Source organism: Gopherus flavomarginatus, chromosome 24, assembly GCF_025201925.1.
Source record: "Gopherus flavomarginatus isolate rGopFla2 chromosome 24, rGopFla2.mat.asm, whole genome shotgun sequence".
NCBI lineage: Eukaryota > Metazoa > Chordata > Testudines > Testudinidae > Gopherus > Gopherus flavomarginatus.
In genome coordinates this window covers 6391518-6678843 of record NC_066640.1, presented here as the reverse complement: position 1 = coordinate 6678843, position 287326 = coordinate 6391518, and the positions used below count along the sequence as shown (strand labels likewise).

The 287326-nt window shown below is 50.0% G+C and overlaps 2 protein-coding genes across 5 annotated transcripts; both read left to right on the top strand.

Annotated features, from left to right (window-relative positions):
• Positions 1 to 108579: 108579 nt before the first annotated feature.
• On the top strand, positions 108580 to 120492 carry LOC127040332 (uncharacterized; the record flags this gene model as incomplete). Its single annotated transcript, XM_050934376.1, has 7 exons — positions 108580 to 108624; positions 110504 to 110590; positions 112192 to 112417; positions 115478 to 115623; positions 117151 to 117267; positions 117725 to 118096; positions 120346 to 120492. Coding segments are annotated over 6 exons (963 nt in total), but the record flags the coding sequence as incomplete, so codon positions are not given.
• Positions 120493 to 164536: 44044 nt separating this feature from the next.
• On the top strand, positions 164537 to 270986 carry LINGO3 (leucine rich repeat and Ig domain containing 3). 4 transcript variants are annotated; one of them, XM_050934356.1, is made up of 3 exons: positions 164537 to 164601; positions 200518 to 200622; positions 268483 to 270986. In XM_050934356.1, the coding sequence occupies exon 3, from the start codon at positions 268517 to 268519 to the stop codon at positions 270332 to 270334; it is 1818 nt and encodes a 605-aa protein (XP_050790313.1). In that variant the 5' UTR covers positions 164537 to 164601; positions 200518 to 200622; positions 268483 to 268516; the 3' UTR covers positions 270335 to 270986. The 4 variants fall into 4 exon arrangements, with proteins under 4 accessions (XP_050790313.1, XP_050790314.1, XP_050790312.1 ...); XM_050934357.1 differs by lacking the exon at positions 164537 to 164601 and adding an exon at positions 167306 to 167339; XM_050934355.1 differs by lacking the exons at positions 164537 to 164601; positions 200518 to 200622 and adding exons at positions 250543 to 250688; positions 261529 to 261608.
• Positions 270987 to 287326: the final 16340 nt, after the last annotated feature.

Here is a 287326-nt window from a genome sequence, read left to right as displayed (position 1 = left end):
CTTCTCAGCAGGTGAACTTGTACCCGTTTCTTTGGATTCAGTTGTTGCACTAGAAGGAAAGAAGTTTAGAGTTGTCTTTGCAGGAATAGTGCTCGTCTCACTAGAGCTAGAAGTTATTCTTGAAGAAGTGGGCATCTCCGCTGTTACGCTAGTGCCTTCAGAGGTACTGGTCTCTGGTAGAGTCGAGGTAATAGAGCTTGATTTTTGCACCATACTCTGGGCTACGGTGCCTGGGCTCCCCTCTGTAGTAGCGGTGAGAGGCGGAAAAGTGGTGGGAAGAGCTGTTTTTCCAGACATCTCTGTGGACCTGCCTGATGGAATTGCAGGAGAGAGAGTTGTGGTTTCTCCTGGTGCATTAGTGGTGCGCAGAGTTTCAGCCGTTGCCTGGGGACGACTGATTCCTAGGAGAACTGTGGATATTTCCCTTTCTATCGAGGTACTTGCTCTGGTAGGCATAGCTGATGTCGTAGTGGTTTCTGCGGTGCTTATAAATGAGTTCTCTGGCTGGCTACTCCCAACACTTAACGTCCTGTCAGTCCGGGAAGTGGTGTGAGACGAGTCTGTCATGGAAGTAGATTTACTTGCAGACTCTTTTGTGGACTCAGATGACGCTGTGGAAGGGAAGGAAAGTATGCCGGTGTCTGCTTCTCTAGTGGTGTCTTCTCCAATTGTCGTCCCACCAGGTGAAGTGGTGTGTGGCTCAGGGGTGGTGCTTTCTGCTGTTGTGAAGGTGTCCCATGGACTTGCAGTAACGGAAGGGTTACTGGAGAGTGGAACGGTTGTGAGAGTTTCTCTACTTGTTAGGGACTCAGATGTTGTGATTTCGGCTTGTCTGGAGGTCTGAGCAACACTCGTCGTCTGAGAAGGTGGCGTTGCTTTTTCCGTCGTGCTCTTAGCTGATGGACTTGAGAGAAAGCGGCCGGTGGTGCTCTCAGTTCCAGCAGTGGTTCCCACTTGAAGTGTAGTATGAAGCGGGGTAGCGCTTTCCGCTATGGAAGTAGGTCCCATTGTGTGCGTAGTGCTGGGTGTCCCAGCAGTTGTACTGCTTGGAATTGTCGATATTTCTGCAGGGAGGGGACTAGTTACAGGGCCAGTGGTGGTTTGAGCAGATAGGGAGCTTCCAACCATCTCTGTGGTTTCCTCCAATGTTTTGGGAAGGGAAGTATTTGGGCTTGTGCCTCTGTGAGTAATACTGGGCACCCTGCTTGTTGTCCCCTCAGCTGCAGTGCTGGTGTGTGGCCCGGCAGGAGATGTCTCGGTTGCTACAGTGCCCGTCTCAGGGAAGGGAGTGCTCCTTTGAGACGTTGGCCTTGATCCAGCTGCCATACTGCTGGCCAGGGCTGAATTGTCTTGTACTGGGCTTGTGGTGACAGAGGCGCTGGTCTTCTGAACAGCTGAACTTGTACCCGTTCCTGTGGATTCAGTTGTTGCACTAGAAGGAAAGAAGTTTGGAGTTGTATTTGCAGAAATAGTGCTCGTCTCACTAGGGCTAGAAGTTATTCTTGAAGAAGTGGGTGTCTCCGCTGTTACGCTAGTGCCTTGAGAGGTACTGGTCTCTGGTAGAGTCGAGGTAGTAGAGCTTGATTTTTGCACCGTACTCTGGGCTACGGTGCCTGGGATCCCCTCTGTAGTAGCTGCGAGAGGCGGAAAAGTGGTGGGGAAAGATGTTCTTCCAGACATCTCTGTGGACCTGCCTGATGGAATTGCAGGAGAGAGAGTTGTGGTTTCTCCTGGTGCATTAGTGGTGCGCAGAGTTTCAGCCGTTGCCTGGGGACGACTGATTCCTAGGAGAACTGTGGATATTTCCCTTTCTATCGAGGTACTTGCTCTGGTAGGCATAGCTGATGTCGTAGTTGTTTCTGCGGTGCTTATAAATGAGTTCTCTGGCTGGCTACTCCCAACACTTAACGTCCTGTCAGTCCGGGAAGTGGTGTGAAATGAGTCTGTCATGGAAGTAGATTTACTTGCAGACTCTTTTGTGGACTCAGATGACGCTGTGGAATGGAAGGAAAGTATGCCGGTGTCTGCTTCTCTAGTGGTGTCTTCTCCAGTTGTCGTCCCACCAGGTGAAGTGGTGTGTGGCTCAGTGGTGGTGCTTTCTGCTGTTGTGAAGGTGTCCCATGGACTTGCAGTAACGGAAGGGTTACTGGAGAGTGGAACGGTTGTGAGAGTTTCTCTACTTGTTAGGGACTCAGATGTTGTGATCTCGGCTTGTCTGGAGGTGTGAGCGACACTAGTCATCTGAGAAGGTGGCGTTGCTTTTTCCGTCGTGCTCTTAGCTGATGGACTTGAGAGAAAGCGGCCGGTGGTGCTCTCAGTTCTAGCAGTGGTTCCCACTTGAAGTGTAGTATGAAGCGGGATAGCGCTTTGAGCTATGGAAGTAGGTCCCATTGTGTGCATAGTGCTGGGTGTCCCAGCAGTTGTACTGCTTGGAATTGTCGATGTTTCTGCAGGGAGAGGACTAGTTACAGGGCCAGTGGTGGTTTGAGCAGATAGGGTGCTTCCAACCATCTCTGTGGTTTCCTCCAATGTTTTGGGAAGGGAAGTATTTGGGCTTGTGACTCTGTGAGTAATACTGGGCACCCTGCTTGTTGTCCCCTCAGCTGCAGTGCTGGTGTGTGGCCCGGCAGGAGATGTCTCGGTTGCTACAGTGCCCGTCTCAGAGAAGGGAGTGCTCCTTTGAGAAGTTAGCCTTGATCCAGCTGCCAAACTGCTGGCCAGGGCTGAATTGTCTTGTACTGGGCTTGTGGTGACAGAGGCGCTGGTCTTCTGAACAGCTGAACTTGTACCCGTTCCTGTGGATTCAGTTGTTGCACTAGAAGGAAAGAAGTTTGGAGTTGTATTTGCAGAAATAGTGCTCGTCTCACTAGGGCTAGAAGTTATTCTTGAAGAAGTGGGCGTCTCCGCTTTTACGCTAGTGCCTTGAGAGGTACTGGTCTCTGGTAGAGTCGAGGTAGTAGAGCTTGATTTTTGCACCGTACTCTGGGCTACGGTGCTTGGGCTCTCCTCTGTAGTAGCCGTGAGAGGCGGAAAAGTGGTGGGGAAAGATGTTCTTCCAGACATCTCTGTGGACCTGCCTGATGGAATTGCGGGAGAGAGAGTTGTGGTTTCTCCTGGTGCTCTAGTGGTGCCCCGAGTTTCAGCCATTGCTTTGGGAATGCTGATTCCTGGGAGAACTGTGAATATTTTCCTTTCTGTTGAGGTACTTGCTCTGGTAGGCTTAGCTGATCCCGTAATACTCTCTGCGGTGCTTACAAATGAGTTCTCTGGCGGGCTGCTCCCAGCACTTAATGTCCTGTCAGTCCAAAAAGTCGTCTGAGACGAGTCTGTCATGGAAGTAGATTTAATTGCAGACTCTTTTGTGGACTCAGATAACCTAGTAGGATGGAAGGAAAGTGTGCTGGTGTCTGCTACTCTAGTGGTGTCTTCTCCAGTTTTCGTCCCACCAGGTGAAGTAGTGTGTGGCGCAGGGGTGGTGCTTTCTGCTGTTGTGAAGCTGTCCCTTGGACTTGCAGTAACGGAAGGGTTACTGGAGAGTGGAATGGTTGTGAAAGTGTCTCTATTTGTTAGGGACTCAAATGTTGTGATCTCGACTTGTCTGGACATCTCAGGGAAACTCGTCATCTGTGAAGGTGGAGTTGCCTTTTCCATCGTGCTATCAGCTGATGGACTTGAGAGAAAGCGGCCGGTGGTGCTCTCAGTTCCAGCAGTGGTTCCCACCTGAAGTGTAGTTTGAAGCAGGGTAGCACTTTCTACTGTAGAAATAGGTCCCATTGTGTGCATTGTACTGGGTGTCCCAGCAGATACGCTGCTTGGAATTGTCGATGTTTCTGCAGGGAGGGGACTAGTTACAGAGCCAATGGTGGTCTCATCAGATAGGAAGCTTCCAGCCATCTCTGCGGTTTCCACCGATGTTCTGGGCAGGGAGGTGTTTGGGCTTGTGGCTCTGCGAGTAGTACTGGCCATTGTGCGTGTTGTCACCTCAGCTGCAGTTCTGGTGTGTGTGCCCGCAGGAGATGTCTCAGTTGCTACAGTGCCTGTCTCAGGGAAGGGAGTGCTCCCTTGAGACGTTGGCCTTGATCCAGCTGCCGAACTGCTGGCTAGGGCTGAAGTGTCTTGGACTGGGCTTGTGGTGAGAGAGGCGCTGGTCTTCTCAACAGGTGAACTTGTACCCGTTCCTGTGGATTCAGTTGTTGCACTAGAAGGAAAGAAGTTTGGAGTTGTGTTTGCAGGAATAGTGCTCGTCTCACTAGGGCTAGAAGTTGCTCTTGAAGAAGTGGGCATCTCCACTGTTCCGCTTGTGACTTCAGAGGTGCTGGTCACTGGTAGAGTAGAGGTAGTAGAGCTTGATTTTTGCATCGTACTCTGGGCTACGGTGCCTGGGCTCCCCACTGTAGTAGCCGCGAGAGGCGGAAAAGTGGTGAGGAAAGATGTTCTTCTGGACATCTCTGTGGACCTGCCTGATGGAATTGCAGGAGAGAGAGTTGTGGTTTCTCCTGGTGCTTTAGTGGTGCCCTGAGTTTCAGCCGTTGCCTGGGGACTATTGATTCCTAGGAGAACTGTGGATATTTCCCTTTCTATCGAGGTACTTGCTCTGGTAGGTATAGCTGATGTCGTAGTGCTCTCTGCGGTGCTTATCAATGAGCTGTGTGGCGGGATACTCCCAACACTTAACGTCCTGTCAGTCCGGGAAGTCGTCTGAGACGAGTCTGTCATGGAAGGAGATTTACCTGCAGACTCTTTTGTGGACTCAGATGACGTAGTGGGATGGAAGGAAAGTGTGCTGGTGTCTGCTACTCTAGTGGTGTCTTCTCCAGTTGTCGTCCCACCAGGTGAACTGGTGTGTGGCACAGGGGTGGTGCTTTCTGCTGTTGTGAAGGTGTCCCTTGGACTTGCAGTAACGGAAGGGTTACTGGAGAGTGGAAAAGTTGTGAGAGTTTCTCTACTTGTGAGTGACTCAGATGTTTTGATCTCTACTTGTCTGGAGGTGTCAGTGACAGTCATCGTCTGAGAAAGTGGCGTTGCCTTTTCCGTCATGTTTTCAGCTGATGGACTTGAGAGAAAGGGTCCGGTGGTGCTCTCGGTTCCAGCAGTGGTTCCCACCTGAAGTGTAATTTGAGGCGGGGTAGCGCTTTCCGCTGCGGAAATAGGTCCCATTGTGTACGTAGTGCTGGGTGTCCCAGCAGTTGCACTGCTTGAAATTGTCGATGTTTCTGCAGGGAAGGGGCTAGTTACAGCGCCAGTGGTGGTCTGAGCAGATAGGGAGCTTCCAGCCGTCTCTGCGATTTCCACCGACGTTCTGGGCAGGGAGGTGTTTGGGCTTGTGCCTCTGTGAGTAATACTGGGCACCGTGCTTGTTGTCCCCGCAGCTGCAGTGCTGGTTTGTGGCCCATCAGGAGATGTCTCGGTTGCTACAGTGCCCGTGTCAGGGAAGGGAGTGCTCCCTTGAGACGCTGGCCTTGATCCAGCTGCCAAACTGCTGGCCAGGGCTGAAGTGTCTTGGACTGGGCTTGTCGTAAGAGAAGCACTGGTCTTCTCAACAGGTGAACTAGTATCCCTTCCTGTGGATTCAGTTGTTGCGCTAGAAGGAAAGAAGTTTGGAGTTGTCTTTGAAGGAATAGTGCTCTTCTCACTAGGGCTAGAAGTTGCAATTGAAGAAGTGGGCATCTCAGCTGTTATGCTCGTGCCTTCAGAGGTACTGGTCTCTGGTAGGGTAGAGGTAGTAGAGCTTGATTTTTGCACCCTACTCTGGGCTACGGTGCCTGGGCTCCCCTCTGTAGTAGCCGCGAGAGGTGAAAAAGTGGTGAGAAGAGATGTTCTTCCGGACATCTCTGTGGACCTTCCTGATGGAATTGCAGGAGAGAGTGTTGTGGTTTCTCCTGGTGCATTAGTGGTGCGCAGAGTTTCAGCCGTTGCCTGGGGACTACTGATCCCTGGGAGAACTGTGGATATTTCCCTTTCTATCGAGGTACTTCCTCTGGTAGGCGTAGCTGATGTCATATTGCTCTCTGCGGTGCTTATAGATGAGAATTCTGGCAGGCTGCTCCCAGCACTTAACGTCCTGTCAGTCCGGGAAGTTGTGTGAGACGAGTCTGTCATGGAAGTAATTTTACTTGCAGACTCTTTTGTGGACTCAGATGACGTAGTGGGATGGAAGGAAAGTATTCTGGTGTCTGCTACTCTAGTGATGGCTTCTCCAGTTTTCATCCCATCGGGTGAACTGGTGTGTGGCACAGCAGTGGTGCTTTCTGCTGTTGTGAAGATGTCCCCTGAACTTGTAGTAACGGAAGCGTTACTGGAGAGTGGAATGGTTGTGAGAGTGTCTCTACTGCCTAGGGACTCAGATGTTGTGACGTCGGCTCGGCTGGAGGTGTGAGCGAGACTCGTCATCTGAGAAGGTGGCTCTGCCTTTTTCGTCATGCTCTCAGCTGATGGACTTGAAATAAAGAGGCCAGTGGTGCTCTCAGTTCCACCAGTCGTGCCCCCCTGAAGTGTAGTATGAAGCGTGTTATCACTTTCCGCTATGGAAGTAGGTCCCATTGTGTGTGTAGTGCTGGGTGTCCCAGCAGTTGCACTACGTGAAATTGTTGATGTTTCTGCAGGGAAGGGGCTAGTTACAACGCTAGTGGTGGTCTCAGTAGACAGGAAGCTTCCAGCCATCTCTGCGGTTTCCACCGATGTTCTGGGCAGGGAGGTGTTTGGTCTTGTGCCTCTGTGAGTAGTACTGGGCACCGTGCTTGTTGTCCCCTCAGCTGCAGTGCTGGTTTGTGTGCCAGCAGGAGATGTCTCGGTTGCTACAATGCCCGTCTCAGGGAAGGGAGTGCTCCTTTGAGACGTTGGCCTTGATCCAGCTGCCAAACTGCTGGTCAGGGGTGAAGTGTCTTGGACTAGGCTTGTGGCGAGAGAAGCGCTGGTCTTCTCAACAGGTGAACTTCTAGCTGTTCCTATGAATTCAGTTGTTTCACTAGAAGGAAAGAAGTTTGGGGTTGTCTTTGCAGGAATAGTGCTCGTCTCACTAGGGCTAGAAGTAGTTCTTGAAGAAGTGGGCGTCTCCGCTGTTACGCTAGTGCCTTCAGAGGTACTGGTCTCTGGTAGAGTCGAGGTAGTAGAGCTTGATTTTTGCACCGTACTCTGGGCTACGGTGCCTGGGATCCCCTCTGTAGTAGCGGTGAGAGGCGGAAAAGTGGTGGGAAGAGATGTTTTTCCAGACAACTCTGTGGACCTGCCTGATGGAATTGCAGGAGAGAGAGTTGTGGTTTCTCCTGGTGCATTAGTGGTGCGCAGAGTTTCAGCCGTTGCCTGGGTACTACTGATTCCTGGGAGAACTGTGGATATTTCCCTTTCTATCGAGGTACTTGCTCTGTTAGGCGTACCTGATGTCGTAGTGGTTTCTGAGGTGCTTATAAATGAGTTTTCTGGCTGGTTTCTCCCAACACTTAACGTCCTGTCAGTCCGGGAAGTGGCGTGAGACGAGTCTGTCATGGAAGTAGATTTACTTGCAGACCTTTTTGTGGACTCAGATGATGCAGTGGAATGGAAGGAAAGTATGCTGGTGTCTGCTACTCTAGTGGTGTCTTCTCCAGTTGTCGTCCCACCGGGTGAATTGGTGTGTGGCGCAGGGGTGGTGCTTTCTGCTGTTGTGAAGGTGTCCCTTGGACTTGCAGTAACGGAAAGGTTACTGGAGAGTGGAACAGTTGTGAGAGTCTCTCTACTTGTTAGTGACTCAGATGTTTTGCTCTCAGCTTGTTTGGACGTCTCAGGGAAACTCGTCATCTGAGAAAGTGGCGTTGCCATTTCCGTCGTCCTCTCAGCTGATGGACTTGAGAAAAAGAGACCAGTAGTGCTCTCAGTTCCAGCAGTGGTGGCCACGTGAAAAGTAGTATGAACTGAGGTTGCGATTTCTGCAGACAAAGTAGGTCTCAATGTGTGCGTAGTGCTGGGTGTCCCACCAGTTGCAGTGCTTGGAATTGTCGATGTTTCTGCAGGTAAGGGGCTAGTTACAGCACCAGTGGTGGTCTCAGCAGATAGGGAGCTTGCAGCCATCTCTGCGGTTTCCACCGATGTTCTGGGCAGGGAAGTGTTTGGGCTTGTGCCTCTGTGAGTAGTACCGAGCACCGTGCTTGTTGTCCCCTCAGCTGCAGTGCTGGTATGTGGCCCATCAGGATATGTCTTGGTTGCTACAGTGCCCATCTCAGGGAAGGGAGTGCTCCCTTGAGACGTTGGCCTTGATCCAGCTGCCGAACTGCTGTCCAGGGCTGAAGTGTCTTGGACTGGGCTTGTGGTGAGAGAAGCGCTGGTCTTCTCAACAGGTGAACTTGTACCCATTCCTGTGGATTCAGTTGTTGCACTAGAAGGAAAGAAGTTTGGGGTTGTCTTTGCAGGAATAGTGCTCGTCTCACTAGGGCTAGAAGTAGTTCTTGAAGAAGTGGGCGTCTCCGCTGTTACGCCTTTGCCTTCAGAGGTACTGGTCTCTGGTAGAGTAGAGGTAGTAGAGCTTGATTTTTGCACCGTACTCTGGGCTACGGTGCCTGGGCTCCCCTCTGTAGTAGCGGTGAGAGGCGGAAAAGTGGTGGGAAGAGATGTTTTTCCAGACAACTCTGTGGACCTGCCTGATGGAATTGCAGGAGAGAGAGTTGTGGTTTCTCCTGGTGCATTAGTGGTACGCAGAGTTTCAGCCGTTGCCTGGGGACTACTGATTCCTGGGAGAACTGTGGATATTTCCCTTTCTATCGAGGTACTTGCACTGGTAGGCGTAGCTGATCCCGTAGTGCTCTCTGCAGTGCTTACAAATGAGTTCTCTGGCTGGCTGCTCCCAACACTTAATGTCCTGTCAGTCCGGGAAGTTGTCTGAGACGAGTCTGTCATGGAAGTAGATTTACCTGCAGACTCTTTTGTGGACTGAGATAATATAGTGGGATGGAAGGAAAGTGTGCTGGTGTCTGCTACTGTAGTGGTGTCTTCTTCAGTTGTCATCCCACCAGGTGAACTGGTGTGTGGCGCAGGGGTTGTGCCTTCTGCGGTTGTGAAGGTGTCCCTTGGACTTCCAGTAACAGAAGGGCTACTGGAGAGTGGAACGGTTGTGAGAGTTTCTCTACTTGTTCGGGACTCAGATGTTGTGATCTCGGCTTGTCTGGTGGTGTGAGCGACACTGGTCGTCTGAGAAGGTGGCGTTGCCTTTTCCGTCGTGCTCTCAGCTGATGGACTTGAGAGAAAGTGGCCTGTGGTGCTCTCAGTTCCAGCAGTGGTGCCCACTGGAAGTGTGCTATGAAGTGGGGTACCACTTTCCGCTGTGGAAGTACGTCCCATTTTGTGCATAGTGCTGGGTATCGCAGCAGTTGTACTGTTTGGAATTGTCGATGTTTCTGCAGGGAGGGGACTAGTTACAGGGCCAGTGGTGGTCTCAGCAGATAGGGAGCTTCCAGCCATCTCTGTGGTTTCCTCCAATGTTTTGGGCAGGGAGGTATTTGGCCTTGTGCCTCTGTGAGTAATACTGGGCACCGTGCTTGTTGTCACCTCAGCTGCAGTGCTGGTGTGTGGCCCATCAGGAGATGTCTCGGTTGCTACAGTGCCCGTCTCAGGGAAGGGAGTGCTCTCTTGAGACGCTGGCCTTGATCCAGCTGCCAAACTGCTGTCCAGGGCTGAAGTGTCTTGGGCTGGGCTTGTGATGAGAGAAGCGCTGGTCTTCTCAACAGGTGAACTTGTACCCATTCCTGTGGATTCAGTTGTTGCACTAGAAGGAAAGAAGTTTTGGATTATCTTTGCAGGAATAGTGCTCGTCTCACTAGGTCTAGAAGTTATTCTTGAAGAAGTGGGCATCTCCGCTGTTACACTAATGGCTTCAGAGGTACTGGTCTCTGGTAGAATAGAGGTAGTAGAGTTTGATTTTTGCACCGTACTCTGGGCTACGGTGCCTGGGCTACCCTCTGTAGTAGCCGCGAGAGGCGGAAAAGTGGTGGGGAAAGATGTTCTTCTGGACATCTCTGTGGACCTGCCTGATTTAATTGCAGGAGAGCCAGCTGTGGTTTCTCTCGTTGCATTGGTGGTGCCCAGAGTTTTAGCCATCGCTTGGGGACTACTGATTCCTGGGAGAACTGTGGATATTTCCCTTTCTGTCGAGGTACCTGCTCTGTTAGGTGTAGCTGATCTCGCAGTGCTCTCTGTGGTGCTTATAAATGAGTTGTGTGGCGGGCTGCTCCTAACACTTAACGTCCTGTCAGTCCAGGAAGTCGTCTGAGACCAGTCTCTCATGGAAGTATATTTACTTACAGACTTTTTCGTGGACTCAGATGAGGTAGTGGGATGGAAGGAAAGTATGCTGATGTCTGCTACTCTAGTGGTGTCTTCTGCAGTTGTCGGCCCACCAGCTGAACTGGTGTGTGGCGCAGGCATGGTGCTTTCTGCTGTTGTGAAGGTGTCCCCTGGACTTGCAGTAACGGAAGGGTTACTGGAGTGTGGAACGGTTGTGAGAGTTTCTCTACTTGTTAGGGACTCAGATGTTGTGATCTCGGCTCGGCTGGAGGTCTCAGCGACACTCGTCGTCTGAGAAGGTGGCGTTGCCTTTTTCGTCATGCCCTCAGCTGATGGACTTGACAGAAAGCGGCTGGTGGTGTTCTCAGTTCCAGCAGTGGTGCGCACCTTAAGTGTATTATGAAGCGGTGTAGCGCTTTGCACTGTGGAAGTAGGTCCCATTGTGTGCGTTGTGCTGGGTATCCCAGCAGTTGTACTGCTTGGAATTGTCGATGTTTCTCCAGGGAGGGGACTAGTTACAGAGCCAGTGGTGGTCTCAGCAGATAGGGAGCTTCCTGCCATCTCTGTGGTTTCCGCCAATGTTCTGGGCAGGGAGGTATTTGGGCTTGTGCCTCTGTGAGTAGTACTACGCACCATGCTTGTTGTCCCCTCAGCTGCAGTGCTAGTGTGTGCCTCATCAGGAGATGTCTCGGTTGCTACAGTGCCCGTCTCAGGGAGGGGAGTGCTCCCTTGAGACGCTGGCCTTGATCCAGCTGCTGAACTGCTGGCCAGGGCTGAAGTTTTTTGAACCGAGCTTGTGGCAAGAGAGGCGCTGGTCTTCTCAGCAGGTGTACTTGTACCCGTTGCTGTGGATTCAGTTATTGCACTAGAAGGAAAGAATTTTGGAGTTGTCTTTACAGCGATTGTGGTCATCTCACTAGGGCTAGAAGTTGCTCTCGAAGAAGTGGGCATCTCCGCTATTACGCTAGTGCCTTCAGAGGTGTTGGTCTCTGGTAGAGTAGAGGTAATAGAGCTTGATTTTAGCACCGTACTCTGTGGAACGGTGCCTTGGCTCCCCTTTGTAGTAGCGGTGAGAGGTGCAAAGGTGATGGGAAGAGATGTTCTTCTGGACCTCTTTTTGTACCTGCCTGATTGAATTGCAGGAGAGACAGTTGCAGTTTCCCCTGGTGAATTAGTGGTGTCCAGAGTGTCGACCGTTTCCTGGGGACTACTGCTTCCTGGGAGAACTGTCGATATTTCCCTTTGTATTGATGTACTTCCTCTGGTAGGAGTAGCTGATGTCGTAGTGCTCTCTGTGGTGCTTACAAAGGAGTTCTCTGGCTGGCTACTCCCAACACTTAACGTCTTGTAATTCTGGGAAGTCGTGTGAGATGTGTCTGTCATGGAAGTAAATTTACTTGCAGACTCTTTTGTGGACTCAGATGAGGTAATGGGATGGAAGGAAAGTGTGCTGGTTTCTGCTACTCTAGTGGTTTCTTCTCCAGTTGTCGTCCCACCAGGTGAGCTGGTGTGTCGTGCAGTGGTGTTGCTTTCTGCTGTTGGTCTTACAGTAACGGAAGGGTTACTGGAGATTGGAATGGTCATGAGAGTGTCTCTACTTGTTAGGGACTCGTATGTTGTGACCTCGGCTCGGCTGGAGGTCTCAGCGACACTCGTCATCTGAGAAGGTGGCGCTACCTTTTTCGTCATGTTCTCAGCTGATGGACTTGAGATAAAGAGGCCGGTGGTGCTCTCAGTTCCAGCTGTGGTTCCCACCCGAAATGTAGTATGAAGCGGGGTAGCGCTTTCCGCTGCGGAAGTAGGTCCCATTGTGTGCGTAGTGCTGGGTGTCCCAGTAGTTGCACTACGTGAAATTGTCGATATTTCTGTAGGGAGGGGACTAGTTACAGAGCCAGTCATGTTCTCAGCAGATAGGGAGCTTCCAGCCATCTCTGTGGTTTCCACCGATGTTCTGGGCAGGGAGGTGTTCGGGCTTGTGCCTCTGTCAGTAGTGGTGCGCCCCGTGCTTGTTGTCCCCTCAGCTGCAGGGCTGGTGTGTGTGCCAGCAGGAGATGTCTCGGTTGCTACAGTGCCCGTCTCAGGGAAGGGAGTGCTCCCTTGAGACTTTGGCCTTGATCCAGCTGCTGAACTGCTGGCCAGGGCTGAAGTGTCTAGGGTTGGACTTGTAGTGAGATAGGCGCTTGTGTTCTCTGCAGTTACACTTGTACCTGTTCTTGTGGATTCTTTTGTGGACTCAGATGACATAGTGGAGTGGAAGAGAAGTGTGCTGGTCTCTGCTATTCTTTTTGTTTCTTCTCTAGTTGTCGTCCCAGCATGCTTGCTGATGTGTGACACAGCAGCTGTGTTTTCTGCAGTTGTGAAGGCATCCTTTGGACTTACAGTACCAGAAGAATAACTAGAGAGTGGGACGGTTGTGACTGAGTCTCTCATTGTCAGGGACTCAGATGTGTTGATCTGAAATTGGCTGGAGGTCTCAGTGACACTCGTCAGCTGAGAATGTGGCATTTCCTTTTCCGAGGTTGTCTCAGCTGATGGACTTGAGAAAGAAAAGGCTGGTGGTGCTCTCAGTTCCATCAGTGGTGCCCACCTTAGGTGTAGTGTCAAGTGGGGGTGGACTTGACTTCTCCATGGTGCTCTGGCCTATGGTGTCTGTACTCCCGAGTGCAATATCTGTGGTAGGGTCAAAAGTGGTGGGAAGGGTTGTATTCTCATTCACTTCTTTGGACATGTCTGTTGTCGCGACACTAGATGCCGTTGTGGCTTCCCCTGTCAAGAAACACAGTTCAGATTTTGTTGTTTCAGCTCTATGATTGGTGGGTAAATCTTAGTCTATAGGATAAAAATATTTGCATGAATTGTAATTTGGAAATATTTTCCCTAAGAACCATGCTGTCACTCAAAGAACTGTGAATAACAAGTACCGTGACCAGCAGGTCTGCTGCATTTTTTCAGCTGGTCAATTTTAGTTTGTACCCTTGTGTTACCTCTGGGAATCTAAAAGATATTTTATCTACCTGTCCATGGTGGTAGAAACCCTAAAGTTGGACCAATAGAAATTCTTTTTGAGTTGGTCAGAACTCCGAGGCCTTGTTCTGAAACTGTTTCTGTTATCAGAACTTTGAAATCCTTGCAAATGCTAACTATACTGATATCTTCTACCTTTTGCTCTCTCCTACTCCTCTGTACACTCATCAAGGCCAGCCATAATTTGATGTCATCATTTTCTAATTATCTGATTGGAGACTCAGACATTCTCATTGAGGTTGTCAAAGCTATCCACGGGATTTAGACTCATAACGTCCTTTGATTTTAATGGAATTTTAACTTCCCCTAGTATTTTTGAAATCTCAGTTTAGATTTACTACAGTGCATTTTATTTTCAGTTTTAAGTGCAAATCCTTCAGGTGTAATTAACATCTTCTTGTGGGCAGATTGACAAATCAGTTGTTTCTGCTTAGCCTTGAGAAACAAAACATTCAGATACCACAACCAGTTCCCTGTTCTATGCAATAAGGACCTGACTCTATGTACAATACTGCATTGTGCAGTACAATGTGTTCATACTTTGGAATCAGCAATAACCTGCATATTTACATGCTTTTTCCCCAAGGGAGGCTGAACGTCCTTTTGTTCACAATAACTTAATTTTAATAAGTGCCTAGAACAGAGGCTGACTGGGCAGCAGACTCTTTGGGTTCTAGTTCCACACAGCTGGAAGAAGCTACTGGCCCAGATCTTTTGCTGGTGTAAATTAGCTTAGCTGCTCTGTAGCCAATGGATCTATGCTAATTTCACTAAACGACATCACCAGTTCTGCTGAAACAGACCCACGTGATAAACTTGGAATACTTTCCTTTAAGAAACCTGGTCATTGTAACACAAATTGAACATGGACAATATGAACTCAATTCATGACTGCTCGGTATTGTCTGTAATTTTAGCTTCTAGTGTTTGTCTTGTGCTGGACTGTATTAGGCCAAGATTATGTGCGTGGTGAATATAGGTAAGATTCTGTTCTTGCTGTATTGCACCTTTAAGCAAACGAGGTTTGCCTGTCTGTATGGGGTTAGGGTTGTGAGACTATTCAAGATGGAGGACCTATCTTCTCACTTTCATTTGTGTAGATCAAGAGAAAGGCCATTGAAGTCAATGGAGTAACTCCAGGTAAAACTGATCAGAGAAAAATGAAACCTTGAATATCCAACAGAATCATTCATGATGACAATTGTTAGGATATAGATATTCAGGCCCATCTGCAAAGGTCTATACCAGGGGTCAGCAACCTTTCAGAAGTGGTGCGCCGAGTCTTCAGTTATTCACTCTGATGTAAGGTTTCACGTGCCGGTAATACATTTTAGCATTTTTAGAAGGTGTCTTTCTATGCGTCTATAATATATAACTAAACTATTGTTGTATGTAAAGTAAATAAGTTTTTAAAATGTTTAAGAAACATCATGTAAAATTAAATTAAAATGCAGAGTACCCTGGACCGGTGGCCAGGACCCGGGCAGTGTGAGTGCCACGGAAAATCAGCTCGAGTGCCACCTTCGGCACATGTGCCATAGGTTGCCTACCCCTGGTCTATATAGGGTGACCAGACAACAAATGTGAAAAATCGGGACAGTGGTGAGGGGTAATAGGAGCCTATATAAGAAAAAGACACAAAAGTCAAGACTGTTCCTATAAAATCGGGACATCTGGTCACCCTAGGTCTATACTTTGAGAATTTAGGTGTATTCTTATCACTTAGCTAGTTATAGAGGTATAAAAGAAAGAATCAAAATCACTTTCTGCCTGTTGAGGGCCTTTTCTCACTGTGACAGTCTAAGGCCCTATTCTTAGGCTAAGTAAGGCCTTTGGCTAAGCAGCAGAGGCAGCCATAAGCTGGGAAGCGAACGGTCACATCCTCAAATCCCAAACTAGTCACAATTAAATAAGGCAATCTGGAGCTGTTAGAAAGGTGGTCCGATCTATCACCTCCAGAGAAAGGGATGTGCCTAAAAGATTTAAAGAAAACTTAGTTTGATAGCATCCTGTTTGGCAAGAACTCACTTTTCAATAGTCGGGGTGTAAAATCCTCATTTCTGTATTGTTCTGTCACTGTAGTCTCTACTTCCCTGTTGTTTGTCTGTATAATCTCTGTCTGGTTCTTTGATTGTTTCTGTCTGCTGTATAATTAATTCTGTTGGGTGTAAACTGTTATATCCATGGGGGCAACAGTTTAGTTAGTCAAAACTGGCTGAGTTATCCCCTAATAATCTCAGTTGCCACAGCAACACAAAATTCAATTACCACGACAACCAAATATACATCATAAACCAATTAAGATGGTGGGATATAATTGGTTAAATAATCATGTTACAATATGTTTAGGATTGGTTAGTTAAATTTCAGTAAATGGTGAAGGTATAGCTAAGCAGAACTCAAGTTTTACTGTATAATCTGCAATCAATCAGAAAGTAAAGTGGGGAGAATGGGAACAGGGACTGGGGATGGGGGAATTGGAATCATTTTTTGCTAAGGGTGGGGGAATGGGAACAGAGACACAGGCAAGGCTCTGTGGTGTCAGAGCTGGGAAGGGAGACACTGAGGAAGGAAACTGGAATCATGCTTGCTGGAAGTTCACCCCAATGAACATCCAATTGTTTGCATCTTCGCACTTTGGATATTGTTGCTCTCTGTTCATGCGAGAAGGACCAGGGAAGTGAGCAGGTGAAGGAATAAGTCCTCTAACAACAATGACTACTCCTTGTACCAGGGAAAGAGAGAGACGATGATCTATGATGTGGCAGGTTGGAGTATTTGCCTAGGATGTGGGAGACCCAATTTCAAGTCGGTGCTCCATGGGTATTTAATTATTCATTGAGAAAGACCCACACCAGAATATCCCATAGCCCAGTGGCTAGGACACTATCCCTTCTCCACCTCAGGCAGAGGGAGAGCTGGACCTAGGTCTCCCACATTTCAGGGACTACTCTAATCACTGAGGCAAAGGTCACAAGGGAGGTGCGCCCTCCTCCGTTCCATTGCATGGTGTAAAAAATGCCCAAAATCGAAACAAAAAATTTCAACTTTTTGTTTCAACCTGAATTGAAATTTTCTAACTTTTCAATTCACTCAAAAAAATTGAAAGTGTTTGGTTTTGGTTTGACCTGAAATTGAATGTTTTTATTTTTTAAATTGAGTTGCCAGAGAATTGAAAAATCCATTATTTGCCCAGATTTGCTCTTAAATTCCAATCCCAGCTCTGCTGCTGACTCAGCAGGTGGTCTGGGGCAGGTCCCTTCACCTTCCTGTGCCTGTTTCCCCATCTGTACAACAGAGCTAATAATCTTTACTTTCTAACCAAGGAGTATAAGGATTAATTAGTTAATGTCTGGAAAATACTTTGAAGACATAAAGTGCTAGTTAAATCGTAAAGATGAGTGGTATCAGCTCCCTAAACACATTGGTTTCTGTATCCTATAGTTCCCAAGCAATATTTGTATTATTAGTGCTTCCAATTACACCACTGATAAACCCTTCTTGAACTTTTATGAATCCTGAGGAAAAATTTCAAAGGCTCCTACATAACTTAGGAGCCTAAATCTCACTAAGGGGCAGATTTTTAAAGATATTTAAGTGTCAAAAGATGCAGCTAGGTGCCTAATGGGATTTTCAAAAGAACCTGGGCACCTAAAATCTGTCCCTCAGCCTTTTTGCAGGTTTTACTCCTCTTCTTTTTCAAAGCCAAAAATCCCAGTGTTCTGTTCTCACACATATAACTTACCCTGACTAACCTTCCTCATTCCTGCCAGCCCCACTCTGTCTCTATTAAAACCACCAGCACCACATGTAACTACCACAGCGTCACTATATTCATTTACCAGTTCCTCAGCACATTTGTTTGTTTGTATGTCATATCCCCTTCCCCTGTTCTTTGTCTGCTTTGTGTCCTTTAGATTGTAAGCACTATTGGCGTAGAGATTGTCTCCTAGCATGTTCATCCAATGCCCAGCACGCTGTGTCCCCAGCCCCGTTTGGAGCCTGTGAGTACAACTATAACAAAGGGATTTGGACACCCAAGTCCCATGAAAATTAATGGAAATTAGACATCCAGACTCACTAAGCAGCTTTGAAAAACAGTCTTAATGTTTACTACAATTAATCCCTACTGCAACATACGCCAAAGTGGGTCTTTTTGTCATTATCTAGAGAGAAAACCTGAAAGATTGATAATGTTGTTTACTAACGAAACACCTGTATTTGTGTTCAATATGGTCATAGAATCACAGAAATGTCGGTCTGGAAAGGACCTCGGGAGGTTATCAAGTTGAGCCCCCTGCACTGAGGCAGGACCAAGTAAACCTAGATCATCCTTTACAGGTATTTGTCCATTTCGTAAAAACCTCCAGTGATGGGGATTTCACAACCTCCCTTGGAAGTCTGGTCCAGAGCTTAACTATCCTTATGAAGTTTTTCCTAACCTAAATCTCCCTTGCTGCAGAGTAAGCCCGTTGCTTCTTGTCCTGCCTTCACTGGACATGGAGAACAATTGATCCGAGTCCTCTTTATAACAGCCTTTAGCATATCTGAAGACAGTTATCAGGTCCCCGCCTCAGTCTTCTGTTCTCAAGGCTAAACATACCCAGTTTTTTCAATTTTTCCTTAGAGGTCAGGTTTTCTAAACCATTTGTCACTTTGTTGCTCTCTGGAATCTCTCCAATTTGTCCACCTCTTTCCAACAGCGTGGTGCCCAGAACTGGACACCGTACTCCAGCTGAGGTTTCACTGGTGCTGAATAGAGTGGGACAGTTACCTCCCGTGTCTTACATACAACCATTCTGGTAATGCACCCCATAATGATATTAGCCTTTTCTGCAACAGCATCACATTGTTGACGTATATTCAGTTTGAGATCCACTATGCCCTCCAGGTCCTTTTCTAGTCAGTTATTCCCTCTTTTAATCCCGCCCTCTGAAGTCCTTGCAATGTCTCCCAGTTTAATTCATTTGCAAAATTTATAAGTGTACTCTCTGCTCCATTATCCAAGTCAATAATGAAGTCACGTCAGTCCTCTTGGTTCCAATGAACCGTAAATAGCAGGAACATATCACACATTACTTGTCACCCACCCACCAGTGAATTGACAGCGTGTCACAAGCCTGAGCCTGTTTCTAGTGACAAGGAACGTCACTGTCAAAACAGAGACATTGCTATATGAGAATCTTTGTTAAGCAAATAGCACATGTCCCAGCCATAAGGCACAGCAAATTCTATGTAAGAGAGAGATTAACAGCGCTGACTAGGACTAGGTACAGTACAGGCAGGTGATGTGCAAGCTTCTTATCCATACAGCTCCCCCAAGCACCGCAAGCCTGATCTGCGGAGCTTTGCTGGTATGCCGTCCCTGAGCCCTCACACAGCTGTCAATGCAGCTGAATGCCGACCTGCTGCACACCTTGCCATTCCTTTACTGACTCTTCCATGCTGTGTCATCAACGTACCTCATTTGTGATAGACAGAAACCCTTATTATTACAATATGAGATTCTCCAGTCATATCTACTGGTGCTTCTAAAAGCTGGCCTGCTGTTCCGATCCTGAGTTCAGTCTAACTCCGACAGTAGGTCACAATCTCAACTTATTAGCAATCCTTGCTATTCCAGTCCCGGACCCTCAGCACAGTTCTGGGTTCTGACCGGCATTATTCATTCCCTTCACCCTATTGTCCTAACCCTGATCTCGGACTGGCTGTCATGCCTAGTTGTGTGGGGGCTTTTGAGATGGGGTGTATGTATGGAGAGAAACCACCACAGTCACCTGGAGGAAGTTTGCAGAAAGGACCATTTGCTGATTTACCCACCTAACATTACACTATGAAATACTACAGGCAGCATTTTATTTGCACGGCTGAAATAGTCCATTTGAATTAAACCATAAGGGGAAAAAACATCTTTCTCTGAACATAAAGCACTGGCAAGGTACAAAAACAAATATTTATGCATCCCATACTAGTGGGTGTTAAAATGAGTGCAACTTGTGCATAGACTAAATAAATGAAAATCATTGGCTACATTAGCAGTATAGCAGACTATTTTATATAAATAGAAAGAATACCTGTTCTAACATGATGAGCAGCTATAAACATAACAATGCAGACATCCCCTATAGTTGGTGCAAAGAGAAAATGCAATAGGAGCAGCATAGCACATTTATTATTTGTATTTCTTATGGATGAGCATGCACACCCGAATCCTGCTTTGATTTCTTGCTCTGAAGAACGTGGTTATCCTTTGTTAGTGAGACATTTCAAAGTTCTGTCCACAGCCCGTTTAGCTTTTCTTTTTTTCCTTCTTTCGTTCTCTCTCTTTCTCTATCTCCCTCTTCCCAATTCCCTGCTATAATAAATGTTCACTAGAAAAATGCCTTTGCTATTTTGCACCTTAATCTAATATCTCTACGTTGCATGCACATTTATAGGAAAATAAATATTCTGAGACTGTGTGAAACATCTCCACACACTCCTCCGTTTGCACTTCATATTCCCAGCCTTCTTAAAAAACCTCTTCCAAACTTTATTATAGACACTTACTTTGTCCTTTCAAAGTTCTATACATTAAAAAAGAAAGACTCAGAACTTCCTACCTGTTCCACATGTGTGGAAATAAAGTGCCAAGATTATAAATATGTCCCGCAGGAAATATTGCACAGAGTGAAGTTTCCAATCCATTTTTGATGCCTGAGATTATTTCTCCTGATGAGCTGCTGCTTCAGTTTCCTTGTAACTCTGCTCCCTCTGAGAGCAGGTTCCAAATGTTGTGGAATTAACTCAGGTAACACAAGCATGTTGTTCTGTTAGCTTAGAGACTGACACACCTTAATGTGCTGCCTAGTGTAATAAGTCTATCTTTACCTGGGCAAGAAGCCTGTGGGCCAAAAGGCTTGATTTGATAATATTACAAAAATGCAGCTGTGCTTATGCATCTGTTCCAAACTTCCTACAGGGCCCAAATCCTATAACTATCATCCTGCTCTTTATTGTGCATGAAAATACCATCAGAGACAACACTGATAAAAGAGCCTGTAGCCCAGCAATAAGTAAAGATGTTTGTTTATTCTGTCTGAAATTCATCCATCAGCACAAGGACCATGGCAAGCCCTCCAGTGCAGCGTAGCCATCATGGTTCTGCAATGAAGGGGCTTAGTGGGTGTGTTGGTTCCACATAACCTTGCACTATGGGGAACGGTAGGCAGGTTGGGTGGGGGACGGGACAGAAGAGTAGCCACTGGGTCCATCACCACACAGACCTAGTGGTCACAACTGCAGGCATATGGGGCATGGAGAGAATTTGGGTTTGGAGAAGGAGCTGCAGAGAGGTGGCTCCACACCCTGTCTTCTGCTTAAGGCCAAACTCCACGTTGTTGCCTCTGAGAAAACCCATTTATTTTGGCTTTGTGCAGATTTGGCAGCCCTGCAAAACCTCACAGTGGTCACTGAAACATGGTGCAATTTAGGGCTGCTCTGGGCCTGGACCTGGAGTTACACAACAGCCCCTGAACAGCGGAAATGCAAGTTGCCTCCACTCTGTCTCTGTACTGGCAGCGCAGCAGGGAATCTGCAGGAATATTCCACTGAACATAGCAACATTTCCAACAGATTTCCAATGCCTTTGCTGTGGATGGAGTGGATTCCGCGCAGCCCTGGGCCAGAATATTTCAAGTGGGACTGAGATACCCATACCGACTAGTCCTGCAGCTTAACTATTGGCTGTCACTCTTGGAAAGGAGGCAATATTATGCAGTAATTTGGCGATGTGCAAAAATGTCTCCTGGGACTAGAATGAGCCCCTCAAACTCATTAGGTAATAAAGAAATACCTTTGATCAAGTACCTTGTACATTGATGAAATGAAATTAAACTGATCTTCCTACTTCCACAGAGCTGATGTTCAAATATTTCAGAATACAGATGGATTCTTACACAGAGATCTCAATAAATATGCTAATCTGGAAAATACCATCTGTGTTTATTTTTATGGATGAAAAATGTTCCTAGTATATTTAACAGAGAATAATATTTGGCACAGGGGGTCAGGTTCTTCCCTCTGTTGAGACCTGATCCCGTGGTACAAAGTGACCATTAGGGCATTATAACAGACCACAGAAGAATCATCCCAGCACAGACCTCCCTGCAGCCCATGGCTAGGACTTCTTTTTGCTCTAGTGATCCCCAGCTGCATAGTCTCGTAGGACCAATGTAACGTATGGCAGTCCTAAAGCTGCTGTAAGTTATAGAATCATAGAATATCAGGATTGGAAAGACCTCAGAAGGTCATCTAGTCCAACCCCCTGCTCAAAGCGGGACCAACCCCAACTAAATCATCCCAGTCAGGGCTTTGTCAAGCTGGGCCTTAAAAACCTCTACAGAAGGAGATTCCACCACCTCCCTAGGGAACCCATTCCAGTGCTTCACCACCCTTCTTGTGAAATAGTGTTTCCTAATATCCAACCTAGACCTCCCCCACTGCAACTTGAGACCATTGCTCCTTGTTCTGTCATCTGCCACCACTGAGAACAGCCGAGCTCCATCCTCTTTGGATCCCCCCTTCAGGTAGGAACCCCCGCTTATGCTAAGGGCTAGCTCAGTGCACTGCTAGTTCAGAATCAACAGAGCACAAAAGGGGCTTAAAACCACCTGGGAAGCCCTTCCTGTATTTGACTCTGCGCTCCTCAGCGTCAGCTGGAAATCTAGCCCAGAATCTGTGCATCAGTCTTGCTTACCTCAAGATTGTCTGTTTCTGTCTGATCCCTGTAAGTATCTATATAGCCTTCTAGTGAGCTCCATGTGGAGCCTACACGGTATGTATAACCTGCTAAATGAAATGAGGTGATGGATTTTCTGTTTCTCTTTCCAGCTGAGTCACTAGAGGCCATCCCACACCTCAGTAAACACACAGGTATAGAGTAACAAGTAACAAAAGAATAATATGAGATTAATTGAAAACTGAGGGATGATTTAAGCAATCTAATGTGCAGGGTGTTCATTCTTCAGAACTTCCTTATATGTACCAAATTAATCTGCGTCGGTCAAAAAAAATAAACCTGCATGGCCACGGGACTTTTTGGAGTTTCACTTTATCACAGCAATCTGACTTTGAGTCAAGGGAGGGGGAAAGAATCTAAGATTGTGCATAGCCTGATACAAAACCAAGGGCCACCGCTCTGGCCAATAGCTCATTAATCCCCAGGAAATGCCCTGCACCAAGGTTGTGACCAAAAGTGAAGACAGCACTAGACCCCATCTCTCCTTGTCTCTCTAGGGCAGTGCATTAAAACCGAGCATCAGCAGCATTTGGATAGCCTCCTTTCCCAAGACCTCAGTAGACTCATAAAAGGAATAGAAGGAATTGACACGTCAGTGGCCATCCACAGTTAGATTAGCTAGGATTCTTATTTTAGAAGTGATGTGAACCCTCACGTTTCAGGGCATACAACAGTCTCTGACTGAAGTAACTAGGAAGAAAACTCCCCTGTGGGCAGGTTGTTCCATAATTGTCCACCTGAGAGTTTCATGCACCTTCCTCTGAAGCAGACAGTCCTGGCCACTGTCCAAGACTCAGGTCTGGCTGCAGTGCGGCAAGTCTTAGGCTCCTGTAGTTAATGACTAGCAATTTTCCTGCCTCATAACCAAGTATGTACATACCTCTGTTGCCTTACTTGGGCAGTCAGGCTCGGGTACCGTTTCTAAGCAGCTTATGTTTCCATTTGCTTTGTTGCCATTTGGGTGAGGCTGGTGAATAGTGCAAGGAGCAGGTGGAGGAAGTCCTGGAGGGGCAGTAGAAGGACACCAGTGGAATCTTCTCCTCCAAGAAAGACGGCTAGTGATGAAGGGTGGGGGAAGTCAGGGCAACTTAAGAAAATGCAAAGGGCAACGTGTGCATTAGATTTTCAAAAAATTCTAAAATTATATCGCAAGGGGTAAAAATAGAAGAGGCCTCATTTTCCACAGCTCTGTTCTCACTGCCATGATTGACGCCAGTACACTGTGAACTTTACCAGGTCAGGAGGTAGTGTTTGCATGGACATTGCCCTAATGAATAATGACAACACCAGGGGGAGGGCAATAGAGAACCAGACCCATAATTGTGAACATGACGGTGTCCCTTTAAGTGAGTTACTTGGTCGGGTTGTTCCCTCTCCGCAACACAGGAGACATAATGGCTTAACATTTACAATGTGGGGCCTGGAAAGTGCCAGCAGTTGTCAATATACAACAGTAATCTATAGGATATTTGTGGTTTGCAGCTGTGGACCATGGGAAAAGGGTCACGTGCTCACACTCTGAGGAATAGCACCTTCCCCCTGTTTTTAACAGCTGGGCTGATGAGTAAGCCTCAAAATATTAATAAGCTTGTCTCTCAAGGGCATCGTTTTCTTTACACCAGTTGGACGTCTCAAGTGCAATTTTAAAGGTATGGGGCCTGCTTCTCGTTTGCACTGAAGTTCATGGACACCACTCTGGAAGCGGAAAGGGATCTTTATGTAAATGAGAATGAGGCTTATATACTGTCAAATGCTTTTAAAATGGTCAGCATGGCATCGATACAGTTCCTTTCCTCCAGGTGTCCTGAAATATTCTTTATAAACATTCATTCATTCTTATATGCCACCTGTGAGGTAGGGCAAATATTAATATCCCCATGGTACACATGAGGAAGCTGATGGCCAGTGAGTTAAAGACCACACAGTAGCAGAGCGGGGTGAGGTGGAAGTGTAACCCCGACAGACCCCAGTCGTCAGTAGGTAGGATCGAACCTGGGAGCTTAGGGCATGAGCCTCATCAGCATAACTAAAAGCCACCTGGCTGATAGTTAAGGTTGGAGAGCAGACTAATTTTCTCTCTCTCTAAGTGGTGTCAGTGCCACTAGATGGGACAGAACACCACACCCAGATGGTGCGTGGGTTACAGAAGCACAACCTGAAATCTCCTGATTCTGAGCTCTCAGCTTTTACTACTACTAAATACCAGCACTCAACAACTCCGTCGTTAGCATCTCCCATATAGCACCTTCCAAGTAGCATTTCTTTCCCTTCTAATTTTAGCCTTTCCCATTTCAGAAACACAGCCTGGTTCTTTCTCAAACACCACGAGCCAGTGTGGCTCTGCTTGGCTGACTTCCTTGTGCATCTTATCGCTGAGGAACCATGCAGATCTCTGCTTAGTTAGTTAAATAGTATTAACTTGCCAGCAGGGGGAAATATGTCCTAGCACTGTACATAGATGGGTAAATTCACCTCTGGGGTAAGGGGTTGTAACTTCTTTCAAGTTAAAGGTGTTGCATCTGCATATGAAAGAGGGAAATTTGACCCCAGAGAGAGAGGGCCAAATACTGACCTCCTATATATGGGCCTGGATGGCCCCCAAAGTAGCAATTTGAATGCACAATGCAGGTGTGTGTAGGGGTGGCATGTAGATTGTCGAGAGGCAATGCAGAGAAATTCCATAGCCCCACTGCCACTCTCTTTCTAGCAGGGCAGAGGGGAAGCTTTGGGGGTGTTAATGAATCTTAGAGGCCCTAGTGAAGGGTTTGTTAAAGGATTTTCCTTAATTTTAGCTAATCCAAGTTTCAGATAATTGGAGTTTACCTGCTCAGTTTGATATTGTTGAAAATGGGGAAATATTAGAAATATGACTATATGCTAGTTACATTTTGATGTGCTGTTTGTTTCTTCAAAGGTATGCTAAAATGCACACTTGATTTTTCCAGTAGTGTAGAATTGTCATATTTTTCTTTAGCTCAGTATCAAAATTAAGGATTGGCTTTTGTGAGGATTTTCTGTTTCACTTTAAGCATGTGCGTAAAACTCACTGAAGCTGAGCCCCGAAAGGCTTCGCTGAATCGGAGCCTTAGCCCTCTCCAGACAAGGATGGTCTTTGTCATTTTTCTGTACAGAGCCCAGCACTGTGGGGCTCGGATATGTGACTGGGGCTCCTCCGTGCTACCATTATACAAATTAATAGCAATAAATATGACTCTTTTAAACTATTCCATTTGAACAGATTTTTTTAAAAAGCAAGAAATACTTTGTACCCCAAAATTAGTATTGAAATAGGCTTGTGGAAAGTAGCCTACAATCCAGCCAGCTCTGTTGCCAGATTAGGAGGGGTGAACTCATGGCTCCATCTAATCCCCTCCCTTCCACCCTTCATCCCTTCTGAATCAGTGAAAAGAGCACCTGGGATGGAGCCCCCGTGCATCCCCGGGTACCTGGAGCTGAGAACTGGGTACACCTTACCATATGCAAGGGCATGTGAAATCCTTACGCCCTACCATTCCCTGCATGACCGTGCTTGGGCTAGTAATAACTTAGCCCTAAGTGAATATTTTTTTTTAAAATTTAGCACTCAATCCTATAAGCAACCTTTCCTGCTCCCACAATCATGGGCTCCCTGGGAAAAGTCCCACGTAATACCAGATGCAGCTAGGCTGGCTAAAGATTGGGCAGAGTGATGTGCTGCTGATACAGCCATGGGCTCTTTGTTGAGTACATTGACTTCAATGCGACTTCAGAATATTCTTAAAATTAAACGTGCTGAAGTGCTTTGGTGAATCAGGGCCCGCTTAGCTGGGTAACAAAGCTGCTCAAAGATACATAGGTATTAGCCTAGAAACTGGTGACATTTAATGATCTTTCCCAACAATGAGAAAACTGTTGCATGCAGACAAGAGAGAATTAGTGGGGTTTTTTTCCTTTAAATACATAAATTCAGTGTGCAACTTTAGCTTGGGACAAACCATCAGGTCAGATTGCTATAAGGAAAAATGTCCTAAATGTACTGTAAGATAAGAGTAAAATAGCTCTGTGACTATAGGGAAAAGTTATGGCTTTAAACACCTGTCTGCACCTCGATCTTGTATGCAGTGCTTGAAGGCAGTCTGCCAAGGTACAGATTGGGTGAGACATTCTGAAGTTTCATAGGCTGATTTGCACATCACTACCTGGATTAGGTTTTACGTTGGAAATATTTTTCAAGAATCTTGGGGTATAAAACTGGGTCTTGACTGAAGTTATTTGGAAACAATATAACCTGGAAGAACAAAGCTTGAGGAATTTGTATGTAATCGCTAGAACCCTGAATATAAAATATTGCCTTATTATAGGTACAGTCTGGATATATTCCATTTCTTTTGGCTACCAAAAAACCCAGGCACCCAGTGTAAACTTCAATTTTGTTAAATCCATCTTATATTATTAATTTTCTCAAAGTATTTTTCATTTTCTCCTAACTTTCCTCTCTGCTCAGTCTGATTGAAAAATTAACCTTGAAGCTTTTGGTATAGAATAGTAACTTAAATTTGTTGCCATGATTTAGAATATTAAGTGTGAGATCACTTTATCTAACGAATTATCCTGGTATAGTTCATAACATCATCTTCCGGCTTGTGACATTGTCTTCTGTATTAATATATTAGATCCTTGCAGTTTATGGCAACAAAATATAAAATATTCAAGGTTATGTAAATGGATGCAATACTAATGTTATGATTATTCTGTACCTGACAAGGGAGCTGTAGGAAATTAAATTCTAATCTGTAATACAGTTTGGAAGGAAGACTGAGAGCGCACATGCTATCAAGGTAACAGGTGCATAGTAATTATACAATGCAATCTTCTTCACACCATGGTGGTGCCAATAGACGTGGATCGAAGGTCCATGGTAGGTGCTTTTAGAACATCGTTTATGGAAATTCCTTAAGATATACAGTCCAAAGTAAGATACGTCAATAAATGACTAGGCAATGGGAAACATTCTCATTTGTACTCGAGTATGGTTGGGATGGGCATAGTGTGGAGATGGATAAAACCTCTTTGTTTCTTCAGCTGGTGGAGAAAAGTGGTTACACCTGAAGCTAGGCTTCCTGTGATGGTGACACTTTTTAACACGGTTGTAGTTGTGCCTACGTTTTCTGTGGCTGATACATTCCAACTGCTGCTTCCTTCTGAAGTGATTATCCCAGGATTAGAGGTTGACGACTTTGCAGTGGTCATCATTTCTTTTGTGCGGATCGCTCCTGGAATTGGTACAGCACAAAGAGATGCTCTCTGCCATTGCCTGTAATCACAATCTTGGCCATTTTCTCTTTTGTACTTTTTAGCTGCGTGTGACTTCAGAATTTTGTGATGGTTGGTAATATAAGAACATAAGAATGGCCATACTGGGTCAGACCAAAGGTCTATCCAGCCCAGTATCCTGTCTACTGACAGTGACCAATGCCAGGTGTCCCAAATGGAGTGAACCTTACAGGTAATGTTCAAGTGATCTCTCTTCTGCCATCCATCTCCATCCTCTGACAAACAGAGGCTAGGGACACCATTCCTTACCCATTCTGGCTAATAGCCATTAATGGACTTAACCTCCATGAATTTATCCAGTTCTCTTTTAAACCCTGTTATAGTCCTAGCCTCACGACCTCCTCAGGCAAGGAGTTCCACAGGTTGACTGTACGCTGTGTGACAAAGAACTTCCTTTTATTTGTTTTAAACCTGCTGCCCAATACTTTCATTTGGTGGCCCCTAGTTCTTATATTATGAGAACCAGTAAATAACTTTTCCTTATTCATTTTCTTCACACCACTCATGATTTTATAGACCTCTATCATATCCCCCTTTAGTCTCCTCCTTTCCACCTAGGAATAAGGTTGGGTTTGGATGACCTGGCTCTTTTGTAGAGAGTGAAATGGTTACCACTTCTGGTGATGGGACTGCTGTAATTAATACAGCTACACTACTTTGTGCCCCTGATGTAGCAGAGTTTGTTTCTGCTACCCTCTGTCAACAATCCGGTGGGTATTTTTATATGAGCAGTTTGAACATTTTTCTCTATGCTTGTGCTCAGAGAGAGTAAAGAGGTGGTTTCCACACACTCGCTGCTGTTTACAGCTGTTGTCCAGGAAGTAGCAGAGAGCATCTCCAAGGTGGTAACAGTAACAGACGGTGTATGTGTAATAACATCAGCAACAGGGGACGCTGCCTAGCAGCGGGAGGTATTGAGGAAGTGGTTGTCTCGCTTGTTCCCTGTCCTAGATTTGTGCTTTGCAGAGTTGACTTCATGAATGTCCATTTCAGAGTATCTGGGGATATTCTTGGCTCCTGAGACTAGTCCCTAGCAGCATTCATTTGTTCTTTAGTCATGTTTGTCTCTTCTGCAGTAGGGCTCAGCTCTTTCTGGGTGGTAGGTAATAGGTCTCCGTTACGTTGCACTGTTGCCAGCGTGATGATGCTAGCGAGGAATGGAGACCTGGTTGTGTTTTCTGTAGCCTCAGTTTTCTCAGGTATATTGGTTTCCAAAGCTTTTTCACCTGCCATTTTAGGCTCCGTCTCAAATAAATGTGACTATGCCAATGGAATCTGGCTCGCTTGCTATGGCAGGAAAGTTGTGTCTGCCTTGGTTATAGGTATTGTGAATGTGTTCATCTCAGCAGTTGCTGCGCTTAATGAGGAAACAGTTGGTCCTGCGGGTATCTCTGTCACAGTAACTGGGGGTGGGTTTGTCTCTCTAGTTCTAAGAGTTTCGGTAGTGGAGAAAACTCTTATGAGCTCTCTCATGAGTGGTATATGGCAGCTTGTCTTTCTGTGTTGTTGTGTCCGCTTTGCTCGGTACTGCTGCACTCATTACAGGTGTGGATTCGTTACCCGTATTCCTTGTAGTGCCAGCTGACATTTCTATACTTGAATTTTGACTCATTGTTCCTGTATTGGCAGCACATACTGAGAAGTAGAAAGGATAATTTAATATGTATTTCACTTATTTCTGCTTTTCCCCACCCCCAGTTTTACACCTTTAATCTAGTTCAGATAAATTGCTAATCGAAAGAATTTTTTTTCTTTGTAACTCTTGAAACTGAATGCACATGACCACGGAGGGTTCGTTTTCTTTAACCAGACTGATTATGAAATCAATTGGTTGTGGGTTTTTTGCCTTTCATTCTGTTATCTGAAAAACGATCTGATTGTTTGAAATACAGATTTCAGTAGCATTGGAATTCAAATAGTTTGAGGTGTGAGATGGTATGAACACAGCCACTCTTCCTCTGGCCTAGAATCCATTAAGCATCCTGCGTCGATGGCACCATTTAGCGCTGCCTGGCAATAACTCTAGGTTATTTAACTGGGTCCCTGATGCTCCTCACCCTCTCTCGGGCACTGAGCGTCGTTTTGGTCCCTGTATGCTGACGGCTTGAGCCCAACCAAGAATTAAATGCATATCTGCAAATTTCACATTCCACTTTGGCTTCAGTTCTATTTCTAGGTCCTGGGCCTTATTTTCAAAGGTTCAACGGGCTAGCGCCAATGCCCCATCAAAGAGCCGCTCACGCACCCTGCTCTGTCACAGCAGCTGCGTGCATTGATTTTGTGGCTAGTGGAATCCAGGTTCAAATGTACAGGGGCCGGGTATTCTTAGTGGGAGGTCTTTGGCAGTGGAATTTGCTATGACTAATGACAATGGTGCTAAAATCTTGCAATCTTCAGGATGCAATGCAACAATTTATGTCAAAAATACGGCACACTATTGACTGATCTCTGCATAAGGGTCTGACTCACCTTCCAAAGAGTTTTTTCACTGACCAAGAGCAAAACTGGGCCATCAACGTTACTATGATTTGAAACTTGGGTGCATTGAAAGAGCTGTGTGAAGGCAACTTTTTTGGTGCCGGCCTGCCCTATGCTTGGCTCAGTCAGCGTTAATTCTCTCTCACTTTCAAGGCCATTACATTAATCCTCAGAGATGTTGTTAAAATAATGCCCACCTCTAGTACAGAGTCCGGATTCTAATATCCAGTATTCATTCATGCATAATTTGACTCTTATCTCTAACCAGTACACCAGCAAATCTTGTGACCCACTTTCTGCCCTTCTCCTGCTATTCAGAGCCCATGTCCAAACCGCTTTCTTCTGCACAGCTCATTCACAGCTAGGGTGATCAGATAGCAAATGTGAAAAATCGGGACGGGGTGGGGGGTAATAGGAGCCTCTATAAGAAAAAGACCCAAAAATCAGGACTGTCCCTATAAAATCGGGACATCTGGTCACCCTGTTCACAACTGACTTGTGGATCGATTTAATGTAGAAAATGTTGCTGTCTCTTCATAAAAAGGGCTGTTCAGATTGAATCAGAGAAATCCCATTCCATCTCCCTTTCTGTGGGACTGCTAGATGGACTTACACTTCTTGTCGTTCCTGGTTCTCATGATAGATCTGAGTTCAGCCATTACAAAGTCTAGAAAATTAGAAAAGAGTCACCCTGATTGTTGTCTAGATTTTGTTTTATGTTTCCTATCTTCACTTTCCTATTATTGTTGTGCTGCATTTAGCCCAAAATAAATCGGAATCATAGGGCCAGAGTGTCCCTTATGTGGAAATTACCCAGGGAGGAAACAGAAAACACCTCAAGATTTCTCAGGCATCATTCACTGAGGGGGCAAAGGTGGTGGAGGGAGACAATTTCCCCCTTCAGGAATGAGCAGGTGAGATGACCTTCAAACTAACAGGTCTGTATGAATTTCAGTGATTCCACGGAGGCTAGGATGTTGTTCCTCTCCAGCGCCTTCATGGGCTGCCCCCTGAGAGGTAGTTCTGACCTACTTAGAGGAAACTTGAGTAAGCTAATGCTGAGAGTGGCACATGACTTATGAGGAGAGGCTGAGGGAACTCAACTTATTTAGTCTGCAGAAGACAAGACAGAGGGGGGATTTGATAGCAGCCATCAATTACCTGAAGGGGCGTTCCAAAGAGGACGGAGCTCGGCTGGTCTCAGTGGTGACAGATGACAGGACAAGCAGTAATGGTCTCAAGTTGCAGTGGGGGAGGTCTAGGTTGGATATTAGGAAACACTATTTCACTAGAAGGGAGGTGAAGCACTGGAATGGGTTACCTAGGGAGGTGGTGGAATCTCCATTCTTAGAGGTTTTTAAGATCCTGGCTAGAATGATTTAGTTGGGGTTGGTCTTGCTTTGAGCAGGGGGTTGGACTAGATACCTCCTGAGGTCCCTTCCAACCCTGAGATTCTATGATTAACTTTCTTGTAAAAGGCCAAGGGAGTTGCGGGAAGGTGGTGAGGTTATTGCAGGAGATGGCTGGCTCTTCTGGAGTTAGGGTGGCTCAGCCTTTGTCAGATCTGTCCAGTTCTCATCCCTTCTGCTCACAGTGGCAGAGGGTCCTATGTTTAGAAATAGGAAGCCATATTCTGCTGTCAGCTACACCAGTTCTGTTTACGTCACAGTGATTGCATGGGTGTAACTGAGGGCATTGTTTGGCCCATGTCATGTTATTGTTCATGTTCTATTTACAGAAATAGAGTGATCAACTATAATCTCAAGCTCAACGTTTCCTCCTTTTCAGTCACAGAATAAATCTCTTTGTCCCGAGCTATCACCTGATAGCTTTTCTGAAGGTTGTAAAGAACAGCTCCCAGTTCTTTATTGCTCTTGGTTGTGGCTTGTCTAGCATCTGTATTTACACTAGAACTGGTTGTGATAGTGTCAGAGAACAGTAGCATCTCTTACCAACATTTGGAAATCCAAATGTACTGTAATTAAAGGACCAACATTCTGTCTTTTCTATCAGCACAAATTGTTGACCTAAAAAATCAAACAAACCCAACAATATTTTTCTGGAGAGGAAATGGAAATTTTTTAAGGTATGGTCTTAAATTACAATTAGAAGCAAATTAGTAACTTTCTATCTATCCATCTCAGGGATAATACGTTTTTTACTGCACTATCTGAACACCAGAATTTGCACTGGGCTAAGTAGCACAGGGGTCAGCAACCTTTGGCACGTGGCTCACAGGGTAAGCCCCCTGGCAGGCCGGGCTGGTTTGTTTACCTGCCCCCTCTGCAGGTTCATCTGATCACGGCGCCCACTGGCAGTGATTCGCCGCTCCAGGCCAATGGGGAAGGTGGGAAATGGCAGCCAGCACATCCCTCAGCCTGTGCCGCTTCCCGCAGCCCTCATTGGCCCGGAGCAGCGAACTGTAGCCAGGTAAACAAACCAGCCCGGCCCACCAGGGTGCTTACCCTGGCAAGCCGTGTGCCAAAGGTTGCTGATCCCTGATCTAGCACATATATGTTCCACATCACCTGCTCAACAGTATATCCAGGAAAATGTAGTGAATAATAGATAAGAACTAATCAAACCATTTTGTCAAAGTCAGCCACTTAGTGTGTGTGTGTTTATATATATAAAATCAGTCTTACAAAATTATAAATTAAACAATATCAAATATATTTTACTTGCCCATAAAAAAACTACCTATCTTAAGTGATGGATGATTAGATTTTGTCAAAGAGTGTGTGTGTGTGTGTGTGTGTGTTTATATATATACATACATGTATAAATGTCACTATAGGGCAGAGTTAAGGTTGTCTGGCTAACCTAAATGTGCATTTCCATACCTTAACATATCTGGATTTCTTTTAAGTTTAATCTTAACTTTGAATGTCCTGGGTTTATAATGCTTGCGTTTAGTTACCCTAAATTACTGATATATACTCTCAAACTTAACTTCATTTTTAACAAAGCTTTTATCTGGAGATATATATATATATGCATCCCCTCTAGATGTAGGTATAGGGTACCTACACTAGACTTACTAGCTTCAAGATATGTATTACTTGCATGAATACACACTGCTCTGCAATATTTCCATCTCTTGGCTACCTCCGATTTTTATGCATAGAGAACTTGAGACACACAATTATACAGTAGAACAAATAAATAGGTTTGAATTTTTGCACATTTTTGTTGTGTTAGATTGTAAGCTTTTCAACACTAGAACTAATATCAGTTTTGAAGAGACCTATCCGATATGTAGAAACAAACTGTGATGATGACAGTTTTTACCCATGACTGACGCAGCACAAGTTGAAATGCCCACTGTGTCTTTAGCTCTCACCCTTTAATCTACTAGTGAGATTTCTTTGCCTTTGCAATTTAATCAAGAGCCCAGGTAGCTATCCGGCTACTTTTACAGAAAGAAATGATAATTAATGTTATTAGCATAGTTACTCAGGAAACGATACCGTCGAATACTCAACAACAATGCAATAATAACTGGTCCCATTAGCACTTAGAGATATGGAAAAAACAAAAAAAAAATGAAGGTTTGGGTCAGGCAGCAACTCTGATTTTGGGGGCTTTGCCTGGCTAGATACAGAATGTCGCCCACTACACCCAGATGCCTCTGGAGTTTACCACTCAAATGGCAGTAGTGTGTGAAGGGCTCAGGCTGTCACATTGATTGCTCCGCTGAAGCAGGTTGCTCTTGTAGACAAAGAAACAAGCTTTCTGTAAATGTCTTCCAGCAGTTGATCTGACAATCATTTCTAGGCTCTAGTTTAGTATGATGGAGGCGCGTGTTTGATTATTTCCTTCTAAACATTACATTGACTACAGTTATAGTGTAAGGTGATCACATTTCTGCTCAGGCTTTTGCCTCTATGTGATTAAAGCACCCAAATAGCAACGGTAAAGTTTCCTGGCATACAAATACGTTTTAGGTAGGGCTTGCTTTGGATATTTTTTGTCACTTATAGCAGGTTCTGTTAGGTTACTAGGAGTAATTGCCCAGGACTCAGGCAATTTGTTAGATAGATAGATAGATAAAACACTTTACAAAAGCAATGCCCATGCTTCATATTTCTATAAACAAGAATCATCATTATATTGAAATTGTGAATGCATCTAAAATAAGTGTCATAGAAAAATATAATAACATGACAGCGCAAGATACATTTTTACAGTTTTAAAACATTCACTTAGAATTTCTTTGAAATATGTATACAATATAAAGATCTGATTAAGGTGGTTGTTTAAATTAATTTTTGGGGGTGTAAGTTGTCTGTGGTGGCTTATTTTTATAATTTAGTGTAGCAATTTCTGTTTTTTACGAGTTTAAATGTGTATAAAACCTTACCTGTAGGTTAATAAAGTGTTTTTTTTTTAATGTGGCCAATTGTATAATACTTATTACATTTCTGAAAAAGACCTAGTTGTGTTTTGCAATCCTCATTCGTTTCCTGTAAATAGCCAAGCCTTCTTCACTGGTAAGAAATAAGGATGGAGAAACTAGTCTGAATCAAATAGGAACAGACTCAGAACTTGATCCAAAATGCCAACCATTTCTGAGGTCCCAAAAATGTATTTTAAGTAATTTTTTGTCTGTTTCACTTTAAACTTTTCATGCACCTCTCCACTACTTCCTGGTAATGGCCAGGAAGTAAATGTCAAGATGCCAAGCTGTTCTCACTATATTTTGACTTGATTTATTGATCAAAGAGGCACAGATAAGCATCTGGAACTGTTAGAATTGTTTCGGGTTTGCCCATTAGTCACTAGTTAGAAGTTATGACTGTCACTCAATAATGTAATTATGAGGTCTGTTTGGTGCCTGCCTCCAGGCAGCTGCCAGATGGGGACCCATTGTTTGTTCATTTATTCAATCACAAATTTGGGAGTAGAGAAAATTTATGACTCTTAAGGAAATTGCTAAGACTGAGAACAAACCTCTATTGTCTTTATGGATGGTTAAGTATGAGGCAGGCGAAACCAGCTACCTCTATTTGATCCAAAGTTAAAGGCTTCATAATGCAAGACTGCCCATTTCTTTTGGATACCATTGCAGTTTTAAGCCAGGTTTTCTCACTTACAGTCAATAGTGTTCATTCCACAAACTGGACTGGGGACAGATCTCGTAGAGTTTCCAATGGGCTCTAGGTAAGAGTATTTCCAATGGTGAGAGTACTAAAATGTTAACTCTCCTTGTCTGTCTTGGGTATTTAGATAGTAAGAGACAGTTCCCACTTACAATGGATTTGTACAGTGCCTAGCACAAAGGGCCCCCAAATTCAGCCTGGGCCCAAGGTGCTACTGCCACAACAATTATAGTGGAAATGTTCATGATATTCAGCCTGCATTATCCTTTGATTGATTTCATCCCTTTACTCTTAGTTATACGCCGTTATGATACCACTACGCCATTTGTCCCCTGCTTGGTGTTTATATTTTTCATACAATTGTGCACAGTTATGTTATCCGACCCTTCCTCTTTTTTTGTCATTAGTTCACCAAGCTACTGTCTACGTTGTGTTCTTTCCTCATAACGCATCTGTGCCCTGCACCCACAAGCTGAAGTTTCTGGCTCTCTGGGTGAAGAGTGAGACTAGGTCTAGATCTGTGCTTTGTTACTGTGGAATTGTACACTCTCTACATCAGGGAGGTTTCAGACCCTTCAGCTGGTTGGTTTCCCAGTGGCTTTTATGGCTGACAGAAGGTTGAATGTTTTCTCTTTGTTTATTATTGGGTTTCCCTTAATCCTTAAATCCTCTTCCAATATTGTTTTCTAGTTGATGTGGTTGTTTTCAAATGTCAGATTTTCTTCTAATTTTCCTTCTCTTGCATAACTCTCCCTGCTGGTTTTGCTAATCAGCCTGCCAGGGTTTCTTTACATGTAAATATACAAAAGATGCTTAAGTCATAAACTGGTTTATCTTGGGTTTTCTTTCTTTCTCTTAAGAATATCTACATCACTGTCAATCACTCTTCCTGTTGTACCAAACCAGGTCGATTCAGTTAGACTCTCCTGGTATGGTAGTCACTTCATAGTCCTTAGTAATTGCCTGTGCCTTACTTGAATGCCAACGTGGGATTATCACTTATGTGGAACACAAGACAAAGAACACAAAACCTGTGGGACTGGTAGGATTTATGGTGAGGACAGTCATCTAATGACCAACGGTTGCTACTTATTATAAATATCAGAGGGGTAGCCGTGTTAGTCTGGATCTGTAAAAAGCAGCAAAGAGTCCTGTGGCACCTTATAGACTAACAGAGGTTTTGAAGCATGAGCTTTCGTAGGTGAATACCTACTTTGTCAGATGCATGTAGTGGAAATTTCCAGGGGCAGGTATATATATGCAGGCAAGCTAGAGATAATGAGGTTAGTTCAATCAGGAAGGATGAGGCCCTGTTCTAGCAGTTGAGGTGTGAAAACCAAGGGAGGAGAAACTGGTTTTGTAGTTGGCAAGCCATTCACAGTCTTTGTTTAATCCTGAGCTGATGGTGTCAAATTTGCAGATGAACTGAAGTGCAGCAGTTTCTCTTTGAAGTCTGGTCCTGAAGTTTTTTTGCTGCAGGATGGCCACCTTAAGGTCTGCTATAGTGTGGCCAAGGAGGTTGAAGTGTTCTCCTACAGGACTCTTTGCTGCTTTTACTTATTATAAGACTCATGAATAGGAATAGTTATATTTCCTATTCATTTTTGCCATAATGTTTGCATCTGAACATGAATCAGCAGCTTGCTCTGATAATTTATTAACCTTGGGAAGACACCTTTATGATTAAGGCTGCAATCTCGGCAGGAGGACCCCTGCAGCTCCCCCGGGTGGCCCAGGGGAGCCCCTGGAGCTTCAGGCTGCTGTGGGCGGCAGGAGGACCCCAGAGCTCCTGGCCACTGTGAGTTGCAGGGGGATCCTCAGAGCTCTCTGTCTTCCTGAGCAGCAGGGGGACCCCTGGAGCTCCCAGCCAGGGCCGCCGAGAGCGGGTTCAGGCCCCAATGAAAATTTTTTTTTCAGGCCTCCCAGCAAGGGCGGACCAGCTAAACAGGGCCGACGAAGCCAGGTCCTGAGTTCCCTTCCAGACTGCTGGGCCCCGATAATTTGTACCAGCTTCCCCCCCCCCCATCGGCCCTGCTCCCAGCCACCCCAGACAGCAGGGGGATCCCCAGGTCTCTCCGCCTCTGCAGGCAGCACGGGGAACCCCTGGAGTTTTGGGCTGCTGCGGGCAGCAGGCTGGGCTCCCAGAGCTCCTTGCCCCTGTGGGTGACAGGGGGGACCCCTGGAGCTCAGAGCTCCTAGCTCCTACAGGTGGAGGGGGCGCCTGGAGATCCCAGTCAGCCCGCAGCTGCCCAGGCACCCCATTTTGTCATGGGTATTTTTAGCAAAAGTCAGGGACAGGTCAGGGGGCTTCCATGAATTTTTCATTATTGCCCTTAACCTGTCCCTGACTATTACTAAAAATATCCATGACAGAATCTTAGCCTGACTTATGATGTAACCTAATTAAATCAATATTACCATAGACTCAGCCCCATTGGGGATGATGTTTGGGGAATGCAGATCTAACAGCTGCCCAAAATATCATGCCATGGAGGTCATATGTGGAATTCAAGTAATTATTGCAAATGTGGAGGAAATTCCTTTTCTCCTGATATATAGCAATGCCTCCACTCCTAATAGTATAGAAGGTGATCACACCCAAAAATCAAAGTCAGAAATCAACCTAAGGCCTTACTGCATATATATCTGAAATTACTTTTCATGCAACATACAGCACGGCCTCCAAATCCTAACCCTCACATCCGACCATTCAAACATTCAGAGTTAGCAAAATATATTATGAGTTTATTAAAGTTTGCCTAGGTGTTGTTCCTTTAAATAAATTCACCGTTGTAACAGCAGATTAAGTGACTATAGTAGTGTGTTGCAGAGAATAAAGTTGTGCATAGAAGAGATGGTTTTGATGAAGGACAATATGAACGAGTTGATGAATATGTGATGGGGGAAATTAATAAAAGTTGGGCATGTGTGTTGAATACAAAATATACTGTAATGCACAGACTGCTGTGAGAAGCTGATTGAAGATAATCTGTGCTATAGAACATTTGCAGAGCCAGCAATACTAATGCAATGCAGATTTCAGCATTTACTGACAGAGCAGAGGATGCAGAAATAGTCCACATAGTAGCATTTCAGTCAAAACCCACCACCCATGTCACCAGGACGAGATGTTATTCACCCAAGAGTTTTGAAGGAACTCAAATGTGAAATTGCAGAACTGCTAACTGTGGTATGTAACCTATCATTTAAATCAGCTTCTGTACCAGATGACTGGAGGATAGATAATGTGATGCCAATTTTTTAAAAAGTCTCCAGTGGTGATCCTGGCAATTACAGGCCGGTAAACCTAACTTCAGTACCGCGCAAACTGGTTGAAAATATAGTAAAGAACAAAATTATCAGACACAAAGATGAACATGATTTGTTGGGGAAGAGTCAACATGGTTTTTGTAAAGGGAAATCATGCCTCACCAGTCTACTGGAATTCTTTCAGGGAGTCAACAAGCATGTGGACAAGGGTGATCCAGTGGGTATAGTGTGCTTAGATTTTCAAAAAGCCTTTGACAAGGTCCATCACCAAAGTCTCTTTAGCAAAGTAAGCTGTCATGGAATAAGAAGGAAGGTCCTCTCATGGATTGGTAACTGGATAAAAGATAGGAAACAAAGGATAGGAATAAATGGTCAGTTTGCAAAATGGAGAAAGGTAAATAGTGGTGTCCCCCAGGGGTCTGTACTGGGACCAGTTCTATTCAACATATTCATAAATGATCTGGAAAAAGGGGTAAACAGTGAGGTGGCAAAATTTGCAGATGATACAAAACTGCTCAAGATAGTTAAGTCCTAGGCAGACTGCGAAGAGCTGCAAAAGGATCTCTCAAAACTGGGTGACTGGGGAACAAAATGGCAGATGAAATTCAATGTTGATAAATGCAAAGTGATGCACGTTGGAAAACATAATCCCAAGTATACTTAGAAAATGATGGGGTCTAAATTGCCTGTTACCACTCAAGAAAGAGATCTTGGAGTCATTGTGGGTAGTTCTCTGAAAACATCCACTCAATGTGCAGCGGCAGTCAGAAAAACTAACCAAATGTTGGGAATCATTAAGCAAGGGATAGATAATAAGACAGAAAATATCATATTGCCTCTATATAAATCCATGGTATACCCACATCTTAAATACTGCATGCAGATGTAGTCGGCCCCTCTCAAAAAAATACCGTGGAATTGGAAAAGGTTCACAAAAGGCCAACAAGAATGATCAGGGGTATGGAATGGCTGCCATGTGAGGAGAGATTAATAAGACTGGGACTTTTCAGCTTGGAAAAGAGACGACTAAGGAGGTATATGATAAAGGTCTATAAAATCATGACTGGTGTGGAGAAAGTAAATAAGGAAGTGTTATTTAATCATTCTCATAACACAAGAACTAGGGGTCACCAAATGAAATTAACAGGCTGCAGATTTAAAACAAACAAAAGGGGGTATTTTTTCACACAACACACACTCAACCTGTGGAACTGCATGCCAGAGGATGTTGTGAAGGCCAAGACTATAACAGGGTTCATAAAAGAACTAGATAAGTTCATGGAGAATAGGTCCATCAATGGCTATTAGCCAGGCTGGGCAGGAATGGTGTCCCTAACCTCTGTTTACCGGAAGCTGAGAATGGGCGACAGGTGATGGATCACTTGATGATTCCCTGTTCTGTTCATTCCCCCTGGGGCACTTGGCATTGGCCACTGTCAGAAGACAGGAGACTGAGTTAGATGGACCTTTGGTCTGACCCAGTATGGCCTTTCATATGCTCTTATGCACTAGATGTGGCTGAGAATAGGAAACAAAAAAAAATTCCCATCATTTAGTCATGGTCAAATATGCCAAAAATGCAGTTGGGGAGGAGGGTGAGGAACAAAGGTGTGTGTCACAGTCAAAACCAAGACCTCTCAGATCAGTGACTCAGATCTCTGTGTAGATACAGTGATTTTCAGAGAAAAATATTTCAGAATGACAAATAGGGCTAAATATGCATGGCAGAATTGTACCCCTTAAACTAGATAATGGAGCACAATGCAATACTAGGTCAAGACAGATAATAAGGAAACTTTAGAGAAGTCTGAAGCAAAACTAATTTCATATTTAGGTAATAAAATAACAGTATAGGGATAAGTAGATAAGGGAAAGAGAGAGTCTATATAATACTCGCAGAATCATTGCAGGTCGCAGCAATGTCAGAGAGTTCTCAAGTGCAGAATTATCACAGATAATCAGCCTTGCAAATGTCACCAATCCAAATAGCAACCGACAGTAGGCATAACATAATCATAATTCGAGTTAGTTGTGTTACAGCAGCTGTGTTCCTAGAAAATGTCTGAGGACTGAAATAAGCTATCAATAATAAGTGACTTTGTCAAGAATTTCAGAATCTTTTATCTATCCATTTAGTTATAGGTTATTTCGAACTTAAAAGTTGGAATTAAGGTTGCTCCAAAGCAGTGAAGTAAGGATAGGAATAAAGTTTCTATTATGTAAGTGTCTGTACTGTGCTAAGCCTGTGCGGTATGAAAAATATGTTGCCAGAAGCCTGTACATATATAGACTGTTTTGAAAGCTCATGAAGCTTCAGAAACTGCTGGGCTTCCCCTCTGGACAAATCAGATCCCTGACTGCTTATTAAGCATAGAAATTGATAGAGCAGGGGTAGGCAACCTATGGCACGAGTGCCGAAGACGGCAGGTGAGCTGATTTTCAGTGACACTCACACTGCCCAAGTCCTGGCCACCGGTCCGGGGGGCTCTGCATTTTAATTTAATTTTAAACGAAGCTTCTTAAACATTTTAAAAACCTTATTTACTTTACATACAACAATGGTTTAGTTATATATTATAGAAAGAGACCTTCTCAAAATGTTAAAATGTATTACTGGCACTTGAAACTTTAAATTAGAGTGAATAAAATGAAGATTCGTCACACCGCTTCTGAAAGGTTGTCAACCCCTGTGATAGAGGAAATGCATGGGAAACCTACAGTCCCTGAGTGAACTGTCCTGGTGAGTGTTTATTGTGAGCATAGATACACACAGGGAAGTGCTAGAAGCCAGTGGCCTTTGTAAATAGCATATCAGATAAAACAAAGTAAATGCCACTCAGATATCGGTTTGCTACAGAATCACTGATTCTGATTCCAAGCAGTCTGATTCTCCCTCACGACTTGTCCTTCTCTTTCTGACCCCTATGATATCTCTAACTGCCAGCCTAGCTCCCCTCATTAATTGCTTCTAGAACTTTCTCTCCCGCTTGCCCCGCTGCCTCACTGCCCCAGTCTTCCCAAACTTCCTTTTCCCTCCAGTTCCCTGTGACATCCCTGATTAACTGCTACTCTGTCTCCCCCTCACTGATTGCCCTGTCCTTCCAAAAAGTGCCCTCCTCGATCCCGTCCATCTGTGTGATATCCTCCACTAACTGCCAGTCTGTAACCGACCTACCATTACACTCTTCCAGAATCTTCTTTCCAGGTTGCCACACACATTACACTCCCTTCCCGACTTTCCTGCCTCCCCAACCCTAAACTGCTACTAAAACAGACCCTTAAGTTGCTGGCTTAGCCTCCCAGCCCTATTCCTCCCAAGCCCTACAGAGGAAGCAACTGCCTGACACAGAGGTTCATTATATGATTCTGTCCATAATCCAGGCAGGCAGTAGAGCAGAGACAGGGAGTCAGGGCTCCTTTGTGCCATTCCCACCTGTGTGGCATTAAGTAAGGGACCAAAGTTCCCCAGACACCAACAATATTGTGCTGAATTTTGCGGATCCTTCCCCCAGTTCACACCCCGTGTTATGGGTTCATCATGTAAATGCTTCAAAGTAGCTCCAGTGGGCTTTTATCTGAATGAATGCACAATCTGCAGTGTGGCCAACTCTTGTGATTTTGTCGTGAGTCTCATGGTAATTATTGTTTTTCTTAAAGCCCCAGCTCCTGGAGTTCTGTGGAGATGTGATGATTTCAGCCATCATTCTTAAAGGAAAAGTATGTTTCTAGCCCTCGTAGCCGTGAAGAAAGCTTCAAAATATGACCCCAGGGCACCCCAAAAGTCTCAAAAAGCAGAAGGCAAATAAAAAGAACACCAAATTTATTATTTTTACAGAATCTCATGATTTTAAAGCCAAGCTCATGATTTTTGGACATTTGATTTTGGCAATACTGAAATGGCAACATTGCCCATCTCTCTGCTCTGGCTTGGCAGAGCAGGGATTAGAAACTGAGCAGGGTCTCCTGATCCAGTGTCCCCCCCATGTGAGGTGGTTGCACTTATCACTGATTTAGCACAAAAATCCTAAACAAAAATTCTCATTTCCGGTGAGACCAGAGTAGTCCCAAACTGTGATGTAAAACTGAGGTGAAAATTTGAGTGGGGACACACATGAGACCCACTCAGTGAGCAGGATGTCTGCTTCCAGCGCCCTGCTCTTGTAAGACCGACAGCCCCCAGTCGGTGGGCGGGCAGGATCGAACCTGGGACCTCTAGAAAATGCATGAGCCTCTACTGCATGAGCTAAAAGCCACCTGGTTCTTAGCTAAGCCTCCAGAGTAGACTCATTAATCTCTCTCTAAGTGGTCTGGGTGCCACTAGATAGGACAGACCACCACCCCCAGAAGGTGTGTGGGTTACACTGTTGTCTGCCTCAGTAGCGGGAGAAGAGGCTAATGTGTTCCCCACCCTGCTTATTAACAGCCCTGCCTTTCTAGGCCGTTCTCCTCCTCACCCATTAGCTCCCCCAGGGCTCCATAATATCCCTAGCGAACGGCTTGTCTCCCTTCACCAAGGTCCTGATCCAAACCCTACTGAAGTCCATGGAAATGCCCTGACAGTCTAGAAACTTCTCTGCCACCCTGTTCCCTGTGGGAGCCCTGACTCGGTGCCAGTTTGTTTCCCCTCACTTTGCTGCCCCACCCTTCCAGAATCTTCTCCCACCACCCAAAGTCCTTGTAAGTGCCAGTCTGTCAGTGCCACATTCGTCCAGAACCTTCTCTGCAGCTTGTTGTGCAGTGCAGTCCACCCGCCTGCCCCCTACCCCTGCTCTCTTCTGCACCCCCACAAACCGCTACTAAAACAGGCCCTTGCTACCTTTAACGTCCCAACTGCACTTCCCCTGCTCTGTTCCAAACCTCATTCAGGAAATAATAGCCCGACCTGGAGGATCAGTATCTCGGAAGGTCTTCAAGGGGCCATATTTTCTATGAAGTATTGCCAACTCTAGGTGTTCAAAAATCGTGAGTCAGGTCCCCTCAAAAACATATTGGCTTAAAAATCATGAGATTTTAAAAAATAAATACATTTGGGGGTTCTCCTGGATTTTGAGCTTTAAGGGGTCACAACTTCAAGTTTTTCTCCACAATCAAAAAAGCTAGAGACTTACTTCTGTTTTCAAAATGAAAGCTGAGTCTCTCACCACGTAACATGATTCCATGAGGCAAGACTTGAAGGAAAGTTCTAAATACTGTGAGGCTCGCGGGCCACCAGATCCTGAGAGCTGACAACTTTATATATTTGTACAGAAGTTAACACAATGAGGCCTTGCTTTGAATTGGCACCTAATCAAAATTATAAATAGAAAGTACTTTTTCTATACAATAGAGGCAGGCAGTAGAAATGACCTAAAACTGAGCTAACAAAATACAAATATGTGTGCATGCAGAAGAGAGAGTAAATAGTTATTTTATTAGCAATTGATCTCTGTAAAGGAAAAATAAAGATATTGTGTCACAGCAATTGAAATAGAAAACCATTTACAGATGTAGAAATTCTTTGGTTTGAAGGTAAGTATATGGAGTGGCTGGCTCATTACAAAAGCAGCTTTGCCTCTCCTGGAATTGACATATCCTCATCTATTATTGGAAGTGGATCACATCCACCCTGATCGAATTGGCCCTGTCAACGCTGGTTCTCCATTTGTGACGTAACTCCCTTCTCTTCATGTGTCATTAGATAATACCTGCAGCTGTAATTTTCACTCCATGCATCTGAAGCAGTGAGGGGTTTTTTACCCACGAAAGCTTATGCCCCAAAAAATCTGTTAGTCTTTAAGGTGTCACTGGACTCCTTGTTGTTTTTGAAGATAAATATATATACTTAAAGTACAGTATATGGTTTCCTTTCTCCTTGGACTGTACTGATTGCCTGGTGGTTTTGCCAAAATCGTTTGTAAGAAAATAGGAGCAGTTTGCTTCTATATTGCCAATTAGAGCTGTACACTTAATATTTGCACAATGGTGGATTAAGATTGAGTCCAATAACTCAGTTAATCTGGAATTTCATGCATCAGAATGTCCCCTGTATTTTCCAAAGGGACCTTTATGTTTGGCCACTCCAGTTTCAGCCCCTTTGAAATATACGAGAGAATTTGAGGCCGCACATCTTCAAAGGGAAGCTGTTTCTCTCAGCACCTGTCATTGGGTAGTGACATTGTGTTCAGCCCTGCATGCAACACAGAAGAAGACCTGATCCACACATCTGTGTGAAACTCGGGATCTACAAACATTTTCACACTGCTCGTGAATCATTAATAACACGGCCCCGCTAATGCTCGAGAACCAAATTTGGCCTTTTTAGTCTAAAAAATAGTCTTCTAAACTGCTCAACCAGTTCTAGCATTCTGAGTGTAGAGGAAAGAGGGCGTATCATTTTAATCTCTAGTTCCACTGCCTGTTTTCTTTGCTTTTCCTTTGATCAGGAACACATTAGCAAAGGCAGGGACAGGAAGAATGTGTGCTGTGTACCTTCCTCAAAGGCCACGGATTCACTCCTGGTTTTTCCCATGTAATATATTCTCTGTTCCTTTGTTGGGAAACCTGTGTGTAAACTTTGCAGAGACACAAACACTTTATTAAGGGTATCAATTTGCTGAAGCCAGTTTGAGTCACTCATGGTTGAAGGCAGATACTCGTAAACTATGTGTGCCTATTCTCTGCAAAAGGGTATTTCAAAAGGTTGAATTTTACACAACACAGTGGGTATGAATATAATTGCATAGCTGCATTAGTAAAAGGAGGAACTCTACATTGTTCAACTAAGTGCAAGTTTGGTTGCTTGCTCCCTCTCTTTTTCCTCCTTCCACTCAGTTTGCAAATAACAGAAATGAATCCTGTATTTAAGAGTCCAAAGGGCATTTATTTGAAATGAGTGGGGGAAATAGGCCAGAATTCTGCAGGGACACAGTTCCATGGATTAAATTTACCCTGTTGCAGGTGCATTCCATTTCAACTGGCATCTGAGGTGAAGGTAAATCTTTGTACAATGTACTTTTGTGTTACATTTAAAGGACATTAGCTAGCAGTGGCAACACCCTTGACATCCTTTGGCTTGCTGTAAAACCCTAAGTATGAATTCCCCTAAACTTCCTGCAGGAGAGTGAGTCAGAACCTGAAACTTGCTCCCAGTCTAGCAAATGGTCCCTCTCTTGATAATGGGATTAAACCAAATCCCAGATCCAAATACTACTGAATTCTGGAAAGGTTAAAATCCAAGCCCTGATCTTGGATTTGAAATCAACTTCTCCCAACTGTTCGGCTAAAAAATGGTTAACAAGTGAACGGTGAAGGGAGCCAGGCTGGGTGGAAAGACCAATGGATGATAAAAACAAACCAGAGTTAACAATGAGAGACATTATAGCTCATTGCAATTAAACAACAATAGACAGTGCAGGCATGAGGTTATACTGTACTCCTAGGGTGTTTTGTGAGGCATTCAAGTAAAGGTCAAGTATCTTCAGCCCCTGAGACGTGCAGGGATCCAGTATAACTGCATTTCTAGAATTATGTTGTAGAAAAGCTATTTTTCGTTTCATTTTTGTAACAAATGGCTATTGAATTCTGACTCTATCAGGTCATGACAGATGGCATCAATCATCAGCAGCTGAGCAGAGTCCCCCTTTCATGATGCCTGTTTTAGAATTTAAAATACAGTGTGGGATTCCTGGATTAGAAGCTTGATAGAATGAACACTTTTCTATATACAATACTTATATGGATTCCATCACTGTAGTAGCTGAGCACCTCAGTCTTTAGTGTATTTAATCTTCACAACACCCACATGGCAGGGCAATTATTCTTATTTTACAGAGAGGAAACTGAGGCAGAGTAAGGTTAAGTGACTTGCCCAAGGTCATACTAGAAGTCTGTGGCAGGGCAAGGAAATGAACCTTGGTCTCCTAAGTAGTAGGTTAGTGCTTTACCCACTGGGCCATTCTTCTTTTTTGATAAGGGCATCTCTTAATACATTTCTAATCCATTTAAAGTCACTCTGATAAAACCAGAGATGGGACAGTGATGGGGTTTTTTTTAGACCATAGCATTTTAATATTCCTTAGCTGATGTTTTCAGGGCCAGCATTGCCTAGGGCACTGCTGTCTTTGGGGGCTGCTCTCTGAAACAGCAACGTTTCACATCTTGCTGCAGTCCCAGAGGCAGCATCCCTCAGCACACTGACCTCCACAGGGTCCAGTCCCTGGTTGCACGGCTGTCTCCAGAGGAAAGGCATCCTGCAGCGTTCTGCTCTCTAGAAGGGCAGTGTTCTCTGGTGTCAGGAATCAGGGCCTGCAGTCTGGCTAGTCTTCAGGCAACCTAATGAACATGGCTGGCATGTAGCAGGCTGCCGGATTGGCTGCACCGCCTGACTTGGGGGATGAGTGAGCTGACCAGCGCTTAAGCCCAGCAGCAGTTTGGTGGGTGCTCAAAGCATTGACCTATGACTGCATTAGCGTCTGTGCCTGCTGGCTCCCAGCTCTGTCCCTATCTTTAGTCACTCCAGGTAACCTAGCTCTGACCCTTGGCTCTGGCTCTAGCTCTGGGCTCCTATTCTTGGCTACCAACTCCTGTTCCAACCACTAGGCTGCGCCAATCACTGGCTTGAACTCATGCTCCAACCACTAGGTATGACCACCCACATCCTGTTCTCTGACAGCTCCTGCATTGCTGCTGTTGTGGTGTGTTGCTCTCCACAGGGGCAGTGTCACCTGATGTGCAGCTGTCGTCAAGGGTAGTGCCCCCAGTATGCTGCTCTCCAAGGAGTTTATGTCCCCAGCAGGCTGCTCTCCATGAGATCAATATCCCCCTATGTGCTGTTGTCTTTGGAAGAGTGGTATTCTCTGATGTGCTAACCAGCATTCCCTCTAATTTTTTTACATCCATGTGCAGAATGAATTTTGTTATGTGCATCAATATGGAGGTGATGTGTGGCGGGGGTGGGGCTGAGGGGTTTGGAGTGTGAGAGGGGGCTCAGGGCTGGGGCAGAAGGTTGGGTTGAGAGCAGGAGTGAGGGCTCTGGCTGGGGATGCAGTTTCTGGGGTGGGGCTGGCGATGAGGGGATTGGGCTGCGGAAAAGGGCTCAGGGCTGGGGCAGGGTTGGGCTGGGCCAGGCCAGGCGGGCACCTTTCCCTCGCTGCAGCAGCTCTGGCAGGACTGGGCTGGGCCAGGCCAGGCCGGGGGAGGGACACCTCTCCCCAGCTTCAGCAGCTCAGGTGGGGTGGGGCTGGGCTGGGCTGGACTGGGCCGGGCCAGGGGATGGGAGCCTCTCCCCGCCTGTGAGGCCCTTGATAGTCTGCTGCATGGCCTTGAAGCTTAGAGGGAACTTAGGTGCTGACCTCCCCAGGGTCAGCTTGCCCCAAGCATTACCTGTTTCTGAGTCACTGAGAACTTGGACAACAGTGATCTTGGATGCTTATGGACCAGTGTCCTAAACACTTTTAAAACAAATAAAAGGAAGTTCTTTCTTCTTCACACAGCACACAGTCAACTTGTGGAACTCCTTACCTGAGGAGGTTGTGAAGGCTAGGACTATAACAATGTTTAAAAGAGAACTGGATAAATTTATGGTGGCTAAGTCCATAAATGGCTATTAGCCAGGAAGGGTAAAGAATGGTGTCCCTAGCCTCTGTTTGTCAGAGGGTGGAGATGGATGGCAGAGAGATCACTTGATCATTACCTGTTAGCTTCACTCCCTCTGGGGCACCTGGCATTGGCCACTGTCAGTAGACAGATACTGGGCTAGATGGACCTTTGGTCTGACCCGGTACGGCCGTTCTTATGTTCTTATATTCTAACAGATAAAGCACAAGATGGGGTGTTATCTGGCGTTTGCTACAGACCCCCAAGTCGTCTCTGGGAACAGGATGACCAGTTCGGTTTGCGCCTAACTATAATGAGTAAAGAAAAAAAATGTATGATCAAGAGGGACTTCAATTTGAGTGATATATGCCGGAAGTCTCATGCTGGCAGTACCAAAACATTCTTGCAATTTCTAAACATTATAAATGACAATTTCCCAACTCAAAAAGTGTTGCCTTCAACATGTGGGAATTCTGTACTAGATTTTTTTTAACAGATAAAGAGGAACTGATCAAAGAGCTAAAAATTAATGGTAGCTTATGGAGATTATATATAGAGAGATATAGATATAGATAGATAGATATTTAACTTGGTGTTTATCTATCTATCTGTCTATTTAATTTTACTTGGTGCTTATCTATATGTCCCCAGCATGCTGCTCTCCATGGGATCAATGTCCCCCTATGTGCTGTTCTCTTTGGGGTTGGTATTCTCTCACGTGCTGACCCTGAGGAGACAGATAGATATTTGGTGCTTTGACAGGGCCAATTTCACATAGCTGTGAACATCTATGAGCCAAATCAGCTGGGAGGAAGAATTTAATCAGAAAAATGTGAATGATAATTGGGAATCATTTAAGAACACTTCACTAGATGCCCCCAAAAATCACAATCAAGGAAGGCCTCCTATTGGTTAAAAAACCAACCTGATTTAGAGGGGAAGGAGAGGCATGTCAGAGGGCTTTCCCTTCATCCTCTCCCCTGGTTCTTGTCACGTAGATGGAACGCAGAAGACCAGAAGTCCAAGGTGCAGGCAATGAGATGTTTGTTGGGGTTAGGTTCCAGCCAGCATGTCCATAACTCTGACACCGCAGAGCCTTGTTTCCCAGTGTCCCATTTTTCCCCCTCCTGAGTGCATATATTATACTTCCACCCGGCCCAGCAACACTTTAACTGTTTTTATCTGTTCCCATTATACTAACAAACCCATCTGGCTAGGCAGAAGCAACATATAGTATCTTTGCCCTTTGTTTACACATATTAGTAAGAATATAAGTATATCAAGAACCAAATGGGCAAACAAAACCTAAAATTCTATCTCGGGCAAAATACAGGCTTGAATCCTACATTGTCACTAGCACTCCTAACAAGGCAACTATTCTTAATAATAATAATAAATAGTACCTTAGAAATGGAAGAGAGGGAAAGTTAAAAGTAATGAATATAAATCAGAAGTTAGAAATTGTAGAAAATTTATAAGGGAAGCATAGAGACTCAAGGAGAAATCTCTGGCCAGCACAGTTAAGGAAAACAAGGAGTTTTTAAAAAATATATAATACAGAGGTTGGCAACCTTCAGCACGTGGCCCATCAGGGTAATCTGCTGGTGGGCTGTGAGATATTTTGTTTACGTTGATCATCCACAGGCACGGCCCCCCGCAGCTCCCAGTGACCGCGGTTCACTGTTCTCAGCCAATGGGAGCTTCAGGAAGCCATGGGCCCTTAGCACAAAACAGCTGGATCAGTGACCGAGCATCTGGGCCCTTGTTTGTTTATTCTGCTGTTTTGTCACTTGATTGGAAGGAGCGTGGCCAGCCAACCAGATGCAGCCTAGTGCGCTTCTATTCTGAAGGTTTAAATATAACCAAAGTTTTCTTAGCAGGGCTGTGAGAGGGAGCAAAACTACTCATGCGGCTTTTTGCTTTGCAATTACATTCATAAGCATAACTTTCTCCCTCCCTCCCCCCAGTGAATCTCATCTTCTATTCCTTGCACACCCGAACTCCAAATAAAGTCACTGCAGGGTAGTTTCTTGAATCCTTGGTAAGTGTTCTTGATATGCAAAACATAATATCTTAATTTGAACATTTTATGATGTCTTCCTCCACTTCCTGTCATCATTTGAAGAGTGTTAGTATAATCCGTGGTGGTTACAATGCTAGATTTTCAACAGAGTTCAAGGTCAGGTTTTCAAGTACTTAGCACCCACAACTGGAGTCAGATTTTCAAAAAAGAGCTCATCTCCCATGCAGGCACCGAAATAAGGTCACATTTTCCAAACTGTTCAGCAGCCAAAAACTCCCATTGTGACATGGTCTGATTTCACAAGAGCTGTGCAGCCCTTGGGATCTTTCAGAACAAAGGCACTGTACTAGATTTTATATTAATATAGAACATATACATTGTTAATACCCAGATACCACAATGATGGGCACTTTATAAATGCCTAGATAGAAAACATATTAATTCCTTCAGTACCCGATGGGAATGTAGTTCATGTGGTTTTAATTCAATTCCTGGGGGCAGACGTGCACATCTCATGCAAGCTCAATCACTATCACAAGTGGCACCGTCTTTTGGCACCTTCAGAGAAGCCAGGAACAAAATAGTCTTGGAGACTGAACTACCCTCTCACTTTTGGCTGTAGGATTTAAAACACATTGGCCGGGAGGTTTAGAGAATCTTGCACTCTAATGAATAGTTTGTTCTTATGTGCATCGCTGCTGAAAGATGTCAACATCAATATGACATTTTTCTCTGCCAGTTGTGTTATTGAAGCTGTTCTTTCTAGCTTGCTGGGTTTCCTGTACTTTTGAAGCAAACACCCCATTCCACTGTCGTGGAACAAGCTGTTAACATAAGAATGACTATAGGGGTCAGACCAAAGATCTATCTAGCCCAGTATCCTGTCTTCCGACAGTGGCCAAAAAAGCTGTCGGTCAGATGCATTGCGTTGCTTCTTTCAATGACTGGTATTTTAATCCTGTTTGGATTTATCACAGAGGGCATTCACTGATGCTGCATTATACGCTTCGCTGGACCGTACTGTTTGAGGACACTATGTCTTTATGCTATGGTGACCAATATTACACGGCTTGCTTATACGCAAGCCGTATGTCAGTATTCTGATGGGAAAGGGACACTTTACGCCTGGCCAAAACTTACTAGACCTAGAACTGTTGAGCACAATGTTTTTAGCTGACTCATTACAGCTCACTTTTTTCCTATGTTGCCTACACTGTTACCTAAAATAAAAGGGAATTTGGGCTGAAAAAGCATCCACTAGCAATAGGTTCAGGTCCATGGGGTGCGAATGTCTGCTGGAGAGGCAGAAAGCTACTGTAATTTACTTCTCTTGAGAGTTCTTCCAGGGGATAGCACAGTTTAAGAAATGGTCTGCACTGGCCAGGGACTGTTGGGGGAAATGTACCAGTTCAAGCCTGTTTCTACCGCAGTCTCCTCAGCCTCTGTAGACCTCCCAACGAAGACTGACGCTACTTGCTCCAGCAAAAAGCAAAGAGGGGGCACCGTGTGTTCTCTCGTAGCACGGGTTTCCTCTAGGACAGTGGTTTTCAAACTGTGGGTCGTGAGCCAGTAACAGCTCGCGAAATGGAAGGCACTGGGTGGCAGCGGCTCTGGTCAGCACCACTGACCGGGCTGTTAAAAGTCCCATCAGCGGTGCTGCCCAGCTAAGGCAGGCTAGTTCTTACCTGTTCTGACACCGCGTTGTGCCCCGGAAGCAGCCAGCAGCAGGTCTGACTCCTAGGCAGGAGGGCCATGGTGCCTGCGGGCGAGAGCCGCGCTGAGCTGCTTGCATGCCTCCACCTAGAAGCCGGACCTGCTGCTGGCTGCTTCCAGGGTACAGCGCAGTCCATGGTGCTAGGACAGTCAGGAAGCCTGCCTTAGCACCCCCGCTGTGCCGCTGGCCGGGGGCTGCCTGAGGTAAGCCTGTGCCCCAATCCCCTACCCCAGCCCTGAGCCCCCCCAACCTGGAGTCCCCTTCTGCTCCCAAACCCTCATCCCCAGCCCCAGCCAGAGCCTGCATCCTCAGCCCAGAGCCCTGACCCCCTCCTGCACCCCAACCCCCTGCCCCAGCCCAGATCCCCCACACACACCCCGTGAACCCCTCATTCCCAGCCGCAGCCCTCACGCCACACCCCAACCCACTGCCCCAGCCCTGAGCTCCTCCTACAAACCAAACCCCTCATCCCCAGCTCCATTGGCTCACAGGCATCAACAATTTTCTTCAACTGGGTCACCAGAAAAAAGTTTGAAAACCCCTGGCCTAGGAGGCAAGAGAACAGGCTGTTGCAGGGAGGTGTAATTGACACCTTGCTGTGCAAGCAGAAGTGAATCTAGTCTGATCTGCCTGGTTTGAGCTGAGCCAGAATGACTACTCTTGCATTACATATACAACCAGGAGTATTTTACTGGTGAATGAAAGGGCCTCCTGCAAACCGTGTGGAATTCATCGTAAGCAGCCAGTTTACATGCACAATATAACCAGTGTAAATTTCATTTGAGGCCTAGGCTGCTTTGCTTCCAGCCCTCCCAGTACTAATTCCTCCCTGTAAGGAGATTTCCATGAAGGGCAGGAAATGGCAATTCAGAGAGTATTCCACAGCCTCCCAGAAGCTCTATAGGTCGGCAAGAGCTTTGTTCCCACCATACTTAGGTGACATCAGTCCTCAGGCCTCCAATCAGAAGAAGATCCCGCAGTGGGGTTTTTACAGAATGCGGATGAGTGTAATTAGCCCCTTCACATACAAAACACAATAATACTGACCATTTACTGTACATAGCACATTACAGCCACTAGCCTATACTCTACAAACAATAAGAATTACCTCCCCAGAGACAGCAGCATGCGTAGCTTTGGGGTAGCTTATGATCCTGCAAGATACCCCAGGTGCCATTTTGGCCCATAGCTGATCCAGGATTGGAAGAGTAGAGAGATGACTTAGAGCTGCTTTTTCTCCCTCTCTCTCTCCTCAGCTACCCCCAGTGGAGCTCCCCCACTGCTTCCAGTTCTCTGGTGGCTGCTGCAAGGGAAGTCTCTATCTTCCAGGGCCAGCTCCCCAGTTGCTGCTGCCTTTACTTCCCCCAAGTTTGTGTGATAGTCCAAGAGGACAGAATGGATCTCAATACCCATGGCACTTGCCCCTTCCTGCTCCCCCCGCCCCCTGCATCTAGTCTGGGTTTGGGGAGATTGAATGGGGACTTGACTGGACCACTTTCATGCCCCTGGTGCTGTTGGTTCTCCAGCACAGCACTGAGTCTTCAGCACATATGGCTCATCACTGCTTTCTGGCTGTAACACGCTCCAAACGGCCGCCCTCTTGTATTTTGTTTTCCCCTCCTGGAAAATGTTCTCCCACCTTAGAGTAAATCAGTCAGAAATACAGTGTAGAAGCACGGGAGCTCCCGAAATCAGCCAGTAATCAAATGAAGCAGGGCTAAAAATAGCAAGCGTGCCAATTCATCCAACGGCGTGTTTCTACTGGCAAAAAGCCATGTGCTGAGTGATGGGAGCCTTTTGTGTTATTTCCTGTGACCTAGGAACTATGCACTGGCAGAAAGATGCCAAATGGTGCATGCAGAATAAAAAGACAAAGAGGGGAAAGGAGGGTGGAGGAAAAGGGAAAGGACCTAGCACAAACCTTCACTAGAGAAAGGGGTAAGACTCAGAATGAAGCCATGGAGAAAACTGAATGGCTCAGAGGGCTTGTAGATGGGTCTAAAACCCTTCTTTTCCTGGTCAGATCTGGCCTAGGTCAATAGTAACTGCATTACTGCTATCTTGTTGTTGGCCCTAGTGGGTAAGTGACCTCACAATATTGTAAATGCTGTTCATCAGCATTAGAAATGAGGCAAACTAAACCCTATATCAGAAGAACTCTGAATTATAGCAGGGGCTCGGAATCTGGCCATCTGAATTTGGCAGCTCTCCCTTATCTGTAAAATGGGCTTAACCAAAACCTCAGATCTGAACAGCCCTAAATGTTGGAGAGTCTGGAAGTGAATTTTGTGGCTTAGACTCTTATTGAATCAGGACAAAGGACTAGATTGACCATGGGGACAAGATTCACCTCTAGCCCTAGTGGTGCAAGGCTGTGGCACTGAGTGGAGATGAGACGTGCAGGGGAAGCTTGTGCGGCGTCTTTTTTCTGTGGTTGACTTTTTGCCTGATTTTAGGAGGTTAATATTGTTAGTTTGGATAGTATGGGTTATAGGTGCACCAATTAATCTAATCAGAAGATAATAAGGCTCTTGTCCCAGAATCAGGCTACACAGAGTTTGCAAAGGATCCTCGGGGGTATGACAGGACGCTCACACTGAGACAAATACAGACTTTTACTGAGATAAATGGAATTACAATCAAATAGTAATCAAAAGATCAAATAATCAGAGTTACAAATGCAGTTCTATTATTCTAAAGGCACATATGACATTACACACTGTAAAGCTTTTGATTAATATACTCACAACCTTCCTTGGTGACCTGGTGGTAAAAGATAAAGGACCAGACTTGCCTCTGGTATGCCAAAAGAGCTCAGGTCCAGGTTCCTCAATTTTTGTGTGGGAGGCGCAGAGCTTAGAAGAAGCTACAGAGCTAAGAACTATTGACTTAAACCTTAAAATTCAGAACTCACAGACGAATAGACTCATAAAACAAAGAACGAAGAAGCTTGGAGCTTAGAAAACTTTGAAAACAACTTTTTGAAGCTCAGAAAAATAACTTGCCTGGCATGGTGGGTCACTCCTTATAGGGCATGGATGCTGGAGCCTCCCTTCTATGCCAAACTTCGTTTCCTCACCTACCAAAATGTTGGGGGACATTTCCTCCATAGGCTGGTATGCTTGTATGTATGGATGACATGTACATGTATAATAATGACATTCGATCATTCGATCATTTATTATTTTTGTCCTCCCAGTTACTTTCGAGTCTTTCCTTGCGCTGTACCTGTTTCCAGAGGGTATGAACTTAGGAAAGCCCCCTATGCCAACCTGCTTCAACGCGTCCTTTATCTCTCTATGTTAAAGGTTGCAGCCATATATGGACCTTATGCTTTAACTCATCACCGTCTATCTAGGTGAAAAGTCACAGACATATAAATGCTAACTTTGCCTTGGCTCAACATATAGGATGTCGCCTGTAGGTCCCTTGCGTTATAGCCTGTAGTGGGGTGGTCACCCTATTCCGGCCCTGGAAGGGTTAAAGCAACCCTGGAGAGGGCTGCAGCTGGGAAAAGGGAGGCTGATGGGGAAAGTAGCCACGGCTGTAGCCAGCTAAATCGGGGCCCAGCTGGTCCTTATAAGAGGGCTGTGGGCCAGAAGCTAGCAAGGACACTCTCTCTCTAGCTTCAGAGAGAGAAGGACCTGGCTGCCTGGGAGCTGAGAAGGGTACCTGAGATGAAGCAGTGCTGGGGAAGGGCAGAGGGAGCTGGGGAGGCTGCACAGGGGCAGCCCAGAGATAGGCATTGCTGATGATGAGCGATTTACAGACTTCAGTCTGCCACAGTGAGCGGGCGCTAGATGATGACTGGCAGTAGTCCCTGAGGCAATGTGGGGATAGAGGGTTGCAGGTTCCCCTGGGTGGGGAGACCCAGATTGTGGGTGACTGCTGGGGCATAACCTTGATGTAGAGGGGCACCGGGGTCCAGGAGGGACATGGGGGCCAGCAGCAGGCAAGACACCGGCCTGCAGAGGGCGCTCCGGAGGCTGGAGAGCTAATTCCCTAGACAACCAACAGGGCGCGCCGCAGCAGAGAATAGTCGACCCGCTACACAGCCAAACTACTTTAATATAAATTTATAAACCTATTATCATAAAACAAACCATCAAAACCATAAGAAAATAAGAAACTTATAAGAAAAGATATATAGGCAAGCAAGCAGGCTAGCCTTGTAGGCTACAGACTAGAGCATTGGTCTCCAATCTTTTCGTCTGGCAGGCCCCAGATGAAGGACCGTGACGGTGGTGGAGCATCCACCGAAATGCCGCCGAATTTCTGTGGCATTTCGGCGGTGACGCCTCTCGATGACGTCGTTTGTCAGCGGCAAGCAGCGTCATCGAGAGGCGTCGCGGCCGAAATGCTGCAGAAATTCGGCGGCATTTCAACGGAAGTTCCACCGCCGGCCAGGATATGGGCGCATTTAGATGCCCCGGCACCCGTGGGCACCGTGTTGGGGACCCCTGCACTAGGGAATATTCTCCTTGATCCTCCTTCAAATGCTAGTCTAATTTTCATCAGTTCATACTGTAAGGGCCATCCTCACATCTGTAGATGTAACATCTGTCTTCTCTTTGCTATGACTTGGCATTTTTAGATAGTGAAAGCAATTGTCTCTGTGTGTTTTACTGCACTGGTTCTCAAATTGTAGACCTTGATCTCCAAAGGAGTCACTGTCCCATTCCCTGTCCCTAGGGTTCAAAACAAAACAACTCTTTGCTCAAATTTGACTTCTAGTTTAGGTTTGTGGTTTGTTTTTTTAAGTTATGCTCAAACTAAATATTTTTGCTGAAAAATGTAACACGTATCTGTTTCAGGTCAACATAAAACAATTTTTTTCTCCAAAACCTTGGTTCAGCCAGTGAGTCAAAAACCCAGTACAGGGCATTAATGAATAAGCTATGTGAATAACTATTTAAACTCCTTGTAAATTGTCTTCTCTGGCCAGCAGGATTAGTGAGATCAGTTCATGTCCCAGCTCTATCACAGAATCATAGAATCTCAGGGTTGGAAGGGACCTGAGGAGGTATCTAGTCCAACCCCTTGCTCAAAGCAGGACCAGTCCCCATCTAAATCATCCCAGCCAGGACTTTGTCAAGCCTGACCTTAAAAACCTCTAAGGATGGAGATTCCACCACCTCCCTAGGTAGCCCATTCCAGTGCTTCACCACCCTCTTAGTGAAATATGATAGAATCAAATGCTCTGATGTAAGACTGATTACAAATTGTACCTAACACTTGATTTTTTGTAAAGATGAGAGGCACTTTGCTTTACGATGTATTTGCTTTGATTCACAGTACACATTAATGAAACTTAAAGCCATTGCTGTATGGAATTAACTTCCATTAACGGAGACAAGATTTATCACTGCTTTGAGGAAGTGACAATTGTGGCTTTTTTACGAGAGTCAGTGGAAGAGGTGAATGAAACTCCGCTTTGTTGACTGTCAAGCCACAAACCCATTAATCTGTAGAAACAGAAGCTTCAACCATGAGTCCCTCTTGAACTATTCACTAACATTTTAAAGCGGCTCCAGCATGGGCCTGTATGGACATGCAGTCAGATTACAACACTCTTTATTCCCTGCTTGGGGTTTAGCCACTGAGGTGCATGTTTCTGATTCACTTATTTGGTGGTTAATATTTAATCTAATGGTGACTTATCAATTGCTTGAACCTCAGAAGTACTGAGAATCAGCAACTCTGATTCAAGACCAATGGATCAAGCCCTAATTAGCGATAGAATTTTTAAGTGAGGGGGCAGCCATGTTCCAAGTTTTTCTCTTGTTACACTTGGAAATTAACTGTAGTGTTGGTGAAAGGGGATGAATTGACGGTGCTAGAGACTGGCTTCCTTCAGCTGAAATACTTCACAAACACATACACAATCTACTGTACAGTCCCTTCATAGTGGCGGGAATGACCTCGCAAGATGCAGGGCAATAATGAATTGAGCCAAAGGCATCACCTTCTTCCGACAACTCTTGCATGATAGTTAGGACCCTGGGACAGTAAGGAGAAATGTGTCCTCACGTGCACTTAGGGGAACACAACCATCTGACCTGTGTGGTGGCTTGGGGCTATGCATCTTGTGGAATGGCAGGCACTGAAGTAGCCCTGTGTTGGTTCTGCAGGGAATGTCTATATGTTGGAGAAGCCATTTATCCAACCATTGACCACATTGGCATGTACAGAATAAGATAGGGAGCTTCTGTGGCAGAGACCTACCTTCAGCTGATGTCACAGGCAGGGGTTCAGTTTGTGGAGTGATGCGCCCGCCAGGGTGTGCTGAATGCTGATTCTCCTCCTGGGTAGGGTGTCCTCTGGGCCCAGCATTGTGGTGACAGGGGCATGTCTGGTGACACAGTGCAGTGTTGTCCATGTGGAATCCCAGTCCTCTCCCTTCAGGTCTGACTCCTGCAAGTCCCATGTGTCCTGCGATCGTTCATCTGGGCAGACCTGCTTCCAATGGCTAGTGAATGGTGGCCCTGCTCTGTGATCATGCTCCATGCTTGTACCTGGCTGGGAAGTAGGAATAGACCTTGTCTTGGGGTCTGAGTAATGAAATAACAAACATTGTTTTGTGCCCCCTGAATGTGAAGCTCTGGTTCTCATGGTGCTGAGGCTCCCTCCCTGTCACCTTCTAGGGGTGCAATGCTTCGAAGTACAGGCCTGCCCCAGACATAACTATCGTCAAGTCTCTGTTAGACATGATGTTGAATGGACTGATGCCTGGCACCACAACTAATGCCTGGCCTGTGCCGGGTTCCACTCTTTGCAGCATGCAGTGCCCGACTTTGCCCCACGGTTACCAACAAAGTAGATGTTGACAGGGCAGTGGCCCTTAGAACAGGTTAGAATATGATCAGTGGTATGCCAGAGACCCCACTCTGAATATTAGCCAAGGGCTCCTGCTCACCAGTCTGGTCAAAGGCTGTGTGTCCCCTAGGGTGACCAGACAGCAAATGTGAAAAATTGGGATGGGGATGGGGGTAATAGGGACCTATATAAGAAAAAGACCCCCGAAATCGGGACTGTCCCCATAAAATCGGGACATCTGGTCACCCTAGGGCCCCCCTCTAGCTCTATGAGAATGCAGACAGACACTTCTGGACAGCTAACGGCAAGGCAAAGCACCACCCCCTCTCTGAATTCCACGCCTTAATAAACATATGCCTGTTGTTAACTAAGCCTGGGTCTGCTGAGTGTCTGTTCCTTTGATTCTGGGGTCAGTGCCAGAAAGAGAAGTACTCAACTGTGACAGTAAGATTTACTGCCTATTTACAGCCCCTTAAAGTTCTTCTTGTCCTATTCATGCCAACAAAGCACGTGTATGTGCACAGCCCACGTTGCAAAGGATCTGGACATCTCATCTGGCTCATTTATTTGTTTCTGTGGCAGAGCTCTGACCAAGGGTATTGAATATTCTCACTGTGAAATGTGTATTCATAAATCCTCCTCTTTTTCATCTGATTAACTGCTTTAGTGGAAGTGGTCTGGCCTTAGGTTTTTGGGTACAGTGAAGTCTCTGCTACACTACTTAGTTCAGCATATCAACAACAGAGTTCATATTATACAAAAATGCCTCTGGATTAAAAGAATATTATTAGGTTGCAAAGTTAAGCACTCAAAAGTTAGGAAATGCCAGAATTATGGTTGCCTTGTGCAACCTTAATTCAGTTCCCTTGTGTGTATACATTATGATACAGGGTTGAATTGCCTGATCACTTGCTATTTTTCCATAGGCTACCCCACTAGCCCTTGACCTGCTAGCTCCCAGCCCTCCTCCCCTGCCCACCTTCAGCTCCCACTCCCAGTCTCCCACACCCCAATTCCAAGTCTCCGTTTCCCACCCCAAGGATTTCTTGTCCCAATCTGTTCCCTACCCCTCAGGTCTGGCTCTTATCCCCTCTGCATTCAAATTAGGCAGCATCCTCCTCCATATGGCTGAGCCCAGCAGCGAGGGTGATGTGAGCACAGGAGAGATTGTCTCCTTGCTTTCAGTTCTGCTGTCTGGCCCCAGACCCGAACAGACCACTACAAGCCATGGCTGCAAAAGTAGGAAAATGTGGCTGGGCTTGAGCGTGCTCACTGCCGATGAAATCTTATTTTGCAGCTAAAAGCTCGTCTCTAGCAAATCTCTGCTGAGCATGTGTGAGCTCTGATATTTTTCCATAGGCTTAGAACATGGCCAAATTTTCACAAGGTGGCAAAGGGCACATCCCTGCCACAAAGGCCACCCCGCAGCCAAATGTCAAGTCCCTGCTCCAATGCTTGGGGGGCACTAGAGTTTCTCAAAGAAGAGGTTGCCCAGCGTTTTTAATACAGGAGACCAAAGTGCTTTTTCACTAGCCTCATTCTTGGAAATGGCTGAAGAATCTTGGCTGAAATTTTCCAAAATAATTCAGTCTGAGGCAGACCCATCATGGGTCTTCTCCTGTTGACCATGTTTATAGCAAAGGGTATTAAAATCAGAAACCAACGCAATACTGGGTTTGTGGAACTTAATGCTGGGCAAGTAGTGTTGGTGAAGGTTCCACAAAGAGTCATATCCAGCAGTTAGATGAAAACAGAGGGACTGTAATGCAGTTTCTGATCTGTGAGTGAATGGGGATTGTGGTGGTGGGGGGTGGGTGGGTTTATTTTTTGAGGAGTGGAGATAAGTTGGGGAATCCATATGGATGATAAAATTCAGATATGAACTTCATGCATGAGTTTACTCTTGATATTTCTCATTGCTTAATAGTTAAATGGTTAGTTAAGCTGGCTGGCAGATAAAAGCAGCCTGGATTTATCTAATCTTAGGGCTGGTGTACACTACCGCTTAAGTCAATGTAGTCAAAGACACCCCCCTGAGCGATGTAAGTTACATTGACTTAAGCGCTGTCCACACCGAGCAACGTCGGGGGGAGATGCTCTTCCACCAACATAGCTCTCGCAGAGATGGAGTCATTATGCCAATGGGAGAGTGCTCTCCTGTCAGCATAGTGTGTCAATGTAGCCCAGCAGTGTAGACTTCCCCTGAGACTACAAATCACTCGTCAGGATTTCTGGCTGTTTCCCACTCACACAGAACACTGGGCTGGGAAGAGGGTCCTGCAGAATTATGATTTAGTCATTGCAAGAAGTAAGGACTGTGTCCACCTGAAATCTCGTACAGGAGTTAAAAAAATATCTTCCTTATACCCTGTGTGTGGGAATTGGCTATATTGTGAACATAAGAACTTCCATACTGGGTCAGACCAAAGGTCCATCTAGCCCAGTGTCCTGTCTTCCAACAGTGGCCAATGCCAGGTGCCCCAGAGGGAATGAACAGAAGAGGGAATCATCAAGTGAGCCATCCCGATGCAAAAATTCATGGCTTAATGTGCCCATGCAGCTCCACCCGTCCCTCCGCTGGTAGAATCTGTAGTGGAGACGGGATGGGAGTGTTTTTAGGCAAAATAATTGTAAGCACATCAGAGCCCGTCGGAGACTTGTACCCTGCAGCTTTCACTATTGCTATCACCAATGGAACCAGACTGGTGGGCACCCAAGGTGAAATGAGAGAATGACCGATTTTCCAGTTTGCTGACAATTCTGACTCAAAACCTTTTGACTTTGTGGATTAACATATTTAATTAAATGTTTTGACTTTTTCAGAGTTTTTCAACCAAAATAATTTGGCGAAACCGACATAAATTCACAGAATGCTTTCATGTTGCCTAACCTGCATTTTATGCCAGAAAAATCTGGCCAAGCTCTAGCTATGGGTTGTGGTTTGGGCAGCAAAAATGCAGCCTTTCCTGGGACAACTTTCTTAGTCATCCAGGCAGTGGTGGATTGGCTTATGGTCCAAAGCAGGGAGTTTTTGTACAAAATATATTTTTATTCTAGCTAGGATAACTGTGGATATTTTAATTTTATACAAATGTCTAATCCTGTTTTTGAAATTCTGCTAAGCTTTTGGCCTCAATATCTTGTGGCAATGAGTTCCTTGTGTTAAGTATGTCTCATGTAGAAAATTATTTCCTCTAAACTTTAATTAAGGTGCATACATACATAAATTTTATTGCCTTTTAATTATATTTAGTTTCCTTTGTGCTCATATTACCATGGATACAGGGTAAATAGGTGGACTTGATTCACCTTCTCTAAACAATTCATTATTGTTACTTCTAGCATGTCCCACATTATTCATCTCTTCTCTAAAAATGAAGTATCCCTAGCTATCTCTCCTCAAATGGAAATCATTCCAAGACTCTCTTCTCATTTTCCAAATCTGATTTATACTTTCTGAGATAAGGTGACCAGAACCGAATATAATATTTTAGGTGGAAATGTGCCATCACTTTATATAATTAATGGCATGATAATATTTTCAGCATTACTACTCATTTTCAAATACAACCTAATGTCTTACTGCTCACTGAGCATGTGTTTGTAATGAGGTCTCTACAATAATGGCTGGGTCTTCCAGCAGATGTAGGACCCATCAATGTCTATGAGTAGTTCAAACTTTTTCTTCTAACGGGTATCACCTTGCACTTGTCTACACTTACTTTCATCTGCCATCATAGAAGATTAGGCTTGGAAGAGACCTCAGGAGATCATCTAGTCCAACCCCCTGCTCAAAGCAGGACCAACACCAACTAAATCATCCCAGCCAAGGTTTTGTCAAGCCGGGCCTAAAAAACCTCTAAGGATGGAGATTCCACAACTTCTCTAGGGAACCCATTCCGGGTCTTCACCACCCTCACGTTGCACAGGTAAATAGTTTCATGACCTGCCCCTTCCTTGGCTCACACCTTATTCAGCACTAGGGTGTCTCTAGGGTGCTAGAACAGCCTTTTATTGGGCAGTTGTGGGTGCTTTTCTTAACTCTATTTTGAGGGCCCTGCCACTCTCTTTAAAACCCACCGGCTGACCACATCTCTGACTCCTGGGTTTGACAAAGCACTGCATTTTTATTCAGGAGCGGCACCAGGGTTTTTGGCGCCCTAGGCGGGGGTCCTTCCGCGCTCCCGGTCTTCAGAGCACTTCAGCGGCGGGTCCCGGAGCGAGTGAAGGACCCACCGCAGAATTGCTGCCGAAGACCCGGAGAGCGGAAGGACCCCCTGCCGCCGAATTGCTGCCCCCCAAATCCTGGTGCCCTAAGCGACCGCCTAGGTTGCCTAAATGGAAGCGCCGGCCCTGCTTTTATTTAACCCAAGTAAACATAACCAACGCTATAGTGTTTGGTAACCTTCCTACTTCCCAGTGCAACAAGGCGAGCCTAATCTTATAAGAGCCCAGCAGTTCTTCCCCTCATAACCCTCTGTGAGTCTGCTCCCTCCCTCATGGGAGCCAACTAACAATCCTTCAAATTCACACACACACCAGGTTCTGAACAAGCAGTCTGAATAATGCTTCTGTCCAGGGATCCCAGCCTCTGTTTCTCCAGGCACCCAGCACCAGGTGGTCCTTTTGCCCTCTGTCCCACAACACACCCCATCATACAATTTTGCTTGTCATTTCTCCTATGACAGCATCTCAGAACAAACCATTTTCAAATCAACATACTTCCTCCCCCACACATAGTTTTGTTAGGTCCTTGGAAATTCCTCAAAATCCTCTCTAGTCTTGACAAACCCAAATACATGCATCTGACCAAGTGGGTATTCATCCCTGAAAGCTCATGCTCCAAAACGTCTGTTAGTCTATAAGGTGCCACAGGACTCTTTGCTGCTTTTACAGATCCAGACAGACACGGCTACCCCTACTAAATACTTTTGAATTCCATAAATGTTACGCCGGTCACTGTTTGCCCTCTCTTCCAGATCATTACTAAATAATTCTGCCTCTTGTTCGTACCATTGGGACACACAGCTATTAACCTTGCTGTGCTGAAAATTGACCACTTCTTCCTACACTTTGATTTTAAACGTTTAACAAGCTTCTCATCCACGACAGAACTCTTTCTCTCACTCCATAGCTACCTAGCCATTCATGCTGCTTTGAATCCAACATGCTCATCTAACTCTGTATTTTCATTACCAACATTCCCTAGCAAAAAAAAAAAGAAAAAAGAAAATACACGTGCTCTCTGAGGCAGCCTGATTTTCATCTTTGTGGCAGGTACTCAAATCATCCTAAGAGTGGGACATTTTCTCCATGACTCTTACAATACAGACACATCTGATAAGTGTGATTCATACTCTGGTCGTCTGATTTATTTATTTTACTGCAGTGAAAGGCTTCTAGAACTGCATACATTAAATTAAAATATAGAAACAAACACTGCAACTGAATGGTTTGCATTCTCCTGATACTCCTCTCCAAGCTTAAGAATTTGAGGTGAATGCATCAAGTTTGAACTTGCCAGGAAGTAGGAGATTACTGCGGCTCCAGGGGTGTGCTTGTTGATTTTGTTTAGTCAGTGCCAGCCTCTATGTATCTTTGGGATGGCTTCAGGTTCCAAACTCATCTCTCTCGCAGTCATCTCTTGTTTTTCTCAGGGAGGAAGAATTGAGTTCATGGCAGGTTGAAATGTTACAAGATGGCAGTGACACGCAGGTGAGCATGAAATCACTTCACCTCTGGAAACCAAGACTCCAGTTCTGACTTGGGTCATAAGTGAAAATGCATTTGGTGTCCACAGTATGGTCCTTATAGGTATGCATCACAGAATCATCCTGCAAGCTTGACTTAGGGCTGGAATGGAAGGCAGGCGAAGAGTCAGGAATATGGCTAATCGGCAGAGCTGCCTGGGGACCGAGGACAGGAATAACAGGGATGCTGTAGGCCTGGATTTAGCCACTTTGGCAAGGAACCAAGGGCAAGATGAGCTACCACAAGGTGTTGCTGTTCAAGGCTGAGATGTAATAACGATGGGGAAAAGTTGTTCTCTTTTGCCACAGAGGGCAGGACAAGAGGCCCTGGGCTCGAACAACAGCAGAGCAGATTTAGATTAAATCTCAGGAAAAACTTCCTAACTGTAAGAATAGTAGGACAATGGAACAGACTGCTGAGGAAGGTCATAGAAGCTGTTTCACTGGAGGTTCTCAAAAGGAGACTGGATAGTCACCTGTCTTGGATGGTTTAGACACAACAAATCCTGCATCTTGGCAGGGGTTGGACTAGATGCCCCTTGCGGTCCCTTGTAACCCTACAGGTCTATGATTCTAAAGTCTGGTCTACACTAGGGGGGCAGGGGATCAGTCTAAGTTACACAACTGCAGCTACGTGAATAACGTAGCTGAAGTTGACGTACTTAGATCTACTCACCGTGGTGCCTACGCTGCAGTAGGTCAACTGCTGATGCTCCCCTGTCAACTCTGCCTGCGCCTCGCGCTCTGGTGAAGTACCGGAATCGACAGGAGAGCACTTGGCGGTTGATTTATCGCGTCTAGACTAGATGCGATAAATCGACCCCCGCTGGATGGATCACTGCCCGCCGGTTTGGCGGGTACTATAGAGATACCCTAAGACTGAGATGTATTGGCAGAGCAGTGGTTGCAGAAATTCCAGTAAGTGGAACTATCCACTACAGTGTCCACTTTTGGAAACCCACAATTGCAGTAGACTTGTGGTGTCTGTCTTGAGACAAATGTGTTTTTGAAAATGCAGGGGAGGGGTTGCAGCAACCAACTGTTAAGCATCAGGGATTGATCTATCCAGTCCTTTTTTTAAACCACTTTTTTCCTTTTCATAATGGACTGTGAGCCTTTGTTAAACTCTTAGGAGAACATAGCTTTGAGCAGGGAGTTGGACTAGATACCTCCTGAGGTCTCTTTCAACCCTAATCTTCTATGATTCTGTGATAGACTAGAAGTGTCAGAAAATGAATGGGTAAGGAGTGAAGTGGAGACAGTTATATGAGGCATTGTGTATATTTCCTGGTGCCCCTTCCTTGCCTTTGCCAGTCATGAGTGGGAGGTGTCACCTTTAAACCTAAATCTGCACCAGTTTTCACCTTGATCATCTTGATCGATTGATTTTTCAGCCCTCATATAGATTGTGCAGATCACAACACGTCTTCCATTCTTCTCTTATCCTGGCCTTCCTTCCCCATGTGTGGCCATGCCTTTTTGCAGAGAAATCTTCCTCAATTTGGAGGTCGGCCGAGTGGTCATTTCAGTTCTGGTGGGTACCACTCAGCGACAGCTGCAATCCTTCAATTGCCCGTGAGCCTAGCTTTACGCCCAGCCCATAGCATTTTATTGTTTTCAACAACGACGTCCTGCACTCCACTCTGCTGTCTGATCACTTCATTGGGGACTCGGTCTTGGACAGAATTCTTCTTTTCATCATCCTCTCTGTGACCGTCACTGCTGTACAACATTGCCGGCAGTACTGTTGAGTTGAAGAGGTTGGCATGTGTTGCATTGTTGATTTTTCCTTAGAGGATATCCTTGACAGAACTAAATGTGTGCCAACCAGCTTTCTTTCTTCAAAAGAGTTCACCTTCCTGATCGTGGCACATGTTAATTTCTTGGTCCAAATAGATGTATTGTTCAGCTTCTTCTATTTTTTCTCCCTTGACTATTTGGACTTTTGGCAAGGCATCAGACCACATAAATTTCATTTTAGAGCGGTTCATTTTTAGTCCGACTTGGCTGCTTTTCATGTCGAGTTCTTGCAGCATTTTCTGTAGTTTGATAATGTTTTTGGCAATCAACACTGTATTGTCCGTGAATCTGAGGTGGTTTAACTGATCTCCATTGATTCCAGCCTTGCAGTTCGTCTACCTCATTACCATTTTGAGGCAGGCTGTGAAGAGTTACAGTGAAACCATGTCGCCTTCCTTCACATCTTTTTTGACTGGGATGCAAAGGGGAGTGTTGAACAGAGTTATATCCATAGTGCAGTCAGAATTTGCTTCCTTTAGTAGTTTGATGTAGTTTGTGTTGATGCCCTGCTCTGCAAGAGCTTTCAGCATTGCATTGATCTCTACACTGTCGAATGCTTTTTCATAGCCAATGAAGGCAATGCATAAAGGGAATTTTTATTCTCTTGAGCACTCCAATAGCTGGTTTATAGTGAAGATATGGTCCAGTGTGCTGAAATTTCTTCTAAAGCCTGCCTGCTTTCTCGGCTACTGCTCGTCCAGGCTCTGTGATAGTCGGCTAAAAATGGCTAAAACAACATGAATAAATGGACCCCAGTTCCTTGCATGTCCCTCGATCCATTCTACGGTGGTGGTGCAAAGTTTGATCAATGAGAGGCCACTAAGAATCTCAGGGGCCAGAAAAAGGACTGCCCTCTAAGTTTGTACCTACAACTGCAGGACACTGATGAGGGATGACTCAATCAACCATCTAATGGAGGAAAAGGCAAGGACAGCCTGCAATGTCCTTGATTTCTGCAAAACATGATGAAGAAAGAAGATGGAAGCAAAGTGGAGAGACAGAAGCACCATCATGTTGGGAAAAGGAGAAGGCACAAGAACTGTTGGAGGAATTGGTTTTATTGTCATCAGGGAATGGTCTTCAAAAATCATCTGCAAGTTCAAGTCATCACGCATTGGAGTACTGTACCTTCAACTTAACAAGAATAGCACCCTCAAGATTATCTAGATCTACGCTCCCACAAGCACAAGTGGAGATGATGATGTGGAAGAATTTTATCAGGAGCTTGAGGAAACCCTCACTCGAAAATCCACATATATGATCAGCGAATGGAATTCATGAGGAGAATGACTGGCAACTCTGGCGGAGACAAAAGAAATGTTCATTGGTAACACCCGGTTTAAGAAAAAGGCCAAGAGAAGGTGGACATGGATCATGCCCAATATGAAGAACAAGAAAGATCAACTATATTCTGACCAATAAGTGGCGCATTGTACAAGACTAGTCAGTAGTGCCATCATTTGCCACTGGTAGTGACCATCACTTGCTCAGAACAAGGCTCAGCTTCAACATAAAGGTGGAGAAGAAAGCACTACAGATGGAAAATCAGAGACAGTGGCCAAAAATATTTGACGAGGCAATCCTGAAAGCAAACATTTCCAAGGAAGACTGGAGTCTCACAGATAACTGCAACAAAGACTATAAACACTTCACTGCTAAGCTGAGGCAATGCGTGAAATTAGCTGAGAAAGAAAGACCAAAAAGAGCAAAGGGAAGAATCTCAGAGGAAACGAGGAACTTGCTATAGAAGCGGAGGAATATGAAGCAAAATGATGGTGACACACTTGAATACTCTCTCCTCTGCAAGCTGATCAGAAGACTAAAGGAGGCCTTTGAGAAGAACCTAAATGAAAGGCTCTTAAAGACAGCTGAAGATCGCAGAACCCTCAAAAATGCAAATAAGAACTGACACTGTACAGGTTGACAATAACAGCGCTGAAGAACAAGGATGGAAAAGCAGTAATTGACAGAACAGGGATGGAAGCAGTCTGCAAAGATTTCTACACCAAACTGTTCACATCTCAAATAAATGTCCCACCATCACCATTTCAACAGACCAAAGAGCGCGTACTCCCGGTCCTTGTACGGTAGTCTGGAAAGGTTGAGAGTCACTGGACTAGATGATCTGGTGGTCTCTTCTGGCCTTAAATTGTATGACTTCAATGTCCAGAAAAGTGTATTAAAAACAAGAAGGCCACATGCAAACTAGGCCTGGTAGCCTGTTCTTATGAAGTTATATTGTGAGATTTTCTGCTTCCAGTTTGCCAAAATATCATAAAAGCCACTCTTATCCTGCAAAACTACACTGTACTTTAGCTGGGATCAATTACTTTGTTCTGATTATTATCAGGCTGAGAGGTTTCTTTATTCAAAATTACCCACTGAAGAATAACAACGGCCAAATTCGTCTATAGTGTAAGTCCATTTGCTTTAGAGGATTGACACCAGAGAAAAATTTGGCAGCCCAAAGTGTTTTCTGGTTAAAATAACATTAAGGACTCTAGTTTGCCTGAGTCTAAATAATTGAACATGATATGATTAGGTCATCTTTTTGATGGGCTAATTTAATTATGTATATTTAATTATGTAGATTTTCTCTGCAGCTGACAAACTTTGTATTTCTGTTGGGTCAGGCAGATGAAGGTACAGATATAGACAGTATCATTTATATGGGATTTCGTACGTAATTTGATCATCTTATGAATAGACTTGGCAGAATGATTTTTTTTTAATTAAGCATTTTTTTCTATTTTTATCTATATATTTTCACCGTTGTGGGAAATTACAGGCAGGGTCACCACAGCGGTGGTCAGACAATAATCGAATGATGGTAAAGTTGAGGTTTAAAAAGTTAAAGCTTCGTCACCATTAAAACACAAACTGTCAACATCACATGCAACATATACAAAGTACATATCCTTAAATCACACTCTAAGTTCTCAAGCAGCATTTTCTTTCTTTGCCATTTTGTAAATGTAGTCGGTTTGTGTGTGTGCAGTGAAACTGATGTGTTACATACAAAAATCGAATCCTTCCAAGCCTGAGTTCATTAAGGAATATTTAGATTGATTGTAGGGACATGGGCAAGAATAAAAATTTGACTACTTTTGAAGGGCGTATTCTGTGCCCCCGGGACTGAAGGAGTTGACTTTCCTTTCCCCATGGCCTGGGGCTGGAGAAGCTGGCTCTCACCCCAAGCCAGAGGAGTTCTGTGCCCACTCTGATTATTGGCTTGGCTATTTGTACAGATTATCAATTCATTTCACATGAGTTTTTGAACAGCCATTAGGTGGGATCTACTTCTTGTCATCCCCAGATCTGGGCTAGTTTCTAATACCCAGAGGTACAAGTTCCTCAGCTGCTGTGAAGAGTCAGAACCAGCTGCGGATCTGCCTCTGAATCGGCCAGCCCCATTTAATCCCCTTTTAAATCTTCCATGATCTTGACCAAAGCTTGTTTTAGATCAGAGGTGGGCAAACTATGGCCCACGGGCCACATCCAGCCCACGGGACCCTCCTGCCCAGCCTCTGAGCTCCTGGCCCAGGAGGCTGGCCCCTGGCCCCTCCCCTGCTGCTCTCCCCCCCTGCAGCCTCAGCTCACTGCACCCCCAGCACAATGCTCTGGGCAGCGGGGCTGCAGCTCTTGCCAGGCAGCACAGCTACAGAGCTGCGGCCTGAACCGGTGCTTTGGGCAGTGCAGTGGCATGGCTGGCTCCAGCCGGGCAGAACTGCTGCCTGTCCTGGTGCTCTGGGCCACCAGCCAGCGGTGCTCCAGGCAGTGCGGTAAGGGGGCAGGGAATGAGGGGGCGGGGATTGGATAGAGGGCAGGGGAGTTCGGGATGGTGGTCAGGGGGCAGGGGTGTGGATAGGGGTTGGGGCAGTCAGAGGGCAGGGAACGGGGGTTGAATGGGGGCAGAGGTCCCAGGAGAGCAGTCAGGAAGGAGGGGGGATTGGATGGGGTCCTGGGGGGGCAGTCAGGGAGAAGGGATGGTTGGATGGGGCAAGGGTCCCGGGGGGTCAATCAGGAATGAGAGAAGAGGTTGAATGGGGTGGCGGGGGGCAGTCAGGGGTGGTCAGGGGACAGGGAGGGGTGGATGCGGCTGGGATCCTAGGGGGCCCATCAGGGGACTTTGAATGGGTGGTTGGATGGAGTAGGAATCCCAGGGGGGCCATCAGGGGGAGAGAAGCATGCGGGGGTCAGATAAGGGTGGGGCCCAGGCCCTCCATACAATTTCAGAAACCCAATGTGGCCCTCAGGCCAAAAAGTTTGCCCGCCCCTGTTTTAGATGCAAGAGCAGGGACAGCCTGGAGAACTCATGTTTAAATGCAGAGCATGTTCCTTCCTTTTGACCCCAAGAATAAGTTAGTCAGAAAAGGCCAGGGTGAAAGTTTTGGGGAGGGACCTTAGATAAATCCTATGTGAATTTCACTTCAAGGTACAGAATTTAAGATGTTGAAACCTTTGGTGTGGTTAGGGATCTTGTTTCACATTCATTGTCGTAACCTGAAGCCCAGGGCTTGGGAAACTGTTTCTCTTTAACAAATTGTTATTGTTGTACGAACTTTGGGCCTTCCATTGCTTTTGAAAGCGGGAGCTTGACTGACTTTAACTTGAGCCCAGGCACAGAGCCATCTCCTCCACCCAGCACACTGCACCTCCATCTGGACTTGCAGCATTCCTCTTAGTCCAGCCCTGGGCCCCTCCTGGGTAGACAATGCAAACCGAGCCCAATTGCACCTTGGTTCAAACGTAAGAATCGCTATATCAGATCAAACTTCAGGTATTGCTAATCTCATAGCTTGCAGCTGCTTACCAAATAAGCAGAGGATTGGTTAGTCCTGCAGCCTGAAACTGGAATCAGAGTATTTGTCCATCTCTGTCTCCAAGCAGTGGCCAGTACCCGCTGTTTCAAAGAAAGTGGAAACATCTATAATTTACCTGAGAGACAAGGTGGAGGAGGCAATATCTTTTATTGGATGACCTTCTGTTGGAGACAGAGACAAGCTTTTGAACTTCGCAGAGCTCCTCCTCAGGTGTGGGAAAGGTACTCTGAGTGTCCCAGCTAAAATAAGGTCGACCAATTTAGTTTAGTGTAAGTTGTTCCACTTTGTATCTAGCTGGGACACTCTGAGTATCTTTCCCAGACCTGAAGAAGAGCACCGTGAAGCTCGAAAGCTTGTTTCTCTCACCATCAGACCTTGAACCAATAAAAGACATTACCTCACCCACCACGTCTCTCATCCTGGAACTGACACAGCTACAACACTGCATATCATTTACTTGGTCAATTGTGCAATGCTACAGTTGGGGGAAAGAATTCCTTCCTGACCCCTGCAAGTGATCATCTTATACCCTGAAACATGACACTTGACCACCCTCATTGTAGCTTGCATAAAACTATAAATGTTGCTAGAGTTCAGGAAATTTTTATTTCCATGTTGATTATTTATACTAACTTCATACCAGAAGTAGGTTGCAAGAGTTAGATCCCAATATGCATTCAGATTTTCCCAAACATTTAGTGGGGTTCTGATACATGCTTTGGGTTCAAGTCCATCTCTAATTCACCAGTTGTTATAAAAGTTGGTATTAGTGTGGGTGGTGATATGCAAATAGGCTTATTAATATTCAGACAGGTCTGCTCCTGCTGATGCTTGTGTAAAGCCCTTTGTGAACTCTGGGAGGTGGAGTACCTATGCCAACAGGTGTTAGCGTTCTAAGTGATACAATGGAGCAGCAGCCCCAGTGCAGCCCTGTACGTGCATACAAGCCCTCAGACAGTGAGCTAACTGCTTGGGGGATAGCAAAGGGTTCTCCCATTAAATCTGACTTCTGAGTGTTTATAAAACAGCACAGTCTGTAATGGGGGCTGGCCTTCCCCCAGTAAAACCAGAAAGAGTGTGTGTTAATATCTATCCAAAATTACCACCACCCCCACTTCCGGTGGTGCTGTATTAATCTCCCCACCTAGCTGTTTGGACCCCACTGCCTCCTTTTAGGTTTTCTGAATCTCTCTGTGAGCTTCCAGCCACCCTTTCAGGGAAGGTCAGGAGTTCATATCAGACTTCCAGGTTAGTTGGCCAGGTAACAAGAGCCACCTGCCAAACACACCCAACTTCTTAACCCCTGCTGGCCCTGGATACATTCCTGCAGTAGCCACAAAGGTAACAGGTTTCATTTCTAGGACCTAATGCCTGGCAGGGTACTTTAAGTCTAGTGGGATTCTCACTCTGAACCCTGGAGGGCCATTTTACTTTGTTGCAAAATCATTAAACTCCGAGCAACAATTTAAAAGTAGATCTACTTAGAGCATAATAAAATGACCGAAGTCAACTTCAAAAGGCCTCTCCTCCAGCTAGGCTCCCTCAGCAAAAGCCTGGGTAAAGGATGAATTTTGTGTGGTTATTATCTTGGGTAAGTGGAATGATCGACCTTGGATAAAACTGCACTAAAATGGTACGGTGACTACATGCTACTCCAGGCACCTAACTCCTGGGAACTTGGTGGTGATTAGGAATTTGATGGTTCAAATGTAGTGTTAACATTTAAAGTAGAAGATCAAGAGGTCCCATCAATGCCCTGAACAGGTATAAGCAAATAAATCTAAGTCTTATGAAAGCTCATGTTCCCTTCACGCCTGCATGAGACTCTCTGTACCCGTTGCAAACAACCTCAGGCTGTTTGCAGAGTCGTAACCTGAGGAATGGGGGTTGCCATAGAGGTGTCTTCTAACAACTACTGGTGTAGAATGTCTGAAGTCACAAAGCTGAGATCCAAATCTGGAGCCAAACATCCCCACCTCTTGGGGTAACCTGCTTCCTGATAGGTCTGACGTGCAGGTTCGTTGCCGTCATTGTGGAACAGAAGACAAGCGTGAAGTATGGTGGCTTTGTATTGTGATTTTATTTTCCGATAGCACCCAGAGGCCTCCAAAGATGCAATGTTTCATGCCCGATTCATCCAATGGCAGATAGCGTGGACCCAGCTCATGCCACACTCCACCCTTTGCGGTGCACTGTGGCCTGTGCATGAATGGTGCTGGCCACGTGTGAGGGTCAGCTGAGTGGTGCTGACCTGAATGCATTGCCAGATGTTATCTCCCAGCAGTGGACACGGCAGCACACAGCTGAGACACTTGCCATGCTGCTATGGGTCTGCTTTGTTTTCTGGGTCCGTGTCATGGGGTCCACTCATCCCCTCCTGGCTGCTCTGGAATTAGCTCTTTCCAGGCACAACACCCCCTTCTGCCTCTCATTAGTGTGCCCTGCCACCTCCCGGGACTCAGGATGTCCCTCTTTGTGACTTGACTAGCTCCATCTTTGTGGCTTGGCCCTCAGGCCAGGTCACTGTGTGTTTTCCTCTTCTGGAGTATCCAAGTCCCTCCATACACACTGTCTCTGGTATTTTTTCCATTCACTACCCAGATTATGCCACTCTGCCAGTGACTGGTAAAGGGAAACCACACCAACCCTCTACTGCAGGTTCCAGCTCAGGGACCCTCTAATCAGCAACCAAGGTCTGCACCATCTTAAACTTTGCTGCCCTCTCCCTGAGCCTTTTCCTCCCTGCTCTCCCCTAGGTTTCTCTCCTTCTCTATCTAATGTCCAGAAGGTGGCTGCAGGCTTCCTTACTGCAGCTCCCTTCTGCTGCCAGCTGCCTGGCTTTATCCTAGCCCCACTCGGTCCTTCTCAGCTGGGCTCCATCATCATTTGGGGGTTACTTTGGCCACCTAATTCCCCTCAACTGTGGAAGGAGTTAATGAGGCCCCTTCTCAGCCTCATTAACTCCTTCTAGGCTAGTGTGGGGTGAACACCCCATCAGAGTCTGGCACAATGTTGTTATTCTTATGCTGGAATTTTGGGGATTGAGTGTCATAGTTTGGCTGAGGCAGGTCAAGGGCATACAGATCAGGCTGTGATTCTGATTCGAAATGCTGCATTGCTTTAGTACATACTGAGGGTACGTTGGGGCTCCATAACCAAGGTCAGCCTCTCTTCTGCTAGCGTGAGACTCCAGAATGGCCGGACCCATTTTGGTGTGCCGGCACTCAGCCTCTGGGACCATGGTCTACAACTGAATTCTTGCTGCAGGGGGGGTCTTCAGCATGAGTCAGAGCCCTAACAGTCTCCCGGGGGAGACAGTGCCCAGGATCTTGCCTGCACTTCAAGAGATCCAGATCACTCATTTCTAATACACCTGATGCAGCAAGGACCACAGCAGTGACAGCTTTTATCTGCACCCAGCTGACTCTGGATCAGTTCAGAAAAGGTCTCTGGTCTCTAAATACTGCTATGGACTGTGCTGTTCTCTGATCTCAAGGGGAGATGGGATGCAAGCAGTTTTGATGCAGCGGGTCTCAACCCCTCCAGGACTAGCCATGCTAATCTCACCCCAGCCCCGAGTGGTCAACAGGCTGCCTTCCGTCACAATGGCCACCATTTCCCTACAGCATTTGCACATGGAAATGAGTCTGCCCCTAGTAACGAGGACTGCTGTCTCCCATTGCTTCCAATGGAAGTGAAGCCAGGCTGCCCTCAGAGAAGATGGCCATCTCCTATACCCTATGGTTAGGCCACTGCACAATTGACTGTCCACTTGGCAAATGCCCCCCTGACTGGATATCTGAACTCTCTGACCAAAGGGAGGATTTGAACATGTCACTGGGGCTTTGATTCTCTTGGGGATAGGCATGAAATACGGTGAGATCCTAGAGGCAGGCCATGATGTTTGTGCAGTATCCAGCTAGGATGACCAGATGTCCCGATTTTATAGGGACAGTCCCGATTTTTGGTTCTTTTTCTCATATAGGCTCCTATTGTCCCCCACCCGCTGTCCTGATTTTTCACACTTGCTGTCTGGTAACCCTATATCCAGCACAATGAGGCCCTGGTCTTGAGTGATGTCTCAGTGCGACAGTAATTTAGGGAGCGCAGCCCACGTTCAGTGCAAGCTGACTTCTTAGGCCACGTTCAGTGTTCAAGCCTACAAAGACAGAGAGCTAAGACTGTGCCACATTCAAGCTTTATTCCTTCCTCTGCATATACAGCCCTCTCTCATCAAGCTTCTCCTGACACTAGAGTTCTCTGAGATCCTAGACCCTTCCCTATCCATGGCGTACTATCATACTATAACACCTTCTGTTGGGAAGTGATCTCCTGCTGTTCCAATATATACATAGACTGAAGGGATGTGAGGACATTTTAAACCTTTGACATAAGAGTATAATTATCAGATCAGAGCTGCAGTGTGAAAAAACAGTGTGAAAACTAATATGCCATGAAGAGCGTACCACTGGGAGTATCCGAATGGAGGAGGTGAGACTACCTTGTCATGTTGCGATCAAGGACAGTTTCAAAATTTTTCACCCAGTCCCTGAGCTCCTGTGTGGATATAAAATATATTCCCGTTGCGACTGACTTTGGTGGGGACTACTCTGCTGAGTGTGGGAGCTGTCCTTTCCTACCAGCCCTGAGAACTTTCCCTGCTCCCAAAAACAAAGATTAGTGACTCTACTTGAAAGGAGGAAGAAAATGGCTTCGTCTGATAAGATCAAATAAAGTGCTATTTTTATTAAAAGTTCTTCATCTTTGATAACCACAAACAATTGCTGGCGGGAGCCCAGCACATCTGACTGGCTCTTTTTGGGGGGAGTGGGGGAGGGAGTGGATGTTCATCAAATGTACAGAGACTAAATGAACTTCGTCACTAGTTGTTACCACGTGTGTTTGTTTCTTTGCCCTGCTATGAGAGCTTTGGGTGTTGTGATGAATGGATTGAAAGCTCTGTCTGGTTTCTCTAAGGTTCAGGGATTGACAAATCAAAGACCCACTTAGAAATGTAAAAGGAGCTTCTGGGTCAGATTAAGCCAGGGACTTTTCTAGTCCAGCGTCCTGCCTCTGACAGTCACCAGTATCAAATGCTGCAGAGGAAAGTACAAGTAACCCCGTAATGGACAATGATAGAAGAACCTGCCCATGGGGGACATTTCTTCCTCAACGTGGTCCATTAGAAGTTGGCTTTGCCCTGAAACTGGGAACAGCCCAACCCCCCGGAAAAGCGTGAGATTTTTCTAAATCCTCACAGTGGGATCGAGTGCCGGAGTTCAGTGAGTGGACAGGGCTGTCGGCACACTCACATTTGGGACTTGCATCTTTAGGTCAGTAGTGCTTGTGCTTGTGCCTGAAGTCAAGTGTGTACGTAAGTACTTCACAAGAGCAGGGCATAGGTGCTCAGCACACCCAGCACTTGGAAAGTGACAGCTGGAACTTGAATGTGATATTGCCCCCTAGTGGCTGGTGTGTAAGACTGGCTACAGCTGCCAGCTGTAACAGAGTCCCACTCACTCTCCATAATGCTCATTAGTTGCCTCTCGAGGGCCAGCAGCGTACGCTGTTCAGCCCTTCTTCCAAGGGAGACAGGAATGGAATGGGAGGAGAGTGGGGACAGGAAGTTATTTAGACATGGAGGAGAGAAAAGGTAAAAACAGGATAAAAAGGTGACAATATGTAGCAAGGGAAAGGCCGTAGGAGAAAGGAAACATATCCTGAATAGAGAGAGAAGGTTTCAGAGAAACGAAAACATGAAGGAAAAAATAAATACGACATGAGCAACCTTTTCTTGCCTGGAAAGGGAAGGAAAAGAGTTGATAAACTTATGAAGGAGCAGGAGCCCCAGTCCACGCAAGAAACTCCGGCAGCCCCTTCCCCATTCACTCCTGCCTGTATCGAAAACCTACAAGGGCTAGGGTAGCAAGTGCATCTTTTGAAAATTCAGGCCCACCAAAATCTGAGCCACACAAGAGCCAGCAGAGGGCAGCAAAAGGCAGAAAGGAAACGAGCAGCTAAAGCAGAGCTAGGCCTGGATTTCGGTGTCTCCTGATACCCGGGTGAGGATTAAGAAGCAGGTGCAGGGCAGTTTGGTGGACACTGGGAACATCTGCCTTTAGCCTAGGCTGGGGTTTTCAGTCAGGCACTGCTGCTGCCTCAAACAGAAGCAGTTGCTCTTTCAGTCCCTTTGAAGACCACGTCTCCTGCTAGCAGGGCAGGGAGCCACAGCCTTTGAAGGCAACAGGCCACATAAGTGATTTTTTAAAAGCATGTGGCCAAATGCTCCCTTCCAAAGGTGCCAGTGGGCTGCGTGACTGGAGAGCTTCCCTTTAAAGGGAGTCAGTGCAGCATCACTAAAATCACTGTATCCAAAATTAAATTGAACAATGAGCAAATCTACTCCGCTTCCCAGACCGCTCAGAGCTGTCAGTTTCACCTCATCTCTGGGAGGGGAGGGACTGTTATCGACTGGGCTTGGAGGAGCGTTAGCTCTGGATTTATTTTCGGATGAGTTTTCCCTTTGCCCTGCCCCTACCTTCCCCAACACATCCAAAATAAAAAATAAATTCCAGCATAATCTCAAAACCAGAGACGATACATGGGGCTGCACCAAATCAAAAATTACCCCTGGATTCCGTTGAAACTAACTACCATCTGTAAAGTGGGGCTAATGAACCCTGCTGACCTCAGCTATAAAGTGCTCTGAGACCTACTGATGAAAAGCACTAGGTAAGAGCAAAGTTTATTTTTATTTATTGATTGAATTTGCACAGATTTCCCCTTACTGACACACAACCAGGTTTTCTTTCATTTACATTATTAATTTGCTATTCAGCTGGCAACATATAAGACGTTCTTGGCGTTTTGGCTAAAATCAGTTTTAGGATCAATTGATGCATGTTCTTTCTAATCATTGGACTCTTCTGCATTGTACCTAGCTACCTGTGGTATTTAAGGGTTAGATCCTACAAGGTCCTGTGCATTCTGGCGAGGGCCGCTCAGAGGATTCAGGGGGCCTGGGGCAGGGCCGGGTCTTCGGCAGCAATTCAGGGGTGAGTCCCTCTCGGAGGGAAGGACTCGCCGCCGAATTGCTGCCAAAGAATGAAGCAGCGGCGGTAGAGCAATCTAAGTGGCCCTGATCGTGGCTTTTTTTTTCCCCCGCTGCTTGCGGCGTTTGTACTCACCAGGCGGCGCTCCGAGGCTTTGGCAGCACTTCAGCAGTGGGTCTTTCACTCGCGCCGAGTCTTTCGCTGCACTGAAGGACCTGCTGCTGAAGACCCAGAGCGAGTGAAGAGCCCGCCACGGAAGTGCCACCGAAAACCTGGAGCGATTCGCGGGGCCCCTGCAGGGCCTGAGGCCTGGGGCAAATTGCCCCACTTGCCCCCACCTCTGGGCGGCCCTGATTCTGGCCTCAATCCAGCAAAGCATGTGTTTAAGCACATGCATAGCCTATTAAAAGCAATGGACTACTCACTTAGGTACTGTCTCTACATCTGTATTCCAGATGAAGCTACCTATCGCCATGGTTCTAGAATAATAATTTTAAAAAACTTCCTTGAATGCAAACATTTAAAAAAATAAAAGGTCGAAAACAAGAAGCCCAAAGCATAACTGGCTAAAGCACCTTCTAGGTGTATCACTTACTAGTGTGAAGCTACAAGGCACATTATGGAATTCCTGCTGAACAGGAGTAGAAGAGCTTGTCTGACAGTGTAATCCTCAAAGAACGATATGAACTCAGCTGCCTTCAGCAGTCTCTTACATTGCTGTCAGGTTCAGAGGCTCCTGTATGCCTGCCGGAAATTGCCTCGGAACGGAGGCCCAGAGAGCCTGACTTGCACAAAATAACCCAGAATGTTTGGGATTGGATAGGAATGAACCTGGATCACCCACAGCCCAGGTGAGTGCACTACCCTTCCTCTGCTCCTGCCCATCATTTTCTGCTCAACAGGGCCAGGGGGGATAGGAGGAAAGATGAGAACTCCTTACTATCACCATCATGGACTGCATTTGCCCTTCGAGCATTGGTGAGGCCTCATCTGGAGTACTGTGTCCAGTTTTGGGCCCCACACTACAAGGAGGATGTGGAAAAATTGGAAAGAGTCCAGCGAAGAGCAACAAAAATGATTAGTGGGCTGGAGCACATGACTTGTGAGGAGAGGCTGAGGGAACTGGGATTGTTTAGTCTGCAGAAGAGAAGAATGAGGGGGGGATTTGATAGCTGCTTTCAACTACTTGAAGGGGGCTTGCAAAGAGGATGGAGCTTGTCTGTTCTCAGTGGTGGCAGATGACAGAACAAGGAGTAATGGTCTCAAGTTGCAGTGAGGGAGGTCTAGGTTGGATATTAGGAAACACTATTTCACTAGGAGAGTGGTGAAGCACTGGAATGGGTTACCTAGGGAGGTGGTGGAATCTCCTTCCTTAGAGGTTTTTAAGGTCAGGCTTGACAAAGCCCTGGCTGGGATGATTTAGTTGGGGATTGGTTCTGCTTTGAGCAGGGGGTGGGACTAGATGACCTCCTGAGGTCCCCTCCAACCCTGAGATTCTGTGATTCTATGAAGTAGGGGTGACAGTAAGGGGGTGCACAGCTCCCCTACCCCTGTGGGACACGGAGGGGCTTAGGTAAGAAGTGCTCCCCTCCCCACCGCAGTTCCTCCTTGGCTGGTGTGATGAGAACTCTCCCTTCCTGGTTCTGTCTACCAAACACTGATATGGGATGGATACCAGTTACCAGTATGAGCCTGTTGCACCATTTGTGTACACTCAGCTTGGAGAGGGAATTGTGTCCTAGGAGCTCCTTTGTGACCATCCAGCCTTTTGCATCCACATGGCGAACCACTCGCTGTGCGGAAAGAATATATCAGTAGATCCAGGGCATGTGCCAAGGGCATGAATGGGAATGTGGGACTGCCAAGTGAGGAGGTGACCCGGCACTGGCTGACATCCACGTTTTCTTTCATTTACATCACCAACTTGCTGCTCAACTGGCTGAGTTGTTACTTCTTGGCATTTTGGCTGAAATCACATTTAGGATCAGTTGAATACCTGCTGCATCTTCTCTCTAATCATTGGCCTCTCCTGCATTTCATCTGTGGTATTTGAGGGCCAGACCCTACAAGACGTTGTGCGTTCTGGCCTCGATCCAGCAAACCATGTGACTAAGCACGTGCACTGTTTGCACATCCTATACATGCAGGGTACATCCACACTGCGATTAAAAACCCACAGCACTGATTCTCAGACACCAGATCACAGGACTCAGACTGTGGGGCTGTAAAATTGTAGTGTAGACATTCAGATTCAGGCTGGAGCCTGGGCTCTGAGACCCATCCCTCGTGGCTCCAGCGTGAGCCTGAACATTTACTGTGCAATTTTATACCCCCTAGCCCCGCGTGTCCGAGTCAGCTGACCCAGGCTGTGCCACAGGTCTTTCCCGCAGAAGCATTAATGACTAAGGACAGGAGAACCAGTTTGGATTAAGCAAGAATTGACCTTAAAGCTTTATTGTGATTTGAAAATGTTTAATTAATTCCTGGCGGGGCTTGGGGCCTATCAGTGGTGTACAGTTTTCTGGTGGCTCGGAAGGGCTGCGCACATGGATTTGTTATTGTAGGGTCACTTAGGATGGCTGAAAACACACACACACCTTTGCTACAGGCTCCTGGGTGAGGGCTGCACACCTCGCTGGTTAGTGTAAAGTCCACACTACAAAGTTATGTCACTCAGGGATCTGAAAAAGCCACACCCCTGAGCCGTATAGTAAGCCGACCTAACCCCCAGCATAGACAGCACTAGGTTGATGAAAGATTCTTCTGCCAACCCAGCTACCGCCTCTCAGGGAAGTGGATTGCCTGCGCCGATGGGGGAACCCCTCCTGTTGGTGTAGGAAGGGCCTATGCGTGAAACCCTGCCGCTGTGCCATTGGAGCATTTCAAATGTAGACACGCCTTTATTCGTGGTTACTGGGAAAGATTTACACCTGAAACGAGCTTTTAAGATGGGGAGGAGATGAGCTTAATGAGAGATCTGGTCTGGCAACACCATTACTGTCAGCACAATACCCCCTACAAACACGTTAAACATTTGCGTTACTCTTGGCAGGATTGAGGCCTTGTAGCGAAGTGACAAGTCACCGGTGCGGCACCTCCTGTTGGTCGTCTTGCAAATTGGCTCTCCAGCCTATGGAGCACCCTCTGCAGGCCAGGGTCTCGCCTGCCACTGGCTCTGTGTCCCTCCCAGACCCTGGTGCCCTTTTCCTCAGGGTTCTTCCTCAGCAGTACCCCCACATTCTGGGTCTCCCCTCCCAGGGGAATCCTCAACCCTCTAAACCCACCTTGCCTCAGTGGCTACTGCCAGTCGTCATCTAGCCTCCGCTCCCTGGAGCAGACTGCAGTCTGTAAACAACTCATCACTGGCAAGGGGGTTGGACCAGCCACTTTTGCATATCCCCAGGCTGCACCTCTGCAGCCCCAGTACCTCCTTAGGCCTTCCACAAGGCCTGCAGCCTGGGGAGTTTCCAGACTGGAGTGCCTCAGCTCCTTTGTCCTATACCCCAGCACTGCTCCAGTTCGGGTATTCTCCTCTCAGGCAGCCAGCCCCTTCTCCCTCCAGGGCTGGAGAAAGACTTCCTCAGCTCCTGGCCCCTAGCCCTCTTATAAGGACCAGCTGGGCCCTGATTGAGCTGGCCACAGCTGTGGCTGCCTCCCCAATCAGCCTAGCTTGGCTACTTTAATCCCAGTTCTTCAGGAGTGGGGCAACCCTCCCACTACAGGCCTGAATGAGCAGCACATCCCAGTCAATGGGCCTTCATGGGTATTGCCTTTCCTGTTCCAGCGCTGGTCACGTAAGTCATGTGATACTGTTTCTGCTCCCAAATTGGAAGGCTCTCAAACCCCCAAATAATATAAACCCTTCTGCCACTAAGACTCATGTGAATACATATTCACACGAGCCTTTGCCATGGTTTCCCTTTTTGCAAACATTCTTGCGAAGAAGGTTTTCCTTTGCATAAAGTAAGTAAAAGGACTCCCCGATCCTGTCAAAGCAAATGCACATGTTTTTATTTGGACGGATCTTTGCGAGTGCTCTTTGGCAGCATTCTCCCCATGGTCATTCACACCTCAGCTATTCTCACTTTGCCTGGAGCAGGAAAAATCCTCTTTACATTCTGCACGTTCCGGATCTTGCTTTCTTATCCATGTCTTTCAAATCAGAACAATAGTAAGGCGGTCGATACCCAGTTGTTATCACCTCATCACAGGCTTCTCTGAAGTACACTGTGATTAAATCCCCATCAGCCAGTTGGTCTAACTGAAGTACAGTTCCTGGAATAGAACTTTATCAGAAGATCTAAGTCTCCTGCTTTGAGGATACAGTACAATGGCACAATGACTCTATAGAGGTTACCATACAAATGGCTTCCCAAAATTACAAAACTCAAATGTCCGTGAGAGGGAGAAGTAAAAACACCCAGGGAAAGGAGAAATGATGGATGTCCAGATGAGATTTGAGCAGGGATGGAGAGCTGATGAGGCAAAGAGAAAATGGATGGCTCATCTCTGCCAAGCCTCTCACCCAAGTATTATATAATGGACTCATTTCTCCAGTGAACTTTATCTCTTAATTAACTTCCTGGTTTCAATGTCCCTTCTTCTCTGGATGGAAAGCCAGGCAAGATCCCTATGGAGGATAACGGGCTACTGAAGTTTCCCATTGTTCTAGCCAGTAACAATCCCAGCTGGGGCAGTTCTCACCAGAGCTAGTCAGGAACAGAATGTTAACATTGTTCTCTTGTTACTGTAAATTAAGTTCTGCTTGTTGTATCCATCTCAGGGCTACCCTCCCTTAGAAGCAGGCAATACATAAATAAATCATACATTCCTAATATCTAACCTAAATCTCTTGCTGCAGATTAAGCCCATTACTTTATGTCCTACCTTCAGTGGACACAGAGAACAATTGGTCCTCTTTTTAACAGCCCCTAATGGATTGCAAGTCCCCTCCCAGTCATTTTTTCTCAAGACTAAACATGCCCAGTTTTTGAACCTTTCCTCGTATTGTTTTTGACATGGAGCTAGGGTGTCACATTTTTCAAGTTGGCTTGGAACCATCCATGACTTTTGACCAAAGTCATGTGAATACATTTCACTGAGATTGTAAAGTGCTGCATTGCCAACCTCAGCCCTGGGCTGCATTGGGGTGGGGGCGGAGGCAGAGGAAGAGAGAGAGAAAACAGCTCAGCATTGCCTATGTGGCCTTAGGGAAGTCACTTAGGGGAGGATCCACAAAGCAACGTAGGCACCTAAATGCCAGGATTTAAAGTCTGTGCCCATACCGCTGTGAACCACCAAACTCTTGCATGGCTGGCATCATCACTTGATGCCCAGCTTTGGAAAAGTTTCCATAGGCGCCTAAGTTTTAGATCCTGACAGGCAGCGAGACACCTATCTCCCACCTAAGCGATTCATACACTGGGGGAAAACAGGCATTCAGCTGCCTAAATCATGTGCGTATGTAACACCCAACAGACCCCTGTCATCGGCAGGCGGGATCGAACCTGTGACCTAAGAGTCTGAGCCTCTACCACATGAGCTAAAAGCCACCTGGCTGTTAGCTCAGGCTGCGGAGCAGACTCAGTCTCTCTCTCTCTCTCTAAGTGGTCTCAGTGCACCTAGATGGCACAGAACCCCACCCCCAGGAGATGTGAGGCTAACACATAGCCCTCTTAAAATGATCGTGAAAGGTGGTGGTGGTGCCCACGTTAGAACTTTTAGCCCACTGAGTACAGCACTCACCTGGGATGTGGGAGACCCAGGTTGATACACTTACAGAGTCCAAGGCCAGAAGGGACCATTGATCATCTAGTCTGACTTCCTGGATAGCACAGGCCAGGGAACGTCCCCCAAATAACTCCTACGGCAGATTGTTTAGAAAAATATCCAGTATTGAGTTTAAAATTGCCAGTGACAGAAAATCCACCATCACCCTGGGTAAACTGTTCCAAGGGTTAATTCCCCTCACCATTGGATCGTGTTAGACCTTTCTCTACTAGATTGATGTTCCCATTAGCAAATATTTCTTCCCCATGTTGGTACTTATAGACTCTAATCAAGTCACACACCCCCTAGCCATCTTTGTTAAGCTAAGTAGATTGAGTTCCTGGACTCTGTCACTACAAGGCAGGTTTTCTAATCCTTCAGTCATTCTCATGGCTCTTTTCAGAACCCTCTCCAATGTATCAACATCCTTCTTGAACTGTGGATAGCAGAAATGGACACGGGATTCCCGCAGCAGTCGCACCAGTGCCAAATCCAGAGGTAAAATAACCTTTCCATGCCACTCGAGATTCCCATGTATACATCCAAGGGTTGCATTAGCCCTTTTGTTCCACAGTATCACACTGGGAGCTCACGTCCAGCTGATTAGCCACCACAGCCCCCAGATCTGTTCCTGAGTCATTGCTTCCCAGGATAGTCCCCCATCACGACATTCTTTGTTCCTAGATGTATACGTTTACATTTAGCCATATTAAAACTCATACTCTTTGCTTGCGCCCAGCTTACCAAGCCATCTAGACTGTACTAGTGACCAGTACTGTTCATTATTTACCACTTCCCCAATTTTTGTGTCATGTGCAAACGTTATCAGGGATATTTATGTTTTCATCCAGGTCATTGATAAAAATGTTAAATATCGTATGGCCAAGAACCAATCCCACTGGAAATACACCTACATGCTGATGATCATTTTGAGACGTATCAGTTAGCCAGCTTTTAATCTGTTTATTGTATGCCATGTTACTGTTGTTTTATTCTAATTTTTTTAATCAGAATGTCATGTGGTACCAACTCAAGTGCCTTCCAGAAGTCTATGTATACTACATCAACATGATTACCGTTAGTAATCACATAAAAAATAATCAAGTTATCTTGACAGGATCTATTTTCCATAAACCTTTGCTGATTGGCATTAATTATATTACCTTCCTTTAATTTATTAATCGGTCCCTTACCAGCTGCTCCATTATCTTGCTTGGGATTGATGTCAAACTGATAGGCCTATAATTATCCAGGTCACTCATTTATCCTATTTAAATATTGGCACATTAGCTGTCTTCCAGTCTTCTAGAACTTCCACAGTATTCCAAAACTTATTGAAAATCAATATTAACAATCCAACGAACTCCCTGCCAGCTAGGGTGTCCAGATGTCCCAATTTTATAGGGACAGTCTTGATATTTGGGGCTTTTTTAATATGGGCTCCTATTACCCCCCATCCCGATTTTTCATACTTGCTGTCTGGTCACCCTACTGCCAGCTCTTTTAAAACTATTTCATCTAGTTTCCCTAAATACAGAACAGAAATTATTTTTGAACACTCTTACCTTTTCTGCATTATTATTGATAATTCTACCATTTCCATCTGATGACAGACCAACACTATTGTCAGAACCCTTTTTGTTCCTATGATATTTAAAAAAAAACCTCCTTATTGTCCTTAACTCTGCTGGCCATAGATTTCTCCTTGTATCCCTTTGCTTCCCTTATCAATTTTTTACAATTTCTACCTTCCAATTGATATTCATTATGATCAGCTTCTCCTTTCTTCTATTTGTTATAGGTTTTCTTTTACTGTTTACAGCTGACTTCACTTTTCCTCCAAACCAGCTCTTTTTTTCTAACCAATATGTCTGCCTTCCTCGATTGTGGCTTTTGGGCATTTTGAAGTGTTCTTAAACCATTCCCAATTTTCACCCCATTTTTCTGATTAAATTCTTCCACCCAGCTGGTTTAGCTCATAATTGTTCACAGCTTTGTGAAATTAGCTCTTTTAAAGCACTGTGTGTGTGTGTGTATATATATATATATATATATATATATATAATCTCACTGGTCTGGACTTAATTCTATTTGCAATGGAACATTAGGGTCACCAGCAGCTGCCCACTCCAGACCGAGCTCCTGTCCTGTGCTGCTTCTTGGCCTCCAGGAAGGCTGCAATCCCTCCTGTATGGGTAACAAGGCTGGGGTAAGGACATTTCCCACCAGGCACTGTCGGGCTCTATGCCTGGTGGGCTCAGCATGGGTTTCCAGGCACCTATCTCTGAGAGAGGGAGGGACTAAGTGTCACACTGACAGACCCCGGTCATCGGGATCGAACCTGGGACCTCTGGAGCTAAATACATGAGCATCTACTGCATACGCTAAAAGCCCTATAGCTGCTAGCTAAGGCTGTAGAGCAGACTCGTTAAGCTCTCTCTCTCTCTAAGTGGTCTCAGTGCCACTAAATAGGACAGGAGCCCCCTCCCAGGAGGTGTGTGGTCACATTAGCACAAACCCCTGTCATTGGCAAGCTCAGGCTCCATGCCTAGTGGGCTGAGTTTTGTGAATTGTGCTCTTAGATGCCTGTCTCTCCCTGTTCATAGAACATCAGGGTTGGAAGGGACCTCAGGAGGTATCTAGTCCAACCCCCTGCTCAAAGCAGGACAAATTCCCAGGCTTTTTTTTTCTTTTAACCCCAGTTCCTTAAATGGCCCCCTCAAGGATTGAACTCACAACCCTGGGTTTAGCAGGCTAATGCTCAAACCACCGAGCTATCCCCCCCAAAAATATGGAGATATGCCTATCTCACAGAACTGTTCATTGTACACAGAAAACCAAGGTGCCTAACTCAGCTTTGTGGACCTCAGTGTGTTCCTGAGACTAAGCACAGGGGAAGCTTTGACTTGTCCCCACACAGCATAGAATGCAGTTCCCCCCAGAACCGCCTGGGAGTGATACAAGGTGTGAAGGGAAGGATCTGGAGCTGGATGGAAAATGATTTTCCTGTCCTGCAACGATTTTTGACATTTTTCCCTGTCCTGAATTGGGACCAAAAAAAATTCAAAATCTTGATCATGAACTCATAATCTGGAGAGAAAACAATCAGACTGGGCCAACCATAACATTTTATTTTGAAAAACAACAAGGAGTCTAGTGGCACCTTAAAGACAGCTTATGCCCAAATAAATCTGTCAGTCTTTAAGGTGCCACAGGCCTCCTTGCTGTTTTTGTGGATACAGACTAACACGGCTACCCCGGATACTTGATTTCATTTTGATCATTTTGAAATGTTTCATTTTTAACTCAACCCCTTAACATTTGTAACCTTTGCTATAAATTAACTTTAATTTCAAAACAAAAAGTCACGTCAAACCGGAAAACAAAACTTTTCATGTCACTCTTTTCTCTTTGTGCCTCAGTTTCCCTGTCTGTAAAATGAGGATAATGCCACTGGCCTATCTCCCAGGGACAGGGAGGGGATTCATTATTATTGGTATATCTCTTGGGGATCCTCAGATATAATATTATGTGAAATTACTCAGGTGCCAGAGGTTATATCATCCCCTGCCCTGCCCTTAGGAGACTATTCCACAGGCTGGCAGATTCTTCACCTGCCCAGAAACAGTTCCATTTTTCCCATACTCAGTCTCCAACCTTCTGGAATATGGAACCGCCTCAGCACACCTTGAGGATACAGACCAGGCTGCAGAAAGCGCAGAGAACAGCTGGGCTCATTGACCATGAATTAAAAACCAGAGGCAGCTGAGTCTCCCGTTCTGTGAGCAGCCGCACACACGTTTCATAGCTCTCCCTGGCGTTACAAGGATAGAGTTATGTCACCCAACCCACGCTTGGCAGCCGCCTTAGTCCTGGCACAATTTTTTATCGCTTTCCTGGCTGAACTGATTAGCAGACACACACACCCCCCGCAGCCTCTCTGCGGGACGCCAGCTCTGTTAATTCACCAGGGAAGCACAGGGATGCATACAGAAGCTGCCATCGTGTCTGGGTGGGGTGACCGCCCGTGCTCTGTCACTGCCTGGGTGGGGGGGTTGCTTTGGTTTTAACTGAATACAGATTTCTGAACGCACATAACACTGAGGGCTGGTGAGAGGTGACACGTAGCAGCCCTGGAACTCCTCCTCTGGGTCCCCAGTCCAGGCAGTCGCTGGACAAGCTGTCCATACACACTGTGCTTCAACTCTAATCAGAAAGACCCCTCCTGGGGTACGTCTGCTTTGCAATTGGAGCGGTGGGTTGCAGGCCAGGAAGTCCTACCCGGGCTAGCTTTTAGTTAGCACTGCTAAAAATACTGGGGAAGTGGAGGCTAGTTGCTGGAGACCCTGGGCTGGCTTGAAGCCCACGTCACCACATCTTCACGGCTATTTATTAGCCAGGCGAGTGCAGGGATGCCTGCAGGAGCTGCCGTCATGTCTCCGACTAGGGTGACCAGACAGCGAATGTGAAAAATCAGGACAGGGGGTAGGGGGTAATAGGTGCCTATATAAGAAAAAGACCCCAAAATTGGGACTGTCCCTATAAATTCGGGATGTCTGGTCACCCTATCTCCGGCTGCAGGGTACATCTACCCATAAAGGGGGTGGAGAAGCCGAGTTGCTGTCGCCCACTCAGTCAGCCTCTCCACTGAGGTCTCTCTCTCTCATCCATGCCACTGCTCTCCCCCTCTCTCAGAGACATTACACCAGCTGTGGGAACTTGCCCTGGCACCTGCTGGTCCCTTGGCAGGATTTGGGACGAGTATTTGCTGACGAAGGACAAAAATCCAGTGCTGAATTGCATGGATCTGGTAGGGAAGCAGGGGTGGGGTGAGAGAAGGAGCCGCTTCACCCCCGAGCCCGATTGTCACAGAAATCTGGAAGAATAGCAGAATAGAGACTAATGCTCCTTGAGTGCTAGCCAGGAGGCTTGGCCAGTGCAGGGCCTGTGCCTATGAAATCATTGGCAGGGGAGGATTGGGTGCACACCCACCCATTTTACAATAACTATCCAGGCAGTGTGGTCTAATGGACAGGGCACTCCACTAGGACTCAGGAGACATGCATTCGGTTCCTGGCTGTGCCACTGGCCTGCTGAGTGATCTTGGGCAAGCCACTTCCCCTCCCTGTGACTCAGTTTTCCCCATCTGTAAAACTGTGATTAAGGAGACATGCCTCCTTTGTAAGATACTTGGAGATCTAGGACTGAAATGAGCTAGGTGTTATTACTATCCCTCTATGGACTTGTATGGGCCGTCCCTGTAGCGTGGGAGCACCTGCACAGCAATGAGCTGTTCCCCAGAGCTGATTGCACCCAACACCCCATAAACCAACCTCCGCTGCACAGGCAAGAAGGCTCCACTTGGCCCTCATCCTCCCTGTCTCATGCCAGCATTTGGCTCCATATTTGTACTGCAGAATGAATTTGGTGGCTTGGGTGAAGGAACCACAGCAATGTCCCCCCAGAATGGTTAATTTTGGTCTTTTTTCTCTCCTAGCCAGCCCATCCAATGAGCGGCCCCTCCCATCCCAGGAGGTTTCCTGGGGAATTCTTTTGTTAAAGGATGAAATACAGACGGGCAAGTTTTCTCTTTTCCTCTTCGTTCCCTGCTTCATCGGGTCTCCAGGCTAAATTAAATTCAGCCTCGCAATCAGCTGAGCCCAGAGGCCAATTAAAGAAACATAATGAACCCAAATTTTTTATTTTGTTTAGCCATTAGTTGGAGGCCGACGCAGATGCTCATCTAGCTGTTCTTTGAAACCGGCATGACTCAGGCCTTTCTATGGGAAAGCCACTGTTTATTATGTATAACTAAGCCTCCGGCCTACGCTTTCAGGTGCAGCTGCCCAAGAGAGCAACAGAGTTAGGACATGAGTGGAGAGAGCGGGGGCCAGCTTGGGTTTATTCATTGTTTTCCGTTCGAATTCTGATGAAGAACTTTGCGACGGTCACGTGTGCGGCACGATTGTCTGTTTAGTAGCCGGCGGCAGCAGCAACATGGACGCATGAGAAACGTGAAATCTCCCTCAGGGAAGGAAGCGAAAGGAATGTTGTTTGGAGAACACACTGAGAGAGGAACTGAAAACGGACCAGCATGTTTAACCCTTTGGAGGCTGTGGACTAGAGGCAGATGTACCAGAAAGGGCTCGGAGCTTGGGTGCAGTTCTAATCACCAACCGAAATTTCAGGAGCATGAGCAGCCCGGGAGCTGTATATATGCTCCCCGGAAATTTTAAACCGATAGGTAAATCAAGCCCCTGGGGACAATTGGCTGTATCTGAACCGCTTCAACCTCGAAACTGGGCTACAAACTCATGAAAACACATGCTCCTTCTTTCTCTCTCTCCCTTCTTTCCAGGAATTCCCGCTTGCAGGGCCTGATGAGCCCCATGGTATCTGAGAAGAAGGATGGTCTTATGTGTAAGGCACTGGATGGGGACTTAAATTAATGGAGATATCCTATCTCTTAGAACTTGAAAGGTCATTGAGTCCAGCCCCCTGCCTTCACTAGCAGAACCAAGTACTGATTTTGCCCCAGATCCCTAAGTGGCCCCCTCAAGGATTGAACTCAACCCTGGGTTTAGCAGGCCAATGCTCAAACCGCTGAGCTATCCCTCCCCCCAAACCATCAAGACTCCATTCCCAACTCTGCTCCAGCTGTCTCTGGTTGTGTGGGTGAGTGTGTACAGCACCTAATGCGGTGGGGTCTCTACATGATAAGAACAACAGTGTTAACAACAGCATGACTCACGCTGAAGTTCCTGGCCGCTTTTCAGCACAGAACAGCAGCTAACACAGGACTTGCCCACGTGGGCAGGCAGGTGCCAGCTAAATGACCATGCCCTTCTGACCTCGGGCACGTGGAGCCAATGAAAACCAGTGGCTCACGGGGACTCAGCTCAAGCTCATGTGCCCATATTCCAGAACACTTTAACCCCTACAGTGCCAGTTTGAAATATTGCCCAGAACCACGTGTTTCGCACACAAGAGCAGCCTTTTTCTCAGTGTTTCAGCTGGTGTCTCTGGTGCCATTCCCAGTGAGAACCTGGAAGTGTGGAGATGCCTGGGAGTAAAATGTAATGGGGTTGGGGAGAGGAGAGGAAGGGGTATAAGCTAAACTGACTATTTTCACACCTGCTAAAACACCTGAAATGGACAAAGCTTTGGCAAGATGTTATTTGTGTTGTATTGATCGGTTTAGCCATCCGTAGCAGAAACATTCATACATACCTAGACTTACACATGTACATTCAGGCATGAATTGAGTAGAAGGCTAGGCAAACACTGTTCCTTATTTAAAGGCCAAGGAAGTCAAGCCAAATATAGTAGGAACACTTCCCTACAATCACAGCTCTAGCAAACATTCAGGACAGGATTTTCAGAAGCTCTCAACACTGGCCAAACTCCACTCTTGCTGAAAACTCAGTGGTAAAACTGACTCCAACAGAAGCAGAGTTAGGCCGACACGGACAGGGCCACCCAGAGGATTCAGGGGGCCTGGGGCAACGCGGGGGAGCTGCAGTGCTTATACTCACCCGCTGGCGGACTGGGTCTTCAGAGGCATTTTGGCAGCGGGGGCCCCTTCAGTTGCTCTGCGTCTTCGGCATCACTGAAGGGCCCCCTGCCACTGAAATGCTGCCAAAGACCTGGACCGCCGCCGGGCCAGGACTTGTGGGGGCACTGCATAGCCCGGGGCCTGCGGTAAATTGCCCGACTTGCCCCCCCACTCCCCCGGGCGGCCCTGGACATGGAGCACCTTTGAAAATCCAACCTCTGTGATCAGGATTCTCGGCCCACTGTGGCTTCTCTGCATCATTCTGTGCAGAGCATCCATAAAGGCAGCTTACCCATGTGACGCTGGCAGACCAGGTGCCAGCTCATGCCAGGGTCCCTGTGTCTCAGCTGAACACTGACAGATACAGAGCTAGAACGAGTCAAGCTCACCTGTGTGTCAGTGTTAGGTATTAGAATAAGAACATGTAGTTTAGTGTTTAGAATTTATTGAATGCTTGTGAGCCACTGCCTGCATTAGTCTCACTTACAACCTCTGTATCCCATATTGTGAGATAATATTTGAGCATTTGTATTGTAAGACTCGGTGATTCTGTAAATCACCAGACAAGAGAGAGACATTAACTAGTGCGAGGTGCTGGTCTCCAACAGAAGGTCTTAAGTCCTGCCCCACAATGAAGGTCCCTGTAGTGGGGCGGCTCCCTCACTCCAGCAGAAAAAGGATTAAAGTAAGCCCTGGGAGAAGGTGGTGGCTGGGAGCTGCTAAACTGGGCTGCTTGGGGAAGCCACCACAGCTGGGCCAAGCCCCAATCAGGTCACAGCTGGCCTGGATCAAAAGGTCGTGAGCCAGAGGTGCAGGAGAAAGAACGAGGAGCACTTGTGGTACCTTAGAGACTAACAAATTTATTTGAGCATAAGTTTTTATGGGCTAAAACCTACTTTATCAGATGCATGAAGTAGAACATACAGTAGGAAGATATATATATATACACAGAGAACATGAGACAATGGATGTTACCATACACACTATAAGGAGAGTGATAATTTAAGGTGAGCTATTACCAGCAGGAGAGAAAAAGAACCATTTGTTGTGGTAATGAAAATGGTCCATTTCCAGCAATTGACAAGGAGATGTGAGGAACTGTAGAGGGTGGGAAATAAGCATGGGGAAATAGTTTTACTCTGTGTAATGGTCCATCCGCTCCCAGTCTTTATTCAAGCCTAATTTGATGGTGTCCAATTTGCAAATTAATTCCAATTCAGCAGTCTCTCATTGGAGTCTGTTTTTGAAGTTTTTTTGTTGTAATATTGCGACTTTTAGGTCTGTAATCGAGTGACCAGGGATGTTGAAGTGTTTTCCGACTGGTTTTTGAATGTTATAATTCTTGCCATCTGATTTGTGTCCATTTATTCTTTTACGTAGAGACTGTCCGGTTTGGCCAATGTACAGGAGAAGTCTCTCTCCAGGCCGGGAGACAGCAGGGCCTGGCTGCCTGCAGGAAGGGCACTGGGAGTGAAGCAGGGCTGGGGAGAGCCAGAGGAGCAGGGGAGCTCCAGGCTGGCAACTCCCCAGGCTGCAGGGCCTGGTCCAAGGCCCATAGAGGTACGGGGAGGCAGAGGAAGCCAGAGGTCCGAACCCCCTTGCCTATGATGAGTGGCTTTTACACTGCAGTCTGCCCCAGGGAGCAGGGGCTTGGTGATGACTGGCAGGAGCCCAGACTGAGGCAAGGTGGGGATTAGAGGGTTGGGGGGGTTCCCAGAGAGGAGGGACCCATAGAGGCTGGTAGGGGTATTGCCAGGGGGCAGCCCCAGGGTAAAGGGGCACCGGGGGTCCGGGAGGGACGTGGGCCCAGCGGCAAGTGGGACACCGGCCTGCAAAGGCACTCCAGAGGCTGAAAATGCTAATTCCCTGGATGACCAGCAGGAGGCGCTGCTGGGATGAGTCGTGCTCCACGACAGTCCCATTGACACCTGATGGACTATCTTGAGATTTGAAAGCCATTCTAATGCTTCTGGGGCAGGTAGATGAAGCCCCATTGTGCTAGTATGAATGGGGCAGTTGTCTATGGTGTGTCTCACCGCAGTCACAATTGGTTGATTCTTTGATTTTCCATTTGTGGAGGAGATATTCACACCTTCCATGCCTTGTCCAGAGATGGTTGAGTGCAGTCCACTGCACATGAGGAAGGCAGAATCCCAGGACTTCTTTTGTTTGCAAGTGCTGACGTTCTTTCCGTTGACATGTAGCGTTGATGCATGTATCCAGAAAGGCTTCCTGGATTTGAGTCAGGAGAGTACCAGAGTATTGAGGTCTCGGTGTATTGGCAGGTCCAGAGCAGCCAGGACCTTGTTGTACTCCAGAACGACAGTGAGTTAGATAACAGGACTGTCGTGTTGCTAAGTGCTTGTTCCAGTGGTTTAACTCTTCCACCTAGAGAGAAGGGCTGGTATTTGGGCAGCAGCATGGGTCTGGGTACACAGGACTTCGTTCCCCGACCCTGGGATACCCCCCTTGACAAGTGACATCACCTAGGATTTGGGGAGGTTAGCCCAGGATTCTCGGGACAATGTCTATCACACAGGCAGATGGAAAAGCAGGAGCATTGTTGAATAATTCAGACCTTCTACAGATCTCCCCCAACCCATGTTCCCACATCACACTGATCTAGCTGTCCAGATTCTTATATGGTCACCATAGTATTTGGGTGGGTTCTGACCCCATTCACTGCAATTCAGCTAGAGAACGGTCCCGAAGCCGGGGTCTGTTCATACCCTGGTCTGGCTCCTAGCATGAACTCCTGCCCTCTCTTCTGGAGTACCAAACAGCAATGCTGCATGGCAATCAGAGCCAGAGCTCCCATTCAGTTCCCACTTCCCTCGGAGCTCAGCTCAGCATGTCTCCACCTTGTTTTTGTGTCACATGGAACAGAAGCTACTTCGCCCTTTCATCAACCCTGGCTCCAACAACAGTGCAAAGAGGCACATTAATAGCATCATGTTCCGCTGGCCACTGGCTGTTTCAGAACTGCGGGATGCCCATGCAACTCTTCCAGCTGCTTTGCATAAACTGCATCTCCCGAGAAATCCTAGCAGGGTTCAAAAACAGGAACTGGCCGACAAGCAGTAAAGCGTGAGGCTTTCTCCTAAAGAACGACGTGGCCCAATCTAAGATCAAGTGAGGAGCTACAGCGGGAGAGGAGGGCATCTGGCTAAAAGTTCTTCTCTACGTTAGTGCTCGGCAAAATCCATCCGCTTTGGTGTTTGCGGTTCCCTTGGAATTAACCAGAAGCCCAGAGTGTGTACGCATGAACATTCCTCTAGGGGGCGCCGCTGTGAACCAGCGCCTCTGACTCCAATGGACATAAACAAGGCGACTTTTTAGTCCCGGGTATTTTTGTAAAAGTCATGGACGGGTCACAGGCAATAAACAAAAATTCACGGCCCGTGACCTGTCCATGATTTTTACTATATACCCCTAACTAAAACTTGGGCGGGGGGCCAAGAGCGCGCTGGGCGAGGTGGTTTGGGGGTGCCATGGGTGCTGGGGCGGTGGCTCGGGTGACCAGACAGCAAGTGTGAAAAATCGGGATGGGGGTTAGGGTTAGGGTTAGGGGGTAATAGGAGCCTATATAAGAAAAAGCCCCAAAAATTGGGACTATCCCTATAAAATCGGGACATCTGGTCACCCTAGCGGTGGCCCAGGACCCCACAGGTGCTGGGGTGGAAGCGGGTGGCAGCGCACGGCCCAGGACCCCCGCTGGTGCTTGAAAGGAGTGGAAAGAGTTGGCAGGGCTGGCAGGCTCCCTACCCAGTTCAACTGGAAGATCCTTGCAGCTCCAGGGGAAGGGGCAGCCAGGGGGACTCTGCTCACTGTTCCCTCCACAAGCGCTGGCTCCACAGCTCCCATTGGCCGGGAACAGCAGCCAATGGGAGCTGTGGGGGCGGTGCCTGTGGGCACGGACAATGCGCGGACCCCCCTGGCCCCTCCCTCTAGGAGCTGCAGGGAGCTGCCGGTGGGAGCCAGGGAGCCCCCCCTCTGAGGTAAGTGCCACCCCAGCCCCTACCCCAGCCGTGAGCCCTCTCCCACATACCCAAACTGCTGCTGCTGACCCAGGACCTGCCCGGCTTGGCTGCAATGGTAATGGCTGAACGCACTGTTGTTTGAGAGAGCATAAGCACACTGCAACATTGTAGAATACTGTAAAATATTTTTTTAAAGGGATGGATGTCAGGAGACCCAGGTTAGATTCCCAGTGGTGACACTGACTCCTTGGGTGATCCTGGGCAAGTCACTGCCCCAATCTGTGCCTCAGTTTCCCCATCTGTAAGAGAGAATGAGGCTTGTTTTCCTTTGTACAGCATTTCTTTGAGCTCAGAAGGGAAGGGGCAGCATGAGCTCATGTGGCAACAGAAAAAAGTCTCAGGACTACCCCCCTCCCACCATAAATGTTGGAACCAACCAGCTCATTCTAAAGAAAGGGAGAGTGATTGTGACCCCCTAGAAGCTTTTCAAACTCCCCCCCACCCCACTTGAGAACCCATGAACTAGATGACGCAATTTTTTGCCCTCAGGCCACAAAGACTCTCCACTTCAGGATAATTTGTGTCATGCAGAAACTGTGCCAAATCCTAGTCGCCCCCTCCTAAAGCCCCATCTCCGGCAGCGAGACTGTCCTAAGCAGCAGCTGTAACGCCCTTCAGCACTTGAGAGACCCATTAGCTGAGTCAAGAGCACTCTGAATAATGCAGAGGCCGTGGGAGCTGAGCGCTCGCAGAGAAACATCTTGTAACGAGACAACTCATGAGGGGCAGAGAGACGCCGTGTATCGCCGAGGGCCAAAACAAAACACATCCCAAGAAGGTCAAAAATAATGAAGTTAGCAGCTTGTTAGGTCAACTAGGAGACCTGGTTCTCGCACTGCAGAGAGGCCAGGACCTAGTGTGCTAGAACGCGAAGTCAGAAAATGAATGTTCTAATAATACGAGGCTGAATCCGGCAGCCCTCAGTCAGGCACTCAAATAAATGTGTTAGTCTCTAAGGTGCCACAAGGACTCCTTGTTCTTTTTCATATCTCCCATAGAGGCACATTACTCCTCTGAGGGTGCAATTTGCCTCCGTGGAGGGCAGCCACCCTCCTGTGAGTTTAAAGGGGTGACATTTATTCTCGTGTGTATTTGTGAGGACTGATCCTGCAAGCATCTGTAGAAACCCCCCTAATCTTAAAATACTCCAGCCATGCTTGACTCTGCCATGTCAGGCTGGAGTAGGACTGTCCGGGGGGTAGGGGAAAGTGGGGCAATTTGCCTCATGCCCCCATGAGAATATAGTATTGTATAGTATTGCAACTTTTTTATGGAAGGGGCCCCCGAAATAGCTTTGCCTCAGACCCTCTGAATCCTCCGGGCAGCCCTGGGCTGGAGATCCCACTGGATTAGAGGATTTCTTTGAACCGCCTGCTTCCAGGCAGGCCCTAATTTTGCCAAGAGCTGCTATTCTTCACAAGAATGTGGGTGCTTCTCTTCCCAACAGCCCTGGAGAGCAGAGAGGCATAAGAAAGCCAGTGATGCTGCTGCGTATCTGTGGGGCACACCAACGCCTCGCCGAAAGCTGGTGCAAGATGGCTTCCGCCTGGTTTCTGGTTTTGCAGGACTGCCTGAGTTCGTGCAGCGGCGGGCACATCATGGCTGTGCAGCTACAGCAGGAGTTGCATTTGATGGCCCATTTCAGCAGCTGCCGTTGGGCCAGTGTCCCCATGGGACACAAAGAGGAATATTTCACTGAGATCTTTGCTTAGAGAGGGGTGGACTCAGACTCACTCCCATGGCCCAAGGTGGTATCTTACAGGCCACTGAGGATGATGCTTTTGCTCAGTCGGAGTCTCATGAGGCTAGGGGAGACTGGGACACCACTTGGGAGCACCCCATTCAAGCCCTCCTCACACAGACCCACCCTTTTCGGCAGAATTTAAACCTCCATCTAAAACCAATTAAGCATCTAGCCCTCAAGAAAATCTTCCAAATGCGACCCAGTGCAGAGATGTCTTATTAGCTGCAGACAGACTGAACCAATGCTTCTGAGGGGAGTAAACTCGCTAGCTCATCTCAGGAGGGTGTTTACTCTGAAACCTAGTGATGACGGTGGCAACACAGAAACTGAAAGCTTTCCTCAGCTGATCATTTGGGTAGAAATTTCTGTGAGTGTGATTACATCCTGACAATGCAGGCAGAGATGGAGTAGCCCAGCACCCCTTTCATTCCCAACCTTAGTCTTGGCTGAAAGATGAAAGTAAACACTAGTTTTCCATGCTTTGGCCCAGTGTGACATTACCCAGGGTACAATCTGAACTGTTGAACAGCTTTGTTCTCCAATGTGGGGTGCCTTTTACACTGCTTCATTGTGAGAACAACCATTCCTGATCTGCTCACACAGTCTCCAGCAGGTCAATTACTCCCTACTATGTTGTCTGAGTGCTATGGCCAGCAGCTCTCGAATTACACTGCAGAGCCACACGAGCAAATTCCCAGTCCCAGTCTTTCCCCCAGAAATGTGCATCTTGTACTGCCCAGCCTGTTCTGGACAACACAAGCTCATATAAAGCCCATCATTTTATTAATAGAAAATGATATGCCCTGGTCCTCTTAGCTCAAGTGGAGTTTCTCAAACACTTCAAGCGAGACACACTACTTTAGATAAAACAATAAAACAAGTTTATTAACCACAGAATGGTAGATTTTAAGTGATTACAAGTTCTGAGGCATAAATGTCAAAATTGGTTACAGTCTTACTGGCTGAAATCCTTTCAGACAGGCTCCCTCCCTCAGTCCTGAGCTGTTTCTTTATTTCTCTGGTGTCATGGCTGCCATGGGTAGAGAGAAAGGAATGAATATTTTGGGGTGTCTGTTCCCCATTCTTACACCTTTTCCTCTTTGAGAATCATCTCCAACTGGGGTTTGGAAGACAGAAAGTCTGTGGGGATGGGAACTTCCAGCTGTTTCTTTGCCATAATGTAAATTTCTCACTCGTACCCTTTTTCCACGTATCCATGTGATAGTCCATTTGATTTTGTTGACAGCTGGCTGAGGCATCAGTTTGCCTTTTGTCTCTGTGGAACTGGTTTGTGGCTGCTTCCCCAGATTTGGATCATGTCTTTGTAACATCATGCAGTAGAACCTTATAACTTTATATACAATGTTGCTACACATATTTTAGCAGGACAATAATGATCAGCAAATTATGAGTTTTCAGATGATACCTTACAAGACATAGTTTGTACAAATTTTATCATAGTCGTGAAAAGGGGGTGGACACAGGGATACAGACTGTCAGACTCAGTCAGTTCTGTTGTAGTGGTCTATATGCGCATTCCAGACAGGTCTTCTGTAACCAAAGACATATCGACTCAGCATGTAACAGGCCTTCTGTGGGGTCTTGCATGATAAACACAGGACATATGGGGCCCTGTTTTCCTACTGCACCCTTGTTTGGCTGAAAGCACATCAGTCATTACTGCTATCAGACTGTGTAGTTTGTGCAGGACAGTAATATTCATAAATTCTTACATTATAAAGTCAGAACAGGGAACATTATGATCATCTCCTGCATAACCCAGGCCATAGGACTTCCCTGCACTAATCCCTGTTTGGACTAGAGCATCTCTTTTAGAGTAACCTGCCATCTTGCTTTTAAAATGGCCAGTGATGGAGAATCCACCAGGATCCTGGGTAAGATATGCCAATAGTTAGCTACCCTCCCTGTCAAACACATGTGCCTTCTTCCCAGTCTGAATGAACAAACACATCTGCATGGCTGCTATCTGTATTTATCGTAATGACGTTTCAGTCCCTCCCATGCAGAACAAGCTCCTTAATGATTCCCCAGAGGCCCCGGTGTGGGGGCTGGTGTGGGATGGAAGATCCTGAGTTATATGGACAGAAGAGAAAATGAGAGGGGAGAGGTTTATTTCTCCAGACCAGAGAGGGGCAGTATCTCCTATCAGGAGAGGAGACTAGTGTCAGGGAAGCAGTGGGAGCGCATAATGAGATGCCAGCCACCCGCTCGCTGCCAGCTGAACAATAGCTGTTTATGGTAAATGCTAGTTCCTGCTCGTCAGCCTTTTCCACCAGCAAGTCGCTGGGAGAGGTGCTGTGTGATTGAAGAGGACTTGTGGGGCTTATCTCATCCAGCAGGCACTGGAGCAAAGAGAGAGGGTCTGTACTGATCTGACAGCAGCAGGATGTTAGGTGAAGAAGCAGCTCGAGGGTGAGGCAGTGATGTAAGAATGTAAAGAAATCTCTTCTACTGCCTCGCTGGCTCCTCACCCTGGGGCTGCCACCAGCCCTTAGGGTGACCAGACAGCAAGTGTGAAAAATCAGGACGGGGGGGGGGGGGGAGTAGGAGCCTATATAAGAAAAAGGCCCAAAAATCGGGACTGTCCCTATAAAATCGGGACATCTGGTCACCCTACCAGCTCTGTATCTCGTGGGTCTGATGTCAGGGATCACTGCTGAGAGGATATGAGGTACCTCACCCTTCTGAGCTCCAGTCATTCCCAGCTCAGGCATGCGTCCACCTGTCCGCCCAGCAGGGCCAGGGCTGGCTCCAGCTTTTTTGCCTCCCCAAGTTGCAGGGGGGAAGAAAAACCCGATTGAGTTCCCACCGAAGTGCCACTGAAGAGGAAGAGACGGAGTGAAGGGCTCGCTGACGAATGGCCGCTGAAGACTACAGCAGAGTGCTTGATGGACGGACTGCCACCCCTATCTATTGGCAGCCCGAGGCACCTGCTTCCTTCACTAGTGCCTGGAGCCAGCCCTGAGCAGGGCCTTGCACCTCCCTCAGAGCTCACCCTGACCTGTCCACCCACCTGCCATGTGTACACTGGGACTCAATGAGAGGATTTTCCTGCGTGACTAGTGATTTTGGATGCCCAACTTGACAGCCTTTAAAGCAATGGTTCTTAACCAGGGGTGCACGCACCTGCTGGGGGTGCAAGATGCCCTTTCTGGAGGTGCAACATATGCCTGGCTGGTGGGTCGGCATAGAGTCGGGGCAACCAGTAACTCCCACTCAGCAGTGAGCAAAGAGCCAGATCCAGCACTAGAGACCTGATAAAGGGAAACTGACATGCTACAGTGAGACACAAGCCCCACTCCCCTACTAAAATCAGAACAAACAGACCAGCCTCGAGCTCAGGGCTTGGATGGATTCTTCTGACTTGGTTACTTTAAAAGCTCATCAAAGCCCAGATAGCTGTTAGTGAGAAGAAAGCTGCTTTGTCATTTTGCCTCTGTCGGTTGAAGTGCAGAACCGCTGCTACAAGCACACAGAGAGAGGGCTAATGAGCCTGATTTTTTGAGACACTGATATTCTGCCCCCGGTCTGGAGAAAGTAGAGAAGCATAGTCATCCCCCACCAGCCTGCCCTCCCATGGTACATGGAGATGTGAGACACTTGGCTTGGTAGTTAAGGAACATGGAGAGCGAGGATCAACTCCCAGCTCTGCACAAGCTTCCCGGCACCCGAGGAATCCCACTGACCTCAAAGACACATATGGGAACGAGGCGCTGTCACGGGGTGTGCTCACCGCTAGGGGCGCCTCCTCCTGGCTGCTCTGGGGATTAGCTCCTCTCAGGTCCAGGGCCCTCTGCTGCTGTCACTGCATGCCGTCCTGGGGCTGCTCTTTCAGTCTCTGCAACTCCAGCTGCTCCTTCTTCATGGCCTGACCAGAGGGCCAAGTCACTAAGCATGGTTCCTCCTTCCAGGGAGCCCAAGTCTTCTCTAATGAACAGGCTCAGGCAGTCCTTCCACTCACTTCCCCAGTGGCTGGTAGGGGAACCTGGGCCCACCCTCTTCTCTAGAGTCCAGCTCAAGGACCTTCTAGTCAGCAGCCAAGGTCAGCACCTTGCAGCTTTCTCCCTGAGCCTTTCCTCCTCTTCTGGCTCCCCCCTGCTCTGGGTTTGCCAGCCCCACAACCCCCTCCTCCTGGTTCCCTTCCAAACAGCCTCCCTTTTGCAGCCAATGTCCTGTCTTTATACTCCCAGCCCAGCATGTTCCTCCTCAGGGGCATTTACTGATTCCCCTCAGCAGCGGCTTGTGGGGGGAATTATCCCCCTTCTCAATCTGCATTAACCCTTTCCTGGCAAGTGTGGGAAAACTCCCCCCTCCCCCCAGGCACCTAGATCTCATTGCCTTTCAGGGACACGGGGTGGCTGGGGTGGGGGAACTTTGTGCCTCTGGGCTTTGTCGGATCCAGGGCGCAATCTCTCTGGGTTGCCCAGCTGCAAAAGGAAGATGGTAACAATCCTTCTCCACCACGTTTTCTTTAGGTCTTCAGAGCAGGGACTGCAAGTGTGGCCCTGATCTTGGCTGGGGCCATGAGGTGTCACCACAGTGTAACTAAATAATAAAATCTGCTGCAAATTGAATGATACTCAAACTGTGCTTAGAATGTGAGGCTCAAGGAAGCCCTTGTGGTTCCAGAGGGGAACTTTACTGGCTAGGGTCTTATTCACTAGCCATTTAGCACACAGAATAGTCTAGTCTCCTGTGGCTTGTAAGACTTCAGTCTCGTTCCAGTTGTTAGGTTTAGCGTGGTGGTCTGGGATATACAGGAGGTCAGACGACTTGATCTGCTGGCCCCTTCTGGCCTTACCCTCTGAAATTTAGCCCACTCCTAGCATCCCTTGCGCTTTCCCCACCGTGCTGAGGTTGGAAAATATTCCCCCTCTCACCCTAGGTTCTAAAGAAATGAAAATGTGCCAGTCAGCATCGGGTGCTTAACGCGTATCCTGCCAGTGGTTTCTGCATTCGGCCAATGGGTGGCAAGAACACGACTCTTTCTTCTTCTACAGAGACCATTGCACTGATTGCAGAGGGACTCGCTGTACACTGCAAGGCACAGACATCACATGGCAGGAGATTTGAGTTGGTGCAAAAATACTTTATTGATACACAAGTGCCAGGAGAGACGCTGAAAGAGAAAAGAGACTTGTGCACAGAGTAAAAGTCTCCACCATTATATAGACACGCGGCATTCCGATAAAATCTACCGCCCCCTGGGGCTGCAGCGCTGTCACTGGGCTGCAGGCCACAACAACAGCAAGGAGAGAAGGTATCTCCCTACACAGGACTCACCCCTCACACTGAATAGAATCTGGCAGTGTAGGGCCTATGACACACAGCGGAGCAATTCTGATTCCCCCTACCCCCTGCAGAAGGCAGCAGTGCACACTCTTCAGCCAGCTCCTTACATTTGAGGGTAGAATAAAATGTCCAGATCTCTTGTGTTTATGTCCAGATGCCCAGCTACAGGGTAGAATTTCATGGCATTGGGGAATACACCCCATGGTAGGCCCTGGTTCCCAGGGGCTGCTACATGAGATCAATGCAAAGGGGAATGTCTACATTTGAGATGTCTGAGGTGAGCAAAGTGCTTCTTCAGGATCCTTTGGAAAAAATTCCTCTTGGTCTTGGCAGGGAGCTCTGGGTTGGAGTAGCTCCTCTGATAGACAGTTTCTAAGGGCAGAGACTTCTGCTTGCCCTCTGCGTCCTCTGCCTCTGTGTCCCCCAGCACGTCTGTGATCCGGCTGCCTTTTATTGGGCTGGAACTTCTTCTGGGCAAGGGGGGACTGGCTGGTTGATCACAGCCCTGGTTCCCTTTTCTACCCTTGCAACTGGGATGCTGGGAACTGTGCAGCCTGAAGTCTGTCAAGTAGCCACCCCTCCAGGAGCGACTGTCCGTGTGGGTGATGGGTGCCCCGGGGTCTTGGCAGTTTCCCGGCTGCTCTTGGGTGACAGGGTGTTTCTTGGCACCAGGACACCTGGAGGGCGCTAAGTCCAAGTGGAAAAACAAGGCCTCCTCATTGGTCACTTGAGGGCTCTCCCCCAGGGTGACAAAACCATAAGGGGTGGTGATCTTGGGCAAGTGGGGCAGGGACAGGGCTGCCCGGGTGACGGGGTCTGGAATATCCTCCACCCGGGTGGCCAGCTCTGCACTGGAGCGGCACGGCACGGAGACCCGCAGGGCACTCCCGTTCTTCATGGCGGGGTCCGAGCTGCTCCTCCTGGCCTTCCGCTCGGGCTGTCCCGTGCCTGGCCTCCACAGCCGCTCCTTCCCCTTGCTGAAGAGCCTGTGGTCCTCCTGGATGGCCAGCGAGGGGATGATGAACTGTGGGATGCGGTCAGGCGTCACCATGTAAGTGAAGATGTCTCGGGCGCATTTGCCGTGGCGGGAGCTCCAGCAGAGCCTCGCGGGCTCCCAGGCAGACATCTCCAGCTGGAAGGTAAACTGGCTCCTCTCCTCTGTGCCCGGGAGCCTGGTGCTCAGTTCCCCAGCTCTGTGGAGCAGCCTCCTCTCATTTATACTCTCCACTGAGCCCTGATTGCTCCCCCTTCAATGACGCTCCATGATGACTATTACCAGACAGCCAGGGCTGCACCTGCTCTCTCCGAACAAGAGATTATTCATCAGCTGACCCATACAAAGCAGAGCAGGGAGGAGAGGAGAGGACACCCAGCCCCCTAACCTCGGCTCCCGCTCGCCTTCTCAGCTGGATCCTGTCTAGGGGCCGCTTACATAGATGGGTTCCTGCCACCACTTGGGTAAGAGCGAAAGGGAACTTCTCATCCAAGAAGCGCCGGAGCAGGTGCTGTCCCCGGAGGCTGCAGGGCACTCGGGAAGCAGAGAGCAGTTGGCTGCTAGATACAAAGAGGAGGAAAGAATGAATCAATAGATCATTGGCTTTTCCAGGGCTGAATCCCGTAGGCACAAGGTATGGGAAGCAAGGGGGGCAGTGTATGGGGGCAGCAAGAAGTAAATGCTCGTCTAAGGGTTGGATCTTTCTCTTTCTTTCTTTCTTTCTTTTTCTTTCACCCCTTCAGGTTTCCACGTTAACACTGAGGCCAGGTAGGATCTCTAGCACCTTTAGTTACAAAGCCACTGCTCTGCAATTGTTTGGCCCAGAAACCCCAGCTAGCATCTTTGCTGTTATTAGTTCCTGATTTGATTTGATTTTAATTGCTTCTTTTCAGCAACTCCTTGTATTTCTCTCCCTTTGTGCAGAGCCAGAGGGGCTGAGGCCTCTCTGCGGGGTGGGCGGGGGCGGTTCTCAGACTCCAGAGATGAGGAGCTATCTCAACCATTGCCGAATCCGACAAAGCCGCAAAATATTCTTTCATGAATGGGTGGGAAGGTGGGGGGGATGTGTGTGGAAGGCGGGGGGGGGGGCCAAGGGCACCCGGGCAGTTACAGGGGCATGGCCCCATAAGTGTGGGAGCCTAAAGAAAGGCCTTGAAATCATTCCCAAAGGGTGCAGGTCTTTTATCCTTCTCTCCCTGCACGGAGGCGGAGACGCAGATCCCGGAGGGAGAGGGTTTGCTAATGAAGACAGCTCTGGGAACAGCTGCAGAAAGGCTGTGGTACATCTCTTCCTGCAGCTGAACCAGAGTGAAGAGTGCAGAGAAGCAAACAGTCTCGATTGCTGTGCTATGCTGAACAGGGTAACCAGGGAACACTGGCTCCTGCTCCCAGCCCCGTCTAGCTGAATCGGCCCTAATAAAGACCTGTCTGCTGTATTGTTCCTCGCTTTGATTCCATCCCATTTGCTCCGTTTCCTTGCGGGTGACCTTTCTAGTGCAGCCGGCGCTTTCCAGAGGGCTGAGTTCCCAAGCCCGCACCACTAGAGTCACTGGGAGTTTCACTGTCCATTTCAGTGAGAGCAGAGAGACCCCACCCCAGTGCAGAGGAAAAAAGAACTGGCCTGAATTTGTGCCCCAAACTGAAGCAAGGGGTGTGATGAACTAGGAATGTTCTTAATGTTTTCTCTGAATACTGTGTTGGTGCCTCAGTGTCCCCATGGCAGTTCTTAAGTATCTGGCAGAGCAAAGGGCCAGTGCACCTAAATGCCTGACACTCTGTCTCCTAGCAACTAATGGCCTGGGCCCCTCCTCTGCAAAGGTGCCAGCTGAAGGTATTGGAGACAAAGGGATCAGGTGACCTCCTGGCCCGGGAAAGGAGCTGAGCAGAGAGGAGGGGCTGGAGGGAGTTGTTGGTCTGGAGCTGGCTGAGGGCAGACGTGGGGGTCTGGCTCACTGCCCCCCAGAATGGACCCGGCCGAGGGGTCCGGTTCGCTGTACCTACAAGCTCTGTTTTAGACCCTGTTCCTGTCATCCAATAAACCTCTGTGTTACTGGCTGGCTGAGAGTCACGTCTGACTGCAAAGTGGGGGTGCAGGACCCTGTGGCTTCCCCAGGACCCCGCCTGGGTGGGCTCGCTGTGGGAAGCGCACGGAGGGGCAGAGGATGCTGGATTCTCCAAGGAGAGACCCAGGAGGTGAAGCCGTGTGAGCTTCTTGCCCTGAACAAGTCTGCTCCAAGGGAGAGGAGGCTCCCCAAAGTCCTGCCTGGCTTTGTGGGGAGCAGTTCCAGAGCATCGCCCGGTGACTCTGTGACAAGGGTAAATCTGCACTGAGATCAGAGGTGATTCTGCAGCACCCCTGCACGTACCCGAGCTAGCATTGATCTAGCAGTGAAGGCGCAGCAGCATTGGCTACGTTGGGGGAGTACGGACACAGGGCTCTGGGTGGAGCTGTACAATCCACGGTGCTGCAGCTTCACTGCTTATATTCTTCAAGCTAGCTAGGTCCAGGTGTGTAGCATGTCTATACATGCTACAGTCATGCCTCTGGCTGCAGTGTAAACATACCTTCATCTGAACCTAAATTCAATTCCTGTAGGCAAAAACATGCCCATTTCCTTGTATGCACCTTGATCGGAGCCGGCAGCAGAGCAGTGGGACTGATCCCATGAGGAAAAGCTGTCCCTGGGGAGTTTCCAGATGGGCTCAGATCCCTCTGAACTGTTCGGCTAGGACTCCGGCGTGGGAAGTGTCAAACACCGCTGGCTCCATGGGTTTGCAAACTGCGTTTCAGATAAGCTCTGCTAAGCCCAAGAATTCTAGGTGGCCTGACTTAATCTTTCCAGGGTTACCCCTCTCGAGCTGCAGGAGGGGGGGGTAATGAGACCCCCATGTTAACCTAATAGCACACTGGAGGGCTGGGGTCCTGCCCGTCACCTGCTCTGTGTGGCCTGCAGCTCTTGTGAGGCTCAGCAAGGGAGCATCGGGGAGGTTAGCTCAGTGGGAGGATAATGTGAGGTTCAGATATAGGAGCTGGAGAAACATCACTAGCTCGAAGCATATTTTAACTGATGTGCCAGAGTCCAACACGCGGTCTTGGCACCCTCACCCAGCAAGGGCCCATAGTGCTCCCCTAGCCCCTAGATCCTCTTGCAGCACTCATGTCCCATCTGTGCCCTTTGGCCAGCGGCCTTTTGTGACTAATGATCCTTGCTGGCATTTTGGAACCCGAAAATGAGGGACAAAGGCAAAGACAGGATGGCTGGTCCTGTGGCTAAGGTGCCGGCCGAGGACTTGGGATTCAATTTCAGGCTCTGTTGTTTGACCCCGGACAAGACCCTGCCTATCTGTAAAATGAAGATACTGATGCTCCTATTCTCCCCCCTGTTGTCATTCTTGTCTACTCAGATTATCCCTCAGCACCGCCCACCGCAAACTTTCAAAAAATCATGAGTCAGCCCCTCTTACAAGCATGAGACTTTAAAATATAATCCCTCTGGGGTTCTTTGCCTTCTGCTTTCTCAGGTTTTAGGTTGCACCCTGGTCACATTTGCAAGCAATTTCTGCAATCTGAGGGCTAGAAACTTACTTTACATATAGAAAATCTATATTCTCCCCCAGTCACATGCCTCCAGGAGCTGGGGCTTTAAGAAAAACAAGTATTGTGATTAAGTCACAGATGTTGCCACCACAGGTGTCTATACAGCCCCTAGCATAATGAGGCCCTGATCTCAGCTGGTGTCTGATCCAAAGCCCACTGAATTCAGTGTGTATCTTTCCCTCGCTGTTGGGAAAGGCAGAGTCATGTGGAGATCTCTGCCCGTGCAGGGGGGAACGGGATGGAGAGAGGTGCAGATCTAGGGGTCAAGGATCTGAAGAACAGTTCTCCTGGGCTGCTATTGTCAGGGGCTTGGGAGAAGGCCAGACATGGTCCAGTGATGGGTGCGGGGTTAAAGCCAACAAGACAGACACATTGGTTGATCTGGGCCAAATTCTAAGCTGGTGTAAATCAGCATCGCTCCACTGAAGTCAATCCCAGCTAACAGCGATGGAGAATCTGGGCCTCTGCTCTGGCAGTAGCCGGGGTCCGATGCTCAGTGGAAAGCAAGCCTATAAACAGGATGCCAGAGCAGGGCCGGCTTTAGGAAGTGCGGGGCCCAATTTGAACATTTTTGGCGGGGCCCTGGCAGGGATGACTTAAAAAAAAAAGTGGAAAAAAAAGCCTTTCATTTCTTTCATGTGTTATTTACTTTCCATAACTATATAAATAATAAAATTATATATTATATACATTGCATCATATATGCTGTTGATTGGTTATTAATGACTGCCGTTCACGTGTGTGGGTCCCAGCTGCTCCCTGCCCCCCTCAATGAGGCAGGTGTGCAGGGTTACTGCCCTGGGAACTACAGGGCACAAGTGGACATGGGGCTGGCTGGAGGCAGGGCAGGGGCTGACTGGAGGTAGGGTCTGGCTGCAGGCAGGGCAAGGGGGCGGGACTGGTTGGAGATAGGGGGTATGTGGGGCAGGCTGGCTTCAGGCAGGACCACAGGGGGATGCAGCAGGGTTTGGCAGGGCTGGAGACAGAGGAGTGTGAGACTGGCTGGCTTCAGGCACAGGGGTGCAGCAGGGGTTGGCTAGAGACAGGGCAGGGTTTGCAGGGCTGGTGCGGGCAGCCGTGTGTGTGGGGCTGGCTGGCTTTGGACAGGGCAACAGGGGTATGTGGCAGGGGTTGATTAGAGACATGGCAGGGGGTTTGACAGGGACTGGCTGTGGGCACAGGGTGCAGAGCTGGCTGCAGGCAGGGGGAGCAGGGCTGGTGTGGGCAGGGCAGGGGGTGCAGCAGAGGCAGCTGGAGCCCCAGCCCTTTAAATATCCCCCAAGCTCCCTGCTATCCCAGGGCTTTGGGGGCTATTTAAAGGGCCTGGGGCTCCCCAGCTTCTACCCCGCCCTGGACCTTTTAAATAGCTGCGGGAGCCCTGGGGAATGCATGGGGGTGGCGGGGCTCTGGCTGCTATTTAAAGGACCGGGGTGGCAGAGGCAGCTGGAGCCCTGGCCCTTTAAATAGCCCCCAGAGCCCCTCACTACCCCAGGGCTCTGGAGGCTATTTAAAGGCCCAGAGCTCCAGCCGGGAGAGCGGGGCCACGGGGCTTGTTGCACTCCGGCTGGGGCTTCAGCCAGGAGAGCGGGGCCTTGGGGCTTGCAGCGCTCCGGCCGGGAGAGTGGGGCTGCGGGACTTGCCACGCTCCGGCCGGGGCTCCAGCCAGGAGAGCAGGGCCGCGGGGCTTGCCGCGCTCCGGCCGTGGCTCCAGCCAGGAGAGCGGGGCCGCGGGGCTTGCCGCGCTCCAGCCGGGGCTGCGTGGCTTGCCGCGCTCCCGTCTGCGCTTCGCTCAAGGGAGCGGGACCACCCGGAAGACCCCGGAGCAGATCACAGCCAGGGACCCAGGGTAAGTTTAAAAAAAAAAGTGTTTAAGGCACGGGGCCCTCTTAGGCGCGGGGCCTGATTCCTGGGAATCGGGCGAATCGGCCTAAAGCCGGCCCTGTGCCAGAGGCCTGGGCCATGGCTTAGGTGAGCCTGGAAGCTGGAAGCTCCCCGCTGACCCCTAGCTGGGAGGGGCTTGAGACATGTCCTCTGCACACATCATTAACCATGGGAAACGTTTTGAGATGCCTTTTCTAGATATGGTACCCGCTCCTCAGGCTCCGTGGCAGCCCGTGGCTGGCAGAGTCAGCCATACCGGCACAGGAGGTCAGCATGCCATGGGGGGAGGAATTCTCAATGTGACACCCCGCCCCCCAGGAGTGGGATGTTGGTGGGAGATGGGGGGTTCTCGGTGGGACCCCAGGAGTGGAACGTGGGTGTGAATTAGGAGGGTGGGGCGTTGTCAGCGTGAACTCCCCAGGAATCAGAGATCAGTGTGAAACAGTGGGTGGCGAGAGCTCTGAGTTAAAAACCTTTCCCATGCCACAAACCTGGGGGAAGCGTGATACACAGCAACAAGGCAGCATTTGGGAGGCGTTTTCTGAGACTACGTGAGTGTCTGTCACCGGGAAGGCTGCCAGCTGCTAACTGAATCAGGGAGAGGTTTCAGAGGACCAGACGGCCTTCCCGCCCCTTCATGTTTATTGGCTCAAATGTAGGGGAGAAGTAGCTCATTTTAGCAGGGAGCGGGTGGGGCTCTCTCACTGGGCCTCCAGCTTCTCCTGATGTTTGATTGTGGATTCAGAAAACCGAGCGATTTGCAGGATCTCCCCATTCTAGTGCCATTCGCGGGCAGGCGGATTGGTACTGGCCTTGGTATTCACAGTAATCACACGGAGAAAAACCCTCAGGGTAGAAATGCCCAGACTCAGCTGGGCATAGAATGGACTCTGGGCCCTACCTGGAATGGGCCCCCACAAATTCATATTCCACAGTCACAGCAACAGCACCCTCCGAAGGCCCGATTTGCAAAGGTGTTTAGGTGCCTAAAAATCCAGCCTGTCAATCCCACTAGGTGCCATCTGCATCTTTAAGCACCTAAATACCTTTACAAGCTGGCCCCAATTCTCCAGCCTCCTGCCTCTTGCATGGTTATTCACCCCCATGGGAAGCTGGTGTGAAATGCCAGCAGCTCACAACGCTGGCATCACCCGGGGGAAATGCCCATATGAAGAGCAGAGCACCGGTGAATCCAGCCCAAAGCACATCCCCAGGCAGCCCTGCTCTCCATCCCCTCATTCCTAACCAGCGCTTGCCAGGAGAAGGCCCCTCAGCTGGAGAAGCTCTGCCCTGCAAGGCATAATGGTCTCAAGCTGCAGTGGGGGAGGTTTAGGTTGGAGATTAGGAAAAACTATTTCCCTAGGAGAGTGGTGAAGGCCTGGAATGGGTTCCCTAGGGAGGTGGTGGAATCTCCTTCCTTAGAGGTTTTTAAGGTCAGGTTTGACAAAGCCCTGGCTGGGATGATTTAGCTCGGGTTGGTCCTGCTTTGAGCAGGGGGTTGGACTAGATACCTCCTGAGGTCCCTTCCAACCCTGAGATTCTATGAGGCAAAGCCTGTGGGGAGCTGGGCTGATTAATTGAGACTGGCAGCTCATCAGCACAACCCAGAGCAGCTGAGTCAGAACCAATATGTAGCTACCATGGAGGGAGGTGGGGCTAAGCCAGGTTTCTGTCCACTCCAGCCCGTCACTTGTCATGCAGCCGCAAACTGAGCTCATGGCCCCGCAGGCCAGCCCAGGGGAAAGAGAGCTCCCCCAGGTGATGGGCTGGGTTTCCTGGGAGGCAATGGGCAAGGGCTGGGGGGCATCTGGCTCTTCTAACTACCCCTCTCCCTCTACATTCAGGAGTTACCAGCTACCCAGACAGACTGTGAATCCTCCCTGGCCAGGTTCTTCCACCACATTGCTCCGCTGGGGCTCTTCAGTTCCCTGGTAAGTGACTCCCTGCCCTCTGCTGGCAGTGCTGGTGCACCTGAGCTGGGGGCTTGCCTGGTTTTAGGTCCTGTAGCTTCTCCCCCACCATGTACCTCAGTGCTCCTGCTTCTTTTCACTTCTTCACCCCACCCTCTGGCGCTGCAGTCAATAGACAGGTGCTCTCCTGTTTTCTCCCCACACCCCTTTGCTTTGTGCTCCAGTCCCTACCCTGCTGAGACTTTAAGGGCTTGCTTTAATGACTGTCTTGCCCAGCTGGGCGGTGGATGGTGATGTGCCCTCCTGCTGTATGGCCACTATCTGTTACTGTGGCATCTGCTGGATAGGTGGCCTGGCACGGCTTGCTCCCTGGGGTGGATCAGGGCTGGGAGCACACACCCACCTTTCCCCTGGCAGTTTTCCGTTCAGACCCCCCCACTGAGTGCTTACCCTGGCACAGCTGCCAAGTTCAGGCCCCAGCCATAGTCCTGCTCAGGATAGCATGTGCTGGCTGTGAGACAGAGCATCTGGTATGTTAACAAACGTGCCTGTGTAATGCAGCCGGCTCCCTGCCACGTGCACTTGGGCACTCACTGGCCAAGGCTCAGCTGCTATCATTTCCAACAGTAGCATGTGCACTGGTGACTCTTTGAAGGGGACCGGGGAAAGGCAGCTACCACCTCTGAGTAACGTGGTCTCTTTGACCTGGCCATGCTCCATTCCCAGGGTGTGCTCCCTGGACGATGTTATTACAAACCCCACCCTACACCCATCTGATCAAATGGGGAGTGGGGAAAAGGTTCGGTGGCGTGGCCGGGGAGAGGAAGAAACTATGCTCCGTACCTCCCCACCCTGCTTCCCTTCCTGCAGCCATTTGGGGACCCTCTGCCGCTATTTAGTGTCAGACTGAACTGAGAGGAGGGAGTAATTGACCCCTTCCTATTGTCAGGCTTCTGGGAGAAGGGCTGGGGCTATAAGTTAAGCCCTGTCTGGGCGATTTGTGCCAGGGCTTGACAGTTCCTGGCCCCCGCACCTCTGGGCTTGCTGTGCTAGGTATGGAAGTAAAAAATTGCTTGAGCCCCAGCTCCTCTCTCGTTACAAATGAAGCCCTGGGCCCAGGGAACTCTGGAGAGAGGGTGGGAGGGGAGATAACAAAGGTGGCAGAAGGGAAGAGTCTAAGCCATTCGCCTTTCTCCCCAGCTGCTAGAAACTAGCCCTTCATCACAGCAGGGTGCCCTGCAAAAGTGACCCTGCAAAGGATGAAACACAGTGAGGGCGTGCTGCCAGAGCAATGACCTGGACTGCTCCAGAAGTCTGCACCAAGCGCTTCCTAATACCAGCTCTTCGGAGTCTTCTTGCAATAATCCCTTAGCGGGGGTGGGAAATGCATCTCCTGTGTGTGATTACAGCTCTGCCCATGGCTTGCTGAGTGTCGTTCACCCCTGTGCGATGCTCCTTGGCACATGGATGGTGGTGAGCCTGGCTGGTTAAAGCCCAAGGATCAGCAATGGGCAAGGTGGTAGGAATTGAACCTGCAGCCGCCAGGCCCAGCCTGCAGTGAGGGGGGATTTTACAACTCGAGCTATTTGAACGCTTTCTGACAGTCTAACTCATGTTCTCAGGCCCGGCTCCTCCACAAACTCTCGGCCTGGGGCGGCCCGCCTGTCCCTGTGGAGAACATTGGCAGCCTGGACGATTGCGCCCCTTCCCTTGACAGGCCTGTGCGACACGCCAAGAAGCGTCTCGGCAGACTGGCACACTTCCTGTTCGCCATCATCCCCGCCAGGTTCCAGCATGCCCTCGGCTACCTGCCGGCAGACTGCATGGGTCAGAGCAGGATCCCTGAGGGTAAGACCGCTCAGACGCGAAACGAAGCAGTGTATGGGTGAGTGGCTTGGATCTGCTGAGCACGAGGTGGCCGTGCAGCAGGCCTGGTGCATGCGTCCTGCCTGGGTGCATGCATGCTGAGTCACTGCTCCTAGGGCACACGCCGTCAGGCGGAATGGCCCACGCTCCAGGGAAAACGCTCTACTTTAGGTACCCGGTGTGAGACCTGAAAAGGGCTGGACTTCCTGAGAGCTGGGGTCTTGCGTTGAATACCCACACAGAGTCACTAGGCAGCCCTTTAAAACTTTGGCCCTGACCTACCTGGAGTGGGAGGAGAGGTGTTTGGCAAGCTTGTAGTGGGAACCTTGTCTATGAGTTGACCCTGTGGGACCTGTGACGAGTCCTGCAGGCCAGGGGCTCCCAGCAATGATCTCTGCTGTAATAGCTGAAGGAATCCTTGGTGATTAAACTGTACAACTCAGCTGAGCTGGTCCAGCCCCCGTGGCTGGGAGCTGCCGATCATCTTAGCACGGTTCTGCCAGCTTCCCTTCCCGGTGCCCTGCAGCACCCCTTCCTCCTCGTCTGATCCTGACACAACTGTGCTGGCTTAATAGTGGTGACAGTGCAAATGGGGCTAGGCTGAGGCCAGACACTTGGCCCTCCTGCTGCAAGGTGGGATTTGAACAGACATCTGCAGATGTGAGAGGCTAATTCCTTAAATCATTGTCCTGGCCCCAGTCCACCTTCTCCCAAATAACCACTGCTTCCTCTGGGCTGTCTGCTGGAGGAACGGTCCAGCTAAGCGAACTGAGAGCTCAGAGGAGAGGTAGCTGTTTGCTTAAAACCTTCACGGGCTCCCCTGGCTGGCACCAGGACCTACGTCCATAGCCCTGCTGCTTGTTGGCTAAAGCAACAGCTCACCACTCACTAGCTAGGAGACTCTGAGGGTCACCCTTCCTCTTGCAGGAGGGTCTCGCCAGGAGCGGCACCAGGGTTTTTGGTGCCCTAGGTGGGGAGTTTCCTTCCACGCTCCCGGTCTTGGGGGCACTTCAGCGGCGGGTCCCGGAGCGGATGAAGGACCCGCAGCAGACTTGCCACCGAAGACCCAGAGCACGGAAGGACCTCCCGCCGCCGAATTGCCGCTGAGAGCGGCAAAATGCCGCCCCTCCAAATCCTGGCGCCCTAGGCGACCACCTAGGTCGCCTAAATGGAAGCGCCGGCCCTGGGTCTTGCGGCAGGGGAGCAGAGCTGGATGTCTTAGGCAAGGCTGGAGCATCGGGCCCGTGAGTCATGCAGCTAGTGTCACCCAGAAGACGTTAGAAGGGAACGCCACTGCCAGCTGATGGGACTCAACCCCAAAGTGCTTAAATTATGGGAGCAAGACTCCTGCCACTGTGTGTGAAAAGTACATGGAGTTAAGGCTTGAAACGTGGACCTCTAGCTCCAGAAACACCGGCACCCTTTCCTTGAGCTGAGCTTTTTAATACACTAATGACCTTGAAAAGAGGGTAAGGAGTGAGGGGGATAAAATCTGCATTAGTCTGGAGAAGACAGAGGGAACCTAACTCAGCCAGGGGAACGAATAGCACAGGGGCGGTGGGTGGGGGGAGCTGGCACTGACAGATGGCAGCTGATGCATGAGTCAGATTATTCTTTTTCCATATCTGAGAGGGTCCTAAGTAACTGTAATGACTTGGGGGAGAGCCGGATGTGTCAGTGGGTAGCTCGCTGCAGGTCTCTGCTGAATACGCAGAGGCAGGTGTGGAAAAAAGTCAACTTAATGTATTCTGCACAGGTTATAAGCTAGTCCAGTGGTTCTCAAACATCTGTACTGGTGACCCCTTTCACCTAGCAACCTCTGAGTATGACCTTCCGCCCCACCCCTGCTTATAAATTTAAAACAATTCTTTATATATTTAACACCATTGCAAATGCTGGCGGCAAAGCAGGGTTTGGGGTGGAGGCTGACAGCTTGTGACCCCTTGAGGGACCCTGACCCCCAGGTTAGGAACCCCTGAGCTAGAAAGACCCTGAAAACCTTTTCTAAATCCGTGCCTGTACTCCTGACATGCTTTGTCCTCGGTCCCCCTGTCTCGGAGCAGAACTAGAGGGGCTTCGGAGATGAGTAACCCATGATCAGAAGCCTGGAAAGGCTTCTGCATGAGGGAAAAGATGTGGGCTGTGTGGTTTAGAGAGAAGACCAGCTATAGATGCAAAAAGGAGTGCAAGCAAGGTCAGTCTTGTGCTTCTATTTACCTGCCTCGTAACCAAAAACAAGGGACCCTTTGATGCAATTAGGAGGCAATGCTTTAAAACTGGTAAACAAAACTACCCTTTTTAACATTAGCGTAACTAGCCTGTGGAATGCCTTGGCCTCAATGATCTTATGGCAATAGCTCTAGAGTCTAATGAATTTCGTTAGCCATCATGTCGGCTCTAAACCGTCGTGCTTCAGGAGGGAATCCAATCTCTGACTGCCTCGCGTAGGAGGAGGATGCTCTGATGCTCAAGCAGGTGGTTCTAGAACTGCCCAGAAGTGGGTGTCTGGCACTTCCCCGTGGAGCAGCTGGTACAGGCTGCTGCTCGATAGGATGCTGGATGAGATGAAACCTGGTTTGGCAAGTCTCTGCTCCAGATTTCCCAGGAGCACGTCTCTCGCAGCCTTTTCCCCTACTGGGAAGAGCTTTGCTGCACAGCTCCATCCTCATGGAGACTGACCGCTCCTGGCTCTGACTGGTCTCCCAAAGCCAGCAAAGGAGTTGGGTTACACCTCTGATTAAGGGGGAAGGGTACCAACCAAGGCTTCCCGAAAAGTAGAGGCCAGGGCAGGAGGGAGACTAGCTGCCAGTCCAACACTGAGCCAAGACAGGCCTGAGCTCTCTCTCAGCCTTGTAGCCAGGACCCAGCGCCTTGAGGTCTAACCATCAGTGGGGTGAAGCTATCTGGATACAGCTGGCCGGTTAGTCACATGGCAAACCCACTAGGCCATCCTTGCTCTGGAGCATCTGGGGTCCGTGCTTGCCCTTTGGGAGGGCAGACTTGGGCAGTGGTGACCCTTGCCTCCATGTGCTGTTCTTGCAGAGATCCAAAAAAGTCCAGTCAAGCCCTCGGGCAAAGGGAGCAAAAGGAAACAAGATGATGTTGCTCTGGAGGAGCAGCAGTCCTGGGTGGAGATCTTGCAGCAAGAGCTACCGGAAGAGGATGAGGCCGAAGACTCTACCTATGAGGTATGATGCACTGGCTGTTTGGCAGAGCTAGTCCCTGCATGCTGTGTTACGCAGAACTGTGGCGTAGCTCCAGCGCGTTAATACGGCTGTTTTTGCCCGGGATGCTACATCCTTTTCCGAGCACTGAGATCTCCTCTGCGCGCTCGCTGCTGGGGGCAAGTGGACTGCTGCAAAGCATGTGAGGCCTCCAGACAGCAGGAGGTGGCTTATGCAATGAGCCACCAGACTGGGGCCTGGCAGGTCTGACAGCTGCATCCCTTGCTGAGCCATGGACAGTGCATGGGCTGGATTCAGTAGATATGAGGCTTTTGTTTTCAGTTTTTACTGAGAGGTTTTTTGAAACTGAAACGCCTGGATTTTACAAAAGCCATTTGACATTTTTTTTACTGATTGGCACTTCAGACCCAGCTGCCTGCTCCAGAGCAAGACATGATGGCTCACTAATTGCCAGCTTTCCTTCCAGAGTGGGGAAATGGGTCAGCAGGACCGGCATGACGAGTGCCGCATATGGACTGCGGTCGAACCCACGTCAACCATGTGCACATTACCAGTTTTATAGATAGTATGGGTAGTTCTCGGCCTTCCAAGCAAGTGAGCTTTGGTGTCCTACTTCTCATGCTAAAATGAGTCACAAATGGAAAAACTGTATCTCACTATACTTCAGAATAAGGGAGTTTTGAAAGCTTTTTGAAGAGTTACCCAGAAAACTTCAATGTGAATCTTGTGCAATGGTTTTGATCGTCTCTTTGGGGTGTGTTAGTTTCCCAGGAAACTTTGTTGTATTTAAAGGGCCTTTGGTCTACAGAGGTTGTCTGCTCCTCCCCTGGCAGATGCATCTGGTAACACATGTCCTATTTGTGTCCTAACAAGAAGTGGTGAGACTAGTGCCTGCTCTGCATTGCATGGAGGAGCCCTAACTTCCCCTCACCGGTGTGATCTGCACAACATGTCTGCATTTGGCTACAGGCCACGATGACTAGCGTACAGGTGGCACTGGCCCATGTGAGCCTATACTAGGATGCTTGCTCCCAATAGACCTATTGGACGATGAGCTTCTCTGAACAGGAACTGTCTGCCTTGAGTGTCCAGGAAGTGCCTGGCAGACAGACAGGAGGCTGTTCATAAAGCCTCTTGCCCAGTAGATGAATATGTGCTGAGTTGTAGCTGGACAGATCATTGAAGTGGCAGATTCCCCCCTCCCCCAAACCCTTCCTGATGTTGTCACCCTCTGGTTCACCAAAGGGGCTGGGGAAGGACAGACTCGGGAAGCACAAAGGGCAATTAGTCAGCACCCACCGAAAGCCAAAGGAACTTGAGTGCCTAACTGCCCTTTGCCTTTGCACCCTTCCCCAGTCCTCATCCCCCTTTAAAGGAAGCCTGCCCCCTTTGCTGCATCTATGGGGAGAGCAATGGGCTCCTGCTGGAGCATTGTCCTCTGCTCTAGGGCTTGCTGCTGCTTATCTCCCTGGATGTAGTTTGGCACAAAGCTTGTGTCCTCACCAGCACGGGCCTCCTTCCCTCTTGCAGCCAACACGATCGGAGACGGACAGCGAAGAATACAGGTCCCAGAATGACACAGAGACCGACCTGGAGTTTGAAGAGAAAGACGGGGTCCTGGTGCTGAAGGAATCACCGAGTCTGCAGGTAAGTGAGCCCCTCTCGACAGCCATAGGATCACGCAAAAGGGCAAGCAAGGCCCCTTGTGCAGGGACTCTGCAAGTGTCCGTGTGATTAACAGGCAACTGGGCTGCAGCTTTGAATTATGCTGAGCTGTGTGAGAGCATAATGATGGCACTGGACCAAAGCATGGATCCTCCTAAACCTGATTACCAGTTCACCAGAGTAAACGGAGCAAGATGTGGATTTATGGGGCCAGTAGTCGCTGAAATGAGCCAGTTCTCTGGATCTGTTCTGGCTGCTGGTGTATCTGTTACAACAGGTGCAGGGGAGGCATAATTTCCCTTCTAACCACAAAGCTTTAGGGTGGGTTTAGTCTGACTCTCCTGAGCCACAGGTGCAAACCTCAGTGTTGATGTAACTGCCCAGTTCTTGGTGCCTGCTCCACTCTGAACTGCCCGACTGTGTGCCCTTGACTCTGCAGGAGTCTGGCGAGAACATGCTGGCTGCAGCAAGCAGCAATACCCTGGAGCAGCAGGCTGCAGCGAGCAGCGGCGGTGGGGACATGCAGGAGCAGCAGGCTGCAGCGAGCGGCGGCGGTGGGGACATGCCCTGGAGCAGCAGGCTGCAGCGAGCGGCGGCGGTGGGGATGCCCTGGAGCAGCAGGCTGCAGCGAGCGGCGGCGGTGGGGATGCCCTGGAGCAGCAGGCTGCAGCGAGCGGCGGCGGTGGGGATGCCCTGGAGCAGCAGGCTGCAGCGAGCGGCGGCGGTGGGGACATGCAGGAGCAGCAGGCTGCAGCGAGCGGCGGTGACTGGGTTGAAGTGATTGGTGAGGATGTCTCTCCCCTGCACACAGGTGCTTTCTCCTGGAGCAAGGGGGGATAAGTCTGTGTGCACAGGGGCGAGAGGGCTACTGATACTGCATGTTGAGAGCATGTTTTCCAGAACTGTGAGCCTGATAGGATGTTCTCCCTTCCCCTGCTGCCCTGCGAAGGCAGGAGTGTGATTGGAGCGGTGGGGGGGCCCTCAGATACCTCCTTTTCCAGGTCCTAAACTCCCAGCTGCTGAACAGTTGCTGGCAATGCCTCAAGCTAGTGGGGTGGTTCTACTCAGAGAAGGTCAAGAGCCTGACTCATCTGATCCACTCAGGTGAGTGCAGGGCAATGGAGAATCCGGCCCCAGTCTCCAGTGGCCAGAGGAGATGGTGTAGGCCTACTTGGGCATCAAGTGAGAGAGGAAAGCCATACAGAACTGTGCTCCGTGGTCATGCAGGGACCAGAGTCAGGACTCCTAGCTCCAAGCCCCAGTTCTGCCATAGTCACTCGGACTGTGGCCGATTCCCATCAACCTTTTTGCTTTCATGACTTTCCCCCTGGGGATAATCCTTAGACACTCAAGCCTTCCATCCCAGTGGAGGCCAGTGCAGGAGATGCTCAGATGACAGGCCCCTAACCTAGGCACCTCACCTCCCTCTTGAAGAGGATTCTGAGTGGCTGTGCACTTTCCGAGTGCCCACTAACATAGCTTGTTCCCACACACTGGACTGACTTCCAACACTGCATATTAATTTCTCTTGAACATAAGAATGGCCGTACTGGGTCAGACCAAAGGTTCATCTAGCCCAGTATCCTGTCTACTGACAGTGGCCAATGCCAGGTGCCCCAGAGGGAATGAACCTAACAGGTAATGATCAAGTGATCTCTCTCCTGCCATCCATCTCCACCCTCTGACAAACAGAGGCTAGGGACACCATTCCTTACCCATCCTGCCTAATAGCCATTAATGGACTGAACCTCCATGAATGTATCCAGTTCCCTTTGAAACACTGTTATAGTCCCAGCCTTCACAACCTCCTCAGGCAAGGAGTTCCACAAGTTGACTGTGCATTGTGTGAAGAACAACTTCCTTTTGTTTATTTTAAACCTGCTGCCTATTAATTTCATTTGGTGACCTAGTTCTTGTATTATGGGAATAAGTAAATAACTTTTCCTTATCTACTTTCTCCACATCACTCAGATTTTATAGACCTCTATCATATCCCCTCTTTTCCAAGCTGAAAAGTCCTAGCCTCTTTAATCTCTCCTCATATGGGACCCTCTGCAAACCCCTAATCATTTTAGTTGCCCTTCTCTGAACCTTTTCTAATGCCAGTATATCATTTTTGAGATGTGGCGACCACATCTGTACGCAGTATTCGAGATGTGGCGACCACATCTGTATGCAGTATTCGAGATGTGGGCGTACCATGAATTTATATAAGGGCAATATATTTTCCATATTATTCTCTATCCCCTTTTTAATGATTCCTAACATCTTGTTTGCTTTTTTGACCACCTCTTGAAAGCACTAGTGACTGGTAAATTAGATATGACTGTGTCCAACCTGTTTAAAGCCCTAGTTCCCAAATGATCCATTGACCACCAGTGTCCTGCAGAGCACTGGTAGGTGGGTGGGCCAGCTGGCTGGTCACATGGTCTTAGCCCTCCATTTCCACCTGCCAAACTGCGTTAACACTGCTAAATATGTTGGATGCTCTGCCTGTAGATGCTAAAGTTGCTATTCCTTCACCAGTGGAAAGAGGCAGCCTAGTCACAAATTGGAAGGCAGGCTTCCGAGCAGCACTTGAAGAATGATCCATGCACCAAAGTTTGGAGATGCCTGGCTTAAAGGATTACAAAACACCAACCCTGGGCTCACTACCACCTCTTGCTCCCATCAGCAACTGACTGCAACTCACTTGGTCTGAATTTGACCAGGGCTCTAAAACTTTGGCTCACCTGATTGGAGCTCTTCTGTCTAGGGTATTTGTGAGAATCAGGACCTCCTGTGAGGTCACTTAACTTCCCTAACTGCTCCCTCTTGGCAGACCTAGCTATCCCCAAAGTTGCAACCTACAGTGTTGGTGTTGGATGAAGTATTGGCCTCAAGCTTCCAGAGGTGCAGAGTGCTCCCAGTGACGTAGGTGGGGTTTGCTGGTGCTTGGCATCCTCTGAAAGTCAGGCCATGACTATGTAAAGCTCTTACCACACTGGGCAGCACCGTCTCTGTTGCTGATCTCGGCCAGTGCATGAACTGGAATAACTGTTCTTTCCCCTTGCCTCCTAGGATAAATGGGGCCCCTGGACTCCTGGACCAAGTTTCTATTTTTCCAAAGTGGCTGCTGTGGCTTTGAAATGCCTGGTTCTCCCTTAGCCAGCTTTGCCCTGTGAATGTGGATTAAACTGTCTTATAAAATGCAATGTTAATATTTTGGAACCTGTGATAATAAACCCTTTTTTTTTTTTTTTTCCACATTACTTCAAAAGCAGTTTGGCTCTTCTCTGCCCCAGAGCTTGGCTAGCTCAGTAACTGGGAAACAAAGTAACTGGGGGGGGGTGTCACTACTGTAGTTTGGTTTTGGGGTACAAAGCTGGGCTCTCTGCAGATATCTAGATGGCAGCACATTAAACTACTGCACCACCCCCACCTCCTCCAGGATGGGTCCCAGTCCACTGTTTGGCAGGAGAATGGCAACGCTGTCCTCTGACTATCCCAGTTCATCTCTGTGTCCAGCACAAGGAGCAGTTTGGCAGATGGAAAGGGTCTTGTACCTTCTCTGGGGCTGCTCTGCTTCAAAGGTGCTGCAGAACAATGATGAATTGGGGATCTGTCCCAGAAGCAGTGGCAAGGCCAGTGCTGGGACACTGTGTCCAGCGGAGCTCCAAACATGGTGAGGGTCCTGAAATTAATGGTCCTGAAATTAACGGTCTAGAAAACCAGCCTTACAGTGGGACACTTCATGTGCCTAACCTATTTCGTTTATCAAAGAGCAGACTAAGAGGTGACCTCCAGAGTCTAGAAGTACCCCCAGAGCAGAAAAGACGCTCTGGTTCAACTGAACAAAGTGGGCTTGATAGGGGACTGTCTTAGTAAAATTCTCTGGCCTGTGAGCAGCAGTAGTGCGAGCTCAGAGTCTGTCACACGTGCTCAACTTAACCGTAGGTGGGTGTGGCTGGTTTAGTTACACTGGCAAAACCCTCTTACGTGGCTGCAGTGATACGGGTATAAAACCTCCGCTGGGTCCCCAAACAGCCAGAAGCTATTCTGCTACAAGCCCCGTTTTCTGCCAATATTTTTCTGCACTAGGACTTTCTCCTTGGAGTAGCTATTTCAGTTTGGGGGCAAGTCTCTGTACCAGCATGGCTCTGTTGGTGACGTAGACCAGGCCTAAATCTTAAAGAACTGACTTAGGCTGTTGGGTTTTAAGATATCTGGAGACCTTTGTTCTCCTGCCCAGTACTAAGCTTATTCCTTATAGAAGCCATTGCTCTGGAGAAGGCAGTGATCTCTGCACACCTACCTGTGCTGTACAAATACCATGGGGTTTCTGTCAGGCTTGAAGTAAGAGCAGCTGGGGTGGAAATGCAGGTGTCTAAGAGGAATAGACCATGTTAATTTACCAAAATTAATGTGAGATGTCTAACTTCAGCCTGAATTGCTTTTCCAGTGGGTGCCACCTCCAGGAGCCCCTCCCTTGACCAAAGGGTGGAGACGATCCCTCCTGGGCCCTCTCCGCACCCAGGTTAAAGGGAAAGTACATCCCACACCTTCAGCTGACTAGCCTGTAACAATTCCTGGTAAGCAGTGTTCAAAATCAAGCCCCTCCTTTACGCAAACCCAGAGCTAATCATTGCAGAAGCTGGCTTAGAATCGTTCTTAGCATGTCCCTGGGGCTTGCATGCACTCAGAGCTCTGGGAACATGGACTAACCAGGAAGCGTTGCTGTCTCCATTTTACAGATGGGCACCAGGCACAGAGGTGAGGTGGTTTGACATCTGTAAGGTTGGTGCGGGAGCTGAGATTAGAATGTAAGAGCCCCAAGCTCTCCATTCTGTGTCTAATCCACTAGGATGTGCTCTGGGTGAAGCCAGAATACAGTGCTACTCATCTTTCTAATTAAAAAGGCTCCTTCATCTGGCAAAGATCATGTCAGGGAACAGTATGCTTATGGCAGCTCTTACTGTGAGGCTAAACTGATCCTGGAAAGGATTGAGATTACAGCCACAGTAGTCTGGCCAGCTAGAAACCTGTTCTGAGAATAACTTCCCTTGATTTTTTACAAAAAAAAAACTTTTTAGAAAGTACTAATTGCTGGAGGGGTGATTAGTGAATACCTGCTCCGTTTCTGATGCTGGGACAGCATTCTACTTGGACAGCATGCTTTCCTGGTCCAGCCTTGAATGGTGAATCCCCTGGGCAACATCGGTGGCAAGTCTCTCTGGCATTAACTTCAGCCATGCAGAAGGGAGGCTAGATAATTGGCCTTGCACTCGGCAACTAGGAAAGATCTTCTTGAATGCTTTAGAGAGGCAGCCTGGAATCAGAACCAAGTGCAGGCCTGATATGCAGTGCACAGCAGTAGCTGCATGCAAGGGGGAGTAACTTTGTTTTTTTCCTGGGTGACTCACAGGGCCCTAGGGTGTAGCTGTTGTTGTGACTTCCATCCATCCCCTATCAGAAGTTTCTGGGCTCTTTTAAATACCAAATTAAAGGCAGGCTAGCTGGGATACTCTCTTGCGACATGTCCCTAGGCAGTCAAGATGAGAGCTTGGATTAAACTACAATGCCTGGAGCTGGGTTCCAGGACTCCAAAGGCCGGAGGTGTTTAAAGGCAGGTATTCAAGCCTGTCCCATTACAAAGAGCAGGGGCTGGTTGCAAAATATGGGTCTGCTTTTGAAGAGAGCAGTAGCGTATGTTGTTAAACTGAGTAAAAAATATTTGCAGCACTGTCCCCTGAGGATGAAAGGTCACCAGTGCTAACATGTCAAAGAGCTATCCTGCCACCTAGGGGATGCAGCCTGTTACATATATAAACCCCGTTACACCGAAAACTGCTTTCTCCTCTTAGTAGAGTTGTGTGCAGGGGCGGCTCTAGGCATTTTGCCGCCCCAAGCATGGCTTGCCTGAGGGAGGTTCCCGGTCCCGCAAATTCGGCGGCAGCCTGCGGGAAGTCTGCCGAAGCCACGGGACCAGCGGACCCTCCGCAGGCATGCCACCGAAGGCAGCCTGCCTGCAGCCCTAGCGGCGACCGGCAGAGCGCCCCCTGCGGCTTGCTGCCCCAAGCACGTGCTTGGCATACTGGTGCCTGGAGCCGCCCCTGGTTGTGTTTGGCTTAAAGGCAGTTGAGGCCTATCCCCATTTAGGATTCTGCATGCTGTGGGTGCACAGAATTTATAACAGTCAATAACCATGAAATCTATGTCCTTATGAATTTGTTAAACATTCCTCCCCTGGGCAGCATCTCTTTAAATGTAAATATGCCTCTTAGACAGCATTATCTGTGTGCACAATAGCAATGATTTGATTACCTCTGAATAATTTTTTTTTTCGTGGATGAAGGATCTGATGTTGCAGCTCGTGGATATTATATTGTGCTCTGCATTAATTCAGGAGCTCTTTGTTTTGCATTTGATGGCTCTTCTGTTCGCTGCAGCCAGTTTTTCTAACACAGGACTTAATAAAATCTGCATTAGCGCTCCATGGCGCTGCGAGAGCTTTTTGAACTCTGTGCATGATTTTCATTCTTGTTCCTGGGCTTTAGCTCAAAATCTAATGTTAGCAAAGTTGAAACATTGTCCATCATTCATGCTCCAGGCTGCATGATCATTATTTAAAATTTAACTGGGGGGGGATGGGAGGGGAGAGGAGAGGAGACCCACTGCATTTCGGATCTTAAGGATCACCTGCAAATTCACTCTGTGAGCATGTCTGCTAGTGGGAAGTGGGTCAAAGGCTCCCTGAGTTTTAGCAAACCCTGGTGAATGGAGATCAGACCAACTCTGAGATCGTTGTGCAGAGGCAGGAAAGGAAGGGGCTTGGGGGAGCGATAATTGGATGGGAAGCCATTTCACCTTGAAGTAATCATCCTTGAACCCAACCAAAGCAGGTAGGAAATGAAAATTGCTCTCCTCTGATGGGCTGGTCAGGAGGTCTAGACTCTGCTTGAGCTAGTGCTCTAAAAACAGAAGAGGAACCACAGCAATGTGAGCTGGCGGAGGGGTTAGCTGCAGCATGTACACACCTATCTGAGAGCCTGGGTGCGTGCGGGGGCAACTGGTGCCTTCCTCTGATCACAGTGCAGCTACGTTTCTATTTTTAGTGCGCTTACCCAATCAGACTAGCACAGGAATGTCTCCTGAGCTGGAAACTACACCCGTGGTTCCAGTATAGATGGACCCTAAGAGGAAAGAGTCAGTGATCTCAGTCAAGGGCCCCCGCCAATGTGCTCGGGCATGGCCTGGAGAGAGAGGGAAGAACGGGCCCCATGGTTCAGTGCCAGGGCACTGGGATAGTAGGCAGGCACTCTGGGTTCAGCTCTGCTACTGCTTCTTGTGTGACCTTGGGCAAGTCATTTGTGCTTTCTGAGCCTCTGTGGGTGCGCTACACATGGAAGCGTACAGTCCAGCTGGCAGAGCCATACCCACGCTGGCGCTGATCGAGCTTGCGCGCTAAAAGAACGAAGCCGCAGAAGCGAGAACGGCGTGTGAAGCCAGCCACCCCGTGTCGGTGCCTCAGTCTCTAACAGCTACGTCGTTGGAGCAGCTAGCCCCCTGTGGCCCTGTGGAGTCCACAGGGGTTCACACCTTCCGCCTGTAGTGTAGCCATACCCTGTACGAGCTGCGGGGTGTTACGCTGGAGGTGAAGGGAGAGGGTCAGTCAGGCCCACTCAGTCCTTCCTCTCTCCTGGCAGCAGCAGGTCTGGGACATAGAGTCTGGCAGCCCCTGCCTTGCATCACTCTGGCTTCTCCTCAGCTGCCCGTCACTACAGCCCTGCCCTAGATTTAGAGCTGGGGGTGGCAGCAAAAGGCTTTTTATCCTGTTGCCAGTCCCAAGCTCCCCAATCCCTCCCTCCCACAGGCACCAGGCTCCTGGGCACGCTCGTGTGCACCGCTACTGTGGCTGCCAGCTGGCTCTGCCGAGGCAGGAGGCAGCCGCACGTTGCTCCCTGCGGCCAGGTGGCCAGCCAGGCCGTGAATTAGCTGCCCTCCATGCACACTGAACAGTGTAATAAGATAAAGCCCAGACATCAGTGATACAAACGCATCCTTAAAAGGCTGTTGGTGGGAGGGTTGAGTAGCCCAGCTCACGGGGATTTCATAATTACTTGGCATTTGTTTAATACTCAACCCTTCTATTAAATCAAGTGGCAGAGGCACTGCCTCCAGCTGCTGTAGCCCTGGACACCATGTAAAATTCAGGCTGCCATAGCTCTGGCCCTCAGGAGAGGGAAATTCACTGCACAATGCCAACCTAACCCCTGGTGCAGACGCAGAACATGGAATTGAACCTGAGTCTCCCCGAGCTCTTCCCTTGAAACTCCCCCAGGCCTCGGAGTGACCCCTGTGGAGGAAACGAGTCAGACAGGCCTGGTAGAGCCACTGCAGGCTTGGGTCAAGCTGTCCTTTTGGTGTCCTGTTTTGGAACTGGCCTGGTAACTGGGGTTATTTAGTCTGCAGAAGAGAAGAGTGAGGGGGGGATTTGAAAGCAGCCTTCAACTACCTGAAAGGGGGGGCGGGGTCCAGGGAGGATGGAGCTCGGCTGTTCTCAGTGGTGGCAGGTGACAGAACAAGGAGCAATGGTCTCAAGTTGCAGTGGGGGAGGTTTAGGTTGGATATTAGGAAACACTATTTCACTAGGAGGGTGGTGAAGCACTGGAATGGGTTACCTAGGGAGATGGTGGAATCTCCTTCCTTAGAGGTTTTTCAGGCCCGGCTTGATTTAGTTGGGGATTGGTCCTGCTTTGAGCAGGGGGTTAGACTTGATGCCCTTCTGAGGTCTCTTCCAACCCTGGTTGGCCATGTCGTAGTGCCACGGTGCAGGGATGGACTGCAGCGGGCTCAGCGGGGCCAGGTGAACCCAGCAGTGAGACAGGAGCTGGATGTGGCACCAGAGGGGGCAAAGGGAGGTGACGCAAGCTTTAGGCTCAGCTTACACAAGGCTTCCCCCCACTTCCAGGAACCCCAGGTTTGGAGGCTAGAAACCAGGGCAGAACCCTCCCCCCAGCAGGCTCTCTCCAGATGGAAATACAGCCCCTAGGGACCTCCTGAGGTCCCTTCCAACCCTGATATTCTATGATTGATTTCAGCAGGTCTAGGCCAGGGGAAGCCCTGAAGGGCAGCTGTGTCAACGAGCCCAGGGACTAATGGGAAGGGAGCACCTCGGAGCTGCAGGAGAGAGCTGGGGTTACATGTGGGGCCTGGTTCTCCCATGGCATCGCAAAGGCTTCCCCTCGCCTCCCTGAAGACCTGGACCGACCCCTGCACCCCTGCCTGCTGTCATGGATACATGCAGCCCAGCAAGCAGACAAACACTGCACAGATGCTGCCAAAGACGCACTCAGTCTCCACTGTCCCGGCCTCCCCAGGCCCTTTCGGCTCCTTCCAGCCCCCCGCAGCTGCCACATGGACATGCAGGGGGGCAGACCAAGGGTGTTTGCTCTGTGGCTTTGCTGTCCTCCTGGGAGCCAGCAGGGGTCAGTGTTACTGCAGGAATGGACTGGAGGCAGCTGTCTATACCCAGGCACTGACAGCCCCACGCATTGCAGGGGTGGGGTGACTTGGCTTATGCAAAGCAGAACTGGTAAAACCCTGGAGTCCTTCACTCCATCTCCCTCCAGACTGGAGTGCGTCCCCTCCGCTGGCCAGGCACAGAGCCTGCCTGCTCTGGGACGCAAAGCCCAGTCTCTGGGGCAGGTCACACATACGCATCTGAGATCTCTGGGCCCTTCTAACCACCACAGAGAATAGCTGAGTCGCTTCTGCGCTGCTCAGCACATTTTGTTATGGGAGCCGTCCAGTTGCATAGACGCGGGCCTGAACCTCTGCCCAGATCTCAAACCCATTTCGTTTCCCTGCCTCTCAGGGTGCTGGTCCCTGCGCAACCCCATGCCCTGGAAAGCTCTGCTCCCTGTGTTTACAACCTGGTTTCCCATGCCTGAGTCTAGGGGTTCAGACTCCTGGTACCTTGTGGAATTTGACGGGGGGACCATCTCCAACAACACTGGGAGCTTGGAAACTTAACGTCTCTATCCAAGCCTGTTGGGCTCCCAAAGCTCGGCATCAGGCCAGACACGATCTCCTGTTCCTAGAGCTGGAAACCACCGGGGCTGCAGCCCCACAGCCAGCCCAGCCTACCTGTGGGCGGAGTAGGGGGGGCACAGAGCCCTCTGCTATGGGCTGGTGGAGCTTGGAATTCCTGGTGGGCCCACCCTGGGGCGGAGCTGCTCCAAGAGCACCTCTGGGGGCCATCTGACCTTGTCAAGCCCCCTCGTCGAGCTGGGACGGGGGTCTGCCAGGCCCTCTGCTCAGGAGGTGCTGCCTTTGTCACCTCCATAGCCCTCTTCTTGAGAGATGGCCCCCGTCCCCACCAACCCGCCAGGGCCATTTGTCTGGGAGTGGGGCAGTGCAGACAGAGGGCTCTCCTCTCCTTGCAGGAGACAAGGCGCATCCCCCATGAATGGTGAACACTGGGGAGGTCAGTGGGGTGGGGGAGGATGAAGAGGAATGAGGGGAGTCTGAGAAGGGGAAGAGATGGGGGGCTGTGGTCTCTTGTGGGGTGCGGTGAGGAGACTGTGCTGTCAGGGGCCCACAAGCCCGCTAATGGCTCCTCGTTAGTGCCGTGGAAAGGAATCTAAATGGGAAACAAGTGGCTTAATTGAGGCAAAAATGATAGCAATTAGTGTCAGCAAATCCAATTAAGAGCGGCTGGCGGGTTACCTTGGGCCTGTCATTGGGAGCACGTGCAGCGCCAGCAACACACGTCGCAGTCCCATGGCTCATGTCCTAGAAACGCAGGGAAATGGGGCCAGGGGACAGTGCTCGCTGCCGGTGCCCCCCAGAGAAGGCCTTTCATTAACAGCCCCAGCCCCTGCTGCCTCCATGGCCTTGGTCCAGAGCCTAACTAGGGCAGTGAAATGGATGTGCCAACTGGGCTCTATGGGGAGGAGAATCGCTGGTAACCGGGCCCCCATCGGGCCAATAAGCACCATTGTCCGGAAGCCCAGACTCGCCTGAGCCACCAGCTGTCTCTTTGCAAACCTCTTTCACTCTGGTCCCTGTGTGCTCCATGCGCTGCCGGGCTCTGGACCACCCCTGCTGCTTGGTCTTGTGCAGTATGGACCCTCCTGATAATGACAGCCAGCCAGGTCTGCCTGGGTAAGGTCAGCTCTAACCCACGTCCTTCTCAGCCAACCCCATTGATGCCCCCTCAGTCCTGATTTGCCTCCTCCCACTTATGACCAACCCTGCCAAACAGAGAGCAGTTGGGTTTCTGATGAGCACAGATGGGCTCCAGGATGACCCCACCAACCCATTAGCACTTGTGCCCAGCAGGATTTGAGCCATGATCTCCGCAAGGAGAGGCCCAGACCCAAGCCCACCAAACCTGCTCACTGGGTCCTGGACCCCCCCACTCCACACAGCCGGGGTGTCAGCTCCCTGCAGCATCACCACCTCGCCCAGCGTCACGGGTTAAGCTCGGCCATCGGTATCTGACCTGCTGGGCTCAGTCTCACCGATGGGCATGGACGGGGCTGTCCAGGAGTGAGCACCGGGCATGGTGCACGCCAGCGGAGAGCAGGCACCGTGCCACAGCTGCGGGAGGTGTGAGAGATCCAGGGCGTTTGGGGAAACAGGCTTGTCAGGCACTGGCTGCTCCTAGCTGCTACTTCCCTGCCTGGTTCGATGATCCATCTGAGCCATCACTGTGCTCAGCATGGGTGGGAGCTCCCCCTGCTGAGATGAAGCTGCCTATATGAGCACTCCCTGCTCCTCACATGCCTGCCATCCTGGTCTACTCCCTGCTGTTCGTCTCGAGTGAGGCTCACCTGACGGGCAATAGCCATTTGTGCTGTACTGTACAGGGTTTTGTGGGATTGGATGGACAGCCCCAAACTCACTGTCCTAGGAACCCCAGGATATGGTTTTGGGTTCATTTATTTTTCACCTTAGTGCAACATAAACAGCTTTGCTCCTCCCCAGCCACAGCAATATCCATGCCAGCAGGATCCAGTTCCCCAATAATCTCCTTTCTCCAAGCCCTTAAGGAATGACCCTTAAGAGCCACAGCCTATAGATTATAAACTCCTTGCGACAGGGACCATCTTTTTGCTCAGCATTTGTACAGCACCTAGCACCATGGGGTCCTGGTCCCTGACTGGGCGGGGCTGTAATAGCACTGTAAGAGGAGCAGGGCAGATGTGGGTTATTTTGACCATCTGATTGGAGTGTGACTCATGGCAGAGGCAAGGCTTAGGCTCTGTGTAAAGATAATACTCTGCACTTTCATACAAAGAATTTGCACTTGACAAACATTCAGTGATTTCCCCATCCCAACCCTCCTAAAACCCAGATACGGACTATTCTATCCATTTCACAGATGGGGGAACTGAGGCCCAGAGAGGTCACGCAGAGAGCAAAGTGATGGACATGGGAATAGGATCCAGGAGGCCTGGCCCTTGCTTTAACTGCTAGAAGAAGCCCTGGTGAAGGAAATGAGCCCTCCATCCATAACACTCTGTAACTGTGCGTGTCTAACTGAACCCTGACGTATCCTTCGAGAAACAAAGGCAGGGAAGCGGGCATGTTACTCCGGGCACTGATGTGCACATATGTTATGTGTGTGACTCATGCAGTGACAGGGAGTCATTTTCAGGATCAATTAGCCTCACCTGCTCTCCCAGACTCACATTTTGTTGAAGACACGGTGAGATATTAACTTAGAAACACTGGAGGCAACAGGGAGGGCTGAGATTAAGCAGCCCCCTCCATTTTACAGAGGCAGATCATCTGCTAACCAGGCCTTAGTGCAGGGGTTTTCCCCGTGCCCTCCCTGCCCGGTAGCAGTGCTCCTGGCAGCACTATTTGGGAGGCGGGAGCCCGACCCACTTGGTCCATTACTCACGTCACAATGTGTCTTCCCCAGCTCACCGGCGCCACGGCTCGATTCAGGCACCTTCAGTGCAAACGGATTTTATTGGCAAATTCCAGAAACAGCAAGAAAATGATAAAAAAAATGAGAGGATTGGTACGAAAACTGGGCAGGTACCTCAAACTCCAGCGCACTCTATAGTATACCGGATAATCGTCCTACAGGCAGGGAAAAGGACTTTAACTCACAGGTGAAAGGTCACTGACCCCTTCCACTCACACAGTCCCACGGCCCCAGGAATGAGCACCTCGGAGAAGCAGGGCACACGGCTCTTTGGCTCTGCATTCATGAAGTGTCCTGTTACATCACACGCTGAAACTGGCATCATCTGTCTCCTGCTTCCCCTGCCCCGCTGATCTGAACACTAGTCAATAACCCAGAGGAGCACTGATTTCCTGCCCTGCGCAGGCTGGAAGTCAGGGCCAGTGGGCCATGGGTCAGGGACTTTCAGCCAGGCCTTTTGAAGGTAAGACAGGGCCTGTCCCCAGGTGACTGGCCCCTTTAAGGGGAAATGGGGACTCCCCCCCATCTCATGATATTAATTAGTTTCCTCCCAGCCAGAGGGGCAGGTCTAATTGGGTCAGGTGATAAATTCCTGGGGCTCATAAAAGGGCAGAAACTGAGTGAGGCAGAGAAGTACAAGAGAGCAGCTGGGCTGCTGTGTAAAGCTCTGAACTGAAGCAGGGGGCTCCAGGGCAGCAGTCTGGGAGCTGGGTTGCCCAGAAGGGACTGGGAGCCAAGCCCAGTGCTTGGGCTGGAGAGGAACCTGAGTGGAGTGGAAGAATCTTGGTTTTGTTTGACCCTTTGTTACCCTGGAAGGGGTGATGTTTTAGTGCCATGTGCTGCTGACAGGGCGGGGCCACAGAGCCGCCATGCCTGTGACCAGGGCGCGTTCCCTGCAAATACCCAGGGGAGCGGATTGGCTAAGACCAGCCGTGTGAGGTGTTCGGCTAGACCGTGACTAACCAGCCCCAGACGTGCGAGTGCAGCGTGCAATGAAACATACACAGTGGCCCAGCGGCTAGGGCACCCGAGGAGGAATCAAGGAGGTAGGTAGGAGGGTGCTGGGGTTTGAGGTACAGGAACAGGAGTGTAACCATGGTTCTCACTAACCGTTACAAAATAGCCCGTTTACCAAGCTGGCCCAGAATCAAACCAAAGCAAACGCTGACCTCCATCCAGGAGCCAGGCTCAGAGAGGAGGCTAAGGACGCAGTGAGCTGCCCTAACACATCATTATTTTGCCACCATAAGATCCCAGGGATGGACCCCCATGTCCTCTAGGCTCCTCACCCGCCTGGCACCTTCTCTGCCCTTCTCTTCCCTGAGTCACTCTTGCTGTCCTCTCACCTGAGCTCATCTCCCCCACTAAGCAAATCGGCTCTGACACAAGGTTGGCAGGCGTCTCCAGCAGACCCTTCCTGTAGCATCCAGGGCTACCTTCTTCCCTCCAGTGGGAGGGAGCTGGGCACGGTGCCTGCCAATCAATCTAAAAGCACAAGCAGGGTTGCATGCCACCAGTCCTCCCCTGATGGAATTCGTGCTCTGCTCCTCTATTGTCCTGAATGATGTGCAGTCCTCTGGACACAACATTCAAAAACTCCTGTTCTGTTTCCTTGCAGGAGGCAGCTGAGACGGACGATCTAGCTAAGACCTGCTCAGACACGGGACTAGAGCTGGGAGAAATTGTTCATGTTACATTTATTTTTGGCGAAAAACCCGCAGATTTGGCCTCCCCAACACATTTCACGGATTCAGGTCCATTTCACCAATTGTTTCAGTTAAAATATATTCTGAAAAATATCAAAAGGTTCTGATTTTTTTTTTCACTTCAAAATGACTTTTGGTTTCAAACTTTCCTCTAATTTTATTTGTAAATGATCAGCACTGTCTTAATAAAATGATCAGAATTGAAAAGCAACATTTTGTTCAACCAGAAACTAATTTTTTTAACTTTCTGATTCACTGAAGAGTTAAAAAAAAAACAATTGTTTTCGGAGCTACCTGCAACAAATAATTTTTTCAATTTTTTGGACTTACTGGTGAACTAAAAAAAAAAAGAATTCTTTGCACAGGTCTAGTCGGATTTCCTCTGGAAGGGCCCATGGTGATGGCTTAAAGGCTTCAGGGCAGTGGTACAGGGATGGGTGCAGTGTGAGGGGATGGTGGGAGAAGGGACATGCAGGGATTGCTGCCGCAGTCTCTCTGGTCTGCTAACAGACTAGTGCAGGGGTGGCCAACCTGTGGCACCAGAGCCACATGTGGCTCTTCAGACATTAATATGCGGATCCTTGTATAGGCACCGACTCCGGGGCTGGAGCAACAGGTGCCAACTTTCCAATGTGCCGAGGGGGGGCGGGAGCGGGGGTGCTCACTGCTCAGCCCCAGCTCTGCCACAGGCCCTGCCCCCACTCCACCCCTTCCGAGCCTGCCGTGCCATCGCTTCTCCTTCACCCCCCAGAGCCTCCTGCACGCCACGAAACAGCTGATCGGGAGGGGAGGGGAGGGAGGGGGAGGTGCTGATCTGCGAGGCTGCCGGGGGGTGGGAGGTGCTGGGAGCAGCAGCAGGGGGCGCTGATGAGGGGCAGCTGATATTACTGTAGCTCTTTGGCAATGTCCATTGGTAAATTCTGGCTCCTTCTCGGGCTCAGGTTGGCCACCCCTGGACTAGTGGGTCTCTGACAATGGCCACCACCAGATGCACCATGAGAAAGTCCAAGAAAGCCCATAATGGACAATTATAAAATAATTTAACCAGCCCTAGGTATCAACATCTCCCCACAGAAGTCTCCGCTGAGTAGGTAACAGCTATACGATGACCCAGCCACACACATGCCTCATCCCCCTTTAATGACTCTTTACTCCCCTGCATTGCTTAAGCTCAGAATGGCACGATCCCACCTGGGGGGTGACTGGTGCTTCCTCTCTGAGGTGACTCAGCAACAGACATCACAAATTATATGAACCAAAGCCGCTTTGCCTATTGAGGAAATGCAGCCACCTCTGGGGTGGAACGCAGCTGCTTTTTAACAGCTCTGAACAACACTGGGCAAGATTCTAGAACAGGAAGTGAATTAGAATGGAAGTTTTAGTAAGTAATGATGGACTTACTTTCCCAAATTGGAATCTATCCAGAGCTCTAGGGTTCTTTCAGAAAAAAAGCACCAGCAGACTTGTACTTGTACTCTTGAGAAAAATGCCAGGGGACTGTTAACAATCACAGACAGTCAGTGCCTCTGAGAAATGACTTGTCCAGCATTGCAAAAACCCCTATGACCAGGCCGGAGTATAAACTCCATCCTCAGCACTCCCTGCTGCTTTACTATGAACACCTCCCTGGTGCCGTCCAACCAGCACCCCGCTGCTCTAACGTGAGCTCTGTCACGGCCGCAGCCAGAGGTGCTCTGCTGGCACAAGACACGGTGGATGAGTATGTAGTGACTGGCTGTGTTGCTCTGACTGGGCCCCCTGAGTTAAGTCCAGGGTGAGACAGGGGAGATAAGGGAAATTCCTTACACTCCAGGGCACTCGCCATGACTCCCCCATTAAAGGAAATGACTCATGCAGGGGAGAGAGATGGAGAACAAATGGATCAGACACTTGATTACCTGGTCTTGGCAGCCTCTCCATCATAATCAACTGTCTAGTGCGATGGAGGTGAGATTACTGGTGCAAAGGACCCTTGAGAGCCTGGCATCTGAGCAGTGTCAGTTCCAACTCGCCCTGCACCATGGCAGGCAGGGCCTGATGCCGTGTGCTAGAGTCCCATGCCTGCTGCTGGGCAGAGTAGACTGAAGAAGGTCTCTGTCTCCAACTCTCTTTGCTTCCAGAGGAGTTTCTGCATGCAGAGAAGTTTCAAGATCAGGCTCCTTGGGCCTCTTAAGAGTTCTGTTTATTATCTGTGAAGCCACAGAGATGGGAATGGGCTTGGTCTTCCCAAATCCCATTGGCTGGGTTGGGTGTTTGCAAAGCGCTGAGACCCAGGGACCATTGTATTTGAACTCCCCAAGCTCTGGGAAGCTCCAGTTTGGGTCCATACATACACCTTCAGGTGACCGCTCGGTCTGCTTCTGGTGCTGGGGGTGTCTTGATAAGGGCCAGAGCACCCTGTCTTGGTAGCATGAGGAGTTTGGCTACCTCTGCAGAGCTCCTTTTGCTCCTACTGAGATCAACGGCCGACCTCCCATAGGCTTTCATGGGGGCTGAGCCAGGCCGGTGGGTTGAGAACAAGATGCCCCAGTGGAGCTATCAGACCCCTTGCACTGTACATGGAACTATCGCCTAAGTCCAACACCCTCCACCCCAGCCAGGAGCTGCAGCTAACTCTAGTATGCCACTTGGGCAAAGGCTGCTGAGAGGATCCTTTAAGGATCAACATGGACAACTGATCTATGTCTGTAGGGAGAGAGAGGAAACTAACGCAATCCCAATACCCTGCTGGGCCTGAAACCCAGCTGACCGAGACTGAAAAAACCCCAGGATCACTGCCACCTTCTCGGCCACTGAGCCCCCAGACGGGATTGATAGTGTCGAGAGATGGTTTCTTAAGCCAGAGCCTGGCCTCGATTGAGAGTAGCTGGTATCCTGCCTCCTCCCTGAAGGAAATAACTACATGCTGCCCCAGCCTTCGGCCCAGCACCCTTCTCATAGGCAAATGGTGCCTGGATCTCTCACCACCCAAAACAGTTGCTCTGGGAGGGACTTTGTGGGTGCTACTAGTGAAAGAAAAGACAACCTTCTCCATGCCCAGGACAGCCACAGCCTGGGCTTTCAAAAACTCTTTCTGACCCTGGGGATCTGACTCGGATTGCAAATTCTGTCCTACCCCTGCCCCATATGAGCTCTAGGTGGCCGGTGAGTAGGAGAGGGCATTAGGGAGCTGCCTTCTGTAGGGCAGAGGGCAGCAAAATGTAGCTCCTTCTGCAGGCTATGATGTTGGACTCCGCCTGGGGATGCTTCTCAGCGCCCTTTTCCTAAGGGGCTGCATCTTCTCCTCAAACTCAAACCCAACTTTGTCTGACGTTCAGAGAAACGAGAGCAGCCCCTTCTCGCATTGCTGCTGCTTGTTCCCAAGCCGCTCTGCCGTCTGTTGCTCGTACCCAGGCTCTCTGAATTCTTTGAGGTTCACCCGTGGTTCAAGCCAGATGATCCTACTCCCCTTGCCGTTGTTTGAGTCCATCGTACGGAAGTTGCCAGGGAGTAGGGTGGTAGGAATCAAGGTGGTCTCCATGCGTTTCCCGCAATGCTCTGCAGCCATGAGGCAGAAGTCCTGCCAACAGACATCCATCATCCACGCAAGAGTGCTCCCTCTCACATAAATCATGTTAGAAAGACAAGACACAATGGGGCTTTTAATTATAGAAACCGTTACAAAGGATTAGTGATGGCAGCAACATGATGAATTGCCGTTATTCCCAAAGTTTAATAAAGCTTAAGTCTTTGGAGTCCAGCGGGGAGAACAATGAGCTAATGCTCCCTGGTGTGTTTGCTTTAACAACCGCTGGACGTGAGAGATATCTGCCTCCTCCCCTTCTCTCTCAGGTGTTTGCTGATGAGCTGTTTTTGGCAAAGGAGGTGGTTGGCCTGGGATTAACTCCTTCAGCCTCTCAGAGAGCGTCACCATGCAAAGTGATGGCTCACAGGGCTCCATATGGGCCATCTAGCCATGCTGGCAAAAGGCCCCAGACACAGTAACTGCTATGCTAGGAGTCGGAGGGGCGGGACGGCTCAGGGAACTGGGGATGGGATAGGATACATCTCCTTTAGGCTGGTGGGATGAACCATCAGGTCTGGCAGCATCAAAACCATGTCTCATCAAATGCGATTTGCTCCCCAAGGCTCACAGGACTCGAGCAAGTTCCTGAGATCTGGGGTTCGTTGGTTAGAACAAAACCCGGGAAAGCCCAAACCATCGCACTGCCCAGCCCTCTAGAACCTGAGTGTGGCGCCTCAGAGGTACCTTCCTCTCTGACCACCAGGGAGCTGCTGGTGGGGTTCCTTCTGGGTGCTTTGATTGGGCTATCATTCATCACCTCACTCCACTCGCTCACAACCTTGTCCGGGCAACCTTTCGCTCACGATCGGCTGAGCAGGGAGTTGATGGACCTGCTTTCCTTTAGAACCCTCACAGGATTGGCACATGGTCGGATAATATCCCGTGGGGTCCTGCCAGCTGCCTTTCCTCACATTGCATGCTTCTCCTTGGCTGGGCGAGGCCCATGTTTGTCTGTCTATCACCTCTCGAGCTATCTATCCCTGCCTTAGCTAGCTAGCGGTCATCTGTCTTCTCCATGGATTTGCAGACACCCTCACCCCATTACTGTAGCATTTCCTAGTAAACCTCTCTGCACAAATGTCCGGGGGCCCCCAAATTGTTCTCTTTCTCCTTTGTGCTCCCTGAAAGGGGTGTGTGTGCCTGGTGCCAAGCTGCCCGGCGAAGTAGGCTGCCATCTTTTACTAACCTACTTAGAAGACACTAGCAGATAAAACGGTTCAGGAAAATGCAAAAAGTCGACAATTGGTTCCATTTGCCTGGGGCTCTAATTATCTCTCCCCCAGTGAGGCTGGCTCAGCGGTGTAAGCAGGGCGGCTGTCACTTGGCATAGGCCATCCGCAAGCAGCCTTGCACTGCCTGCTAGGCATATGGGACACAAACACGGAGAGACTAAAGAGTAGCATTTAGCTGTCGGGAGGAGGGGGCGGCTGCTGGGGAAGCTGTGCTGGCGTGTTGAGCTGCAGGGTAGAGCGCTGATGGTGAGGCTCTGATTACAGCAGAGGAGTTTCGTCCCCTGGGCCTGTGTTTTTGACGGCCCAGTTTCCATGGTATCTTTAAGTATCTGATAGTGGAAGTGAGCGTAGGGTTGCCAGGTGTCCGGTTTGCAACTGGTTGGCGTGGGGCTGGCAGGCCCCCTACCCGGCTCAGTGCGGCTCCCCAGAAGTGGCAACATGACTCTCGGCTCCTAGGCAGAGGGATGGCCAGGGGGCTCCGCGTGGCACCTGCAAGCACAGGCAGCACACAGAGCCCCATGGTCACCCCTGCACTTAGGAGCCAAGGGACATGTTGCTGCTTCCAGGAGCTGCCTGGAACCTGCACCTCTTTTCATACCCACAACCTCTGCCACAGCCCTGAGTCCCCTCTCAGAGATCACACCCCAACTGCCAGCCCTGAGCCCCTTACTGCACCCCAAACTTCCTCCCATGCCCCAAACCCCTGTCCCAGTCGTGAGCCCCCTCCTGCACTGAAACTCCCTCCTGGAGCCCTCACCCCAAATTTTCTCCCACACCCCAGGCCTGAGCCCTCTCCCCCACCCAGACTTCCTCCCGGAGCCCACACCCTGAGCCCCCTCCTATGCCTCAACTCCCCACCACAGCTCAGAACCCCTTCCCACACTCTAACCCCATCGGCCCCAGCCTGGAGCCCCCTCCTGCACCTCAAACCCCTCATTCCTGGCCCCACACCAGAGCCCACACCCCTCCCCCACCCCAATCCCCTGCCTCAGCCCAGAGCCCCCTCCCACACTCCAAATCCCTTGGTCCCGGCCCAGAGCCCCCTCCTGCACCCCAAACCCCTCATCCTTGGCCCCACCCCAGAGCCCACACCCCCTGCTGGAGCTCTCACCCACTCTTGCACCCCAACCGCCTGCCCCAGACCAGAGCTCCCTCCAGCACCATGAACCCTCAGTCCTGGTTCTACCCCAGAGCCTGCACACGCTGCCAGAGCCCTCATCCCCTCCCACACCCCATGCCCCTGCCCCAGCCAGGTGAAAATAAGTGAGTGAGGGTGGGGGACAGCAAGCGACGGGGAGGGGGAAGGAATGAGTGAGGGATGGGGCCCTCGGAGAAGAGACAGGGGCAGGGCCTCGGGGCAGGGGGCAGGGCAAGGGTGTTCGGTTTTGTACAATTAAAAAGTTGGCCCTCCTCAGTGGGAGATGCACACAAGGCTGGGCCCTGCTGCACAAAGCAGGACAAGGTGCCCAACCCACAGAGCAGGGGCAGATTAAGGCACCAACGATTCCTAGTGAATTTGCCATTGACTTGGTTAGAAGAAGGAGAAGGGTCATATTGCTAGGAATACTGTCCCTGTGCACTGCATCATGCCACCCATGGACACCTCATGCCAGTGCACCCAGGCAACCGTCATCGCTGAGGTGTAACGGAGGCCAGGATTCGGCCCCGTGTGTTCTACGTTGTTTTACTCCATCTCAGTCAAAGGGAGACATTTAATCCAAGTGGGGTTCTGATGCAATCTACCCCAGGAAATAGGAGGCAGGGCAGTATGTGAACTGGGGGCTTGTCTACATCACAAAGTTGCAGCGCTGGTGAGGGGGTTACAGCGCTGCAACTTAGGAGGTGTACACATCTGCAGGGCATTACCAGCGCTGCAACTCCCTGTTTGCAGCGCTGGCCGTACTCCCGTTTTGTCTCGGGTGTAGAGGATCCAGCGCTGGTGATCCAGCGCTGGTAATCAAGTGTAGACACTTACCAGCGCTTTTCTTGACCTCCGTGGAATAAGCAGGTATCCCAGCATACCTGAGGAAGCCTCTGGTAATCAAGCTGGTCTCCTTCCCCGATTTGCTCTCGCGTTCCCCGAACCCCCGAGCAAGCAGGTCTCCTTCCCTGCGGTTTGCAGGGTGGTTCGGGGAACGCGAGAGCAAACCGCGGCGAAGCTGGTCTCCTTTCCCGGTTTGCTCTCGCGTTCCCCGAACCCCCGAGCAAGCAGGTCTCCTTCCCTGCGGTTTGCAGGGTGGTTCGGGGAACGCGAGAGCAAACCGCGGGGAAGCTGGTCTCCTTTCCCGGTTTGCTCTCGCGTTCCCCGAACCCCCCTTGAAGCCGCCCAACAGCGCTGCAGTGTGGCCACATCTAACACCACTTGCAGCGCTGGTTGCTGTAAGTGTGGCCACTCTGCAGTGCTGGCCCTATACAGCTGTACTAATACAGCTGTAACAACCAGCGCTGCAAAATTGTAGATGTAGACATACCCTGGGAGGGGTTCTTGTATGCTGCTTTGGATAGCCAGATGGATTCTGCAGTTCCCAACAGCCAGTGCCGGATGCTAAGACCTCGGGTTTCAGTTTTCACAGAAACTGTAATTTTTAAGGTAACGCTGGTATATGCCCCGAAATGAATCACACAATCGCCGTGTCTTCAAGAGAAAGATGCTGAGTGAATTGGGCCTGATAATCCCAGCCTTTTCTCTGGTCCCTGCTGTCCCGAGACAGCTGCACACATACCAAGACTAATTCTCACCCCCCACCATCACCACAGGAGGTAGCTCAGTATGATCACCCTTGCTTTACAGCTAAGGAAACCGAGGCAGGGAGAGAGGAAGCGACTTGCCCATGGTCACACAGTGCATCAGTGGCAGAGCTGGGGAGAGAGCTCAGATTCCCTGACTCCCAGGTCGCAGGTTGTCAAGGCTGGATCTTTATCTGACTTCATCTGATCCTTAGCATCCCTCGCCTGGTCCCCTGCCTGGCAGCCAGAGCAGCTGTGTTCAGCATGAGTGCAGTGTCTGTAGCAGCCATCCAACACTAATTTCCATGGGCTGTTGTGCACTGCCAGTGATGGGATAGGAGGAGAATTCAACAGCTGAGCCTGTATTAACATTGGGCGTGTAATTCAGCATGTTAGAGGGAGAGCTAGGGGCAGGGCTGGCGCTTTCATTTAGGGTGCCAGGATTTTGGGGTGGGGGTTGGCATTTTGCCGCCCTCGGCGGCAATTTGGCAGCAGGGGGTCCTTCCGCACTCCGGATCTTCCGCGGCAATTCTGCGGCAGGTCCTTCCGTGCTCCGGAACCCGCCACCGAAGTGCCCAGACCAGGAGCACGGAAGGACCCCCTCCTAAGGCGCCAAAAACCCTGGCGCCGCTCCTGGCTGGGGGAGGGCTCGGGCTAGCCCCAGGCAGAGTCCTGTTTTCCCTTCAGGAATTATGGTCACCCTAGTCTGGGATCTCGTCCTGGCTCTGTCACTGACTCCCTGGGCAAGGCCCTTCCCCTGCCTATAAAACAAGGGTACGAGCATCCTGCCCCACGAGGGCAACAGGCCAGGGAAGGTGCTGATTCGTTATGATTAATAACAGAGCACAACCCCTGCTCCCTCTGCCCCTGTCCGTCCTAGACAACCCCCTTTCTTTGAACTAGCAGCTCCCCTTTGTCCCCCTGCCAGGTGGCTGCCCCAGAGCCCCCTTTCCGCCCCCACGGGCTCAGCACAGAGGGAGCGGGGCGGTGCCCTATGGTCCATGTGTCACTGCATTGGCTCTCAGCAGCACCGAGCAGGGACAGATTCCCTCCTGCGGGTCGGGCTGGAGGGGCTGAGCTGAGCTGTGATCAGGACGGAGGTGTTTTCGCGGCACAGGGAAAGAGCTTGAACGGTGCCAGCCCACGCGGAGCCTGGCTCCAGGCCAGCATTATTAGGCTTCTCACTTTCACAAGCAACAAATCCGCCCACACAATGGAATTAAACAATATTGTTTTGAAACGAGGTCTTTCCATGGTGTAGCGAACCGGCTAAATCGATTACTAATGACACCCCCTCCTCCCCCCAGCCCAGCGCCTGGGTCCCACCTCCCAGCATCCTCCTCCAATGCCCCACACTGCCCGCCTCTCACATGGACACTGGCTCTGCTTTTACCTTCTAGATCATCCCAGCTGGGAGCCCCACACTTCTGGGCCGTGTCAGTCCTGTCCCTGCCACCCCTCGAGAGCTGGCCCCTCCCTGCGGGTGCTGACAGGGCTGGGGATCTCAGGGCTGGCTACCTTTGGGGCTCAGGGCTCCGGAGAAGTGGCCTCGCCCCCATCGCCTAGCAGAGGGCCCAGCAGCACCTGGCGGGGATGCACCGGCTCAGGGTGCTGGGGAGGACGGATTTTCTGCTTTGCTGGCTCTGTCTCCTGCATTGAGACTTTGGTCAGCTCACCTCAATCACAGCCCCCACCATTCTCCTTCCCTCCCCCATCCTCCCCCGACTGCTTCCTGCCACTTCCCATCTCTTCTCTGCCTCTCTCCTGATCTTCATCACCCCCTCCTGCCCCTGCTCCTCTCTGCCCTCCCAAGCATCCCTCCCCGTCCCTCTACCCTGCTCCCCTCACCTCCGCCACCACCTGCTCATCCTGCCAGCCCCCTCTCTGCCCCTCACTCCACTTTGGGGGCAGGGTCCTCCTCTCCTCCCTCTCTGTGCAGCGACAGGCACCTGTGGCCAGTTTGGGGTTTGATCCCCGACACACAGAGCTGCAGCACATCTGGGGTCTGCTCCCCTCCTTCCCGTGCCAGCTCGGCCGGTGTCTGCCTAGGTGCCAGGCTGTGCCCACCAGCTCTCAACCAGCGCTCTCCATGTTCCTGGGCTTGGGCATCCCCCTTCCCACTCCAGCCCCAGGAAACACCTTGCCTCTGCTTGGCAGGTTTGTGATCTGAAGGAGAAGCTCCTCACCCACTCTGTTCTGAGCTCTGCTGAAAGGAGCCCCTGGGGCACTGCCCGTCACTCTCGTCTCCCCAGTACCTTCCGCAGCCATCGGACCATCTGCTCCAGTAGGACAGCAAGGGCCCCCCACTGCAGTGTCAGGGGACCCAACGCAGTCAGCCTGAGCCAAGGGCTCGCTCAGCTGGAAAGTGAGAGCAGCTCGGCTGGTGCCGGAGAACGGAGCCCACCAGGATTGGAGAGGGCAGGGAGTGGGACAGGGCTCCTTCAAGGCTCCAGATTCAAACCCAGTCCAGGCCAGCCCCATCTGACAGCTCCTTGGCGACCCCCATGTGAAATTAGCTGGGGTGGGGGGTGAATTGGGGAATTCTATACAAATTGTGTTTGATACTGGGGGCTCTCGGTGCACATCTGCCTCAGACTGCAGACTCCATGTTCAGTGCAGGGCTGGTTGTTTTCTCTGTCATTCAGCTCTGTAGTGCAAGAAATAGCAAGCAGGAGAGAAACAAGGGCCTAACAATAGAGGGTCATTTAACTTGAGTGCTCGACCATTGGAATGAAATCGCTCTAGACAACAGACCAACTCCCAACCAGGGAAACAGGCTTAGCAGGGGAGAAGTGGCCTGGGAGTGAAATCATCTGACAGAGGGTCACCTGGGGAGGCTGAGGAGGGGATCACCTGACAGAGGGGGGCTGAAAGCTATAACAGGGCAGGAGTTTGTTCAGATCTCAGGTTTTCTTCTACAGATGAGGAGGAGAGAAGGAACCCAGCATGTAAGAAGCCTGATGATGCCAAGGATCCTGTCTACCTACCTGAACACAAATGGTCCCACAGAAGGGTGAGCTCATGAGGGGCATGACTGGTTGGCTCTTTGTTGCATTTCTAATAATCTCTCCTGCGTTTGCTGTGATGAAGTAAACGAGTCGTGGTGTCCTGCTCTGGGTAGGGTGTCTTGGGGGCTGTCATGTTTTATGCTTCCTGCCTGCCTCCTGAGAGAGTTCAACTGCCCCCAAGCAGGCTCATCCCTTGGGTGGGATTGTGGGAGTGGGGATGTTTAAGCGACTAGGGTCTCTTGGGGGGTCAGCATTGGTTCTGGGAGCTGAGAGGCTCCATTTCCACAAAGAAGTGGCAGATTGAGCATTGTTGCTCAGGAAATAAGCCCGAGAGGCCAAGGGGGAAAGAAGTGCTGCTGCCTGCTGAGACCTAGGGAAGCTTAAAGCGCCTGGGATCCCGAGGCCTGGATTCCCCTGGCAGTGGTGTAGGGATTGGCTGGGACCTGTGACAGTCTCCTTGCCAGCTCCTAGGGCAGGCATCTGCAATAGATTTGGCCCCTGTTTGGCAGTAACGGCAGAAAGGCCAAGGCTGAAGCGGGCCATGCAGTCTGAGCTCCTCTCTCACTGACCCCCAGGCGGGATGTGAGGGACATTCAGTGCTGCTGCCCCACCAATAGATTCAGGTGAACATCCTCGATGGAAATGGAGGCGAAAACAGAACTGGATGGACCGGGGTTCAGTCTGCCATCGGGGTGGGGGGGTGAGCGGGGAGGGGAAGCTGCTCCTCACCCCTGCCCAATGAACATCCAAAGGCACAGAAACCCGCTCCCATGCCCTGCAGGGGGGTGCTATTCAGCATTATCCCAGCTCCTGCAGGGCCAGCTTCCCACTTGGGAGTGGCTCCATCCCTGACCTGCAGTCTAACGATACACACATCCCTGCCAGACTGGGGACGGGGCAGGTCTCCCAACCGGAGCAAAGCATCAGGCTACAGAGCTCAGTTGCTTAATGCTGGCAGCTCAGCGGTGCCCCCCTTGCATCCCAGCATCAGAGAGAGCAGGGTCACCTTCCTTGCCCCCTATGCTGCCCCGATGTGGTGGGACTTGACCCAAACGCTCTCCTCCCTTCTTTTCTCCTCCCCCTGAAGGGAAAGGGTTCTTCACCCAGGGCTGGAGGATGCATAACTCTTAATACCCATATATCACATGCAGCCCCTTGCTGGCAGGCTCTCCTTGCCACCTCCTTGTCCAAGCATCCTCTGCTCCTCGCAGCTGGTACCATGGCGGTCCATGCTGTGGGTTAAGGGGCTCCTTGCTGTTGAACTTTTCCCATCCATAAAGAGGAGCCGGATACCAAAGCCAGGGCTCAGTGTGTGCACGCACCGTCCCATAAAGAGGCAAAGTTACGGCTCCCTCCCAAAATGCCACCTGCTGCTCAAGAACATAAGAACGGCCACATTGGGTCAGGCCAAAGGTCCATCTAGCCCAGTGTCCTGTCCTCTGACAGTGGCTTGTGCCAGGTGCTTCCAAGGGAGTTAACAGAACAGGGCCATTGTTGAGTGTCCCATCCCAGTTTCTGGCATTTGGGCCCAGGGTTATATCCCCGACCATCTGGGCTAAAAGCCACTGATGGACCTACCCTCCAGGAACTGCCTACACAACATTCCCTGGCAACACGTTCCACAGCCTGGCTGTGCAGTGTGCGAAGTAGCACCTCCTTAGGTTTGTTTCAAACCGGCTGCCTATTGATATCATTGGATGCCCCTGGCTCCTGTGTTATGAGAAGGGGTAAATAACACTTCACTATTCACGTTCTCCAGACCGGTCATGATTTTATAGACCTCTCTCATATCCCCCCCTTAGCTGTCTCTTTTCCAAGCTGAACAGTCCCGGTGGTTTTAATCTCTCCTTGTAAGGAAGTTCTTCCATACCCTTTACCATTTGTGCTGCCCTTCTCCGTACCTTTTCCAATTCTAATATATCTTTATTTGAGATGGAGCAACCAGAACTGCAGGCAGTATTCAAAGTGTGGGTGTACCATGGATTTATATAGACGCATTATGATATTTTCTGTCTTATCTATCCTACCACTCGGTGAGCTTTGTTGTCAGCCGCTGCACACGGCTCGGATGTTTTCAGAGAACTATCCATGATGAAGGAGCTTAAGGAACTGAAAAGGGCAGTGAGAAGTGAGCCAAGTCATAGCAATTACAGAGCTGCATTTGCATATCCCACACTAAGCTCTGGAAGGGGTGGTGGGGAGGCTGGAGTATCTTAACCATTATCACCAGGAGGAGCCTGTTGGAAGAGTAGGTAGAGGATTGGACTGGAAGTGGAGCCTGTTGCAAATTAGAGCCGCTTCCACTCTCAGCAGTGAGGACGATATTGACATTATACGGCCTGCCATATGTCCACCGCGGCAGGGCTGCTGCACCTTGCAAAGCACGGGTGGAATGGCAAATGCTGGGAAAGTCTTGGAGAATAGAGGGCTCTGGGGCTGGTAACTGGGATGCCTTTGCTTCTGTGTCCCTCACCTCAACATCTGTAAGAACCTGGTCACCCATCCCCGTTCCGTCCCCTCCTGCCTCTGGGCCGGTTGGCTGCAGCCAAAAGTAGAAGTAAACCGCCGTTCTCCCTGGGTTTCTGATCCAAGCAGAAGCAGGAACCACCAGGAATATCACGGGAAGGACTGTTCTCCAGAGAGTTCCAGTTTGATCAATCAAACCAAAGGAGAAGGAAGAAACTTCTGAACATCTGGGTGCTCAGCTGGCCTGAGTTGCCCATCGCTTCTTGCCAGATGTAGTGCAGAGCTGTAAGCTGGGGGCTGGTTTGGGATCAGTGAAGCCTACCAAGGCATTGACACAACCCTGGAGTGATTTGAGGGGAATGGGAGATACCTCCCCCACTCTGGCATTTTAACTCTTCTGTTGATGTCCTCTGCTTGGTAAAGTGAAACTCCATGGTCCTGGGGGGTGGGTATTAGCAGTGGGATGGGACCTAGCATCTCTGAATCATAAAAACCACCCTGTTAGCAAGGCTGTGGCAGGTTTATGTACCTCTGTCTGTTCCAAGCCACCACTAGATGGGAACAGAACTGAGTTGCGGCAGGCTGCATTCACTGTATGACTCCTGCATTTTCACTCCAGCTCCCTTGTATCTCGAATAGAGCTTTCCTGTCCTGCAAAGATTTTTGACATTTCAAACACTTTTCAAAGTTTTCACAAGCCAAAACCCTAAAGATTATTTTTTAAGTAAAGAAAAAATGATGCTTTGACCTAAACAGATTTTTTTTCCTCTCATTAGCTTACATGTCTACGCAGAGCATCATTTCAAACTGGAATTTTTCATTTCAAAAATATTAAATACAAGATTTTGAAAATGTCAAAACATTAATACATTTTCAACTCAATAAATTAATCAGAACTAACCCTTCTCGTGAAAAGTTGGGGTTTTGCTTACCTCCCTTCCCATCCCCACCACAAGACGTCTAGAAAGCTCCTCAGATACAAACTTCCACCCCCTCCCCTTGGTTGGAGAAGCAAAGCAGCAGAGAAGCTGGGTCCCAGCTTGGAGACCCAGAGGTGCTGTAAGAGGTCGGAGTGTTACTGACCATTCCCTGCCTGCATTTTCTCTCCCTTCAGCTTCCTGTCCATGGCATTGTTGCCACCAGAGCAGACAGAAACCCAGAGTCTGGCAGTGACACCGCCCAGGTTTGACGTGCTCTGTGCCACCAGGAGCCCACCAGCCAGGCTGCATCCTGTCAAGTAGCTAGTCCTGCCCTTCCGTAGCCCATCCCTAGCTTGTGACTCAAGGGTCCTGCTATCAGGGGCCATCTTGCTAGTTGCAGCATCTTCCCATGTGTCTCCCTGTTCGGTGTCTATCTGGCTAGTCTCTCTCTCTAACCTGTTCATATTCATAGCTCTGTCGCTGCCTCCCTCTCCCCCTGGAACGGGTTCAGAGCGCAGCCCTGCTGGCAGCAGAGCAGAGGGGCTGAATGAGGGGGAGCAGCGCTCAGGCACTGGGAAAGGCAATCTGGGGGCAGCACCCTTCGCTGTCAGCTTGTGCCTGCCACATGGCGTGTCAGTGAGGTCTGAAGTCTCCCCCTGAACTTGTCCATGAGGTAGGAGCCAGCCCTCTGCAGGGGCTGTGCGACTGGCCCTCGGGCAGCCCCGGGGCCCAGGGTCACCACTCACTCTGAGGCTGAATCAGGGCAGGGCTGAGTGAGGCTGGCATTCAACGTTCACTTCCAACAGTGGGGGCAATTGAAGCCCTGAGAAGGGACGTGACTCGTGTGGAGCTGGGAACGAAGCCCACAAGGCCCGGGGTCCATGCCTGGGCCTGCCCATAGAACACCCACCCCTCCGTGCACACACATGCACACACACACACTAGACAGCTGCCTTAACAGCCAGCACTGCAAGGACTGACCCAGGAACCTGCCAAGCTAAAAGCCTGAGTGGCTCCCACCTCCCAATGCCTACCCCCCATGGCACGAACACAGAGGGGCCATGTAACGCTCTAACCAGCTTCCGTCTCCATTTACCCCACACCCCATCTTTCCACAACAGCCCTGCCTGCTGTCCTCCTTCCCCTCTCCCCAGCACTGCATGCAGCCCTGAGGGCTCAGCCCGCTCTCCCTTGCACATCAACCTGCTGCGGCTTTTTCTTTTAACCCTCAGGTCTTATCAAGGTCAAATGTCCCAGCTGCTCCAGCCACCACAGAACAGTCCCCAAATCTCACAGAGGCGGGAACACTGTCGAATTCGATTAAGTGGGGTGACAGCAGCTGGGTCCCTGGGGCACAGGCAAGGGAAGGCACCTGGGATGGCTCCCGCCTGCCAGGTGCAAAGGCCATGTTTGCCGGCTTTGTCATCTCAGTGCCTGGAATTCTAATGGCCCTGGAAAAGCTGCTGCCACCATGCTATTTGAAAATCAGCTCAGAGCTGCCTGGAGGGGTTCGAGGCCATGCTCAGAGAAATGCTGGCAGGATTCACACAGGGAGAGATGGGGACAGGGCCGTGCAGTTCACATGACCCTGGTGCAGCTGAGCCCAGGAAAAACGTAAGATCCTGTGCTGGCTGGGGACGAGCGGGGCTGTCATAACTTTAGTCCCAGATTTGGACCTTAGCGTCCAAAATATGAGGGTTAGCATGAAAAACCTCCAAGCTTAGTTACCAGCTTGGACCTGGTACTTGCTGCCACCACCCAAAAAATTAGAGTGTTTTGGGGCACTCTGGTCCCCCTGAAAAACCTTCCCTGGGGACCCCAAGACCCAAATCCCTTGAGTCTCACAACAAAGGGAAATAATCCTTTTTCCCTTCCCCCCTCCAGGTGCTCCTGGAGAGATACACAGACACAAGCTCTGTGAATCCAAACAGAGTGACTCCCCCTCTCCGTTCCCAGTCCTGGAAACAAAAGCACTTTCCTCTTCACCCAGAGGGAATTCAAAATCAGGCTAGCAAATCCAACACACACACATCTCCCCCTGATTTCTTCCTCCCACCAATTCCCTGGTGAGTACAGACTCAATTTCCCTGAAATTTCCCAGTAAAGAAAACTTTAACAGGTTTTAAAAAGAAAGCTTTATATAAAAAAGAAAGAAAAATACATACAAATGGTCTCTCTGTATTAAGGTGACAAATACACGGTTAATTGCTTAAAAGAAATATGAATAAACAGCCTTATTCAAAAAAAATACAATTCAAAGCACTCCAGCACTTATATTCATGCAAATACCAAAGAAAAGAAACCATATAACTTACTATCTGATCTCTTTGTCCTTACACTTAGAAACAGAAGATTAGAAAGCAGAAACTACTTCTCCAAAGCTCAGAGAAAGCAGGCAGACAGACAAAGACCTCAGACACAAACTTCCCTCCACCGAAAGTTGAAAAAATCCGGTTTCCTGATTGGTCCTCTGGTCAGGTGCTTCAGGTGAAAGAGACATTAACCCTTAGCTATCTGTTTATGACAGGGGCCTTCATGAATCTTTCCGCCTCTGCTGTGTAAATGCGACCTCTGTCAGCTGTTACATGTGAGAGAGACAGAAATGAGAGATTGTGAGTCACCCTCTTGCTGAAAAGAGACTGAGGGGTCCCAGCTCTCCAGATCCAGAGAGGGGGCTGAGTGGACAGATTTCCTGCAGGCTGCTGAGTGCATTTTCTGTCCAGAGCCCTGACTGGACACAGACAGCATCAGCTCAGCTCAGCCATTCCTCACAGAGTGCTTTCCCCGCCCCTCCAATAACTGAAATGCTCACAGGCAGCTCGGCAATCCGCACACTCTTCAAAATCCAGCCCTGAAACAAACTATTGAAGGTCCCGCCCTGGCCATTGATTTCTCCCCCTTATCGTGATCCTGTGGGAGAAGGCCACACTGCAACAAGAGGGTGTCGGAGAGCGGGGCAGGGTAAACTTGTCTCTGCCCCATGGCAGCCACTATCAAGAGCAGAACCTACCCCTTGAGCAGAAAGCCTGTCTCTGCTGCAGCTTGAGCTAAAGACTCATCTCTCCAGCTGGGGCTGTAACAGGTCCATATCAGCTGTAGCTTGGATGCGGCTGGGGAATCCAGAACACACCCTGAACTGTGGGTTTTACGCCCCCCCTCCCCATGTCTCCCTAATAGGGTGACCAGACAGCAAATGTGAAAAATCAGGATGGGGGTGGAGGGTATATAGGAGCCTATATAAGAAAAAGACCCAAAAATCAGGACTGTCCCTATAAAATCGGGACATCTGGTCACCCTTCTCCCAAAGCTCCTAATGAACCAGGCTTTGAAAGGTGCAATACCCCCTGCACTCGCTAGATTGCCCATCACGTGCCCAGCCGGTGCCACTATTAGGGAATGCGCCAGGTGCAGGGTCCCAAGGTGATTGGTTCCCTTGCTGCCTTCTCGGTGGATGTCACTTGCTCTGGTGCTGAGCAGGTGCCCCTCCCATGTACCATGTACCTTCTCCCACCCCCCCAACACCCTCCTCTGTTCTTTCCCGTAGCAGTAGCAGAAGTTCACGCAGAGGGCACTACGCAGCTGCTGTCACAAAGCCTCCCCATGCAGCCTCTAGCTTCCCGCAGCCTCCCAAGTTTCTCTTTTAATAGCGGTTTCATCCTTCCAGAGCAGCGGGTCTGGAAGATCCCTGTCAGGTTGCATTACCTCTGCCCTCCACAGTACTCCAGGTCTGCGTGAGCTCCACAGCTGCAGGGAACCCGCCTGCATTGCTTGCTCTCACCCTTCATCCGCCCCATCCCTCCGGGTCCCGGCCTGGCATGCAGGACTGCAGGATTCCTTGGTGGAGGGAGCACAGGCTTTTCTTCAGCTGTATTTCTTTTATCAACATTGAGATGGGGTGGGAGAAGTGGGACCTGCCAAGATGCACCTGGGGAAGCAGGGCCTGCTGCTTATAGCATTTGACTGTGAGTGAGGGCCCTGAGTCCTATTTCTGCTTCTACTCCTGGCCTTGGGCAAATCACTTCAATTCTTGGTGCCTCAGTTTCCCCTTCTGTCTCAAAGGGGGTAATGAGGCTTCTTTCACCCTCCCCCCAGAGATAGCTTGAGCGGCTTATTTAATGTGTGCAGCAGGTTTAGAGATAGGAGCACAAATTGTTGTTACAGCCTATGACCCCAGATGAGGGACATGAAGAAAATAGCTATGTGGGCAAGAGTGGAATTTGCTCTGTTAGCAAACCTGGCATGATCTGTCATCTCCGACTGGTGAGGCAGCACTTCTGCACGGCTGGCTGCAGGGCCGGTGCAACCATTTAGGTGACCTAGGCGGTTGCCTAGCACACTAGGATTTGGAGTGGGGGGGGCATTTTCTTTGACAGCGACCACAACGACTGGATCTTTGGCCACCCGGGTTGCCACCGGCATTTAGGCAGAAGGAGCTGGGGCAGGGGAGCATGGGGAGGGCCGCCTGCAGCAAGTAAGGGGAGGAGCTGCTGCGGGGGGGAGCTGCCATGGGAGGGTGTGGGGGCGCCTCAGGGTGGGGGCTTGGGGACAGGGGAGGGTACAAGGTGGAAGTTTCGTCTAGGGCATGAAACATCCTTTCACCGGCCCTGGCTGGCTGGCTGTGCTTAGAACAGGGCATCCCCTTCAAGAGCAGGTAATGCCCTCTCAGGCATGTTATAATCCTCTCTTGCAAGGCTTGGCTGCGGTTAGTATGTGGAAGGCAGATGGCCACTTGAAAACCTGGATCACTGATCTTTCTATACTTGGTGCTCAAGGGAGTGACTAGACTAAAAGATTGGGAGTCAGCCCACCTGGGTTCGGTTTCTAACTAGCGAAGTGTGTGATGTTGGGTAGGCCACATTCCTGCTCTGGGCCTCAGTTTTCCCCATCTGTAAAATGAGTCTAATGATTCTGAGGGCAACTAAAATGATTAGGGGTTTGGAGAGGGTCCCATATGGGGAAAGATTAAAGAGGCTAGGACTCTTCAGCTTGGAAAAGAGAAGACTAAGGGGGGATATGATAGAGGTCTATAAAATCATGAGTGATGTGGAGAAAGTGGATAAAGAAAAGTTATTTACTTATTCCCATAATACAAGAACTAGGGGTCACCAAATGAAATTAATGGGCAGCAGGTTTAAAACAAGTAAAAGGCAGTTCTTCTTCACGCAGCACACAGTCAACTTGTGGAACTCCTTGCCTGAGGAGGCTGTGAGGGCTGGGACTATAACAGCGTTTAAATGGGAACTGGATAAATTCATGGTGGTTAAGTCCATAAATGGCTTTTAGCCAGGATGGGTAAGGAATGGTGTCCCTAGCCTCTGTTTGTCAGAGGGTGGAGATGGATGGCAGGAGATAGATCACTTAATCATTACCTGTTAGCTTCACTCCCTCTGGGGCACCTGGCATTGGCCACTGTCGGTAGACAGATACTGGGCTAGATGGACCTTTGGTCTGACCCAATACGGCCATTCTTATGTTCTTATGAGCTTTTCTGGATAAGATGTTCTAGGTCAGTAGTTGTGTTATTAGTAAACCAATGATGCAGCATGATGCTACGGGGTGCTGCCACGCTGTCCTTCAGGAGAGACTGCGTCACCTCAGACCGGACCAAGTCTAGTCACTGAGGAGCCGAGGCCCAAACTCTGAAAAGTGCCTAGTGAGTCTGAGCGTTTCAATTTTGGAGCAACTTGCCCTCTAATCAAGGGGCCTGATTTTCAGAAAGTGCTGAGCAGCTGCCCTCTGAAAACCAGGCTCCTTTAAGGTGTCTCAAGTTGGGCCCCCAAAATCATTAGCTGCTTTTGAAAATGCAGGCCCAAGACTGCGGGTTTCTCCTGGTGCCCTGGCCAAGTTCAAGTCTGGATAACTACTTCCTGCCCACTGAAGTGCCCCTGGCACTGCCATCAGGGCGTCGCAGGACACTTCACTGCCAGTCCTTGGTGTTGCCATGGGGTGTCGGTTACTGCATTCCACCCCAGAGGCAGCGTCTGGGGAAAGCACTCTGGGTTCCTTCGAGAAGACTGTTCTACGAAAATGTAGGACAGAAGTTCCTTGGCAAAGCCGCGAGGGTGAGGGGGAAGCTTTCATAGCATCTGCCCACACCGTGTCTGGCTCTTGCTAATCCTGGCCATTCCTGACTCTTCTTTGCGCTACGTACACTCACAGTATAGAGATCTAGATCCCTAACTTTGGAGCTGCTGTGTCTCGGTACAAGGCATATGTCTAGCAAAGACCCTTGCAGCTGGGGCTGGCTGCATTCAGACCTGAATGAATAATTTGCTGCCAATATGTTATTTGACAGATTTAGCCTCTTTGTGCTCATGGAATATCTACCAGCAGATTGAATTTCCTCCTGCTTATTCGTTATACAGATTTATGCAGCAAGGGTTTCTTTGGAGATCTTTTTCCCCCACTCAACATTTAAGCTGGGTTGCTTAGCTGGGATCGGGCAGACATGTGCAAATTAGAAAGGGGTTCTCTGCTGGTAGTTAAGCATGCGATGTTGGAATCCACTTCCCCGGAAAGCAAACGCAAATGGAGCGCAAGCAACATGCACTAGGTTAAATGTTCAGGCTACTATTCCTAGCCACTGCTTTGCAGTATTCACCCAGCTCTGGGGCTAAGCACATCCCATGAGTTTTGTGAGTATCTTGCCCGCTTGGTTTGTAAACTCTTGGGGGGCAGGGAACCTGCCTTGCTCTGTTTGTGGACAGATACTTACCTGGCCCCCATTACTGCAGTACTTAGCACCTCGCAACCTTCAGTGTTTTTATCTTTACAGCACCCCTGTGAGATAGGGAAGGGCTATTCACCCCCACTGTAAAGAGGGTAAACTGAGGCAGAGATCCACTCAGTGGGACAGCAGGGAATTGAACTAGGGTCTCTCAAGTTACTTGCTTAACCACTAGACCATCCCTCTTCTCTGAGCTTAACAAATCCTGACTAACGTGCTGTGCCTTGAATGACCGACCCACCTCAACTCTTTTGTTCTTTCAGAACATTACAAACGGCCCTGGATCAGCACTTCGCCAGATCTTCCATTTCAGGCTGAAAGACTCCTGGTTCTGCATGAAACAGAGAGCGCAGGACAATGTCAGGGCTTCGCTGGAAACCCTGCTGGCTTCTCTGATGCTTTTTCTTTTTCCAAAACCCCTTGCTGGCTGAGGACAGCGGCTTTGTCTCTAAAACAAAGGAACTGAAATCCAATCCACCAGCTCAGTGACTCGCCAAGGTGGAAGGGAACAGCAGGCGAGCTGTGCAAATGCACAGGGCTAATTTGTGGGGCTTTGATCTCCTTTCATTTGAGCCAGGCAGGGGGCACTTGTTACAGGCTTGTGTGCGGCATGTGTGGGTTTCCGATCACTCCTTTGCCTCTGCACCTCTGGCTTGGTTCCCATTTGGCATTTGAGACTCAAAGCTACCAAAGTAAAGTTGGCATCACTAGACCCGGTGAACACTGGGAGGATTTGTTAAAATTAAAGGGAAACTATCTGACTAGGAAGGTTTGCAAGACCCTCAACTCTGATTTAGCTTTAAATGATTCAAGTCTGATAGGGTAACAAAGACCCTCCACATGCTTGAGATAATTATACCTAGTTCATGTACAATGCTTTTCCTCAGTAGATCTCAAAGCACCCCGCAATCTTGAACTGGATGTAATGAAGTTACATCTTGTTTGTTTTTACTGAGTCTTAATAGGATTAATTCCCATGGATGTATAGTATATAGATGTATTTACTTTAATTCCAAAGCACTTTACAAGAAAATAGATAGCTAGAGAAATCACTTTACCCGCTCCTGACATGCAGCTGTGACTGGGGCAGAGCACAGCACCACTTTAACAGCTGCACTGCACACCGGTTTAGATAATAGACAGCGAAGGAGACCATGCCCAGCTAAAAGCCCAGGTGGAGGTTAGGTAGGCAGATGGAATTATCTGACCTGCAGGTTCATCAGGACCCTGGCGCTGCCCGCCTGGCTCTTTTGAAAAATACAAGGTGCTCGTTAATGAGCACAAGCAAGGAAGAGTTTCATTTTAGGTATCTGAAAAACATAGGAGCTGCCTATCCCTGGTACGGGCCATCACGTCGGATTGCCTCACGTGCTTACCCCCATTTTGCAGACGGAGCACTGAGGGGCTATGGGACTTTCCCAAGGGCGCACAGGAAGCTTGTGTCAGAGCAGGGGACTGAGGCAGGTCTCCTAACATCTTGATTAGTGCACTGGCCACTTGACAGTTCTTCCTATGTACAGCAGTGTGGCCTGAGGGTGTTTGGTTTAGTGCTGACTTAGAGGTGAAAAACAACCCCACTTCTTGCAGCGTAGGGGCTTTCTCAGAAGGTCTGCCTCCCCCGGATAGCCTAGGCCCGACCTTATTTAGCTTGTAAGAACATGCTATGGAGGTGGTATTGTGCTTCTCTCAGTGATTCAGTGAGACCCTCACAGCAATTGCAAGAGTGGGCATTGCTACTTGTGGGGTCCCCGCTGCTGGCTTCGCAGCCACAGTTCTCCAGCAAACCCCGTTCTCTCGAGCCCTGATGACACTACGGTGGTGGTGGTGAATAAAGAAATCAGCTGCATGCAGGGGATTTGTTGTTGATGGACAGAAAGGACCAGGTCCGTTTCAGCTGCATTGGACACACAAATGTGGCTCATCTCCTTGGGGTTCTATTTATTCCAGGAATAGGCGGCCCAGGTGTGAAGGTGTCAGGAAGCCTGGGGCCATCTCAGGAACTCCTGGTGCCATTCTAGGCTGTGACTCCATCCAGTTCCCAGCAGGCTTGCTGGCCCTTTGAAGCACAGAGCCTGAGAAACAGCTAATTCAGATGAGAAAACTGCCACCAGCCAGCCCAACAGTATGGCAGGGGAACCTGAGAAGCTGAGCTGGAGGCTCCATCCCAGCCCTGGGGTGGGCGTTTCACATTGCTCAGGAGTGACCTCTCTGGACAATTCAGCATCGATGGGAAATACGGATATAGAGAAATCCTGGATGCTCCAGGTGTCTTGCTGCCATTGAGGGGGCTCCAGGCCTGTTTTCTTACTTACGAGCTGATGGGTGAAGCCAGGCAGAGTTGCTCTCTCCAGGGTACAGGGGATTGAAGAGTTTGCTCAGGTGTGTAGCGATAGTGGAGTTAGTTTGGGAGTTCTGTGCTAGGGTGACCAGATGTCCCGATTTTATAGGGACAGTCCCAATTTTTGGGTCTTTTTCTTATATCGGCTCCTATTACCCTCCACCCCCGTCCCGATTTTTCAGATTTGCTGTCTGGTCACCCTATTCTGTGCGGATTAAAGGAGCCAGCCTGGCAGCCCTGGAGAACTTGGTCCTTTATTTCTCTACAGAGCAGGTACAAGCTTCCCCCATCCCATAGCAAGCTTCCCCCATCCCATAGCCACTGCATGTCTTAACTTTTGAGCTGGAGTGGCCAGTGCTAGGCATGAGAGAGGAATTCAGTCTCCAGGGCCCACTGAGTCCTTCCCAACCTGCTGGGACTGCCAGCAAGGGGGGCCGTGGTGATGGTTTTTCTTGTGATGTGGACAATTGTCTGAGAGAGATCCAGCATGTGCTTTTCACACAAGCCACCAGATGAGATGCTTTAGTTGGGATTGGTCCTGCTTTGAGCAGGGGGTTGGACAAAATGACCTCCTGAGGTCTCTTCCAACCCTGATATTCTATGAGGATAAAGGCCAAGAGGAGCAAAGCTGGAGGCTTGAAGAGTAACAGCCATATCCGTGTGTACGCACTCAAATGCGTGGTGTGATTTTCAGAGGTTCTGAGCACTCTCAGCTCCCACTGAAGCCAATAGGCAGCGGAGACAGTAAACACCGCTGGAATGTCAGGCCTCTTGCTGCGCTTCGGTGCCGAACTACGGACATCGGCGTGAACTTCTGCTCCACTTGAAGTCAATGGCAAAATACACTGGGGCCAGGATTTCACCTTCAGTGTCTGCCTTTAGGCACCCAGAACTTAAACTCTTTCTAAATTGTCTTGGTCCCAAGTTTTACAGACTTAGTGTCCTAAAATTCGGCATCTAAAATTGTATTTAAGCAGCTAATGCAATATTCAGGTACTACAGGCTGCCTTTGGGTAACTAAATATGGACTAAATTGTGCCCAGTTCTGCAAATGTGGCCTTCAGGTACTATACTCTTGGAATAAGGCTTGCTGAATGCCTTCTGCTAAGGCAAGCCAAACACCCTCTGTGATACTGCAAAACAGGCCCCAGATTTCAGATGTTCTGCAATTGCTTGGAGGTGCGATTGGTTTCTCCTTCATTGCTGGTTTTAATACTTTATGCCTAATTGGCGGGTATGACCCATCTCCGTCAGAAATACAGGCACTCGGCCAGAGAATTTTTATTGAATTGCTAATTTTTTTTATTAAAAGCAAATGGGATTGTTGACAGTGCAGGCGGTTAGTGTTTGCAGAGCAATAGGGACAGGCATGGCGCTTTACAGGCAAATAAAAGGATGAAATCTCTTCCCCATGGGCTTTAGAATCTAAATTTAAATAACTCACACACAAAAAGTGCAGCAGATCAGTGGGGGGGAAGGGGCGGAGAACTGAGACGGGGGGCAACTGTTTAGATGGGGAGAAAATAACTGCTTGTGTGGGGCAGCATAGGTTCTTTTCTGCAGAGAGCAGATTGCGCACACAGATATATTTGGCTAATCACCTTTTAGAATAGCCCTCAGCACTAGTTATAAAGCATTTTTCATCCACAATCTCAAAGCACTTTTATAAAGCAGGGTCTGTGTTATGGTCCCCATTCTACAGAGGCCCAAATGGAGACCCAGGGAAGGAAAAGATTGCCCCAGGATCACACAGTGCCTAGGTCAAAGTCAAGTATCAGAGGGGTAGCCGTGTTAGTCTGGATCTGTAAAAGCCGCAAAGAATCCTGTGGCACCTTATAGGCTAACAGATGTTTTGGAGCATGAGCTTTCGTGGGTGAATACCCACTTCCTCAGATGCATGCATCTGACGAAGTGGGTATTCACCCACGAAAGCTCATGCTCCAAAACGTCTGTTAGTCTATAAGGTGTCACAGAATTCTTCGGTCAAAGTCGTAATGATTAGCCCAAGGTCGTGGAGCAGGAGCGAGTAGAACCCAGCCTCGTGCCTCACAGTCCCGTGCTCAAGCCACCTGAATTTTTCCAAATTCGCGTCAGTCTCTTTTGCTGTGGGTGGGTTCCCCAGGCAAAGTGCGCTCTCAGGCAGAATTTGAATGAGGAGAGTGGGAGAGCGTTCTCAGCATCAGGAGCAGCATGGGAGACGTCAGTAAGTGGGAGGAAACCAGAAAAACCCACCAAGCGTTCTGGCCTGGGAGCAAATGGAGTACCACGCCAGCACTCTCTGTAGCGCCTGTTCAGATCATCACCGAGGGGGCTCCAGACCTGCGTGGAGGGTTTTGGTTTTTCATTTAAGAAGCGTGGAGCTGAAGGTGAAGCTAGGAAATGTCACTTGTGTGTCTCAGGACTGGGGCATGGGCAGTCATGTCTAGTGGTTGGAGGCAGCCTTGCCAGCCAGGAAGAGCCCTGAGGGTCAGAGCTGGAGCCAGGACTGAGCCATCAGAGCCAAGGCGCTGAGCTGGAACCAAGCCAGGGAGCAGGACAGGAGCAAGGCTGACGCAGAAGGAATCACAGCCGGAGGGGTAAACCCTGAGCAGCCAGTGGCTTGCTGGCCTTAGCGGGGGGGTAAGTGCACACTTTCAGTGCACGCCGGCCAATCAGGTGGTTCTGCTGTAGCCCATCTGGGCTCATTAATCAGCCTGGAGACTAAAGGAGCTGATCCCTAGCTCCGCTGCTCAGGCCCTCTCAGAAAGGAGAAGCGTTCCTTTATAGCTCTTTTCTTTTTCTTTTTCTTTTTTTTTTTTTGTTCCCTCCTCTGCTTTGATTTCTGAAGGCCCTGGACCATCTGCCTTTTGTGGGCTGCAGAAGCACTCTAACTTTTGTTTGGACTATGCCCCCGTAAGGAAACAGATGTCCTGAGCGGCACAGCTGGAGGACTGTGCTCTGGACTCCATAAGAACGGCCAGACTGGGTCAGACCAAAGGTCCACCTAGCCCAGTGTCCTGTCTTCTGACAATGACCAGTGCCAGGTGCCCCAGGGGGAATGAACAGAACAGGTGATCACCGAGTGATCCATCCCCTGTCGCTCATTCCCAGCTTCTGGCAAACACAGGCTAGGGACACCATCCCTGCCCAGCCTGGCTAATAGCCATTGACAGACCTATCCTCCATGAACTTATCTAGTTCTTTTTGGAACCCTGTTATAGTCTTGGCCTTCACAACATCCTCTGGCAAGGAGTTCCACAGATTGACTTTGCTTTGTGTGAAGAAATACTTCCTTTTGTTTGTTTTAAACCTGCTGCCTATTAATTTCATTTGCTGACCCCTAGTTCTTGTGTTATGAGGAGTAAATAACACTTCCTTATGTACTTTCTCCACACCAGTCATGATTTCATAGACCTCTATCATATCCCCCCTTAGCTGTCTCTTTTCCAAGCTGAAAAGTCCCAGTCTTAATAAACTCTCCTCATACGGAAGCCGTTTCATACCCCTAATCATTTTTGTTGTCTGTTTCTGAACCTTTTCCAAGTCCAATATATCTTTTTTTAGATGGGGCAACTACATCTGCAGACAGTATTCAAGATGTGGGCATACCATGGACTTGTATAGAGGCAACATGATATTTTCTGTCTTATTATCTATCCCTTGCTTAATGATTCCCAACATTCTCTTCGCCTGTCTGACGGCCGCTGCACATTGAGTGGATGTTGTCAGAGAACTCTCCACAATGATTCCAAGATCTCTTTCTTGAGTGGTAACAGCTAATTTAGACCCCATCATTTTATATATATAGTTGGGATTATGCTTTCCAATGTGCCTTATTTTGCACTTATCAGCATTGAATTTCATCTGCCATTTTGTTGCCCAGTCACCCAGTTCCCTTTGTAGCTCTTCGCAGTCTGCCTGGGACTTAACTGTCTTGACTAGTTTGGGATCATCTGCAAATTTTGCCACCTCACTCTTTACCCCTTTTTCCAGATCATTTAGGAATATGTTGAATAGGACTGGGCCCAGTATAGACCCCTAGGGGACACCGCTATTTATCTCTTTCCATTCTGCAAACTGACCATTTATTCCTACCCTTTGTTTCCTGTCTTTCCAGGACAGCCAACGGCAATGCTGCAGTGCAGGGAGCGACCTCTGAGATGGCCAGGTGCCCATCCTTTCCCCAAGGGAGTGCCAGAGAGGTATAGAGATGGGCAGGTGCCTGGCTGGGTGCCCACCCTCTCCCCAAGGGAGTGCCAGAGAGGTATAGAGATGGGCAGGTGCCTGGCTGGGTGCCCATCCTCTCCCCAAGGGAGTGCCAGAGAGGTATAGAGATGGGCAGGTGCCCAGCTGGGTGCCCATCCTCTTCCCAAGGGAGTGCCAGAGAGGTATAACTTATTGCCCCACTATAGGAGGATTGCTGTTAGCTGTATGCAGTCTATGGGCTATGCCACAGCTGAACAGTTCTGATTCCAGTCTGCAGAGGGCAGTGGAGGCTGCACGGCTAGACAATTACAAGATCATTTCCCTACGTATCTTTCCAGGTTCTTAGTTGCCCCATACTATCCGGGAGCATTTTCCTGCTGCCTCATCCACTCCTGGACCTCAGCCCAAAATGCTGCTCTTAGAAGCAGGGACAGCCTCTGGCAGACAGAACTCCTCCTCCTCCCAGGGCCCCGTCCGCAACTGGGCTGAAAGCAACCTGGAATCAGGCCTCGTGTCAGTGGGAAGCTCCTGCTGCAGCATCTTTCCCTGCTTGTTCCTGGCTGTTTCTTCCAGGCCAACTCCAGGTTTGTTGTTTTTCTTTTGTTTACTGAATCAGCTGAATTTGGTGTTCATATAACAAGTAGGTTGGTGCTGCGGAGAAAAGCCAAGCGCTGTCACACTGGTGCACGCTGTGCCCAATTCTCCCTGCAGCTCCTCCAGAGCACGTCCTGCAGCCCCGTCTGCTGTTTCCAGGGCTTAATCGGTAATGAAAGAGGTGCCAGGGTTGGAGCAATTTTTGTACTTTCATAACTGATGTGGCAAAGGTGCCCAGGCTATGACCTGCCAAGCGTTGGCTGTTCTGCTCCTAACTTTATTCACAAGGATGCTACGCAGTCAACAAAATACCTGCAACTTGCTGTATCTACACAACAGCAGTAGGGGGCGCTCTACTATTCCTTCCAATACTGAGCCAGGCAGGAAGGTGGGGAGAAAGGGAGTGCGGGAGCAAGTCGAGTGCGGGAGGGGGGGAGGGTAGACGGACACCAGGTTGGAAGTCCCAAAGATGAGACACTCCATCTTCAAATGAAAGCCTCATTGGGGCTTGTGAATGCAGAGAGAATCTCCGGAGGGGGGAGATTAGATTGTGAGGTTGTCAGCAGATGCCAGATGCTGGGGAGAACAGAATTGCCTTGGTAAATGCTAAGAGGAACAGAGAGGGACCAAAGCATTGCTTTGGGGTGGAGGATCTCCAAAACTGGACCAGCTAGTTTGTGCTTCCCAACTGGGATGCAGGGCCAGTCGGTGCCGTGCCAACAACCGCAAGCCCTTCAAAATCATGAGCCAGCCACCCCCAAAAGCATGAGACTGGCTTAAAAGGCATGAGATTTTCCAAAACCCACGCACTCCAGCCCCCTGGTCACTTTTGTTTTTCTTCTGTACACTCCTGCCAAGCTGTTGGTATTTTGCTGGCCATGAGGTTTGCAGGAGTGAACACGACATGTTAGGTTCTATCTCACCGGCATTGGATCTGTCAGCTCCCCTGCCTCTTTGCATGGTGCCTCGGTGTGCAGCCCTAAACTGCATTGTTTTTTCTGCTGCCCCATTACATCTGAATCTCCTGTCTCCAAGCCCTTGCTGTCCCCTCATCCTTTTTCTGCTCCGTCTGACTGCATGTCAATGCTCCACCTTTTGCATTTTCCCCTAGTGAATCTCAGTTTCACTTATTTTTAATCCCTCTTTGAAAAGTCCTTTTATATTAATTCTTTAATTGCAAACACTGGTGTTTGCAATTTCTCCTCATTTAGCATCATTAGTGTGGTTCCTTTAATATGCTGTTTATCTTCCCCCATCTTCCAGATCAGTAACGAAGGGATATTTCTCTCCAACCCAAATCCTTGCAGTTCCCTACAAGACATCTCCTTCCTATGCAACACAAGGCTGTTTAGCCTCTGTTTAAGGTTCCTTAGGCAGTCTATCTATCCAAGCCAATGTGAGTTAATTGAAGGGTGCAATTTCATGATTGTCACAGAGCGTGGGGGAGTCAGGGCCCTGCAGCCCCCATTTCCTGCTATTCACCGTGACTCTCAGCCTGCCAGGATAACAGAAGGTTTATTAGACAACAGGAACACAGTCCCAAGCAGGGCTTGTAGGTACAACTAGGACCCCTCAGTCAGGTCCCTCTGGGGGGCAAGGATCTTAGACCCCAGCCTTGGGGTTGCCTGCCTCTTCCCAGCCAGCCCAAAACTGAAACCAAAAACCTCTCTGGCAGGCTCTCTTCCTTTGTCCAGCTTCCCGGGCAAAGGTGTCGACTCCCCTCACCCCCTTTCCTGGCCTCAGGTATTGTCCCTCACTTAGTCATCCCCTGCTCTCCCATCCCCCCTGCAGATAGTCCCTACTGCGTCACAATGAGACCCTGTGTCACGGGCTTTACTAAAATCCAATTCCCTCTGAACAAGTAATCAGCTTGGGCGAGCAAGACCTTGACTTTATACCGCTGAGTTGTTTATTCCTAAGTGGTGACTCCGTCGCCGTTCGCTGATTTGTGGTCTCGTAATATCTGTTCCGTTATTTGATTAAGGGTTACGGCGAAACCAATCTGAGCTGCAAGTGGAGTGCTAGCCGGCTGCATATGAAAAGGATACTATGCACACGTTGTGCTAGAGAACATTGAGGTTTGCACCAAAGACTTGCAGCATTCAGTCATTTTGACTGCTTGCTACTGAATATCAATGAGAGGTAAGATGGCCCCATGGCAGAGTGATGGATGGTGCAGGGGTCCCTTCATCCCAGAATGTATACCGGTGAGGATCTCTTCCCCAAGGAAAAGCAGTGTGTCTAACAGGCATAGCATACGGCTCAGCCTCAGGAGTTGTTGTTGAGTCTATTCCCAACTCTGCAACTTGCCTCCTCTGTGATCTTGGGCTGATCACATGTTGTGGTGCCTCAGTTTCCCCTCACACAAAATATGCTAACAAATGTCCCAGTGAATGGGATCCACCACTGTAGCTGGACTCCAGCCAAGCCCCTCCTACTGTCAATAATCTGCCTGTCCCAGTCCCAGCCCAGCCCGCAGGAGCTGTGCTAAACTGCTCTCTTCTGGGAGGCACATTCATCACACATCCAGCAGGCATAGAAACCTCTTCCAGCAGGCAAAATCACATCAGGGTTTTGCTTCCAGCAAAGAAAGTGCTAGTTTTATGGTGAAAGCAATTTCCCTGGCTCCAGATTACTAACAACAAACTCAGGCCCACAGGCTGGGGAGGCAAACAGAGATTAATTGACTTGGAGTTTTGAAACAGGGTCTTAATAACTAGGTTCAAATTAGCTACCGTCACCTTTTCATCCCGGGGAATTGAAATGAAATGTGATTCTGCACAGCAGCCTTGGGTTAGTCCCGCTCTCACCACACACACAGCCCTTTTAAAACATGTCTCGGGGAAGGGAGGTATCTTCTGTTTTCACAGGCTCCACTATTTTCGTCATGGTATTATCTGAAGCACATATTTTAACTCCCCACCTGTGTATCTAAACCACTACTGTTTTACCTGCAAATCAAGAGGAGGACGAGATCTGAGGGGGAAAAGAAAACAAAAAGACATGACTTGGGCCTGTTCTGTTTCTCCAATGAAATTATAAAGCCACATTCCAAGGCCAATGAACAGCATCTGAGTGTCCAAAAAGCAAGACATGATTCTCCATCAGCCCAGGCGCGGGGCTGGGTGACGGGACGGGCATGTAGAAACAGTGGCACCCAACGAATAGTGATAACACCCACGCAGAATTCTGCAAAGCGCCCAAGGCTCGGCTTGACATAGCCCTGGCTGGGATGATTTAGTTGGAGATTGGTCCTGCTTTGAGCAGGGGGTTGGACTAGACACCTCCTGAGCTCCCTTCCAGCTCTGAGATTCCATGATTCTAAGGGCACTGAAAGCAAGTAGGGTCTACTGGGCCCGAGCCTGGGAATCAGACCTGCCTCCCAGTCCTCATCACTGCGGCAGGTCACTGCCTGGCCAGTTGCTCCACCTAGAAAAGGAGGCAATGAGGATCCTCCCTTTTCGTAAAGTACGTGGGGTGGGAGCCAAAAAGGGACTTTGAGTGCCACAGCACCTAGAAAATCACCGGAACACACCGTGACCCCCAAAGCCCACTCAGGCCCCTAGGGTCCCTGTGCACTGCATGGGGTAAGTGCCTAAGAATGCCATCCACAAAAGCCGGCACTGCAGCTCCCTGCCTAAACCAGGTGGACAACAGGCATGGGTGAAGCCCTGCCCCTCTCTCAGAGACCGGCACCTCCATCCAAGCTGCATTGGGACATCTGTCGGTTTAGCAATCCCCAGGCAGGAGCTCACCACCTGGAATCGGACAGCTGAGGCCTGCTTCATGGATCCTGCCCTTTGAGAGAGAGACAATGCAAGCTAACTGCTAGGGGGTCTGGTAAGCTGTGAGGCTTTGGATTGGTGCTGCAGAACAATTTAACGTTGCGCTTTGTGTCCCCAGCCAGATCTCCCTAGGGAAGTGATGGAGGCCCACTGGCTTGGCACATTGAAAACTAGCCTGGCCCAAACACCGATCAATGCACAAGTAGGCACAATTCTGCGGCAGCAGGGAGCAGGGCTGGCCAGACTAACTGGTCTTTTTAATTTCTGGTGTTTGTGCTGGACAGACATTGAGGAATGAATCCACAATTGTCCAGTGAGAGGGGAGGGACATCACCCCAGTGCAGATGCTTATTAAGTGGTGCTGGAGCAGGAGGGAGTGTGGCTGAATAGACCTGCCATTGGCTGGGCAGTCAGCAGGGGTGAGCTCGGTTGCCTGGCTCTGCCACTGAGCCACCATATAATCTTGGGCAAATTCCTTAACCTCTGCGTGTCTCCTCTTCCTCCTGTGTCAGGACCCTGAGGCAGGTTTGTAAAGTGCTGGGAGGTCACTGGGTGAAAGCTATAATGTCAGTGCTGCGTGTTGACAGGGAGATAACAAAGGAGCTTATGCAATCAGTCTGAACCAGCCCCAACAAAGATGCCCCTGGGGGGCAAGAGGACAAACCTACTCCTTGCTGATTCCCTCCGCTGCCCTGGATTTCTACCAGCCTGGCTTTGCTTCACACGGCAGCCGAGGAAAGCGCCGCTTGGCCGGGGTGTCCTGATGTCTCAGACAAACAGCCCCGCTGCGGCGGCTGCAGAATTGACCCACAAACCCGCCGCCACAGCGGGCGGGGATGATCCAGCCCCCCCGCTCTGCCAGCCCGCCCCCTTTCTGCGGCTGGGGACTTTTGCGAGGATCCCTGACACCTGCTGAGAAGTTCTGGCTGGCGGAGCTCGCCGGGCTCGGCAGCGGGGGGAGCCGCGGGACCCTCCCTCCCGCCGCGCCTCGGCCGGGGCTGGAGCCGGGGAGAGGCGGGGGCTGCAGTCCGCGGGCCCCGGGGATCCGGGCGTGTTTCCTCCCTGCGAGCTCCAGGCGAGCCCAGCCTCCAGCCCGTGCCCTGGCGAGCAGGATGGGCAGCCCGGGCGAGCCGCCGCGGTGAGTGCAGCGGAGGGGGGGTCCTGCCCGGATCCGCGGGTCCTGGCGGCTGGCGAGCTCTGCCCAGCAGCGTGGCCGGAGCTCGCCCTGCGCGCTGCATGCGGGCCTGAGGGCAGGCGCCGGCGGTGGGTGTCTGGGGGGGGGGCTCTCGGCGAGCCGGGCCAGCTGCCCAGGGACTTGGAGAGGTGCCCCCCCAGCCCCAGGTGCCCGGCGCTGCTTGCACCAGCCGGGGGAAAATGGGGCTAAAACAACCGAGCAGCCTGGCTGGCCTCCTGGCAGTATGTGGGGGGAGAGCATGGAGCAGCCGGTGCCTTGGGGTCTGTGTCTGGCTGGTATTGCAGCAGGTCTAGTGTCCGTCCTCCCGCTCCCCATCCTCTCCCTCCTCCCCTGCTCTCTCCCATTCTTCTGTTTCTCCTCTGCTGTTTCCCCACCACCTCTCATGTCCTCAGCCCCCGGTCTGCGCCTCCAACTCCTAGCCCAGCCTCTGCCTGAGGTATCACTTCCCTGCTGCCCCCCACCTCCCTGCCCAGATGCGGCTGTCAGAGGACCCCCTTCTCCTGGCTGTGATCAGAAATGAGCCCTCTCCCGCCTGCACAGCATGCCAGGCCCCCTCCTCTGCTCTAAGCTGAGTTCATCTCGCCCCCTCCCGTGGGGGCAGGACAGGAGTGTGCTCTGGAGTGTGGCCCCTGGGGCTTTGGCCAGTCTAGTTTGCATGGAAAGTGAGCTGAGAGCTGGGCTCCAGCGTTAAGGCCAGAAGGGACCGTTAGGGTCATCGCGTCTGACCTCCTGCACAGGACAGGCCAGACAAACTTCTGCAACAATCCCAAAGCTTCTTTAAAGGCTTCTAGGGATGGAGAATCCACCATGTTCCTAGAAGAGTGGTTCCAGCCGTTAATTCCCCCTACTGCTAATAAAATCTGCACCTTCTTTCTAGCCTGAAGTAGTCCAGCTTCATCTTCCAACCCTTAACTCTCATTGCACCTTTTCCTGCTAGATTAAAGAGCAGTCTGCTACCAGAAATCTCTTCCCCATGTGAGTCCTCGTAGACCATCCTCGCGTCCGCTCTTGACCTTCTCTGGGGTAAACGACACTGACTGAGCTGCTTAAGTGTTTCACTATAAGGCATGTTTTCCAGCCCACGAATCATTCTTGTATCTCCTTTTTGAACCCTTTCCAATTCCCTGCCTCCCAGAGTCTGTCTGCTCCCTTCCTCCTCCATTTCTTAAAAGAAAAAAAAATGCCCCTTTATTTTAGAGGTAGGCGAACACTTCCTCTCAAATATCCTAGATTCAGTTTCAACATCTGTGTTGTGGGATTGTGTTTCAAGTGGGGGAGGCTGTGAGAAGCGGCGCCCCTAAAGCAGGGGTAGGCAACCTATGGCACGGGAGATGATTTTCAGTGGCCACCGGTCCAGGGGACTCTTGATTTGATGGCTTGTTTAGCCTGGCCAAAAGAAGGCTGAGGGGGGATATGCTCGCTCTATATAAATATATCAAGGGGGTTAACGTTAGGGAGGGAGAGGAATTATTTAAGTTTAGTACTAATGTAGGCACGAGGACGAATGGGTATAAACTGGATATTAGGAAGTTTAGACTTGAAATTAGACGAAGGTTTCTGACCATTAGGGGAGTGAAGTTCTGGAATAGCCTTCCGAGGGGAGTAGTAGGGGCAAAAGACTTTCCCGGCTTTAAGACAAAGCTTGATAAGTATATGGAGGGGATGTTATGATAGGATCGTTAATTTGGGCAATTGATCTTGAATTACCACCAGACAGGTCTGCTCAATGGTCTGCGGGGAGATGTTGGATGCGATGGGTACTGAGTTGCTGCGGAGAATTCCTTCTTGGGTGCTGGCTGGTGACTCTTGCCCACATGCTCAGGGTTTAGCTGATCGCCATATTTGGGGTCGGGAAGGAATTTTTCCTCCAGGGCGGATTGGCAGGTGCCCTGGAGGTTTTTCGCCTTCCCCTGCAGCGTGGGGCACGGGTCGCTTGCTGGTGGTTTCCCTGCAGCTTGAGGTCTTCAAACCATTTTTGAGGATTTCAATAACTCGGTCCTGGGATAGGGGTTGTTATAAAATTGGATGGGTGGGGTTCTGTGGCCTGCCTTGTGCAGGAGGTCAGACTAGATGATCAGATTGGTCCCTTCTGACCTATGAGTCTATGAGTCTATGATTTTAATTTAATTTTAAATGAAGCTTCTTAAACATTTTAAAAACCTTATTTACTTTACATACAACAATAGTTTAGTTATATATTATAGACTTAAAGAAAGACTTTCTACAAACGTTAACATGTATGACTGACATGTGAAACCTTAAATCAGAGTGAATAAATGAAGACTTGGCGCAGCACTTCTGACAGGTTGCCGACCCCTGCCCTAGAGGAAAAGGAAAAAAGCAGAGACTGAAAATCCAATATAGTGTGAGAGAGAGACAGACGCTGAACAAAAGGGAGGAGAGAAAGAGAGACACGACTGGATAAATGACTGCAGACAACAGGGTAACCATGTACAGCCCTGTGGTCACGTATGCCACAGTGAGACCTCCTGCACCAAAACTCCCCTACCCCTGGAGCTAAATAAATAGCTCCTTTGCTTTGACCTAGCTGGCTGGAGCCAGCCGCTGGAGGGAGACATGGGCACACGTACACTGCCAGCCTATGAAGCCCATCTCTGCCAGCCTAGTTCAGGTGCATTCTAGGGCTATCAGAGAGTGCACACAGTCGTTGGCTGCTTTGGGTGAGTTTTTGGCGCTTGAGTATTTGTCTGGGGGTGGTTGTTTTTTTATACAAGGACTCTATTGTGAGGAGCAGCTGGATGAAAAGTTTGGCGACGTCCCCCGAGGGGAGAAAAAAGCAGCCGGAAGGTTTGTAAACCCGCTGGCTCTGGGAGGTGCCCGTCCCTAGTCCTGCTAGACCAAAACAAGTTTGAACCAGCCTCTTCCCTCCTGTTGTGGAAAGATTTTCCCTGAAACGCTGGAGGGGGGGCGGAAAGGGCTGAAGGTTTGAAGAACACCCATGCTGACGGTGTGGAGAGGAGCAGGAGTCCACTCTCATCTGGGTCTCCAGCAGGGATGGAGAAGTCAGGAGCTGAGTTCTTTTTCCATATGGGGCAGGGCAAGTGGAGGGATCTGACCCCATGTGACCTCCCCCTGCCTTCCTTCAGGCCTGGCTGAGTCCACACGGGACTCCAAGCAGGCTGGCTCTGGGGAAAGGGAGTGGGTTGTGTGGCCAGCAGAGAGAATGTGCCTCCTGTCATCTCCATCTGCAGCCAGGCAGTTTCCTGAGTTGTCCTGCCAGGCACTCGGGAGATGAGCAGATCTTGTTACAAGCCATGACCCACAGCGTGGTCCTTGCCCGGCTGCCACCGTTTCTAGTCATGGGGCAGCACAGAAAAGGGGGAACTCGCACGGCCCATCTCATCATGCCTCTGCAGGGGGAGTCCACAGCTGTTGGCCGAACCTTACGTGGCTTCATTTCAAGCCTCTGCGCTAAGCACTTGTCCCGTGCTTCCGAGGTCATTCTTTGGGCCTGAGGCACGTTGTGGGGAGGGGAAACTTTGGGCAGAAGAGAGAGGACAGGAAATTGCTCAATGTGGAATTCCAGGGAATTCCTTCCTTGTGCGGAGCAGGACCCCTCTGCCTTTGTGATCCAGCGGCGATGCTCACTGAGAAGGGCTCTGAGGAGACGCGCCGAAGGCATGTTAAAAAGCTTTAGGAAAGCAGGACTGAGGGACGGAGTGGTGGGTGGGGTCAATGGATGCCCAAGTCCCTGTTTCCCCAGCGTGCCGGTCCGACACCCGAGTGGCAGGGAGTAGACATGGTTTCCCTCTGTTTGTAGCAGTGGTGTGGTGTTTGCTGTGGTGGGAGGAGGGGGATAGTCCTGTGGCTCAGGCACTGGACTGGGGCTTGGAGAACATAGGCTCGGCTCCTAGCTCCTCGGCAGACTCCCTGTGTGACCTGGGGAACGTGTCACCAAATCTCTCCATTTCTCCCCGCTCCAGTTCTGCCTCAGTCTCCCCTAGTGGACAGTCACCAGGTAGGTGTATTGGACCCAGCCTTTGGATCCTCCCTTCTAAGCCAGCTGGCTCTGAGCAGCTTCCAGGCACTGTCTCTAGTCCTGGCTTCTCAGGCACACTCCTGGGGTGCCTGCGCCCTGTCAGGCACCTCTTTCTTGAGCGGTAGGAGCCCCACAGTCCAGCTGCCCTCATCTCAAGACCAGTGCTGAGCCTCCCTGGTAGCTTGTGTATGCTCCCATCTGAGCTCCACCCTCATGGGTGCTCTGATTGATAGGCATAAACCAGGGGTCAGCAACCTTTCAGAAGTGCTGTGCCGGGTCTTCATTTATTCACATTCTGATTTAAGGTTTTGCGTGCCAGTCATACGTGTTAACGGTTTTAGAAGGTCTCTTTCTATAAGTCTATAATATATAACCAAACTATTGTTGTACGTAAAGTAAATAAGGTTTTTAAAATGTTTAAGAAGCTTCATTTAAAATTACATTAAAATGCAGAGCCCCTCCCCCCCCCAGACGGTGGCCAGGACTTGGGCAGTGTGAGTACCACTGAAAATCAGCTCGTGTGCCACCTTTGGCACGCGTGCCATAGATTGCCCACCCCTGACATAAACTGACACCAGTCTCCTCCAAAGTGTAGTACAGAATTGCAGGATTAGGTGCATTGTGGGTAGGTCTGGATAGCCTGAGGCTTTGGAAAAGTTTGGATCCACTTAACAATTTTGTGGATTGGTCATTGTTGTACAAGAGTTTTAACCCTCCTCTGGATTATCTGGAATTCTGCCTTGTTAGAGACAGGCTGCTGGACGGGCCGGCCCGCCCCATTAGTCTTGTCCAGTTTGGGAATTCCCTTGTGAATGAATCAGTGGAGCCATTTCTGGTTCCCCCTTGTCTGATCTCAGTTGGGAGAAAGAAGTAGTAGAAGAGAATAACCTTTTAAGAAAGGGAAATCCTATTTTCCTTTGAATGGTTATATTAATAGAAGTCAAAGGGAGTAAAAAGATACCAAACAATCACTCAGAAAACAGAACTGCCCCTAGACATAACCTTTTTTCCCATGAGACACTAGCTCATCTTTAAAGCTGAAATGTTGGCTTCTATTGGCCTTAAAAATGAAGCCAGCCAGCCTCACGCTACTTTGACCCCACTGCTTTTTTAGTTGTGACTTACTGTGACCATTTTGTGATCACACATTTCGTGCATTCTGGCCCAGTGGGCAAAGAGGTAGAACTCTTGGGTTCTATTCCTGTGTCTGGCACTACCTTTCCTTTATCGCCTTGGGCCAGTTACTTAACCTCTCTGTGCTTCAGTTACCCCTGCATAAAATGAGGGTAATGATGATTGATTTTTTGAATTGTGGGGGTGCCTAGCAGCTGTGTCCCCACTATGCTAGGTGCTGTACAAACAAACCAAAGAGATCGTGCTAAGTATGACTTTATTTTTATTAACTCGAAAAGACCAAGCTATTGTGGGCTTAATGCAGACAGCCATGTGATGCAAAAGCAAGTCTGATGACTACATATAGATATGCAAAAGAGTTAATTCAATACAAGAAATGTGAACCGTGTCCTTCAATACGATTGTATAAGGATAACTAAAAATCCGATAGGAAGCTGCCAGTTTGACAGCCTGTTGATTGATTTGGTTTAATTTAATCTAATTTAGGTATTCATGGACATTTCTACGGTGCTCATTAAGACCTCAGCAGAGTGGGGTGGGAGAGAGAAACAGCCCCTGGAAAAGAGACGGCAGAAAGAGATGAATTTTAGATCCAAACTGCACCAAAGAGTGAGGGGTTGGCTCTGGGGTTCCAGTATGGAGGAATGAAGGGACTTTTTCACATGTGGCCAATGATTGTGTTCTTATTGCGAATCTCGGGATGTTTGATGTCTGTCTTAAAGCCCCATAAGGTTGCAGGAGAATCACTGCTTTCCTTTCAAAACGAAAAAGTTGAACTGCAGCCATGGCGGTTGCAAAGAAAAGCCTGAAACCTGTGCCGGGAGGGTGCCCAACCGGCTCAAAAACCAGAAGACATATGAAAAGGGCCCCAAATGTATTATTTCTTTAAAACAAAAAAAAATTCAAGATTTTAAGCCAATCCCATGATTTTTTTAGGGGATGATTCATGATTTTTGAACCCTTGGGATTGCAGCAATGAGTAAATGAAGTTCGATGAGCCAGAATTCTTCTCCCATTAACGCTGGTGCAACTCAGCTGGCTTCAGTGTCGCTGAGAGCAGAATTTACTCAGCCTTAAAACTGCTACAAGAATTTGCTGTGCTACGGGTTGGAAAGTCTGTGGGCCGTTCCCATGCTTTCCAATGGGTGGGCTGAGCTTCCCGCAAGATGCGCTGGGCCCTCAGCTCTTATCGGGAGTGCACAGCATCTCTCAGGAGGTACTTGGGACCCAGTCGTGGCAGGTCTCTACTTCCCAGCCAGAGTCCAACCAGACCCCCTACAAGTTTTCGCTGGGTAAAGCACTAGCCATGTTCTCCATTATCCTGTTACCACTCAAGAAAGAGACCGTGGAGTCATCGTAGATGATTCTTTGAAAATATCTGTTCAGTGTGCAGCAGCAGTCAGAAAAGCGAACAGAACGTTAGGAGCCATTAAGAAAGGGATAGCTAATAAGCCGGAAAATACCATAATGCGACTCTATAAATCCATGGTGCCTTGAATACTGTGTGCAGTTCTGGTTGCCCCATCTCAAAAAGGAAATATTCAAATTGGAAAAGGTACAGAGAAGGACAGTAAAAGAGTAGGGGGATAGAACATCTTTCGAAGGAGGAGAGATTAAAAAGACCAGGACTGTTCAGTATAGAAAAGAGACCACTGAGGGGGGATATGAGAGAGGTCTATGGAATCATGAATGATGTGGAGAAAATGGCTAAGGAAGTGTTATTTACCCCTTCACATAACACAAGAACCAGGGGTCATCCTATGATATTAATAGGCAGCAGGCTTCAAACTAATGTACTTAACGCAGTCAACCTGTGGAACTCCTTGCCAGAGTGAAGGCCAAACGTATAACTGGATTAAAAAAAATGGATAAGTTCATGGAGGATGGGTCCATCAATGGCTGTTGGCCACAATGTTTAGGGATGTCACCCCATGTTCTGAGTGTCCCTAAACCTCTGATGGCCAGAAGCTGGGACTGGATGACAGGAGATCATTCAAGATTGCCCTATTCTGGTCATTCCTTCTGAAATATTTGGCTTTGTCCGCTGTCGGAACACAGGCTACTGGGCTAGATGGACCGTTAGTCCGACCCAGTCTGGCCATTCTTATGTTAAGCTTCTGGAGATATTGAAACCGGAATAGGCATTTTTAAAGTTTGCTTGGAAATGTCTGGCTTTATTAGCGATGTATGTATTGCTCTGAGGCCCTATAACTAATCACTGCAGTCCCCCCTCTAAGCCATGATACAGGCCTGAATTAAACATTTAATTTGGAAGCTGATTTCAATAGGATCGATTTCCAGTCTTTAAATACCAAGCGCAAATACATCCAGATGCCCTTGTCCTTCTGTGCAATCAACGTGGCCTCTTCTAATCTACTTTTCCTTGGCCTGTGAATAACTCCTGCCCAATCCAGCACTCCCCAATCTGTCTCTGGGAGTTTGTGGCGTGTTCTCTGAGCCTGTCTCAGTGCTGAGACACTTGTCTATTTCAGGAAGTCTCTTTTTTTTGATGCCGGGGAACACTGGGCAAAATGAACAGACCACTGCGAGCAGTTTGGAATATCGGTGCAGTGGTGAGCTGTGCTGCCACTGACTTCCGATCTGTTTGGGTTTTTATATCGTTCCCACCATCACTGAGCACCCTCCTTGCTATTTCAATTGTCTGAAACTTGTAGCTGTCTCTCGACAACTCTTCGCCGTTGGCGGCGTTGATAGTAGTGTGTGTGGTGTAGCCTTTGGATTGAGCCGGGTGATGTTTGTGCTTTCTCGTGGTCCCCCGTGACCGTCTTGGTCCAGTCGCTAAGCAAGTTCTGTCTCGTAGTTGATGGTGTCGTTCTGCTGGATCACAGCTGCCGTGGGAGGCCAGAATCAGTCTGGAGATAATGAGGTTAGTTCAGTCAGGGAGGATGAGGCCCTCTTCTAGCAGTTGAGGTGTGAACACCAAGGGAGGAGAAACTGCTTTTGTAGTTGGCTAGCCATTCACAGTCTTTGTTTAATCCTGAGCTGATGGTGTCAAATTTGCAAATGAAGTGAAGTGCAGCAGTTTCTCTTTGAAGTCTGGTCCTGAAGTTTTTTTGCTGCAGGATATGTGTGTGTAATATCTGTGTGTGTGTGTCCGTGAGAGAGATTACACACACACACACTCTCTCCCTATCTATACTGTCTGGCGCACACACACACACACACACACTATCTATCTATCTATCTATCTATCTATCTATCTATACTGTCTGGGCCAGGTTCTGCTCTCAGCTATAAATCTGCTATTGTGTGGCCAGGAAGGCTGAAGTGTTCTCCTACAGGTTATTGTATATTGCCATTCCTAATATCTGACTTGTGTCCATTTATCCTTTTACGTAGGGATCTAGTGGAGCAGCGCTTCTGGGTGGGCTGCGACAGCCTCGTATGTTTCTCTCCTTAATCATATCAGTGTCTTAAAAGTGGCGTTGTTATAAGTCCTGCCCCAAGGGGAGGGTATCCAGCTTGGTTTTCTGCACCAGGCCTAAGGAGTGCATCAGTCCCAGAGCGCACTGCCTCTCATGTTTGGTTCCTTAAGGGATATCCCAGGCAGAGCAGAAGAACGATGCACAGGGATCTCCAGGAATTACACTGGGAAGAGAGTTAAACAGCCTTTGGCTAATATGTAGGAGCTAAGAAATAGCATCTCTCATCAGAGGAGCCCAAAGAGCTTTACAAATACTCACTAAGCCTCTCTCTGAGGCAGGTGGTGTTATGCCTCCTCATTTCAAGGCAGGGGAACGGAGGTAAGCAACTTGCTCCATCACACAACTAGACGGTAGCAGAGCCAGGAATCGAACCCGGATGTTTTCCCGCCACACACACTGCGCTATATGCTAGACCATGCTGTCCACAGCACACGCTCAGTCGCTGCTGGGAAGATCTACCTGCTAGATAGACAGGGTCCAGTTCTGCTCTCGTTTACAGCAGTGTGAACGTGGGGCGAGTCCATGGACGTTCGTCTCCTTGGTGCCGATTTGCACTGGCATAGCTGAGAGCAAAACCTAGCCCAGACAGTATAGATGGGGAGAGACTTTACTCTGTGTGTGTGTGTGTGTGTGTGTGTGTGTGTGTGTGTGTGTGTGTAATATCTCTCTCTCACACACATGTGCGCACACACACACACACAGATATTACACCCACCCACGCATGTAAGGATTTGGTTTTAACAGAACTCCTATGAATAGACATGGGCGGGAGAGAGGACTAATTTACAGGTGGATGGAACATTGAATGCAAAAATCTCAGCCGTACTTAGCTACCCCAGGAGACCACAAGCTGTTGCACTGCCCTCCTGTTTGAATGACGCCAGCCACACTGTCATTGCTCAACAAACCCCTAACACAAGAGGGGAAGTGTCGTGTTTCTCCTCTGGGCTTGGCAGCTCGATGAGATAAGAAAGCTCGGTCTTCATCAAGCTGTTACTTCCCATGCCACTCACAGCATTTAAAAAATAATAAATCCTTCTTCCGTTCCACTTCTAGTGTGGCTAGCCAGCTCCATGCCTCGGCAAGCTCCCTCCTGGGCACGGAGACCCAGCCCGATGGGATTTCCATATTTGTGGCCATGTCCGGCGTTCAGCCACGTTCATCTCCCTTATTAAGCCCCTCCCCAGCACTGCTGCTCAAAGGTGTCTTCACAGCAGCTTTGCCCATCAGCTCCAAGAGCCCCTCGCTGCTTCCAAAAGACTGTAGGGGCATTCTGGGAGCAGGCTGGGCTTCACAGCCTCCCTCACTCTCCCTGGGCCAAATTATCTTCTATTGGTTTTGGGGTTTTTTTTTTCTCTTTCCCTCTGAATTTTTCACAATCGTTGCAGTCTGCAGCAAACCTCTCTCATGGGCAGGGTGACCAGACAGCAAGTGTGCAAAATCGGGACAGGGAGTGGGGGGTAATAGGAGCCTATATAAGAAAAAGACCCCAAAATCGGGACTGTCCCTATAAAATCGGGACATCTGGTCACCCTACTCGTGCCCAGCGCAGGCTGAGCTGAGCTCCCCTGTTGAAAGTCCAGCGCCTGTCACTCTGGCTGCACGGCAGCCAATGAGTGAATGAGCCCCCCACCCTGTCCACGCCTTGATCTTTAGCTGCCCAAAGCCAAAGCCGCACAGCTACTCTGGTTGGAATGTGCAGTCTCCACCACAACAGATACAGGGTATGTCTACAGTACGATTACTGCCAGTTTAGCCATTCCCGTCTAGCTAGATCGGTACCAGAGCAGTGAAGCCACTGCAGAAGGGGCTGGACAAGCCCACCTGGAGCTCTGGACAATTCTTCAGGTAGCTACTCCACACTAACTCCTGTGCTGCCCATGGCTTCACTGTTCCAGCGCCTGTATTAGCTAGATTAAAACTAGCTTGGGGTAAGTCTGCCTGAGTTACAATCAGGCCCCGTGCCCCCCGCCACTGTTCTGCCCCGTGCCCACAGTGCAGACGGCCCTGCCGCCGTGCTGCCCCGTGCCCACAGTGCAGACGGCCTTGCCGCCGTGCTGCCCCGTGCCCGCGGTGCAGACGTCCCCACTGCTTGCTCAGACCTCAGCCCTTCTCTGGGAGAGAGGTTTCCAGTGGCTCCTCCCAGGCAGCTGTTACTGTGCCCTCAGCAGATGTGGGGCTCTGGGTTACTTTTGTTAATTTAAGACAATAGGATCCAGTCATGAATGGAATGCTGGGTGTGTGCCACCCTTGCCCTCCACTCGGTGGAATCAGAACTGCTCTGCTGTGTGTCATAGACCCTGTGCTGTCAGCACCAGCAAAGATCCTTCTTGGGCTCAAGTGGCCAGGCCCCTGTGTGTTACAGCAGTTCTGCTGCTGCCTGGCCATTCAGTTCCAAGCAGAGCTGAGTGGCAGCTGTGACATCCTAAATTGGCCGTGGCTATCGCTGCAATACATGTCTTTATTCGTGGCTGGCGAAAGGGGCCAGATTGGCAACCGGCCCTGGAGAGTGACGTCCTCTTTCTATTCCCAGAACAGGGAACTGCAATCCTGACTCACAGGGGCCATTTCTAAGGGCCAGTGGGGAAGCAGCTCTTCATGGACCACACACAGTCTCTGGCCTCCCGTCCCTGCTGAGGCTGCCCAGAAGAGACCTGGCCCCAGGTGACGGGGAACTGAACTAAAGTTCCCAGCTCATTTCCAAAGGCCTCTGAACGCAGACAGGAGTATCCTGAAATGGGTGCAAGCCGAAGGCCTAGGAGAGGGTCCTTATTCAGTTCCCAATCCCAGGAGCCATCAGTGCGCTGACTTTTCCCTCCCCCTGCAGAACAAATGATGAGCATCTTTCCCATGGATTGGGGCCTGCAAGGGATGTCTAGTTATTGTAGATTTCAGGTATAGGGTGACGGCAGAGACTGTGGTCTAGTGGTTAGCGCAGGATGCCTGGGTTTTGCTCCTGGGTCTGCCACTGACTTCCTGTGTGGCTCCGGGCCCAGTGTGACACGCAGGTTCTGCAATGCCCCCTCTTCCTCAGCCAGAACTAAAGGAACCCGTAGCCAAGCTGTGAACCTCTGGCCTTTTATCGCCTGCCACACACAACACGAAGCCTCTCTCCCTCTGAAGTCACGGGAGAAGGTTCTCCCTGGGTTGGGTCTCTGAGGTATCCACAGAGGGCAAAGCCTCTAAGCTGTGAGATTTCCAGATGGTGCTTCTCAGTCTCTGCCTACTTTGTGTTAATGATGCCAGATTGGCTTTGACTGCCCACTGCTGCCTGTTTGCTCACATCAGCTGCCTGTTCCTAAAGTGGACGCGGGCAGGGCGGAGAGTAAACCTGCTCTTGCTTTGGCTTCTATCTTCTTGCTAACCCTGGGCAAGGTTTGAAAAAACCAAATACTTCAGTACTCGTTTATCATTAATGCCACTTGTCCGGCACTCGTGAGCAACCCTACGATAACAAACCCCCGTGTGCATCCCAACCCTCAGTAACTACCTGCCGAGAGCAAACTGGCAGATATGGCCCTTCTGAGGAGCTCTTCAATGACAAAACCATTGTGAGGATCCCCAGCCTCCAGGAGCAACCCTACAATAACCCCTCAGTGTTGAGCATGCTCTCGGGGCTAAACAAATATTCAGAACTAAGACGTGCCGACCTTAATAACCAGTGTGCACATATAACTGGCTGGGTGTGTGTTACAGGTCCCATTCTGTGCCGATTCACAGAGGATGAGAGTCTGTAACAGCCCCAGACTGCCATGCCTGGGCGCTTTAGCTCAAGCTGTAGCAAATCACACTTTTAACCTTAGAACTCCCTGGTGAGTAAGCCGTCATCCATACCCCGTGGCCATCATTCATACATCGTGGGGGGAAACCGGTGTTAGTAAGAGCTAAGACAGATTTCTGTATCAAGCCGTCCAAAGTCTTAGTTTTTAATAAGCGACCGTGAGTTAATGAGAGAGAATTTTAACCTGAAGCATCAGGTTTTTGCTTGCAGGAAAAGAAAACCAGACATTAGGGCTGTCGAGCGATTAAAGAAAGTAATTGCGTGATTAAAAAAATTAATCACAATTAATTGCGCTGTTAAACAACAATAGAATACCATTTATATTAAATATTTTTGGATGTTTACTACATTTTCAAATATATTAATTTCAATTACAACACAGAATACAAAGTGTACAGTGCTCACGTTATGTTTATTTTTATTACAAATATTTGCACTGTAAAAAAATATATATATTTTTCAATTCACTTCATACAAGTACTGCAGTGCAATCTCTTTACCATGAATGTTGAACTGACAAATGTAGAATTATGTACCAGAAAAACTGCTTTCGGGTGACATTGTAAATAAGAAGTGAGCAGCATTATCTCCTGCAAATGTAAACAAACTTGTTTGTCTTAGCGATTGGCAGAATGAGAAGTAGGACTGAGTGGATTTGTAGGCTCTAAAGTTTTATGCTGTTTTGTTTTTTGAGTGCAATTATGTAACCAAAAAAAAAATCTGCATTTGTAAGTTACACTTGCACGATAAAGAGATTGTACTTCAGTACTTGCATGAGGTGAACTGAAAAATACTATTTGTTTTGTTTATCATTTTTACTCTGTGTGTGTTTGTGTGTGTGTGTGTGTTGTGACGGACCCAGGCCAGTGGGGTACAGGAGTCTGGTAGAGGGCAAATATACTGGTCACTGGATGAGTAGTTTTCTGTTCCCTGAGTGACCAGAGCAGGGGCTGCACTAGAGTAATCAGGAACCTGCTAGAACCAATTAAGGCAGAGAGGCTGATTAGATCACCTCCAGCCAATCAAGGCAGGCTAATCAGGGCATCTGGGTTTAAAAAGAAGCTCACTTCGGTTTGTGGGGGGCGTGTGAGGAGCTGGGAGCAAGAGGTGCAAGGAGCTGAGAGTGAGAGGCTGTGCTGCTGGAGGACTAGGGAGTACAAGCGTTATCAGACACCAGGAGGAAGGTCCTGTGGTGAGGATAAAGAAGGTCTTTGGAGGAGGCCATGGGGAAGTAGCCCAGGGAGTTGTAGCTGTCATGCAACTGTTACAGAAGGCACTATAGACAGCTGCGATCCACAGGGCCCTGGGCTGGAACCTGGAGTAGAGGGCGGGCCCGGGTTCCCCCTAAACCTCCCAACTCCTGATCAGACACAGGAGGAGTTGACCCAGACTGTGGATTCCACCAGAGGGGAAGATCACTGAGGCGAACAAATCCACCAATAAGCGCAGGACCCACCAAGGTAGAGGAGGAACTTTGTCACAGTGTGTATATAATATATATATAATAATATAAAGTGAGCACAGTGCACTTTGTATTCTGTGTTGTAATTGAAGCCAATATTGAAAATGTAGAAAAACATCCGAAATATTTAATACATTTCAATTGCTATTCTATTCAAAGTGTGATTCATCTTTTTACTCACGATTAATTTTTTTGAGTTAATCGCGTGAGTTAACTGCAATTGATTGGCAGCCCTACTAGAAATAATATTTAGCCTTAGACTCGTAGGCGACAATCCAGGAAGGGGCAGAACAAACCTGTCTTGATCCTGCAAAGCACTGAACCCCACGATTCCCATTAAGTGAGTGAGGAGCCCCATCGATTCAGTTGTGCGATGTACATGGGTAAAGCTACCCAGGGGCTGAAATGCTTTGCCAGCTTGGAGCCTGAGCGCTCAGCACCATGCAGGATCAAGCCCTTATACACTGTGATGCTCAAACAAACGAATCCTCTCAATCCCTTGGAATAGGTAACGATTGTTGTTGTCCCAATCGTACAGAGGGGAAACTGAGGCACGGACTGTGACTTGCACAAGGGAAGTCAGTGGAAGAGTCAAGGTTAAAGAATCCGCTAGACCATCCAGCCTTGACATGGCAGGGACACTTCGCCGCAATGAAGCCCACGCTTTCACCCCTGACCCCCAGCCCTTCTTCAGAGAGAGGAAAATAGTACTCCAGCTATTACTGGTACCACTGCAGTGCCGCTGAGTCTTAGCTGTGGACCCGGAACCCGTTGTACAGCTCCTAGCGCAGCAGCAATGCCGTCTGCAAAGGGATCCGGATTCTTCCTCCTCTCCAGGACTCCCCAGAAGCCAGGAAATTCCATGGGTGGCCCTGGGCCACTGTTGTACAGCTGCATGTGTTTTTCTTTCAGAGGAGGCCTAAAGCCAGGGCCTTCCACCCGTGGCCGTTAATGATCCTATGGTGCTTTTTGCAAACGTAAGGGTAACGATCCCAGCATTTGGCTGAATGCCAAGGTGGGTCATCATTAAGAGCTTCATTGCTCTGAGTGCAGGAAACAAGGTGGGTAAAACTAGGGGCAGAGGGAAGAAAGAGGGGATAGAAATAGTATCTGTACGATGCTGCTACGTCTCAGGGCCATTTTAAGTCTCCTTATGTTGCTTTTCCCATCCGATTTACACAAACGCGGTTGTGGCAAAGTTGCCATTTTGGTGTACGGATCCGTTCTCGTTCAGAGGATCCGCCCGTCCTTTGAAATGACAGTCTGGCCTTCCTAAATTCCCATTCCATGTGGTATTCCTCATCGCCCCTTTTGGGTGCTGTCGGACAGCTGATCTGCTCCACTTACTAATGAGAAGCATGGAAATAAAAATGCAAAAAACGTAGAGAACTCTGATACGAATGCGGCACATCCGAATACAGAATTGGGCACACGGAGGGAGTATATCTTTGAGAGCTGGTCGGAGCATGCGGCGGCTTCCTTAACACTGCTGGGTGATCCTTCTCTTCTGTATTTGTGTTCATTAGTGTAGGTTTCTTCCTGGATTTTGTCTTCTCTCTAAATGGGAATGGTCTTCAGTGAGCCAGGCAGTGTCCCCTGCCTCTGTGCTCTTCCATGCAATTTGCTGGTGTTTTACCCAGCGGCTGCCAGAAAACTCTGCACTGTGGCAAGCATAAAAAATTCAAGAGGAAGGGGACATGAGGAATCTGCAAAGATGAGCAAAAGAGCTGCCTGGGTGACACCAGCCAGAGAGCTGAGACATGAAAGAGAGATGAATCGAGAGAGAGCAATAATAAAAACCTACTTTTCATGCTGGCCCAGAGCTGTTTGCTTTTCCCTCTGGCCCACTTGAACTTAAAAGCCACAGTCAATTTGCCAGCAAGTTCAGAGGCCACAGATCATTTCCAAGCCACCTCCATGTTCTGCTCTGAGAAGTGTCTGTCTTGTTATCCTCTGTCTTCTGGCCTTCGCTGCAGTCACTGAAAGGCGGCGTTCAGCTGTGGTGGAGTGTTTTGCCTAATGTAGCTGGTGGGTTGGAGTGTAACCAGTCAGTTAAATGTCAATTTTTATATGCAGTTCTATGATGGATTATTTTGAATAGACCACTGTTCTCTAGATATATTGCTTGAAAGTTTTTAGGGTCTTATTATTATTGCAAATGCATTTTGTGCCAGCTTTCATTCCTAGAGGCGATGGATAGAAAGGGGTCTAGCACAGCGGTTCTCAAACTGTGGGTCAGGACCCCAAAGTGGATCGGGACCCCATTTAAATGGGGTCGCCAGGACTGGTTTAGACTTGCTGGGGCCCAGGGCCGAAGCCAAAGCCCGTGCTGCACCACCCGAGGCTGAAGCCTGAAGGTTTCCGCCCTGCATGTTGGGACTCAGGTTACAGACCCTCCCGCCTAGGGCTGAAGCCCTAGTGCTTCAACTTTGCCAGCTCCCTACTTCCCCTGCCTGGGGTGGCAGGGCTTGGGCGGGCTCAGGCTTCGATCCCCCCCCTCCTTGAGTCGTGGAGTAATTTTTATTGTCAGGATACTGTCTCCCATGTAGACATACAGGCACTCCTATGTGTATGTTCCCAGAGAATGCCTCCCTGCCACCAAAACGCATCTGCCTCTCAGGTGAAAGGCCACACCTGTTTAACAGCTAATGAAGGTTGTGCTCAGGAGCCCCGATATGTCTGGCAACATTTCTAATGGTTCTGTAACCCCCCAAACATCCTGCTTTGGTGGGATTTTGGTGCACGGAGGACAGGAAAGAGAGAAGAATATGGTATCCAGTTAAAATGGTTGGGATGGGTTGATGATTTAGGGGAGGTGATGTAATTGCTAGTACTGGGAATTTGGCGAGGACACTGATGTCAATGACCACCATCTGGGGGTGAAGTCCCGTAGGAGCTCTAACAATCACAGATCTGGGGTTTACATCTCCGCTGAAAGGCAGCAGGTCCAGCAGCACAGCTTGCCCTAGCCCCAGGCAGGGGCAACACAGTGCACTGCTAACTCCAGTCCGTGTAGGAGATCCACATTCATGTTCAGTATGAATAAGCCAATGGTCAGAATCCCTTTTTAATTAGACTTTGCTCTTCTCTTTGTGTTGTGCTGGTTTGAACTTGTCTGAACCCAGGGCCAGGCTGAGATTTGCTAAGAAGCCCAGACCAAGGTTCGTGTGCTAGGAACGTCTCTGCTTTGTTCATGGGGGCTCTTTTGAGGAGCAGATTGATAGCACAGGGTTCCACGTGTCGCTATTTGAAGTGGGGCTTGGAGATCTTGGAGGGGGGCAGCTGCCTGTGGAGATTGTTTTGGAGATACCTGGCCTTTGAAACGGACCAGCTTGCATCACAGGTTAGAAAAAAGGGCTCTTCCAAAGAATTATCCAAAGGCCTTGAGATAAGTTGGGGGTGGATCAGCAGGATCCAGAAAAGCAAAGACTCCATCGGACACAGGGAATCACTCCAATGTTCTTTCCAGCTTGGAAAAAGAATTTTAGCAAGTGTCTCACAGGCTCCCTGCCAGCGCACCACAGGTCTAGTAAGTAGATTGCAACCTCCCTTTCCAATCGAGCTCTGTGCAGTAGCTCAAGCCTTTATGAATCCTGCAGTAATCACTACCTGGGGCTCTGTAGAAAGCTACTCAGAAGCTACACCTGGGTACTCTGAGACACAGGGCTTACTTGACGCCAGTTTCTGATAACTGTGCTGTCTTGGTGACATTGGTCTATAAATCCCTTTATGGCCTGAGCACTCTCAGACCGTGTATCACTGCCACAGCTGAGGTCAGCAGAGATGGTCACTCTCATAGTCCCTAGATTTAAGACTCTGGGGACAGAATGTTCTCCCTGAAGGCCCTCTGTCCTGCACTGGGGACAGTGCAGTTATCAGAGAACTCCAGTTCATTTCCCCCATGGATGCATTGGAGCCCAGAGGTCTATCACTGGGGCACAGTTCTTGGCTCTTGCCTCCTGGGTAGAGCTGTTAAAATAACAGTTTTTTTCAGTTTGTTGGCTGAGCTGAAAGTTGGTTTTTTTTTTTTTTGTTTTTTTTTTAAACAGTTCTGTCAAACGAAACATTTCATTTTGGTTTGGAGTGTTTCACCTCTTTGCAAATATAACTGAACTCAAATTTTCAATGAAAGGTCATTTGGGACTGAAATGTTTCGTTTTAAAAAAATAGCTAAAGGTTAGATTTTTGGGGCGGGGAATGGTTTCGACCAAAACAATCTGGCGAATTTGATGCTGCATTTTTTTTCCTGTATGTTGGGGGAGAGAGGAAGAGGTCCTTCTGAAAAATGCCCCCCAGCTGTACTCCCAAGGGGAAACATTGGTAGATAAAAAGAAGCCTCTTGTGTTTTAAAAGCCATCTCTTGTGTTAAATGTGCTTGTACCCAGAGATTGTCCATTGGATGTACTTTATCGGTGTCTCTGGGGATTTACGTTGGGGACAGCTCTAGGCTAGCGGTTCAAATCCAGTGAAGGATGCCCCCAAATTGTTCCCCACTGATGGCTTTTTGGTGATCAACGTGCAGTAAGGTGAGGGCCTCAGTACAGTTCCTAATAGCCAGGTAGCCAATTTGAAACAAAAGAAAACCCTACTGCACTGTCAATGAGGCAGGTTGGTTTGTAAATCTCCACAGGACAGCCAGAAGCTTGTGTTTCTGGTGCCTCTCTTCTAGGGAATGGAGATCTTCAGTTCCTCGGCTGTCAATGTGGTATCATTTTTGCAAGCCCTATGTATTGCACTCAATACAAAAGTTATAAGAGACGAAGAAGTGAACCAGGACATGCCTTCAGACTTTAACCTGGAAAATGGACTGTCGCCAAGACTGTGTCATTCGCCAGTTGGCTACCAGGTGTCTTCAGAACATCTCCCCTGGGCATGGGTGTCAGCGGACACGTTGCCGCTTCCTGTTGGGTTTCTTTGCTATTGGTGTTTCCCCAGTGGTGAGCTGGAGCCAGTTCCCACCAGTTCCCAAGAACCGGTTTCTAAAATTAGACCTCTGTGGAGAACCAGTTGTTAAAGGGCCTGGGGGTGGGCAAAGAACTCCAGTCTGCAGGCTGGATCATCCTGTTGCTCCCAGGATTCGCAGCTGGGGAGGCTGAGGTTCCCCGGCCCCTCCCCCGTTTCCCCCCAGCTGCAGCGTGGCCAGCCGCTGACACCAGCTGGGCAGCTCAGCTGAGCTTCTGAGTCGTTCTGCTGCTTTGAGCTGCAGGCAAGGTAAGGGGGGGCTGCAAGCTCCAGGGCCGCGGGGGCGTGGGCAATTTTCCCCAGGCCCTGCATGGGTCCCTGGCCCCACGAGTATGTCTCTCTCTGCCCCGACCCCTCCCCCGCTTCTGCCCCCCCCCCTTAAATCAGAACTTTTTATAGGGAACCAGTTGTTAAGATTTTGGCAGCTCATTGCTGTGTTTCCCATCACAACCTTTAAAGGTGGGAAAAGGTGTGCGCATGCACGCACGCCACTGCCCTCTGCTGGATGGATTCAGAGCTGCTCAGCGGTACCATAGTTAAGGCACTCTCTCCTTCAGTTAAGTGGCAGAGGCTTGTGCTTTGAGATCCTAAGAACACGGGTTCTATTCCCACTGTCGCCACGAAGCTGTGAGCGGCCATAGCATGCTGCATAGTGACAACTATGGCACTCTGAGGATGGCCATGGATTTGTTACCATGTTATTTTCAGCCTACAGATTAAACGCTGCGTCTGAGCAAAGCAAAATCTACTTGGCAGCATAAAAACTGGCCAGACGAAGCAAATTCATAGACTAAAATAATTATAGTGCCGTGATTAATAGACTGCAAACTGCCAGGCCAAATACTCGTCCTCAATGGAAACCTATAATTAGACCAAGCGCTGATGTAAAATAGAGCCCCGGGGCAGCCCAGTAGAATTGTAACATAAACTGAATCGGAAGAAAAGGTTCCTGCAGGAAGAAGCAGAGTAAACCCAAGCTGTTGACTCAAATAAGATCTGAATTGACTCAGTGCAGCAGAAAACAAATACAAGGAGGTCACAGCCCAGGGTGTCAAACGCAGACAAGGAGGAGCAAAGATCTGGGCTCCCAGAACAGCAGTCACATAAGATTTAAGTAGCCCGCAGGTTGACCCTTTGCAGAGAAATGAAACCTAAGAAATTCTAGGGGGTGTCTTGATGTTTTCTTATTGACCACTTCAGGGCAACGGTGCATCAGTCACTGGGCTGACAGGGCCCGTGCCCAGGGGCTCCAGCCAACTGGGGGCCCCGGAATAAAACTGTGGAACACCAGTGGAAGCCCGAAGCCCCAGCTGCTGAGTGGGCAGGACGGGAGAAGACCCCACACCCTGACCCCACTCCCTGGCAGAAGCCGCGGGAAGGGAGAAGCCCCACCGTGGCATCGGCTCCTGTCCCCTCTCCATGGCAGCAGCCATCAAATGGGGGAAGTCCTGTCCCCTGTCCCACTAGGCCCTCCTCCATCCCCAGCAGAAGCCACGGAGAGGCAGGGGAAGCCCCCATACCCGACCTCACTCTCTGGCAGAAGCACTGAGTGGCGTGGGAGATGCCCCAGAACACCGACCCTGGTCCCCCGAAGAAGCACGGGAGATGGCAGGGCAAGCCCCAGCACCCAAGCCCCCTTGCGCCCCAGGGCCGTGGCACAGGGATAGAACTTCTCCAGTCTTGGGGACGCAGTGGGGGGAAGCAGAAAGGAGTTGTGGGGCTGCAGTGGGGGCTGGAATGGGGGGACTCTGGGTGGAACAGTGTGGGCCCCGGGAAAGGGGCAGAAAGGGGTGGGGCCATGGGTAAGGCTGGAGGCAGGACTGCAGGCGGAGGGGGTGGGGGGGGCCTCACTTGCTCTGGCCCAGGGCTCTAGGAAACTTTAATCCGCCTCTGCTTCAGGGGACAGCAAGGAGGAAAATCTCTTACATTTTTATGGTCCCTTCATTCTAAGTGCTTCCCATGTGCATTCCCGCTACTGAAAATACACCAGCCACCTTTGGGTTAGAGCATGGCAGTGGCTTACCCCGTGTTTAATTTGCTATGAAAGAGGTGCCGGGGCTTAAGCAAATGTTTTTGCATAACTGACACGGCAAGCCCAGGGGTGCCGGGGCTCATGCCTGGCACAAATTAAGCACTGGGCCTAACTGTGCACAGCAATGCTACACAACCATGTCAGGTTGTGACATGAAGAATTCTGCATCTCCTCGAAGGGAACATGTACTTACTCAGGATAGACTTAGGCCAGGTGGGGTCCTGGTCACAAAATTGAGAGTTGAACTTTTGTGAAGTTCTTGGGAGTTTGAATGTGGGGTTTTGGGTCAGCCCTGTTGCTATCTGACACCTTTTCTCTTGGAAAAAGTGTCTTGGGGTCTTTGAAAACTGCCAGAAGAGGTCCGTGAGGTGTGGGTAAGAGTGTCTTATTTCTGTTTGGCGCTTTTAGATTTCCAGGAGTGTGACGTTTTGTGTTAATAAGGCCTGGTACACAGCAGAGAGCCACGCCAACACACGCCCGCTGCCCATGGGAAATACCTTCCCCTGTATAAAGCTGATTTATGATGGGCTGCTGGTGACGCTGCGGTTTTGAGTCAGGAGACTTGAGTTCTGTTCCTAGCTCTGCCTGCAACTCTGTGTGACTTTGGGAAAGCCACATCACTTTTACACAGATGGAAATGGAGGCACAGAAAATGGGGAATAATGGCACTTACCTATCCCTGTAAAGTGCTATGAGATCTGTGGAAGAAAATCATGATTATAAATGCTAAATATTCGTATCCTTCTCCACCTCTCGGAGGGCACTGGGACCATTTGTCAGATGACTAAAGTAGCAGATTCTCTAGTCCTTGTGTTTCCGTCACACCTTAACCACCGCTTCATCCTTTATTTCAACAAGGAAAATCATTCAAAGATTGTATTTCTCCCATCCTTTTCCCATCACAATACCCGCACCCAGTGTCTAACTGAGCGTTACACCTTCAGAATGTCTAATGGACGTTAAATTTACCCTCACAACAGCATCGGTAAATAGCCAAGACTTGTATGAAGTAAAAATCTGAGGAGATGTGCTGAACAGAACAATCCTAGCCTGAACGGCAGTGCGTCCTCACAGCGACTCCGTCATGACATAGTGATAACACCGTGAAGCAGGTGAATTATCGCACTTCTCAGCTCACAGATGGAGGAACCTGAGGCCTCACCGTAAAACAGTGTCTGAGTCCATTCTGGCTGGCACTCCCTTGAACCTGGACCTCATATCAGATCCAGAGTGATAAACAAGGGCTGAGTTGCACGGTTTGAGGCGAGGTGGCCATTCAGTGGATCTTCTGGGATTTTTGGTCACCTTGGCTGGCATGTCCGAGTGACGATTGCATCTCTGCTAGGTGGAGAGGCGGGATGGAAGATGCGTGGTAGATTAATCCCTGGTTCTTGAGTCCCCTTTCACCAAAGGGGTAAGATAATGGATTTGTTGCCCACCGTTTAGGGCAGTTTGGACACAGAGGGAATATCTGCACTGCAATTAAACATCTGTGGCTGGGCCAGGTCTGATGACTCCGGCTCATGGGGCTTGGGCTGGGGGCTGCAAAACTGCTGTGTAGACGTCCGGGTTCAGGGACCCTCCCCCATCACAGGGACCCGGAGCTTGGGCTGGAGTCTGAGCCTGAAGATGTACACTGCAGTTTTGTTGCCTTCAGACCCAAGCCCCATGAGCCCAAGTGAGATGACACGAGCCAGACACGGGTGTCTAAATGCAGTGTGGACATGCCCTGGATCTCCAATGACGCACAGACAGAGCCACTTCTTAGTTCTCCATTTAATTCTCACTCAGTCTGAATAACAAGTTCCTCAGTTTCACTCTCACTTCTGGGCACCATCTGGTTTCTGGTCAGGTCATCTTTGCACAACAGATCTCACCATGGGAGACCAAGAGTACCCATGGGAGGGAGTGTCTATCTCATTTACTCCACAGTCCTGACTCAACGCAGCCAGGATACCTGCTCGCCTTTCAATGGGTCAGACCCTCCGGTCCTGTGGTAACGATTGCTGTTGTAGGAACTTGGGATTGGAGAGGATCCACTGCAGTGTTTGCACTAGAGAATTTCCATCAGCGCTGTGATGCTGTACTCTGGAGAAACAGACCATCATACGTCCACAGCTGGATCTCCCTGGTTTCTCAATGGGATCCTTTACTGATGGAACCCATCAAGGTTGACACCATAACGTTCCACCAGTCAACTACCTGTTGACTCACGTTGGCCAAGGCACGTCCTGGAGCCATCAACTTTTGAACAAAGATAAGCAGCAGGTAAGAGTTGGAAGGGAAAGGCCACTGTAATCAAATACTGATCCGGGAAGGGAGACAGGATGGTGCATTAGCGAACTGAAGATTAAGTGACATAAACAAAGTCTAAAGTATGACTTTTTTTTTCCCCCCGAGCAGGAATATTAACAAACTGTGACAAACCAGAAAAAAAATTCTGCCTTCATTAATCCTCCCGCTCATGCACACGGTTGACATCTTGACTGTAGCCTTTGGTCTGCTCCTCGCTCCCAGCGAGGCTCAGCACTCTCGGTTCTAGACCCTTAGTGTTAGCCGAGTTCTCATGTTAATCAGAGAAGATCATTTACAGGGCACATGTTATGCAAGGCAGGGAGGCGTATCGCTGCTAAGTTACTTGCAAAGGAAAAAAATTAATTCCTTCCCTTTGAGGGAATCTGAGCTGCTGATTGGAGCTAGATCTTTGTTCTGCTGTATGTGGGAGGGAGCGTGGTGGTGAAAGCATTTCTCTGCTGGTCTCTTAATTCCTGTAGCTGTCTCAAAAATGGGGGACTTGACACCCAGCGATTGGTTGCAAGGTCTGCTGAGAGAATTGGCCACACTATAAGGCTAGCGCCTCGAGAATTGGTCAAAATGTGGCAGGCTTTAGAGCAGATTTCCCTCTCTAAAGATGGGGTTAACAATATCTGCCAGCAGAAGTATTAGGTGTTACTGAGCATCCTCCACCAGCCATAATGGGAGTGGCACTTGTGGAGTGTCTTGGTTTCTAGCTTGATTTCATTGGGTGGTTGGTTTGTTGTCTGGACGAGCATCTCGAATGTGGTGGTGGTTCTCCCAGACACTCTACCAGGGTCTTTACATCAAGCAGCATTGGCGTTCAGGTGACGCAGCTTGACAGAGCAATAGCATCTACTGCACTTCTGCAGGGCAGGATTTAGCTGCAGCAATGGCAGAGGAGAAGAATGATGGTTTAGCCTTTGCTGTCATGTAGGATTCTAGGAAACCCTTGTGCTGCGTCTGATCCTGTTCACTGCCAGCAATGCTCCATCCTGCTTCCTCTGAGAATCATGATGGTCTATGGGGGGGGAGGAATATCTAGGCACTGGTGTGTTAATGGAAGAGGCCAGTGCATATTTCTAATGGTTCAACAGATCTTTTGCTCCTTGGTCCATGGGTTAAGGGTCCATAGAGGATGTTAAAAGTCACCCATTGCATCGGATTTAAGCCTTAAAAATGAGAGAGAGGTTTTATACAACCCTACTCTGGTCTCCATCTCTGAGTATATTCCACGCCCCCTCTGCTCGCACCCACTGACACCAGACTTGATGCCATGGAATCGTCTTCTGCTCCAAACTCTGAACATTCTTCTATGTCTTCCTCTAATGCACTGGTTCTCAATTTTTTTTTTCCACAGACCACTTGAAAATTGCGGAGGGTCGCGGCAGACCACTTAATGATCTTTCCAAATGTTGTTTGTACCATTAGCTAACGATTGTAGTAATTAATTTTTTTGTTTTACAAATAAAAGCACACGACTCATTTTCATATCAGTAGTTTTACCTTTCGAATGCAATGGATGTGCCCTCTTTTCCATGCCTCGTCAGCCCCTGAGCTGGGGCTTTGAAGGAGGGGGGTCTCTCCCTCTCTCCCCCACCGCAGCAGCCCCCAAGCTGGGGCTGGGAAGGAGGGGGAGGTGTCTCTCCCCAGCAGCTGCGACCCTGGAGCTGGGGAAACTCGCCTCTTTCTCTGGCCGCCGCAGCCTTTCAGATCCCAAATTTCCCCCTACCCCCTCTTCTCATCCCACTGTCCCCTCCCACCTATCCCCTATTCCCCCCAAGACCACCACCTCACCTTACATGTGCATCCTCTCCAGGGTCCTCGCACCTAATTAGTGGAGCCACTCCTGCACGGCTCCACTAATTAGGTGGGTGGCCCTTAATTCTCTCGTGTGCAGCCACACAGGCAAGCATCTTAGAGGGAATTGTCCATGGACCACCTGAATGGAGCATGTGGACCACAGTTTGAGAACCTCTGATCTAAAGCATTATGGCCTCTCTCTCCTCAATCTGCATTTTTCACAACACCCGCAAGAAGTGAGGAGTTGTTTTTCATTTGGTTTAATTACGTAGCTCCCTTTGGATTTCCCACCTTCTCTGTGCTCGTCTCTTAGGGTAAAGACGGTCTCTTTGTGTCTCATCCAGTGCTGGGGACACTGGTGTCGTATCACAACTAGTAAACAGATGTTGCTTTCCTCAGGAAAGCCAGGGCAGCTACATTTTACTTGCTACTTTTGTTGACCTGTCTGTGTCCTGTTTGTTTGTGCAGAAATGTCCTGTGTGGGGCCTAGCGCCAAAGCTTTTCTGCATCTGACATCAAATAGAAAACATCAATTACAAATTAACAGCCGTAACAGATCCCCCTGTGTGCTAATAACAGCAGCAGCAAAAATTACCTGTTACGACAAAGGTCAATCAGAAGCCCGCCCAAGCCAGTAATTACTTTAAACAAGTCTTGTTTCAAATGTGTGTGACTTACTTTATATACGATAGCGTATTGGCTAGGGGAGGTGTGCTAACATTGCCCTCTGTGGGATGCCACTGGAATAGCTCAACTGTGGGTCAAAGGCCCTGTGCTACTGCCCTCTCTCAAATTTTTTTCTCTGACTCAAGCAGTAGAACTTGCTTTAAAAGTGCACACACCTCTTCTCCACGGCTGCTGTAAATGTATAGTACAGTAAGAATCCTGAAATTCCTGGGAGGGGCCCCACAAATTTGATGCAATATGTTTTAGCTGCAGAGCTGTCGCTTTGCCGTTCTCGTTTGTGCCTGTAGCACCAAATACACACACACACACACACACACACACACACCTCTGTTATACACTGCTAGAATGCAGAGATGGAAAAGAATTAGGTGGTACCGTCAACCTCCATGCATTCAAACAATCATATGATTTGGTTCTAAAAATCTTAGGGGGCGGGGTTGTTTGTTTGTTTGTTTTAACTAACCAATTTAGTTCCTTTTTTTTTTTTTTTTTTTTTTGGTTTGGTTTATTTTGGGAGGGTCGTTGGTGATGATTATTTACCATCTGGCTTTTGAGTTTTTAGGATAAATGAGGCTCATGCTTTCAAGATATTTCTTCACAGCCATGAGGATTAGAATATTTTTTTAAAATGAAAGCAGACATTCGCACGGAATCACAGGACTCTAAGAGCTGGGACTTCAAGGAAAACACTAAATAACAGCAGACTTGGGGTAAAGTTGGCAACACTCGGTTTCGCCCGTTTCTTCCACTTCATCCCTAATCAGGAGATTCTCCAAGGCCGTGCCAGTCTCGTTTTAAAAGTCCCAAGCAATAGGACTGTACCACTTCCCGTATTGAATTAATTCAGCTGAAATATCAACTTTCTCCCAGCTGTTCTTGATCTCCCTCTTTCTTCTGCTTGGGGTGTTTGTGCAGAGACCATTTTGTTTGCATGCTCTGTCCCTCCTAAAAATCATACAACTTTCCAGCCTCCCACACTGCCCTTTAAAGCAGTAGTTCTTCACCAGTGGTACATGTGTATCCGTCAGGGTACTCGGAGATCTTCCAGCGTGTACAGCCACTCATCTAGAGATTTGCCTAGTTTTACAACAGGCTATATAAAAAGCACTAGCGAATTCCGTACAAATTAAAACTTCATACAGACAATGAGTTGTTTATACTGCTCTACACACTGACTTGTAAGTACAGTATTTATATTCAAATCGATTGTATTTTATAATTATATGGTAAAAATGAGAAAGTGAGCCATTCTTCAGTACTAGCGGGCTGTGACACTTCTGTATTTTTAGGTCTGATTTTGTAAGCAAGTCATTTTAAAGTGAGGTGAAACTTGGGGTACACAAGACAAACCAGACTCCTGAGAGGGGTACAGTCATCTGGAAAGGTTGAGAGCCACTGATTTAAAGTACTTGCAAATGGAAATTAAAGGGATTCTTGCCTTTTTTTTCTTTTCTTCTACTTTATGATGTATAAAGAAGCCCTGAATTTTGTTTTCAGCACCCCACAACAATCTCTACTTGCTTTTCACCTTTGAAGTATCCGGACTATCATACTTCAGCTTGGTATTCCTGGAGGACCAGAGAGCTGGACTGGGAGCTTTCTTAGCTCTTAACTGAAGAGGTTCGGGGTGTAACAAAATTATGTAGATAGCTGTTACTGCCCTCTACTGGGTGGACCATGTCAGACCTGTTCATGTCTATATATGTTTCATCTAATGTCAGCACCAGCTGCATTCTTCTGTGGGGGCAGCCGTTGTGGATGCAGTACGTTACTGGCTGTGGCATCACCATGGGTCTGGCCCTGCTCCCCCTGAAGTGACGGGAGTTTGCCACTGGCTGCCCTGGGAGCAGGACGGAGCCCTACGTACGACATGGCCGTAGCACAGCATTTTGTATATATTTTCTTCCTCCACCAGGGAAAGGAGAGAGGATATAGTCCCTCCCAGCTGTGGCTGTGGGGAGGGATGGTTGGTTGTGACTGGCTGGCGATGGCTCTTGGTAGGAAGGAGCACAGTGCAGAGGTTGGGGCATGAGCCTAAAACTCAGTCAAGCCAGGTTCAATTCCTTGCTCCACCCCAGACGTTGTGTGTGGCCATGCGCAGGTCACTTGGGGTGGGATCCGTTAAGGGACTCAGGCAATGCTGAGCGTTACAGCGCCCCGGAAATCTCAGGAACGGGACAAAGCCTGAGTTAGGCTCCCGCTACAATGAACGGGAGGGAGAGAGGCTCTTCAGAATGCGATCTACAAAGCCAGCCGGCTGGGAAGCCACCTAAGCTAGCCAAGGGGATGCTGACAGGAGCAGTGTGGACTAAGGCCTACCCCCCTCTCTCAGCCAGCTGCCTCTGTCAGTGACCCACAAACAGGACCTGGCTCCCGGGGGTCCTGTGCCGAAGCTGGTGTTTTGAAGGAACACATTAGGGGCCACGTATAGCGGAGGGAAGAAGATGGGAAAGGTGCTGCTGCCGCTCCCACCCCTCTAACTTTTAGCCCAGTGGTTAGAGCACTCACCTGGGATGTGGGAGACGCAGGTTCAATTCCCCCCTCTCTGCCAGAGGGGGAAGGATTGAAAGGGAGGGTGTCTCTCACCTGTCGGGAAAGTGCTCTGACCACGGGGCTCGGGGATATTGTGAGGGGGGGCTCCCTGCATCTCTCCTGTTGAAGCTGCTACACTGTGAATAAATAATGAAAGAGTGATTTGGAGCGAGGGGACTGGCCCCGGGGTCTCCCATCTCCTCCCTAACTACCAGATTGCAGAAAAATCCCTCCCTCCCTCTTTTTAAGTATTTCTCCACAGTGCAGCTGAAACCGCTGGGCTAAAAGTCCTCCCTTAGTTCTTCCGGGCCTCAGTGCCCCATCTGTACAGTGGGGATAAAAGCCCTGCCTTGCCTCGCTGGCATGCATTAAAGATTGCAGGGATCTCTGATATTACAGTAAGGGGGAGATACAAGGGTAAGACTTCAGGGCAACTGCACCTGTGTTCACCACTCATGGTCCACCAAGGGCACCCACTCTAGGCTCGTCAGCTGTCACCTCTCTGGGGCAGAGAACCACATCTCTCCCACTCCTGACCAGGATTTATCCAGGCTGCACAATTCCCTGCCTGCACTGTAATATTCCCAGCCAGCCACTATTTCGCTAGGAGGGTGGTGAAACACTGGAATGGGTTCCCTAGAGAAGTGGTGGAATCTCCTTCCTTAGAGGTTTTTAAGGCCTGGCTTGACAAAGCCCTGGCTGGGATGATTTAGTTGGTGTTGGTGTTGGTCCTGCTTTGAGCAGGGGGTTGGACTAGATACCTCCTGAGGTCCCTTCCAACCCTGAGATTCTATGATTCTAAGACTGGAAGCTAGCTAATAAATGACAGTTCAGCAACAGAGCTGAAGGATCAGTTTGTGAAACCACAGGTGACCCTTTCAATCCATGAATTAAAGTGCTTCTGGGTCCCATTTCAAAGGCAGTTGAAATTTATAATAGGTTTCCAGACAACAAAGTTAGTCAACTTGAAGTTTAAGGTTGCTAGGAGACATGAGTTACCTAAAATACCTACCAAGAACATTACAGTTGAGACCCTAATCATTCAAATGTATGGAAATGATCAGTCAAAGTAATGGATATGAAGAGTCTAATGCACTTAAATTCAGATGTTCTTGTAAAAATGTAATTGTGGCATTATCCTACTGCTAACTGTGTTAGGCTCTGCAGAAGGGTCTGAAGGCAAGGTCAGTGCCCCAGAGAACTTGCAATCTAGGTAGAAAACACACAAATGCAGGAAGAGGGGTAGCGGGCAGCAGGAATTGACTATGTATTGAGCATTCCATGGGTTTTGTTCAGACGTGATTTTGGGGAGAGAAGGGTAAAATACGTCGGTGTTTAGTATGCTAATGCGGCACGTTAATGTTTGCATTAGACCTTCCAAAAGCAGCCTTAACTCTGACCTGAGCTATCAAAACCCTGTAATTCTCATTTCCAGGTTTACTTACTTTTTTAGATTGAAAAGCCTCAGAACATGCTCAGCAGATAGAACACCATGATATGTGACTATAACTGCTGTGCCATGAAATACCTAAACAATAGGCTGTGAGGAGTACATCTCAATTATCCCATTATTTAGACAATACAGAAGCCACATTGTTTTGTGTCTATCAATGGTATGTAACTGAAACGTACAGTCTCGCACCTATGCTATAAAATTTGTAGTTCCTCAAATTTCGAACTATTTCTGAGGTATTCATTCTCCTTATAAAAATCCTGTCATTTGGCATCCTATCGTACCTGTTACACAAATCAGTCATCTACTGTATTGCACAAAAACAGAGCATGAAGACAGCAGGATCAAAGTTCAGGTTGGTTGGGGAATGTCTAATGGACCATTTTTCTATGTGTGTGTGTTTTTTTTGTTTTGTTTTTTTTTTTAAAGAGAATGTATGAACTTTAACGGACTGGGAACTTTTCTGAGTGACTTTTACTAATAATCTCCACACATTTTACCTAGGGAAGTGGATGGAGATTCCACCTTAGAGGTTTTTAAGGCCGCCTTGACAAAGCCCTGGCTGGGATGATTTAGTTGGGGTTGGCCCTGCTTTGAGCAGGGGGTTGGACTAGATGACCTCCTGGGGTCTCTTCCAACTCTAATCTTCTATGATTCTATTATTTTAATATTTAGGCATCCTTAAAAATATAAGCCAAGAATGTTATCATTAATGTCACTTAACATCTAGAATTTGAGGTTAACAAAGTTTTTTGTCTGAGAATTTCCATGGGTTTTTAAAATAACCACATCTTGAGCATGGATGAAGATTCTAATCTAGGCCTCCTAATCCCTGTCATAGATAATGTGGGGCACCGAGTGTGAGAGAGGCCCATGATGGTGGGGGTCCAGTGCCCAATTCCCAGTGCTGCTCCCCCTCTCTTAGAAAAGATGAGCTTGGCAAGTCAGCTGCACCAGAAAGATTGACCTGCCATTGCTGCCCAGCATGGGGAATTTTAAGTGATGCTTCTTTTTTCCCCAGCTATTCTCTGGGTGAGTTTGCCGCACATAAATTTTGTACAGCAGCATGTGTGGTAGAGGAGAGGGGGGGGTCCCGGTTCAGCAAAACACTTAACTTTAAGCACGTGCCTCCGTCCCATTGACATCAGCGAAGCAAACTCCAGCGGAGAATTTGATCTCTCGTGCATCGCCATCATACTGAATTAAAACTAAGTCGAGGGCAATATTGTGACGGTTGAGCCAGTGCCCATGGGAGTGGTAGAGAGCATGGACGTGCTCTGTCTATCTGACAGTGTGTTTATACAGCTCCCATCACCGCAGGAGCAGAACACTTCCCCGAGGGGGCTCTTGGAGCCATGGTGTCGGAACTAGAGCAGGGCTTGTCTTTATTGGTATCTCGTACAGAGCTGAGCGCATTGGTGCTTAGTAAATAATGAATGTTAACTCCGTTTTTGCAGATCTTGATAGCGCTGACAAGACCAGGCAAGAATAGGGATGGGCCTGGCATTTACCAGCTTGGGTGGAAGCTGACACACTTCAGTCACGTCCCTTTGCCTTTGACAAAAAGCTCTTTGATTATTTTCCCCTCCTCCCTCCCTGCCTCTCCTTCCCTGATATTTTCCTCCCTTCTCCCCAGTCACCAGAGGCTGTCGTTTTGAAGAAGCCAGCCAATGGGAAACCGGGGAGCAAGTTGTCCCAGGGTGCGCTGGGAAATGCAGCCCACAGGGGGGAGAAGGCAGAAGTCACGATTCTGGGAGTATAATGCAGCTTGCCGCAGCGCTGATTACAGGGTGGGTAAAGCTTGCCACCTCCAGCTCATTGTTCCAGGAGAAAGCAGTTGAGTGAGGCGTGAGAGAGACAGTTTTCAGGTGGGTAACTGATATGTGAAACGCAGGCAGGCTGTGGGAATAGGCTGCTTTAGAATACCCTGTGCTGAAGGTGGGATCTGATTGCCTAGCAGGTCTCCCCAGCCAGGCAGGAGTCCTAGGTAATTGCAGAAATCAGGGCTTGTTAGCTCCATAGCCCTCGTTCATATTATAATAAAATGGGCCCAATCCTTCAGCCAAAGTACAGGCCACCAGTGGCTATTAGGCAGGATGCGCAGGGATGGTGTCCCTAGCCTCTGTTTGCCAGAAGCTGGGAAGGGGTGACGGGGATGGATCACTGGATGATTCCCTGTTCTGTTCATTCCCTCTGAAGGCCTGCACATTGGTCACTGTCGGAAGACAGGACACTGGGCTAGATGGATCTTTGGTCTGACCCAGTATGGCCGCTCTTATGTTCTGCTGGGCAGAGGAAGGCAAGGTCTGTAGTGGCCTGGCAGACACCTTCTCAGCCGCAGTCAGGAGTGTGACTAGGAAACCCAGCGGATGTCTTGGTTGTTGCGAGCCTGCATTGCAGCTGGCAGAGTTTGGTGGCGCAAAGATTGAATGGGCCATGGAAAGTGAACTCCTTCCCTTACCCGTGGGCTCTCCAGCTTCGTGTCAAGGCATATGCCCATGTTGCCATAGAGTTTAAGGCCCGAAGGCACCAGCAGATCATCTCATCTGACCTCCTGTGTATCCCAGGCCACCACTCCCAACTCAGCTACCCTCCCACCAACCCAAGAACCAGAATTAGACCAAAGGATTATAGCCCTCAGGAGTCCTTAGCCTGTGATACACAGCCCTACTGTGTACCAGAGGCAAAGAATAAGAGGGAGCATGGTGCACCAGTGGCTGGGAATTAGTGAAGTGAGATGTGTCCAGATGATCCCAGCAAGCGACCTTCATTATGTGCTGCAAAGGAAGGTGAAAACCCCCCAAGATCACCACTATCGTGACCAGTCAGTGTCCTCAGGATGAACCAGGCCTTCTCTCGGCAGGGCTGCCAGTCTGGCACCTTTCCCCAGTACTAAATTCATTTGTAGAAAAAGAAAACACATACAGCTGGTTATAGACTGTATTTTCTGATCTCAGTTTCAGCTCCTCTCTCATTCATCTACAAATCCCCCGTTGGATCTAGATCTGCCAAAGAGGAAGCTCGGATTTATTAAACTGCTGTTACAGCTTCTGTTTTCAGGGTGTTGTCTTTTTATCCACCTTGTACATTTTTGTCCTCCTTTGATGCTCCTCATGGCAATGTGCTGCAGATCTGAGAGGAGGGATCAGTGGGAGAGAGGGCTTGGAGATGGGAGGGGTACGTGGTTCCCTGGCCATACACCCCAAAGTGAGGTCACGTTTTTTCATTCACAGCCTGAATAAAACAACTCTGTGAAAGCTCAGCCTAGGTTTGGGACCATTTATAATACATAATTGACACTAGCTGGCTCCTCATCCAAAGAAGGGAGATATTTACAATGAATAAGACCTTTTTTTTTTAAGGCACAAAGTGAGTTTGAAATGAATCCAGTGAATTAATAAATACTCTAGTAAAGCCGTACCAATGCATGTTGCATGAAGGGACTTCCTATCCTGCAGCCCTGGAGTGGGCAGTATGGAACTTAAATTCATCGCTTCTACGGCCAGACGGGGCCACTGCAATCCAAGTGAACTAGGCTGATCTTGCAATCTCAGCAAATTTAGGCTGGATCAGAACCTGGATGGAAGTTGCAGGAAGTGAGCTTCAGGAAATGAGAGGCTTGATTGTGTAGGAAGAGCTTTTCCCTCCGAGCCTGTGTTGAACTAGCTTGGTGCTGATAAGCAGGGCAGTTGACCCAGGCGACTGCCTGGAGTCCCGGACTTGATGCAGGTGCTGCGCTCAGGGCACCAAGGTGTTATGCTTAAAAGAAGCACACGGGATCTTGTTTAGGGGAAAAGGCAGTACGCCTCATTTATTGAAGATTCAGCAATTAGCACGTGCATTCAATCACTCACACACACACTCTCCCACCAGTCGATGTTATAGTTACTAGTCCAGAGTCCAGATAAATCTAGTGGCCAACTAGGTTGATCATGGGTAGGTGGGAGCCGGGTTCTGTCGGTCACGACACAACCCTCTGGGGAAGTCTTGGCAGGATGAACCCAAAGTTTCATGGCAAGGCACCCTGTTTATATAGTGATTTTTCCCTCATTGGGACCAATGAGTTTTGCACTGTCCTGCTGTACTCAGTCTGATGTTTGACAAGTGCTTGGTTTGTTTTTTTTATTTTAAATTGTTTCTTTTTTCCTTCTTTTCATTAAGTGTTTTATGGAGTTCTTTCATGCTGGTTTTGATTACAGCTATTTTGTCCTCATTGATAGGTGCCTGTCTTATATTTTAGAGTTGTCAATCTGCTTTTCTTTGATATTTTAACAGGGGCGTGTTGCAGCCTGCAGATGCCCTTGTGTGTCTCTGGTTCCTCCCCAGACCATCTGGTTCAGTGATGGCCTTTACATTTCTCTTTTAACACACACACAAAACAGAATTAATTTACGCAAAACATTTTGAAGGGGAACATCAGGTTGCAATGCAAAAGAAAACAAGCACGGCATTCTTTGGCTACGTCTTCACTACCCGCCGTATCGGCGGGTAGCAATCAATTTCTCGGAAATCGATATGTCGCGTCTCATCGAGATGCGATATATAGATCCCTGAACGAGCTCCTGTCGACTCCGGAACTCCACCAACGCAAACGGCGGTAGCAGAGTCGACAGGGGGAGCCGCGGACGTCGATCCCGCGCCGTGAGGACGGTAGGTAACTCGATCTAAGCTACTTTGACTTCAGCTACACTATTCACGTAGCTGAAGTTGCGTATCTTAGATCGATTTCCCCCCTAGTGTAGACCAGCCCTTTGACTTATTTTACAATGCTAAACCTACAACACATTGGTGACCCTCAAAAGTCTGTTACTGCCTTGAAATTAGTCCAGACACAAAGAAATTCTGGTTGATGCATTTCTACCAAAGGTGGCTGGCAGGATACGGTTATATCATATCATTATTATTTATTATTTATTCTAAGTTATGCAGAATACAAACATAAAATCCTACTACTGCAAGGGCAGGTGTTCAAGTTTAACACATGGGGGGTGGGCACTGAAGGTGCTCCTCCCACGGGGCACCCTTTGGCCTAGGTCGGCCCTGCTGGTAAGCAGTGCCATCCTTCAGATGTGATATAAAATATGAGGTCCCAGCTAGATGTCATTCAACATTCATGGCTGGACAAGTGGTGCTAGCTCCAGCACCCAGGCCAAAACCCCAGTGTGGGCAAGTGCATCCTGCCTCTCTACGCTTCTGCCTCACAGCCTCGGTGGATGTCATCTTCGCTACTGTAGGGGGCGGGACTCAGCAGCGTGGCGCCTCCTGCTGGTCCTCCAGGGAATTAGCATTTCCAGCTCCGGAGCGCCCTCTGCAGGCCGGTGTCCTGCTTGCCGCTGGGCCTGAATCTCTCCTGGACCCCGGTGCCCCTTTCAGGCCAGGGTGCTGCCCCCTAGCAGTACCCCCTCCACAGATCTGGCTCTCCCCTCCCTGGGGAACCCCCACCCTCTATCACCACCTCGCCTCAGTCAGTGGCCACTGCCAGTCATCACCTAGCCCCCGCTCACTGGGACAGACTGCAGTATAATTGCCACTTATCAGGGGTTTGGACCTGCTGCCTCTGTCTACCCTTGGGCTGCCCCTCTGCAACCTCAGTACCTTTTCCAGCCTATAGCAAGGCCTGCAGCCTGGAGGGTTTCCAGCCTGGAGCTCCCCAGGCCTTTCCCCCAGCCCTGCTCTTCTGTAGGTACTTTGCTCTGCTCCCAAGCAGCCAGGCCCATCTCTCCCTACTGCCAGAGAGACTCCGTCCAAGCTCCTGGCCCACAGCCTTTTATGGGGCCAGCTGTGGCCTGATTGGGGCATGGACCCAGCTGAGGCTGCTTCCCCAATCAACCTAGGTTTTTCTCTACCTGGAGCAGCCCTCTCCCAGGGCTGTTTTAACCCCTCCGGGCAGGAGCAGGGTGACCACCCTGCTACAGCTTCCCACTCTTAATTCTTGGGCAGCGTAGTGGTGTGCTGCTAAGCAGCTGGTGCATTCCACCTAGCGATGTTAACCTTTCCGTGCAGGGTCCAGTGACCCTTCCATTTCCAATGGATCCTTCAGGGTAAAAAATACTATGGAAACAGGATTGGTATTCGTATACCTATAAATGGCAGATCTGAGAGGGCCTGGGTCAGATCCAGAACCGTATTGCACTTCAAGGGGAAAGTGCCTTTCCATTGGCATATGCAGTGACTTCAGTGCCTGATTGTAACCCAAGAAGACTGTTGAGAACCCCTCCCTTGGGAGGCTGTAGTGCATGATTATTTTTTGTTGTTTCTTTTGCTTTCTCCAGAGGATCGCCGACCTGCTGCGCAGAAACGTTTGCCATGTAAAGCTTCCCAGCCCCCATGTACCCCAACGGACCCAGATGTTGGTACAGACTCAGAGCTGCAGAACGGTGAGTGAGTGGCTAGTTCCTGGCCCTCCCCATGATGGGAGTGTGACTGCTCGTGTGATTCTGTTGGCTCTCCTCATGGACTCATTGGATTGCAGAGCTCAGCAATGCCCCAGTGCTTATGTCATGTGATATTAATGATTTCCTAGGCTTCTTGTAGATTACAAAGCAGTGGAGAGCTCAGGGGATTGGTTGGATGGAGCCTGACCTGGTCTGTGGCTGGACAGAGGTTGATACTGAGGGTTTGGTCTACTAGTTTAAACAGAGAACTGGTTTCTAATTATGGTCCTGCCCTTCGCTCCTTCTGCAACCTCAGAAAAGTCCATTAAACACTGTGCCTCAGTTTCCCCATGTGCCAAAGGGGATCATACTGCTGCCCCACCACAGAGCCCACACCCTCAGCTGGAGCTCTCACCCCCCACCACACACACACCAACCTTCTGCCCCATCCTTGATCCCCCTACCATGCTCTGAACCCCTCGGCCCCACCCCGCCACATGAATTTTGTATGTACACCAATATGGAGATGACGTGTCGCACATGAGTGGGAAAAGTTAGAGAGAACACTGCCCCTGGCTTGAAGCGATTTCCATCAGATACAAGGTTTACAGTTTGGTTCAATGGCTCTCAGCACCCCCACTATACAAATTGTTCCTGGCAGGGGGCAGCAATCCAGGCATGACTGGGTAGGGGGCTGAAAGACCCTTAACATCTGACCATGTGAGGGATGATCTCAAAGAAATATGGCCCCTCTGCTCTGAAACACACCGATCCTGGATCCTGATTGGAATTTTGCATCTTTTCCTCCAACTATCCAATCCACAGGGTCGGCTCCAGGCACCAGTGCAGGAAGCAGGTGCTTGGGGCGGCCAACGGAAAGAGGCGGCACATCCGGCTCTTCAGCGGCAATTCGGCGGCGGGTCCCTCAGTCCCTGAACCGGCCACCAAATTGCCACCAAAGAACCAAGCGGTGGCAGTAGAAATGCCGATTGTGGCTTCTTTTTTTTTCCATGCCGCTTGGGGCAGCAAAAACGCTGGAGCCAGCCCTGCCAATCCAAAACCCAGGATTCTCTTCCTCTTTTTCTTCTGTCCTACGTGGTGCTTGAATCACACAATGCCTTAATCTGGGTCCTCAAGGTTTATGTCACTTTAATTACTCAGACATCTTGCCAGTGATTTTTATTTCAGTCAAGGGCTCAGAGGAGAGGAGGAACTGATTGTCATGGAGTCACCGGGCGATGCTCTGGAACTGCTCCCCACCAAGCCAGGCAGGACTTTGGGGAGCCTCCTTTCCCTTGGAGCAGACTTGTTCAGGGCAAGAAGCTCACATGTCTTCACCTCCTGGGTCTCTCCTTGGAGCATTCAGCATCCTCTGCCCCTCCGTGCGCTTCCCACAGCGAGCCCGCCTCAGTGGGGTCCTGGAGAAGCCACAGGGTCCTGCACCCCCACTTTGCAGTCAGACGTGACTCTCAGCCAGCCAGTAAAACAGAGGTTTATTCGATGACAGGAACAGGGTCTAAAACAGAGCTTGTAAGTACAGCGAACCGGACTCCTCGGCCGGGTCCATTCTGGGGGGCAGTGAACCAGACCCCCCAGGTCTGCACTTCACTCCTCGTCCCCAGCCAGCTCCAGACTAACAACCCCCTCCAGCCCCTCCTCTCTGCTCAGCCCCTTTCCCGGGCCAGGAGGTCACCTGATCTCTTTGTCTCCAACACCTTCAGCTGGCACCTTTGCAGAGAAGGGGCCCAGGCCATTAGTTGCTAGGAGACAGAGTGCCAGGCATTTAGGTGCACTGGCCCTTTGCTCTGCAGCAATCACATGCCCTTATCCCACCACCTAGATACTTAAGAACTGCATAGGGGACACTGAGGCACCAACACAGCATTCAGAGGAAACATCAAGAACATTCCCAGTTCGTCACACTGATGCTTAGCCATTTTAGAGCCAATTAGCAGTCGCTGGACAGCCCAGAAGTCGGGACCACAGGTTTAGGCGAAGAGGGAATATATTTCAGAGCAGTTCAGTGAAACGTGATCGGTAAAGAGCAGCGAATAGGATTCCAGCTGAGCAGCAGGAGCCGAGTAATATTAAGAGCTTTAAGCTTCTGTGGAATTCAGTAATTTAGCAGGCCCTGTGTCAGATATACGCTGGGATGGAGCTGACCACTCTTAAGGGTCAGGAGGGAATTCTTTGCTGGCTTGCCTGTCATTGCTTCTGGGGGTGCGGGTTGGAGGGGTGGTGGCTGGGTTGTATTTTTTTAGTATTTAGAAGCTTTAAAATTAAATAGGCCCATGTTGTCCCTCAGGCATTTCAGTCACAAGGGATCCCATGGCAGCTTCTGGGCCAGCAGTGCTATGTGACTGTGATTTACTGATAACAGGAAAGGTGCATGCAGTGTCTGTCTTAAAGGAACAGAGGACTCATCAAACCAGATCAACCCAGTGGCTTATTTAAATCTAGTGTCCTGCCTCCCGCAATGATTAATGCTTTCAAATGACCCATGAGGCCCCTAGCAAATTGTGCAAGGCTGCACGTGGGAGGGAAAATTCCTTCCTGACCAGTTGATGTCCTGAAGCTTGAGGTCTGGTTACTGATACTAACATGTTTCGCTGTCAATAATATTGCTCTTAAAAGTCCCTAGTCTTCGGGAAACACAGCCCCAGCGTTGGACTCTCTGGCCCCTCTGGGCAGTGCGTACCACAGGCTATGTGAAGAAGTGTTTCCTTTCATGTGTTGTAAATTTACCAGTCCTAAATTTCACGGCGTGACCTCCTGTGCTCACCCTATGGAGCAGGGTAAAACGCAGGGACTGATTTGCGTTCCACGTGTATGAGATTTGGATGGAAGAAAACCATTATCGCCTGTCAAGGAGAACCCGGCTCGTTTGTCCAGACCTCCTTACTGAGCCCGCCCTGTTGCCTGGGGCTACACCCTGCACTGCCATGCAAGAGACAAGAATTGAAGTCACCCTTAAATCCAGTGGGCTCAAGTCTCATCCACACTAAAGCCCCTTTACGCCTCTTGGGTGGTATCAAGGTGTGAGGAAGAGGACAGTCCATGCACGCTGTACTGCAGCTATTCTGTACTTCTCATGGGAGTCATGGGAAGCAGAGAAAAATTAGGGCTGCCCTAAGGCTGCTGTGACTTGGACAGGGGATGGGAAAGGCCTCTGGCTGCATTAGGATACAGAGAAAGCACAGGGGTCTAGAAGACGCTTTCCCCTTCCCTTCCAGTCTGTTCCTGCCCCAAACACAGGACAAGAGAAGCTGAGCACTGGGGCTGGTGTCTGGCTTCCCAGACTTGCAGAGGCCACAAACTCTCTAGGCTGAGATGGAGCTTCCTGGCCGGAGAGTATGAAGCAAGCAAAAATAGAGGGCTCTCCGAGGAGCTGAGAGGAACCTCCGCTCCAGGGTTGCAATAGCTTTAACAGCTCTTCCTCTACAGACAAGTATTTAAGTGTCAAATATTATTTCAGCCAGTTGGGGCCCAAAGCACTTGGCTACCTGATTGTTCACACTGAGTCCAGTATTTTGGAATTGCTAGTGAAATGCAGACCCCTCTGGGGTGAAACGCAGCTGTTGGTTAACTGCACACAGCAACAGGAAGTAGACAGTATGCTGTCGCCAGCTGAAGGCTCAGCAGGAGCTGAGGGAGTACGGTGTATTATTCAAATCGAAATGTTGTTGTCGCAGGGTGACTGGCCCCTTTAAGGGGGGAAGCAAGAAGGGGGGGCGTCCAAGGCACCTGTGTCTGATTAGCTGCTGCCCAACTGGGCTTAAGGGAAGGCACCCGAGCATTATAAAAGAGGAAGCCGCAGCAGAGGTTGTGATGAAGCAGGAGACTGGGAGGAGGGTTTGAGCAAAGGAGCCAGAGGGCTGAGCTTGGCTACCAAGGGCTGAAGAGCTCTGGATGGGGCAGAAGATCCCAGTGCCCCATAGGATCTTTTGTGTTGTGGGGAATGGGGATGGACTTTATTTGGGGACCCTGAGGACTTTTTTTTTTTAAACTTTCTCTTATTAAACCAGCCCCGGGCAGGGTTGGCATTAGCCACGAGAGAGACTGTGTGGAAGTTAAAGGAGCCCTGAGGGAAAGTGAGGCTGGGTGTCGCAAAGCCCTCCCTTGCAGTGTTACGTTGACCCAGACAATGGATCGAACTCAGGGTTTCCCAAACTTCATTGCACTGTGGTCCCCTTCTGACAACAAAAACAACAAAAATTACTACACGACCCCAGGAGGGGGGACTGAAGCCTGAGCCGAGCCCCTGTAATTGAGCCCCACCACCCAGGCTGAAGCCCTCAGGCTTTGGTCCCTCTCAGTAGGGCTTGGGCTTGGGTCCTAGGCCTCAGCAATTCTAACGCCAGCACTGGTGACCCCATTAAAATGGGGTCACGACCCCACAGTTTGAGAACCGCTGGTCTAAGCCAACCACCCACCACCGCAGGTTGTGAAAAGTGTCAGTCTTAGAAGTTCAGACTTCATTTTATGTCTCATTTGACAGATCTGATACTGTGTTCTCCATAGAATCATAGTCACGTAGGCTGGAAGGGCCTCAAGAGGTCACCTAGTCCAGCCCTGCACGCTGAGGCAGGATTCAGCCTGCCAGTCCTGAGTCCGTCTGCAAAGCCTGGAACCTCTGTGCTCACCTCTCTGGAGTCGCTTGCAAATGAATCAAACATCCCGAGGCTGCCTGCTTTTCTGCACACCGCGGCGCTTTGTTCCCCATGCCTGTCTGGATCATCATGAAGCTGGGATCCACCCTCTGTGCTGCTCAGAGATGGTCTGGGAAGATGTCCTCAGCTCGCCCCACCTCGGGAAATGAGATGACAAAGTAGTGGTGGCTCAGACTGGGTGCTGGCTGTTGGGGATGAAGGTTTGCGGGGCAACATCAACATTATTTCCCCCTATAATGGCATTTCGCTTTCTTCACTGGCTGCTCCCAGGATCATGGGAGAGCAAGAAAACTTGAAATGCAATCGCTGTGGACAGCTCTTAATCCAGGGCTCAAGGCATTTGTTTGATCCTAACTGGAGATGAAATGCACAGAGAACCGAAACAGTCTCTGGACCTCTGACGTTCCACTCTCCCTCCATCCAGGATCATTGTTCTCCAGGAGATTCCAGCCCAGAGGCCACCACCGCTCTCTGCCCTCTAGGCAGGAGTCTGGCAACTTACTTCCAAAGCTATTCACTCCTCTCTCCCAGCCACGTTCTCGGACGATGTCCAGCTCCATGCAGAGTCCAAAAAGCTCCCCCCTCCCCCTTCGCTTTCCCCACCCAATATGGGGCATGCTCAGAGGCAGGTGCACCCTGGCATCTTCAATGAAATGCTCTGTCCAGTAGAGAATTCCCTTTTACAATGATTGTACCTCATCAGATCCAGAACTGGAGTTAGGTCTGAGTGATGCAGTTTAGCTAGGCAGTTTCCTTCAAACATATACACCTCTGCTGAGATGTGTCTGTGTGTGTGTGTGGTGGGCCCAGAGGGTGGGAAGGGAGCTTTAAAAGTTAAGTTATAGGAACGTCCCTCTCGGTTAAGACCGAGAGCTGCTGGCGGTGTTGTATCCCCAGACCGCGGTGCATCTGGCAGTAGTATATAATGCAGGGCAAATGGATTGGGAAGAAAAATGAAGACAGAAAAATGGGAACAGAAATCAGTAGTTCTTCAAGAAGAGTTTGAAAGCCAGGATCCCACCATCAAGAAAAGCCAAAAATGTAACTATGAAACTGTATAGACCGTCAACGGGGACAGGGGTTGTCTTTCTGTTCTGTGTTTATGCAGCGCCTAGTGCAGTAGGGTCCTGAGCCATGACTGGGGCTAGTAACGATCAATAATCTATTCAGACTAGTGTTAAAGATGCCGCACAGGCAGTGCAACAGATATGACAATTTCCTGTCCTACCCTTGGGAGACCTCACTGAATGAAGCTGAAGTTTCTTTGGGGTCCACTGTATTAAATGGATGGCTTGTGTATTACTGTGGGCCGGGATTGTGTGTAACCTCTGGAGAGGGGAGATGTGAGACCCACTGAGCAAGGGCCAGATGAGAATGGCCTTTAGGAACAAAAAATATTAAGTGGTTTTGCAGGGGAGTATCTAGGGGCAGGAGAATCCAAATCCCACCCCCTCCCCTTTCGGCAATGCATAAACCTAGCCTTTTGAAGCTAGTCTGCTGGTCAGCTGTTCCACGAGGCCGAGATCAAAGATCCACACTGTAGAAAGGAAAGACTTGAACTGCTCCTGGTTGTTATGAATTTGTAACTTCAGGAGAAAACCCAGCTGTGGGTTTTACAGGGATGACACCTGCCAGAGCTGGAGTTGGGGTGACCTCTGGTAAGCTGCTTAGCATGCGTGTAGGTTCCTTTGATTGTTTTTAATGTGTTCTCTGGGCTGCTTTCACCTTAAGGATAACTGTGCTTGCTTAGGAAGAGCTGGATGGTACCTTGTAACTATGAGCAAATGCAGAGTTCGTAACATCTGGAGAGAAAGCAAAGCCCTTTCAGTGCTCTGGCTTGCTGCGGATCTCACAGCATAGGCAGGGAACTGTGCAGCCTGAAAACCTCAGTCAGGAGAGAGAGAGAGATGCGGGTCTGTACCCAAGAGAGATGACAGCTGTGGGGCTGGAGTACTTCTCCTCCCCCTAGACCTGTGGTTCTCAATCAGAGGCACGCGAACCCCTTGGGGTAGGCAGAGCTCTTCCAGGAGATACATCAACTCTTCTAGAGATTTGCCTAGTTTTACAAGAGGCAACATAAAAAGCACATCAAGCAAACTAGCGAAGTCAGTACAAACTAAAATTTCGTCTTGTTTCTACTGCTCTATACACTGGAATGTAAGTACAATATTTATATTCCAGTTGATGTATTTTATAACTACATGGTAAACATGAGAGAGTCAGCTAGTTCTCAGTAATAGTTGCTGTGATGCTTTTGTATTTTTGTCTGATTTTTTGTAAGCAAGTTGTTTTTAAGTGAGGTGAAACTTGGGGTACGCAAGATAAATCAGACTCGTAAATGAAGTGCAGCAGTCTGGAAAGGTTGAGAGCCTCTGCTCTAGATATTCCCCAGGAAAACCACTTCACACTTTTTGTTGCAAGAGTCCATTCTTGTCTGGCCCATTGTTCGATACAGTCCTTTGAACCCCACAGGTCTCACATCTGTCACGTCTCTCCCCCTCCCCATCCATTTAATACAATGGACCCCAAAGATGCTTAGTAAGATCTCCCAAGGATATGGCAGGAAATACCCATACCTGTCACATCTCCCGAAGGGTCCTGGCCCAGCATGCACCAGGCCCAGTCCATAATCCAACACGCCTATGGGAAGACATAAGGAGTAATGGACGAGAAGTGCTATCTAATACAGCAACAAGTGAAACACTGGCCTGGATGGATGAATGGTCTAATTTGCTATGGCAAATCCTCTGTACCCAGAATTGACTCTGTGGGAAGCCGCTTCTGCTGAGTTTGCTACAACACCCTGATCAGAAACATAGCAGGAGTCTTCCCTGGCCGCTGAAAGCACCGCACTTCCTACGCCAGATCTGGGAAAGAACAGCTTGGGCCGAACCTGTCTGTTGAGCAATAGCAGAACCATGACCTGTTGGTCTCGGGAGAGGGAGAGATGAGTGTGTTTCAGGCAGGAGGTTGAGCTGCTGTGCATGCCGCAGAGCCATGTCATTAATCAGCCTTCTGAAAGGTGGGTAATTACAGCATATGCTTCTCGGCTGTGATTATTAATCATCCTTTTCCTGTATTTCATGTATTGTGCACCAGGCCGTGGAATACTCCCCAGGTGATGTGATGTGATGTGCAGGGACCCCTGGGGTCAGAGTATAGGTGCTACAGACCTTTTCACAGCTGTGTCACGTTAAGCCTCAGATTTGCAGCCTGACCCCATTTGGGTGAAACACCCCTGGGAAAGGCTTGAGACAAGCAATTGAGCGCTCCCCAGAAAATGGTCCCGGTGGCACCTAACGTCCATGAGCTATAGTTGTGTATCTTCAGCATGGGTGTGGGGCGTGCGGAATCTACGGCATTCCCCATGCAATGCCTCATTCCGATTCCAGTCCCCTTCCTCACCGACCAAGGTGGGGCATTGCATGCTGGGATCTGTAGTCTCTCCAGGAGTTGCGTTTGTGGAACCCGGTGGGTGGCGTTTGTCCCGCAGGCTACGCTTTGGCCACCTTGGAGTCAAGGGCTATTCAAGCCCTGCCACCCATCTCCAGCACGCTCGGAGAATACTGTGTCGCTTCCAGTGGGCAGGGAGCCACCAGCCAGGCTGCCCTGCCAACGCGTCTCTCCTCTGGCATTGGCATTTGGAGTTCTCAGGCAAGAGTTACTGGATCTCGTAATCTGACCTGCAGTGGGTGGCGGGCTGCTGGGACAAGGGTAACCTGCAAAAGCAGGCTTGTGTCAGTGCTTGGGAGCAGCTGACATCTTCCTTTGCAAGATCTGTGGGCTCCAAGGCAAGGAGGAAGCAAGCCTCAGCGCTTGGAGGAGAGAACTGGTACCCAAGAAGGCAGGCGAGGGAGGCGAAGAAACTAGGTAAGTACATTAGAGAGCAGGTGGAAGGGAGGCAGACGCTCTCTCTAGAAGCCAGGGATGGGGCGGGACAACAGATTGCCCCGGATAAGAATCTAGCTTTGACTCGAGGGTCATGTTTGCATCTTCAGGCAGTAGGAGCTGATGTCTGGAACTTTGCTTTTATGGCTTCTGCTGTCAACCTGCCTAGGATGAGAGCCCTGGCATTAGGGTGACCAGACAGCAAATGTGAAAAATCGGGACAGGTGGGGGGTAATAGGAGCCTCTATAAGAAAAAGACCCAAAAATTGGGACATCTGGTCATCCTACCTGGCATTCACATATGCCTGATTGTTCTATATGAGGGTTCATTATGGAGACGCTGGTGGTTTCTTTTATATAAATCTCTCAGCAATGTAGTGGGGTGGATTTTGAAAGAAGAGAGTTAGAGAGATGCCAGAGGACATTCCCCAGGAAGCTAGAATTCCTGATCCACAGTCAGCTCCTCGGCTGGAAGGTGCTACAGAAGGGCACCATGCTATGGAGATATAACAAGCAGAAGGATTTTAATAGTGCTCAGGCTTTGGGGCTTAAGCGCTGTGAGCCAAATACAGTAAGATGCATGCGGGTGATAAGGATTGTTGATCCAAGCGACTCTCTGTGGGTGTAATTTACAAATTGAGGGAAGAGGAGGAAGACGTAAGTTATACAAACGTGAACTCCTAGACCCGCAGACTGCCCTCTGAATTCATCTATGTCTCAACACAACACCCAGTGGCGGCCTCCGAGTTGATGGTAGGTGATGGTCAGGGCCACCGCACATCAAGCAAACATGCAGTCGGACTCGGAAGATGACACCTGTAAAGGAGATCTGAAGGCTATAACCCTTTGGCCATCCTAGTCTGTTTATCCACAGAACTGTGGGGAGCAGCAGTGAAAAGCAAGTTTCCCCCATCCCATACCCTACAAGCCTGCCTCTGCCCTGCCCCAGAGGGACCGTTTCTTGAAGTCGATGCAAATTTTACTCTGTGTGACCCAGTCCTTGGTTTGCTGCGGGGTTATCAACAATCTCAGGCATGACAGTGTCCCTGGGATACGGACGTTAGGATCTGGACTGAGACACCACGTCTCCTTTTGCACAGGCAAGGTTACAATATAGTCGTTATATTTGGGAGGTACAATCCTGGGCCAGATTGAAACCAGTGATCTGTGGTCTATTCCCTTACCCGTACCCCTGAGCCAGTCCGTCCCCCAGAATACCGGCTTTAAAGGAATTATACACCTGATCAATATAAACATTCTTGCAGGATACTAGCTAAGCCCCAGAAGTGCTGGGTACCAATGAATGGGCCCTGCGCTTCAGTCTTTATTACATGCAGTGACCTTTTTGCAGTGTTGTAAACTGTGGTCGTATCTAAATGTCTTCTCCCTGGGGAACATCTTTTGCAGGCAGAGATTCAGACATGGTGTCTATCGAGAAGAAAAGCAGATTGGTTACAGTCTGTGGCTGGATATGCAGAGTTGCCAGCACCAAGTGCTCAGAATGCCATGCGTCAGGCCCCCAAAATCATGAGTTGCTCGAGGCTGCTCTAATTTACAGTCAGCTGCAACAGCCCTCCTTGGAGAATGCAGAGCACTCAGGTCATAACCTTTCCCTCCCCATGTGATGGGGACTGTGAAATGGCGACATGGAGCCAGCTTTGGCTTTAAGCCATCTGAGAGAGCCCCACCATGAGGGCCATCCACCAGTGGCCATTCACTGCATTTACTGCCCCTTAATGCCTCTGGAGCTGCTTAAAGGGACCACACTGCAGTGCAGAATTGACCCCCTAGACTTTGGAAGAGTCTTGAAACGAGGACAGCAACATGGGGCATTGCAAGTTATTTTGGCAACTCAGCTGCTACTATGTAAGATTTTCATATTTCTTAAACAATTCCTGTAAGTAAGCCGCAGGAATGCTTAGGGGCCATTTCTCCTGTGACCTGACGTGAGAGCATATTTTCATACCGTCAGCTTGAATTTCAGGCTGTCCTCTCTCGTTATATAACGCACCAGTAAAATCTGCTTTGATTTAAGCGATTTGAATCAGGTCATGATCCTGTTAGTTGGGGCAGGTACGTACTGCGTGTTGCATACCAGCAGATGATCAAGAACAGAATTATTCAGAGTTCCCAACATGCTGACGGTGCGCTGCGACATTCGTGATGGAGAAATTAGGGCAGAAGGGGTGGGCTTTTAATCAGCAGTTTTCGTGATGCTCTTTTGAGGTAGAAACCCCCATTTGGGATATTACTTTCATCTTTTTAAACTGGATTGGCTGCTTATGTGTGAACTAAGGTAATTGTTCTGAGCAAGAGAACTCTGTGTAAAGACCAGCTGAAGGTATTTGAGAAAACCTATTAGAGAGGTCAGTTTGAGCTCTTAAGAAGCCTTCTCTGCTAACAATGGGATAAGACTGCAGCAGAGAGTGCAAACGAAAAGGCAGGCAAATGCTGAGTGGGGGAAAGTTTCATATTAATTATAGGAGGAGAGAAAATAGAGACCATCTGTTAGGGTTCCCTCCCCACTCTGAACTCTGGGGTACAGATCTGAGGACCCACATGAAAGACCTCCTAAGCTTATATTCCACAAGCTTCCATTTGAAAACTTCCCCAAGACACAAATTCCTTTCCTTGTCCTTGCCACCACCAAGTGATTTAAACAAATCTTCAGGGAGGGGCCACTTGGAGCTCTATCCCCCCAAGCCTCTTCACCCCCTTACCTGGCGGGGCTTGAGAATAATATACCAACCAATAGGTTAACAAAGTGAGTGAGCACAGACCAAATCCCTGGTTTTTAGAACACTGAAAATTAATCAGGTTCTTAAAAGAAGAATTTTATTAAAAAAAAAAAAAAGTAAAAGAATCACACCTGCAAAATTAGGATGGAAGATAACTTTATGGGGTAAATAAAAAGATGTAAAACACAGAGAATTCTCCTCTGACTCTGGTTCCCAGTTACAAAACAGGAATAAAATTACCTCTTAGCATAGGGGAAATTCACAAGCTAAAACAAAAGATAATCTAACGCATTTCCTTGCTATTACTTACAATTTCTGTAATTTTAGATGTATCATTTCAGGATCTTGTTAGGAACTGGCTTACCTGTTTGGTCTCTCTCTTTGTCCCGAGAGGGAACCAACAAAGAGAGCACAAACAAAACCTTCCCCCACCCTCCAGATTTGAAAGTATCTTCTTTCCTCATTGGTCCTTCTGGTCAGGTGCCAACTAGGTTAATCAGTTCAGATAACCCCTTGCAGGTAAGGGGATTCTGTACCTCTGGTCAGGAGGGATTTTATATTACTGCATACATAAGGGTTGTTACTCTTCTCTTTATATTTATAACACCATCCGAAAACTGCAGCTGAGCCTCTGTAGGACTTAGTGAAGATGCTACCTAGGCTTGTGGTGTAGACCAGGGCTCAACCTTACAGTGAACTGGCCATGGCAAAGCGGGGTTTTTAAGAGCACTGGAGAGGGAGTTCTGAAGGCAAATCAGGGCATCTTCTATGCAGCATGGACAGCACTCCTGTTTATGAATGATGACTAGGAGCGTGCTGGTCACAATAAAGGATTCCATTACCAGACATTATTGTATGCTGCCCTCCCTCAGCTTCTCAGAGGAAGTTACTTCTCGGAGCGTTTTTATGGCCGATGTAAGGGAGGAGAAGAAATTATTTGGAGTCATCGCTAGGTGAGAGTTGACTTGTGCACTGGGTCGGAGGGGAAAGGTGGAGAAGAGGTTTTTAAGCTCAGGCTTGGCAAAGCCCTGGCTGGGATGATTTAGTTGGGATTGGTCCTGCTTTGAGCAGGGGGTTGGACTAGATACCTCCTGAGGTCCCTTCCAACCCTGAGATTCTGTGATTCTAAGCTGGGGTGGCAGATGAAGTCTGTGGAAGCCAAATTGGAAAGAGTTTGTGCCTTCAACTCCACAGGAGCTTTGCTTCAAAGGAATCACGCAGCCAGAGGCTGCAGCCAGACACGAGGCGGAAGATGGAAGAACGAAGCATCTAGGGAAGTTTTAAAAGCTGTAGGAAAAGTTGAATCAAAACTGGTACAGAGTCATCTTACCTTGCGACCCGAGTGCTGTCTTCCGCAATTATGCTTTGTGTTTCTATAGTGATTTCCATCTAAGAATCTCACAGGCCTCCACAAACATGTATTGGATCTGGCCGCACAACATCCTGAGAGCTGAGGAAATTGACAGTGGGACTTGCCCAGGATCACAGAAGGAATCCATGACAGAGTCAGGAGGAGAACCCAGGAGTCCTGACTCCCAATCCTGTGCCTGGAAATGAGCAAAATACCTGTAAGAAAGAGGACTTGAGTAACCTGGATGGAATCCACAGGGAGGAACTGGGGCCCGGATGAAGCAAAGAGGCTGGTTCACTGCCTCCCAAGTAACAGGACAAAGTATGTAACAGAAGGGATACAAACGATTCTAGATGGAATTCCCCAGCGCTGTTTAATGACAGTCTGTGGACCCACAACCCAAGCGGAGGAAGATTTGATAGGGTCCTGGAAGAAAACTGAAGAGGAGGTGACACAGATAATCTTCTCTGCGACCTTCCCAGTACTTAAGCCCCAGGCTGTTTTTAGCCCAGGGAAAAGAAAACCTTTTGTCTAACTCCAGTAATCTGTGTGCATAACGTGAGATGGAAAATGGAGTTTGTTATTAGTGGACTTAAGTCCCTAGCCAATGCTGCCAACTCTGCTGTTTTCCCCCACAGACTTCTGCTTTTTGGCCTTTTCTGCTGCAACACCCAATCAATCAACAGCTTCCGATGCTGGGCTTGGTGCAGGAAGATTTCATATTAAACCAGAGAATGATTTGTGTGTGTGTGTGAAGAAAGCACCCTGGGGCTTAAAAGTTCCTGTCTGCTTCCCTGATTTACCTCCTCATTTGGATTCTTCAGATTCAGATTTCCCCAGACTTTCACCCCAGACATTATTCTCAGGCATTATTCTCTTCTGCTGGTTTGTGCATGCATTTATGCAAATGTATGTGCATTTTCAATGTATGGCTTTTGTGTTTGTGGCTGTTGGTAGATATGCTGTACACAAAGGAAAAAGGAACAAGCATGAAGAAACAGAAGCGCTGTCAAATGCGGGGAGCTCTGCTCTCGTGGCTATTAGTGAAACTCATTGGGATGTTAGTGGTACGTGGAATGTCAGTACAGTCACTATAAGCTACCTAAGGGGGGAGAGAAAGGAAAGTACATCAAAAGAATGTACAGGGCCAGGGATGGGGGGTTTAAAGATAAGCTCTTTAGGTCAGGAGCTCTCTTTGTTCTGTGTTTGTACAGCACCTAGCACAACAGGGGCTTGTCCCTGACTGAGTCTCCTGGATGCTACAGTAATAATACACAGAGTGAGGTGATGCAGCTCTCTGCTTTAAGAGGATACAAAGAGGAATGACAGTGAGGAACCTGCCGCAGCACCCAGCAAAAATTCCTCCAGAGTGCCAGCCATGGAGGGATCTAACTACCCCAACCGGTCCTGGGGAACAGCTCTCGTGTGAAGCAAGGAGATTCTTGTCCCCAGGAATCAGACAGTCACAGTGCTGAAGAGATTTGTTCCCAGCACCGGGAAGACGGACAAAAGAGCTTCAAAAGTATGGTGCTGCAGTGACCAATTATCTACCTTTTTCTTATCATTTCATTTGCATTTCTCTTGTACTTACAGGGACAAACATTGTTCCAGAGAGAGAGAACAGTGACCATGAACAGGAGCAGAATATAGGCATAAAACTATTTTGATGGCATCAATGATCTATGACTGCCTAAGGCGAAGGGGTGGGGTGGGAGTGAGTGGTCATAGATAGCCGGAAACCTGAGGGGCTGGCTACTCTTCTTTCTTACCGAGAGGCTGAATCACTAGGCGGACATCTGACCATATAAGTCTATCAAGTGTTTATAGCTGCCACTGTCCTTGGGCCTCTGGTATTTCTGCTTGTTAGTTACGTGGGTTTCTGTCTCAGCTGCTAACTGAATTTTTAACTCCTTGCCTAGCAATAGCATCAGGAAAGAGGTTCCTAAACTATATTAAAAAATCAAACCTTTCCAGTCAAAAACTGTGAGGCTCCAGCTCGAGCTGTAGCCACTGGGGCTCGACTTCTCTCCAACAGGGCGGGACTCCTTGAGGATGCAAAGAATAAAAAGGGAGCTTAGAACTAGTGCTCACGAGCTCTTTGAATCCAGCAGGGGGTGGAAGGGCTCACAGAAGAAGCCGTGGGGGGAAAATACCTACAAAGTAATTGCGGAGTAGATGGGACACAGCGTTCAGTGCTGGGAACCAGGTTGTCAGAGAGATGAACGGGAGGTAATTTGAAGGAAGAGGCAGTGCAAACTGTCAGGGGACTAGAAGAAATAAATAGTGCTGCAAGAATAAGAGAGTCCCTCTGTTTCCAGCCGGGCTAGGCACAGACTGAAAAGTGGGGAGGAAGTGAGAATATCTCACAAATATTAAGAGGACATAAACTCTAAGGAGAAAGAGATCTGGATAGTACAAAGGATCTAGCTAGGATGGGCTGCTGATGAGGGCCATGTATGTACCTACATACGCACCGTTAGGACGTGACGAGGTGTCCACCCCACACTGGCAAGGAAGGGGTTAAAAGTAGCCTAAGGAGGCTGCGCAGGGAGCAGCCAATCCGAGGGAGGCTGTGAGGAGCAGCCAGTCAGGACCCAGCTGGCCCATATATAAAGAGCTGCAGGGGCAGAGGCAGTCAGTTGCTGCTGGGATTTGCAGGCTTGAGGTGCTGAGAAGAGAGCAAAGAAGGCGCTGTTCCTGCTGGGAAGTGGCCCAACACCGGTGAGAAGCTAAGCAGAGGCAGCAGGAGGCTGCTGGCTACAGGTCCCTCGGCCAGGACCCAGACTAGGAAGGATCCCCGTCCCAGTCCCCACCCCCACCACTGGGGAAATGGCTAGACTTTAAAACCGAGAGACCCTTCCCAAAAGGGGAAACCACGGTTGTGACCTAGCTGGACAGTGAGTCACGAAGAGGAGCCTGCGGTTCCTGGAACAGGGGTGGGGCTGCAGACCAGAGAGAGAGAGAGACAATGACATCATGCAAACCGCAGGAAGGCGTGTAGCACCAGCAGAGCTAATCTCTAGAGGGCCAGGGGGAGGCGCCATCCAGCAGTGAGTGGTGCACCCCATCACATTAGGGTTAAGATAAAGGAAAGGTTAGATGGTCTATCAGCAAAAACTTCCACATCCAAACACTGTCCATCTCAGAGACAGGCACTGTCTCCCATTGGAACCCTGTTGCTTGGGACCCTTCAAGACTGGATATTCTACTAGAATATGCCCAGTAGGGACCAAGCCAGAATTGGCAGGAGGGTGGCCCGGGTGAGCTATTGCAGTAGAACTCTTCCCTCTGGATCACCTGGGATTCTGCGAACTGGGGGCATTTCCTTGACTTACGGGTCTAATATCCCTCCGATGGCTTCAGGCTTCGACCAAGAGGTGCAGAGAGGTCCATCCATAGTGTGGTGGTAGAGGGTCGGCACACACAGTATGCACTAAATAGGACCCAATGGAGCTGGCTGTCAGTAGATACATGCTGAGTAACTGACGAGGACCACACATCTATATCAGCATTAGTGAGGAGTGTAGTATTTCTGTATCACCTAGGAACCCAGTTCTGAGCCAGGGCAAATGGCCAGGCCCTGCCCCCAGAGAGCCACTGGGACAGTGGGTCCTTCCGGGGGTTACACCCCAGCCAGCGGCAGCTGTTTTTCATTTCTGCTTCTGCATTCGGTCTTCCCTTTGGCATCCCACCAGCTTGAGCCCATTCCAATGTTACAGGCAGAAGTGGAGTCTGGAAATGAAATGACCAAGATGAGCAGAGAGTGGCAGAGACAGTAGAATTGTTTTCTAGCCAGAGACTCTGAGGGGATTAGGAATAATTCTCCATTAGACTTTCGGGATGGGGGTTTCCACCCCCCTCCCCCGGGCTCCCTTCATCTTCCTGCTTCTGTTAGATTATCCCCACGCTTGGGTTTCTAAGTGCCTGATCAGAGTAGTCTTGTCAGTGTGTAGCACGCAAGGCAATCACTGGCCTTTCTTGACCCTCCTTGTTTCTCCGCTCCGATTTAATCTCTTCTCCGGCTCTGCAGCAATGATGATAGTGTCTCCGCTGCTCTAATCAGGCTGAGAAATGTGCCCTACTCAAAGCCTTGCACGGTGAAGCTGGGGAGCTGCCTACAAGTCAGAGAAAAGGATTGGGCCTCCGGCACCCTGGGTTCTGTTTGTAGCTCTCTGTCACCGGCTTTGTCTACTCGGGAAAGGGAGGTGCCTTTAGCAACCGTTCGCTAACATGGGTTAGCAGTTTGTTAAACGCCACTTAGAACCTATCTTAGAGAAAGGGTGCGTCTACACTGGAGCTGGAGGTGTAAGCTCCGGCACGGAAGGCTTAGTCACGCTAACTCTGATACAGCTGGGGCACTAAAAATAACACTGTAGCTACAGAGTCCTGCGTGGTTGGGGGCAGGGGCGGCTCCAGGCACCAGCGCTCCAAGCGCGTGCCTGGGGCAGCAAGCCATGGTGGGGCGCTCTGCCGGTTGCCGCGAGGGCAGCAGGCAGGGTGCCTTCGGCGGCGTGCCTGCGGAGGGTCCGCTGGTCCTGCGGCTTCAGTGGACCTCCTGCAGGCACACCTGTGGGAGGTCCGCCGAAGCCACGGGACCAGCGGACCCTCCATGCGTGGGGTGGCAAAATGTCTAGAGCCGCCCCTGGTTGGGGGAGCTAGGCACCCAAGTACAATCCCATCTGAGACCCTTTCTTAGGGCAGCTAGGCCCTCCCACTGCTCACGCCCCTGCAGCTACACTGCTATTTTCAGCGCGCTAGCTTGGAGCTGGGAAAGACCCCGCCCACTCCGGTGTAGACACGGCTGTTAAGGTGTGATTGCGGCATGCTGTAGACACGTAGGCGCGGACACATCTGGGTATGGAAATCGTATGGGAGGCCATGAATGCTCACAAAATTGGGTGTTGGGGTGAGGGCTCTGGCTGGGGGGTGTGGGCTCTCGGGTGAGGTTTGAGGTGCAGGAGGAGACTGGGGGGGAGCAGAGGGGTTTGGAGTATGGGAGGGGGCTCTGGGCTGAGGATGCGGGTTCCAAAGTGGGGCCAGAAATGAGGGGTTCATGGTGGGGGAGGGGGCTCTGGTCTGGGGTTTGGGGTGTAAAAAAGGGGGCTTCAGGCTGGGACTGAGGGGTTGGGATGAGGGCTCTGGCTGGGGGTGCGGGCTCTGAGGTGGGGCTGGGGCTGAGGGGTTTGGAGTGTAGAAGGGTGCTCCGGGCTTGGACCAAGGGGTTCAACAGGCGGGAGGGGGATCAGAGCTGGGGCAGGGGGTTGGGGTGCAGGGGAGGGTCAGGGTTGCAGGCTCTGGGTGGCTCTGCAGACTTTCTCTGCCAGGCTGTTGCTACTGTTGCAATTTTTTTGTTAGTTTATCACCAGAGGCTCTCAGCCTTGACCTGTTCATTTTTCACTGTCACAGTCGGTTTTTGAGATAGCAGGGTTGCAGGCTCTGGGTGGCACTTACCTCGGGCAGCTCCTGGAAACAGCAGCATGTCCCCTCTCCAGCTCCTACGCAGAGGCGCCGCCAGGCGGTTCTGCGTGCTACCCCATCTACAGGCACTGCCCTTGCAGCTCCTATTGGCCGTGGTTTCTGGCCAATGGGAGCTGCAGAGCCAGCGCTTGGGGCGGTGGCAACGTGTGGAGCCCCCTGCTTGCCTCTACGTGTAGGAGCCAGAAGGGAGACATGCCACTGCTTCTGGGACCTGCGTGGACCCCCGACCGCACTCCCCGGCAGAAACTCAAGGGGCCTATTAAAAGGTCCAACAGGCCGGACGCGGCCCACAGGCCCTAATTTGCCCACTCCTGGTGTACAGATACCCTGACATGGCTTTGATCTAGTTAGTGTGAGTATCAAGAGCAGTGAAACTGCAGCAGGACAGGCTTCAGTGTGGGCTCAGTGGCCTGAAATAAGTAGCCAGGGTCCTAGGCGGCTTCTAAGCAGCCTGCGCTGAAGTCCGTCCTGCCACAGCTTCACTGCTATTGGTTCTCGCCCTGGCTAGATCAAAGCTAGCTCAGGTATGCCTACACCACGCCGCAGTCACCCGGCGATTGCAGTGTAGATGTTCCCACCAACTGCAGGGAGGGTTCGGAATCTTCAGTCATGTAAAGAGCTTTGAGATCTTTCTGTGGAGAGCCCAGGCGACGGCCAAGTGGAGTTGTATATTATGCTGCTCAGAACAATCACCTTGTCTGACCCATGGTTAAACCAGTCAATCCTCCGGTTTAGAGCCGTGGTTCTAGGTGGCTCATCGCTGGATGTGTGTCGTACACACAGCGGCTAGCTCTTGATGTTAATATTATCGCTTAGGCCTTGGCCATCATAGGAAAAAAGGTATGTTCTTATCTCACGCCAGTGAACACGTGGTAATCGCTGTCGGGTAAAGTCCTGGTGAAGACAAGGCAGTCTGTAGCTTCCCCCTCCCCCTGCCCTAAGTTAGCAGATTAAGGTAAGCACTAGAGGAGAGCTTAGAGTTTCACCTCGACCTGATCACACATGTCAAAACTACAACCTGCCTTAACCTCGCTAGGCCTTTACCTGGCATCTGTTCATGGGAGGTAAGGACCTGCCTTTTTCTCTAGTGAAGACACATGCTTGGAGCCTGGCCACCGGACTGAAGCTACTCCCTCGTGTGGCTGGAAGCATCTGACGCCCACCCTGCACCGCTGGAAACAGCCTCACAAGGGCTAAGGCAGACAGGAACAAGCTGTAAAGCCCTAAAGTGGTGTTCGGAACATGCAGGAGCGGCTCGCCTGTCTCCTTGTTTGAATATAGCTATTTATCTTAACTGGATCCCTTTTGAAGTCAAGCTTCCCAGCTCTCTAGGCTGCAATGCAACAGAAAACTGCTGGCCATAGTGAGGACTAAATAGCCCTGCCCTCCTGGCCTGCTCCTTTTCCCAGGCTGGGACTTCTGCCCGCTTTGTTACCCTCAGCGGCTCCAGGTGGCATGGAGCCTGCAACGTCCCTCCCTTTGCTGTTCAGAGGATCTGCCGCAGCCTATTTTTACTTCCTCTTGTTTTTCCAGCTGCTGCTTTTCATAATTAAAAAGATACACAAAGAAGGCAGGGGCCTGGTTTATTTTCTGCCTGGCCTGTGAATAGGAAGGATAAAGCCTCACTAATGATGATGGCTTCATTTCAGGTGACAGCTCGTGTGCTCTAATGCCCAGCTTTACTGGGGGCTGCCTGCCTCATCCTTCTCCGAGCTGCACAGTGCCTCTTGAACCAGAAGATGATTAACAATCTTTCCATATATGCGTGATTCTCTTCTACCTGCCGGGCCTTAGAATTCACTTGCAGCTCGGAGCAAATGTAGCATTTCAAACAGGGCAAGGGGCCACCATCAGTGCTTCGGGGCAGCTCTGGTCTGCTTGCATGTTGCATGGGGAAACTATCCCAGGTCCCCTCTTGGGGGGGGTGCCCTGTAGGTGGCCAGCTAGCACACCCAGCTCCTGTGCCTCCATCCGGTGCAGGGTTATACTGGGTGCAAGGAGGAGTGGCTGTGGTGTCGCTAACTCCTGCTAGTGTGTGGTCCCTGGGGGGGCAGCCACAAGCGTGCAGGTCACACCCAGAGTGTCTGTATAACTGCAGCCCCAGTCCAGCAGCTCTGGCCCAAGCAGCCTGCCAGCGACACCTGTCACACTCCCGGGTCTCTACCAGCCTTGGTTATCACCGGCAAGGTGACCCCCGCACCCTTCCAGTCCTGACTTTCCCCACAACCATGTGCTCTGCGATGTTCAGTGCTCTGCTGGACACTTCGGAGAAATAGTAAAGTTGGTTTGTACTCGTAAAGAGACAAAAGCACATCACAGCAGAGTAACTTAATGGGGTGAATGCGCCCTTCGCTGCAAACACAGCACTGACTTGGTTCGCAGTAAAAGTAAAGCAAATGTATTAACTACATGACACAGGTTAAGTGATGCCAAGTCAGAGGAATAAAGTTAGAAAGGGCTACAAGCAAATCAGAATGAAACCCCACATCTAAAAGTCTAAAAATCTGACAAGGTACAGCTTGTGTTCAAGATGGCTTCTCTCGGGGTCAGATTTAGGGGCATGTGACCGAGGCAACCGCCTAGGCTGCCAGGTTTGGGGGCACTGGGCTCAGGGTGCTGTTTTTTGTTGTTAGCAACAAAAGTTTTTATAAGTTTAGAGGAAACAGGTTTTTTTATTTGCCTATATATGCCATGAAGAAATACAGATTTACAGATCCTAGTGTACAAATGTATCATCTTATATGACTGGGATAAATCATGCATGCAAATCATGCATCAAAGTCATGAAATGGTTTACAAATGCAATTAAAAATAAGGTATTCAAAAATTTAACAAATGGAAGTGGGACCGCCAAGGATGTGGTGGGAGCCAATTGGGGGGGGGCAGCTAGCTAGACCCCTCTATTTAAAATGTTTTGTTAATGTTGGGATGTGCTCTTCCTCCGTGCAATGTGCACTCACTGATGTCTTTTGCTAGTTGCATTACTGTAGCCGGGACGTCTTTGGCTAGCGAGGTTTGTGGTATCTGCCCCCACCTCGCGAACCTTCCCTGTGCATTTCACCCATTGTCTCCCAGCCCCCCCGGCAGCTGCAGTGAGACACATTGCATTATTGAGCACGGACAGCTTGTGTGCTGCGTGCCATCAAAGTAGTAGTGCCCCTAATGCTTTGCACGTAGAGGCTGGCCCCACTGGCTGCTGAGATATCCCCATCGGTCTGGGGAGCCCTGCATAGGCGCCTCTCTAATGCTGTGGAAGCTCTTGCATGCCTCCCTCCCTGGCTTTGCTAATCCCATTCACTTTACAGAAGTTGACTCACTCTCCTGACCTGGAATTCATTCACATTTCATATTAATATCTCAGTGTGATAAAGCCTCCTGACAGACCATCTGTTCTACCCCAGCTCGCCTGATCGGTTTAGGATTCTCCATCCATCTCTCAAACCTGTCAATAATATCCCCTCCAGCTGTGTGAAATTCCTATGAGTTGGTCAAGAGACAACAGAACCTCTGGCCTCTGGTAAACCTGTGGGCTGGGCATATGGATTCAACCAGTCGGCAACCTTTCTCATGGCACAGAGACGAGGAAAAGGGCAAGAGACTTGAAAGGAGGGCTGGGTAGGAATAAAGAAGATCGTAACTGCGTGGAGGACTGTTTGGGAATCAGTGAGAGAAACGACTGTATCCAGAGAGAAATTCACTCCACATTGTTACCCAACAGTGGTAATAGCCATCCTCTGTTAACCTCCCTGGTTCCCCAGTAAGAGAACAGGAGGGAGCATCATTCACAGGAGGTGGAGTGTCAAGTTGTTCTGAGGTGCGCCTGATTTGATGGAATCAACCCGCTCTTGGCAAACACCTTCCTAAGCTAGTTTGGGTTTAGTCAGTGCGTCAAGACCCCAGCTCCAAACACCCCTAAACATCAGAGCCAAACTCTGGAAACTTGCCCCCATTTCTTTACTGGACCAAACCTCCCCCTTGGCTCCTCAGCTCTGAATGAGTTTGGAACCAGCGACAGATGCGAGCCTGGATCCGTATAACCCCGGGATGGGCTGGTGTATGGGCAGCGGTATGATGCCAGGTGCAGCAGGAGGGAGTGATGTTTGGTTTGCAGAGTGCTGATGCAGTGAAAGGCTGGAGCGGGATGGGAGAGGCAACACCTATGAGCCGCTGTGATACAGATCCACAGAGGTTCCCAACACCAACCCAAATCCTAAATAGCTTTGAGGATCTGGGCCTGTCTGACTTCGAGATTTGAGAAATAACCCACAGGCCAGCTGATTAAAACTGCCTTTGCACAGTTAAGGAGGCCTGTTCCCAGCATATTCAGGCATTTCCCTTCTCCCTGTTTCTTTAATTTGCGGAGGTGGGCGATTACCCCAAAGTCTGTTGTCCTGCCCCCTCGTCCTTCCCACCCCCTTCCCAGAGATTCCACATTGATTTTTCAGTCTGCCTCTTGCAGCTCTAACTGGGAGGGTTTGCTGGCACAGCCAAACTAGAAAAGCTCTACCCCTCTCAGTCACCAAACATCTGCTTCCCCAAGGCAGTTGTCTGACAAGTCCGTATGGCAGACCTAGTCCTGCTGTCTACTTCTGGGCAGGTTTTAGGTACTTCTGACCATTCTCTTCCAGTGCATCATAGAATCGTAGAAGTGTCAGGCTGAAAGGGACCGTGAGGTCATCTACTCCATCCCCCCCGTGCTGAGCCAGGGCCAAGTAAATTTAGACCATCCCTAACAGGTGTTTGTCCAACCTGTTCTTCAAAACCTCCTATGACGGGGATTCCACAACCTCCCTTGGTAGCCTGGTCCAGAGCTTAACTGTCCTGAGAGTTAGAAAGTTCTTCCTAATATCTACCCTATATCTCTCTTGCTGCAGATTAAGCCCATTACTTCTTGTCCTACCCTCAGTGGACATGGGGAACAATTGATCACCATCCTCTCTATAACAGCCCTTAACAGATTTGAAGACTGTTATTGGGTCCCCCCTTGGTCTTCTCTTCTCAGGATTAAACATGCCCAGTGTTTGTAACCTTGTTTCAGGATCATACCCAATGAGAAGGCAGATGAGGATAATTTTGTTAAAAGTGTCTTGCACAGATATATAGCACCTTTCAGCAGAGGATCTCAAAGCACTTTTATAAGCGTGTCATTATCCTCCATTTTATACAGGGAAAACTAAGACACAGAGAGGTGAAGTACAACGTCCAAGATCACCCACCACGTAAGCGACAGAGTCAAGAACAGAAACTATGTCTTCTGAACCGCTCGCTCTAACCATTGGACAACGCTGCCTCCCCAAGACAGCACAGGTCATTCCTACCACACTAATGACCCCCAAAGGTCTGGCCCCATCAATTCTAGGGCCTTGTTAAAACCTCTTTTCATTCCAAGTATCTCATTAAAGGCCCAGAGGGAAAGAGTTACAGTATTTCTAGACAAATTCACCTTTGTCTGTTGACTGGAGGCGTTTTCCACCCAGCACTCAGCTGGTTGCGGCACAAGTGACGCGTTTTTGGCGTTACCCAAGGTGACAGGGCCTAGGTTGTGTTTTAGCTTTGACTTGACCCTCAGCCCTTACAGGATCTTCTCCAGCTGGCATCGGGCATGAGGCGTCAGCGTTAGGCCTTCTGGGTGGTTGGTTGTTCATAGGAATTGCTTTGTCTCGACCTCTAGTGGAAATATAAACATTTAGGGGTGGGATTCAGAAAGGTATTTAGGTGCCCATGGGAGTTAGGCACCTACTTACTTTTGTGAATCCCACCCCGGGTCTCTAAATACTAGAGCTGAAGAAGTGTGTGGTGACGAGAGACTCTCAAATTCTGGAACAAAGCTCTCTCACCAAGGCCACGTCTAGACCAGGGAAAGAGGCCAACACCTTCCCAACACTAGTGTAGATGGGGGATTGACCTCTTTAAAATGTCTTAGCTGATTGCAGGCTCCTCAGAGGGGCTCAGCTCCCCGTACTTTTAACAGAGCAGAGCCCATTTGCAAAAGGGACAAAACTTTCCCAAGATGGGGCCTGGGACAGGCTCCTGTCCCACCTCCAGCTGCAAAAGGGAGCTGGGGACTTGGCATGTTCAGCAGCATCACAGGCACTCTGGCTGGTTGCCTTTGCTGCCACTAAAATTTAATTTTCTTTCTTCCTTTGAGAAAACAGGGCCAGGTATCAGAAGAAGGCCCTGATTCCCCTCTGACAGACACGGTCTATGGGAGTGAGGCTCCCTGCCACTTTGTGATGGATGTTCCGTCACCCCTACACCCTGACTGCAGCCATTCTCCATCAGCTCTGGTCCTCAGATCGCTGATCTATGGGGATCCGCAGGCACCAGACTCCAGCATTGCTCCCAGTCTGTTCTGGGGTGATGGTCATGACAGCGACCCAGCCCAGCAAAATATACAGGTCTCTCACATGACTGATGCAAGCTTCAGCTGTCCAAGATTTACAGTAACAATCAGGCCTGATTAAGGAGACCCTTGTACATTCCATACATGCTGTACTCAATGGGAGCTATGAAAAGGAATGAGCATCGAATACTGGAGCCCCACCAGGAGGCACAAGCAGAGGAAAGAGGGATGGATGGATGGAAACATCAGTCTTTTAGGAGTCTGAAAATAAAATAAGCTCCAAATCCTGGCTTTCTCCATGTTTGGCAGGAAAGGACACAGTTTAATGGTGCAGTTTGAACAATGACCATTACAGCTGCTAAATGATCCATTCCTGGAAGGGGATATTAACAGGAAAATCTTCTCCGATGCTGGGTAAAGTAGGGACAGGAAAATCCCCAACGCATTTGCATACAGACCTGTCCCTGAGCATGCCCTTCTGTGCATGCATCTACCTTTGCTTTCACTGCTGTTTGTGCATGCGGCTATGTGTGCTGTCCCTGCAGCCCAGCTGCTCTCTGCTTCTGGTTGTGTCCCCAATGCTTGGCTCTGTTCCCTCTGCCTAGGCATCCTAGCAGCATGCGCTGGGCTTGCATGAATAAAACATCCAGAGTCCCAACTTCATCTCCATGGGGGCAACCTGAGAACCCCAGAGACATCAAATATCGCAGCCCACCTTCGGCCTTGATTTTACTATTCAAGGCATATTGGTTCTCAGTGTGCAGTATGTGTGATCAGTCATGCAGTGACTCGTAAGCGGCAGGAAACGACAAACAAGACCGCTCAGGGTGTCAGCTGAAAAAACAGCCTGTAGTTCAAGCCCCTACACCAAGATTCAGATGTGGAAACTTGCTCTGACAAATGGTTTGGAAATCTCCCACTGGTTATCTATCTGTCAGCCTCTCTTTGGGCTTTATTCTGACCCCCATCACCCTAGTAGCTGCACTCCTTCCATGTAACAGCAACAGCAAAGTTCCGTGTGGACGTCATAGAGTGGCTTTTCTCCCGTTACAGGGTGAAAACTGCTGGCGTCCGGGTATCTTTTTTCTTTTTTAGCTGGTTCATTGATTTGTTTGTTTGCTTCCTGATTTTATTGTTTATTGGGGGGAAGGCATTGGGTGTCCATGTTGTGAGTATCAGTCTTGCTGTGGTGGACACTAAAGTAATATACTTTTGTGCTGTTTATTGTTGTCGTTTTTTAATCGTTAAGTGAGTTCATCAACCCTTTCGCTAGCTCGTTAAGTGGAAGTCGCTGATTGAGACTAAAAGTTCGTTGACGCTGCAGTCACAGGCTGCGATGACAGCTTGCAAAGACATACCTGAAGCTAGCTGAGATCTTGCTTGTTCAGGTACAGAAGCAGTGAAGCTATGACAGCACGGGCTGAAGCACCAGTGGTACAAGCCCACCTGGAACCCTGGGTCATTCATTGGGTGGTTAGCCTAAGCTGAAGTGCAGACCAGCGCAGCTTCACGGCTGTGGTCCCCAAGCTAGCTGGATTAAACCTAGCTCAGGTGTGTCTACACAAGCAGTAGCTGGCCCCATGATTGCAGTGTAGACATATCCTGAAGTACAGCAAGGAGGGAGCCCACAAATGGCGTATTTTGAAAACCATAAAGGTGCCAGGGGTTGTGCTGTTGTTTGTCCTATATCTTATCCTACATTCCCAGGCAGGAATCGGTGTCCCTGCCCAGAGTCAGGGCTGAGTCCCTGAGGCCAGTCATAAAACCCGCAGGAACACACTGTAGATTGCCACAACGCCCTCAAATTTTGGCTGTACACGGAGCCATGTATGTGGAAGCTGCCAAGAAGAGTGAAATAATCCCTCCCAACTGCTCCAGCAAAACAAAGTCAATCAGGAACGACAACGAGCCAAAAAATAAATAAATAGTAACATCTTTCAAAATTGAAAGCCTGGTCAATGTTCTGAACAGCCCCAGTCTCCCTGCACAGAGACCCCGTTGGCTTAACTCCCGAACGTCTTGTGTGATTTGCCCCAAACCTTCCAACCAAATTCTAGAGAGCGACCGTGTGAAATTCCAGGCTGACTGGGTTTGGTTTGGGGTGGAAGAGACTCATAGTTGGGCTTTATAGTGGGAAATTAGCTTCGACCTTAAGACTACATGACTCTCCATCATCCGTTACATATATCTGTAGCATTTAAAATCGGAGGAAGATGCAGCGATGTATTTACCCAAGAGCTGGATGGGGCAGAGAGTTTAAGAGACTTGCCCCAGGTGACACTGTGAACCAGTCAGGAATAGAACCCAGGAGTCCGGATTCCTTTTCCTGTGCAGTGATCTCTAAAGAACAGTGCCTCTCCTACACAACCCAGCAGCCAGCAGACAAAAAAGGCGTAGCCCCAGGTATTCATACTGCCTCGTGACATGCAGTTTGAGCACGGTCTGATCTAAGGAGCACAGCCTGTCCCCAGGGAGGTGATATTTACATGCAGATTGTGCCTAAACCAATTTGTTAAACACGACAGATAGAAACTGATACCTGGAGGCCTCTACTCGCCTCCTGCCTGGGGACAAACCAGGGGGGTTATTCTGCGGCACAGGAGGCGATGAATCCAGAGAGAGAGAAAGAGAGAAAGCGCGCTTCAGAGCAAGCCCATGTGCGCTTCAATGCTTCTGTGTAATAGAGACACAGAGTTGCGTATGCTGCATCTGGTTCTAGGGCCAGCTCAGTGGCAATTCTGTGATTAGTGGACCATGCAAGAGACCCAGATACAATTTCCAGCTGCTTAGGGCAGCTGGCTGGAAGGACAGCAAGCAAGAAACATGTTCCTTAAGAAGAACTTTGAAAAAATAACCTTGGCCAATGCCCTAAAAAGCAGCGGTTCTCAACCCGCAGTACGCGCATCCCTGGGGATAGGCAGAGGTCTTCCAGGGGGTCCATCAACTCATCTAGATAGTTGCCTCGTTTTACAACAGGCCACATAAAAAGCACTAGCAAAGTCTCTGCAAACTAAAAATTTCATCCAATGACTTGTTTATGCTGCTGTCTAGACTATGCGCTGATATGTAAGTACAATATTTATATTCCAATTGATGTATAATATGGTAAAAATGAGAAAGTAAATAATTTTTCAGTAGTAGCGTGCTGTGACACTTGTGTATTTTTCTGTCTGATTTTGTAAGCAAGTAGTTCTTAAGTGAGGTGACAGGTGAGGGTACACAAGACAAATCAGACTCCAGAAAGGGGTACAGTAGTCTGACAAGGTTCAGAGCCACTGCCCTAAAGACCTCTCGCTGTGCTCGCCCTGTGCAGGTGGGTGTGGGGGAGAAACAGAGAGAGGAGTTGAAATCCAGGCTCGCACTCTTAGTACAGGGATTGGCAGGATGGCCGGGGTCTCAATAGCAACACGGATTTGTGATACCATATTGCTTTAAAGGTCAATGGTTCTGACTGGGGGCTTGGTTGCAGTTTGGGGAGAAAGTTCCTGGTGTGGGGCTACAGCTTGGCATAACAGCGTGCAAGTTAGGTTACAGTTTGAGGTGAAATTTGAGGATTCAGTTCTTCCAATATCCTGCCCAGTTTGCCCATCCTTGGCTAAAAACCCTGTGCCAGGCAGAGGAATAACATTTGCAGATAAAGCTCTGGTGCTACAGGACAGACCTGGGTCACTTGCAGGGACTGGGGCAAAGCACTGGGAAATGCGCCCTACGGAGGGCCTGCTGAGTTCCCTGGGACTCTGGTAACAGAGTCCCAGGGAACTCAGCAGGCTTGTTGAATGCAGACATATTCCCGTTCTTGTTCATCAGGACCTGGTCTCATCATTACCCGGGACAGGGGAACACAAAAGAGCCTTTGGTGACGGATTATTACCCAGCTCTCCCGTAAACGCTGTCATCGACTTATAAATGGGCCCCCGCTGAGGAAGTGCTCTCCGCCTCGGTACTTAGACAGGGAGTGATGCATTTCATTCACCCTGCTCCATCCATCTTGGAAATCTGGCCAAATAGACAGCGTGCGGGATGATTGGGGAGTATAATGTGGGATGGCGATTTTTTACTTGAGTGTTAGAGCAAGGAGGAGAGATGCAGGTGTCGGAGTGGCTGTTGCTTGGGCTACAGGGCAGGTTATGGTGTATGCAACAGAAGAGTCCGTGCAAGAGCAGCATATGTGCAGGGAAATATCAACTTCTAGTGCAAGGAGAACAGGCCAAATTCCCCCTTCTGTAACTCCATTGACTTCACTTACACCAGGGATGTGTTTGGCCCAGCTGCCGGTGGCTCTGTGCAATTCCGTTCTCCTTTGCCATCGGCTGAATGCCCCAGCCAGGCCCGGGGGAGAGGCAGACAGGGAAGTAGGTAGCACCCAGGTGCCATTTAGAAGTGGAGCAGAAATAGCCTCAGGAATTGCCAAAGTCAATGAGTCAATTGGTCCATCTAGTCGATGCCCTGTCACTGGCTGTGTCCAGTGATGCTGTCAGGGGAAGTGGAAAATCTTCCTCCTACTATATGTGGCCAACTGAACAGTGCCGGTGACAGAGCACAAATACATAGACTCGTAGAAATTAGAGACAGAAAAGCATTGTTGGATCACCCAGTCCATCTCCCTGGGAGCAATACAGGATTGCTCCCTAGGGCGCATTACCCAGTGCTTTGCCCCAGTCCCTGCAAGTGACCCAGGTCTGTCCTGTAGCACCAGAGCTTTATCTGCAAATGTTATTCCTCTGCCTGAAATCCTCCAGCCCTTCGTGAAATCCAGGCTGTTGCCTAACTTGTTTATTATGAAGTTACGTGCATGTTCCACTGAAGCATCTGGTACTGGCCAATGTCAGAGGACAGATGGACACCAGGTGTGATCCAGCTGGCAAAGCCCTAGGGTGACCAGATGTCCCTATTTTATAGGGATAGTCCTGATTTTGGGGTCTATTTTTTTATATATAGGCTCCTATTACCCCCCATCTCCTGTCCCGATTTTTCACTCTTTCTGTCTGGTCACCCTACAGAGCCCTCACAGAGTGGTTAGTCAGTGTCACCAGCCCCTTCTCTCAGAGGGCTAAGCTGAAGTGCAAGGAGGTTGATCACAGTGAGTTTGAAGCAGGGCAAGGAAAAGAACCCAGGAGTCCTGACAGCCAGTTTCTCGCCCTCACCACTCACTGCCTCCTCCAGTGAAGGCTGATGCGATTGCTGTGAGCTGATCTCAGGTGAGATGGGAAAGTTGTGAGATCCGAATCTGGCTGAGCTCTGGAGGGAGCAGTTGGCAAGCGCCAGGCGTCACAGGTGTCAAATCAGCTGGCGCTGCTTCCCCGTGGCAGGCCCAAGTCCCAGCTGGGAGGTCCCAGACACGGCAAGGGGCAGGGTAATGGGGGGCACTGCTGTCCCTCAGTCGGGCCTGCTTCAGACGGCCATGAGAGTGAGCGACCCCACCAGCCACCCCGCCGCCCCGATGTCTGTGAGTGACGGCATTCCCGGCTGAGTGGGGGACGGGGCTCTGCGTGGAATGGCTGCTCTATTTGCCTGTCGTTACTCGCTGCATTAATGCTCTGACATCTAGCTCTGTGGGGAGTTTTCTGGGAGGGGGAGAGAGCCACTGACAGCAGTTGGCAGACGGCGGTTGAGAACCCACCTCACTGGGCTGAGCTCAAACTCATCTCGGGGAGCAGGTCGTGAGGACCAGGGAGGCATGTCTGGCCCCTCAGAGTTTGGAGCACCTAGATCCAGAGTTTCCCTTAGGGGCCCGCTTTACTTTCAGCAAAGATCTGTTCCGCGTGAGCCTCGCAGCAGACTAGACGAGACTCAGTCGGAATTAATATAAAGGAGATTTTTTTGTTGAAGCCGCTGGATGGAGACAGACCCCGTGACTCTCGTGTACTCTAGCTCCCAACCAGGTTGTGTGGCCTAACGTTATCACACAGGCTTTCCCCACACCCTGGCCTGAGCTAAAGCGCTCGTGGAAGGGACTGGTCTGCAGCCACTATGTCATCCACCCACCACCCACAATAGCTATAAACAAGCTATTGATTCCGCTCACACTGTCGGTTCGCTCAGTGGAGATGGATGCCTGGTTTTGGGAGCAAGAGGAGGAGGAGAACAGATCCGCAATTTGTGAAAAGTAAAGGGTGGGGAGAGTGGTCTCTTCCCCTGCTGTGGGTGGGACGGCAAACTTCTGAACAGCTCCTGTATTTCACATGGCCCTCCTACAGGCAGGTCAGTCTTCAATATGGCAGAGAAGCCCACGCCGTCGCCCGCTCCAGTGGGAATTCAACCGACATGAGATGCAATGTCTGAAACCACAGAAGGAATCAGAGGTGGCGAGTCAATTTTGGGCAGCACTGGGTCTGGTTACTGCCAGGTATCCTACACGAGGGCCCATTCCGAGTTCGGCCGGGGCTCTTCTGGACAGCCCGTTCCAGGGTAGTTAGGCCAATATGACGATCCCTTTCCCACACAGTCCTGGCCTGATGACAGGTGATGCTTCGTGCTTGCATAGCTGGAGATCTCACAACACATCACAAAGGGACTAAAAGTCCCATTTGTCCCCATTTCACTCTAAGGTGCCAAGAGGGGAAGTGTCATCTGGAGATCCATGTGCTGAGCTGGGCACAGGATTCCAGACTCCTGGCTCCCAGGCCTGTGTCCCAGCCCCAGTTGTCAGGACACATGATCCTGCAGAGCTGCCCATTGCTCCATTCTTAAATCCCTTCCCACGGAGCCCGCCATGGCTCTCGTCGGTGCTTTTCATACGTCTCCTGGGTTGTCCAGAAGTGCTGCCAGAGACTGAGACAGGATCACTCCCATCCCAGCCCGAGAAGAGGCCCCCAATACCCTCCCATGCTGTGATGTAACGCAGGGATGCTTTCCAACAGTGCATGAGGCCTCTGCCTGGCACGCTGCCACGCAAACAGCATGGGATACCCATCCTACCCGCAGTGCACCACATGTGCTACCTCTGCAGGACTCCCCACCAGCGAGGGCTCAAACCTGGGGACCAGACTCTGCCCGCTCACCCCAACCCTGCAACCAGACTCTGGGGCAGTGACATCACAGCAGTGCTTCCCAGTGATTGGCAGGCTGCCAGCTGTTCAGGGCAAAGGTCAGAGTTGTCCCTAAGCCGTGACTGGATTTGGCATTTCTTCTGCCCTCACATGTGCCCCCAAACCCATTGCTGTCTCTGAAGCCGTGCAGCGGTAGCCTATTGGCAAAGGGTTCTGGAGGGCTGGGGCGGGGAAGGGTGTGGGGATGGGTTTAATTGTGCACCTGTCAGTCCATTGTTTTTGTTTTCTGCTCCTTTAAATCTCTAAACCCTCTGCTATCTGCTGAGACGGGGAACTATTTTGTGTTCATGGAGACTGACACAGAGGAGACACATGCCCTGTGCTGTCTCAGGGCAACCTTATTTTTGTTCTTTCTTGCTTTCTTTGCTCTTTCAATAGACAGACAGGCACTGGCAATTGAACGACAACACTTTTGTGGTGTTAACCCAAACACCCACACCCCACCCTGAAAGACAAAAGTTTTGCCGTGACAAGCGCCAGTGTGGACAGCGTGTTGTTGGCAGGAGCACTCTCCTGCTGACACCGTAAACACTGCTCGTTGGGGGTGGAAGTTTTTTGTCAGCAGGAGAGCTGACAAACAGCAGCTACACTGCATGACTTTTAGCACACTAAAAGCTGTGTAGCATAGATGTAGCCATAGATGAGGTGGCGAGGCAGACAATAATACTTTCACGAGGCAAACCTTTGACAGTTCACGGTAGGTAGATATTGTGATCCCCATTTTACAGATGGGGAAACTGAGGCAGAGAAAGGGGAAAGTGGCTCGCCCACGTCTACACAGCAGATGAGTGACAGAGCTGGAGTGGAACACCAAAGTCTGATTCTTAGTCAGGTGGTGTAACGGCAGGAGCCTCCTTCCTTTGCTACACCATGACACCTCATTACTGTGGCTCTGTCTTGTTTTAACAGTGGCTGGATCATCTTATATGTCATCACAGAGCATCGTAATGCCTCCAGCCACCACTGTAAGAGGCACTGAGCGATGATGCAGTGCCAGTGAGGTAGAAAGGCACAGACTGGGCACTCCCAGCAATACAGCGGTGACGGTCACAGGTACATTTCCAAAACGGAGGGTTGTGCCAGACACTCCCAAGCACCTGAGCTACGCAGAGCTCACCCTCCTTCTCCTCCCACAGCTGCGGTCCCTTGGCACCGCATGGGGCGGAGGGCCTGTTTAGCAGACTAACCAACAGCCATCGTGCTGCTTTTCCACTTGGCCGCCTCTCAAAAGGCAGCCAAATAACTTGCTTTCTGGCCAGACTAGTTAACTCTGGTTTACGTGCTTAGATGCTGCTTGTCAGCATCCATTGCACAGGCTAACTGCAACCCAGCTCGGCTTCTGTGGCTCTGTCATCCCTTTAATAAGCACCCACCTGTTATGCAGGCATTATGGAGAAGTCCAACCTGACTCTGCATCTCAGAGGACCTTAGCTAGGAAAAAGAACAAGGAGTATTTGTGGCACCTTAGAGACCAACAAATTTATTTGAGAATAAGCTTTCATAGGCTAAAACCCACTTCATCGGATGCCTGCAGTGGAAAATACAGTAGGAAGATATATCTATACACAAAGAACATGAAAAAATGGGTGTTGCTGTACTAACTATAACAAGAATAATCAGTTAAGGTGGGCTATTATCAGCAGGAGGAAAAAAACTTGTAGTGATAATCAGGATGGCCCATTTCCAACAGTTGACAGGAGGATGTGAGTAACAGTAGCGGAAAAATAAGCATGGGGAAATAGGTTTTACTTTGTGTAATGACCCATCCACTCCCAATCTTTATTCAAGCCTAATTTAATGGTGTCCAGTTTGCAAATTAATTCCAATTCTACAGTTTCTCATTGGAGTCTCAGGACAACCTTACTTTTGTTCTTTCTTGCTTTCTTTGCTCTTTCAATAGACAGACAGGCACTGGCAACTGAACGACAAAACTTTTGTGGTGTTAACCCAAACACCCCCACCCCACCCTGAAAGACAAAAGTTTTGCCGCGACAAAGTTTTTTTGCTGGAGTGTTGCGACCTTCAGCCCTCAACTAAAACCTCTCCAGCACATCATCAAGGATCTACAACCTATCCTGAAGGGCGACCCCTGACTCTCACAGATCATGGGATACAGGCCAGTCCTCGCTTACAGACAAACCCCCAGCCTGAAGCAAATACTCACCAATAACCACACAACAGAAACACACCCAGGAACCTATCCTTGCAACAAAGCCCGTTGCCAACTCTGTGCACATATCTATTCAGGGGACACCATCATAAGACCTAATCACATCAACCACACTATCAGAGGCTCGTTCACCTGCACATCTACCAATGTGATATATGCATCATGTGCCAGCAATGCCCCTCTGCCATGCACATTGGCCGAACCGGACAGTCTCTACGCAAAAGAATAAATGGACACAAATCAGATGTCAAGAATTATAACATTCAAAAACCAGTCGGAGAACACTTCAACCTCCCTGGTCACTCAATTACAGATCTCAAAGTCGCAATACTCCCACAAAAAAACTTCAAAAACAGACTCCAACAAGAAACTGCAGAATTGGAATTAATTTGCAAACTGGACACCATTAAATTAGGCTTGAATAAAGACTGGGAGTGGATGGGTCATTACACAAACTTAAAACTATTTCCCCATGCTAATTTCCCTGCTACTGTTACTCACACCTTCTTGTCAACTGTTGGAAATGGACAGTCTTGATTATCACTACAAAAGTTTTTTTTTCTCCTGCTGATAACAGCCCACCTTAACTGATCACTCTCTTTATAGTTAGTGTGGCAACACTCATTTTTTCATGTCCTCTGTGTGTGTGTGTGTGTGTGTGTATATATATATATATATATATATATATATATATAATATCTTCCTACTGTATATTCCACTGCAGGCATCTGATGAAGTGGGTTTTAGCCCACAAAAGCTTATGCTCAAATAAATTTGTTAGTCTCTAAAGTGCCACAAGGACTCCTTGTTCTTTTTGCGGATACAGACTAACACAGATGCTACTCTGAATCCTGTTAGTTAGAAAAGGGGCTCCAGACTCTGATCAAAGCCAGCTCCTGTGTGCTTCAGCCATTTCTTGGACAGGATGAAGGAGAGCTAAGTTGGGAAGCTAGTTAGACTGGAGGCTCGAAGGACTGGACATCAACAACTTGATTGTCCATCATCCTTCATGCTGTATGTTCACTTACACCATTGCCACACGGGTGTGACCTGAGACAAGTCACTTGAGGTTTCTGTGCTTCTGGGTACCTGTTTGTACAAAGGGCTCGAGACTGTGGAACTAGATTTCAAGGCTGTTGTGAGGTTTAATTCAATCAACGTTTGCAAAGAGCTTGGAGGCTGCGGAGGGTTGATATGGTTCCCAGCCCTTCACTAGTTGCTGCTTATGGCATGGCTCCACTATGCTTATCTCCTCACACGACAGAGACACTGGAATGAAAATGCTATAGAAAGACAAAGCATTATTACGTGTGTTGGATCCACACTCCTTGCCTCCATGATATCCTGTAGCAATGAGTTGCACAGGTTAGTCCTGCATCGTATATACAAAAGTCTTCTTATCACTTTCAAATATGTTGCCTTCCAGTTTTATTGAATATCCTTTGTTCTTATGTTATGGATAAGCAGAATCCTTGCATATACCATTAAGGATGTTAGAGTTAAGGATGCCCTTTACATGTAGGATGCCCATTAAGGCCTCGTGACTTCAGGACATATCAGTTAAAGTTGCCTCAATTTACTGCAAGCCAGTTACGGGGTCTCTGCTTAAGTGAGTTAGCAATGCAGAGCTGATTTAATGCACTTAGCAATATTGAAGGAAGTCTTGAAAATGATTGAACAGCCCCTTTTCTTGTTCTTAGGAAAAGGAGGAAATTACACCCCAAAAATAATGTTAATTCTCTCTTAAGTTAAGGAACTGGATGCTCAAGGGTCAGGAAAGTCCCACAGTTAGGTTTTCTTCTGCAGCGTCAGCTCAGTCCGTTGCACGTGGCAATACAGTAAGGATTACATTTAATCAGGAAAAGGAGGAAGGGGAAATACGCTGAGGGTCAGATCTTCACAAGACCTCAATTCCCAATTAAGCACGTTACTGAAGTGGCCAGATTTAATTCCTTTCACTTATATGCCTGACGGGTAGAAGAGCTCTTTTGAAAATCCGGCCGTCAACATGCTGCATGGCCAAGAAGCTAGCGCTGTGCTAGAAACCGTGTGTCTGGGAGTGTCCTGACTCCACATCTCATCCTTTAGCACAGCAGGGATGTTACTTTAAAAATTAATTAAATGCAAAAAAAGAAAATCTAGGGCTTCAAGTAGGTTCTTAATTAGCATCTCTCCCCAGAGACCATGCAAGCCATGGGGAAGGCCATAATATCAGAGTAATGAGCTAATAATAAACCACCCTGCTCTTATCCTCAGATCTATACCTGCCTGATCTGAAATCCATTCCAAAGCCCTAGGCGTGACCTTCCTAGGAAGTAAGGGCCTGGGATCGATACAGCTGGGGAGACCCATCTGCTTTGCTGTTTCTGGACATCCCTGTCTGGATATGCAAACTGAGCACAGAGGAAATGCCACTGAGTAAAATCAAATCCACAAACGTTGTTAAAGGAGAATATGGCAGTGGGGGCTCATCACCCAGCCACGCAGATGCTAGGCTCAGAAGAGACCTCAGAATCTACTAGGGGGGCATGTCGTGGAGGTAAATCGGTTTGGTTTACAGTGGTGCTATGACTCCATATACAAGAGATCAGATCCGGAAATGTACAGGAAGCACAACGCCCCTTCCATTCCCCCCCCCAGTCCCTCCACCAATAAAACATGGAGACTGGCAGCTGATTGTCCATCTCTGACACTGAAAGAGGCACCGGACTGGCTCCTGCATTCAAGCAGCAAAGTCACCATCCCAGCTGCTTGCCGCTGCAGCTATGCACATCACCCTCATCTGGAACATGCCCCCAGCAGGCACAGTCCTGCTTGCATCTCCACCCCTGCCATTGTAGATTTGCCTAGCGCTTCTCATCCCAAAGTGCTTCACGGTGTGTTTATCATCCATAGAGATCAAGGGCTGGGAATCATTGTATAGAAGGGGGAAAGAGAGGCCTAGTCTGATCTATCCAAGAGCACGCAAGGCAGTGGCAGAACTGGAACTAGACTCCTGATCAGTTATCTCCCAGCCCTGTGCTCACGGACACAGCTGAGGTGAGCCGCAGCGGCACGGAGCCACGCTAGGCATTGGGTCAGGTGAGGAAGCGGAGAAGAATCCTGTATCCACTTCAAACCACCGGGAAGAATTTAGATCACAGAATGTAATTACTCAAGTTGGAATTTATCCAGGACTCCCAGGTTCATGCCCCATCCCTTCTGAAAAATGCCATGGGAGCTCCTGTGACCAGCTCGAGCCAGGATGTTGGTTTAGTTTTTCCTCCTCCAGCAAACGGCATGAGGTGCTGCTGTGGCCTTTGCTCTGTTCTCAGGGGCTTAAAGATTGCCCGGGTGTTGTCTGCACCTGCAGCCCTTGCTCTGAGCCCTGCACTGAATCAGGTAAAATAATCCGAGCCCATTCACTGCTTTGTTACGAGGATCACCTAGTCAAAGCGGTAACCAAAACTGGAGTACGGTTACCAAACGCTCATCCATTATGCATGCAACAGAGAAATCAACAGCTAGCGCAGAAGGCAGGGTCTGTAAATCGCTCCCCTTTATAATGGATACAATGAAATGGCAAATGACTCCATAGCAGGCTCTGAAACACCCCATGCAGAGGAAGAAGGGTAACGCGGTCCAGTTACCTCCTGCTGCCCCTCATTTCTGCTGTACTCTGTGGGCTGGATTCTCATCTGTCTCATCGTGGTGTAAATGAAAATAACAGCTTTGAAATCGGGGGATTTAGTGGACTTCATACGGAGAGGAGGATTGGGACCAGCCTGTGCAAAGTGTATTTGGTTCCAGATTCTGCAGACCTTACAGGTGTGTGCAAACCCATCGAAATCAACAGGATTGTGTGTCTAAGGATTGCAGGCTGGGCTCTGTATCTGAGTGCAGGTTTATGTTTGCATTCTGTGTGCCCATGGTGTGTGCATTTCATGTGTGTGTGTGCGTGTGCTCACATTCATGTGCATTGTGGTGGCTCTGCTAAGCAGAGAACTACAACTCTCATCAGCCCCCTCCCCGCTGTACGTCCCTTTGGCAAGGCTCTTGCATGGGAAAGTCCAGACTCTCTGTGGAAGCAGCAGCGTCACCTCTGGTTTTAGTTGTGATGCCTAGATGGGTTCTCCACCCCTGCCACGGCCTCACGCAGCCCTTCGGTTGGCAAATAAACCCAAGGGCAAGAACCAAGCCCTTCTGCACCAGGCAGGCCCCGGCGTCCCAGCAGGGCCCTGCTGCCGGGGCTCTAGAGGGCCCGGCAGAGGCTTCTGGCTGGGAAGATAGTGCTGCAGTTTGATGGCACCTGTCACAATGGGAAGCACAAACCAAGAGGAAAACAACATTTTTTTTAATGGTGCTGCTGCCACAATTCAGGGAATGAGCTTTTGTCAACTCTTAACGCATCTAGTTGCAGAATTCTTATCTGTCCATCCATCCATCCCCGCACACCCCATCTATCCATCCATCCATCCCCGTACACCCCATATCCATCCACCCATCTATCCCCGTACACCCCATATCCATCCATCCATCCATCCCCGTACACCTCATCTATCCATCCATCCATCCTCGTACACCCCATATCCATCCATCCATCCCCATACACCCCATCTATCCATCCATCCATCCCCGTACACCCCATATCCATCCATCCATCAATCCATCCATCCCCGTACACCCCATCTATCCATCCATCTATCCCCGTACACCCCATATCCATCCATCCATCCCCGTACACCCCATATCCATCCATCCATCCATCCCCGTACACCCCATCTATCCATCCATCCATCCCCGCACACCCCATATCCATCCATCTCCATACACTCCATCTATCCCCACATACTCCATCTATCCCCATTCATCCCCATACACCCCATCTCTCCATACATCCCCATCCACCTCATCTCTTCATCCATCCCCATACACCCCATCTATCCATCCATCCATCCCCGTACACCCCATATCCATCCATCCATCCCCGTACACCCCATCTATCCATCCATCCATCCCTGTACACCCCATATCCATCCATCCATCCATCCCTGTACACCCCATCTATCCATCCATCTATCCCCGTACACCCTATATCAATCCATCCATCCATCCATCCATCCCCGAACACATCTATCCATCCATCCATCCCTGAACACCCCATCCATCCATCCCCGTACACCCCATCTATCCATCCATCCATCCCTGTACACCTCATATCCATCCATCCATCCATCCCCGTACACCCCGTCTATCCATCCATCTATCCCCGTACACCCCATATCAATCCATCCATCCATCCATCCATCCCCGTATACCCCATCTATCCATCCATCCATCCCCAAACACCCCATCTATCCATCCATCCATCCTCATACACCCCATCTATCCATCCATCTCCATACACTCCGTCTATCCCCATATACTCCATCTATCCCCATTCATCCTCATACACCCCATCTCTCCATACATCCCCATCCACCTCATCTCTTCATCCATCCCCATACACCCCATCTACCCATCTATCCCCATATACCCCATATATCCACCCATCCATCCATCCCTATACACTCCTATTTATCCATCCATCCCCATACACCCCATCTATCCATCCATCCATCCCCATACACCCCATCTGTCTATCCATCCATCTCCATACACCCCATCTATCCCCATATACCCTGTCCATCCATCCATCCCCATACACTCATGTCTATCCATCTGTCCCCCTATACTCCATCTATCGATCCATCCCCACACACCCCATCTATCCTGCTATACCCCATCTAGTCATCAGTCCCCATACACTCGTATCTATCTATCCATTGCCATACACTCCTACCTATCCATCTATCCATCCCCATATGCTCCTGTCTATGATTGATCTCTATCGACACATCAATCTATTGATGTGTCTGTCCTGCCACGGGAGGTGGTGGAAGCTCCTTCCCTGGAGGTTTTCAAAAGGAGGCTGGAGCCATCTGTCCTGGATGGTTTAGACACAACAAATCCTGCCTCTTGGCAGTGGATTAGACTAGATGACCCTGCAGTCCCTTCTAACTTTATGGTTCTATGATTCTGTGTTCCAGACTGCCTGGTCTGTCTGTCATCATGTATACCCAGCCATCCTCACTGCAGGTATCCATCTATTTCTCTGCCTACATATGTACCCATCCATCCATCACCATGCGTCCATCCATCCACCTATCTACACGGGAACCCCTCTTCTCAAATGCGTTTATTCAGCACCCATTGCTCTAGTGGCTACGTAACGTGAGCAAGGCGAGGAGAGCAGAACTGAATGCCCATAGCAAGGGGCAGGGTAGCTGCTTTCGGTCACATTTGTCAAGAGCTGCATGGCCTCATAAGCCATGTAGCCCCTTAACTCACCCCACACACCCTGCCCCATCACTTTGCCTTAAAAATGACCTCTTCTGACACCACCCCTCTGCCTGCATCAAAGTCCTTAACCCTGGCATACCAGCAAAGGGAAGCTGGTTCTCTCCCGCTCCACGTCTGCCTCCCCTTGGCCACCAGTCCTGCTACTGGTTCCCTCCCCAAACCTTGGCCTGAACCGCTTACTTTTTCCCCAGCCAGGGTTCCCAGCCAAAGATTTTGGTCCAGAACTGGGAGTGGGGTTTCTGGTGGGTTGTGCTGGGACTGCCTGGTTGAAGGGGAGAAAAGGAGCATGGGGCACAGAGACAAATTAAGTTCCTAGCACAGCACCCGCTGCTGGCTGCTGAAAAACACTAGGAAACAGCCGCTTCACATGTGTCCCTGCCAAAGGCCAAATCCAAAGGGTCCCTCCCAGTCGTCCACTCAGAAGGAAACTCAATTTGACGCCCTGCTTGGCTGCTAATCTATCTCCCGCAGGCGGCAGCCATGCGAAAACGCATCATCAGTTCCTTCGCAGTTCAATTCATTATAAAGGGGAACTGTGACAGAAATAAAATACATAAAATGTCTTTAGAAGCTAATCTCCTGCGACTCCCAAATTACTCTGAGCAAGGGGTTTATTGCTGGAGAATCAGTTGGCTGGTCTAATAGGATCAGGCCTGGAAATTATCCACCGAGATGTCACAAAGATGTATTCTTCACAAAGTTGGCTGTATCATTCCCCCATTAAAAGCATCACCTCTATTATCCGAGAAAAGCAGGACGAAAGGACAGACAGTCATGCCACTGAGCTGCCCAGCCTGAGAGACGTGACATGAGCAGTGGGGTGCCTGTCCCAGGAGGTGTCTGAGTGCTTGGGATCAGGCTGTGAGGCCTTCACCTGTGCTCAAGTGGTAACAGTGGGAAAATGGTGGGTTCAAATCCTGCACCAGCAGCCTGGTCCTGTGGTTAAAGCACAGGAGTGAGAAGAAGGAGACTCAGGCTCTGCCATTGACTTGCTTCCTGGCCATCGGAGAAGTGGCGTCATCTGTCTGTACCTCGGTTTCCCTATTTATAAAATGCAGCTCCCGGGAGAAGTGCTAGAGAAGAGCAAAGGATTGTTGCTCCAGGGGCTGGAGCACATCACCAATGCCCGTTGCCGCAGTGCTGGACTCGGGGCTGGAGGGTGCCCCTGTTAGAATGACCATTCTGAGCTGAGCTATTAAACCAGTGTTCCCGCTCCTGCTCTCAGGTGCCTGCGGAGGTGGCAGTCCCTTTGAAGTTCGGCTAGGGGGATAGAGAGGCAGTGTGCCAGCCAGCATCCCTTCTGTCACTAGGGCTGCGTGTGCGCGAACACTCGCGGCGTGGCGGTGGCAGCACGGGGGGCAGAAGGCACTGGCCGCCACGAGGATGAGCCCAACCAAGATGTTAGATCTTGTGCTACGAGGCACCACTCTGTATATCGCCTCAAGCTGGAAATAAACACTTAGCCAGCGCTATGGGCGGGCAGAGACTTTCCTCGGGGTCCCGAGAGCTTGGGGAATGGCTTATTGGTAGGACCAGTAAAAGCTGACGCATCCTGCCCAGGCGCCATGTTCCCAAGGACAGAGCCAGCCACACACATTTGTTTTCATCCACATGCGGCTCAGTCGTTCATTCCGGCTCTCCGGCGCCTGAGGCCAAACCCTGACAACAGATGCTCAAGAGCAGCTCTCGTAGGGCTTGCTGGAGCTATGTGCCCTCAGCCGAAGGCAGCAGCTGGCTGCAAACGCTGATCCTCGCACGGAGTCACCAGTTTTTCAAAAGAGCCCGTTGTTCTCAACAGGAGCTGATGGGCACTAACCGGTTTTGAAAATCATTGGGGTCTGTCTGTCTGTCTATCTATCTATCTATCCCCATACACCCCCCCATCTGTCTATCTATCCATCCCATACCCCCTCTCTATCTATCTATCCATAGCTCACCTTAACTGATCACTCTCGTTAGAGTGTGGATGGTAACACCCATTGTTTCATGTTCTCTGTGTACATTATCTATCTATCTAGCCCCATCCACCCCCTCGATCTATCTATCTATCTATCTAGCGCCATACACCCCCTCTATCTATCCACAGACGTTCTCTCTCTCTCTTTGTTCAGATCTCATTGTGTCTGATTTCCCCCTCCCCGCTTCCCCACGTTCTCCCTTCCTGTAGCATTTGGCAGCGCATCTGCCTGGGACATTTCATAGATGTGGGCCCAGTTTGCAGAGTGTGGCTCCACGTCCAGGTTGCCACCACCCCACCGCGCAGCGAGCCGGACAGGCAGCGGGCTTTGGCCCACTGCAGTGGGAGGGAAGCAGAGTGGCCTTGGGCTGGGGCTGTCGCGGGGAGGGGGTTGCGCCTCACAGCTCTGCGCCGTGGGACAGCATCACACTGCCACTGCCAAGTACTCTGAGAGCACTCATGGCATAAAGCAGCAGAGACACCTCCGTGCTCCGGGGGGGGCCCTTTAACTGGGTGCATGGGGGGCAGGCAGGGAGGAGCAGATTGGGCCCTTCAGTCCATCCGCCATATCCAAAGCCATTGACCATCACGCCGGGGACATACAGCTCGGGCCCTGCATGCACTCACCCTGACACCCCCTGCCTCAGGGGCGCAGGGTAGGCTTTGGAGGCTCTCCCCCCCCCGACCCTGCACTGTCACACGTTGCCAGGAGAAGCCCCAAGTAGCCAAGGGGGGCAGCAGGCAAGAGTCTCTGTTTTGTTTAATTAGTGTAATTAGCCTCATGTTTGCCAAGTGCTGTGGAAATAGACAGGGCGGGGGAGTGCAGTGTGCTGGGATTGGGGGGGGGGCGGCTTGCTCCCCTGAGGAGAGGATCAGAGGCAGGTGCTTCAGCAGCAAAGACTGAAAGCTGGGGAGGAGCAGGACTAAAGACCCTGCAAGCTCAGGAGCAGAAATGGAATACAAGGGGCTGGTGGCAGGGGGCTGGGACGTGGGGATATGCAGCGGGGGGGCGGGATGTGGGAATATGGAATGGGGGGACTGGGACATGGGGATATGGAACAGGGGGACTGGGACATGGGAACATGGAGTGGGAGGGCTGGGACTTGGGGATATGGAGTGGGGGGGCTGGGATGCGGGGACATGGAGCGGGGGGGCTGGGATATGGGTATATGAAGCGGGGGCTGGGATGTGCGAACATGGAGCCTGGGGGCTGGGACATGGAGCAGGGAACTGAGATGTGGGAACATGGAGCAGGGGGGCTGGGACGTGGGGACATGGAGCGGGGAGGCTGAGATGTGGGAACATGGAGCAGAGGGGCTGGGACGTGGGGACATGGAGCGGGGAGGCTGAGATGTGCGGACATGGAGCAGGGGGGCTGGGACATTGGGGAGGGGGGCTGGGACATGAGGACATGGAGCAGGGGGGCTGGGACTTGGGGACGTGGAGCAGGGGGAGTGGAGCTGGGATGTGGGGAATAGATCAGGAGGGGACAAAAACTCCTGAGCACGGAGGCATGAAGAAGGCGCCAGGTTATGGAGCCAGTGAAAATCCTCCCTGTAGCTGCTCAGCAGAGCAGTGCCCCGCCCAAGCCCCCAGAGCACCAGCTGATGTGCCCTTCCTCTGGCTGGCCAGATCGCCCCTGAGTGTCCCTCCCTGGTGGCCCGGGCAGCGCTGGCTCAGGGCTGCGCTGGAAAGGAGCATCTCCCCATCGGTGTCCGGGCCATATGGCCAACAGCTGCCTCTGGCTCCTGCAAAGGGCTCATCTCGCGAACAGAGCGGAGTCAGACCCTCCTCCGTGGACTGGTCAGCGCAGAGTCTGGGCCGGAACGAGATGCTACATGATAGGCAGCATGTTACCTGCCCGGCATGCGACCCTTCATGTTACATCACAGGCAAAGAGGGTTTGCCACGCTGGGCCAGCCCTGCCCCCGCCCCACCCCCAGCAGGGGCCCAAACCTGATGCTTTCAGAGGCAGATGAACATATTAACTGGGATTATGCAGAATTCCCGGGGGGGGGGGGAGGGGAGACTGTCTTGCTGACCCTGCTGGGGCATCACTTTACGTGGGAGAGGCTGGTGGGCCTTGGCCTTTGACTCTGGCTAGTGCAACTGGAAAGTCTTGTTTGGGCCAGGAGGCATATATAGCGCCATCACTTCCGGCCGGATTGCCCCTCGCCCTGCCCCTGTGGACCCCCCCACACAATGAGCCTCCAATGCTGGGCAGTGGGGAAACAGGCTCCCTGCCTGTAGCCAGTGTCCTGACAGCAGCACATGTCCCTCTGCGTTTGGGGCAGCGGCCAGGCTGCTGGGCCTTTGGGAGGAGAGACTCCCCCAGACGCTCAGGGCCAGTGTGACCACTAGGTGAACTAGGCGGCAGCACCGAGATTTGGGGGTGCCAAAAAGCGGTGCCCCGAAATTATTTTTTTTACACTATTGCTGGAAAATGAACGAACAAAGAAAAGAGAAACGTCGAATTTGCATTTTAACTTGTTGTTCTTCTCGTGTGCATTACAGCCATAGCCTATGGCAGCTCTGCGTTGCGGGCACAAAGTGGCGATGATGTCATTTTTCTCATCACGCGCCGCCATTACCCGTTCTGACAGGCTGTTTATAATGCCAAGTTTACTAGTTTTCGGAGGTTGTCGACGGAGGCTAACTGCTTTTGTTGAGTTGTTTCAGATCTAAGTCTCTGGCAATTGCTGCTGCATCATTTCACTAATACTTTGTGTCAGTTGTGTGTGTATGTTAAGTATTTGAGTGTATATGTTCATCATGTGCGAATATGTGTGCGTAAGTTGTTGAAATTTGTCATAATGATATTGTGAGGAGTTGTTGTACTACAGAGTATCCGCCATTCTAATTTTATAAATTTTATTAATAACAATAATTGGATATTCTAAAGGTAGAATAAAATGTAGTAGATTTTCATATGAAAGAATGAAGGAAGGAAGTATATGTGAACAATGCCACATTATGCAGTATTCATTTTTGAAAATTTATAATAAGCAATGCTCTGAGGGGAGGGACGGGGAAGGGGGGGCGCAATGTGGAAGTTTCGCCTAGGGCGCAAAATATCCTTGCACCGGCCCTGCAGACAGCGGGCTTCCCTCCATCCGCGCGCACACGCTCGCCGGGAGCCTGGCTCGAGATCTGGAGCTGGTCCCAGAGATTGGGGGCTTTGAATCGGCCCGTTGTTGAGCTGGGGACCCTGCTGTGAAAATCGGATCCCACGCCCGATTCAGAGCCAGACCCGGCTGGTGAAGGGGAGACTCTGTTCGGGGAAGCAGCCAGAAGTCAGGCTGCTCCTCCACAGCACCCCCAGCCCTCGGGAGCCTGTCGATTTGAGCAACCTGGGCTCTCCCTGCTTCAGCCGGGGGAGACATACCAAGGATGTCTATGCAGCAAGTCTCAGCACCTTGGTCAACTGACTCCAGCTCACGCTGTGGAGGTGAACGTAGCAGTGTTGACTTGGGCTGGAGCCTGGGTGCCGAGACCCTCCCCCTGCCAGGTGTGTGGGGAAAGCCGGGAGAAATGAGAGGGAAGAGGAAATGTTCTTCTGGTATCTGAACTGCTTCCAACTCCAGAAAAGGGGGGTGGTTTGGAGCGCAGGATCGGGAGGGGGGTGTTTGGGGACTAGTTTCAGGGGCAATGGGCAGCATGCTTTTGAGGCAAGGGCTTGAACCCCCCAGTTTGCATGTGGGAGGAAAGTTCTGGGGGTTTGCTGCTGAAGTGGGGCAGAGAGTCAGATTGCATTTGGGGTGCAGGTTGGGGGTAGGGCCTCAGGTCAGTGTTCAGGGCAAGGGCTTGGTTTGACCACCCGTAATCCAGAGACAGGAGGCTCCCTGATTTGGGCTTATGGTCACTGTAGAGTCGGGGGGTGGGGGAGCACAGAATCACAACAGACACCAGACTTGAGAAGAAGAAATGGCCACCGCCCTGAGTCCCTCTCCTCTCCCACTAACAGGTGGAGCCTTTGCTAATCCCCCCCAGATACATTTTTCCCCTCCTGGCTGCCAATTTAATCTGGTGGAGGGAGCGAGTGAGTGCAGTGCCCTGGCAGCAGCCGCTGCAGCCTGCCTGGTATTAGCTGGAACAAAATAGGGCAGAACCGCAATCTGTGCGGATGGGATGGGACTGGGATACATAATAAACAGCAGTATTGGGGGGGGGGAGGTGAGGCTCCGCTCCTCGGCTGGCGACACGCTGCATCCGTGGCGAGGATTTTCGGAGAACGTGGGAAGCGTAAGCAGTCCAGCCAGATGTATTGTGTCATTCCCTTTTGAAAGCAAAGGAACGCGGGGGGGGCACACTGAGGCTAATAGGCCTGCAGCCAATGAGCTGTCTGCCTTTGGCACCACTAAAGCCTGGGATAGTGAGCAATCAGGCAGGTATTAGAGGGAGGAAAGCTCCCAATTGAAAATGCTGTTGTGTGCAAAAGGCAGATGGGGATCATCCCCCCTCGCCCCCACCTCCCAGCCCTGGGGAGTCATGGGCACAGCGACCTAGGCGCTGATGGGCAAAAGGAGAGAATGTGATGCCAGTGTTGCCTGGGAGCCGCCGGGAGATCAGGTGAGGAGCATAGAGAGCACTTGCCGGGAGTTGGCATAACGAGCCGATCCCAAGTGGCTGGGCAGGGCTCCGGAGTCAGGAGGCGTCAATGCCACCCTGCACCATCCTTTCATTTCCCCAGGCCTCACAATGCTGCGCTCGCTTCCTGGGGCCTCTCCCCCCGGGGGCAGGATGGCATACACCCGAGAGCACCGGGGCTGGTGCCCGGACTGATCCCACGGGGATGGTCAGTGGCTGCGATGGGGTTTCACCATGGTCGCGTTCCAGGAGCAGGATCTCACGCTGGCTGAGACTGGCCCTGAAACGCCAGCACCTTGGAACTAGAGCTGGGTGGATTTCCAAAGGCGGGGCGGGGGTTGCACCCAAGGGTCTGGATCCTGCTGGGGTCTGCAGCACTCAGGGGATTTCAGCTGGGCACTGGGACTGGGGAGGTGCCTGGAGACAATGAATGCAGGAGATGGGTGTGGTTGGTTTGGACATCGGATGAATGGTTGGGGGGTGGGACGGTTCCATTTGGGCCAAGGCCTGGGATGCACTTAAGGTTTGAGGGATGGTTCAGTTTGGGGCAGGGGTTGCCACCTGTCCAGGTTTGCCTAGGATCATCCCCTTCTTGGGGTAGCTTAGCCAGGAACTCTGCCAGGGTGCTCAGGACATCCTGCCAGCTAGCCAGTTTTATGCCCCGTTCCAGAGGCGGTGCTGGCAGTGCTGGCCCCTGGGCATAGGGGTCCCCTGCGCTGCAGAAGTTCCCCGGAGGACATAATACCATGCCCTGCAGCCCTTATGGACCAGCCTTGCTGGCCATGGGGCAACAACAAGCAGTGCCCATCATTTCAGGACAACCACTGACACCCTCGGGTGCTTGGTAGGGTGTCATGGCTAGTGTAGCACCCAGCAGGCTGCTGAGGAGAGCCGATCGGGACTATTTCAACCCCCAAATGGCTTTTCAGCGACAAACGCCAGTTCGTCAAAACCGAAACCTGTTGTAGGAACATGCTGGGTTCAAAGGATCAGGATGGAATTTCTGGTCCAAAGCAGACAGATGCTTCTTCTTCGCTGAATGACCGTCTTCACTAAGTCCCCAGTCATGGAGCAGGCCCTGTTCGCGCTTGGTACAACACAAACAACAAGAAGACAAACCCTGCCCCACAAAGCTTCTGCAGTGAGAGACCCTAAAACGACCCACTGGCTCCAGCCCTCCCTTGGGATGTGCCTGACTCAGAGTAGGGCCTTTAACCTGTTCCCCCCCATCCCATGTGCATCGCCAAACCCCTGGGCTGCAGGCTGGCTCTCATTCTAGGGAGTCACAGAAAAACTTCAAAGGGTCTCAGGTTTTGTCCCGCTGCAGAACAGGAACATTTTTGAAACTTCAAAAAAAAAAATTGTGGGACGGGAAAAATGTTTCCCACCTGTCTCTGGTGCTGAGACCTTTGAACCTTTGGCCGGGGCTCGGGGTTTGCTCCTGCCTGGATGAGCACACGGCCTGTATTAGAGATGGGGCTGAAGTCAAACCCTGACCTGAACAGTGAGAAAATCTGGTGCCAGATCCCAGCTTTGCTGCTGGGGCCCAACTCTCCCTGTCCTGAGTATTGGAGGTCAATGCTTCCTGTGCTCTTCATCCCATCTGACCCTCCTCTGCCTCCCTCAAGAAGAAATCAGGAGAGGGAAGGAACAGGGTGGGAGGTATTTGAAAGGAAGAATGGAATTTCCAGCTATTTCTGTTTTGTAATGAAGGGAGCTGCATTCCCCACTAATAGAGATTAAGCGCCAGGCCGGTCCCAGGGTGGCTGACTGCTGCCCCGCTTAACCCCTTGGTAACAAGAGCTGTGGAATGTTCCATCCTAAACAAAGGAAATTGGTGTTACATTTTCCATTCTGGATCCAGCCTGAAAGGGACCCGGGGGCATATTTCAGGGACTGGGAGGCTCGAAGGCTCGCAAAGGAGCTCCAGACCCCGTCGCGTTGCATGCAAGGTTGCTGGGTTGAATCCAGCCCTGAGCGGAAAGAGCTGGAATACCATGGTGGGCGTGTGATGTGAGATGAGTTGCTAGGTCCTCAGACCGTATCCTAGTGGCTGCCTTTCCACTGTACAGGAGCCAGCATAACAACTGGCCCCCTCGGTGGTGCTCACAGCAGATGGCTCAGAGAGCGGGAATGCCCCTCCGTGCTCAGGACCTGCATGTCTCCTTCCACATGTACACCTCCCCTCACAAGGCCTGGTGAGCCCCCAGAGACATGGCCCGTCTGGTGTGATTAGCCATCAACATGATGCCAAGGGACCTGATTCTCATCTCACCCTGGCAGAAGCAGCTCCCTGGAGACCATGGAGTCACAGCGGCACTAAACCAGCGTCCCAGAGAGCAGAATGAGGCCCAGAGTGATGAAGATCCTGCAGAGAGCGGAGGGAGCTGTCCGTGCTGTACACAACCCAAGCATCGGGGCCAGGCCGCAGGACAGGCACAAATGCCAGGGCCGCTTCACGGGGAGCTTGGCTGTGTCCACTGAGAAGCCGGAGGAAGGCCAATCAAAATCCAGTGAAGCCAAGGGGAGGGAAGCCACGTCCGGCCTCTGCTCTTTTCCTGACTTTTCAAATTATAACATTTTAACTTCTACGTTTCCAGAGAGCTTCCCTGCCACAGTGGAATTTCACCTGGCTTCATCCTAGAGCATGTAATAAAACCACGGTCCCCGTGCCACACGCTGTGATCGGTCACGATCTTCACAGCTGTGACAAGGGTAGAACCTCAAGCCACACCAGCCCAGCCCCTGCCCATCATTCCGGGGAGATAGACCCTGTGTTCTGCAGGCACCAGGGGTTTCCAAGCCCACACATGAGCGTCCACTCTGCAGGGTTTGCGATCGCTGGACCTGGGTCTAACGTCGGGGCTAATGCGTCCGTACTGCGCTATGCCGACCTTCTGAGTCAGGGCTGCAGCTCAAGCTGAGTCCACACTGCAAAATGACAGGGCTTGGGTCACCCCTCGGCAGCATAGCTCCTCTAGTGCCACAGTGGGGCAGCAGATCAGACTCGGAAGGAAGTGCAGCAGCTACTGAATAACTGTCTGGACCCGTCTGCTGTCGCTTGTCTCATCTTGTGAGCTGTTTGGGGCAAAGGCTGTCCTTTTGGGCTGAGTGCATACAGCACCTGCCACCGGAGGGTCCTAGTCCACGATGACAGCTCCCTAATACAAGCAATAGTGCTGCTCTGTGCTTGTGATGGGACCATGTGCTCCAGCTCCCTGCAACCTCCCATAGACCAAAGCTTGTGTTTCAGGCGTGGACTCTGGCTAGGTTGCAGCGGACCTCACTTCCTAGGGAAGCCGTCTCTGGGAAGTGCCCATGGAGACACCGAGGCTCTGTCCAGGAATGTGCTGGCTGGCCAGCCTGCTGCTCCCACAGCTCCTTGACAGCGCTGAGCCTCTCAGACACAGATCTCACACTCACGCTGCCTGGTAATGAAGCGATCTGGGGCGCAAACGTGAGTGGCAAATGGCTCTTTTTTCTCCCTTTGTTACCCTTTTAACCGAGCACAAAGCATCTTTAAATCCCACCTGGTCAGAGGCTTTTTTCGAGGCAGCTGCAGCACCGTAAGGGGCGGGAAGCACATCTGACCGAGAACAAAGCAGCCGCAGCATCGCCAACCTGGGGGTGATGGACTTGAAAATATTATTAGCGCTGAATGCAGCTCAGACATGGGAGGGGCAAATGCTGAGGTGAGGAGTGTATATATGGGGGGAGGGGAGGGGGCTTGTGCAGGGGTGGGGGGGTGAGTTAGTACTGTGTTTGTGCGTGTTGTGTCTCGGGTTTGTGTGAGTGTGTTTGGCAAGGGGGGATGAGTGAGCAGATGTGTATTGTGTGTGTGTGTGTGTATACACACCCATGCCTCTGTGTGAGTCTATGGAAAGGGAGGTGTACGTGTTTGGGGAGAGGGCACTCTGTGTGTGTGTGTGTGTGTGTGTGTGTGTGTGTGTGTGTGTGTGTGTGTGTGTGTGTGTGTGTGAGCCCCTGTGTGCGGTGGCATGTGGGTGCCCCTGTGTATGTGATCTGTGCATGGCTCTATGTCTACCTGTGGCTAGTGGGAGGATGGAGGGGATAGCCAACTAGTGGGATCCTGCCTGTTCGGCCTACCCTGCCTGCTGCCTGCAAGACGGGGTGCATTTCCCGTCCCTTCCCCAGCGCATGCTCAGGGGAACGGCAAGGTGAGCTGACTTGGGATGACAGAGAGGGTCTCCCAGACAGCCATCAGCCGGTCACCTCCCACAGCGGGTAGTAAATCCTATTGCTTAAAAATTCAGCAAAGGTGAGTGATCTTTATGGCAGTGGTTCTCAACCAGGGGTCTGGGGCCACCTGGGGGGCCGCGAGCAGGTTTCAGTGCATCCGCCAACATTAAATTCGCTGGGGCCCAGGGCAAAAAGCTGAAGCCCCACCGCATGGGGCTGATGCTCGGGTCCCTGAGCTCTGCCACTCGGGGCTGAAGCCGAAGCCTGAGCAACTTGGCTTCACGGGAGCCCCCATGCAAGACCCCAGGCAACGGCCCTGCTTGCTACCCCCTAATGCCAGCCCTGGGTTTTATACGCAGAAAGCCAGTTGTTGTGGCACAGGTGGGCCATGGATTTTTTATAGCATGCTGGGGGCAGGAAGCTCAGAAAGAAAAAGGTTGGAAACCTGCTTTCCGGGCCAGATAAATACAGAGACAGGGACTCCTGGGGAGCACCAGCGGCCCGCTCTGTGCTACAGAATGTTAGTGGGGCTGAACGCCAATGGCCGCCTTCACTGTTGCCCTGGATTTTTCTAAGTCCGCACTGGCTGCTGAGTCGGGGTCAGGAGCGTGTTGCGTTGCGAACTGTCACGTGCGCAATGGGAGAGAGCGAGCACATCCGGAGGGGCAGCCCCGCGGGCAATGATAAAATACCAGCCTGAACCCAGGCCTGAAATTCCCACCAGACCCAAAGTTCGGGTCTCAAGAGTGGAGAGGTTGGAAGGAGTCTTCGATCATTTGCCCAGCACGAGATATCGCTTAGCAGACAACTATTGCTTCATACCTTTGGGCTGGTCTCAACTACGCAGCTTATGTCCACCTAGTTATGTCTGTGTCTACACTCCAGCCGTCCTCCCACCGATGTAAGCGCCCCACTGCACCGACATCATAACTCCACTTCCAGGAGAGGCGTAAGGCTTATGTCCATGAGGTTAGGGCAACACAGTATCTGTGTAGACACAAGCTGTTGGCTGTCTTGTCAATTTCAGGGCTCAAGCCGGGCTGCTACAGCCCAGCTGTCCCCAGCTCCTGGCTGGGAGCTGAGGGAAGAATGGACCCTGCTCCCAGCTGTGGGGAGAAGCCAGCTGGAGCTGGAGTTGTGAAACTGACAAGGCTGCTCTGCTCCCGGTGGAGAGCGGGTAGGGCAGAGGCCCAGGGCAGGGAACGGGAAGCAGTTGCAGAGGGGTGAGGAGCCCGTCAGGAGCCAATGGGGCAGCCAGGCTCCTGGCAGGGAGCAGCCAATGGAGCTGAGAACCCACGCTCTCAGCCCCCTACACCGCCCTTAGATTGATGGAAGCACTCCTGGTGAGGATGCACACCACCGACCCCAGCAGGGTAGTGTGAACATGCATCACCACAGTCACTACCTATAGTAGATCGACGCACATTTCTAATGTAGTCATAGCTTGTGTGTGTGTGTGTCGCACTGGTGAAAGGTCTGAGTGGGGCAGCCCTTCAGGAGGCCAAAGGTTTCACTTTATCCTAGTGTCACGGAGTCCCTGGGCGATGCTCTGGAACTGCTCCCCACAAAGCCAGGCAGGACTTTGGGGAGCCTCCTCTCCCTTGGAGCAGACTTGTTCAGGGCAAGAAGCTCACACGGCTTCACCTCTTGGGTCTGACCTTGGAGCATTCAGCATATGCCCCTCCGTGAGCTTCCCACAGTGAGTCCACCCAGCGGAGTCCTTGCCTGGGGAAGCCAGAGGGTCCTGCACACCCACTTCACAGTCAGACGTGACTTGCCAACGAGCAAAACAGAAGTTTATTAGATGACAGGAATATGGTCTAAAACAGAGCTTGCAGGTACAGAGAACCAGACCCCTCAGCTGGGTCCCTTCTGGGGCCCAGCGAGCCAGACACCCCCGTCTGCCCTCACTTCCCATCCCCAGCCAGCCTCAAACTAAAACCCCCTCCAGCCCCTCCTTTCTGGCCTTTGCCTCTTTCCCAGGCCAGGAGGTCACCTGATCTCTTTGTTCTCCTCCACCTTTAGCATCCCCTTGCTGTGGGGAAGGGCCCGGGCCATTAGTTGCCAGGAGACAGAGTGTCAGCCAAAAACTGAAGAACCCCCACAGTATTCAGAGGAAACATTAAGAATAGCCCCACTTCATTACACCTACCAACAGATGCAGCAAGGCAAGTGCACACACACGGACACACATGCACACGCGCACACACACACACACCATGCCTTGATTGCATGTCTCAGTCAGCCCTGGGTCTCTCTGCTGAGTGTAATACCCAAGAGCCACAATAAACACAATCTGTGCTGAAGGGTTTTGCTTTACAGATACATGACCACTGGGGCCTGGCCTGAGAACCAGGAAACTCATCTCACGAAAGGAGCAACATATGAAGTTGTTGTTGGTTGCTATATTTTAAAAAAAACATTGCAAAAACTAAGAGGTTCTGAAGTGGCTTCCCTTTTGCAGGATTCCAAACCACAGGCATATTTTTTGTGACATTTTTCATTGTAAAGGTCAAAACTGTTACTAAAAAAAAAAAACAGTTGTTGAAATGTCTTTTTTACCAAAAACACGGGGTTCTTTGGCAAGCAAAAAATGTCACTAACACTTCTGAAAATGGTGTAGCTAAAAATGTTGATAAAATTGTCCTGGGCAAGAAAACCCAAATTTAGAAAGCCAGCAGTTTTTCAGGACTTTTTTTTTTTTTAAGGATATCCATTGTTTTATTACTGACCCCGTCTGGATGGGAACAAGAAATACTGCATATCCCATTCAGCAGTTCTAGCCAACTGGTATACTGTCGATGTGACGAACTGGGAAAGTTCTTAATGTTTTCTCTGAATACTGTATTGGTGCCTCAGTGTCCCCATGGCAGTTCTTAAGTATCTGGCAGAGCCAAGGGCCAGTGCACCTAAATGCCTGACCCTCTGTCTCCTAGCAACTGATGGCCTGGGCCCCTCCTCTGCAAAGGTGCCAGCTGAAGGTGTTGGAGACAAAGGGATCAGGTGACCTCCTGGTCCGGGGAAAGTGGCTGAGGAGAGAGGAGGGGCTGGGAGGGGTAGTTAGTCTGGAACTGGCTGGGGTCAAGGGTGGAGGGCAGACCTGGGGGTCTGGCTCACTGCCCCCCAGAATGGACCCAGCCGAGGGGTCCGGTTCGCTGTATCTACAAGCTCTGTTTTAGACCCTGTTCCTGTCATCGAATAAACCTCTGTTTTACTGGCTGGCTGAGAGTCACGTCTGACTGCAAAGTGGGGGTGCAGGACCCGGTGGCTTCCCCAGGACCCCGCTGGGGTGGACTCGCTGTGGGAAGCGCACGGAGGGGCAGAGGATGCTGAATGCTCCAAGGAGAGACCCAGGAGGTGAAGCCGTGTGAGCTTCTTGCCCTGAACAAGTCTGCTCCAAGGGAGAGGAGGCTCCCCAAAGTCCTGCCTGGCTTGGTGGGGAGCAGTTCCAGAGCATCGCCCGGTGACTCCGTGACAACTGGTGGCAGCGGCGGGATGTACTGCACCCCGTGAATGGCGCTGCTTGCAGTAAGTGACTGGGGAGCAGTAAAACAAAGGAGGGATAATGAGGACCAGGCATGCTGAAGGCTCAGAGAGGGACGGTTTCAGGGGGCAGTTAACCTCTGGGAGTGTGTGACCAGCGAGAAGGACTGTTGGAGTAACAGGGTCCCCCTGAGGACTGCAGCGAGCAGTCTCAGGGGCGGAGGAGCTTGCCGCTCGACCCTGGGAGAGAGAAGGATTTTTGCAGTAGCAGGGTTCCCCGGGGGATTGCAGGAGCAGTCCCAGGGGCGGAGGAGTCTGCAGCTCGACCCTGGCAAACAGGTGGTGATCACGAGAAGGGCTGGCACACCAGGGGTTCTTCCTGGAAACCATGGGGGAGCCAAGAGCACACAGGCCTGTGAGTCCAGAGCCACTTGGGAACGGTGAAGTGATGGCCTATCACCATCTCCTTGAGAAGGACATTGTGATCCTGTGCACAAAGAGAGGGTTACGCATGGGGAAATTCACCAAGGCACAGTTAATCGTGCAGTTGAAGGAGAAGCACCGCTCTGAGGAGCAGATTCCTGGCCCAGATGGGGCTACAAGAGGATCTGAGAGCAGCTGGAGCATCAGCCAGGCATCCCCGGGAGTCTGGTCCCCAATCAGACGAGGGTCTTCACGATTGGGTTCCCCATCAGGAGATTGGAGACGGATGGGATGGGAGCAGAGCCCGAGAGAGCGAGAGGACCATGAGAGAAAGGAAGAGCCCGAGGAAAAGCTGCAGAAGCAGCAGCAGCAGCGTGGACTGGTGATGGTGGAGCAGAGAGACATAGGGGGCTGCCCAGGGGTCAGTGGGGAAACACGCCTGCAGGGGCGAGACCCTGGGACAGAGAGAACTGTGGTGGTGCAGCCCCAGATGCTGAGGGACTGTGGGACCTGGGTGAAGTTCCCTGGGGTGAGGCCCCTCGGCCTGCCTATGGCCCAGATCCCTGTGCAGACCCAGAAGGGGTCGGGCTGGCTGGTAGTTGGGGTTCTCCAGGATATCGGCTGGGAGGCCCTGTTGGGGGGTGACTGTCTTCCCATGGGACAGGATCCAGGCCCCGCTCCTGTAACGGCCGAGGGTTTGAATTCAAATCCAGGGAACCAATTGGCTAGGATTGAAATGGTCAGTGAAAATGCAAATAACCTGGCTGGCAGGGGGGAGGGGCTGCTGGGCTCAGGATACCTGCCTACCTGTAACCAGCCCCCTGGGGCTGAATGGGAGGGAGAGATGCTCCCCGCCCCCCTGCACACCGGAGACGGGGCTCACGCTGGCTCTGATGCTGTGACCAGAGCAGAGAGCTCGCTGCCTGCCCCCACTGGGACAGCAAGGGCAGCGCTGAGCACGGGGGGAGCTGAGACCCCAGCTGAGTGGGGGGACACCCGGGCAGGGCAGGTCGGCTGCCAAACAGGTTTGCCTGGTCCAGACGTGCTGCTGGGAAGTGATTACACAGCAGGAAGGGAGCTACCAGGGACAGGGCTCAGGGGGGCTGTGACCCCAGGCCCAGCCAACGAGAGGGAGCAGGTCCCACTCCCTGCCCCAGCTGCTGGATCCCAGACCGAGCTGCAGAAGTATCCCTCCTTGGAGAAGCTGAGAGAACTTGCTGGCCACAGCGCTGCAAACCCCCTTGGGGAAGGCTGCAGGGACAGAGTCCTGCAAGAGAAGGGATTCCTGTACCGGGAATGGGCTCCCCAGGGGGAAGTAGAACTGGGGGGAATCGGGAGACAGCTGGTGGTGCCCCAGGAATCCACAGGGTTCTTCCCTTTCGAGCTGCTGGATGGGAGGAGAGTGAGGGGACCCCTGAACCTGGAGAGAGAGGTCAGGGATATGCTGGCTTTAGATGGGATCCAGCCATTTTACAGCCCATGGGCCTCACCCGTGGGGCTGATCCCCAAGCGAGACAGGATGATCTGGTTTTATGGGGGCTATCAGAAGCTTAAAGCCATCACAGTGTCCGATGCCGACCCCATGCCTAGGCCTGGGGAGATTCTAGACAAGCTGAGAGGGATGGAGAACTTGGCCCTGGCAGACACTGATAACATGTGCATCTTTAGCCAGACCTGGGAGGAACAGGTGTCCCAGGTGAAGAGGGGGCTGGGCTGCCTCAAGGAGGTGGGACTGACGGTAAAAGCTGGAAAGTGCAAGGGGGGACGGCAGAGGTGTTGTGTCTGGGCCACAAAGTGGGAAGCGGCTGCCCAAGCCCAGAGCTGGCAAAGGCCAAGATGGGGGCTCTTAACCAAGGGAGCCCGAATCACAGACCAGAGTGCTGGGAAAAGACCCAATCCCAGCTTGAAGCCCAGGGGTACTGGGGTGGCAAAGGGTGTGGGCAGCATAAACGTTCCCACATGCGGCCTGCAAGTGCCATCAAGCACACCCGACCTAAGGGAGGGCGTAAGACTGGACTGTCCTGGTGTAACTCAGACCAAGGGATGGGAGAGATGCTGGGGCATCCATGGGAACCTTGGTGGGTTCGAACTTCCCCAGGTCACTGGCTGGAGTGACCTCGCTCAGTTCGGTCTCGAAGGGGGGAGAGATGTGACGAACTGGGAAAGTTCTTAATGTTTTCTCTGAATACTGTATTGGTGCCTCAGTGTCCCCATGGCAGTTCTTAAGTATCTGGCAGAGCCAAGGGCCAGTGCACCTAAATGCCTGACCCTCTGTCTCCTAGCAACTGATGGCCTGGGCCCCTCCTCTGCAAAGGTGCCAGCTGAAGGTGTTGGAGACAAAGGGATCAGGTGACCTCCTGGTCCGGGGAAAGTGGCTGAGGAGAGAGGAGGGGCTGGGAGGGGTAGTTAGTCTGGAACTGGCTGGGGTCAAGGGTGGAGGGCAGACCTGGGGGTCTGGCTCACTGCCCCCCAGAATGGACCCAGCCGAGGGGTCCGGTTCGCTGTATCTACAAGCTCTGTTTTAGACCCTGTTCCTGTCATCGAATAAACCTCTGTTTTACTGGCTGGCTGAGAGTCACGTCTGACTGCAAAGTGGGGGTGCAGGACCCGGTGGCTTCCCCAGGACCCCGCTGGGGTGGACTCGCTGTGGGAAGCGCACGGAGGGGCAGAGGATGCTGAATGCTCCAAGGAGAGACCCAGGAGGTGAAGCCGTGTGAGCTTCTTGCCCTGAACAAGTCTGCTCCAAGGGAGAGGAGGCTCCCCAAAGTCCTGCCTGGCTTGGTGGGGAGCAGTTCCAGAGCATCGCCCGGTGACTCCGTGACAGTCACCAGTTCACTGCTACCATGAGCTGCTACACAGAGATTATACTGCAGTGAACTGGTTAATGTTTATACGCTCTGCTGCCCCCTATTGGATGGAATCAGAAAGACACAGCTGTGTGTCATGAGCCCTATAGTGCTTATAGAGATTCTCATGCGGGTCAAGTGGCAGAAGCCAGTGCTTGTGGAGCAGAAGCTGAAATTCTATCCCTGCTGTGACCATAAAGTGCCTAGTGACATCCTGGGTCCCCAGGGATCTATTAAAAGAAGGTATAGCAACAGCAGTACAGTAGATAGATTCTGCTAAGAGACACATCTGATGTAGAGAGAACAGGAAGATGCCACAGAGGGACGAGAGCTGCTTAGATACATAGTGTAGATAGATGGCCGATAAAGGCAGAGATGCTGTTGACTGATCGAGATAAGACATGCAGAGGAAGGGAGGCATTAGTGAGAGTGGCTGCTTGAATGGTTCCTGTGTATAGTTAATGGAGGCCTCTCTCCACAGCCCAGCTGGGCTCCAGCACGCAGCATCAGAGGCTGGAGTGCTGCTTAGCGCTCCGTGATGGCAAACTGGGGACGCATCCTAGCACAGCTGACCTGGTTTCCAGGATCCTGGGGGTTCATCGCCCATCAGGGCACAACTGTGGCTCTTGTCATGGAGTCAGTAATCCACATGGGACGCTGAGCAGCCTTAGCAAGCAGGAGGGGAGAGACCCCCTGCCCAGGGGAGCATGTGCGGAGTGCTTTGCACAGCCTCTCACATGCATTCCCCGCAGGGGTCCGCACGCCAGTGCCACGCAAATTAACCCTGTCCATCCCCCGGAGAGGGAGGATAACACTGGGTCAATCTGTGGCCTCACAGGCCACCCTGCTTTTCTCTAGGCTGCGTGCCATGGGCACTCCAGATGTCCTGGTGGCAAAGGGGATACAACTCAGACCCTCCGGCTACAGAAGCACAAGGCCCTGCCCCTAGATCTGAGGTATGATGTCTGGTAGCGTGATAAATACTGTGACACGCAGGGAGCTGTTCTGATTCCTTCCAGCAGAGAGCAGTGGTTACACTCCTCCCAGCAGCATTATACCCATTTTACAAACAGGTCAGCTGAGGTGCAGAGAGGAGAATGAGACTTACCCCAGCCTGTGCCGGACCTGGGACTAGAACCCAGGAGAGCAGAGTCCCAGAGCCCTGCGCTAACACTGAGGGCTTGTCTACATCAGAAAGTTGCAGCGCTGGTGAGGGAGTTACAGCGCTGCAACTTAGGAGGTGTACACATCTGCAGGGCACCACCAGCGCTGCAACTCCCTGTTTGCAGCGCTGGCCGTACTCCCGTTTTGTCTCGGGTGTAGAGGATCCAGCGCTGGTGATCCAGCGCTGGTAATCAAGTATAGACACTTACCAGCGCTTTTCTTGACCTCCGTGGAATAAGCAGGTATCCCAGCATACCTGAGGAAGCCTCTGGTAATCAAGCTGGTCTCCTTCCCCGGCTTGCTCTCGCGTTCCCCGAACCCCGAGCAAGCAGGTCTCCTTCCCCGCGGTTTGCTGGGTGGTTCGGGGAACGCGAGAGCAAACCGCGGCGAAGCTGGTCTCCTTCCCCGGTTTGCTCTCTCGTTCCCCGAACCCCCGAGCAAGCAGGTCTCCTTCCCCGCGGTTTGCTGGGTGGTTCCGGGAACGCGAGAGCAAACCGCGGCGAAGCTGGTCTCCTTTCCCGGTTTGCTCTCGCGTTCCCCGAACCCCGAACAAGCAGGTCTCCTTCCCTGCGGTTTGCAGGGTGGTTCGGGAACGCGAGAGCAAACCGGGCAAGGAGACCAGCTTCGCCGCGGTTTGCTCTCGCGTTCCCCGAACAAGCAGGTCTTCTTCCCTGCGGTTTGCAGGGTGGTTCCGGAACGCGAGAGCAAACCGGGAAAGGAGACCAGCTTCGCCGCGGTTTGCTCTCGCGTTCCCCGAACCACCCTGCAAACCGCGGGGAAGGAGACCTGCTTGCTCGGGGGTTCGGGGAACGCGAGAGCAAACCGGGAAAGGAGACCAGCTTCGCCGCGGTTTGCTCTCGCGTTCCCCGAACCACCCTGCAAACCGCGGGGAAGGAGACCTGCTTGCTCGGGGGTTCGGGGAACGAGAGAGCAAACCGGAGAAGGAGACCAGCTTCGCCGCGGTTTGCTCTCGCGTTCCCCGAACCTCCCTTGAAGCCGCCCAACAGCGCTGCAGTGTGGCCACATCTAACACCACTTGCAGCGCTGGTTGCTGTAAGTGTGGCCACTCTGCAGCGCTGGCCCTATACAGCTGTACTAATACAGCTGTAACAACCAGCGCTGCAAAATTTTAGATGTAGACATGGCCTGAGACACCCATTCACAGCTGTACCTGACAGCTATGGAAGAGCGATTCTGTATGAAGCTATTGAGCAGGGAAGCTACAATAACCCCACTTAACTGTCTGAAGTTGTATATTCAAAACCTCAATCTCCATGGCCCTCTGGGCTGGGAATCCAGGAAACATGAAACTTCAGGGAGTCTCAAAGCCCCATTTTGACAGCTTGACTCCACCTCTACACGTTGGGGCACTCAGCCAGTCTTGCCAGGAAGCAGATGGTCCCAAACCAACCCCTCTCCCATGAATTCGGGGGAAGTTGGATCTGACTCTGAACATGGTGGTCTGGACCCTCTCTCCTGAGGTGGCAGGTGATTGGGTAGCAGGAGCGAGGGGCTTTGGCAGAGCTGTGGGGTTGGCCAGGACTGAACTAGCTGCAAGGGGATTAACCCGTCACAGGGCCTTTGCCAAACACACAGTTCTGGGCTCTGACCCTCTAAACAGAGATCCTCAACCGGGATGAGAGGGGCCACACACCCCCTGTGGGGGCATGTTGGACTTTCAGGGGGGTTGTGAGCATTCTGATGGCTCAGACTGGGGGGGTCGTGACGGGGCTGGCTGGGCTGAATTTCAGTGAGTGACACTGAGACCTGGCACGTGGGGTCACAGTGCCACTCGGGTTTGGTCCAGCCATTCTGCTCCCCCCCACACACACACACACAAAAATTTGGATCCAAGGCATTTTGGTGACCCCCACAAATCTGGGCCCCAGGCACGTGCCTAGTTTGCTGACATGTTAATTTGGCCCTCGGAGTGGCCGCCGGTGACGAGTGAGGGGCACCAGCAGATCTGCGTGGGTGCCCAGGACTGGCAGAGCAGAGGGCTGGCCCATGTTACCTCCGTACATCACTTTTCTCCACAACACCCTGATGACTGATCACTGTCCTTAGTAACCTCATGCAGGAAAGCCCACCCCAGTACCCCCCAGCCCTGCAATGATATCAGGGGACATTCATGATCTGCCAGTCTGGTGCTAACTCCATGACCTGAATTCATGTCCTCAGGCCCCATCAGTGTCTCCAGAGGGTAACAAGAAAGAACAGGTGTGTCTGCCATTTTCCAGCCTAGTTACCATCTCCACAAGGTCAGTGAATCGAAGTCCTTGGGTGGCATTTTCGGCTCTTGTTACCATCCTCAGATTCTTATACCAATTGATTTGTTCAGCTGCCATTTTCTCTTCTTGTTAAAATTCTCATCACAACGGAAAGGAGTGTGTGTGCAATGGGGCGAGTGGAGGGGAGCTGGGTACATCTGGGGGCATTAGAAAGGGGAGGCAGGCGCAGAGCGGGCAGGAAGAAAACTAGCCCCCCTAAAGACACAGGCTTGGGATAAAGAGAGAAACGCCATGAGAAGCGGGCTAGGACAGAGCCAGGGAAGGATTTCTGTAGATTTCAGAAGCAGAGAAGACTGAACCAGTTTGGATAAACTCAGAACTGAGCCTCCCGAACCTTTGTTCCAAAATGCCACCTGCAGCCAACCTGTCCCTCAGCCCCTGCCCCAAACTCAGACCGATACCCCTCCCCAGGAGCCTTCACCCCAGGCCAAACCTTTGGGTCATGGGAGACGTTCTGACGCAGAAGGGAGAGCACCCCCTGCTGCGTCCCCAGCACCAGTCTCTGGAGCACCCACAAGCAGTGCAGAGGTGTGAGAACCTGCTCCCCTGCATAGGGGCGTGGCCACCTTCGGTGCAAGCTGATTCTTCCGACTGCCTTCAAACCCAGCCCTGCGTAGACCTTCCAGCGAGGCCAGCCCCAAGGTAGCAAACAGACCATTGTCTGGCAAGGCCCTCGTCTGCAAGGAAGGGACAGGATCCCTTGGCCAGCTGGAGATGGGGAAGGACGCTGATGCTTCCACTGAGGCCCTGAGACTGGAGACAAAGGGTGGGTGGAGCCATGAGTATCTGTGGTTGATTGAAGGTGGCTCCACTCAGCTGTTGGACCCATCGCTGGGCACTGGGGTAAGCAGATCCCTCTGGTGGGTGCCTGCTCCTTGCACCAGCTCCCTGGCTCCTATGCCCTCCCGTTGCACCGCCACTGCCAATAGATAATTGCCTGTTAACACAGCTAGCAAAGCAGGCAGCTTTCCTATTGGCGCCAGCCCCTCCCCTCGGGCAACCTGCCAGTGCCCCCGTTCCCCAGCATTCCTCTCCCCTGCCTTGACTGTTCTGCTCACAGGTAATGAGGAGAAGCAAAGAGGTTTTAAATACAAAGCTGCTTATAAACCAGAGGTGGAGGGATGGAGTTTCTCCTCCATCAGCAGCCTGCTAGTTTCCCCTGCATTCAAATTCGTGCAGCAGCTGCTGCTAAAATAACACATTTCCGTGCTGGTGAAGGGCATTGGATGGACAGCCTGGGTGAGTCACGGCCTCCATTGATCAGCACTGGGTGCAGCTGAGGCTGTGTGCTTCACACCTATCCCAGAGTGCCCACCTCCAGGGTGGAAGGGCCGCCTGGGGCCCAGGCCCGCCTTGTCCTCTCTGCTGGGCCTGGTGAGGAGGGTTGGTTCGTGCCAGCGGGGGAGGTGGTTTTAGTGAGATGGGGTAACAGTATCAAAGGTGCCTATGCCCCCTTTCAAACAGGACTTCTCTAGGCTGCTAACTACCAGTCCTTAACTCTCGTTGGTTTGCAGTTCTGGTTTTTACAGGTCATCAGGAGCCTAAAGCTGCAGCCAGGAGCCAGAAATCAATGGGAGTTGGGTGCTTGGGTGTTTTTGAAAATCCCACTGGGGCTAGATTCACAAAGAACCTTGGGTGAGGGAGCCCCCCACTGGGATGTCCCATAGCTGGTGGGTAGAGTGCTCCCTCGAGAGGGGGAAGAGGTTGCTTCAAAGCCTTTCTCCCCCTCAGGTGAAGGAGGAGCTGGGAACCAGGGCTGTCTCCCAGGTGAGATCTGTAACCAGTGGGCTACCGGCAGTAGGGTGCTCTTCCTCCTCTGAGCACACTTACTGCAGGGACGTTGGCGCATGGTTCTGGGGCTTTGGGGTCTGGTCTCCAGGCGTGGGGCTGCAGGGCACACGTTCAGAGGCAGAAACATAGGTGCTAAGGGAACGTTTAGCGCAATACTGGAAGCACCGAGTGGGTTTAGGTGCCTACAGGGATCTTGGGGGCAGCTGGGCAGGGCTTTTGTGGAGCCCAGTGGGGGGCCTGATTCTGGGATTTATGCCCTTAAAGTGGCAGTTAGGTGCATAAGATGCATCTCTGGAGCTTTAGGTGCCTAAATACCTTGAAACTCTGGGCCTAAATGCCTTTTGAAAATGGGCTCTTAACTCATATAGGAGCTTTTGAGAATGTTATCCACACACACACACACGTCCTCTGGGACCAGGCCCGAGACACCGCCCCACCCCACCCCACCCAGCTTGTTCCACACCGAGGGAAAATAGCTGCAACCGTCGGATTGACTGTCGCGTTAGGGTGGGATTCTGCTCTCAGTTGTGCTGTTGTAAACGCAGCGCAGCCTCATTGATTCAAGTGGGCTCTTCATAGCTGCTGGGCTGCTGGCAGACGCTGCCACTTCATTAGCTAAATAGCAGCAGCTGGCTACGGATGCCTGTTTGACGAGCTTTGCAATGATGCGCCGTAGCGGGGTGTGTGTCCCGGGTACCAGATTTTTTAATGTGTCCTTTGCACAGTCTTGAATCCACAGCACTCCTGGGTCTTAAACGCCCTCCCACCACCCACTAACATATTAACCTTTAGGATACTGGATATTATTATGATATGCTGAGAGAGAGGCAGATTAGACAGGACCCAACCCATAGTGGGCTCACATGGGTCCCTGGCCCAAAGCTGCCTTTTGAGGTTCAAGTGACCCCCGAATGCTGAGTCACACAACACAAGCCCTCCCGCTGCCCCAGGACCATGGATTGACTCCAACTTTGCCCCATACTGGACAGCTCAGGGATGGTCTGGGAACCTTGTTCTGGACCTGGGCTGAGGTTGGCCCTCATAGCGCAACCTGTAAGCACACATGTCTCCTGGAAGCGGGAGAACACCTCCCCCCCAGCTACCAGAGTCATCAAACTCTCAGCACTCTGCTTGGCCTCGCCTACCACGCAGTGTCTCATTTTCGACCAAATGCCTGTTTCAGAGTAGCAACCGTGCTATTCTGTATCCTCAAAAAGAACAGGAGTCCTTGTGGCACCTTAGAGACTAACAAATTTATCTGAGCATAAGATTTCGTGGGCTAAAACCCACTTGATCAGATGCATGGAATGGAAAATACAGTAGATAGATAGATAAATAGATAGATGGGGTGGATGGAGCTAGATAGATAGATAATGTACACAGAGAACATGAAACAATGGGTGTTACCATCCACACTCTAACTAGAGTGATCAGTTAAGGTGAACTATTACCAGCAGGAGAGGGGGAAAGAACTCTTTGTAATCAAAATGGCCCATTTCCAGCGGTTGACAAGAAGGTGTGAGGAACCATAGGGAGGAAAAATAAACATGGGGAAATAGTTTTACTTTGTGTAATGGCCCATCCACTCCCAGTTTTTATTCAATCCTAATTTAATGGTGTCCAATTTGCAGATTAATTCCAATTCAGCAGTCTCTCGTTGGGGTCTGGATTTGAAGTTTTTTTGCTGGAGTATTACGCCTTTGAGGGCTGTAATTGAGTGACCAGGGAGGTAAAAGTGTTCTCCAACTGTTCTCTTCATGCCTGTGGGGCTCATTAGGCCGGATCCAGCCCTGGTGTAATTCCGTTTTAGTCAGCGAAGCTAGGCCTGGCCCCTAGCACCATCAGATAACCATGGGTGAGTGGTACCACGGTGGCCAGGAGTTGGCCCGGCTGCGCTACGTGGTAGATCCCAGGTATTTATCGAAGGTAGCAGCCCACAGCTCCACAACCCCGGCACACAGAAACGGGGGCAGCTCGTTAATGGACTGTCAGCTGGAGCGGCGAGAGCCAGTTAGAGAAGGAGGGGCTGGTAATAGGAAATGACTGAAAGAGACAAGAAGAGTAAGCCAGGCAGACGGGCTCGTAAACCAGATGTCAGCAGAGAAAGGAGTGGCTGGATCTGTCAGGGCTCCCAGGGGACGAGGGTGGAGAATGGCCAGGCTGCACTAGGCTGGAGACTCAGGTTGGGCTCCCCGCTGCACCAGGCAACACAGCTTTTGGGAGGACCCTTGGCTGGGGAGGGAGGGTGTAAAGTGAACCCTGCGATGGCTCCTTCGAGGCTCTGGCAAGCACAGACTCGCCAGCCTGTCCTCGCGTGCATTGAAGGTGTTTAATTCGATTTTCACAGCTCCAAGCTGTCAGGTACGTTGACCCTACCAATAAATTGATTGCAAACTACTGTGATGAGTAGCAGCCATCTGGGACAGGGGCTATCTGTTCACTCTGTGTCTGTACAGCACCTAGCACTATGGTGTAAAATATCACAGCAGATCATTAATTCTGCACCAATGTAAAATTAGGCTCCTCACTCCATTACCTCTGCCAAGCGCTCAGGGGAGCTTTGCCTTTTGTCCAGAAGGTTCACAAACTCCAGCTCTGGTGACCTGGCCAAGGAGGGAATAGCCAGTGACCACTAAACTCTTTATATGAATGGAGGGGGAAGCACGGCCTAGTGGGTAGTGAAGTGGGGGGGGAGGGATAGCCTGCTAAACCCAGAGTTGTGAGTTCAATCCTTGAGGGGACCATTTGGTGAACTGGAGTAAAAATCTGGGGATTGGTCCTGCTTTGAGCAGGGGGTTGGACTAGATACCTCCTGAGGTCCCTTCCAGCCCTGAGATTCTCTGAACTCTGTGACATGGCCAACTGCTGAGTTACAGGCCTTCCCCGGCCAGGGACCCAGCGAATCACTCCAGCTTTCTGCACCTCACTTCCCCGGGCTGAAAAATGGAGCTAATCACACCTGCCCGGTGTAAGGTCTAATTACAGTGTGTAAAGCATTGTGAGATAGACAGACGGGCGCTGGCAGGGAAAGGGCAAAGGATCTGGAAGCGAGGGAGGGCAAAAGACCAGAAGAAAAAAATGGGTTGGGGAGGATGCAGAGGAGTGCAGAGAAAAATTAAGTTGATAGAAAAATTCTAATCCCTGCAAAACGGGGACAGGTTCATCAGTTGGAGGACGAATGGAGGAGGCTAAGGCCTGTGCATTATAATTCAGGGGTCAGAGGTCGGTAGTAATCTCTAATCTACAAAGAATGAATTGTACAATCTGCAAGCTTCCTAATCCAAACTCTGACAAGGACGCCTCTGATCCACGCTGTGCGAACAGCCTGTGCATGCTGTGTCTTGCAGAAAAACACACACACACACCCCTGCATCACACTGGGAGTGCTGTGGGACCAAGGTGGGGCAGAAGGGCAGAGCCATTCAGTGCACCAGTCACACCACTTACAATTTACACACACACACAACATTCGCTCCCTCTGTGTTAGGATAATTACAGACCGTGTCTACACTATGGCTGCTGAGCAGCAGAGATATGGAGCTGTAGCAGTGCTCCTGTCGCACCATAGTGTAGATGGTTCTTACAGTGATGGAAGGTTCCCCCCGCCCCCCAGCATTAGATAATCCACTTCTCTGAGCAGCAGTAGCTAGAGCAACAGCGTCTACACCAGGGATTTGGTCAGCATAGCTACAGTGCTCTGGAGATGTGAATTTTGACCCCTGAGCACCGTAGCGATGTTCAGCGGTGGCTCCAGGCACCAGCGCTCCAGGCGTCTCCCTGGGGTGGCACACTTCGGGGGGCACCCTGCCGGTCTCTGCGAGGGCGGCAGACAGGCAGCCTTCGGCGGCTTGCCTGTGGGAGGTCGGCCGGTACTGCGGATTCGGCGGCAATTCGGCGGCGGGTACTCCGAAGCCGCAGGACCGGCAGACCTCCCGCATGCAAGCCACCGAATCCACAGGACCAGGGACCTCCCACAGGCAAGCCGCCGACTCCGCGGGACCGGGGACATCCTGCAGGCAAGCCGCCGAAGGCTGCCTGACTGCCGTGCTTGGGGCAGCAAAAAAGCTAGAGCCGCCCCTGGCTATGTTGACGGCGTTAAGTTTGGACCAGGGCAGAGACCCAAATGTGTGCATCTGAAAACAGAGAAGCCTACTCTACGCACAGAAGTTGCGTCAATTTAACTGAAGGTGTGGTGTTAACTCAGCATGGGTACCCTAGTGCAACTTTGTGTGTGGGAACCGTCACATGAGTTTAAACCCGCTTGCCCCAGTTTAGCTTCCCCTTCTGAAATGAACTTCAGGTAGAATTGCTATAAGAACGTCCACATTCAAAAGTTACACTGGTTTAACTGAATTAGTTTAACAGCAAAGCTTTTCCTAAACCATGAGGGCAGGGGACTGGACTCGATGATCTCTCGAGGTCCTTTCCAGTCCTAGAGTCTATGAATCTATAAACCAGTGCAACCTGTGTGTAGACGAGGCCTTATTCCAAAGGGGCTCTTGAGAACAAGGGCTTGAGGGTTGCTGGGCCCCTGAAAACCATGACTTGGGACACACCCCTTTAAGGGCCAGACTCAGTTACCTGAATGACTCCATTAAATCAACCATTATCCTGATGTGTACCAACTCAACGGCCAGCCCTGCCAGCCGCTGCATGGTCTGAATTAGGAATCAGTGCGGACTTGGTGGGGATAGATGGTCCTGAGTGCTAATCCTGCCTCTGCCGGGTGACATTTTGCAAGTCGCTTTGCCTCCCCGTGCCTCAGTTTCCCCATCTTCAAAATAGTATTGACATTTCACAGCAGGTAAGGCTTATTTAATTCATGTGTGCATACAGCTTTGAATTCATCAAGTACTAAGTATCGTTATTGAAGGGAGAGGAGGGGAGGGGAGCATTAGAAGCTCTTGAGTGAAAGGTGCTAATGCAGAGTGAAGTGTTGTTAAAGAACAACAGTGTGCAAAGCTGTCAGTCAGCCGGGTCTGGAGCTTCGCGGGACCTTATTAGCATCTCATGCGTTCAGTCGGTTAACACGGCTTCTGTCTTTCTCTTCCAGGTGCATGGGAGAATGGTAGAGTGACCCTAAGATCATGGTCTACACAATGACATGTTGGTTTCCAGTCCTGGGCCTCCATTGGATTCTTCTGAGCACAGCCCCCATGGAGGCCTGCCCGGCACGCTGCGAGTGCGCTCCTCAGATCAAGTCCGTGGTGTGTCATCGCAAACGCCTCACCTCCATCCCCGAGGGGATCCCCACCGAGACCAAGATCCTGGAGCTCAGCAAGAACCGGATCCGCTGCCTGAACCCAGGGGACCTATCCTCTTACCCTTTGCTGGAGGAACTCGATTTAAGCGAGAACATCATCGTCAGTGTGGAGCCTGGAGCCTTCAGCAACCTGTTTCACCTTCAGATCTTGCGGCTCCGAGGCAACCAGCTCAAGCTGATCCCTTCTGGAGTCTTCACCAAGCTGACCAATCTCACCCTCCTGGACATCAGCGAGAACAAAATAGTCATCCTGCTGGACTATATGTTCCAGGACCTGAGGAACTTGAAGAACCTGGAGGTGGGAGACAATGACTTGGTGTACATCTCCCAACGGGCTTTCTCTGGCCTCCTAGGCCTGGAGCGGCTGACCATAGAGAAATGCAACCTGACGGCCATCTCGGCCGAATCCCTTTCCTACCTCCAAAACCTGGAGGTCCTGCGGCTCCGACACCTCAGCATCTCCGCAGTGGAAGATGGGAACTTCAGGAAGCTCTACAATCTCCTGCAACTGGAGATCGACAACTGGCCGCTGCTGGAGGACATCTCGCCCACCAGCTTCCAGGGCCTAAACCTCACGTCGCTCTCCATCACCTACACCAACATCACGGCAGTGCCCACGGCTGCCATGAGGAACTTGGTGTACCTCATGTTCCTGAATTTGTCTTATAACCCCATCAGCACTGTGCCCAAGGGCTCCTTCAAGGACCTCATCAGGCTGCGAGAGCTCCACATGGTGGGTGCCTTCTTGGTCTCCGTGGAGCCTCAAGCATTTGCTGGCTTGAGGCAAATCCGCCTCCTCAACCTCTCCAACAATTTCCTCTCCACCCTGGAGGAGAGCACCTTCCATTCAGTAAACACGCTGGAGACACTGCGTGTGGACAGGAACCCGCTGGCCTGCGACTGCCGCCTCCTCTGGATCCTACAGCGCCGCAAGACGCTGAACTTCGATGGGCAGCAGCCCATGTGCTCTTCACCCCCTGAGATCCAGGGCAACGCCCTGCGTGACTTCCCAGACTCCATACTCTTTGAGTACTTCACCTGCCAAAAGCCCAAAATCAGGGACCGAAAGTTGCAGCACATAACTGCCCGTGAAGGGCAGTCTGTCTTCTTCTTCTGCCGTGCAGACGGAGAGCCCATTCCTGCCATCATTTGGGTCTCCCCTCAGCACAGGATGATCACCACCAAGAGCACTGGGAGAGCCACCGTCCTGCCCGGGGGCACGTTGGAAATCCGCTTTGCCCAGGTCCAAGACAGTGGCACCTACATTTGCATCGCCAGCAATGCCGGAGGCAACGACACCTATTTTGCCACCTTGACGGTCAAGGGGCATCCCGTGGACGGCTCCCTTTATGCAAACCGGACCTTGTACCTCAGCGAGTTCAACGACACCTTCCACAACAACACGCAAGTCTTCTTAAAGTTTACACTGGACCTCAAGACCATCCTGGTCTCCACGGCCATGGGCTGCATCACTTTCCTTGGGGTCGTGCTCTTCTGCTTCCTGCTCCTCTTTGTGTGGAGCCGGGGGCGGGGACAGCACAAAAACAACTTCACCGTGGAATACTCCTTCCGCAAAGTGGATGGCCCCACCACCACTGCCGGGCAGGGCAGCGCCAGGAAGTTCAACATGAAGATGATCTGAGTGGCTCCAAGAGGAGGGTGGTTCCTAGTCCACTGCCTGCCGCCAAATGGGGCCCTCCAAGGGCCTGGCAGGGGGTTGGAGCATCCTTCCTTTGTTTTCCAAGTGAGCACTTCATCTCGTCAGGTGGCTGCGCTTCCCTGAGGGTCGAGGCAGTAAAACTCACGGCGGAACCTAGCTGGGACATTGGCTCGATTTGACCACAAGGGCTTGGAAGCAACTGGGAGGAGCGAGTGTTTTTCCTCATTGGTCTTGCCACACAACTGAACTGAGGAGAAGCATCACTGGAAATGGCCCCAGGTGCCTCCCGGCGGCTTATTCTCATTTCTGAGCACACTCCCTTTCTTTGAGCTGTTAGGACCCACCCATGCCCAGGTCCCAGAGGACAAGAGCGGGCCAAGGAGGCATGCACAGCCCTTGTGGGTCAGGGCCTCACAATGAAGCTAACATTCTTTTGTATCAACTATGCATTTTTCAGACCATGAGCAAGCAGTGTCTGGGCCCGGAGAACCGGCTTCCTTTTTTAAGAGACGATCTGGAATCCTTTGTCGGTTGTTGTTTATGGTTCGTTTTTAATTTGTTGTTTGTTTTTTTTTAATGAATTTCCAACAGAAGTCTTCCTGTGCGACAAAGGACTAACCCGCAGCGCAGAGCGAGGGCAGCTCCCGGCTGTCCCGGCACATGCTCCAATCGGCCTGGGTGGCTCAATCCAACACAGGGGAGGTGCTGTGCCTTGGATGAGTTCCTCTGAGCATTTGGAAGAAAGGGGAAGCCTCTGAAGCTTGCAAACCCCCGTGCCCGGGGAGGGATCCTCCTGCACAAGCAATAATAATCCAACCCGACAGTCCCTTCCAGGCGTACGGGTCTGTGCAGGCATGAATGCCACCCCATTGGCACTGAGCAGTATTTCACCAAAGCACATGGGCGTTCAAAGCCAGAGAACAGGCTGCTGGTTGTGGCGGCAGGAAAAACAGGAAGCGCAGCCCCTGTGAGTTATGGCCAGGCCTCTGAAGGCTCAGAGCCTCATTAGCTGGCCCACTTGTAGGTGTCTGACTCAGCTGACGCTCTCCTGGGCTACATGGGGCTCTCTTGTGCATTCGCAGTGGCTACCTGCTTTTAGGCTGGGCCTGGCAGCAAATTCTGCCATGTTGGCAGGAGGCTGGGAGCTCTTACGGGGGGAAAGCCCATCCCTACATCTCGAGAGGCGCAGAGGAAATCTCCACGGTAAAAAATGACACCATATCGACTGCGACCCTCGCTGCTGCTGGCCTCTCCGGTCTGTTCCATCCCTGCTGCTCCCCCAGGCCCCACCCCCACTCCACCTCTTCCCCCAAGACCCCACCCGCACCCTGTCTCTTCCTGCCCCTGCTCTGCCCCCTCCCCTGAGGCCCCACCCCTACTCCACCTCTTCCCTTGAGGCCCTGCCCTTACCCCACCCCTGCTCCGCCCCCTCTCCTGAGGTCCCACCCTCACTCCGCCTCTTCCTGCCCATGCTCCACCCCATCCCTGAGGCCCCAACCAGCCTGCCACTCTCCACCCACCCCCAAGCCCCGCCCCAAGCCACCAAACAGCTGTTTGGTGGCAGCCGCATGGCAGAACAGCTGTTGGGCAGCGGCGCCTTCCAACAGCTGTGACTGGTGGGTGCTGAGCACCCATTATGTTTTTCCATAGGTGCACCAGTTCCAGAGCACCCACAGGGTCAGTGCCTGCATGGGGAGAAGGAGGAGTCCCCCATTCCTGTTCTCAGTGGAGCTGCTCCCAGAGGACAGTGGGGTGGAGCTGGGCACACAGTGAGGAGGGATGATGAGGAGCTGCTCTGGCCTCCCTGTGGGGATGGAGGTCACTGTCCCCTGATCCTGTTGGGGGTAGAGGCCCTGTCACCCATCCTGGATGAAGGGGGAAATGTTTTATCTGGCCAGCATCTAACTGCCCAGCCGATTGTGCAGTTACCCAGGTTGCATCTATTGCCATGGCAACTGTGTGTGCAAATTAGGTGTGCACTTCTGCTTGCCCTGATGGGCAGGCACAAATGCACAGGCAGTTTGGAGACCCTTGACTCTCTGAGAAGGCACCCCCCTGTATCAAAAGAGGCTGCCCCCTAGTGGAAAAAGAGTCATCCTGACCTGTGCAGAGAGAACGCGAATGAGCCAGACGCATTGAAACAGAGCGTCCGACCCACGCCGCAAGAGAGAGCGCCGAGCTATGCAATCAGAGCCCCATCCAAAGCCTGGGCCATGACAAGAAAGGGTCACCCCAAAAACTAGCCTGTCTTTTATCCCAGCAATTTCCATTTAGCCCACCAGCCATCTGGTCCTTTGGCTTGCAAGCTCTGCAGAGCCTTCAGAGACCAGTGAGGCAGTGGAAAAACAATGCCAGATGTTCATGTGCCTGTAGGGCTGTAACAAGGTTGGAAAATAAACAGCTATTTAAACAATAGTATAACACACACACACACACACACACACACGCACACACCCCCTTAAGCACAGCATACTCCACTGCAGCGTTACCCTCCTCAATTAACACCGAAGGTCCTGGCCGTGTGTGCGCCCCTGGCCCGGACGGGGATAATCATTCTGGTTGACGCTCCATTTGTGCCACGCCACGACATTGTCTGTTCACAACGCGGCTGTTTGTGTTGAAGTGAAAACATTGAACATGTCAGACAAAGCACATCCATATGGCGGGAGTTTTTTTTCTTTTAAAGGAGCCCCCGGGAAGGGCGGGGAGGCATGTGACTAGTCCAGGTGGGCGTGAACTGGATTCGGGGTTTGCCAGGATCTGTGGGTGTTTAACAGCCCCACAGGGTGATGCTAAGGGGTGCCGGGACAGTCCCGGTGCTGCACCGCTTCCCTGCTGAAAGCCACATCTAAAGGGACAGCGGTTCCTTTACCGTGCAGCTGGCTCAGCAATCCCATTTCATCGGGAAGGTGCCGCTTCTGGCTTGTGGCTTTTTAGTCCCCTCCCTGCCCCTGGCTGTTTATTGTGACGCAGAGCTGGCTGGATACCAGTCACTGGCCACATTACTCATCCCATAATGTACCCGGCAAAATCATTCTGCTGGCTGGCTATATTAGTCATTTGGAAGGAGGTGTTGCCTAGTGGTTAGAACAGTGTGGGCGCACCAGCTCCGCTGTCTGACCTCAGGGCAAGCCATGTCCCCGCTCTTGCACGTCATTTTATTCGTATGTAATAATCCTTGCTTATTAATGCTAATGTGGCGCCCTCGACATGCCAGTCCCTTACAGAGGAGCGTGTAGGGTGCTGTGTGAACCTCAATTAATGATTTAGGGTGTGCAAAGCTCTTTGAGCTCCATGGAGGAAAAGCCCAAAATAAGGGCATTATAACATAGTTAGTATGTGCATGCACAGCACTGTCCTCTGCTGGATGGAATCAGAACTACACCACAGAGTGTCATAGGCCCTATACTGCTAATGGAGATTTGCATTTAGCTTGGGTGGTAGGAGTCTGTGCTTCCGCAGCAGAAGCAGCTGGGGTCTATCACCTCTGCAGCCTGAAGTCTTTAGTAGAGTTGTGCAAATAACGGATGCGGGGTGGGGGGGGGCGTTCACTGGCAGGTCTGAATTTTGGGGGGTGAGGGTGAGGAATTAATTTCAAATCAAACCAAAAACAAAATTTTCAAAAATGTTACTGAATCACCAAGACAAAAAAACATGTTTTTGGTCAAAAGAAAACATTTTATTTTGACTATGCGAGGGTGGGTTTTTTTTCCCCTTTTTAATCCATTTTAAGGCAGTTTTCAAACAAAACGTCATTTTGAACAGAAAAGGTTAAACCTTTTGACTTTTGCTGAATTTTTTTTTCCCCAGCGCAATCTAACTATGTGCTTTGGTGTGGCCAAATCTGCATTTTTCTTTTTTCCCACCACAAAAAAATGTTTTGGCTGAAAAGTTTCATTCAGTGCTAATCTTAAGTAGCCACAACATGCAGCATCAGGAGACGTATTTATCTGTTCTGATGGCTTTATCCCCCACTGGAAGTCCCAGGCCTCCTAGGGCTGTGATATCATTTCCACCCCCCCAGCAACTGATGGTGATTGCCACAGATAGCGAATCCTCTCGTCACATGGGGATCAGGAGCAGGCGACAAAGGTCAAGAATACATGCAAAGAAGGTGCCCTTACTAATGAGGAACAAGAAAGGAATATAGAGATGATGGGCCTGATCCTGCTGCTTTGAAGTCAACAGCACCAGAGGCATCAGAGGAAGCAGGACTGGGCCCAGAATCCCATGCTGGCATGAGTCATCTGTGCAATATTCGTCAATTTCACTTTGCAGATTTTGTCTGTGATTCCCGGCCAGAGAGGATCCACCACGCAGCACAGCCAATGGTTGCTCTCGCCCATGCTCTCTGAGGGAAGAGGGGATGGAGGACTGGAGCCCTGCTCTTCATCTGTTTTTAAATCATGTCATTCCCCCGCCCTTCCTTTTTTTTTTTTTTTTGAAAAAATGGAAGGATAAAGAAGTCAAATCTCTTAGAGCAAATATGCACACCTGGGTACGCCCCACTGAGGCTGCTACAACCCCGAAGCCAGAGGCTGTGCCTTGCACTGGGGGATGCAGCATTACAACTCATCTGGCCCATTATATGTGTGTTGCAGCATGCAGACCTTGCACAATCATTTTCACAAGCATGGGCCCGTGCAAACCGTTCCTAAGGGCAGCAGGAGTCACTGTGAATGAGACGGGGGGGGTCAGGCGCCCTGGGGTGTTGGTGGGTGACCTTGGTGAATGCATGTCCCCTCTGTATATGTGTGTCAGTTCTGCATCTGTGACCCAGGGATCGTGACAACCTCACCGGGGTGTGTGGGAGAAGCAGAACCTCTTGCATGTTTTGGAGCGAATTTTGTAATGGCTGTTGGAGAAAACCAAAGATCATGGCTTGTCTGTGCCTCGCGGGCACTCCTCGAGACAGCGCCTCCGTCCAGGAGCTGACGTGCGGCGTGGTGTTATCGCTATGTTCAGCCCCATGAACGGCTCCTGGAGGAGGTGTTAACAAAGCCCATGATAAATTGTAGGCATAAATATACATGCAAATTAACACACGTGTGTGGCATACAGTACCAGCCCCGTGCGGGTGCCTGCTCCTATCCCTGCTGCTCTGTACCAAGGCCCTCAGGAGACTCTATCCTCCCCCCGCCCACCATCACAGGCTTGCTCTGCGAACAGTCACACAAGAGATGTGGGTTTCTTGGCTCCCCTGGTGGATTAAAACAGGTCTTGGATGCTGAGGTGCCCCCAGGAAGGGGCCTGGGAGGCCTGATGCCCTCTATCCTGGGGCAGGTGGGCGGCTTTTTGCCCCCCTCCTTTATTTTCACTGGTTTTTTCCTCTCCCCTTTCTCTTAAGCCCTTATGTGTTTTCTCCCCCTCTCTTCAATCTGGGTGCTGCATCCCCTCAGGCAGCGGCAGCAGGGCTAGTCCATGCCACACACGCTTGCCCGGCAGCGGCTACCCCAGCTGCAAGGCCTGGGAGTGGGAAGGCAGCTTTCCTGACTGACTCAGACCCTCCCACCCAGACGTGCTGGCCTGGGGGTGGTGCACCTGGAGTGGGTCAGAGTGAGCAGCAGACCCCGGTGCTGCGTGCCCAGGGGCACAGGGACCTTGCCCGGATGTTATTTTGCGAACGTGTTCTAGGCACAAGAGGTTTGACAATTTAATCCTAAAAGGCCATAGAGACACAGGGCCAGATTCCTTCCTGGATGAAATCCACTGGCCTCTGTGAAGTTACAGCCGGGATGAATCTGCCCGTTAACAGAGCCCACGCAGATGATATTATGGAACCCAAAAGGGTCACAACAAAGAGTGAGGTCAAGCCAAAGAATCAAACTGCCTGACTGGTTCATTGGAGACACTGAGATCAGAGATGGACAAGACCTCATCTGTCTCCTGCACCCTGTGGGCTAACGGGTCTCCTCTCCAAAGTAATGTGGCTTCTGTCCCCTGCCTGGGGAGCCTGTGTGTTCCCTGCTGCTCACCCTGTGTCCCATTCCACCCTGCCACTCTCAGTGCTGCCCCAGGGTGAGGAAGGTCAGGAACGGAAACCAGCCCTGAAGAGCACCCACAAGCATCTGGGAAGGCAGCCATGACTAGGACCTGAAAAGCGATGGGCATATGGGGGATTGTGCCGCGATCCAGCAGTTGCTCTGTGGGTCCATGTCCCTCCCCAATGCCTTCAGTCCTCGGAGACTGGGACATCAGCATCAGACCCTCCCAGAGGCAAGCGGGATCCACCTTCAGATTCTCCCAAATGACTTACCCCATTAGAAATTAAATATTCCACCTCGGTATGTGACGCTTTGTCATTGTCCCTCTCTGGGGCTTGCCCTGACACCAGGGTAAGCCCATATCGCTACTGAGTCCATATGGCCAGCAGCCAGTTAGCAAAGAGGCAACCCACAGAGCAGGGGTGGGTGGTGTCTTTCTTCAGCTGCCACCACAGTGGCATGGAACTGGTTAGGGGGATCATCCCCAGTTACAACCAGAAGCCCCCCACCCTCCTCGTAGCCACATCACCTCCTACTCCTCCGCTGCCTGCAGGCTCCCAGGCACCTGGGATGCCGGGGCGCCCATTTGAGAGGTTCTGTGGCTCAGCCTGGATTGAGAAGCCAGAAACGTGGGGCAGGGAGGGAATTCTGTCCCAGATTGGACTGGGACTGACTGGCAGAAGACATGAATGAGCTGGATGTGTGATGCAGCTGCATGGGGGCACATATGACCCAGGCTACCACAGCAAGTGGGAGCCCCTCGATCCATTTCCCCTGGCCACGCCACCTGGTCACACCCACAGCCCCAATGGCCCAACTGCAGGCAGCAGCACCCAGATACCAACAGACCCATGTCACAGTGACAAGCAGAACAGCGGGGCTGACCCCACACCCACACTGGATTGGGGGTAGCGCCCAAACGTTGCGGCTCGAGTCCCTCTCTGCAATGGTCTAATGAGAACCTCCCACGCAAACAGCCCCAAGCTGTGACATTCAGCTCCTACTCCACAGCTGCCCATCTGACCTCTGAGGACAACGCGGCTTTCTTTCCTTGGCCCCTTCTTCTGGTCAACACTAGTCAGCCCCTGCTGAAAATGCCAACTTGTCTGCCCTTGGGCTGCCAGCTGCTGGTAGCCGCCTGCAAGTTTTTCCTCCTCACCACTGCGCCCTCCTCCAGCCCAGGGCCCCTTAGCATGCTCACTTGACACCCCACCCCCCCACCAGAGAGCTATGCATGCCACGTTGTGTCAGGAGTCCATGTTCAGTGGCTGGGGCTTTTAGGGCAGGGGATGAAAACCTAAGTGCTGAGCAGCTCCGGATGGGTCCTATGGAAGGCCTTGTGCACACGGAACAGGCACCATTTTCTGTGTAACAAGCATGTGAAATACACCTGAGAAAAGCAACGGCTCCCGTGTCATTTTTATTCTTTCCCCTCTGCGGAGCGACACATGAGAAAGGCAGAATCGATGGCTAATGGCCTGTAAATGGGGTGCAGCTGCAACTGGCCGGACCCTGAGCACCCCAGAGCTTGTGACTGTAAAGATCCAGAGGGTTTGAGTTTTAAGCCCATTTCTGGGGAAGGGGCTCCCAAGGCAGGGTCTGAAATCTGCACTCAATCACATCAGCATGAATCTGAGTCTGGGCCTCTCTCGTTCTGGCTAGCGAGAGTCGTTCCACTGCACTGCATGGACTTGCTCCAGGCTAAAGCTGGCATGAGCGAGGGGAATGGGTATGTCTACACACCACACTAAGCTCAGGCTCAGACTCAGGTTTTCACCGGAGACCCTTTTCCGTCCACATGCAAATCAGTCTGACTGAGGTCAGCAAGCACTCAGGCCCCACGTCCCAAGACCCTGCTAGAGGGGTGAGTCGGCGCCCAAGTCGTGCTCTGACTTGGGTCCAAGCCCTGTCACTCTGCAGTGTGGACGCAGCTCAAGTTACAGCCCCGAGTCAGAAGGGCTGGGAAGTACCATCTGGACCTGTTAGCACAGCTGCGAGACCCGGATCCAGCGATTGTAAGGCCCAGTTCACAATGCAGTGCGAGCTTGGAAACACCAAGTCCACAAGCCCAGGTCCCACAGAGCTGGGCTCAGAGTGCAGTATAGATCAGGGGTAGGCAACCTATGGCACATGTGCCGAATGCGGCACACAAGCTGATTTTCAGTGGCTCTCACACTGCCAGGGTCCTGGCCACTGGTCCAGAGGCGAGGGGTGGGGGGCTGGCGCTCTGCATTTTAATTTTATTTTAGATGAAGCTTCTTAAACATTTGAAAAACCTTATTTACTTTACATACAACAATAGTTTAGTTCTACATTATAGACTTATAGAAAGAGACCTTCTAAAAACGTTAAAATGTCTGACTGGCACGCGAAACCTTACATTATAGTGAATAAATGAAGACTCGGCACAGCACGTCTGAAAGGTTGCCGACCCCTGCTGTGGATATACTCTGACTCCAGTGGAGTGACTCCAGACTGACACCGCCCCGGCTGATAGCAGGATCTGCACCCCCGACAGAGCCATTGGGTGCCAGATCCCCAAAGGTGTTCAGGTGTCTAATGCCCACTGATTTCAATGGGATGTGGGCACCTTGACACCTTTGAGGCCCTGGGCCTAGCACCCTAACTTCGGTTATTGATATACGGCCAAGCATTTCCCCATTGGGTCACATGCATTTGTGATGGGTCTGGGGAAAGGGCTTGCTTCTGCATTGGCTCTCCCCAGAACCAGGAGATGGTCTCAGGGAGCACCTCATGGCTCAGCATCTGCATTGCAAGCAGCACCCCACGGGGCAGGTTCGGGATTCAGGGGGACTTGGAGACAGGTGTCTCTGCACATCAGGACGGAAGCACGGCGGTAGAGGTGAGACCCTTGTTCTGCCGCTGCCCCTGCACTGTGGATACACGGTGGCCATCGCTCTCAAAGGCTCTCTGTCTGCCACCTGCTATGATCCAGATCATCCCATCTGAACTGCCAGGCCTAGTATCCAATTATTCAGCTACTGCAGTGTCAGTGGCTAAACATTACTGCAAACAAGAGACAGCCCAGACTCTCTTGACTATTATTATGTGCCCTGCAGTAGCATCTAGGAGCCCCAGGCATGACCCAGGAGCCCATTACGCTCTGCGCTGTACAAACACAGACAAAGATGGTCCCTGCCCCAGACAGATTCCAATCTCGGCAATCTCTTGATTGAAATCCATTGCTAGCTGGACACAACTAATGAAGCATGAGAACATCATTATTCAGGGACACAGAGTTTAAGAAAGAGTTAACTGGCCCACTTTATATTAAAGTGGCACCTATAGATAGTTTGCTACTATTCCTGGTGGATTAATTAATTGCTATCAAGTACCAGGTAATTATGCATGTCAGGTTTTTTAAATACTTAATAGATGATGCTAAAACAAGCTGTGGAAGGTAATAAATTGCATAGTAAGCCATGATGAATGCACATGTTGACAAGGTGCTACCACTGTTCATCTCTTATTAATAGAGTATTTACAAATATACCCTTAATATTCAACTAAAGTGGCACCAAGTTACCTCCCCTACTTGCAAGGAAATCAGGAGGTTACTAAAGGGTTCACACACACATCACCCTCCCCCAGGCGCTCCAGGCCCAACTTGCTGCTGACTCCTTTGCACATTTACCCATTTTTCCAGCCCGTCAGCTGTACTCTGTTTCTGTCCCTGATCAGTCCGCATCTGGGCCAAGCACTGAGCTGCAGCCTGAGCCCGTCTCTTTGGGAGCAGATCTCCCTCTTCTGGTAGCAGATCAGAGTTAGGAACCGTCTGACAAGTTCCACATTGAAGAGGAAGTGACAGGACAGGATCTATTTGTCAGCGCGGGGTTCGTGGGCCAGGAGTTCTGGGGTTGTTTCCCATCAAACCCACTGAACAGTGGTGAAGTGAAAAACTTCTTGATACTGCACCCTGCACACTGCACCCTGCACTGCATGTCACTGCATTGCTACTGTGGCAGGCCATCCTGCTGTAGCCGGGCCATGACACATGCCTTGGGGCACCCTGTCTTCCTGCGCTCTATGGGAGCACCCCACCCTGCTGCCCCTGGTCCAAGGCCACGTCGCAGAGGGCACATTGTCTGCAGTATGGTGCAGCCACCAAGCCATCGGTGCGAGCTGCTCTGTAGAACCTTTCCCTAAGTGACTGCAGACACAGTCTCCAAGCTGGATGGTCACCCACATCGTGTCCAGAACTCCCAGCTCCATTCCTCTTCCTAAACAAGAGAGAGATCCAGGGTGAGTGAGCCAGGAGCTTCGGGATCTCATCGGCCCCCTGGGTGCACACAGCCTGGTTCGCTATCCCCTCCTGAATGCTCTCTAGTTCTTGGATAGCACCAGGTTGTAACAGGAGAGCGTGGGTCTCCTCTGAAAAGTGATTGTGTCAAAATGGCCCTTTTTAACGCCTCAGCTGTGTCCCCGCCAGACCTAGTGACGTTGGTAACCAAACCTTCGTTAGCAGTAGTGACGCGTGAGCCAGAGAAAGCCCGGCACGGCTGTCACATCCCAGGGGGACTCTGCCAGACTGGCAGTTAGAGAAAGCATCCACCTATTTGCTCTCCCTCCATGGTCCAATTGTGCCAGTCTTCCAGTCCTGAGCTGCTAGAGGAGATAAGGGCAGATGCTGTTGACAAATATCTCTGTAGGCAGCACCCTTCTGTGGCTCTGACCCCACGTGGTGGCCCTAGGTTTCCCACTGAGCCCATTTCAGTTCCCTCTGCCTATAGGAACTTTTCTTTTCCATTTCATTTTGTGGGACTCATCCAGCTCCTTGAGTTTCCCTCTGGATTTCAAGTTCTAACCACCACAAAACCTCAATGCAAAATTCAGCTGGAAATGTATAGGGCCATAGAATCAGAGACTCTCAGGGTTGGAAGGGACCTCAGGAGGTATCTAGTCCAACTCCCTGCTCAAAGCAGGACCAATCCCAACTAAATCATCCCAGCCAGGGCTTTGTCAAGCCTGACCTTAAAAACCTCTAAAGAAGGAGATTCCACCACCTCCCTAGGGAACCCATTCCAGTGCTTCACCACCCTCCTAGTGAAAAAGTTTTTCCTAATATCCAATTTAAACCTCCCCAACTGGTTTTGCCCAGTGCTTAATTTGTGCTGAGCCCTGGCACCTCTAGACTTGGCAGTTCAGAGCCCCAGCACCTCTGGGCCTGGCAGGTCATAGCCCTGGCACCTCTGGGCCTGGCAGGTCAGAGCCCCAGTTCAAAGCTCTCTAGCTTTGGGGTGTGGGGCATGGGCAACTTTTTTACATTCATAAGTGCTGCAGCAAGCCCAGAGGTGCCGGGGCTCAGAACTGCCAGGCCCTGGGGTTCCTCTCCCCTCCACTGCATATCATGGAGATGGAGGTTTGCTCCTCTCAGAGACACAGACACGGGTCTCTGCTCAGGGCCAGGAACTGCAGCATGGAAATAGCTCCAGTTTTTATGGTTCCATCCAAATCTCCCAGCTCACGTTCCCAACCAAAGCTCCGGAGGGTCACCGCTACAGGGCCTGCTCCATGGAGTTCTCACAGCACTGAACAAAGGCTGATCAGTGTCATTATCACTGCTTGACAAATGGGGAAACTGAGGCACAGAAAGGCAAAGTGACTTGATCAAAGTCACACAGCGAGTTATTGGCACAGAAGAGAAACCAAGACTCCAATTGCCCTGCCCGTGTTCTCACCACTTGATGGCCCTGTCTCTGCTACACATACACCTGGACACCTGGTCAGTTACCCAATCACATTTTTGGATGGTAAAGAAGAGCATCTGGGCCTGGTTATGAGGCAGGGTGCCTGAGACCTGGGGTGCCTGGCCTGGTTAACATGCAGGTGGCTGCTCAGGCTCCCCAGCACCTGTGGTTTAATAGCCCTGGCCGCACGTCCCCTGCTCGAAGAGCATCTCACTTGAATTCCTCTCTCAAAGCCGCCCTCTCGCCACCATGGGCACAAGGAGCTCAGGCAGTGCAGGGGAAGCAGCAATTATTACCTAGTGGAAAGTCAATTACTGAACCTGCCAAGGAACGGCTTGGAGGTTGCCTGGAGAGCCCTGAGCCACATGGAGACGCATTTAAAAGGCTCTTGGGTTACCAGGTGCTTAAAAAAAGACACACTCAGGGGCCAAACTGATCCCTGGTGTAATTCTGTGGTTGGAGCTGGCCCAGCATATCAAGAAACTTTTGCAGGATTTAGGGTTTTTCTGCTTTTAAAGAAAACAGCAGTTTAAAATCAGCCCCCTTCGCTGCTCTCCTGCCCATCTCCACACCCAACGCAAGGGTCTGCATCTGATCCCATTTATGCTGGTTCACACAGGTGCGCCCCAGCATGGACAATCAGGTCCAGTTCCTGCCAGCTGACAGTGTCTTTTCAAGGCTTCTCCTCCACCCCTGCTGTCTCACGCCGTCACCCTGAGGCCTTGGCCGGAGAAGCAGGTTCTGGAAGTCACAGACTGGCCGTTGTCTTGAGCCCTTCATTACGTCCCCTTCCTCTGCCCGATTCCCTTAGCCCCTGAAGCTCAATGGTTCCTTGTTATACAGCCCCAGCTCAGCCCATATGGAGCCTAAATGGTTAGGGCTTAACCTGTATGAAACCAGCTGATCCCCAAGCTGGGTGTGCCTGGGAAGGGGCTAATTTCCTGGATGTGCTCCAAGATCCCCATGGAGGGGGCTGCGTGCCTGGGAAGGGGAAGAGACCAGAGCTCCAGAGAACCAATTCAGCAGGTTTCCCCTTCCAGCCGTCGCTCTCAGACCAAATCACAAGGCGATAATATCTGTGGGCATGTCAGGCTTCATGAACCTTTGCACCAGGCGCCTGCCCCAGGCCCTCATGAATGAGAAACAATGCAGCGTGAACCTTTGCACGACTCACCCGCCCCAGGCCATCGGGAATGAGGAACAATGCGGTGTGAACCAGTCACCCACCCTCGCCCCAGGTCCTCGTGAATGAGGAACAATGCGGTGACAAATAATAGTGAACTGGACTTGATGTTTCTGTTGGCTTCAGCGCTATGACATAGCTCGCTGCCCCCCTTCAGCCCCTGCACCCACAGGTCAAATTGGGAGCAGAGGCAAGATCAGAGCCAGCATGAAGGAGAATTTGTGGAGTGGGTGAAGTTAGGGGAGTGACACAGGAAGTCCATCATCCCACCCCACCTCTCAGCCCCACCTAGGGTGACCAGACAGCAAATGTGAAAAATCAGGAGGGGGTGGGGGGTAATAGGAGCCTATATAAGAAAAAGACCCAAAAATCAGGACTGTCCCTATAAAATAGGGACATCTGGTCACCCTAGCCCCACCTGACCCACACCTCGCCTTTACCTACAAACACCCCATCAGCATCCTTGCTAGGTCTTGCAATTGCTTTCCCACTCCCCGCATACCCCTCCCTGCTGAGCTGAAGGGGTGCTGTTCTCTGCCCCCTCCCTCCCACTCCCCAGTGCAACCTGGATGTTGCATCACGGCCCAAAAGGGGCCCTGAAATGTTTCTAGGATCATTAATCTAGCCCTGACCTAAAATCTTTCCATGTTTTCCAGACCAATGTGATTCCGGCATCCGATTCCCTCATGGAAAGAAAAGTTGTGGAGTGAGCGGGAAGGAAATTAGGACACACGGGGCCTGCACCCAGTGGAGAGGACATCATACAGAAATAGAGGGGAAACGGACAGGTCCCATCCCAGCCTCCCCCCATGTGTGGGCTTTTCCTAAAGAACTAGTCACCCTAGAATCCCTGGGCAGCAAACAGAGGTAGAGTAGAATTATGGGGCAATAGTGCCCTCTTCTGGGGAGAAGCAGCACAGAAGACGGAAAAACTACAGTACCAGCCATCCTATTCCCCCACGCCCCATAAACGGTCTGCTGGGATGTGAAACGAGCTATAGTTAGTCCTGGAGCTGGGTCAGGTGTGAAGTCACATGGGGCAGAGTATTGGGATGAAGCACAGAATTCACTAGAGGCTTTGCCACTTTTGAGTAGAGTGACCCCTAATGCATCCCCAGAATACTGGAGATTCTGGTACTTCCAGGGATGGCATGGGCGTGACCCTGCCTCCGCCAGTGGGACCTGGCATGCAATGTGTGGGGGCAGGCAGCACGCTCTTAAAAAGGGCATCATCCATGTGTGATACCAGAAAAAATTATGTCCGGTACTGGACAGGGGACAAACCAGAAAAAAGCAGGCTTAAAACCAAACGAATGGCCTGCCTATTTTTGATTATTTGTCCCAAAATCAACATAAGCTAGATAGATAGATGTGATTATCATGATACTAGATCGATGCACCCTTTGGGCTCAAGGTGCTATAGCTCTGTATAAATGTAATGATGAAAGATGGAGGTTACTTACCTGTAACTGGAGGCTCTTTGAGATGTGCGGTCCCTATCTGTATTCCATACGTTGGCTACATATGCACACTATGCACCTGAGTCTGGAACATTTTGTAAGCTGCACCGGTTGGCACACACTTGCACAACAGTTCTCCTCGTGCTCCGAGCCAAGGGCATAAAAGGAGGTGCAGGCAGACGCCTCTCCAGTTTCTTACCGCAGTTCAGTCTGCAGCAGAGAGGATGGCAGGAGGGTAGGGGAATACACATGGGGCCCACACACCTGGAAGAACCAACAGTTACAGATAAGTAACTCCATTTCTTCTTCGAGTGACAGTCCCTGTGTGTATTCCCCAAGTGGAAGATTAACAGGCAGTAGTCAGACTGGGCTTGGGGTTGAGGACACAGAACTGATAACGAACTGCAATATTGCTGTCCTCACAGCTGTAGCTGCAGTTGATGACTGGACCAGAGCGTAATGTCTCCTGGAGGTACGCAAAGAGCTCCAAGTAGCTGCCCTACATATCACTAGGGGGTACGTCTCTCAGAGATGCAGCTGAAGTGGCTTGCCTCTAGTGGAATGAGCTCTCAGGACGGGGAATGGGAGCTAGTTAGTAACAAAGCATAATACAACCCAAGGTCCGGTTTGAAAGTCGCTGCATTGACATAGCTTGACCCCTTGATCACTCTGCTATGGAAACAAATAGTTTAGGTGTCTAACTCCCTTTGTTCTTTGCAGATAAAAGGCCTTTGGCTGTTTAGAGAATACAGCTGTCTCTCTTCCTCTGAGGCATGTGGTTTTGGAAAAAATACTGGAAAGTGGATTACCTGACTCATATGAAACTCAGAAACTACTTTAGGAACAAATCTAGGGTGGCATCGTAACAAGACCTTGTCTTTATAGAAGGTGGCACATGATGGGTCTGCCATGAGCACTCTCAGAGAGCCAATGAAGACATGGGTGCTGCTGCAAAGTACATGCAATCTAAGCTTGCTCTCTCTTCTCTCCCACATCAGTACGGTGTCCGAGTGCTTCAACACGAAGCCGATCACAATCACATCGTCTGTGTATAGATCAGGATCAGAGAGTGAACTCAGGTCAACAAAGTTCCACTACAAACTACCTCAAGACCAGTACTTCCCCTTCCACATAAGAGGAACTGAGCAGTCCTCAGATGGGACTGGCCCGCAAAAGCAAATTGCAAACCAGCGGTGAAATCAGCAAGACTCACTGCCCTTTTGAATGGGCCTTTAATTCCTGTGTGGAGCTTCCATTGCCCACTCAAAGCACTCAGATCACTCAGCAAAACCATGCTAATGAGCAACAATGCTATAAATAACCCAATGATCTCCACCAGCGGAGAGGTTCAAGAGTGGACAAGACTTTTTCTTTATAGAAGATGGTATATAGTGGGTCTGCCATGAGCACTCCCAGCTCACTGACTCTTCTGGCTATTTCAAAGGCCATTTTCCAGGACAGATGGGCTATAAACTATAATAACTGGAGATATACCTATCTCCTAGAACTGGAAAGGACCTTGAAAGGTCATTGAGTCCAGCCCCTTGCCTTTACTAGCATGACCAAGTACTGATTTTTGCCCCGGGTCCCTAAGTGGCCCCCTCAAGGATTGAACTCACAACCCTGGGTTTAGCAGGCCAATGCTCAAATCACTGAGCTATCCCCCACCCCACAAAAAACTAATATTTGGAGATATACCTAGAGACTCAAATGGGGGGGTTAGTGAGCAAGGACAGAACAAAACTGAGATCCCACTGAGGTGCAAGCTTCATAAATGGTGGAAAGGACCTGAGAATCCCCTTCAGAAATGTAGTTGTGATAGGTGAGTGAATGTGGTACCATTATCCACTGGAGGATGGAGAAACTGAACAGGAGACCCTAAGACTGAAGGGCAAGTAGATACTCTAAGATAGCAGGGATCCTGGTGGATACCAGAGACAAGTTGTGCTGGTGAGCTCAAGAGAGAGACACTTCCATTTTGCTGCAGAACAGCTTCTCGCAGAGTCCTTTCTGCTTTGGTTAAGGAGCGACTTCACCCTTTCAGAACACGTGTGCTCTATTTCTGATGCCCCTCCAACTACCTATCACTGAGTGGCAGCAGTCCCGGATTTGGGTGCTCGAACCAGCCCTTGGGCTGTGTTAGAAGGCCCACCAGTGTGGGGATGTTCATGGGTGGGTGAACTGAGAGCTTCAGCAGATCCATATTCCAGAGCTGTCTTGGCCAGTTGGGCGCAATCAGGATGACTCAAGCTCTGTGTCGGCGGATCTTCCGTAGAACTTGTGGTATCATTGGGATGGGAGGGAAGGTTTACCCCAGAGGATTCTTCCCTGACATTGGTAGGGCATCTCGCTTCAAGCCCTTGGCCAGAGCTGCTCTTCAGCTGTACCAAGGAAGTTTTGAGGTGTAAAGATGCAAAGCTTGCGTTCCCCATTGGGCAAAGACATCGTCAAGAACTGAATTGTGAATCTCCCATTTGTGGAAAAACATCCACTCAGGCTCTCTGCTAGGGAGTTTTGCAGCCCTGCTAAATATGCTGCTGATAGGGTTATGCATGGCTGATGCAGCAGTTCCAGAGGGCAGCTGCCTCTATGCACAGAGGGAGAGATCTCACTCCCCCCTGCTTGTTTATATAAAATGC

What these genes read in the sequence shown, in the direction of transcription:
- LINGO3 (XM_050934356.1), top strand. Translation starts at nt 268,517, where the DNA reads ATGGTCTACACAATGACATGTTGGTTTCCAGTCCTGGGCCTCCATTGG.